The sequence below is a fragment of the Buteo buteo genome, chromosome Z (assembly GCF_964188355.1).
Source record: "Buteo buteo chromosome Z, bButBut1.hap1.1, whole genome shotgun sequence".
NCBI lineage: Eukaryota > Metazoa > Chordata > Aves > Accipitriformes > Accipitridae > Buteo > Buteo buteo.
In genome coordinates, this window is record NC_134204.1 from 56,470,817 (window position 1) to 56,708,631 (window position 237,815).

At 44.0% G+C, this 237,815-nt stretch overlaps 1 protein-coding gene and 1 long non-coding RNA gene across 5 annotated transcripts; one reads left to right on the forward strand and one right to left on the reverse strand.

Annotated features, from left to right (window-relative positions):
* Positions 1–30,986: 30,986 nt before the first annotated feature.
* On the reverse strand, positions 30,987–33,197 carry TMEM271 (transmembrane protein 271). The gene has a single exon (XM_075019609.1). It carries the CDS (start codon positions 32,973–32,975, stop codon positions 31,875–31,877), a length of 1,101 nt encoding a protein of 366 aa, XP_074875710.1. The 5' UTR covers positions 32,976–33,197; the 3' UTR covers positions 30,987–31,874.
* Positions 33,198–34,107: 910 nt separating this feature from the next.
* On the forward strand, positions 34,108–160,782 carry LOC142026506 (uncharacterized). 4 transcript variants are annotated; one of them, XR_012648841.1, is made up of 9 exons: positions 34,108–34,583; positions 34,844–34,996; positions 36,424–36,607; positions 97,502–97,573; positions 103,094–103,301; positions 104,403–104,506; positions 156,449–156,582; positions 158,995–159,145; positions 160,091–160,782. It is a non-coding gene; the product is annotated as an uncharacterized LOC142026506 (long non-coding RNA). The 4 variants fall into 4 exon arrangements; XR_012648840.1 differs by lacking the exon at positions 104,403–104,506; XR_012648843.1 differs by lacking the exon at positions 104,403–104,506 and having other exon boundaries at positions 34,899–34,996.
* Positions 160,783–237,815: the final 77,033 nt, after the last annotated feature.

The window sequence follows — 237,815 nt, forward strand, 5'->3', positions numbered from 1 at the left end:
GTCCCTGCACCACTCAGCTGCACACAAGCCAGCTTGTGGGAACACCACTATCCATATGCCTCTTTCAGGGTGCATTTCACAACTTTGTCCATGCCTTTCTGTGTATGTGTTTGTCCACCTCCTGCATTTCACATAGCTGTGTTGAAAGAAACCCAGCTAGGTTTCAAGAGGGGGAAAAGCTCTTCTATATAGTGGTCTTGTGCCTCTACCTCCACATGGCAATTACTGCCTTGTTGGTATGTACACACATGAGGGGTGGGAGGAGTGTCTGGGATCCTGTTCCAATAAATTAAATGACAGAGATCAAACTCATCCTCTTCTGCACGCTTCTTCATAACTGCTGCCTGTCATGTGAGACAATACTTAGAAAACTCAAGTATTTGAGTCTGGTGACTGATGGGGCCAGCAGCATGCTACTGCCTGGCAGCTGTAGCTGGTCCAGGCTCTGGTCCTGCAGGAGGAGGCATGAAGAGGGCAGAAAGGGAAGAGTTAGACTACTCTTTCTTCTGCTGTGTCTGAGTAATGCATTCACAGCAAATTGAGCTTCTAGCCGTGCTGAGCTTCCCCAGTTCAGACTGAACTCACCACATTGATTTTATGATTGGAGGGGACATGGAGAACTTGGAGATCAGTCACAAAATGGGGCTGTAAAGTGGCAGTGGCAGCTCTTTCTCCAGAGCTCTCTCATTAGAGCATTCCACATGGGCAAGATGAGGGGACAGTTGTCTGAGTCCCTCCAGATCCCAGGCAGTCAGGAGCACTTACCCCACTATCACTGGTAGGTATTTTTACCCTTTTCTGTTGACTCTGTTCTCGTTTGTATGAAGCAGCTGAGTGTCCATTGGAGCTGAGGTCCCTCCCCACCAGCAAGCTGTCTTCTTCTGCATGCTATGAATATTTACATGTCTTATGCAATCTGAAAAGCTTCATGAGAAATCAAGGAGAGCTACCCTCAGCACAGCTCGCAGTGTGACTTGCAAGGATCCAGGCGAGATGTCCATGTGCACAGGGACAGTCATTGCAGGTCAGATCTGGAAGGGGCATGACTTCTTGTAATGTGGCTGAGAGAAATGAAGCAGGGTTTGCAAGGGGAGGGAATAAATTTTATTAGCTAAGGTAGAAATCAGGCAAGTTCTTCTTTTATGCGTGTGTACACAAAGGAAATGCATGTGAGGGAAATACCAGTGGTAAAAAGCAGGGGGGGTGGAAGCCAAAGGAAAGCATGTGCAACCTAGGGACATCGCCTGGAGGACCCCAGGGGTGCCAAAGGACAAGACTTCCCAACTGAAATGGCAGATGGGGAGCTCTTAATTTCTGCAGCTGGCTTCTGCTGTACAGAAAACCACCACTCTTTTCCCAGGTGTGTAAGTGCTGGTTTGGGAGATTTTATTTTTCAGAGTGTGAAGTGTTGGCACGGGTGGGTTGTGAGGGAAGAGAGAAACCCCACATCTATGATGCTGGGTACTAGCACTGCCTGGAGGTCACTGTTGCTTCTATCTCATGATGATCTATCCCAGAGGCCTCACATAGCACTGTGCAATTCAGCTTGAACATGGCAGGCAGATCATGGGAACTTCTGAGATCCTTGGTGAGAAGGCCAGCCTCTGCAGATGTGGGTCACCGATGTCAAGTTTTGGTGCTTATGCCAAGGCAGCCGCACTGCAACTCTATGAGGGTGAGCAGCTGCCATGTCTGCTGGAGCAGGGTGTAAAGCTCCGCCCTGGGTCAGCAAGGTCTCTCCACAGGCTCATTGCAGTGTGTTTTCACCATGTCCTTGAAAGCAGGCCCATGCCCACACACTTTGCTGAATTGGGGCCCCAGCCCCTGGCCTCGTGTCTTACAAAGGCTGCTTCACAGTCTGAGCAGCTGGAGCTCCCTGCATGGAGCTTGTGCTGAGATGTCTTCCAGTGAACTGAATAACAAACCCAAACCCAGACCCTACGTTCAGTTGTCTGCTATCTGCTGCCATTAATCCACTTAAGATAATTTGGCAGCAGCGATCAGAACGAATTAATTTGGGATTTGCAGACTGTGGAATGTTTTTCCTCAGGCAGCTTTCTGCTGAGTTTGTGGACTTCGGGGATTAGCTGCTATTTAAGGCAGCAATGTATGAACTTCCACGATGGCTAGTGCTCTGTCTGTCCAGCTGAGCCAGAGGAAGAAGTGATATGTGTATGTGCAAGCCTGAAATTCAGTGCTCGACTGCTCTGCCTTGGCTCCCCCATCCCTGGTGGGATTGATCTCACAGAGTTTCTAGCATCAAGACGTAGGCTTTCAAATCTTCCTAATGTCCTGGGCTCTGCTTGATGACAGCTAATGTTACACTGGAGACCTGTACAGCCTTGACCTCTCCAGGAAGGGACTGTTACTGCTTAACAGCCATTTCTTTGGGCCTAAAGCAGCTGTTATTCCCTGTTTGCCTCTTGACAGAGACAATTCAATCTGCTGCTTCTACTTGCAGAGTTCATCCTCTGCCTCAGGGGGACCAATCTTCAGTGCTGGGAGTAAAGCAGCTAAACAGAAGGAACGAGCTATGAAAAAGGGGCAGAGGAGTCTGGGGAGTGGCACAGGGACATGGTGAGCTGCTGCGTGAGGGAGCTGCTCCCCAAGCTGTTCAGAGCAAAAGCAAGTGCCTGTGGCCCGTGACCTGGACATGCTGTGCAGGGCCTGCCATTTCCCTGGCCCAGCCCAGCAGCAGCATGGGCAGGAGAGCCTGTGGCAGCAGTGCATCCAAAGAGGATGTGCCATATTTCCCTGCCTGCCTGAGTATTTAAGCACATGATTCATACTTTTCATACCTGGATGTCCATACCTTTTTTTAACAGACTCTTGACACAGTGAGGGCAACTGGAGTCACAGGAGGCTGTGGCAAGAGCCTGGAGTCTGGAAACCACCTGCTGAAAGGCAGGTACTTTAAAACTCATGTAGAGGCTGAGATCTGCAGCCTGACTTTCAAATGGACAGAGAATATGACATTTCCCACAGGCTTTAACAGCAAGCTTCTGGAAACAAAACAACAAAACTACCCAACAGATTTGTCATCTGTGTGCCTAACATCAAGTTTTCACCTTCTTTTTATACCCTGGTCCACATGTTCCTCCTTTTTCTACTACAAAAAAGCTTTTGCATGCTTTGCAGTGGGAATTTAAAGGGGAAGCCAGGATGAAAAATAGAGTAGGTTCATTGGGTCTTCCAGTCTTGATCTTGCAAATGTACTTGTCTAGGATGCTGCAACCCAACACGAGGTCCATGGAGAATGCTGTATTCGATCACAACAGGCCTCAATTTGCATTGGCAGAAGCCTGACCAGCAATCCTGTGTTCAGAAGCTAGAGCTCCATTTCTCTTAGCAGCTGCTAGAGCAAGCCTTGTACTAACTCCTGGATAGACTAATTCTTTGATCTTATCTGTAAGCTGTGGTCTAAAATCATGAATATGTTTTAAAAATGTTTAGATAAGAATCAGTGCTCAACCCACACCTTCCTGTTTTCAAACTAGGAATTTTTAACTGGACAGAAGTGTAGATCTGTGGCAAGAAGAGATGGCAGATAGAACTGTTCTGGTGACTGATTTTGCATTTGCAAGTTACTATAGAAAACTTTTGAATCCAGAAATATTTTAGCTGGCACTTGTTTAAACTGGATCCTCTTAAAATAGCATGAGTTATTTTAGAAGCCTTTTCTGCCTTGAGCTTCTTAGCACCTATTAGGAAATATTAAGTGTGCATTCACTATGCTAAAAAGAATAATGGAGATCTCAGAGCAATTTTGTGTGGGATGCTTAAAGCGTTAACATATTTTGAAGTGGTTATTTCCAAATTAAGATACCTAGAGTTGGAACTGATCATAATGTGACTTCTGTGGTTGAAAGACATAGAGTAGGAAATATAGAGAGCTAGCAGTGTGTATGTGTTCTGAATTAGGATTGAGTGTTTATATGTGCACTCTCTCAGCCCATTGCTATAGCATTATTAATATCCATCCATACATAATTGATTTAAAAGCTATTGACTCTAAGAGTCAGTTTCTGTGATCTGAGAACTTCACACAGAGCTACTAATCTCAGCCAATTTAAAGCAAATAATGTTGTTGTTTGTTATTGTACAGCTGGTTCTATTGTTTCCTTTTTTGTACATAGAAAGAAATTTTCTTTTCAATGGGAAAATAACAACTGCTGCCACAGCAAAGAGAACAACCTTTTGCCCACGTCTTCATGTTGGGTGGAGAGGCATGTGCCAGAGAAAGCCATGTGACGCCGGACTGGCATGCGCAGGGGTGAGCTTCTGTCAGGTGCGGCTTTGGCCATCCTGCTGCCCCTTGGGACCGTTGTGATTTTGGGAGTGTTAATATTTGCTTCTCTCTGGAAACCCCAGGAAGCTTTGGGATCCCCAGCTGATTTGGGGCAGGTGCTCCACATCATAGCAACCTTCAGGCTTTGAGATGCTTTTTCAGCCTGCAGTCATGAGGAGGTGGCAATTGCATGGCCCTGTGGAAAGGAGAACAGTGATGCTGTGGGGGGACCAGCAGCTGAAGCAGCTCACAACTAAGTCTCTGCCTCCCTCCCAGGGCAAGGCTGTGGTGCAGAGAGGATGGCAGGAGGGGGAGGGACCACACCTCAGACCAGCATGGTCAGGTGGGGTGAAGCAGTGGCAGGAGGTAGGCAGGGGTAGTTGTGTCACAGGCTGGAGCAGCAGTTCGCAAGTGTATTTTTGCAAGCTTCTGGGGGCTATTCTGAAAAGAAAGAAGTACCGCAGGGTAGGGACAGCCTGTAGGGATGATAAAACTAGTGTCCATTTTCCCTGCTGAGGATGCCCCAGGGCCATCCCTGCATCTCTGCTTGCAACATCCAGAGCGGACCTTCCTCTGTTTATGTGAGCACATCCCCATTTCTGGCACTTTTTCTGTAAAGTGTGTTCATAAAGATGCTAACCCCCCCCCAACCAGCAAATGGCGCATGACAAAAGGTTTGGCTTAAGCCACAGCATGGTAAAAATTCCATGCTCTTTCTTTTTACTTGTGCTGCTGCTTGGAGCCAGCAGTTTAGGCATATATCTCTCTAACTGCACAATCCTGAAGGACAGAGGTTTCTCTCCACTGCATGGGCTGCTGAAGCTCTTTCTAACTCCACCTTATTAGTGAAGCTGCTTCTACTTTGCCAAGGAATTCAACACAAACACACGTCGCTTACACAACACACATGCATACGTGCCCATGCACACACACACAATTTGATAGCTCTGTATGTCTCCATCCAAAAACAAAATCAAAGTATGTCTGGTCTGCATTTAGTCTAAAAAATGACCCCTAGTCTACTGAATTAATGATTTCTTTTCCTTATGCAATGTGCTAATAGCTATGCTGTTAGAAAGGAAGTGTAATGTCTGCACTTGGGGTTTTCTCCTTACACAAGATTGCCTCAGCCTTCAAGCTCCTTTGCATTGTGTTCAGTGCCTTGCAACAATGCTTCCATGTTTATCAAAGGAAATGGTAGTTTTTTCAGAGTGTCTTGAGTAATAGTGGAGCCAAACAGCTTCTGGTGGGTGTTAAAATACTTTTCTAGTTTGAGGTTTATACAGCAGATATTTGTTAACAAAAAAAAGCACTGGTTATTGGCACCTGCTGGAAAGTCAGCAAAATTAATTCGAATCAGATTGAAACCCATTGTGCTCATGCCTTACCTGGCCCATGTAAAATAGACCTCAAGAGAGTGTTTAAATACAGCCCTGTGGAACTTTTCATCAAAATGTCTTCTAAATGAAAAGACACTTGTTGTGGTTTAACCCCAGCAAGCAACTAAGCACCACATAGCCACTCACTCACTCCTGCCCCCCAAGCAGGATGCCAGGAAGAGAATTAGAAGGGTGAAACTGAGACAACTTGTGGGCTAAGATAAAGACAGTTTAATAGGGAAAGCAAAAGCTGCACGTGCAAGCAAAGTAACACAAGGAATTCATTCACCACTTCCTGTCAGTAGGCACGTGTTCAGCCATTGCCATGAAAGCAGGGCTTCATCACGCATAATGGTTACTTGGGAAGACAAACACCATCACTCCGATGTCACCTCCTTCCTTCTTCTTCCCCCAGCTTTAAATGCTGAGCAATGATGTCATATGGTCTGGAATATGCTTTTGGTCAGTTGGGATCAGCTGTCCCAGCTGTGTCCCCTCCCAACGTCTTGTGCACCCCCAGCCTACTCGCTGGTGGGGTGGGATGAGAAGCAGCAGAAAAGGCCTTGACTCAGTGTAAGCACTGCTCAGCAGAAACAAAAACATCCCTGTATTATCAACAGTTTCTAGCACAAATCCAAAACATAGTCCCATACTAACTACTGTGAAGAAAATTAACTCTACTGCTGCCAATACCAGCACAATGCTAAACAAGTATTTGTCTAAAAAATGTTTCCCAGTGCCCTTCCTGCCCCTCTGAGCATTTTGGGCTTACACTTGTGCTAAGCTAATATTTAAATTTGTAGTAACTGCTCAGATGGGTAGCCTGGAGAAAACTCGTAATGAGGAAGAAAAGTGAGACAGTAACTGGATTTGAGCCCTTCAAGGAAAGCCATCTAGGGTCTGTATCTGCATAGTGGGAGCTTTAGCCCTGGTTGAGGTCATGGAGTGGTCCTTTTTTTTAACACCCCTTGATGATAGGCCAGGTGGCTCAGGCCATCTTTCCAAGCACAAATTCACTGACACGGAGGGCACCTCCTATTCCTCTTGGCAGGAAGCAATTATGGGCAAATCCTCAGCATGGGGCAGACCTGGGGCAGACCTTTCACACATTAAACTCACAAACAGCTGGAAATACCTTCAAGGTTTGTTCCAGCAGCTGACCAGACAGAAGGAATAATAATCCACCTTCTCCTCCTCCCACTCTGCATGAGGCCACCCTGAACTTTGCAGCAGTGGTTGTGGTGTTGCTGCAGATGGATGCTGGGTGAAGGAATGGCACAGGTTTGGAGACTGGCAGCCTGCCATGTTGGTCAAGTCCTGGTTGCCCCTGGTGCTCAAGTAGCTGACAGCAGGAATGTACATTGGCCATGATGCAGTAACATAAAATGAGGTGGGAGCTGGGGGACGCTGTGTCCTTGTGTGGACATCAGCACTCACAGGATGATTTGAAATTGCTGGGCTGTGTCACTGCTCAGTGAATGGCTACAGCATGGCACAACAGACATGGCAAGGGGACAGGAGCATGGATCTTACCTGCAGTGCTGCTCCTCTGTGGCGGTGAGGCCATGGCCACAGCGCCATGGCCACAGCACCATGCCCATCTTCCTTGCTTCCAGCTTTTGCTAAACAAGGTGCAGGTCTGGGGGCTGAAATCCCACTCTCACTGGAGAGCCTGTGTCCACCAGGAGGGTCTTCTGGCCAGTTCAGCATATTTCAGCCAACCATGACATGGGCTTGCTGGTGATATCCCCCAGGAGCCCCTGTCAGACCGACAGCTCATGAAACAAAGCTTGTTGACATGGCCTGGGATGTCTGCCAACACATCACTCATTGCTGGATAAATTTGCCCTTGTTGTTAGGACAAGAGGGAATCCTGCTGTCCACTGTGAGGACCCAGATAACTGGGGGGCATGCTGCTGGATTGGATAGGCGCATTAGCGGGGCATAAAAGAAGTTACAGTACAAAGGTTGTGATAAACACAGATGGGAAAAGGAAATGATTACTGAGATAAGTCACTTCTCTATGAAATAACCTGGAACCCATTTGAGCGGGGTGCAGACAAACCATTTGGACAAACAAAGGTCTCTCAGCTGGCAGCGAAGAAGAATGCAGTCCATATTCAGTGTGACAGAGCTTATCCTGGACATTCATGTGGAGGAGTGTCCCAGAGTGAGGCTGAGACACAAACAGCAGCATCAAGGTGGAAGCGGAGCAATGGTGTCACCTCTGTGCTTGCTACTGGGGTAACTGCAGCAGAAATGATGTGTCCAGGCCTGAGCCTGCAGCTCAGAAACACTAATTAGAGGAGGCTCTGAGAAGAGCAATGAAAACAATTAGGAGACAAAAAAACTTGCCTTTGTAATGAAAAGAGTTGGGAGTTCAATTTATTTGACTTACCATTGAGGAGGCCAGGGACTGACTTGATCCACATCTGTAAGTACCTGCTGGCAACAGGGATGTGATGACAGAGGGGCTCTTTGGTCAAGCAGGGAGACAGATAACAAGACCCAGGTGCTGCAGGTTAAAATAAAACAAATTCAAAGCAGAAGTGAAGGGTGGCTTTTACCAGCTGGGTTAATTCAGGGCTGCAGTGGGGTCTCAGTTTTGCTCCAGAGGTTGCATTTGAACCTCAACACTCCTCCTAGCTGGAAGGGGGCATTAGCAGAGGAGCAATCCCTGCCTTGCAGCTCACCTGGGGGAAGGCTGGCAGGGTGGCATGGGCTTGCTTTAACCCCCAGGGCAGTGCAGCTCTGTGGACAGCCCCAGTGGGCCTTGGTCTTCTTCCCCACAACGACTTGCAACCTCCAAAGTGGAGGAATCACACAGGAATGCAGCAGCAATGCCTCTCCCCCGCCGGCTTGGCTCAGGGCTTGCTTTACTGTTCTCTAGGGGTGCCGGGCAGGGTGGACCACTGGCATGCTCCATGGCATTGGCACTGCAGGAAGCACTGCCCTGGCATGGGTTGCTCAGCCAGGGGTCCGAAGTGAGGGTGCTGCCTCTCTGCTGATAGGTCCCCACAGTGCACAGTCTCTGGGATACTAGGGAAGGGACTACCTGCAGATCAGGGATCTAGCATCATGTCCATTCACTCCTTTATCTCAGCATAACCTTTTGCTTCTCCTCCTTGGGCTCCACAACTGGCTGATGCAAGTGCAAGGCAAGTCTGTCCTGCTTTTGGCTTTTGCTGGTGGGAGCAGCAATGGACCAAGGGAGGAAGGGAGGGGAAAGGGCCACAACTGGATGCCAGGTTCCCGCATTTCCTCCTTGCTACTTCAAGAAGAGAGAGGCCATGCAGGTAGTACCTCAGCCTAGGCAAGGAAGGCCAAGGGCAGAAGAAGCATGGGCAAGACACATGTGATTACCAGAGTAAAGTCAAAGCCAACTTTCGTGGCACATATGTTTGGGCTGTCTCTGTTGCCACAGCTCTAGGTGGTCTGCAGAAAAAACCCAGCACCTCAAGCTCACTGAAGTGGATGGACTTGTGTGTCTGTTGCTTGGGACTAGCACATTCACATTTTGTGGCAGATGACTCTTATGCCTTCTGGATCCCATGCACTGTCTGTGTGCCCTGAAAAGGGATAACCCTTTGGGGTGGAGGTCTATAGGATGATCATGGGGAGCTGTCCTGGGCACAAGGCACCCAAGAGTGTCTGTCTGTCTGTCTGTCTGGAGAGGATAATGGAAAAATTATCCCGTCAGCTGTGCACAGATTTCCTCCAAGAGGGAGTTAGATTGCATGAAATCATTGCTACCAGTCTGGGATCAGAGTCTGGGAGTGAAACAGACAGACCCTAGGCCTGGTTGTTGATATGGCTTTGCCTACGGTGCACTGAAGTACTACTTCACTGCTATTGCTATGCCTGGCTATATTAATGTTTTATAAGACCTTGCACAAAAGTTCAGCAGGGTTTTCCTTGCTAGCTGAATGGCCAAATTTTCATTGTTATCCCAAGGATTAACTCTAGTGCTCAGATAGCCATGCGGTTTTATTTCCTGGCTATGGAAGCAACTGATACGGTCTTTGAGAGACTGTATGACTTCTTCAATGAAAAGGGAAAGCACAGAGATTTTCTGTGAGCTGCTCTGCTCTGCTACTCAGTAACACATGGTATTTGTTCATAGCAAACCGCTTCTCCCTAGGAAAGGATTTTCTGGTTTTCTTGGCGAAATACGTACACTGAAGTCCTCTAAAGAGGACATTTTCTGCTTGCAAGGGAAAAGCTTTGAAAACCAGGTGGATTCAACCTTTCCTTCCTTGGAGGGAGGTGAGAAGAGTACTGCATGCATGATATAAGTTGCTTTTATACACAGTTTTGTTCCCTTTCTTAACACATTCCACTGAGCTAACAAGAAGGGACTGTTTATTACCCAAAGCTGTAATACTCTTCTAACCAGAGGTCTAATGCTGGTTCTCCCTCTGTCATAAACATTTCAGACTAAAAGCTGCAGACCTAGGCGATGTCCCATCTGCATGTCTACCTCCAGTGGCCCCTCAGCTGTGTGTGCCAACTTCGTGTTTTGGAGCAAAACATGTTCCCTGCTTTCCAGGTTCCTCTGGGGGTTTGGACTGTGGGGAGCCTGGTTGCAGCTTTTGTGATTTCCTTCCCTTTTCTTTACTCCTGGCATTTTCCATGGTGGCAGCTGGCTTTGCCCATGGGCCTGCTTGTGTCTCTACTTCCACACCAGGCAGGGAGGAGGCAGTGAGTGCTGGTACAAGTTGAGCCTTGGGGGATTCTTGAAGCTTCCTTTTACTGACTCCAGAGGCCTCTTGTGAGTTTGCAATCTAAATGGCTTTGGACTGGATAAAGGCAAATCCTTCCCTGACAAACTCTCTAGAGATTGCATGTATACTCAGCGCTTGAATCAGCAGAAAAAGTTTTAGTGACTCCATTGTCTTTGAATGAGGCACAGGAGGATAGACTGGCGGTGAAAGCAAAGAAAAGCAGAAAGCCTAGTACCTGAGCAGCAGAGGGTGAAGGGCAAGAGAGACGGGAATGCTCTTCTTTTCTCCTCCATATGAAATTCTATACTAAAAGCCAAAAAGACTGTTTTCTGTTGCAATGAAAACTGATTTCATAATGAGTGAGTAGGAGATTTCAGTTCTGACAGGACTGGCTGGCTCAGAGTTCATAAAACTGTTATGCTTCCAGCTCTTCCAGATATGCCGTCTTTGCTGGAAATTATGTTTGGCTGAAATCTACCATCTTTGGATGCTTGCCTGTAATTCCAGATGTTCAATGGCCTGGTCAGAGTTGTTATGAAGAAAATTAGAGTTCGTGCACTGTAGATGAACTGGTGTGTCCTGTGCCCATGCCCTACTTGCTAACACTGAAATAGATGTGGTTTTGTGCATGATGCAGAGAGGGTCATGTGCTCAGGATGCCAGGGGATCATTGCACAGGCTTGTCTGTGGTGGGACTCGTGCTGTGCAGCGACCTGGACATGCACGTGCATGATTTTTGTCCTGGAAAACCCTCTGTGGGAGGAAACATGGCAGCCCTGTTTGGGGGAAGGTTATATGAGACTGAATAATTTAAGTGCTTTCATGGTTAACAGGCTGTTGAAAACCTGTACCTGGCAAGATGAGGGAGATTATCTTCCCCGTGAGGCTAAGACCCCCATTTTGCAGGTGAAGTCCATAAACGTAATTGGAGGAATGCTTGATGGGACCACAGACCACCCAGCTCCACTATTCGGTCTCTGACTATGACCAGTGACAAATGCTGTACTGGACAAGCATAACATGGGAGATAATACTTGGTGACAGTTTGGCAATTCACCTAAAATCCTGTTCTTGACAGCTCTGACAGCTAAGTTATGTGGAGAAAAAGACTTTTTCCTGTGTTGGGGGTAGGCTGCTGTGGAACTGAATGATGGCTTTCAGTCTGTGATGTGAGATTAGTGATTTCTTGACTGTCGCTCCATGACTGTCCTCACCTCCCCCAGCTGTCCCTCCTTGGCTGAAGTCTGTGTCACCTGTCCTCATGCAGGGGATCCATCCTTTCCCTGGCCCCACCGTCTGCCTCTGGTCCCTCTGCCTGTTACAGCCACCACTGTGGCACTAGGCAGCTGGTCACCTCATGTGAGTGCAATCAGTTTCCACTCGCTTTCCCAGCTCTTAATCTTATTGTAACATGGCACCTTAAGCATCTTCTTGTTACTTCCACTCATGGTTCTCTTTGCTGACCTTTGGGAACTGAGCTTGCAAAATGTCCCTGATTCACTGCAAGCTGGAGGTGAGAGAGTAAATTTTAATTAACCTCTGAATCCAACAGGTTGGACAACCTCTCCCTGCAGTCCCAAAGTGCTGTGTGTTCTGTTCTGTAAATCAGGTGCTTTATTAGAGTCACAGTAGCGGAAAATGCAATGTAAAACTGAGCGTAGATTTATTTTAGACACAGTAGTAGCAGAATTAAGAAGGGAAATATCTTTGACTTACTGGGGGAAGTCATTTAGGAAGAAATTGGAATGGTTAATTAGAGAAAATTATCTCAATCTAATACTTTAAGGCTAATTTAAATGCTCCAGTCTCTTTCATGTAAGGAAAAATCTCTTTTAATAGCTTAGACTATTATCAAGGGATGTAAGTTTAGCGGTAGCAACAAATTTTTATAAATTTTCCATCTAGAAATATTGTTAAAGTGGCACACAAAATATTGCAACAGAGATGTAAAAATCATAGTGGGCTTTTTTTTTTGTCTTTTTTTTTTCTTGGGGAGGTAGGAGGTTGGGGACAGGGAGAGGACAGGGAAAGAGATTTATGAATCTTTTCAAATTGTGAGGTACAGTAAAAGGGCTAGAAACTTTGAGATCAAAAGCCATACCTTTGTGATTCCTGAACTGTAAACTATCAAAAGAAACACTTAATCTCTTGACAAAAATCCCAGGATTTATCAGGGTGCCAGTAAAAATGTTTCTTTTTCACAGTAGGTATCATATTGCAAATTCCCAAATCATTTTGGTTGGTTTAAACTAAGAAATTTTAAAAAAGCCTCAGGTTAATTACCTACCCTTTATGAATTTCATCTTTTACCCAGGCTCCCAGTTGTTAAACTAAGAGCTTGGGAGTGATGTTTTACAACTTTCCCAAAGCAGAATTAGGACTTTCACTTGCCAAGGACCTGTTGTATTGCCCGTGAGGTTGTAGTAAATGGTCAGATGGTAGAGTTGCTGCAAAGGCATGACCAAAGTGGGAGAGAAAACCTATTTGTCCCATTACCACTATGTTCCAGTCTCCTTTGCCTTGGTTGGGGTTGTCTGTCATTTCCTCATTAATTCCTTTGCTTTTCTAATGCAGTAGTTTTCTAGCTGAAGAGACTCCTCTCTTTGGACACCTGGTACCTGATTGCTTGCTAAAACTCTGATTGTTCAAGAGAAGCCTTGGTTGGATTCACTGATTTTCCAGTTAGAAGAGGACATTACTCTTTTTCTGTCTGCCTAGTTTCCTGTGCTGCCCAGGCTGTCCCACCTGATGCAAACGAGGCCGTGTATTAGAGCAACAAGGACAAAACAGGGCCTGGAGATGGACTGTGACTACCACTATCCCGGTGAGAGTGCCACACCAGCATTTGTTGCTGTCAGCACAGGACTTTTTCTGCAACAATACGAAGCATTTGGATACCAAATTTTTAATTCCTACTTTCATTTACCTTCATTCTCAGAAGAACTAAAACCAAGCCAGCCAACAGCTCCTCCCTCACTCAGAAAACCCCCTTCCTTCCAAAAATCAGTAAAAAACCTGTTGCATAGTTACACATTTAGCATGAGTGCAGGCACCAGCCTGTGTATGGCCATTAGGCTGTGCATGAGGGAGAGTTTGTATGGGAGACTCCAGAAAATTGCCTTAATGAGTCAGTACCATACAGCCCACACAGGAGTAGCCTTTTATTTTCTCCTGAGAGGTGGTAACCTACTAAGTTACTCTAAGATGCAGCTCTACCCTCACACCTCCAGGAGGGATGAATGCCATTTAGTCACTGGGTAGATAACACACGTCTCATGACAGTATCTGCAATTACCTAATGAGAAGTTGTAGGATATTGTTTCCCTTTGGGAGATACATTTTCAATGTAATTATGTATCTCCTACACCAGGGATGCTTTGCTTCAGCTAGTGTAAATTCTGCTTTTCACTGCAATTTTTGCAGAGGAGTGGGACAGATTCTGCTATGTTTGTCTAGAATAAATATGCAGTGATTCATATTTTCAGTAGAATAATTCCATTATGCCAATGTTACTATAATAAACTTGTCCTTTTTTTTTTTTTCCGTATAGCACAGTTCTCACAGTATTGTATTTTGAAAAACATTAGAAAAGTGGATTAATTTCCGTAAAAGTGGTCAGCACTCCGCTTCTTATATAAGCATGATGTGGCAGCTTTGGGACCAGAATACAAATGGCTCCTGAAGGTGTCTTTCTACCTACAAATTTTAACGTTAGGAACTCTAATAATGGTGAAATGCCATGATGACTCCTTTGTGCCACTCTGGCACAGAGCTGGTGAGCAGGGCATGTACTGAGCTGATGACTGCATTCCCAAGTGTTCATTAGCATTTAGCCCACAACTTTTGTAAACGGGACCAAAATAGGTATTTACCTTAAATTACAAAAAGGAGTTCTAAGAAAGTAATCAACACATCCAGTGCTGTATGTATGCTTTCAGGCACACATGAACCTTCAGCCTCAATGGAGGCTGGGAAGAAACAACCTACAAGCGAGTTCCTTGGTAAGGACTAAGACTTTCATGTCTTTCCATGGAGCAGCCAATTTTGGCAAAAGGATTTTAGCTGGATACACCACTGGAGTTTTCTAGTATCACAGATGCTGTGTTTACAAATGCAATTAAAGATTTTTGGAAGGGATGATGTAATAGCACATGGGGCAAAACCTGAAAATAGGGCCAGATTCTGATCTCATTTGGATTAATTTTAATGTGGAGCAAATCCAAGAATTTAAGTAAAATTAGTTCATGTACAGCTACTGTAAGCTGAGCCTGAGTTTCCTGCAAGCTGCCATACACCCCAGTCCATCCCCCTCAGCCTTCCTCTCCGATGCTTAGGCAAGATGCTAGCCTGATGTTGTGCTGGCCACAGGGAGATAGTTGCTCTGTGCAGGTTCATGCTCCTTGGAGCTTTGTGTGCTCTGTGGCTTTGCAGAGGTTGGGAACGACAGGCCCAGATGCCTACACCAGACCTAGGTTCCTCCCAGCTGTCGCTACTAGACGGCATGGTAGCAATGAGCAATGTACTCAAAATGATGGTTTCCTATACCCTCTACCTGTATCTGTGATGCCTGAAACGTGCAAGTATGAATCCTGATGGGGAAAGGGAACTTGCAGGGCTAGGACGTAGCTGTGGAAGCAAAGGAAGACAGCAAAGGCTGAAGTGGCATGGCAGGGAAGAGCTAGGTAGGCTGGCTATGAAATGTAGGGACAGAGAATGGCAGGGCAGAGCTGGGAAAGGCTGGGGAAGAAAAGAGGCAGACAGCTGTTCAAGTGGCTTGAATCAGTGTGGAGAGCTTTATTGAACAGGCCAAAGGGAGAAAGGGAAGTCTCTCCTCCTATTTTTAGCCAAGCAGTTGAATTGCTCCACTTCCCTGCCCGCGGGGGTCAAGCAGTAATGGAAGCCACCCTCCGAGCAGCCGCCGAGCAGGAGCAGGGCTGTGCTTTGTCTGCAGGTACGGCTGATTTCTGAGCACTGCGTGATGAAACATGCTGCGGCACAGACCTCCCCTAAGCTGAAGTTCAGGAAAATGAAAAGGCTAAGGGGCCCAGCCATGGATGGGCACATGCGTACTGCTGGCCATCCCAGGGGACCTGGGGGCACTGAAGGCTGCAAGTGATGCTCCCTCTTGACTGCTGGGAGACCATGGCTGTGCCTGGGCAGAGATGTGTCCCATCCTGCAGGCCAGCTCCCCACCAACTTTGTGTGGAGCATTCAGTCTCCATTTCAGCACTTGGTGCATTCCCTGTGCCTGTGAGCTTGCACGCCACATTATTTTGGGCATCTTTGGTAAATCCTCAGCTATCTAGGGAGATTATCTTCCTAATTTATCAGCAAGCACCTTGTACTTTTCCAGAGGGCAATTCAGTGCAGCTAAATTAGATTCCTGCCTCACTTTGTGCTTTGAAAGAGCCTTTATCTCTGTCTAATGATTACAGAGTACACGATTCCAGCTCACATGCTTAAGTTAGGTGATGGTGTATATATACTAATGATTTCCCCTGGTCCATGTCCAGGAACTAACACCACGTATTCCTGGCTTTGTGGGAAGGCATTGTCTCAGAAATACAGATCAAGGGTATGCCTAGCTGAACAGATAGGACAGGAGATGATGTGTAAGGCTGAGGGTGATAAAGGAAGATAGAGGATCAGGGCCATGCTGGCATGAGTGTTAATTACACGTACAAAGACCTGCCTCGGTTTCCTTCTCTACAGGGAATTGTTGGTGATGTATTCTCAGGAGCTATTTTCAACAGTGGTGGTCTGTGGGGAAGTACAAAAAATCAGTTCATTGTGTAATTTTTTTGAATTAACATTTTTATTTTTACTATAACCTTTTTTTCTGCCACGACAACCCTGAAGGTGGTGTTTGAAGAAAAAATGGATGAATTGACATCACCTTTTTGTCTTCCAGGGGTCTGTGAAGAGAAGAGGAGATGAAACGTAGCAGGTAATTCACCACTGCCAGGATCATAACTTTTATGCAAAACATGGCCATCAGGTTTAGTTTTTGGTTTTGTGATTTTGAGTTATTATCCACAAAGGGTGCGTGCAAGGGCACCACAAAGAATGGGATTCTTGTGTCTGTCCATTGAGACATCTCTTGCAACTCAGCTTGTGGCTGGTGAAAAGCTGGGCTTTGCTGGGGCTGTGTGGTTTGCCAAATGCAGGCAACAGCATGGCTTGTTGCACCATTGCTGGTGGTACCCTAGGAAGAGGCAGAGTGTGGTGGCCATAACCAAAAGGGACAGAGCCTAATAAAAAAGGGCCCTGTCAGCATCACACAGCATCCATGGCCACAAAATAAGCCATCTAGTCCTGCTGTATCTGCTGTCCTTGCTTAGTGTACATTTGTGGCTATGTGTGGCTTATGGTGAGAAGAACAAACTCTCTGGGAAGAAGCTGGCTGGAGGGAAGGAGGATGAGCTGGCTCTGAGTTACAGGCAGCAGCAGCCATCCTCTGGGCAACTTTCTTCCTTTCCACTTTGGTGTGGAAGTGAGAAGCTCTGGCAAAGATTAGTGTCTGTTCTGAAATCGGTTTAGGCACTTTAAAGGTATTGTGTGCCAGTGTCTTTGGGTCGTTAGTTTGTCTAAGTGTCTCAGATCAGCATTGTTGAGGAACCAGAGACAGTAGGAGCACTCAGTGCTAGTTTCTCTCTGATGATCTCTCTGATGATGAGGCAGCGTATGATGTGTCTGGCTAACTGTGGCATAATGAATCCTTTCCTGCCCCAGGTGTCTTGCAGAAGCAAGGTATTGATGGCACCAGTGCTTTTCCACCTTTAATTACCTTGGCCTGGGGTGCCTGATGAATTTTGTCACCAGCATGTATTAAGCTCCATATGCAGTTTCATCCTTCGGTTTCCCTCAGCTCCTTGTGTCCTTGTCCCAGGACACAGCATGTGTGAGGACCACGTGCTTTTCCCCACCTCCTGCAGCAGATACCAGCAAGGTAGGATGTTGCTGGCAGTACCTTCTCACATGCAAAATGGCTGCACAGCTCTCTCTGAGTTTGCTCTGGGCAGGGCTATGGGTTGTTTGAGCAGAGAGAGAGGTCAGAAGTCAGGCGGGCAAGATGGAATGAGTAGAGTCACACATGGGCAATTTCTGGGATGTTTTCTGGTCACTTGGTATGTTACTCCCAACTCGTTTTGGCATGGACCTTGGAGTCATGCCTCACTTAATGCTGCTGTTACTGCCCTGGCTGCTGATCTGGACGAAAAGGTTGTTAGGAAAGGAGGAAAGCTTGGAAGCAAAGAAATTGCCTTTCTGTGCATATACCCAGTCTTCACAGGGGCTGCAGGAAAAGCCAGCAGAGGCAGGTTTGAATTTGAATAATTCTGTTGAGTTGGATTTGGGCAATTTAGCCCAGTTGCTGCTCTGGGTCTTTCAGCTGGTGAATGCACTGCCAGAACCTGAAACAGAGCTGAGTGCAGTGGGCAGATGGCTCCTGCTGAGCTCAGAGCTGCTGACTGCCTCTGGCCCCAAAGGAGGAAAAGTAGCACCCCATGCTCCCTGCTGAGCTCAAGTGAAACGTGATCTCCCTGTAGCAGCTGCCTTTTATGCTGACTGACACCACTAGGTTTCAGGTGGTATCTCACAGCTCAGGACCTGCGGGGAGCTGTGACATGGCACTCCCGTTCCTTCTACACAGAGGCAAACCAGACTGCTCCATCTGGAGAGCCAGCAGGAGCTCAGTGAATGTTATGGCCAACAGTTAGTAAATAGGCAGAAGCTGGGCACATGGCATACTGCTACATCCCACCTCTGCTTTAAAGTCTGGGCTCTGTGCTCCAGTGCAGTCCCAAGGTGGGGGCTGATGTCATTCTTCTGCAGGGTGAGTTGCTGCAAAAGGAGAACCACAGGCACTCCTATCACAGGTTTTCACCAAAGGGAAAACAGATGCTCAAGTATCAGTCAATCAGCATCTCTGTCCTGGCTTGGTCCCCATCCATCCTCAGGCTGATTTTGGGGACTCCAAGGAAGTTCACCTCTCCTGGAAGGGAGCCAGGAAAATAGTTTTCACCAAGGATGCCAGACTTTGAGAGTAAGCAGCATGCCTCCCATTGAATGGCTGGAGATGTGCTTATCTGCCTTCAAGAAAGGGCTGCAGGTGGCTCCAGAAGCAATGGAAGGGTACCAAGGAGTTTTTGGACCTGGCTGGTACAATTATTTTAATATTGCTGAGATTTTAGTATACCCGTAATGTGTTAGGGCACTGAGAGCCTTGGGCAGATATCTTTTTATTGTTGTTTAAGCTGACATGATGAATGGCTGTTGGTACCTGATCTCAGCTAGATCTGATACAGTGGCTGTCTGTACCTGCTGTTCTGGTCTTGCAGATTTTTTCATTGTGCAGTTTCCAAAGATAAGATCTGTGGTGTGATTTGAACATGAGGTATTGGGGATACAGAAAACCACTGAGATTTCCAGGAATCTGAAAGGTACACAAACAAGACTTCAGTGATGCTGCATGCTTTGAGTCTTGGCTTATTTGGAAATCCAACAGATGAAACCATCTTCTTCAAATTCTGCTGGCAGAGGAATCACAGATATATCTGGAGCACATTCCCTTTCCTGGCATTACTTCATAATTTGAGCCAATTTGGCCTTTCTTCTGCTTCAGACCTGCTGTTCCCCAGAGCCTATTTCAGCCTGAGTCCTCTCAGGCAGCATATGGGTCACGGTGGTTCATGAGAAGACATTTAGCTCTTTGGCTTCATCTCAAACACTAATTCACTATGCATGTTTTGAGGTGCATGGCAGCAGATACCTCAGGCAAGCAAGGAGAGAGGCTAAGAGGCAAGGATGTGCTGTGGATGCACCCTGGAAATGCTGCTATGTTATGTAAGCATGAAGAAACTGGGCTTAATGTAAGCATTTGATCACAGCCTTGAACATATCCCTGCCTCTGTCAGCAGGCTCAGACTAAGCTGCTGACATGCACAACAGCTTCAGTTCAACAAGGCTTAATGTGCATGGGTTTAATGCTCTCTTGCCTATGCCAACCCTAGGCAATAGCCTTGGTTTTGGAACAAATCAGGGTAAAGCAAACAAAGCCAAAAGGAAAGCAAGAAAGAGGAACTGCTGATAACAGTTACTGTTCAGTTCAGGCAGATGAGAGCATTTTATTATCCCTTGCACAGTATCCAGGGGAAGTTCAGGAGCTCCCTAGCAACAATGCAGCAGGAAAAGGAAGTGTCTTAATTCCTGGAGCAAGCGTGTTTGTGCAGGGCTATTGGCCCATGCGCGCTATCTCTCCTGGTTGTAATGGAATGGAGAGATGTTACCTCCTTCCACAGTAGTGCCAGGCAGCAAAAACGGCAAAGGCTGCAATTTCTGGAACTGAGAAAGAGGAAGAAAAGCACTCATGGTCTAAGGGGCCATGTGGTTGCTCCATGAGGAAATTCTTCTCCAGTCATTAGCTGAGATGCACGGCCAGTCTGTATATCTTACAGAGTAAAGCTGTTGTGACCTGCCTATTTCCCCTGCTCCTATAAAATTCTGCCTTTTCAAGTTCCTTCTCTCCATTTAATCATGCCTTCATCCAAATCTAATGTTTTCTTGTTTCTGAAGATGGCATACCTTGATCTTGCCACCATTGTTTCTGCTACTGCTCTGCTAAAAGTCGATCATTCTGAGAAAATGGGAAACTGTACCATCTCTGTTCCCTCAGGACTGGCTTTATAAAGAATCCAAATTTCATTGATGGCAAAGCTTTCAAAGACAAAATGCAGCCTTCTGCAACACGCAGGTAGTAAGGTCCTTTAGGAATTGAAAGACCACTGATACTGCAGACAAATGGCTTGTGTAAATGCCACCTTACATGATTTTAAATTTTTAATTTTGAAACTGTGCTTAGGTATGTCCCCCCTTTATTATATAGGCCATCAGTTCATCTTTAATTTCCTCTGCATCTGGGATTTGTTCACCTGATACAGTTCCCCTGAAAGGTACCATGACCAGGTGCACTTTGATCATGTTTAACTTCAGACGAAGGCACTATCTGAGAGTTTGTTGTGTCCCTCCAGTTCTTCCAGCACTGTGCTTTGTTTCACTTGGCTGGACTGACACATAAATATCTGTAACCAAAACTGAACTGTTAACAAAATCCCCCTCACTCTTTCCTCATAAAGTCTTGAAAAAACACCATATTGCACTGTTATGTCCATATGTAAGCTCTGCTCTTGACAGGCACAGGTGTGTCTTTTTTCAGAGATGGGATTGCTGGAAAAGAGTTCATAGGTAGTCCCAGGTGTCCGTGGGACTGATAACTTCTTTCTGTTGCTCACCAGGTTGTAACTTCCAGGCATCTTGTTCAGGTAAGAGCTGCAGACACCCGGAGCAGAGTTTGCCTTTCTGCTTGGGGAATGCATGAGGCATTTTGTTCAAAACATTGTGGTTTTTCCCTAGATTGTTCTAATAATTGGAAAGGGATGGAGCACTCCCTTCACCCACAGGATGCATTGCCTTTCCCTGTCTTGACATGAAGAGTTTTCCTGACTAAAGGAGGCATAGCCATAGTTGGGTAATTCTCCTGTTCTCTAGAGCACTCTGACTAAAGGGGAATAAAATTGGCTTTACCACTGATGCACGTTGCACTGCAGACACCTTGTCATGGTGTAAGTATCTCTCCTTTATTTGACTCTGCCATGGATATCTGTGCACTATGCCACTTTCCACATCATCAGGGTAAAATTTTGCCAGCTTCATGAGCATCCAGCATGCCCTGTGCTTGGTCATCTGGAGATGAATCTGTGTGCCCCCCAATTTAGTGCTATTGCAGCATTTGCAGCCATGATGAGCTGAGCAGAACTTGGGCTGATGATTCATTACTGGAAGAGTGTTGAGCATACAAATTAGAGGGTACAATCAGCAGTGGAGCCTGTTTTGTGTATTTCTGCTCTACTTCGCTTCACCAGTAGGAACATTTCTAAGACCAGCCTGCAATCATTTGCAGTCCTGATGGCCTGCTCTCTCATGATGTAGCACTGTAGAGACTCCTCTGACATGCACAGACAGTGAAAGGAGTCTTGTACTTACTGAATGTGAAGTGCTGCTGGCATGCACCTATGCTAAGCACCTCCTCTCCTGGTGGCCTCTATTAGTGCTTTTTATTAGTAAGGCAAGTGAGCAGTTCAAACAAATACTGAAAGAAAAATAATGTACATATGCATCTCACTACCCTCCTCACATAAATCAGTGTGCAGTGATGAACCCTTATTATTTGTATGCTTCTAGCTTCTTGTAGATGGCCACAATCCAGATTAGATGCTCTGTGCCAGTACATCTGATTGTCAATAAGAGGCAGCTTGACTCAGCTGAAGCAAAAGCTTTTTCTGCATATGACAGAAGAGTGTTGCTAAAGTTGGCTGACTCCTGGACTGTGTAGGACATATTCCAACTAATTTTTTTATTTTATTTTATTTTATTTGCTAAATGTCTTCCAGCTTTTTTTTTGAAGAAATGCATTCAGCATTTCCCATAAGGCATTTGGCAAAGCTGACAGTCAGCACTTTACATGCTCTGCTCTCCTTCTGGTGAAAAGAGGCAGTTTTTGGTGTAATTCTATTGACTGCAGTGGTTTTATTTCCATTTGTCCTCATCAGAGAGGTCGGAATCAGAATGTGACATTTATACATTGGTGGCACAGAGGTCAGTGCTAGTTGAAAGCCAGGTGGTGGTGGAAGGGAACAAGCCTCAGGGAAGAACATAAAAGGATCGAGGTACCAGCCCTGTTGCTGAGAAGTCTCCTGTTAGTGCCGAAGTGGCCAGCAGAAATAGGTGGTTCACTGAAACCAGCAAGTAGTGGTGTGGTAGACCAGCAACACACCCATTTTCAGTGCAGTTCCTCATGCAAGCATTTATCAAACTCCTTAGGGAAGCAGCTGAACAGGGCTATTATGCGGCCTCCCAGGTGCTGAAATAGCCTGTTGTCTCTTTGCATTAATTATCTGTGTTGAGGTTCTAGTGGTATTTCTAAGTTAAAGTGGGTAAATGTTTGTTCTGGAGATGCACTTTGATAACCATCTCCTCTGAGCAATATAGTTATTCATAGAAGTGAGGAAATTTAGCATGCAATAGCTCAGGAAACTCGCTCTTTCCTATTTGGAGCCCTAATTAGAGCAATTAATCACTACTGCTTCTGCCATCTAAGCTTCCAGGCTAGAATATATTGTCCTCTCTTGTCAGAGCAGAAATGTGAAAATGGTTTCCCTTTACCTGACACTTTGCCAGTAGAGCCTTTGTCAGTATCTGCCTCCTACCAGTTTCTATCTTGCCGGAGAGGTAGAGATTAAAATGTAAAGAACAAATTGATGTGACTGTTCCAAAAGAAAGAAGAGGTGTGAAATTTTAAGAGATCAGCTTCTACTTTGTATGGGTTTTAGTTGGATTTGTCCACTTGATCTACCTTTTTAAGGAATTTCTTGTAGGTTTCCATTTTGCTGCATTAAGATGACCATTTTTCTGGGAATACCCAGACAATTCCACTATAGAGGGGGGGTGTTCTTTCCACTTGATGCAATTAAAACTTCTCCCCGCAAAGTTCCTACCTATCAAAGCTCTCCAGCTAGGTATCCAAGGCAGGCTGAGGATAAGGTTGCCTCTGTGTGTTTTAACTCCACCTCTGGCCCTCGGCCGGTCCATCAGTGCTTAGTTTAACTGGTTAAATGCATGATTGTCACTTCACTCCCCCATCTATGAGTGTGCATCAGCTGATGAGCTGTAGGGGCTGGGGATCACAGCACCATGACCCTCTCTGTCTCAAACTATGCGGCTCTGTAAGTTAGAGATATCAGTGCTTTAGTCTGTCTTCCATGTGGTTTTGTGACACACAAGACTCCTTCAGGGAAGAAAGGCATTTCTTGTGGCACCTGACCTCCTGGTGTGCTGCACCCCATGGTGTGCTGAGGCCCTGTGCTGCTGCATATCTCACTGTCCTTGAGCAGCTGAAGATCTCAACGTCCCCTTCTTGCCTCTTTTCCTTGTGACACTTGTGCAAAAATGTGGTGGTACCTTCCTGTTCACACACCTGCAGGTTTCACTGCCTCGCCCCCCCCCCCCCCCATGGAGTGTGACTAGGGAAGTCAGGTGTGGCTCCATGATGCTGGAAGTGCCTGCACTTCTGCTGGGGTTTAGTGGCTGAGTGGGGTTCTCTGCTGCTGTGCTGCAGTGCAAAGAGAATGGGTGAACTTCTCTCACCAGTGGCAGTGACCCGGCTAATGAAGATGGCCGTCTGTCCACAGCCAGCATACACATTTTAGTGGTGCACACACAAGACTAAAAACTCCCAATATGTAGCTATGAACACAGTAGGCACTGGACTGCAAGTTTAGTCTAGTCATGTATAAAATAGTTTTTGAATAGTCATCTGGAGATTTGAAGCATTTCCAGCTGCATGTGTAAGGCAAGTTGAAATTCCTGTTAGCTTTTGCTGCACATTAGCAACAGTGTGACATCAGAACTGTGAAATATCCATTTTCCTTTGGTGTAAATACCTTCTGCTGCTTCCTTATTACACAGCTTCAAAACCTCTTACAACAAAGCAATTCTCTGGATCTGAGATGTTAATGCTAATGTTTGTCTTTTTGCTGCCCTTGATGAAAAATTAATGTACTATGAGTGAATGAACAGGTTTTTTTCTTCTCATGCTTGGGTGCCGAGATGCATTTACTGAAACAGGGCCAGGGTTGCTTTTTGACTTTTGAGGTAAATTGGTCCAGGAAAACTTCCAACAGGAATCCTCATTCTTAGAGCTCTGGATCATGCAGACCTTAAGCAGATAAGAACTGCCATGGCCTTCAGTGAAGAACAGCCCAGAGCATCATACAGCTCTTCAAGTGTGCCCAACAGGACACAGGCAAAGGTTTTTCATGTCTTGTTGCTCATTTCTATTTATTGCCTCACCAGCTGATCAAGTAATTCAGTGCTCCATTGGCAGACTCTCCCCCTAAGCACAGAGTAAGTAGGGAGCATGCACTTTGCCACCTCAAGCCTGTGTGCACGCTGTGCCTCTGGAGAAGTTGCTAGGGGGAGCAGAGGATGAAAACTGAACCCAAGACAGAACTTCACACCTCTGTCATGAAGGTCTGCAATTTGATCACTTGCATTTTGTTAAGGGGTGAATAAAGACAGTCCTCCTCTCCCCATTCCACTTAACTTGGGCATTTTGCTTTTGCGAGAGTGACCCAGGAGCAGTTCCCCACATGCAGCCTAGGCCACTCCACACCCAAGACCACTGTGTAGCAAGTCTGGAGCCTTGGCATCATGACAGCAACCTGCCTTCCCCATCCTGTAACACAGGACAGTTTCACCTGGGCTGCAGCATGTCCTGCCTTACCTTCTCTCAACACATGCACAGAACAGTGCCACAGCACACATATTTTCAGGGGTTCAGAAGCTCCCAGCAGGTGCTGGCTTAGCAGCTTCACAAGAAGCAGCTGCTTGTTCCCACTAGCAAGACAAGACAGCATGTGGTCCACTGCATATAGGAACATGAAGCTCAATGCACTAAACAATGCTCCAGGTAAGCCTGGATGATGTTGGTGCCTTTCAGTATTTTCTGGTAGCTCTCCAAGGACTTTACTGAAGAGGAATTCTCTCTGCCAGCCAAATGCATTTCTGTGCAGCTATCTGCTCCCAATTTGTTGAGAGAAGAACACTTCTGTTTCATTCAGCATAACAAACCATATTTCTTAGCAACAGTTTCACAAAAAGCTGTATCTGAATTTCTTTCCTTTTGATTTAGAGCAAGGGAGGGGTCAGAAAGCAGTATATGATTTTCTCAATCTCCCAGTCTTATTTGGTGGTAGTAATTTTTTTGGTTACTAATAATTTTGACTTCTCAGATCAGGAGGTACTGCTCCTGGATTTAACACAGCTCTTGATTATACATAAAAAATTTTTGGACAGATTAATTAGTTTTCAACACCTGCATTTCCCTTTCCTCCATTTTCCCAGGAGTCTAATTTAGATGATCTGCATATGCTGGTAGCTTCTGGGTCATTCAGCAAGAAGCAGATATTCGAAAATGGAACAAAATAGAAATTTCTCAGTGGCTTTCTCCTTTCCAGCGCAAGCATGAGCTTCTTTTGGTAGCTCTTTTCCATGTTTCTAGGAGCCGTTTGGCCTAGAGCTAGCAAGATGAGCCTCTACTCAGATCCACCACTGACAATCCCTTGTGAATATCTTTGTGAGGGCATTCGTTTTAATCACGAATGCGTGGTAATTATATACACCTTGAGACTGCACATAGCTCATCCAAAATCCATGACTGCCTGGTTGCATGGGACTCGACAATATCATCTGGACCTTTCCTTTCTTTAGCACAACTTTGTGCTGTTGCCTCTTTCATTTGTGAGGAAATGCCAAAATTTTCATATTGGCATACAAGGCCTCATCTGCACCATATGCCAAATTCCTTATCTGACCTCTACAGGAATTGGTGGCACTTAGTAATTTGTAGGACAGCTGTACTCAATCTCCCTAAATTTAATAATTTAAATGCCTGGAGATTTCACTGAGTATTTTTGTGAGATAAGATTTCATTTAAAATGTAGAACCTGGGACAAAAAGCAGACTCTGAAAGAACCTTCTCTAAACCCAAGTATTAGGTTTCCAAAACTATATCCCTGGAAAATAATCCTTTTAGATATTATAGGCTTTCCTCCATCCCCAAATCCAGTGTCTTAACATAAAACCAATGAATGCTCTGGAATGTTTAGTCCTCTGAACCCATTAAGAGGATCATGATAAGCTTTTTCTCCTCCTACACTTCACTTTATCCTCTGCTAACTATGGCCACAGAGGAGACCAACTAGTGAGGATGCCCGTGATATTTAGTAGGTGTTTAAGCCCTACGTGCTGTAGTGAAACAAACAATTCATTTTCAAAGACCATGAAATGAACTTCCAAACATCCCCATTAGACAGAACCATGCCAGGAGTAGAAATCAGAAGTGAAACACTGGGAACTTCTGCTGGGTTGTATTGCTACTGGACAGTTTCACTTAGGACATTGAATTTTCTGTGATCTGCTCATGAGTTAGAGCCATTTTGTATGTGTTTTTTACTAGAAGTGTTTCCTTCCATAAAGCTTATGGAGGTCTTCCAGAGATCTAAAACTCAATGAGTGAAGAAGTAGCAGTCTGCAATGTCATCTCCACTCCTACCTCAGGGTAAACTCACTGAAGGTTAAGGCAGATGGGTCTGAAGAAGGAATGAAAGAGGACATCGGGATATTTTTCCTTGGTAAAGGAAATACGCTCTTCTTAAGAGAGTCTTATGGCTTCTTAAATAACTTGATCTTCAGCCTCAGATTATCTAGGGTGACATCAGGGTGACATACCCATAAACTTCAGCAGAACTTCACTAGGTGCCTGAACGTTGGGTGGAAACCACATAGCACAGCTGGGCAGCTGAAAGTGAGGCAGTTATTTGAATCAAATTTTGAGAACACCAATTTGTGGATTTCAGTCTTAGAAATAGGCAGGGGAGGAGTTTCAGAACCGATATTGTAATAGAAACAACACACAAACCCCCTATGCCCAACTTAAACTCTCAGATTTCTTCTAGTTGCTTTGTTTGGGCAGTGCGTCCTTTTGGGCAGGACATACCGTACACCACGTTGTTGCAACATGTATTTGAAGATTTTCCCCCAGCACTACATTAGCCTGTGGGCTTCCTGGGGACCATCTTTTATCTGCTAAACTGTTACTAGATCACCTATTACCAACTCTGGAACATATACTAAGCACTAGTCACATGCCATTAAGTACTGAGAGATAATCAAGAAATTTAAAAACTGGACAGTGACCATAAGGAATTCAATCTTACCTCCACACATTTTAATTGGAAATATAAGCCTGTATTAAGGAGAGGTGACTTTAGCATACTTGAACAATGCCACCATATGAAATTAACAGATCTAGATTTTTACCAGTGGAATTTATCTAAAGTACTGGAACATCCTGTAACCAAGAAATATCTAACTTACACAAACAGACTCGACTTCATGGTAAAACCTGGAATTTTATGTCAGGGTTCCACTTGTACAAGTTGTAAGTCCCTGAAAAACACGTTTTTGTAATGACAGTGGTAATTAAATCCCTAGTTTCAGTTGTACTGTTAAACATCCATCTAAGACAATGAAGAATACAAAATGAAGAACATTAGGCTTTTCTTATAGGATATGCTGTGCTTTATAACGTATTTTATTGATCCTAAAATTACAAGATCAATTACTGACATTTTCTTGAGGATCAATCTTGGATTAAATGGCAAAATGAAGAAAAGGTTTTCATATGTACTATGTCCAAAAGCAGAAACAGATTGCCGTTCTCATGTGAACATTCAGAAACCTTTTCTGATGATTAAACAGTATGTCTGAAATATATCTAAGTTATACCAGCCACCATAGCGCTTTTTGGTGAACCAAAGAAGTCCTACAGTGAAATCAAACTTTTGAGTAAAATCTGTACTACTTTCATACAATTTCCCTCTAACATCATTTTTTTCCTGTTTTTAGATTCACATATATTCTGTCTGTCAATTACAATGCAAAGTATAAGTAACAGATTTAAGCAAGGATGTTGGAGTGTGAAAATAATTCATGTGAATTGCTAATAGGCTGGTGGGAATACATTTTTTCCACATGAAGGCAAATCCTGTCACATCAAAGACAGAAGACTTGATTTTCCACTGTTTCATCCCTTGACTAGCCACTATTACCTGCAAAAGGGACAGGAAAGCCGGGAGTAGTCTGCTACCAAGTCAGTACTTCCTTCACTGTGACCAAAACAGCAGTATTGTGTCTATTCTTCTCTCCCTTGGAACAGATGCGAGTAAAGCTGTAAGCAAATTAAAAAAAGCCATGGGACAAAAAGCAGTCTTGTCGTTACTTCAGCTAAGCAAAATGGAGATTTGACAGCACATACACGATTCTCTTCCGTTCCGCCTGGTTCTGCTACTTAAGGCCTTGCAGTTAATGTCCTCCAGTGACATGAATCGATCAGGGTTGCATTCACCTCGACAATCATGTGACAGGGAATGGAAAATAAATGGACAGTATGAGTCCTCTCAGGTAATTAATGTACGCTCTGATGCTTCCCACACCAGCCTATTTTCAATTTCAGCACAGTACAGTTTATACACTCTAACATTATTGCTCAGAAGATAGAGTGATGATTCAGGTTTACTAAAAATGGCTTCACAATACTGCAATCATGCTTGTGAAGCTTCATCTTGCATCCTGTATTTATGAGTTTCTTCGCACTGAGAAATAAATACATGTGGTGTTTTATCAGAAAAGTTAGTCACCAGATACCTGAAACACTTGTATACCATCTTTAAGAAAACATGGCTTGTTTGGTCAATTTGGCTGCCAATTTTTTTTTTTCCTATTTTTTAAAAACCATGTGTAATACCATAGGTGACCTCCTTTAATACTGCTGTCCATACAAATAATAAATGAGAAATAATATGCCACTGCTGCATCCTGTCATGCCAGAAGATCAATATTACTTTAAAGATTATTTAGAGTAGGTGTTATATATCATTTGTGCCCAGACCCAATGAAGTCAATGAAATGACGCCTACTGGCTTCTGTGGGAGTCCAGCTTGGACGTTATTCTGGCAATCTGTCCACCACTAAATTAAACTATTACAGGGGATAAAAGCCCAAATGAAGAAAAGTAGGAATTTGGGAACTAAAACTGAGCCACAAATAAATATCCTAATTCAATGGTATTCTGAACAGACTTAAATAAAACACAAACACACTTACACATGCGTGTACATACACCCCCCCCCCCCAAAAAAAGTTATGAATTTAACAATCTTAAAAATTCATGGTTTAAAATTTCTTACATTTAAACAATTGAGTATAATAGGTAGCTTTCTTGACTTTCCATTTATTTCCCTGAGCACTGATCTTTGGAACATCTGGAGTTTCAGAATTGTCTAGTTCATAATTCCTAAAATAGTTGTCTCAAGTAAAATCCTTAAAGTAAAACTAAGATACAACGTCCATGAACTACAATGTATATAGCCAATTTTTTTAAAGCCAACAACTATTACTACACTTCTGCATCTGCATTTAGGCACCTAGCTGGTCTGTTTCTCAAAAATCACCCTGCAGCCTAGCAGTTCCCATTTAATCCAGTACAGGGTACTATGATGTCTCATAAACTCATCTAATTGGAGACCTACATAAGGATTTAGCCTCCTTTCTTTAGTTACTCATTTTGCAAAATCTTGGCTGTATGAGCAATACAGTATGTTATGGGATTGGTTTTGTGCCTAAATTAGTATTATAGGTAAAGACTACAGGACTTCCCAATCACTTCCCCTAAGGTGTTAAGGAGGTGCATCTGCAGAGAGCCAGCATAAACCCAATCTTCCGTACTAAACCGGGACTTAGCTAGGGCATATGTTTTAGGCTGGCATTCCGCACAAGGAAATCTGCTGGCCAAGAAGAGCTGTATTTTAAATTTCTGCTATTTGGAACTACTTGGCAAATTGGCAACTGCTGCTTTTAACTGTCTTCTCTAGATTAGAGTTTTAATTTTGAGCTTCACAGACATCAGTTTGCAATTTTAAGACTTCTCAGGCATTCTGCATTTTAGATTATACAAAGTGTGCAAGTCAAAACATTTTAGAAAACAAAACAGTGCAGAGAGATTTCAATATTTTTAGGCTAAAATCTTCTCCCTCCAATTCTAAGGCTGTAAATTACGTCAGTCCCTCTGCAGCTAGAAATTTAAAAATAATTTTCCATCAACCACAGAAATACACTGTAACTTTGCATTCCCTTAACTCTCTCTCTCTCTCTGGGTAGCTGATAGACTGGCATTATGCAGCAGGCTCCAAACACAGAATTAACAGAAAGGTTATTTTGTAACATTTCATTTCAGTATGCCATAACTGGGGGAGGGGATACTGAACCAAATGCAATCTGAAGAGTTGCTTTTTGGTTCTTTGTGCCACATGAAATTAAGCCTTTACCTGTTCTTGAATGATGTACTAAAATATGCCATACCTGCTTCTCTTTAATTAGCACTTTATTAAACTATCTGGTACTAGCATTCCACAACAGAATCCAAAAGGAGGGTTTAGCAGTTCTCTTTGCAGAAAGCCTTTTTAATACCTCTAAGTTCAGAAAGAGTTAACAGCATACAATCCCCTTGTTGTCTCCCCCTCCCCCCCCTTTCAGGAATTAGTGGCCTCTTTTTTTTTTTTTTTTTTTTTTTAAACACAAAAGAAAATTCTTGCTTTGTAATAGGAGTATACATACTGTTTTGAAAACACATTTGGAAGATGTCTTCCAAGATGGTTTATCTCTTTTTTTCCCCTTTAAAACTGACCACTGCACCAGTTAAGGCTGTTTTACAATATATATATATTTCAAATAAATCTTTTAATATTCAAGCTTACCAGATTGATGAACTGTAACAGGTAAAATGGAACTCTTTACAAGGTAAACCATGTAGTTGTACAAAATAGAATTAAACCCTTCACCTGTGTAAAACAAAAAGAAATCCTGCCTGGCATTAAAAACACAGAACCTGTTTACAAAAAGGAATGTGTATGACATTTGGACTTTCTTTTAACTGCCATATCCTAGCAACATCTCAGTTGTTTTAGTAAAGGAACTAATCATCAATTTTAAACTGCAGTGAATTTACCAAACATTTTCACTATAGACTTCTGAAAGCTTTTACAGTAAGAAGTTATCAACAAAAGCAGGCACGTTAGTGTACAAAAACGTTGATTTTTTTTTTCCTGTTTCTTTTTCAAAGTGCAGGTTTTTCTCAATGTGCATCTTACAAGACCAACGAATGTTTTAACTCACTAAATCTTAAAACAGAACTCAATTCTCCCAAGGAGTAGTGTAAACGTTAAAGATCCCCAATACACCTCTAGTAAACGTGACACAAATGTCTCTGCGTTGTTTAGAAATTTAGCTCTTTTGAGAGGTAAAGAAGCTTCATGACACCTTTTCCTTACACTGGCTGGTTATCATAAATGGGTAACTCTGGACTGCTAAAGCTGGAGACTGATGAATTACTTGAAGGGAACTAAACTTGGCTACGGAGGACAGGCGGCGGGAGGAACCAACCCTCAGGCGTTTCTTGCGCAGCCTTTGTAAAATTCTGCCGCCGGCGGAGGGACAGACGGACGGACGGAGGGTCGGTGGGAGGGAGGGCAGAAAGGGGGGAAAGGAAGGGGAAAGCAGGGAGGGAGGGAGGAGAAGCTTCCGCAGAGCCAGAGGCACGGCGGCGCCCCGCCCGCGGCCCACTGCGCCCGCGGCGGCGGGGCCATGCCGTCGGTGGTGCGAGGGCTGCCCCCGAGCCCCGCGGCTGCGAGGCGCTGGCGGTCCCGGTCCCGGTCCGGCACCTGGTCCCGCTCCTGGTCCCGCTCCCGCTCCCGGCTGTCACGGCGGGCCGGGGGCCGGGCAGGGAGCCGGGCGTCCCGCCGGCAGTTGGCGCTAGGTGCTGTGAGCGCAGGGCTCCCCGGGGTAGATCTCCTCGTAGGCGGGGGGCTGCTCGCTGGGCAGCGGGTAGCAGTAGGGGTAGGACGCGTTGAGCTCGGGGTCCATAGGCGAGTAGCCGGGCAGCTCGACGGAGGGATGCCCGCCGCAGTGCACCTCCACACCGGCCTCGTCGAAGACGTGGAAGACGCCCACGTTGATGTAGGAGACGGCCTGGAAGGGGCAATCCCCGGGGCTGAGCTCGGGCTCCCCGCCGGAGAAGAGGGAGCCCTGGCTGTGGCGCGGCGCCCGCCGCCCACCGCCGCCGCCGCCGGGGCCGCCGCGCCGCCGCCGCCGCCGCCCGCCCGCCGCCGCCGCCGCCGCCGGGGCCGCTCTCCGCCGCCGCCGCCGCCGCCCGCGCTGCTGCGAGGCCTTGTAGTTCTTGACGAGGAGCAGGTTGAGCAGGCCCAGGAGGCACTCCAGCGCGTTGAAGACGGTGGAGAGCACCAAGCCTTGCTGATAGTCCCGCAGCTTCTGGCAGCGGAGCGCCGCGGCGGAGCCGTCGGGGGCCGCGGGGCCGCTCCGCGGGCGGGCCGCGGCGCCGGGCTGCAGCAAGCAGTAGTGCGAGTACTTCCTCTCCACCAGCGACACGGTGTCGCCGTCGATGACGGCGCCGGCGAAGGCGCTCAGCACGCCCAGCATGAACACCAGCACCCCCAGCAGCAGGAAGTTCTGCCGACCCCCGGGCGGTGCCTTCTCCACCGGCCCCGACGGAGCGGCCGCCGCCTCCCCCCCGCCGGGGCCGCCGCCCGCCGGGTCCGGGTCCCCGGCCGGGCCCAGGGCCGAGGCCGGGGTCGGGTCCGAGGCCGCCGCCGGCGCCGCGGGCGCCTCGTCGGGCGGGCGGCAGCAGAGCAGCGCGGCGGCGAGCAGCGAGAGGCCGGCGGCCAGTAGCAGCCCCGAGTAGAAGGCGCCGGCGGCGGTGCCCAGGCGGAAGGGCTCGCCCTTAAGCTCGGAGCCCAGCGAGAAGCACTTGAGGCCCACGGCGGCGGCGCTGAGGGCGCAGGCGAGCAGGAGGCAGCTGGAGAGAGCGGCGCAGGCTCCCCGCACGCTCCACTTCATCCTCCGCGCCGCCGCCGCCGCCGCCGCCCCGCCGCCCGCCTCATCCTCCTCCCGCGGCCCCCCCCGGCCCCGCGGCGGCGGCGGCGGCGCGGCGCGGCGCGGCCATGCGAGCGCGGCGCTCCCCGACGGGGCGGCTGGGCTCCGCTCCGCTCCGCTCCGCTCGGCAGGCAGCCGCCGGCCGCAGTGAGCCGGGCGCGGCGAGCGCACAAGCTCTCCCCCCCCCCCCCCCCCCCCCCCCCCCGCCTCCCGGCCGCCGCCGCCTCCTCGTCCCCGCCCGCCCTCTCTTATCGCGGCGGCTGCGGAGAGGCGATTAATTATGGATGGGAGCCGCGGCGGGCGGGGGGACTGGGGGCGGCCCGCCGGCCCGCCGCGGGTGACAGCGGGGGGGTTGGAGAGTGCGACCCCCGGCTCGGCCCGGGGGCGGTGAGGCCGGCCTCCCCGCCCTCCACCCCTTTACGTGGCACGGGGTGCGCGGGGGGGGCCGTAGCCCGCCCTCCGGCCGGCTCCCGGCCGGGGAGGACGGCGAGGGACGCGCAGCTAGGGCAGGGGTCGGCGGGGGCTTGCACCCCCCCCCCCCCCCCGCCGATTCCGATGCGGAGGGCTGCCGCTTGACTCCGGGCTCGCGTCCTCTCTTAATTTTATTTTTTAGCACTTGCTCTTGCAGGAAGCCGGCGGGCCGCCGTGCAACCCTGTGACTGCGTTGCGGTGTGTCGGCGGCTCTGATGCAGCGGACCGAGCCCTCCGAGCCGCGCTGAGCGGCGCCAGCCCTCCGCGCCCGCGGAGGCGGCGGTCCCCAGCACCCCTCTTTGTTCCGTGCTCTGCCGGCGACCCCCGGTGGGATTGCTCCCCGCAGGGCCACGCATCCTGCTCCGTGGCCGGCAGGGCTGGGGGCCAAGTGCCCGCAGCGGCGTCCCCGGGACGCCCCGTCCGGGACCGCTTGCAGCACAGGCGGGCGGAAGCCGCTGTTGGGGGGCCGCCGCCACCGACCCCGGCCCCGGCCCCGGCCCCGGCCCCGGCCCCGGTCCCGGCCCCGGCCCCGGCCCCGGCCCCGGGTGGCTTGGCCGCTGTGCGGGGAGCACCCCGGGCGGCCTCCCGAAGGAGAGGTGGGAATGTCAGGCTCGGAGCGGGGAGAGCAGGGGGACCGTGCCTCTGCCGGCAGCGGGGCGCCAGACGGCGAGGGGGGGTTGGGGAAGGCTCTTCCTCGCCTGTCCTTTTTCCTTCCCGGAAGCTGGAGCCTCCAGCTCCCCCATTTTCCCCTTCTGTCGTGCGCACACCAGCCTTGCTGGGTATTTTTAGCTGGCGCCGCTGTGATTAGCATTCAGGGGAGCAAGCGAGGGAGAGAAAGCCGTTTTCCAAGCCATTTTCTCTTCCCTTTCCAACAGGGCCAATGCACCTGTGGGTGGTGGGAGGTGCGCGTGGGGCATGATCTGGTGTTTAGCCTTCTCCAGGGATGCAATCCTGCTCCCTCTGTTCCATCAGGGCGGGCCCTGTCAGCACCTCCAGAGCAGGGCCAGCACCCTGCGGCACGGGACACTACTGCAGGAGCTGCTCCTCTCTGAGAGAGGCTTCTGGGCCTTGCGTGGGGCAGTGGCCTCGCACGGGCCCTTGGTGAGTCCAGCCCTCCCCAGTGGCACCGTCCAAAAGTATCAGGGGCTCCAGCGGGACTTGTCATGCTGCCCTTGGGGGCCACACAGACAAGGGAATTTTGCCCCCTCCCTCTTGTTCACAAGGGGCTTGAGAAGTACTTTGTGTGAGGGAACATGGCAATCCTGGTAGTCCAGGGCTGGCTGACCTGTGGCCACCTGATCCCCTTGCTGGGTTGTAGCCTTGGCTGTGGGGGTAGGACCAACCTTCTTGTGTCCCTCCAGGAGCAGGTGGCTGCACATGCCACCCGGAGTCATCTTCAGCTCTTACCCTTCCCAGGCTGTCCCTGGCTCCTGAGGATTGGGGCACGCGGGTCTGCTGATCTGTGGCCATGTGAAGATTTTGCTGTAGGATCTGGGACTTTGGCTCTGCTTGTGGTGAGTGCCTGGAACACCGGGGAGGATCTTCAGATGTCTTTAAAAGAACTGGCCCTGAGTCCTTATGACTCCTAAAAAATAAATGCATAGAGGGCGCACAACATATTGCAAAATACAGCACCCATCTCCTGAAGTCTATGTTGAACTCTAAACATTGCCTTGGAAAGCAGATGTAAACTCTCAATCCAGCTGCCAATCTACAGGACTGCAGGAGACACACTGCGTGCATGGGTGTGGAGGTAAAGGAGCTGTAGCTAGTGGGAAGTAGACACTTAATACACAACATAGACTGACTTACATGTGAGGGAAATGTGTGATTTGTATAATTTCATTGTTAATGTCAAGAGCTTAATAGCATTCAGAAAAGGATTATTTATTATGAATAGTGAGAACATTCACTTAACACTAAGTAAATACAAAATTAAGAAGAGATCTCAGCCTTTATGCATCAAATTATTAATCAGCCTTTAACTGGCAATGGTTAGGGTAGGAAAAGCAAACCTTCCACTGGGGGCAGATTGTTCCTTTATTGTGCAGGGTTTCTTGATGTTCCTTTCCTGCTTCCTGTTTTGGCAGCTGCCAGAAGTGGGCAGTAAGGCTTCTCCAGCATGGCCTTTCACATGTTCTTACAGCTGTCTCAGCTGTTCAGTCTTCCTCATCTTGAATGTTATCTTCTAAGGAAAGGACTTTTCGTTCCCTGTGTTTGTGACGGGAGACTGACCTTGGATAGCACCCCTAAAAGCTGTGCATTGTGAGAGGCCAGGCTGACGCACAGGTTTAATAATATAAATAGTAATTCTGCTACACCTTTTTATTCCTCCTGTGGAGCAAATTGCTACCGTTAACCTTTTCCAAATCTTACCTGTTTCTCCCCAGAATGACTCTCCGGCTTCTGAACATCATGTTCAATATGCAAGGCTAGAAGTTTCACTACTAACATGCTTCCCCACGTGTTATTTATTATTCATAAACCTCCTGTGTTTCAGTGTCACTCTGAGTTAGCACAGTTTTTCATATGGTTATTTACAGCTTTGCACTGTGGCACATTTTCCGTAAGAGGATACTTTATAAACACAACATACACACAGAGTAACGTGCATATCTTGCATGTTGAAGTTCAACTGTCTTTGGATAAAATGTCTGAAAACACAGTAATGATGTTGTTATATTATTAATAATAGACATAAGACTCTATAAGTAAATACTCTGTCACATCTATATATACATTGAATAATTTGTTGATGATTGAATTGGAACTACTGTAAAAAATGACTGACCTACCAGCCTAAATAAAGGTTACTAGAGAGTTCTCTGGATCCCAAAGGGTACTGCTGATCACCTCAGTCCTAGCTGGTAGTCCCTTCAGATCAATGTTAGGATGCCCATCTGCACGTCCATAGCTGATATATGTGTGTCTGATTGATCAGCCAGGTCTGCCTGCTGTAAAAAGAGTATCCATGTTCAACAGAAGATGACAGAACTGCAAGCCACTTGGCCACATTAGTCCATCACCTAAATCAGTCACTGCAAGCAAGTTGGTCTGTCAGCCTCAGTGAATAGAAAAGTCACAACCTGATGGGACTCTACGGCAGCTGCTGACTATAAAGTATGGTAGGTGCCACATGTTTTGAATCTCTGGGTGTTAGTTTTATCTTCAAGCTTTGTTAGTCAGATTTTCCTTTTTAATTGCCCAAATTAAAATTTATCACAGTTATTTTCAAGTGTTGTTTTGGTGGATTTCAGAACAGGTGTGTAAGGTTTTGTGGGATAACACAGACCTGGGACATGTGTTCCCAACACTCTCTTCATGACCACAGAGCGAACTTTCTGTGTGTTAGAGGGGAAGTCATTTATGGCCAGATCCTGCCTCCAAAGAGTGGTAGGGAGCTTTGGTCCAAGGTTCTAACTCAAAAGGGAGCTGAGGGGCTGTGCTTGCTGGGTGCCAGTTGGGAGTGGGCACTGTCATGACTGGCAATGCAGGCTTGCTTTGCTCAGCGTGCACAGAGCTGGACGTTTGCAGCAAGGTGCAGGTCAACCTCTTAACTTTTTGTGGTAACTCAGTGGCACAAAGGACGGCAGAGCTATTAATTAGCTCTTTCCAGGCTGGAAGCTAAACTGTGTTTGTAAAATAGATGGACATCTTCAGCTTATGCCACCAAAGTGCAAAGCAATGCATTATTTTATTGTCTGCCTCTCCTCCTACACTGCATTTATGGTAAGATATATGTGTTATTTCAATGCCAGTTTGATAAATGGTTGTCATAGCTTTAACTATTCAGTCATGATGGCTGTGTAACCTCCCATAACTTATTCTGTTGCCTAGTACGTTTTTCTTCTGTTTCTATAGGGGACATTATGGACTATAAAATCTTTTTACAAAAATTGCTTTACATATGGTTACTAAGAATACGTTAGAAAATAGAAAATTGAAACTCTGAAGATGCAGCCTATCATGTTTCTTTCTGGTCCTTCTTCTCTTCCATTTGCAAGGTCCACCAGGATGTGTCTGTGTGCCTGAGGCCTGCTATTCTCTTACTTTCACAGTATTTTATGTGGAAGACTCATCTCTACAGGGAATGTATGGAAAATACTTTAAGGGAACACATGTTGGGAAAGGCCCTACACCAGGCTACAAGTTTGGAGCTGACTGGTGGCTGGACAGTGATGAAAAATCAATGTCTAGAGATGCTGCTTCAATGAGTGACATTTAAAATAGGAAGCAGAGAGGTTGGGAAGAAAATATAAGAAGTTAAGATAGAAAGCAAACCCTATGCTAGAAGCTGGATGTGTCTTGGCAGCTGTTAGCCCTAGGAGTTTTGGATTAAGGGAAATTAAGGGAATTGAGACAACAATTTCATTTGCACTAAATGATCATGGGATAGTTTAGGTTGGAAGGGACCTTGGGAGGTGTCTAGTCTGACCTGCTCAAAGGAGGGACATCTCTGGGGTCAGACTGGGTTGCTCAGGGCTTTGTTCAGTCCATGTATCCTGTATCAGCAGCATTTGCCAGTGTTTGTTTAATCTGAGCACTTCAACAAGTTTTTCAGAACTTGTTTGTTTCTTGGCTCTGTTCCCTTGTCCTGGCTTCAGGTGATGCTGGGGCATCTGAGAAGATCTTTTCAGGGCCCTGTGAAGAGTCTTTATTACCATTTTAGTTTAAAATGCTCCAGGATATGAATGAAAAAGAGTGGTTTCTCTGTGCAGTAGGATTTAATCTTTTCAGTCAAGTGGTAATTATGTGAGGAACATTCTTTGTTTACAGGGCTATAGAATAGGGCACAAGGTATTTTGAGGAGAGGTCAGATGCTTGCTGTGGCATTTGTAAAATCGGTTATTTGATAGATTACTTAAACAAGGACATCTTTCCTTTGCTTATTTCACAGAATTGTTCAATTATGACCAATTTGCAGAAAATGTACCTGATGCTTTCCTAACTGCTGTCCTAATGGTGGGACCTGGATGGTATTTTATTGTGTAGGTTCTAGGAAATTACTAACTTAATGGTAAAAGATTGCTGAACACTTTGCCAGCCAAAAGGACTCTCAAAATCCTTCTCTTTGGGCTTTCAGATTATTTTGAAGTGTGTTCCAGTTTAGTCTGAATATTTGATATACTACCTTGTCCTTGAAATCAGGGCTGTGCAAAGGCTTAAGGCTGATGCATCTCTTAGCTTCTAGTGAGGCCTCCAGCACAGCACCTGAGCAGCAATCATACACCTCTGCTTTGCCTTCTGCTGAAAGATGAACATGCTGTGGAAAGATACCAAGAACTTCGAGAGGTCAGCAGGCCCTGTTCCAGGTTCAGGGGAAGGGGAGCTAACTTCCTTGTGTGGAAGAAAGAGGATTGCTTAGCTCTGTGTCCTGTTGTTTGACATTGTACCTTCCAGTGAGTTGGGACAAAGAACCTTTTTGCACCTGAAGGGAGGAAGCATGGTGTCCCAGGTGAGTTGAGATGGGTCAAAGGTAATCTTTCTTGTTCAGTTATTGAATCAGTTGTCTTGTCAGTCTCATGCCCCGATCCAAATTTAGGTACTGGGCTTGACACAGGGATCTTGAAAACTCCCTATGTTGATGCTGCTTTGTCTTAGAGGAGTCTATCGTCAGAATATGCCTTACTTCTGAATTTTAAAGTTTTCCATGCACCTAAATCATATTTTATCCAATGACTGTTTCATGTCAAGGTCATAACCTGCTCTTGAAGGAGGGACTGGAAGTCTAGCAAGTGTCCTGTTGAACTGTGGTCCCTTTTTGGGTGCATCTTTTTTAGCCTAAACAACCTTGAATTTCCTAGAGAAAGAAACTGCAAGGCAGGAGTGGAAGGGGAGAGCAGGTCACCACTCAAGCCAGAGTTGTGATACTGGGAAAGTGTATCTTAGGATCCCCTCCAATCCCAATAATATGGGAATCATTCCCCTGCCCAGTGCTGGCCTGTGGCAAAAAAAGATGTGGTGGGAAGGTCTTGCTTGCATCATGACTTCTTCCTTTGGCTGCATGTTGGGACGATGAATAATCTGGCTTTGTCCTTGAAAGCAAAGGCCACGGTGAGCCTGCCTTCATGGTGGGAGATTTCTCCTGCGTAGATCTGCAGTCTGGGAAGTACCTCCCTGCTGCCTGAGGGCTTGGTGTGGGGAGCCATGATTCCTGCTCTGGCTTGGTAACAAAACTGCTGTCCCAGCTGCCTGCCACACCTTGTCCCTCTGAGAGGTCTTTGTCCTCAGCTCAGCTGCTTGTCTGATCTTTCCCTAGCTTGTTATTGCAAGTGATCCCCATCAAAGTGCATCCTTTTTCACGTCAGTCAAAATCACTTAGAGGTGTAGGTTAGTGAGTGGTGAGCAGTGAAGCCAGCAGAGCTGAAGAAGCAGCAGCTGGTGGGGGAGGGGATGTGCTGTCCTTTGTGTCTGTGGCAGCAGCTGCTGGGGGGAGTTGACTTTCCAAGGAGGGCCAAGTTCCTTGATGACACAGCACTGCCCTTGGTGTTTCTTGTTGGCTAGTAGATTGCTGCCTTCTCAGCTCCCTGCCTGGCTACCAGGGTCCTCAGGGTGAGCCACCTGCGGAGTGCTGTATGCTGGCCAAGCCAGCATGGCTCCAGCAGCCCTGCACCTCCACATGTGCATCGCAGGGCTGTTTTGGGTGTAGTCTTTAATTTAGCTCCTGCCAGAGCTGCATTCTTACTCCCTTGAGGAGCCAATATTGCAGCCTGCCATCTCATGTTTCAGATCCTGACTTGCCTGGTCTGTGTGTTAGAAGTATTGTGGGGTGATGGTGGGGCAGCACTGGGCTTTTCTTGAGTCCCTGAGACATTCGCAGACTGCTTTTAAGGGATTGGTGAAAGCTAACCTTTTGATAGGGGACTTAAATTCACTGTATAAGAGTCTGCAGCACCACTAGAAATATTTTAAGGTTAAAAAATGAGTGGAATTGTTAGCAAATAATGGAACACAAGTGACTTCAAAAGTCAGCCCATGAAGGCTGCTGGTCCTGCACACATCATGTACCTATCATGGCACTCATGAGCAACTCCCACATTTTTCTTGAAGTCTTTGGCTGCCTGTTGGAGGCTGCGCTGACCCTGATGGCTCTGATAGATAGAAACCTCCTGACTGTCTCAGTGCTAAATGTATTTTATGGCCAGCTTGCATGCATTTGTTCTGTGCCAACATTGTCCTTTAACTTAAATGGCTCTTCTTCTTCTCTGATTTTTACTCTCTGGATGTATTTATAGACAGCAAACATACCCCCTCTGAGCTCTCATTTTGCTAGATTAAACAGACTAGATATTTTCTTTTTTTTTTTTTTTTTTTGGTATTAAAAACTTTATACTCTGCAGTTTGAGTTCATCCTTAAACACATAATGATGACAGTATGCTGCATCTTTTATGGTCTTACCAGGGCCATGAATGATGGTATTAGAGCTTCCTCATCTCTAGTGGAAAGTCCTTGACCAATTATCCTAGAATTTGTGATTGCTTTTTACCCAGGTCCTTTCCATGGGAGGCTATATCTGTACCTAGTGCACCTCATTCTTTCTCCTCCACTGTTGTTCCTGTCTGTGGGGCTGCCAATTGGTGGCACTGATGACCTTTCCCCTTGTTTGACTGACTTTTTCCCCCTATTTCTGTTATTCCAGTCGTCAAGGTAATTCAGCTTTTGCCTTTCTGATATTTTGAACCTCCTCTCTGTTGACAATACCATTGTGCCTTCTGCTCCTCAGAGAACCTTATTTGTTACCTCCACTCAGTTCACTGTACAGCCTTCTGTCAGCTCTCTCTTAACAAGCTCCTTCCTCACTTTTCAGCTCTTGTACCCATTTCTGCCAGCTTAACATTTAGCTTCCCACATAATGCTGTTTCACGTGCTTCATTGAAGTTTGGAGGGAGAGACAGTTAATGATACCACCAAAGGAGAGTGGAGTGTTCAAACTCTGGAAGGCCTGTGCTGTGTTTTATCTCTGCTTATTTTAAAATGTGTCTTTTATTACCCTCCCTGTTCCCCCAACTTGTTCTGGTGCCTGGTATAGATCTAAATAATGTGCGCAGACTTCTTGTTACTGTTTCAGAAGGGGCAAATGTATGTTTAAATTTGTTTTTCTCCACCATATTCCAAATTTTTGTTATATGATGATTATCCCCACCCTCCAGGTTTGCATCTGCTCGTCCTCCTGTAACACTAGGTTGGAGCTGTCCATGCATCTCAGTTTGAGTCTGTGAAACTTTGTGAGTTTAGGCTCCGCTTTGAGTGAGATAGCTTCCTTGTCTTCAGTGCTTTCTTTTCCATGGGCTGCCCTGCCTTTGCTCTAGACTTGGTACCATCTTTATGGAAAACTTGGCAGGGCATTCATGCAGGATGCTCCAAACTACTTTTTTTCTTTTTTTTTTCCCCTCTCTTCTTCTTTCCTTATCTTCCTATTTACATAACTGGCAAGCTCTTTTTCTTGTTAAATCTTTTGTGCACAGTGTAGCTCTGTTTGACTCTTGGTAATTCTCACTTTGCTTTCCAACTCTTGACCATATTTGTGGGTGAGGTTTTATTCCATTCTTGCTCTTCTGCTTCCATGTGCGATTTAGAGGTGGATTTCCAGTTCTCTTCCTTATCATTGTTCTGTCTTTTCTATGTTGTTTTTTTCCTTCATACAGCCTCTCTTTCTCGTTCTTTCTCCTGTTAGGCTTGCTGCTCCTTTCTTCCTGGCCATCCCATCTCCTTCTCCTGTGTAATTCTCCTCCTCATTTTCTGGGTGCGAACAGTACCTCAACTCTAGTGGGACTACCTCATTCCTCTAGTGGGAGTCTTTCTTTGCAGCATCTTTTTTGCCCTGTGTGCATTGACCAGAGAAAAGATCTATCTTGTTCTGTATATCTTCATGCATCTTCTTTCCTTTCTTTTCTTCTGCTATGGCTGTGTATTCCTGTTGCTTTTCTCAGGGATTTTTTTTCCCCACAAGAAAGCTGTCAAGGATTCTCAGCATGCCTCTTCCTTCTCGTCTGCTGTTGATGTCTACAATTTTTTCAGGTCTTCCCATCAGTGTCATAATTTCAGATTTTTCTTTCTTGCCTTCATCTTCAAAAGCATGGAAGAACTTCCCACTGCAGTTACCACTTACTATTTTCTGTTTGCTGGATCCCTTCATTCCTGGCTATTGACTATTTAAATTCCTCACTCAGTTGTCAAGCTAATATTTTTTTTGCTTCAGTTGCTATCTCATGCCCTAGAACCTCTTTTGTGGATTGCCTTAGAGAACAGAAGAGTGTGAAAAACAAGTGAAAGTCTTGCCTTTTTTTTGTGTTAACTCTGGGTTATTATTACTGGCTGTCTTGTGCCAGAGCTCAGGATAACAACATTTATGGCAAAAGCTTTGTAGCTATGTGCTGTCAACCCTTAGGAAGAAGATTTGGATTTGCTATTTCCTGTTATTTGGAGGATGTTCAAGCTGTTTATATCTATTCTTGTTGAGATGGTGATATTAAACATTGAACTAGAATGGGGAAAGAAGCTTATATAGATCAACAGAAACTGGTTAGGCAATATCCCAGTGTGCTTGAATTTAAGTTCTTTCCCTAGATCTAATCCTACTGTCTTTCAAAATGGGTCTGTGTTTGTCCTGGTTTTGGCTGGGATAGAGTTAATCTTTCTAGTAGCTGGTATAGTGTTATGTTTTGCATGTAGTATGAGAAGAATGTTGAAAACACACTGATGTTTTTAGTCGTTGCTAAGTAGTGTTTATATAAGTCAAGGATTTTTCAGCTTCTCATGCCCAGCCAGCAAGAAGGCTGGAGCAGCACAAGAGGTTAGGAGGGGACACAACCAGGGCAGCTGACCCAAAGTGACCAAAGGAATATTCCATGCTATGTGATGTCATGCCCAGTATATAAACTGGGGGGAGTTGGCCAGGAGGGGCGGATTGCTGCTTGGGGACTAACTGGGGACTGGTCAGTGAATGGTGAGCAATTGCATTGTGCATCACTTGTGTTTTCCAATTCTTTTATTGTCATATTATTATCATTATTATTTTCTTCCTTTCTGTCCTATTAAACTGCCTTTTTCTCAGCCCGTGAGTTTTACTTTTTTTTTTCCCAGTTCTCTCCCGCATCCCACTGGGTGGGGGGGAGTGAGTGAGCGGCTGCGTGGTGCTTAGTTGCTGGCTGGGTTTAAACCACAACAGTGTTGTAAGTGAACTATCCGTGCTGTCATTTGATAGACAGTGGTCTTCTTTGATGGCAGTAACCCTGGACAAAGTTGCAGGTTTCAAAACTGGAATGCTGTACAGATAATTCTTTTTTCTTGGGCAGGAGAAAACCCAGCTGCAGTCTTGGAGCTGACAGCCAGGAAAGACTGACTGATATGAGTCCATCATGTACACTGACTGTGCCTTGGAGCAGAAGGAATGGTTTTAAGTGCACGAAACCCAGCATGAAACCCATTTCCTATTGGAGTCACAGGTGGTTGAACAACTACATTGATACAGATTGCTGTAAGGGGCTCTGAAGTAGCCCCCAGCCCTTACCAGCTTCTTGGGGAGGTGCTGAGCTGATTTGTCTCAAGCAAGCTCTCAAGGCACAGCAAGGTGGGCTGAAGATCCTGAAAAGACTCGGTTATCTCTGACTCTTTTCTGGGGATGTGGGCTGATTCCCCTTTCCCCTGATAAGGCTCTTGTTTAATCAGAATCGTATTCTGTATCCCACTGTTACCGTTTTGAGAAACAATGTCTTTTGGTGATGGGTTTGATTTTTTCTTTTTCTCTTCTCTTAAACCCTCACTAAAAACCACTGCCTTCTCTGAGCCTGACACAGCTTTCTTGGCAGTCCTAGGCCAGGTGGCCGTTCTCAAATACATTGTTTTCCTGATGTAGCACATCAGGCAGTGGTTTTGTGAGGCATCTGGACCTGACCATCAGGTCATCAGTCACATCTCCCTTGGTGACCTCAAGCAGGACCGACTTTCTGACAGATACAGCACAGTGTTTCTTAGCCTCTTTGCCCACTTGATCTCACTGGCAGTGATGTTTTCTGTTAGCCTGCAAGGACTGCAGATCCTGGAGTGCCTGTCTGTGAAGAGGGTTTGTGCTTGTAGGGGGAGGGACAGGTGTTTGGGCCCATGTGCTCTCTGTGGGACACAGCTGGAAGGAGGAAGGTGGTGGGTGTCTTTCAGTAAGTGAGTTTGGGGAGAGAAGGGAGTCCTGTGCAGCCCCTTGCAGGTGCTCTCAAAGGGATGGTGTGAGCAGTCACTGCTGTTCAGCAGTTGGCACTGTTTGCTTTTGCTTTTGTGCATATCTAATATGTTTTTTCTTTAAATCATCATAGTGCTCCATATTATACGTGCTGTTTGTAGCTATTAAACATACTTGTTTTGAGATAACTCTCTGCAATATGGCACATACATAATTGGGTATAATTAACTCCAATTAACCATATTAAGTTTTGCAACACTTCTCCTGCCATATTCTGAAGCTGGCTTTAACAGGTTTTGTGACTAACAAACCCACGTTTGCAGGTTCAAGTTATACAAACTCATGCATATTCCAGGTGTTCCCTTTTTCATTTCAGTACTGTGCCTTTGAATCCGATCATTTGTTTTTCAGTTGTCTGCATAATTAACTTGCAGCCTGGAGGACTCCTTCCCTCTGAGAGCAGGATTCTCACAGTGCATCTTTGGTGCTCTTCACATGACACTTCTGGGGAGCTGCTGATCACGATGGCATCTCAGTGCCTGGTTTACAAACTCCTTAGCTTGCCACAGGTAGTTAGATGAGTACATGCTATGTTTGATAAAGGCCTAAGTACCACATATGGTGAATAACACTTTACCTTTCTTATTTAAACACTGAGCCAGAATTTTGGCTTTTATTCTTTTTAAAGTCTGCTTCTTCCTACTTTTTCCTTTTAGTATTAATTTTGTTGTTGCTTTTGTTGTTCTTGTTGGAAAGTGCTCTGAAGTGTCATGCGTTAAGAAGTTATATAAAACAAGTGATTGATTGAAAGACAAATGCAGTTTGGCAATAAGAGAAAGATGCTAATGCAGTTTATGTGTGAGGAGCATGCTGTGGCATATTGCGGCACCCTCTGGTGCCCAGCACCCTGCATCTCCGATGAAGGAAAATCATCATGTTCCCTTGCAGCTCAGCCTAGCATTTGAAGGTGGCTCATGGTCCTCTAGATGTTGGCTAACACATTTCTTAGCATACTGCCGCCTAAAGAGCAGCTGGAAACAGCAAGACTGCTAGTGTATATTGCAAGGTCAACCCCGTGTCCGGTTCATGAAAAACAGAAAGTGCATGCACAGAAATGCTGAGATTGGCACAAAAGGGTCTGTCAGCTGGGCTCCATACAAAACAGTTTCTTGAAATCTATGAAACATTTCATAACTCCCCAGTTTTTCACGGCTGCATGGTTATTAATTTGCTTCAGGTTATTACCAAGCTGTCACTGATTTTAATGGGCCTTGGATCAGACAGGCCTTAGTTTTTATGTGGTTTCCATTACAGTGTTAATTGACTTAGTATGCAGATTTAGCTATGAAGCTTAGAGATTTCATTTAGTTTTTATAATTTAATTGTGGAAACGTGGCAGTAAATGCAGATGAGAAGTTACGTGCAATTAATATTGACCCAAGACTACTCAAATGTCAGACACTTGTCTCTGAAGACTCACTAGGAAATCTAATGTGTTAAATAATGATTTTGTATCATGGCATTTTTAAACAACCTTGGTATTGGCCTATTCTTCCTGAAGCTGTATTCTTCCTGGAATCAGGACTGTGTGAAACCTTGATGTCTGCAGGAGCCAGCACTGAAAGTCAGAAAATCCTGTCACTTTGTGATGCAAGCAGCAGTGTTATCTCCTGCAACTGTTTTTCAAAAATGCTGAAACAACAAATAGGCTGAATTAGCCTCTGTGTGGGTGTGGGTATGTGTGTGTGAGGGCAGGTAGGGGATTGTTTTCATGGCTTTTAAAGGAATATAATTTAGAGCCATTGATATACAGCTCATGGAAAGTTTGGGGAATGAAGTGCTCTTATCACAGCAGATTGTACACCTTTGCCTGGCCTGAAGGAGTCCATGCAATGGTGGGGAGGGGAGTCAGTTTCCATGCTGACTTTGTCCTTGGCATAGCCCACAGGCTGAAAGATAGGCTGACTACCATAAGATGTGTTGATATTAGTCTGCTGAAATCTCCATCTGTTTTAGAGAAATGGCCCAAAGTGGCACTGGGATTTGTACTGTAAGTGGCAAAGACTGCCATATTGAAGAAATGAGTAACCTGTTGTCATATCTCCTGGCAAGATTAGTAGTCACAGGTTTAAGGCAAAACTTTCTAGCTGTCTGGATACTGAACTGGGGAGCACGTAGCTTGACGGGGTATGGAAATGGCATTATTGGAAGTGTCCAATAACAGATTGAGCAAGTACCTGCATAGGTCATTCACGTAGAGCTGGTCCTGATGAGGTGCCTCTTTAGCCTGATTTTCTGAGAGGTTGGCACACTGCTGTACTTTTTGATTATAGCTGGTGTTTGATATTTCAAGGAATGAAAAGTCCTTGCTTTGCTGTGGGCTTGGTGTGGATGGAAGAGGAATTCTCCTGACCACAGGCATCCTCAGGCCTCTGGGATGGCCTGTCATCTGGGAACCTTCACATGGTGCTTGACATAGCACCCTGTGGAAACTGGGAGGGAGGGCGCAAGACCTTGCCTCTTGTGTAGCCCTTGAAATGTGAAGTTTAAAAGCCCTCTAATTACTGAGTGGCTAAAATTGTCACTAATACCTTAGGCAAAGAGGCAGAAAAAATGAAAATCTTGAAATAGTTGCTAGATTTAAATTGGAGGTAATGGGGATTGTTCAGGCTGCATCTTTAGATTCACCACGTGGCAAGAGGGGAGCAAGCAAGGAAGACAGATTGGAGTGACGTTTGCGCCTTGCAGATTGCAGGGGTTCATTGAGTTGAAAGATGCCATTAGTCTTGTAGGGCAGCAAAACTTGTTTGTTTAAAAACAACACAAATAGAGGCAGTGTTAAAAGCATTTCAGCTGTCAGAAGGGAGAGACAACAGATTGCACAGGTAGAGTGCTAAACTGCGTGTTAAAGGCACAACCACATGCACAAGCTCAGGAATGGCTCTGGTCTGGCGTTTCTGGAACATGTTGCTCAGATCTGTTGTGCATTGTGGTCTGCACAAGACTTGGATGTTTGACTGCTGCTTCATGCTTCCTTTCTGGCTCACCAGCAACTCCATCATTCGTGATACTTCAGTCTTTGGCCTGCCTTGGGAAGCTCCATGTTGCAGACAATGAAATACGTGGTATATTGTGCCTGGTCCTGGATGGGGGAGGAAAGAGAGGTGTCTGTGCTGTGCTGTTACTAAAGGATGTTTCTCCCATGGCTCCCTGTGCTGGAAGTAGTCCCACCTTATAGCTTTGCACTTGAAAGGCTGTCCTGATGCATGCATGGACATGCCTCCAGTACATGACTCCTCATTCCTCCCTACCCATTCATTTCATCTGTCATGTAACTCAGCCTTGGGGGACAGGGCAGTGGCGGGCAGCAGAAAATCTATGCCTGAGCAATTATTAGATGTCAGAGAAGGGCTCCCACAAGGTTCTTTGTGTTTTCGCAGCGTCACCCCTTTCCCATTGTATGTAGACTTTCAGAAAAGGGAAAAAAATGTGATCCCTTCCTCCCCCAGTCTCCGCCCTGCTTTTGAAAGCAGGCTGAAAGAAACAGCATCTGGAGCAAAGTGATGTCTGAGCCTGCACCTTATTGCAATTTTCAGTGCATTGTCTCTCCATGTGAAGAGCTGAAAAGCTAAGCTGGGACAAACAGCCCCTAATTGCTGCTCCAGCTTCTCCTGGCAAAGCTCCACTTTGGTCTGTGAAGCGAGAAGCTGTATGGGGGACTGCCTCCAAGCATTGGCCCCAGACTGTTGTTTGTTACACATAGAAGAAAATACCCAGTTGCCTAGGATCATTTTGGTGGCATGGTTTGTAGCATATATGCGCACTGTAGCTGCTTCACCTGCTTCAGGGCATCTGACTGTGTTGAGTTACATGTAGTGACTCAGAGGGCTTTCCCTTGCTGGAACATAAAAGTTCACTTGCATCCATCAGCTTACGTAAAAGTTTGAACTATTTTTGAAGTGCATTGCCATACATTTTTAGACTAGCTAAGCTTCATGCACACACTCTTTGCCAAATCCACCACTTTTTGCTACATCCAGTGAGAGGGTATCAAAATCCCTCTGAAGCTTTTAGGGACTGCAGTGGTGCAGAGTGCTCTGTGAACACAGCCATATTGCTTGTGCATCCAAATCTCAGGGGGAAAACTGCTAATTTGTGCATGGCATAATTCCCACTTTCTAAAAGTTACCAAACCATGAAAAAAGTCTAACTCAGGAGCTACTGCTCAGATTTAGAATGTACTGAAATAGACTAGGGTAGATCCTTGCAGATTGCAGTCGTTAAAACCCTCACGATGTGAGTGTATTCAGTATTACCTTTGCTATTATACAAACTAAAGCTGTACATCTCTCTGCCTTTTCTGGTTTATTCTCTACTCCACTTCATGCTATTGTCCATTTCGCTGTGCTTTGACTCCTGGGTCTGTTTTGTCAGTTCCTTGAAGGGTCATCTCTGTGTCTTTTGCTATGAAAACTCCTAAACCAGATTCAGGGTCACTGAACCCACTTGCCAGGCCTCTGGACATACTTACTTCATTAGGGCAGCTGGATGCTCAAAACATTTCCTTTTTCTTCTTTCCCTTCCCTAATCTCTGTTCTTGAAGTGCAACATTCTGACTACAGGACCCATCCTTCTGTGTTGGGAAGGAGCTTTGCACATGCTTGTATTTTTTTCTGTGCTTTAACTCCCTCAGAAGAAAAATGGGAATGCCTGCATGGTCTAAGATTTTGTTTTTTAAAATTTTTTTTTATTACACTGGAATTGTTACTAGAGATGCCTTCTTGTAAAAATGTTTTCCAAATGTCAAGTTTTTTATGAATTAATTTGTGTGTTGCTCCCTGCTGTGTCCCAGGACACTTTAAAAATGAGACTTTTTTTCAAGAGTTTTATCCTGCTGTGAATATTTGTATACATCAAGCTGTAATAAAACCAAACAATTTTCTCATTAGCAATGCAGTCTGCAGAAGTCAATTTCTCCTGTGGCTGTGTCAGGGACACCATGCACTTGAAGTAGGGGAGATGAAAAAAGATTTCAAAAAAGAGGACTCAGGATTAACATCATGGACTCTAATGGAAGTCTTGAAATTAGCCCTTTTATCATACCATATTTATTGTTTTAATTTACTTTGGTGGCATTTGGTATTGGTGCATAAGGTATGAATGTCCTTGCATGCTGCATGCATAAGGCAGAAAATAAAAGGATTTATTAGAGCCCCTTCATATGAGGAGTACCTGAACCAGACCGTGGCACTGAATGAGGTTAGGTGAAAGCAGCACTAAAGGGTTTCCACGTGGGACTCCCTAAATGCTGAAGCATACATGGTTTCAGAGACATGTGTGTTCAACAAGGGACCTAACCTCGGGCTTCACTCCGGGAATCTTTGTTGCAGAGTTTAGAGCAGTCTTTTGGATAGTGTTGTGATTTTAGCCCAGCAAGCAAACGAAGCTGCTCACTTACTCCTCCCCCCCACTGGTGGGATGAGGAGGAAAAATATAACAAAAAGTTCTTGTGGGTCGAGACAAGGACAGCAAGGGATCACTCACCAGTTCTGGTCACAGACAAAAACCAGACTCAACTTGGGGAAAAAAAAAATCAATTTAATTTACTACTAATCAAATCAAAACAAGGATAATGGGAAGTAAAACCAAATCTGAAACCACCTTCCCCATACGCTTCCTTCCTGGTTCAGCTCCACTCCCAATTTCTCTACCTCCTCCCCCCAGCAGCTCAGGGGGATGGGGAATATGGGTTGTGGTCAGTTCATCACACATTGTCTCTGCTCCTCCTTCCTCCTCAGGGAGAGGACTCCTCACTCTTCCCCTGCTCCAGCATGGGGTCCCTCCCACAGGAGACAGTCCTTCACAAACTTCTCTGGCATGGCTGCAGTTCTTCATGAACTGCTCCAGCGTGGATCCTTTCCACAGGCTGCAGTCCTTCAGGCACAGGCTGCAGTCCTTCAGGCACAGGCTGCAGTCCTTCAGGCACAGGCTGCAGTCCTTCAGGCACAGGCTGCTCCAGTGCAGGCTTTCCCATGGAGTCACAGCCAACTTTGGGGGCAACTGCTCCCCTGCTCACCTCCATGGGCTGCAGCGGTATCCCCTCCTCCAGAACACCTCCTCCCCCTGCTTCTTCACTGACCTTGCTGTCTGCAGAGGGGTTCCTCTCACATTCCAATCTCCCCTGCTGCAGGTTCCACTTCTTAAATCTGTTCTCCCAGAGGCACTACCACCATCACTGATTGGGTCAGCCTGGGCCAGAGGCAGCTCTGACTTGGAGCCAGGGAAGCTTCTAGCAGCTTCTCACAGGAGCCACCCCTGTAGCCCCTCCTCTACTACCAAAACCCTGCCACACAAACCCAAAACAGGTGTGCACCTTTATGCTGGAGGAAAGTCCCCATAGCTTTGGCAGCTGGAAGAAGGACCCTGCAGTGGTCTTTGCTGCCCATGTCTCCAGCTGGGCTGAGTGGAGCTCTGGTGTCAGTAAAACCCTGAGCCTGGGTTTCCTAACAGTGAAGTGCTTGTGGATGACAATAGACACTACTGCTAGACTGAAGGTCTGTGTGCCCCCAGCTCTGTCGAGGCTGTGGGGAAGTCAACAGCTTCCTCTGTTGGTGTTCTGCACCTGGCAAATACCTACCATCCTCCCAGGTTGATGCTGTGGGGAATGCAGACGTGGGGTGTGTCTGTCAGGGTAATTTGGGGGAGGAAGAAGTGGAATGAAGGAAACAAGTAATGGCATTAATGGGGCAAGAAGGCAATAGCCAGCAGTGGTCCACTGAGCCAGCAAAACTATCATGACTAGCTGGGATGCTAGTCACCCATTAGTTGGTGTCTTGTTCCCATCCCACTAATGCAGACCAGCAGTTCAGAGACAGCTGGAGGTGCAGCATCTGTGTGTGGGTGAAGAAAGCGCACATTTTCCTGCGGGGGAGCATATGAGCTCCACAGAGCAAATAGAGGCTGGTTGTGTATTTTCTTTTTACCTGTCAGAAAGGTTATAGGGTGGCTGTTGGGCTGCTGATGCTTTTGCTTGGGTGCAGCTCTTGAGACCTGTGTTTGTTCCCACAGCAGTATGTCCGTTTCTGTCCTGTTAGCGTGTCCATCACCACAGCACCAGATATTTTCCATGAGCAAAGAACAGGGCTAATAACTGTTGTGTGTAGATCCTCTCTTGCTCTGTTCCCTGGTGGGGAGATCTCTGTGGTGTTTTATTAAATAGCTGATGTTCTATGTGCTGTTTCCTCTCCAGCAAACTCCAGCAGTGGAGATGGAGCTAATAAAAGAGATAGCATCTTTTCCCCTGTTGTTTGTCTCAAACTGTGCCCATTTGTAAGTATTTAGCATTGACAGGCTCTACAGATGTGCTATTATTTCCTTTAGATTAAATCCCACGGTCACACAAATGTCAAAACCTCATACTTGCTCCCTCTGTGTTGCAAGAGCCTTCCTGCTGCAGTAGCGATGATGTGCAGAGTGGTGATATCTCATCTCCAGAACTACCTCTCCTCAAAAGCTGGACCGGACAAGCAACTCTGTGGAGCAGAGCAGGCATTCCCCAAGAACATTTTCAGTTTTGTTTCCCTTTCAGTAAAGGGATATACTGGTGGCCCTGTGAAGCTTGCTTCTTTTTTTATTCATTTTACTCATTCAGACAGGCACTGTGATAGCAGTCACTGAGTTCAACCCTCTGGCTGATGAGTGTGCTCAACTTGCAGGGGAATGCTGTCCATTTGGAGGCCAGTGCAAATACGGAGGAATAATGCTAGGATTTTTTTCAATGACCCAGTTGGTCCCTTTTGGCTGGACCCTATGTTGGTGTCACATGTATCATGGTCTGGGCCGCGTCCAGCACAGCTTAGAGCTACAATCCTGGGCACTGGCCAGGCAAAGGCATCTGCATGAGTGATGTACTATGACCTTTTCCATCTCAGATTTTGTTCCCTAATGGGAATCCAAGTGGGATTAGGAACTGAAATAAGAAATGAACAAGGGATGTAATAAAAATAGGAAAAAAAATGTACTGAAGGGAGCTGGGGGTGTGGTGAGGTGAGGAATGGCAGGCAGTTTAGCTAAGAAATGTTGCCACTGAGAGTGACAGGCACCTGGTTTAGTATTTGGAGATGAACAGAGGGTGCTGGAAAACTGGCTTTCTACATGTGGAAAGAGAAGGTACCTGGGCTCAGTGCTTGTCTGCCCATTTATAGTCAGAATAAGCTGCTTGCTAGGTCTGCTTTTCAAGGCTCATGAAGGTACTCAGGAGCTAGTGCTGGTCAGAGAGAGGAGCGGGTCTGGACGTGGTGCTGCAGGGTCAGTAATGGCAGAGCACCTTGATGGCTGTCCTGGACTCCCAGCCACTGATAGCATTCGGTCTTCCTGAATTTGGAGGCTATTAGAAAAAAGTGGAAATCCCCCCTGACCTCCTGTCCCGCATTTGATGATTCCTTGGGTTTTGTGCAAAAGGAGACTAGGTCTTGCAGGAGGGGAAGGCAGGTAGCAGTATATTCCAGATCAGGCCCAGGAAATGGGTAAAGACCAGCTGAAGAGCTTGTTGGAAAAGCAGGCTGTGTTGAGGATCTGCACCAGTGGGTGCATCTGCAGAAGAGAAATGGAGGGAACACCATGAGATCACTGGTCAGAAGGCAAAAGGAAAATTAGAGTGCACTGAGAGGACAGCAAAGAGGGAAACCTATGTGCAGTTCTCAGGTCACCTTTCATTGTAGAAAGCAGCAAACTGGAGGTCCTTCAGAGGGGAGCTGTGAAAATGAGAGGAGTTTCTGAAAGAAGAGCTGGGGCACTCAGGGGAGAAAGACAAGACAACCCTGTTTACCCATACATAAAAGGCTGCTGCAAAGATAAAAGAGTTAGACCAATTATTTTCAGTCATTGGCAAAGGCTATTCAAAGAAAATGGATTTTGAGGGCCAGCAAGGAAAATCATTGAAAAACTTCAGTGAAACTTGTAACCTGCCAAGTTTTAGTTCTCTTGAAGCAGAAGGAAAGGATTTCAGGGGGCATGGATCAGCAGTGTAACCAAGAATACAGCTGGCAACCTGGTCCAGTTGTGAAATAGCCAGCGGATGCACCTTTCACACTAGAGAGTTTGCAGGGAAGAGCAGAAATATGCTGCTGTGTGAAGGGATGCTTTTCTCATGCAGACCCTGGCACAGCCCCAAATCTCAGCCCCTGCCTTTTCAGGAGAAGGTACAGTTGCTGCAGTTACAGAAGGGCTCTTTTAAAATGGGGAAGGAGAAGTCAGCTTTGCTTTTATTCTTGTGAATGGCTAAGATTTCATAGGGAATGTGGTGATATGTACTTCAGTCCAGTTTTATGAATGCAGTAGCTACACCTTGTCACTCTATATGGATTTACACTATGCATGTCACCGTGGTATAGTGCAGATGAGTCAAACAATATGGCCTATACTTTCCCCAGAAATGTGAAAGCATGTAGGGGAATGGTAGTGGATTAAGGTCTTGGATTGCGGCACAGGACTCCAGGGTCCACCAAGGTGCTGTGTGTGTACCTCCTTCCTTCTCATGCTCTTGTCAATACAGTAAAATAACGGTGCAAAACTTCTGAAGGCAAATTGGCCTGAATTGGCAAACCAAGATGTAACACCTAACACCTCTGCGTACACTGGGTTGACTCCAGCTGTATGAATGCAAATTCTAGCCAGAGAAAGTCAGCAGCAAGAGCAAGTTGTAAGTGGTAAATCTAAATGAAAGATCCAATTAATCCTCACCTATTTATCTTAGTAACTTCTGCTGAGTGGTCTGTGACAAAAATGCTGGAATATTAAACCAGGACTATCATGTAAAATGCATTTCCTATCTCTGACGAGTACAATTTCAAGCTAGATTCTGTCATTCTTACTTATACTCAGTAATAACTTTTTGGCTTATGTAAATCCATTTGCTTGCTAAGAGACAGATTACTGTATAAAGGTCTGGCCAAATACTATGGAAAAATTATAGACTGGTTTTGCTTATACCTAACTCTGGCCCTATCTCCATTTTTGGCATGCACTGTACTTTATTCTTGAATATTGTGTTAGCCCTGCTGACGTGTCAAACTAGATACATAAGACCATATTTGTACGGTCTTTGTTTATTTGATCAAGCACTTGATCTAGTGCTTGAAATTTCTTCCCTGCGTGGCCTCTTGCAGTACTCTGCTGACAACTAATTCACTGAATCTGGCATGCAATAATTCTTTAGCACTAAGTTTCATGTTTTCATCTGGTCCAAGGTTATTTCCCCCCTTGCTTTCTGCCTTCCTTCTCTGGCAGCTGTTTTCACCCCAGTGGAAGGATGCTGCATGGAGGGCATGCCGCCTGCAGACACCCCGTTGGTACTTCTTTCTTAATATTAGCTGTAAACTGGCAGCTGGAGAGTAGGTACAGAACCCATTCAGCCACCCTTATCAGCTGGCAGAGGGAAGGGAAGAGAAACCTACAGCCACTGTAGTCATCCCACACCAACTGGACTGGTAATGTGAGCAGAGCCTGCTGCCCACTTTAGGATAGTTTACGGAATCTGCAGGAAACCTTATTGTATATAGAAGAGAAACCAGCACAGTAACTGGAAATTAAATGTATTCTCCCTACATCACAGAGTAAGCAGTGTTTATTTGTACATGTCTGTGTAATCTAATGTAGTGGTGTGCAGCAGCCTGACCTATGGACTGATTTTGCAGTTGGGCTTACATCACCGGAGCCTGTTCTTAATTTCCACAGGAGAGCATGAGGGGAGAATTGAAGATGTGTTATTCCTACAGAAAGTGTGCAGTCGCAGTGAATAATGAGTGATGTCTCTGCAAGTAGCCCTGCAGTCCTTTATGAGGTAACGTGGTCTTTGACGTCAATGGGAGGTGTGCTTCCACAAAAGCTGAACAGGGACTGCAGGATTTGGTTTCATGGGGTTTTATGAAGCACAACTGTCAGAGCTACTGAAAGAAATCAGGATGTATTTCACTGGCAGCCCTGCTGGTGTATCTATTCATGATGCTTTTTGCTGCCACCTTGGTTTACTGCATTGATTCTCTGGTGTATATTTTTGTGTCCACACTCTCCAGTCAGTTTTTTTTACCTACTCTGTTAAGGTGATGAAGTGGGGGAGTAGGCAGGTTTGTTCTTCACCAGCTTCACTCTGAGTCACTCTTGCAGGAAATGCAGGGGCACATGAGCTTTTGGGAATTCAACAGGGTGTCAACCTGCTGTCTTCCTGTTCAATTTGGGTAGAAGAGCACTGTTCATAGCCTGTGCTTGCAGTACGACCTTTAAGCCGGTAACACCCAGTTGTGTGTTCGTGCTACTCTGGATGGTCAGTTGCATTGTTTTTTGTCTCCCTGTGGGGGACAAGATCATGAAGGTGCAGGGGAAAACACAGCTCTCAAACAGAAAAGGCTGAGAGCTTAAGAGAAATGTGTGCTTTTGGACAGCAGGGCTTTGGCAGTGGGTGCAAGAGAATAGACTATCTTGCCCACCCATTTGGGAAACTCTGATAAGGACATATCATGAACCCAACTTATTTTTCCTGCCTGGCAGCAGGCCACTTGATTTATTTGTTTAGTGATGAGCTTCACTTCCACATCAGGGTAATGTTCACATTCTCTTTGATAGGTTGTATTAGGTATCTTTGTTTTGTGAGGCTGATTTTAGGGAACTCCTCCCTCTCCCCTCCCCATAGTCTCTCCTGTCAAGCTGGGAACTTCCCACGATCCCAGCAAACAACTTTCATTGTTGTGCACAGACACCTGTATTTATAAAAATTGGGAAAAGCTTTTCTGATCTTGTCCTAAAGCAACTGGCAGGGATGAGCAAAACATGAGTGTGCCTATGTGTGCGTGAAGAGATGGGACCTGAGGATGAAGCCAGCAACAGTTCTAAGACCAGTCGTAAATGTATGAAATGCATTTTCAGAGTTGGGGATAAAGACAGTTACTTGCAATATCTCAATGGAGGTTCATGGGACAGTGCTCAGTTTTGGGGCATGGAGACCCATGGGGAATTTGGTGCCTGAGGGGAAAGACTTGGCTAAGTTCACCTGAAGGTTGCAGTGGTCCTGGTGGCTGGAGGGAAGCAGGCACAGGAAGAGCAGTGGCCAACGCCAGCCACTTTTCTTGCAGGGCCACGTCTCCTGGGCAAGACCTACAAGAGAGGGAGAAATTCTTGTCACATTTCAAGAGGGGCATGAATGAACTTCCTAGGTAGTGAGGAGCACAGAGCTGTCTGGCTTTTTTGTACTTTCTGTGCTTTGATAGCTTCTGTGCAGATTTATGGCTGCGTTTATGTAACTTCCCCCTATCCACCCCCGTCTAATTCCCTGTAGTGTCGTGATGGGGAGGGGTTATGCTTTCTCTATTCATTCATTTATTCTAATGGAAGAAAGGGACAAGGAACATTAGTTTGTTGCTACCTGGAGCCCCTTTCTCTGTGGTTTGTGGTCATTTCAGTATGTGGTGGGTTGACCTTGGCAGGATGCCAAGTGCCCACCAAGCTGCTCTATCACTCCCATCCTCCTGAGGACAGGGCGGGTAGAAAATAAGATGGAAAAAACTTGTGGGTCAAGATAAAGGCAGTTTAATAAAGCAAAAGCAAAGGTGATGCACAGAAGCAAAGGAAAACAAAAGATTTATTCTCAACTTCCCATCACCAGGTGATGTCCAGCCACTTCCCGGGAAGTAGGGCTTCAGTACATGTAGCAGTTGCTCCAAAAGACAGACGTCGTAATAAAGAATGCCCCCCACCCCACTCTTTCTCTTAGGTTTTATTGCTGAGCAGATGTTATATGGTATGGAATATCGCTTTGATCAGTTTAGATCAGCTGTCCTGGATGTGTCCCCTCCCAAGATCTTGCCCAGCCCCAGCCTACTGGTGAGGGGGGAATGTTGGAGAGACAGCCTTGATGCTCAGCAGTAGCCAAAACACTGGTGTGCTACCAACACCTTTCTAGCTACCAGTACAGAGCACAGCACTGAGGGCTGGTGTGGGGAAAATTAACTCCATCTCAGCCAGACTCAATACAGTGTAATATCACGCTCTTTGTTTTCACAGTTTCTAAACACTGCCATCATTATGGAGCACCACCGGCAACTTGTCTTTCTATGCTAGAGCAACCTGAGTACTTGGGCTTGTAAATACCATCCATTTCACCAGTGTGACAGCTAGAAAGGTTATTTGTTCAAAGACCCATGGGAAATAAGTGACAGGAGGAGAATAAATCTGTGCTGGTCTTCAGATTACTAAGTCACCATGTAATCAATTAGATTTCTCCTAGGTGAGGCCCTTACCCTGTTTGGTTTGGTTTAGCCATATATAAAACGTTGTATCACATCAGTCATTTTCCCTTGTGCTGCATAGTAGTTTTTGAGCCTGTAGACCTCAGTTTTCTTCAGACATGTGGGAAAAAAACTGCCACTTCAAGATTTGCAATGAAGTTAAGGGATGTAGTGATGAAGTGAAGATCATGTTTTGATGCTGAGTGCAGTGCTTGGGAATAACTGTTCTGAGTCTGACCACCCTGACTGGAATCTTGCCCTGTGCAAGGGAACACAGGCTGGAGATGAGAGGCCAGGACTCCAGCCTGTAGTCACTGTGTGTGTGGGATGCTGGTGTCCACACTGCATTAATGCCTGTGGACTGTGTTGGTGTGAAAACCATTCACCAGCTAACAAGCTCACTGGAACACAGAGTGTGTGAAAGAAGGAGTGCTGCTTTGTGGTGGCATCCCTCTGGTATCTTAATGCCTAAGTACTCCCTTGACAATGAAAGAAATCACAATGGAAAGTGCCAGATTGTCTGTACTGGTGTGAGAAGATTAGGACGGGGAATGCTCTGGAGAAGGGATGGGTCACTGTGCAATATGTTTGCCAACAGGATTTCTCAGGTGGTACATGGGATCTGGGAGAGGTGCCAGCCTCTGGCAATTCTGCTGTTTTTCATTAAGTTGTGTCTCTATCTGAAAATGCTGAGGACCCAACCCCAGTTCTGGAAAGCTAGGTCACTGGTGTCAGAAGACTATGTGGGTGGTGTAGGTCTTTGCTAGAGTGCTAGTGTCCTGATGGGGGTTGTCTAGGCGGGGTAACACAGAAAGAGGTCAGATGCAGACTGGTGACAACTGGTGTTCCTGGTGGAAGCTGTGTTGTGGTGTCCTATGAGCAGAAATAGTCACTTCCTTCCATTTTGGAAGTTTTCTTAATAGGACTGGGTGGTGTGCTATGTTCTTGGTGCCAGTAATCAGGGGAGTTGGTACAGACATGTACTGACTGGATAATAAATTAATGCTCTAAAAAGCCTCATTAGTTAAAGCAAGTCTGACCAGAGTTCAGCACAGCTTGTGACACAAGGGATATTTTCCTTTGCTTACTGGACACTGTATTTGCCTATCTGGTAATCAAGCTGATTGGTTGGTTTAACAAAAAGGTTAAAGCAGTAAGCTCTCAGTTAGTTAGTTTCTAGCAGTGCTATTTTCATTCTTTGAACTTGCCACAGACTCGTCAGATCCTGCTTCTGAGGAAAGCTAGGCTGCCTCATGACATCTTGCTTCACTGGGCTAAAAACACTGGATGGGCAGTTTCTGTCTTCCCAGTGTTGTTCTAGCTGTGACGGTCTGAGGACACAAGGCAAGATTTTGGGCATGAATACCAAGTTTTACTAAATTAGCCAGTATAATGGATAAAGCAAATTACATAGCTGGGCATTATGCAAGCTTTCAGACACGTGACTTTTCTTCAGGGCCACTCTAGATATTAGTGTATGTTTTCCAGGCTTGCTTGGTAACAACTAGACACTGTTCCAGCTCTCTTCTGCAATTTTTGTTTGTTTGTTTTTGTTTGGCTTCTGTGCCTTTTGGGGGGAGTTGGGGTTTTTTTTTGCTATTTTTTCTTCTGAGTTTATCTTTGCTAGAAGTCTTAGGTCTAGACAAGAGTGTAAGTTCATGCCAGGCAAGTGCTACTCTATGTGAATATATGCACACAAGATACTAGTGACAGAAGTGTCACTAAGTGTCATGGACAGTCATTCTTCTTGGTGGCTGAATCATTTTTCAAACTGTACTTTAAAATGTACTTATGTGATTGCTCTGCTATCTTGGGCAGGCCTCTACAATTTTATGTAGATAAGTTTTCCACTTTACAGTGGGAGGCACATGAGATGAAGTCTGATCATTTTTATTTAGGTATTTGTACGCAACTCTGGCATTTCATTTTGCAAAAAAACCCAGGTTATTTTTATACAGAAAAATGCATGTTGTTCATTTAAGTGACTGCAGCAATTCTGTCAGCTCAGGCATTAAGAATCCTTTAGTAATACTGAATGTTTTCCAGAGGACAACATAACGTGACAACATTTACTTCAACTGCCAGAGCTGAAGTTGTGAAGTTGGTCATGTTTTTAACCTGAGTTAATACATCCTAACCCAACCACCGTCTTAGCTAGTGACTACATCTGGGCCTTTCTTAGCTTTAATATAATTTGTAGTAAGAAGCAAAAACAGATATGTGAGTCAGTGGGCAAGTTGTAAATTTTACAGCATAAGTGATAAGAGTGTAGCACTTTTACTTTTTCCTAATGTCCTCTATGGATCTGTAAGCAACTACACTGGGTAATAGAGGTGAAAAATAAATGGTTGGTTTGGGGATTTCAGTGTAGAAAGAGGTCACCAGTGGAGTCAGACAAGGGCCTGTGCTGTTAAACATATTTATAACTGTTATGGCAAAGGAAGTGAATAGTGAGCAGAAAAGTTTGCGGATAATACTAACCTTATTCAGAGTTTTAAAGATAAGGACTATATCAAAGAAGGATCTCATGAGACTGACTGCAGAATAAACAGGCAGCTGAAATTCTGTGTAGGCAGATATAAAGGAATACCCATGGGAAGGACAATCCTAGCTTTACACATAAAGGGCTCTGAGTTGACTGTTTCTACAGAGCTGTGAGATCTTGGGGTTACAGTGGAGCTATGGAAATGTGAGCTCAATGCACAGCAGCAGTAAGCAAACAAGCAAGGGCACAGAACAACATAGCACTGGGTAATACTAGGAAGGGAGCAGGAAACCAAATGAAGAACACTGTTGTTTCACTGCACAATTCCATGGTGCTCTGTGGGTAGTCCCTACCATGCACAGTCCTGAACAGTGACAGAATAGAATAGTTACATGGAAGGGACCTACAGCGGTCATCTAGTCCAAATGCCTGACCACATCCAGGCTGCCCGAAAGTTAAAGCATGTTATTAAGAGCATTGTCCAAATGCCTCTTAAACACTGATAGGCATGGGGCATTGACCACCTCTCTAGGAAGCCTGTTCCAGTGTTTGACCACCCCCTCAGTAAAGAAGTGTTTCCTAATGTCAAGTCTGAACCATCTATGACACATCTTTGAACTGTTCCTAAGCGTCCTGTCACTGGATCCCAGGGAGAAGAGATCAGCACCTCCCTCTCCACTTGCCGTTACAGGGGTTACGGTCAAAGACGAAAAGGTTCAGAAGGTGGTCGTATGGATGAAATAAGGAATAGCTTCTACTATCCTGGCTTCTTTAGAGTTGAAAACCTGGAAAGTACCCAAAGGTCTATGAAATGATAAATGGCATGCAGGAAAGTGAAGAGGAAACTCATTCTTTCTTCTGGTCCAAGGACTAGAGGGCTTGCAAAGACACTAACTTGTAGTGGCTCAGATCAAACCGGAAAATATCTCTCTCCAAGGAGCTCACACCCAGGGAAGTCTTTGTCACATGGTGATGTGCATACTGCAAGTTCTATACAGGCTCATAAAACAGAGGGTTAAAGTCATGGGAGAAAGGTTCACTGAAGATTATACAACAGCCCACCATCTCTGACTTGGGAAGCTGCTTGCTGTCTTCACATGCTTGTGGTCACAGCTCATGGCAGGGTACTCGGGACCTCTGTTATGGTCCATATGTTTATTCTTCAAGTTAGAAATAATGTTCGTACTGAATGTACAAATGAGTGGTTGCATTGTTTTTCCCTTTTCCCTGACTGAGAAAATGTTCCTTTCTGGCTGCTTTAGCATCTCCAGATACAAGTGGGATGGTATCGGTCTTCTTGGAGCTCTGCTGGCAGCCTAAGAGGGAAGTCTTGTGCCTTTGTGCTCTGTACTGCTCCAGCTGGTTCTGTCCCTTGTGGACCTCTCAGTCTAGCTTTCTTGAGGACCTGGTGCAAGATAAGAATTAAAAGCTCTGGGAAGAATCCAAGTAAAGAGGTGTCTCATATTTGCAGTTCATCCAGTTCAGCAAAACCCAAAACATTTCATGCAATCATGTGCTGGTGTTCTGGGACTGCACTGTGCATTGGGATGGAAACAGATTTCAGATTCCTTGCCCCAGTGCAACTAAATTTTGTTCTCTGTCCCACACTGCTCATCTTAGGATGGAAATGGGAGTTTTTACTGTCTAAAACCTAAAACATAGACTCAGAGGAACACAACACTGAAAGGTACTGAAAGTGCCTCCAACCCATCAGTGGGCCACTGGCGAATACCTAGGAGAAAGGCAAATACGCAGTGAGCTTTCTTATCATAGTCCCCAGCTCCCAGCACAGGGTCTTCCTGAGCCTGGGGAATCCCTGAAGTTAGAAGCTGGATTTTATTCCATGGATTTGCCTGATTTGCCTAGAAGACTTGCCTTCTTACTAGTCCAAACTGGTGTCACACTTAGAGTTTGTCCCTGGCACCGACAGGCTGAGAGCAAGACTGGGGCATCACTCAGCTCCATGGCATTTGACAATGCCTCTGCCTGTGTTTATTTGGTTACACGTGTGTTCCTGTCTGTCTGTCCTTCCAAGCCTGCAAAGAGCACTGCCTCCTCCACTGTTACTTGACAGTGGGGCAATGAAGCATCCTCTAGCTTCCTATCCCCAAGCACGCCTGCAGGGCAGGAGAGTGCCCTTGCTTTGAACCATGTTAGCGTGGGCACCCTGCCCTCTTGATGTGCTTGTGGATGTGCTGAACAGCATCAGGCATGTGGCCCAGGTAATAATGAAATATCATGCATACATATCTGTGCTGAAAAACTGGGTTAAAAATCTTAACACACACCCCCCCAAACCCTCAGAAAAAAACAGTAAAAGAAGATTGTGTTCTGTGAAACAGGATCCAGTAAGGATTGTCCATGGATGAACGGCAAGAACTATCTGCCAAGTGCAGTCAGAGATTTTGCTCAGAGGGTCATGGTATCACAGATCAGAGTAATGCCACTGCACTGGAAAAGGTCTGAAACTGTTTCCAGAGAAGGCTAAGCTGCTGCCTCCTCACACAATACCGCAAGAATAGCTAATGCTGCTTGAGCCTACTGCAAATTGCCTATTTTCTGTCCATTAATAAATTTTTCCCTGTATTGCAAGGAAAAATTTCGTGCAAAGTTCCACATTGTGTCATCTTTCTCATATTGACAGTTCTGCTATGCCACTATTGAATTAGCTCTAACAGAATTATTTTCTCCCAGATTCTTCTTCCTTAAAAAGATTCCAAAAAAGCTTTGGAAATAATGTGAACAGAGTTGCCTATAAATATGAAAATCTGAAAGGTTTCTGACACCTAATTTTTCTCAACAGAAACTATAACATCTTTTTTCAGAGCAGGTATGCATATGTTACAATGATAACAACTCTGTTAATAAATTATTCCATTTGAGAACAAAAGAAACAAGGGCAAAAATCAGAAGTCTGTGAAGAGTTTTTAAGAAGAGGGCAAATAACAAATGCATTGCAGATTTTCTTTTAACTTTCCTGTCTGATGCATTCTCTTGAAGCATAAAAATGTTTTAAGAACAGTACGTGGGGAAATTTTGAATCTGAGCTCTGCAAAAAGGAAAAAGAAGGTTGTCAGGTACTTTAAAGAGATGGGCGTAGTATTAAAAATGTCATTATATATACTGAAATAGGTGTATCCGAACCCTACCCCTAAATTATTGGAATCAAATCACAAAATCTTTAGCATATAAAAACAAAGGTGAAATATAATTTTATTTCTTGTGAGAAAACAAAAAATCAATAACCTTCAAATCATTTCTAACATGAATGGAAGTCATCACATGAAACAAAACATTATTGTTTATCCTTGAGTTATGAAGTGGAAATAAAAGGCAGCTGGAAGATTTGAGCCAATCACTGCCTCAGGACACATCACCAGAACTTCACTGAAGTTACAGCTGTAGCTGTGGGCTGAATTAGACCCCAAATACAAGGCTTAAGGAGTATAATTTCTATTGATATAGACTGTAGCTTTGTACGAATAGTAAGTGTATCCTGTGTAATTCTTCTGCATTACATGTGTACAATTGCTCTTCCTCAGTTCCAAAATAGAATATAGCAAATCTGGCAAAAGTGGATGTGGTTGATGGAATCAGTCTCTTTCAACTCCATCAATCCTTCCACCTCTGTGTTCTGACACCTAAATAAAGGATTATTTTATTCATATGTTTGGTTACTAAAAATCACAATATGAAAAAATTTGTATTTATGGAGGGGAATGCTCTCAAAATCTTCAGGAAAGATTATTATTATTATGCATGCATGGTTATCATTATTATTCAAAGCATTATTATTTTATCATTCACATATTAGAGTTACTGAATAGTTAAAACATCTGATGGATAATTTATGAGTGGAAGAGGAGGATCTCCCTGTTTATTAAGATGGGCACACAAGCAGACAGAATCATATAAATCTTAAATGACCATTCAGGAGGAACAAAAACTTGTATTATGTCATTTTAATGAACAAGGCCTAGGTTCAGATTAACCAGGGCTGCAGATATTATTTGCAGATATTGTGATTTTTAGTAGCGGTTTATGGCAGTGCCACTGCTAAAATTCACAACTTTTAAATTTTCTTGCCAAGCAACAGAAAAAAAGAGGAGCACCGCTGTGCAGGATGAACCTGTGCTCATTCAAGCAGATCTGGTCATGGCAGACAGGCAAATGCTGTAGGTTTCAGTGCTCCCTCCTTGGTCAAACTTTGTTACCATTGCAGTTCATGGGAGAACCGCGTTGGGTGGCAGCAGAGGCTGATCAACGCAGCGCTGGTCAATGCATTGCACCTTGGCTTTTAACTGTGGATGAACTGCTCTCAGAAGTGAACACCTGGCAATAAAGTTTGACACCTGTTGCCCAGTACAACATGAATGCTTCAGATGATCAAGGGGATATTAGGTTAGAAGGGTTGACAGGCAGCATACTCTGTGTGGTTACAAATAGTATCAGACCTGTGCCTCCACAGAGCCACAGAAAGGCCCAGCAGGTGCTGACTCCTGGACACACAAAGCGATGGACTCACGGTTGTAGCCCAGGGAAAACAGTGTAGGGTTCATCTCATGAACTATTTCTTCTCTCAGACAGCTGGGTGGAGAGAGGGGTGTTAGTGTGGCATCATCTAAGTGAGCACCAGGGCTGCCTGGTCACCTGCAAGGTGGCCTTCACAAGGGCAGCAGAAAGTCTCCAGAACTGATTGCCTCTTTGAGGCTCCATGGTAAAAGCACTGCCAAGTAGCATGGAGTTTCAAATACTGGTTATCTCATGTCAGAGCCTGTGCACAGAGTTCTGCACAAAGGGGATACTCAGTGAAGTAAGTGGGAGCACCCTGGTACTTCATTGGGCCAGGACTGCCTTAGTATGCAGATCTACTCCACATGTTCCTTACCTTGGTGGAGCGAGAGCAAGACTTTGGTAGGACTCTTGAGTGATTAATCCTGAAGGTCAGGTTATTTCTGTTAATAACTTTCTCATCAAAGCCTGTTCCTTCATCTAGGAGGAGTTTCCCACGAATGTGTAAGGGCAGGTGCAGACAGATGAGTCCCAGTCTGTGTGGATGGACTACTATGGTGCTGTAGTGTTTGTATGTGTTTACTTCTGTCCTGGTTTCAGCTGGGATAGAGTTAACTGTCTTCCTACTAGCTGGTACAGTGCTATGTTTTGAGTTCAGTATGCGAAGAATGTTGATAACACTGACGTTTTCAGTTGTTGCTAAGTAGTGTTCAGACTAAAGTCAAGGGTTTTTCAGCTTCTCATGCCCAGCCAGCAAGAGAGCTGGAGGGGCACAAGAAGTTGGCACAGGACACAGCCAGGGCAGCTGACCCAAACTGGCCAATGGGTTATTCCATGCCATGTGACGTCACACCTAGTATAGGAACTGGGGGGAGTGGGGCGGGGAATCGCCGCTCAGGGACTAGCTGGGTGTCGATCGGCTGGTGGTGAGCAATTGCCCTGCGCATCATTTGTACATTCCAATCCTTTTATTATTGCTGTTGTCATTTTATTAGTGTTATCATTATCATTATTAGTTTCTTGTTTTCTTTTCTATTAAACTGTTCTTATCTCAACCCATGAGTTTTACTTCTTTTCCCGATTTTCTCCCCCATCCCACTGGGGGGTTGGGGGGAGTGAGTGAGTGGCTGCATGGTTCTTAGTTGCTGGCTGGGGTTAAACCACGACAACTTCGTACCCAGGAGCCATGCTCTTTAGGACATGCTTTAGTTTACCATTTTGAATGCATTGGAAACTGCATGTGGGTAGCAATACCTCCTTAATTTTTTATCCAGAAATGTATTTGCACTGCTTCAGTCTAATGTGAGTTCCCCTGACAGTCTGAGAGACCATTTATACTTCTAATATGAACCCCTAACTGGTGTGAAAGATTTGCTTTGCTTTGCTTTGTATCCTCTGTTAGACAGACTAATGTACAAGCTGTAAACTGAATTGAAGATGTATTTGGAGCAGCAGACTGTTCTGATTTTTTTTTCCAAAACCTGCAATTAAAAACTGAGTTCTGTGCCTAAATCCAGCAGTTTCATCCCCTTCTGTATTTTTTTACTTTGTAACACCCTTATTAGAGCTACGATGTCATAGAATAGTTTAGGTTGGAAGGGATCTCCAGAGACCTTCTAGTCCAGCCTCCGGCTCAAAGCAGGTCTAATTGGATTAGATTGCTCAGGGCCATGAAGTCTGGACCACCTCCAAGGTGGAGATCTGACAACATCTCTGGGCAACCTGCGTCAGTATTTAACCACCTTCATGGCAAAAATATTTCCTACTACTTAATCAGAACTTCCCACGTTCTAACTTGTGTTCATTGTTTCTTGTCCTGTCACTGTGCATGTCTGGGAAGGATCTGGCTTTATCCTCTCTATATCCTCTGATCAGGTAGTTGTAGTGAACAAAAAAATGTCCCATTTCCCTTCTCTTCTCCAAGATGAACTGTTCCTTCTTCCAGAGCCTCTCTTTGTACATCATTTGCTCTGACTCCTGACCATCCTGGTGGCCTCCAGTGGACTTGCTCCAGTCTGTCAATGTCTGTTTTGTACTGGGGACACCAGAACTAGACACAGGACCCCAGATGCAGTTTTGCAAGTGCCAAATAGAGGGGAAGAATCACTCTACTGGACGTGCCAGCTACGCATGTACCAATACAACCCTGGATGCAGTTGGCCCTCTTTGCTGCAAAGACACACTGCTGATTCATGTTTGACTTGCTGTCCATGAGGACCCTGAGATCTTTTTCTGCAGAACTGCTTCTCTGACAGTCAGGCCCAGCCTGTATTGTTGCATGGGGTTATTCTGTCCCAGAAGCAAGACTGAATTTTCTCCTGTTGCGCTTCACCAGGTTCCTGTGGCCCATTTCTCCAGGTCGCTCTGAAAAGTAGCCTTTCCCTCCAGTGAATTGACCACTCCTCCCAATTTGGTGTCATCCACAAATCTGCTGAGAGAAGTCACTGTTTTATCATCCTGGTCATTGATGAAGACATTAAACCATCTTTGTGCCAGTCTTGATCCCTGAGGGATGCCACTGGTTACCGGTCACCAGCTGTCCAGCCAGTTTCAACCCACTGCGTTGTCCACTTATCCAGTCCATATCTCACCAGTTTGGTGGTAAGGAGATGTGGAGGTTTAAGCCCAGCCGGCAATAAAGCACCACGAGGCTGCTCTTTCACTTCTCCCCAACCCCTCCAGTGGGATGGGGAGGAGAATCAGAAAGGAGAAAGAAGAAAAAAAAATAGAAACTCGTGGGCTGAGATAAGGACAGTTTACTGGGACAACACAAGGAGAGAAGTTACAACAACAACAGTACTAATAAAAGAATATACAAAACGAGTGATACACAGTGCAACTGCTCACCACCCAGAGCCTGATGCTCTGCCACTCCCCCCACAGAGAGAACACCCCCCGATCTGCTCCCCAGTTATATACTGAGCATGATGTCACATGGTATGGAATAGCCTTTTGGCTAGTTCTGGTCAGCTGTCCTGGCTGTGCCCCCTCCCAGCTTCCTGCGAAAATTAACTCTATCCAAACCAAACCCAGGACAGGAGACTATGGGAGATTGTGTCAAAGGCAGTATAAAGTCAAGGTATGCAACATCCACTGCCTTGTCCATGGCACTGGTCTCCTCATGTGGAAAATGATGACGAGAAGCAACCTTGAGTGAAGTTCCTCCAAAGAATTGTCTAGCAAAAGCAAACCTTCCAGGGACAGTGCCAGCTGCATGGGACTCCAGGGGACTGGTAGTCTCACTTAGAAACAGACAGGCTCCCTGTTGAGGGTGTGCTGTGTGTATTGGTGGTATAGCCCGTGTCCTCCAAGCACCAGAGGCAGAAGGATCCCTCCAAAAATAGCCATTATCTATTGTTCCAGACAACATTTTCTCCCGCACATTTTGGAAATGAGTGTTGCCTCTTCAGTGTGCTTACCGGGTGCCCTATGGTTACAGGAGGCTGACCACTGTCTGCTCTTATTTCTGGCAGTTAGTTTTTCTGCAGCCTTATGTGCCAAAGAAACTTGCAGGTCCAGCCTCAGGAGGAACTTTTAATCTTCTGTCTGAGTATACTAAGCAAAGAAGGCTGTTGCTCCTGCTTTTCTTGTTCAGTCTTCTTCTGAAGGCCTCGTAGATGTCCCAGTTATGACCTGCAACTGTCATGCCAGACAGGCTGAGGGACAAGCTGTGTTATAATGAGGCAGAAGAAGGGGCACATCGCACAAAAATGTTTCAAAATCTGCTGGCTAACTGGAAGCTGCTGTAAATTCAGTTATGTGAAGGACTTACAGCTCTGTGAATTGTAGTCACAGATCCTGAAAGGCAGAATCATTTTTGTTTAGCTGCTGACTTTTAAGCACGTAAGTCCATCTGGGGTCTTTCTGATTTGGTATCTTGACCCCAACAGGCATCAGGAATGGGTGGTTAGAGAAATAGTATCTGGCAACTGTGCATTGGCATGCGCACAGACCTTTGAACAATGCTGCACCACTGGAGCTTTCTGGTTGTCTGGAGCTTGGCAGCTCCATGACACAGTACTTGCATTTGCATCACTGTGCTTAATTATTTGGGTGAACTGTGGACTTTTCCGGTCACATCTCTTGAACTTGCTCGAGACAGTAGCTGAAAGTGGTCCTGCTGCCTTCATTAGCTTGCAATTGATAAAAAGCCTGCAACATACCCTCTCTCTCAGAAAAGTCTTGGGACTTTTTAGTATGTCTGTTCTTAGTGTCATGGGAAGGCAGAAGGTTTGTTTAAACATCTGTGTTCAAGAAGTCACAGTTTGTGGTCACAGTGGCTTGGCAGAAGCATGTGGAATGATTCATCAGAGGACATCATTGCTGCTTTGGAGAGCAGGGCTCATGGTGGCTCACGAGATCTCCTGGAAGATCATGAGAATGACCTGGGCCATAAAGTATGATAATTTAAACTAAATAATTTGGCTGGTTGGGTAAATAGTGAGTCACTGCGCGGGGCCTTCATAACTGCATTGTCAACTGCAAAGTGAACCATTCACTAGAGGGATAAGCAGAAAAAATATGAGATCTCAGCTTATTACGAAATCTTATGATATCAGTGAAGAGGGGGAGTTTATGAGAGAGACTTTGAGAAATTAATTAAATATATTCCTTAAAGTTGATCAAGAGTTTGTAGACAGGAAGACAAAGTTTACATGGAAGAGGTCTCTGGAGAAAAGAGATCTGTAAGCAGTTTTGCATTCAGAATTCATGTGAGCCACTCAAGGATAATAACTAGGAAGAACAGTCTATGCAAAATATTAAAGAAGAGGACAGTTCTTCTCAGGGATACTGAGGGCAGCAGTCAGGTTTTACCTGCACACCAAAGCTCACCTCTCTCTTTGATGTTTTACAGAGGGTTCTGGCCAACCTTACTCTGCCTTTGCACTTCTTGCATTACTTAACTACAACATGAGCTGCAAAGTCCGCAGCGTAGGGTTGTTCTACAGTCCTGCCTTCTTGGTGCTCACAGAAAGGATTAAGGATTATATTGCTGCTGGTGTCAGTGTGGAGGAAAAGTTGTTATAGGTATAAAATTCCTCTTTCACACACACAAAAAAAAAAAGAAATGGGATTCCACTGTTTTATTAAGCACTTGCTCAAACCTTACAGAGAACATTTGTAAAGCATGTGAGTACATTTCTGAAAACAAGTGAAGTTCTGATGCCAGTTAGGTGTTGAAATGAATACCATTAATGCAAAACTCTATAGCCAAAGTTTTCAAATTTTAAAAATCTCTGTTTTGCACACTTTACTGGCCAAATGACTGTGTTACACAGGCTGTCTGTCTGCAATGTGGTCTATCTGCAAGATCATGGCCACCTGAAATGAACCTTGGTAGATCATTATTGTTATCTAAACTACAGAAGAGGTGAATTTTAAGGAGCTTAATAAAATATGCAAAGTTACTAAACATGACCAAGCTAAATTATTCCATTTGAGAAGAGCACACGTTTTAGGAAATGATTTGACAGTGGAGAAACTCAGAGGTGTGATCTTACTAGGCAGTGTTGCATTTTGTGTGGTAGCATGATATGCCTTGACAAATTGACGTGCGCTGAGTTTGCTAAACAGAAGCTTTGAAATACTTTCCTGGGTTTTTAAAATTCCTCAGCTGATCAGCCCAAAAGAGCCACTAGTCTATATGCATGGATAAGAGCTTATTCTGCTCTGCTTTGCTCGTCATGATGTCATTTAAATCGGTGCAAAGGATGCAAAAAAGATTTAAAGATTTACCTTTCCTATTTGTTTTGTGCTTGTTGTATGTAATACCTGCATGGTATGGAAAGGAGCTTGGTCTTCCATGATGGAGTTCCAGTCAGATTTCTGTATTTAGTGCCGTTTCCTGCTATATTATTTGGACTGACATGGGGCTGGTATTTCAATGTCACCTTAATAGCAATGAATATTTGTATGTAAGGTTTTATGTAAGTGATTTAGGCATTGCTCTTCTGTCATCTCTCTGCAATATTATTTTGTGTTCTTCTAGAAGAGAAAAATATTCTAGCTCTTGTTTTTATCTATAGACTAAAATAAATAACTAGAAATATTCAGAAATAAATAAATTATTAATGCCCAATGTATTGTCCCACTTTTATTTATCTTGAGGATATGTGTACATTTTGCATGCCTCTAGATGAATTGATGAATTTTTCTTGGTTTTTTTAGCTGCTGTTTTCTATGAGGAAAAAATTATGGTGTTGAGAACTAGAGACTATTATAAAGTATGGCTGTGTAGTCAAGAAGTGTATGTTTTCTCTGGGATGAAATGAAATGTCTCCTTTATTCCCTGTAGAGGAGGGAGTGAACATAAGCAAACCGTAAGTAATTTTTACTCCTAGGCACTGTAAGGAGACTGAATCTAATTGGCTCTGGAGCTGCATTCTACTTGTCTAATAGGTTACTCTTTTTTTCTTTTATGGGTTTTTGTTTTAATACATTTCTGATGAAAAAGGGACATAAAACACTCCTCTGAAGAAATATTTTCTTGAAGAACTACCTCTTTTACCAGATCTGAAAGCTCATGTTCTTATGCAGATTGATATTTTCATAAGAGAACTGTTTTTCTGTACCAAATGTTGCTACTATAGATGCAATCTACAAATGGACCTTTACAAGGTAATGATTTATATTTACAAAAAATGGGTTTGATATAAAATATAGTTCAGAACAGAAAGGATAAGAAATTTTTGAGTGATTTTTGCGAAGTTCATTTCCAGAATACAATTCAGCATAACCCATGTGTATAGTTCAAGGGTCTATGAGTTCAGCCCAATTCCACTGTGTTTCGTGTTGGAAAAGGGCAATGATCTTTCTTCTCCTTTGAGAATGAAGTAATCTGACTAACAATTGGCATCTGGGAGCTGGAGCAACAATGGAGAGAGATTGTGTGTGGTGGCTTTTCATGAAATATGCAGCTACCTTAGGCACAGTAGTAGGAAGGAGGCACAAAGGTCAGTTTTAATCTCTACTTCCTGAAATCACTAGAATTTTGAATCTGAACCACAAAAGCAATGAAAAAGGAGAAGTTTTGCTGTGTTTACTTATTGACAGGTAGTTCCCCATTTCTTCTATTTTTGTGACTTTTTTACTGTAACTAATTTTATGTATGAGATTTCACTTCAAATAAACTTTTCCTTACTGTGCCTATAACATATCCCCTTATCCTCCCTAGGAAGTGACTTTAAGAAAAGCGAAGCTATCACCAATCTTCTGCGGGATAATCATGTGCTTTGGAAACACATGTAGCTCTGCCTATTTGCAGAGCTAAAGAAGTGGTCCTTAGTGATTTGGGTTAATTTTATTACCCTGTGATTCTTTCAAATATATTTCTGTTTGTCTTCTGTTTTTCTCAGGCAATTCTAGCATGAATTGTGTCTCTAATCTGTACAAGTTGAACAAGAGTACTTTTAACTAAGTTACTTAAAATTCAGTGCATCAGTGTGAATCTTCACACCTCAGAATCTGAATGGTCTCTCCCTGAAATGTGTCTTGTCATTTCAGCATCCAGCTATTTTTCCAAAAAGACTGGATTTGGGCCATATATTTAACATCATTCTGTTATATGCTAGAAATCTGGGGTTTAATTAAAAAATGCCCTATGTCAGTTATTTGGCAATCTTACCGAGACCACTGTCTCAAATTTTTAAAGTGCTAATTCTTAGGTAGTTCTTTTGGACACACTAACTCATACTCAGGTATTTTATACATACATTGACATGTGGTTAAAGATTTTGAAAATGACCTTTTCATGGCTAAAAAGGATTTACCTCTGATTTCTTTGCATTTCTGATCCTCAAGCTATAAACTTGCATTTTAGGGAAGAATTTTAGAGAACTACCTTATGTTGTAAATCCAAACTTAAGAGGTTGCAGAATTTCTTCTTTTTTTTTTTAGCTGCAATTTTTTCCAAGTAGATGATAATAGAATTTTTTTATTTTTAAGAGCTCTTTCTTTGAGTTAAATAACCATTATCCTTTAAGTATAGGATTCATTGGGATGGACTATCTTAGAAGAAGTTTATCCTAAAACTTAAAGAATTTGCCCAGCTTCTATTAGGAGTCACTGCTGTAATACAAAAATTGGTACCTGAAAGTCTCTTCATCTCTCTTCCATTTATCTTTTTTTTTTAAATCAGTTTTTACAGGCTTTTCCAATAAAAGACTGACTGAACACTTTTATTTTTCTATTTTGAAGCAAACTTTTCTTTTATGTCTCCATCACAGTTTGTTTGGGAACAAGAAATGCTTTTTGATGAAGAAGAATCTCTTCATTGCCTGTATTGCCTGGTTTTCCAAGTCAGGTGTTAAAGGTCTATCAAAGTCTGAAAAGTTGAGGGACTATTGCAAGGTCCTTGGTTAGTCACTTCTTACTTTTCTTTCTATAATGCCACTCTATGTCCTAAAATATCTTAACTAAACTTTCGGCTGCTGTGTCCACTGTGTGCCCTTTGACTGCAGTAAAAGCATAGCCATCCAAAGAGAATCTGTTTTAAAGCCAGAAGATCAGTGTCAGCTGAGTTTACCCTTTGGAGAAATGGGCCTGTCCCACCACAGGGAAGGACACAGCCTCAGAGGACACTTGACCAAGCTCTTCTTATGACTGCAAATCCTTTCTGGATGTGCAGGTGTGGGGGGAGTTTCAGTCAGTTCATCTGAAATACAAAGCCTCCTCTTCCAGTACCCTCCATTAAACTGCCTTGCCTCCTCATTGCCATTCAGCGATGGTGCCAAGCTGCATATGTTGGTTGGGCTTGGAGAATAAGAACCATGAAGGTGGTCTGCACAAGACTGCCTATTTAAAAATAGCTGTCTTCTGGGGTTGAGCGTGTTTCCCAGGTGAGCTGAGGACACTTATCATGGAGAGACAGGCTCCAGTCGTTGTTGGTTTCAGGCAGCCTGCTGATTTCTCCTGGGAGCTGCTCCTCTCTTGCCATTGCTAGAGCAGGTCTATCTTGTTGACCTGTTCCCTTAAGAGCTAAGATCATTGGTTCATGCCAGTTTGCATGCCTCTGGGGTGGCAAAGGACTTTTCACAACTCAAGACAAGTCAGCCGAGGAATGTCAGAGTGTAATAAAATTTCATTAGGTTCAGAAGGTAATAAAAATTACATTAAAATAGCCTGCAAGACTCAAAAACTCATCCTGCTTTTTCTTAGCCTTTCCATAATCCTGGACTTTTTAACCAGGAAACTTTTCTTGTTTGGGAGTGCTTAGTACCTTTAAACTGTTCTCCTTTCTCTTTGATGCCTGTAGGTCAGAAGAAACAAGCTCTGTGAGGGAGGCAGGGTCACTGAATCTGCTTTCCGTCTGGATTTATTGCCCTCTGTGTACCTGTAAATCTGTAGTCAAAATGCTTTGGAGCCAGCTCCCCAAGAGCAATGAGGTTGGTTTGCAAAAGCTGCATCCAGCTCCCTTCCCACCACTCCTTGCACAGCACCTACCTCTTGGGAGTTCTCTTACATATAAAGGAAATGTCAGCCACTGCAACCTGCGTGTGAATGCTTCAGGGTCGAAAGCCTTCATCTTCCTATTGAGTGTGCTCCCCTGTACCTGGGAGGGCCCCAAGAGGCTCTCTGCCTTATCACAACACCAGCCATCTTTACTGCTGGAGCTCTTCTCTTCTCGTGCAGCAGGAGCATCACCGTGTCTCTGGGTGTGTTTTCAGGATGGAAGGAAATATATGCCCCTCTCTCTTTCTTCTTTTCCTCAGCTGTTGTGGGAAGGCGGTTGTCGGTCTGTGAGTCAGGCAGTAGCTGTGTTACTGTGACTCAGAGGGACATGGTGTGTAATGGCAGCAGGGATGCTAAGCTGTTACTTACACTGCCACTTCCACAGTGTGGTGTGTAGCATGTCTTGCAAAAAAGCCACAACTCTATGCATATAAGGCATCTCTCTGCCATACTCTGCCCTTCCAGAAGCCAGGGGAGAAGACTGAAATCTAAACTTAAAAACAACTTGGGTATTATTCAAATTATGTAACTCTGCTAAGCAGATGCTATGTCAGGCACACCACCCATTTGACCAGCATAAATTGTATTCCTATTAAAAGCTGCTGCTGCTGCTGCACAGTGTCACATCACCTTAGCCAACCTGTGTGGAAGTAAGGGTCTAGAAGCTTGTCCCAGCTGCATGACACCTCCACAGATAGTCACTGCCAACAAAAATGAAGCAGTGTTGCCTGATCCAGCATGGTCCATAACTGCTTCAGCCCTCTGGGGAAGTGACCACTTCACTGGTGAGCCCTGGAGTCTAATCAGGAAGGTGACAGGTTTCCATCTCTTCCTCAGAAACATGGGGAAAGAAGGGATGTAAATTCACTGTGGGAGAGAGTACCGTAAGCTAGGGATGATACAAGGACAGTAGGAATGTGTTGAAATTTTAGAGGGAAAATTTGGAGCCAGAGAAGAAATAGGTGAGACTGCAGTCACTACATAGGTGCACCTATGACCAGGTGCTTGGCATGCACAAGAAATGCAAAGCCATTGGCTTGAAAAGGCTTTGCCTATAGGCAAAAAAAAAATAAATAAAAAAATCCGAAAATCTAAGCAATTAATAGGACAATCATACAGCTTTTCCTGGAGTTTATTGCAACTGACTCCAAGGGTTGTAAGGGAGAAGGACTTGGAGGTACTGGCAGATGAAAAGCTGGACATGAGCTGACAATGTGCACTCACAGCCCGGAAAGCCAACCATACCCTGGACTGCATCAAAAAAAGCGTGGCCAGCAGGTTGAGAGAGGTGATTCTTCCCCTCTGCTCTGCTCTGGTGAGACCCCAGCTGGGGTACTGCATCCAGCTCTGGAGTCCTCAGCACAAGAAAGACACGGACCTGTTGGAGCAGGTCCAAAGGAGGGCCATAAAAATTATCAAAGCGATGGAACACCTCTCCTATGAAGAAAGGCTGAGAGAGTTGGGGTTGTTCAGCCTGGAGAAGAGAAGGCTCCGAGAAACCTTATTGTGGCCTTTCAGTACATAAAGGAGGCTTATAAGAAAGATGGGGACAGACTTTTTAGTAGGGCCTGTTGCCATAGGACAAGGGGTAATGGTTTTTACACTAAAAGAGGGTCATTTTAGACTAGATATAAGGAAGACATTTTTTACAATGAGGGTGGTGAAACACTGGAACAGGTTGCCCGGAGATGCCCCGTCCCTAGAAACATTCAAGGTCAGGCTGGATGGGGCTCTGAGCAACCTGATCTAGTTGAAAATGTCCCTGCTCGTTGCAGGGAGGGTTGGACTAGATAATTTTTAAAGGTCCCTTCCAATGCAAACCATTCTATGATTCTATGATCAGTGGTGTAAAGTCCAGCTAAAAGCCAGTCACCACAGCAGTACCCCAGGATGGATACTAGGGCCAATGCTGTTCTACCTCTCCATTAATGCCTTGGACGAGGGACAGAGGGCATCATCGGCAAGCTGCAGACTGTCCAGGAGGGGAGGAGCGGTTGATGCACCAGACAGCTCTGCTGCCATTCGTGTATGCAACCCTGAGAAACCTGCTCTAGTTGACCCTGCTTTGGGGAGGGGGTTTGGACTAGTTTGTCTGCAGAGGTGCCTTCCAGCGACAGCCATGCAGTAGCTCAGATTTTCTGAAAGAGCTTGCTCTAATTTTTTAACAAGTTTTGACAGATATTTGCTTTTTACTGATGCTTAACTACTTTGCAGACCTTTCTTGTGTTTGTGTGTCTGTGCACTGAGGGTTTCACTGGCTGTCTCAGGTTCACAGCAATGGGCATGTGGCAGCTCAGGCCGAGTGTGAGAGGGGGTGTGTAGGAGAAAGTTACATTGTCATAGCTATTTTTTCTGTTTACTAGTATATATTAGGGTGTTGTCCTCTTATTAGTATTGAGAATGAATAACTTTTACTGTATTTATTTCATACAGAAGTGCTCTTGTGAACCTCTACACATTCTGCCTTACACACTTTCTTTCTTTCTACTGCAAAATTTTCTTCTTTGGAGTCCCAGCAGCTAAAAAGCATTAGGGCCACCACAGTCTTAGAAGACTGGAGGATAACATGTCTTCATTGGCATAACAGACCATGGGTCCTTGCAGAAGTGGACACATTGTGCCTTGTGTCCCCTGAAATGGACAATGGGTTTCCACTGCAGAAACGACTTTTTTTTCTGGAGACCTCATTTGCCATATAAGTCATAAAGCAGTGGTCCAGCACATGCACATGAAATGGCCTGTTTGCTTCACAGGTGTGTCTCTTGACTTCCTGGATCCCTGCTACTTTATGTTGGGGTGACTGTAGTGTTAGTTTAGGCTGATCCTTTCAGATGGATTGTCAGACCATGCTTATCATGCATGTGAAGTTATCTAAAATGATTTTAAAAAAAAAAAGGAAAAAAAAGGAAAAGTGATAAAGCGAAGAGTGGTTCATGTGGTTCACCACAGTTGAGTGATCAGCTGACTTTTTAAAAAAACCAAAATCATACTAAGTATAAGCTCAGTCTCGCTCCTTACTACAGAGGGGGGAAGCCACATATAAGTGGGTGATTTTGGCTGCCCCACATATGGAAAAAGGTAATCTTTCCTTTCTGCTTTATTTGCCATCACTGAATCTGCCTTACAAAGGAGATCAAGAGAGACGCGTACTCTGTGGTATCTGGTGGGGCATGGGCTGTCTTCTCCTGCCTGGATTCTTCAGTGTCTAACAAGGATCAAGCTTACATTGTATTATCCTTTTTAGTGAAGTACTGATAGGATGTCTGTCTTCTGTCTGTCTGATATTTCTGCAACTTGTTGAAAATTGTAATTTTTTTGCCATATTTTGCCTACTGTCAAGTGTTGTTGAAATTGGTTGAGTGCAGAATTTTTTTCAGGTGCAGAAGGAGGACGTCAGCAGACAAGGAAAACAGGATCATGTATGCTGGATTTTAAGATGTCATTATAAATGCAGCTGGGTTTAAAAACACAAAAAGTTCATTACATTTGCTAGTCTCTCAGGATCTGACAGTCTTTTAAGAGTCACTTTGGACAACAACTTCATTATAAGAAAATGAGGCAAGTATCTTCTATTTCAATAAATGTAAGGGGGGTGTTGTTTGGGGTTTATTTTGGGTTGGTTTGTTTGGGGTTTTTTTGTTAGTGAAAAAAAGAAAAGGAATAGATGATTGCTCTGAGTTTAGCCTTGGCAAATCACAAAGCTACTTTACTTACTAAAAACCCAGCTGTCCCCAAAACACATGTTCTACACTGGCAACTGGCAACATCAACACTTTCCCATGGTTTAAAGGCCAGGTTGAATATCTTGGCAGTGAGACATTGGAACTGCATTTTGCAGAATGTCATGGTAATTAACAACTTTTCTTCTACCAACTAAAAGAGTTTTTTACTGAATTTGCATTCTCTAGAAATAAATATGCTTATTAGGAAGGAGGACATTTTTAGTGATACAAAAGTTATTAAAGGCAGTAAATTAAAGCTCTTAAATGAAAACCTTACCACAATGAGAATATGTAACTTGATACTAGAAAATGGAATTTATCTGGAAGACATTCAGGTTTGCAATCTAAGGCATTCTCTTTCTGTAGGTAATAGAGGTTTGCAGACAACTAATGCAACATACACATCTTGATTTATTGATGTTTAATACTAGCAGTATGTGAGATGTGTCCCAGATGTAGTGGTAGGAAGTGTGAAAGATTATTTTTTGTTAGCTTTTTGCGGGGCACTTGTTCCTAACTAAATATTTTCAACTGTGATGTAATACTTGCTCTCCTTTCACTTTCTTGCTGGATGGCACAGCCTTTGCAGAAGCTGAATCCGAAGGAGACAATTCTAAGAGCCAAGAGAATGCATCTGTGTCCATTTAGGTGTTGGCAAAACCAGGCAGACCGAGCAATAGATCAGGCAGCATTCCTGGAGCTACTGAGCACTCGTGCAGAAGCTCTTTTCTCATGGGTATAAGACCAATAATCTGCAGGATGTTTTCTCCTTGCTGTCTCACAAGGAATACTATCAATCTGAATTCTTGAAATATACTAATTTAAATTCTGCAAGTTGCGGACCATTCACAGTCGAGTAAAATGTGCTGGATGTAAAAAAAAAAAAAAAAAAAGAAATCTTAACTTAATTTTATTCTGTCCCTTTATTCCTGTTCATGAGGCCATAAGCAGGACAGGTCTGGTTGTCTCTGTGCTATTATGAGGCAGACTGCTGCACTACCATGGGCCTCCCACAATGGTTAGTATGCACTGGCAGATGGTACCCTGCTCTTCTGAATGTTCCTGCATAAAGTAACTTAGTAAAACCCCAGTGGCTGAGGAACTACAGTGGAACTGAATAGGTCTGGCTTTCATTCCTGGCTTTGCTGTAGATTGTCTGTATGACGTTGGATGGAGTTTGGTTTCTTTTATATGGAGATGGAAGCCAGATATGATTTCTTTTTCCTGTTTATTTTGGCTGGAGCTTCAGGGCAGGGGCTGACTCTCAGTGTGTTCTGCAAGACAGGGAATGGCAGGAGCTCCCCATCCAGGAATTCAGGACTGGTGTCCTTTGCACTGTTGGGGAGGCCGTGGCTCCTCACTGCTCGCTGGATGTGGCTGCTCACCTGCTTGCTATGGAGGGATCTGGAGTCACACTAGATAGTGCCAGAGCCCCACGAGTGGGTAGGTCTCATTCCTGACAGCAGCAGTCCACAAGAGAAATGCTAAAGGTAGCCTTAGCTGAGAAGTGAATTAAAATGGTTGTCTTGTTACCAGATTAGTCATAGGTGTGTTGTAGGGGGGCAGTCTGGCAGAACTTTGTTGTACTTATTTGCAGAAGAAAGTGGAAAAGCATGTTCAACAAAAGGAACAGAAGCCAAGCCAAGTCCCCAGTGACCTATTCTTCTTCCTGCTAAGTGGCTACATGTGTTTTATTGCTGAGCAGCCAGCAAAAACTTTCAGGGAAATTTGGGTGGGGTGTGCTGGGACTGCTGACTCAGTGCAGCTCTTGCAGCCTATTCAACAAAAACATCTGGTACAGCTCTGATTTACACTTGTTTGAAAAGAGAAAAGCAGGTGCATCTATTGCTGCAGTGGGAAGCTGTTAAACGAAGGGACCTTCTCCCACACCACCGCTCACCAGCGTGACTCTGCTGTGTCTTGGGAGCCATCTCTTCTGCGACTGTTACACTTCAGAAGCCTCATACTCTATCTCAGCACCTAAGTGTTAGACATCCCTCAATCAACTGACAATGAGAAAGCACTATTTCTTTCTTACATGGAATAATTTATATCCCTAATGAAGGATTTGACTGTTTGGTGTAAGTGTCCTGTTTTCAACCAGTGGGGTGAATTTAAACTGATTTGGTGGATTGATTCAACTGAATGGAAAAGATCTTAAAATGAAATAGAAATATGCACCCAGGAGCTAAACAACCAGTAAAAATTGTTGAAGCTTTCTCCTGCAAAAGAAGTCTGACCTAACAGATCCACTTAATAGAAGTATTAAGTACTGATAACTTTGCCATGCTACCCTGCCACAATCCAGGAAGAGGAGAAAGAGTTGTGAGGTGAGTGTGCCTCTCTGGTGTTGGTGCTGAAGAAGGTTGAAGGCCAGCTCTGCATTGGGTGTAAGCATGCACGAGCACCAGTTGAACTGTCCTGTTCTGCAGCCTCTTGGGCATCGATGTAGCCATCCACGAGAAATGCCAGGATATATTCCCATCTGCAGTGCTCCTTTTCCAGCAGTCTGGCACCAGTTTGAAGTGTAGTGACCGTTTGCATTGTAAAGCTAAACTTAATGAAGTAGATACAGTTGGGCTTAAAGGCTGCGGTTCACCAGTGCATGTCTCTAGGATTAGGCTCGCATGGTTTCTTTGACATCACTGGAGTTAACACTGGCATGAAGTTGCAGTAAGTACCAAATGGAGCTCTAATCCTCTGTCACCAGTCAGCAATGTGCTCTTGTGGCAAAGTAGGTCAACAGCATCCTGGACTGAATTAGGACAAGTGTTGCAAGGAGATCAAGGGAGGAGATCCTTCCACTCAGCTCAGCACTGGTGAGACTTATCTACAGTGCTAGCTCCAACTCTGGGCTCTCCAGTACAAGAGAGACATGGAGACACTGGAAAGAGTCCAGCAAAGGGCCACAAAGAGGATGGAGAAGTTCGAACATCTGACATAAGAGGAGAGGCTGAGACAGCTTGGACTGCTTAGCCTGCAGAAGAGAAGGATCAGGGGGAATCTCATCACTGTGTACAAATACCTGCTGGGAAGGAATAAAGATGGAGCCAAAATCTTTTCAGAGGTGCCCAATGAAAGGATAAGTGGCAATGGGCACAAAGGGTTTTTTGGTTGGTGGTTTGTGGGGGTTTTTTTGTGGGCTGTTTGTTTTGGTTTTTTTTCTGTTACAGTGGTTGAACACTGGCACAGGGTTGGCCAGAGAGGTTGTGGAGTCTCCATCCCTGGACATATTAAAAACCTGACCGGATGATATCCTGAGCAACTTGCTCTACATAACCCTGCTCTGAGCAGGGTTTGGACTAGATATCTCCAGAGATCCCTCCCAGCCTCAACCATTCTGGGATTCTGTCACTGAAAAAAGTCTCAGTATAACAGCCAGCGGCACAATGGGTACTGAACTGCCATGGTCTTTAACTCACCTTAATTGTGGGCAGATCCAGTTCATGTGCTGCCTAAACTTCGCTTGGCAGTCTCTTTCTTCTAAACTTGGTTCATACTAATGCAGATAACAAGGAAACACTGTGACAGATTCTATTAGGGCACAAACGATTGTCTAAAGTGTAAATAACCCTGAGAATTACAGAAACATTTGGGGAGAAGGGTTAACAATGCCCTGACTGTTACTCAGTGACTGTCAGAGTAAATAAGCTTAGCTAGCAAACAGGTAAGTGCTCTCCTGAGCCAGTCAAATGCAAGGTGGGATCTGTAAGTCAAACCATTATTCAGTTTTGCATGTCATTTTGCTATAAAAGGCCCCATGTGTTAAATTCCATGTACAGTTTTCATATGGTTTTGCAGTTACATGTACTGTGATTAACCCTGCGACTTGTACTTCATTAACAATGCTTCAGGCAGCGGTTGAGCTGAATAGAACCTGGATAAATCTTCCATAGTTGCTTCAGCTTTGCAGGACCAGGAATTAGTAAGAAACATGATTAACATTGTTACTAAATTTAGTTTTCACAGGTTTGCTTTCCCAATAAGATGGCATTTCTGTAAGGCAAATATGGGTAGAATAAACTTGATGAGAACAGGAGTCCCAGATCTAGCCTGTGATGTGTGTAGCAGAAGACTGCCCGAAGCATCCAGCTAGACACTGTAATCCCGAGGAGTTTGGCCAAGGCTGCTCTGCGGTTTGGGAACACAAGTTCGCCTGAACCTCAGGGCAGTGTTTGTTACCTGGCAAAGGCCTTGCAGAGAGCTTTTGAAGCCTTCCTGGGTGGAACAAAAGCACTCTGTGCTATTCTAATTTTTTAGATCTATGTAAGTGATCCCTAAACTTCTGAGAAGCCCCAGTGAGAGGGGACAGTGAGGCTTTACTAAAGCAGCTTCTTTAAAACACTATACTATCTATGCAAAAACACTTCCATTGTAACATGCTAGCTATGTTGAAAGGAAAAAAAAAGAATCTGAATGTTTTGTGGCAGTGGCAAGGAGTGCTGGGGATGGACTTGTGGATTATGATGTTGTGAGAAAACGTTTTGACTGATGGAACCCACCGGGTTCATACCCAGCCAGTGTTCCTTTGTGTTTGCAGGTGCTTGCTGTATTTCTTTGTCTCTTGACTAGTGTTTTCTCATTTCACGTGCATTTGCTCGCTCAGAACACTGTGCTTTGGAACACAGCTATTATTTTAAATCACCTGCTCTCACACACAATGTACAAACAGGCTGTAAAATCAAGGGTGACTTTTTTGTTCATGTATGTGATGAAGTCTCTTACCTGGATACTGACCTTGTCACCCATTGTTCTTGGCTTTCAGCTCAGCAGTTCTGTCAATTACCAGGCAATAGAACATATGACTGTGGCTTAATTAGGGAGTGAAGAAACACAGCACTTTCTTCCCAAACTGAAGAATGTGACTGCAGTCTTCAAAAGGCTTTCCTGTATGTCTTGCTCCAGGGTGTAGCATGGTGCTAATGGTGCTTAGGCTCTCAGGGCACAGAAAGGGTATTAGCAAGGCCTTCCCACTCTAAGGGTCTAGTGGTGAGTGCCCAACATTATAATAGAAGAGGTGCAGCCAAGTGAGGTCTGTCAGTGTGTTTGCTTTTGGAGTGCGCCCTCAGCTGCAGAGGGGCTAGGATGCCACTGGCACTGCAGATGTCCAGGTCTTGAGCCTCCCTGTAACCAGACTCAATCTTCTTTACACACGTGACCTAACATCCTTAAGAATAAGTGGACTGAAGGATACTTCAGTTTGCAAGAGACCCCACCTTTGTCCAATTAGGTCTTGAAAGACTCTAAGGATTGAGACTGCACATCCTCTTTGGGTCCCAGCTCCACTGCTGGGCTGCCCATGCAAGAAAAAGCTTCTGCTTATACCTGGTCTGAAGTGGTCTTGTTCAGCTTTTGCCCATTGTCCCTCACCACCCCAAGAAGAGAAGTGCCTGGCCCCATCTCATTGATCCCTTCCCCATGGGTACTGGGGTGCTGCTAGGCTGTGGTGTATTGACTGCTCCCTGCAACCCGGTGTCAGCTGAAAACCTGAGAAGAATCTGCTTCACCACCTTCCCCAGCTCCCTAATAAAGGTGGTTTTCTCTACCTCCCCGCAATTGAGGTGTTACCATTAATTATGCTAAATCAGACTAGCCTAGCTAGCCTGAAAAGTGCCTTTTCACCCTGAGTTCTGCCCCACAACTGTACAGGGAGTGAACAAATATTTTATCCTAGTTGGTTTTGCAATTCAAACTTAATATCATTGAATGTCCTTTTGATCTTCTGCCCTGAAAGAAGCAGGATGGCATACTGCTGACTTATTTTCCCTGTTCATTTTTAACATGCGCCCCCCCCCCCCACCCTTACAAAGGTAATCTAATCTTGACAGTGTCTTGACTCTTTCTTTTTATTCTTTCACTGTCCTCTGGGAGGTGGAGTGACAACTGATTCACCCCAGTGTCCAGCCAAGGACAATTGACAGATGCTCTTTTTCTGTATTATGACTTATTTCTTATGCATTCTGCTAGGTGTTTAACTTCATAAATCACTGTTTCATGTGAAAGGAATTTTTATGGAACTGATCTTGCTGGGTGCCTTTCTTGGGCAAAGTTGGTGAATTTTAAACTCCAGGGAGTGCACAAGAATATTTATGTGAATACACATGTACACACATGCAAGCACATACACACAAAAGAATTGATTTTTTTTTCCCTCCTGCAGCTTAGAATTTTATATTTAAGAATGTTTTCTCCAACTGGTGTATTATTTCTGCTTTTGCTTTTTAGTGTTTTAGTTACCTAATGGTCATACTGCTCCTTCATGTGGATTTAAAGACCACAGCTGACTCCAGTTTCCTTCCTTTACAGAGATGCTGAAGGAAGTGGCTGGAAGTAGCTGAGCTACAGCCCATGACAGTGTGTCTGTTTGGGATTTCTGACCCACTGAGATGAACACAGGTTAATTGTTATGATCAGCTAGTCATGTGGTGATAACAGTCTGTCAGGGAGGTTGATCCAGACAGTTGCTGTGGAGTGACGAAGAATGCTTCCACAGCTCCAGTGAAGGACTTTTACGCTGAGCTGCAGTAGATGAAGCTCTGACCTGTTATTTATTTATTTGGTTGGTTTTTGTCACCACTGAGATGAAAGCCCTGTTCCTGGGACATACCCGTAGCCTGACACGAATGAAAGAAGTGAGGTCCAAGCTGTGTGTAGGAAGGGAAGTACAAATATGATCCTGTAGCAGCAATGCAATGATGTACGAAGCAAAACTTAAAAATATAGTGTGGATAATGGAGAGAGGGGAGGAAGGAGTGAGAAAGAGGAAGTAAGAGAGGAGAGAAGGGGAAAGCGAGGGAGGGAGGAAGGTGATTTTGGGTTCCCTTACACAAATGCCTTTCTGTTTGATGCGGCATTGACCAACCTGTGGCTCTTAAATGAGCAGCTCAAGTGCACCTACATGATAAGGCTACCTCATGTGTTCGATAGCTGATGCTGCTGTCCTTGCTGGTGACCTGGAAAGGGACCACAGCTCTTTGTGTGGGTGACATTTACAGCTGGTCCAGTGTAGACCAAGAATGTGAAGAGTAATGAGGACAGGGAAATAACATCATGTGGTTATTGCAAAATCTGAAAAAAAAGGAGCAAAAATTTACACAGTGACATTGAAATAGGGAAAATATAAAGTAATCTGAAATGGAGCACACACATGTTCTCTGTGGGTGAGAATGATGTGGGAAGCGTGGAGCTGGAGGAGTGAGCCACGCACTGTTGTCAATGCTGATTTAGCAATGACTATGCTGTATTCCCTGCACTGCCTGAGCAAAAGCACTGTGTCTTGGAAAGAGGAGAAAGTAGGCACTGTCTGTACCTACTCCAGTTCAGCTGCTGCATTCAGGGCTTGGCAACAAACTTCTAAAAACCTATTAAGGGGCTGGAGGGAACTGCCAAGTGATGAGGGTCTGTGAGGACTGGCTGATGTGGAACCTATGAAATTGGGAAGGCTGAGAGCCTGGCTAAGTACAGGGGTGTGATTGCAGCTTGTCTGTCTTCAAGGCAGAGGTGGAGCAGCCTGTGGCTGAGTTACAGACTTCAGGTTTACCACAGACAGCTCTCAGCTCATGAATTTTCTGCATTTACTAAGGAGAACACTAAAATGTGTGTTCACACTTGGTCTGCTGAAGCCCTGCTGGGTTTTCAGAAGAAAAAACTGATCCATAAATAAGACAACTCCTTAGTGGTGGAGTACAGAATAAAGAGACAAAAATTTAAAACAAAGCAAAGCTGAGCTTTCTGGGACTAATGAAAACATCCTCAAGCCTTGTGTTTTGCAAGGGACTGCAGTGGATGATGTGGTATGTCTGTCTTTGCTTAATCTGTACAGCTAATTAGCAAATGAAGGCACAATATGAAATCTCTGCTGGTTGTTTCCATCTGGGAGACAAAGATGGTGGTAAATTTCTTAGAAGATTTTATGAAGAGCTGCCAGTGACTGGGTCTCAAGGAGACTGGCCTGAGCAGCATGGACTCGGTTGGGAGTCTAGCAGTTGCACTGACCTGCATGTGGGAGTACATTTGACAACAGCCTGGTCATTTCAGAGGGAGGTGAAGTCAGCTCTGGCTGCCACAGGGATTGCTTCTGCAACAGCTAGAGATTGTTCCTGATCTGGCATTCTTTTCTACCAGGAGAGAAGTGTGGTATTTCGGCACTGAGCAGGAATGGTGTTGCTGTCTTGGTACCGTTTCTTTCACGCCTCTCAAATGTTTCTTGGCCTGGATTATCAGACACAAAATTTGTTTGAACACTGCAGCTCTTGGTGCATCACTGTGCAAAAGATGTTTATTTGGTTGTCTCTTTCTGCACAACCTCTTTTAACCATCTTGCATTAGGATTTTGCTGTAAACTGATGTATGCAAGATCTCATCTTCAGGCTTGCCTGTTTCTGTTAAGTTAGGCTCTTACCCAAGCAAACACTTTACTATGTATTTGAAGACAAGCCTCCTGCCCTTGCTGAAGTCATTAAGACTACTTGGGTCATTAGTTCTGATTTATGTGTGCATACATGTGACTAGCAATGTTGCTTAGTGGCTATGAGAAAATACTTCCCCCTAGGTAGATCGCTGACAAAACACAAGACAGGGGGCTCTGTCTGTAAAAATCATGCAGTTACAAAAACTCTTCCCCTTCAGCTTAGCCTGATGAAATCTGTGGCATCTATCCAGATGAAGACTGGAAATGTTTGTGTTCCTTTTTTAGCTCACTGGGTTTGTGTGTGTGCCACAGGCACTTTATATCGTTCTAGTATATTTATACTTTCAACTTATTGATTGGTAGATGGGATGATAGGCCTTTGGATTTATTTTGCTGCTCATTTGTAATTAATTTGGCACAGGCATAAAAAAATCAACCTTTATTCATTTACCATCCATTCACCATGATTGTTTTTTAGAAGGCTTAAAAATAGAACATCCATGCACTAGGCAACTGGCTGACATACGCATGGTTCCAGACATGTTGCTGTAAGATCTGGCTGTAAATTTCATCTACATTTTTCAAAAAGGGGGTATACTCTTAGGCCACCTGTACAGATGTGAGGAACCCCCAGCCATCCTGGTGAGTGCCTGTGCAGGGCTGCTGAAATGTTTGTCGGTGTGACTTCCCCCAGTGTGTAGTATGGCCCTGCTGGATAGAACTGAAGGGGGAAGGCTGTTGTTTTGAGAGCATCTCTGTGTGCCCTGCAAGCTCTTGAGGGTGATCTGCACTGGGTGGAGTAGGAGGTCACGAGAGAAGGATGGCCAGAGAAGTGAGCTTGGGGCTCTTGGAGAGAAGGCAAACCTGCTGCTTTCCCCATTGGCAATCCTGTTGCTGGAGCAGAGTCATGAACTTGTAGAATAACCATGCTGCTCCTGAGTCCTGATCACTCATACTCCACTAGGCTGATCACACACAGTTCACAGGGACTATTCTCTGTATCACTTTCCCCAGCTGCCAGTAACAACTGCCTGTAATTTGCCTTGATAAATACAGCAGGTATGAGCGTTTAATTCAAAATGACAATTTAAGGTTTCAAAGCAATTCACCTGCTCTGCAATGCTTTAAAGATCTCCCAAATGCAATCTTTTGTATGTACTTAAAATCTGCCTGTGCCACTACTCAAATATATTTATAGGCTACTGGTGGGCTGCCTATGAAAATTCTCATCCCACAGTTTTTCCTTCAGGTTGGTGAATGCTGATATGTTTCATGAAGGTTAATGCTACAAAGAGAGAGAAGCAGCTGCTCAGGATGGGATTGTAAATGCCTGCTAACCCCCTTAATCTGTGATCTCAGTAATGTGTTCACTGCACACTGTAGAAGCACAGTTCTGTATCACTCATGCAGAATCAAAGGGTTGTTTCATTTTCCTTGATCCTTTCTGTATATCCACCTATGTCTGCTTTGAATCACTCCTCCAAATTATTTTCTGCAGTATTCCACTCCTGTCCAAAAAAAATTGAAAAAAAGAAAAGGCTCAGCTCCTCCCTATTTTCCTGCCCCTCCTCCTCCCAGTGTGCAAGCATGCCCAAGATGAATCACTGCATAATTATATTCCTATTGCTTGTATCCTTCCGTTGGTTCTCCCTTTCCGCTTGTTTCATGCTCACTTGCCAATCAAGCCTAACATGTGGGGGCCCTGGTTCATTAACCCCAGGGAAGACCTTCAGCAGCAGTCTAGTGGACACTTGAGAGCCTCCAGCTCATGTCACAGTCCTAGAGGGCAGGCTCAGCACAGCTTTGCAGGTACGCCATCCTGTAATGTGCCCTGAAAAATTGAGCTCTGCTTTAGGCTCCTGGCCACACTGTGGCTTTGAACTGGTGTCTGAGGCAAGAGAAGAGTTTGCCTGACTTTCCAGCTGTGCACAGGGAGGCACAAGCCAGGGGTGTGCTGTCTTTCAAGGGCAATGGTGGGTGGCAGGGCTGCAGTTATACTGCAGTCTCCTGTAATAGTGGGTTTGACAACAGGGAGGGAGCCAAGGTAGGCCAGCACTTGGTAAATGAGGTGAGGATTTCACAGGGATTTGACAGGGATATGCTGCATTTTCTGCAGACACACTGCTGTGTTTCCTGGGGTGGGAGCTGGCTCTTCCTAGGCATCCCCCAAGAGGACAGCCATGTCTGTAGCATGGGGAGCAGGGCAGAGCTGCAGTTTTGAAGGCTCGACACAAGCATGCCCTAAGATCTGCTGATCAAGATTAAATATCAAATTAAGAAATGGGGGCTGGACACTCATGGAGTCAGAGATCTGACCAGGTAGACGTGGCCCTCAACTTCCCTCACTGACAATGAGTTACGTGGGTTGAGGCGGGATCACAAGCATGTCAGGAGCCTAAAGCAGCTGGGTGCTATTCCAGTGTCTTTCTTCAAACCTCCCAGCTGCAGAGCTGAAACACATAGCTCTGTACACCAGGAGTGAGGAGCCTATGGAGTGCAATTGTAATATCTGTTGTATATGGTGTGAAAGTTGCAGGGACATCTTACTGGTGACCTCTCCTGTTTCTCAGTGCCCTCATTACTGACTCAGCCTGTCTGTCAGCGTGTTGTAACCCATCTCTGTTCTTTGAACTCTCTTCTTTGGATTTCAAGTTTATGGCCTAGGTATCAACACTATTAGCCCATTTGACCAATTAAGAACACAGTCCTGTTTCTATAACAGTTGCTGTTCACTTGCAAAATTTTGGGACTGCAGGTTACAGATCATCACACTTGCAGAGTCTGCCCAGCAGCTATTTGCACATCACCACTTGTGTGCCACTGTAAATTAGTTCCTATAGCCATAGTGGTACAAAACAGTGACTGGGAAGTGCAGTGGCTGCTGCGCGTTTCCGCATGCAGTATTTCTCCTAGGATGTTTAAAGGAGCCATGCCTGTGTACAGTTTTGACAGGTAAGCCCTATGTGTTGTCCCTCCTGGCTTCTATGGAGGTAGCATCTGCCATCTCTTTGTATTCCAGGCACATGTCACTCCACCGTGAGTATGTAATATTGGTTAAATCATAATTCTGTTTTTGCACAGGGGAATGTCTTGTGGGAGAGTGAGCAGTATCTGTTTTTGGAAATCTGGCACTGGGGCTTGCTTGATGCGAGGAAGAGCTGAGATGTAATGCTGGTTTACTTTGTGGAGGTGCACTCAGCCAGCACCCTATTTGCTTTGTAGTTGCTAAAGAAAAATGAGACATACAATGGGCGTTTCTTTCAGTGGTGCTAAGATACTGCAATGAAAAGCTAGCCTGGAAATATACTCACTTCAAAGAAATACCAGCCCAAAATGTGTTCTTCGAGTTTGAATGTTAGTCAGCTTAATTAACATTTTGGCAGCTAAATACTAGCACTTCTATTTACAGGGACAATGGCCAGGGAATAGGTTATTGGACGCTGCAGTTCTGATCTGTTGTATGTGCCTGACCTCCATTTCCACCCTCTCTCTTTGGTTTCACTAGTTTGCTCAGCCTGTAGCTGTAATAATAAGGGCATTCTTGGAGTGTTAGCGGACATTCTGTAGCATAGCCAGGTGCTGCTGGAATACCACTCCCTGTGGTTTTCAACGTTGCTTAGTACTCCTTGGTCCCCATCCTTGCAGAGCTGTGTAGAGCCACCAGCTCCAGCCAGCATCCCTGCTTTCGGGAGGGTCTGGGTTTCCTGGTGGGAGCTGGGGACTTTTTCTCTCCCTGCTCTGGCTGCGCCTCACCTTCTGGCTGTCACTGCTTCTTGCACCTGGTTTCAGTCATCTCTGCTGGATTGCTCTGTTCTTTTCTGGCTCTGAGCTTTGTGGCTGCAGAGCACTGGACTCCCCAGGCTGCAATTTGACCTGCTGCTTTTCCTTGGCCAGCTTTGTCAGTTTCAGCTGTGTCTGGGCTGCTTGTTTTTCTGTTGAGGTTTATGTGATGACTTCGTTTCTTCTTTTTTTTTTAATTTTTGTGCTGCAGAGGTCCTAGTGCTTCAAGACCCTTTTGCAGGTTTATTCAGTGCTTTAGCTCCCATTTCGTAGCTGTAAGGTCTTCTAGCCGCATGTGACCATGCAACACCAGCACCTCAGCCAACATCTCACCTGGCCTTTCTGTGGAGCAGGGGTCTCCTCTGTTTTCTGGAAGGCAGGGATGCTGCTTCACCTTTGCTTGGTGGCTGTTTGCAGCAGAGGAAGGCAGGCCATGGGGAGAAAGCAATGCTCAGTTCTTCCTGTGCTGCTGTGCCCTCTGCAGCACCCACAGAGCTGGGTAGCTGAGAAGAGCATGCTGTATCCTCCACTGCAGCACATGCTCCCTCTAGGATGTGCTGGGCACAGTTGTCCCCTGGTGCAACCCTGCCCAGTGTACGATTTTCCCAAATAGATACAATATGGTTCTTAATGCCTAATTCTTATTCTGAGAATACTTTCCTGCTCCTTGCTGGAAAGATGATTAATACTGCATTGCCCAGCCAGTCACACTATCCCCAGTAGAGCTATAAATAAATACCACCCAGCAGTTGCATACAGCAAGCCCTATTTTATTATTTTCCATTCATAATACAAAACATGAGAAGCGATTACCGTTTAGAGAAGAGGCTGAGTAACAGCTATAGTTTAGTAGGCACGTCACTCTGGCATCCTCCAACATCCAGGGGACAAAGAAATCCCACACTTATTTTTGTGTAAGTTTTACTGTTCTCTAGTTATGATGGTTATTTGTCCATCTAGTTGGCTGGGACACATGATTAAATGTGCAATGTGCTTCATGTGGCCCTAGGTAGGAAGGTTTTTCCTGTTCAAAATGAGGTGAAAACCCTTCACCAGGACTTGCTTTGTTCAGTGGAAAATTGGTTTCTTAGCCAAAATGCAAACAACTGTTATGGTTGCCATGGTATCTTCATTTCTTATGAAACAGAAGTCCCTTCCAATGTTGGGCAAGCAGTTTTTTCGTTTAAAAAAAAAAAAGATAAAATATTTTTAAAGTACTCCAGTTTTGGATATTAAAAATGTCAAGGGAGGACTGAAGCCCTTCACAGGAATGGTTTCCACTGACATTTTACTAATTTATTTAAGATTTGGAGTTTTCCTTTTTAAAAAAGTAAATCATGAAAACTATGAGAACCCCAAAGCTTTAGAGATTCCCACCCAAAAGTAATTTTCAGACGGCTGTATTAACGACCCTGCCTGAGCGCTTCAGGTGTGAGTCATTCCGGAGGGCGGGTGGATGGGAGGAGGGATGCGGGAGAAGGAAGGGGCTGGTGTCTCTCCCGTGTGGGATGGGGCAGGTGAGGGGGCTGGTGATGCGGATGCCTCCGTGCAGAGGGAGGATGGGCCAGGCTCGGGGTGTGCCGCCAGGTCCCTGCGGGCGCTGGGGACACAAGCCCCTGCCTGCCAGACAGCTGCCTTGTGAAGTCTCGGGCGGCTGCATGCAGTATACCGGCCCCTTAGGTACCAGCCCCTCAGCGGGAATGTAAAGCCTTGCAGGGGAAATGCAGTTTTCCGGCTCTTACTGTCAGTGTGTGGCTCAGGGACTTGGGAAAGCCTTTCATTGCTGTTAGATGAAGGCTTCCAATTAGGAGGGTTTTGTTTTCATACAGCTGCGAGCTTTCTGAAATGTATCAGGAAAAAATATCTGCCATGACAGTATTATTCACCAAAGCATAGTTTTTATCAAATACAGTGCACAATAAACTTGCAGAAACTACGTGATTTGTTGAAAAAAGTTCAAGGCATTTAGTAAGATGTTTCATAAGATTCATTTCTTTGTTATACATCTCTAAAAATTGAATCCCCCCAGACCCCTTGCACACAAATTGTTTTATGATCTTTTTGTGTGATACTTCCTCCAGCTTACTAAGGCACTTGCTTAATGATTAACTGAAAGAACTTAACTGGTCCTGCTAAAGACACACTTTCTTAGAAATCAGCCTATAGAAAGTCGTTGCAGGATTGCAGTCTTTGTGGTTTTGCCACAGGAAGTCAAACACAGAACTAATAAAAACATCATTGAAGAAACAAATCAGAATCAAGGTAAGGATTTACAAAAAGAAAATGAGAGCTTGATCTTGTGAAAGCCTCTGGATGGTGGTCGTATAATTAATTGCTAAATCCTCATTGCTAGAACTCCTTCTTGCTAGCTTTTGGTGAAAGAGGATCGTATTTTTCACAGAACACCAAGTAAACTGTAGAGTAGTCATAAGCAAAAACTGGAAACTTTAGAAAAACATGAGAAAACATGCCTATAGAGAAACATCCAAATAACTCATTAATCACTTACTCAGGTCTTTGGCCCCCTATTCTGAGACTGGGGGATGAAGGTTATCAGTTATACATCCCTATTGTTCAAAAATCATGGCTACATCTCTCCAAATTTCTAAGATTTTGTTAAAAGTCACACGCTTGGGGCTGGAGGGGAAAGCGTTTTCTCTTCTAAGTGCTCACACTTCTCTGTTTTTCCTCCCTTTGCTTTAGTAATGTAAAGCAGCAGAGGTTTCCTCTCCACTGCACAGACTTCAGGAACTGGTGCTGCTGAGGGCACTGCCAAGCCCTCAGGAAGGCCAGTGCTTTTGCTGGGGTTGGCTGGGATGCATTACTCTGGTGTCGTGCACAGCCGGTGACCTCCTCACATTACCACTCTTGGTTAGGGTTTATTCTGGTACTGCTACAAGAATTGCCACACCAATGCTACAAGCTGCAGCTCTGATCACTAGGTACAAGGTGCAAGTTCATCTCCAGCGATCCATCCAAAGAACCTGATGCAGCAAACCCTACTGCTTTCAGAACTTTAGCCTCCACTTGGGCTTGACCTCCTGGCCCTTTTTGTGAGATTTCTTCCGCCTCCTGTTCAGTAAATGGCATCTATCAGAAGAAGAGGCACGATCCTCCATAGCGATTTTCTGCATTGTCAGCAGGGAGAGAGCACAGCCTGCCTAGCTGGACCCTAGAGAGCACCCAGCTCTTCTCTGATCATTGCTAAGGACTCTCGTTTTCTGTGTGGCTGCAATGTGAAAAGTCCTCACATCTGTCATGAAACTGGTCAGGTGCAGAGTGAAGATTTTGTGATCCTGACCTTCCTTTTCTTCTCCGGTTGGGAAGTTGTGAAACTGAAGAAAAGAAATACAATAATCCTGGATGAGCACTAAATAATATTTATTTCTGAATGTGATGAAGCCAACAATAGTAAGGTGGCCACTTGGAGGCTAGTCTCAGAGGACATCCAGCTGGGCTTGGGAGTCTTCAGGTCAGGCTACCAAAGTGAATTCCCAGTGTGATGGACTATGTGCCCTGTGCCCACCCTGTTCCCTCTTTGCCTCTGACAATTCTGTGGCTTGTTTTCCCATCAAGGGGCTCCTTTCCCTAGCAGGCAGAGCAGGGAGCATTCCCTTCAGCAGTAAGCAAGGAAAGTGTGCAGTTGGAGAAACTTGTGAAGTGGGAAAAACAACAGTGTAAACCACATACTAACTCACTTAGCTGAAGCGTTGTGCTGATCAAACAAGCAAAACCCTGTGCAAACATTCTCAAGTGCAGGCCCAGAATTTTTTTTGTCAGACCACATTTAAAATTAAAAACTCTAAGTAAGTCCAGCAAAGGAAAATTTTGAGTGGGTCTGCTCTGTTTTTTCAGAGGCAGACAGAGAGTCCACAATAAGAAACCCTCATCTCAGCTGCAGGCTCAAAAATCCACCGGTGATCCAGATTACATTTTTTTTGCTTTCTGAGCCCTTTGTATATGCACAAGGATGTTAGGCTAAATTATTGCCCAAGGCAAGACACTGGTAGGTGTCACTTGCAGAAAAATGCATCAGCTGGGTGTTTCCTACACTTGTGGCTGGAGGTTGCATGTCCTTCCTTCTCTGAAGGCAGGGGCAAGGATTCATGTCCTGTCCTTTCTTAGGATGCTGGTTTAATTCAAATAGGAAAAGAATGAGGAGCAGGGCTGGACTAAGCACTTCTTCTAATAGCAGCTTTATGCATAGCAAGTACATGAGTGACAAGCGCACAGGTACACAGATGAAGACTGCAAAGTGTTTTTCCTGGCTCTTTTCCCTTGCACTCCAGCCTGGTTCCTTACAGGGACACACATATTTTATTGCTGATGTTATTTAGTAGACTATGTACAGGTCAGGGTCTTCAGCAACGTAAACGTTTTACTTGACTTCACTGCTGGTCAGCAGATGTTCTTAAATACTTCATCTTTTTTCTTCTCACCTTCTGTCTGGTCCATATATTTGTGGCAGAAATGTGTGAGTGCATATTACATCTGTCATGGTAGATTCTGTTCCCTATTCAACTTACCACATACGATTACAATTCCCGTGTTGGCTTCTGCATTGAAATGCAATAGAGTACTGCAATATTTATCCTCAGCTGTAGGAAGTAAAGCACTTCAATTTTTTATCCCCTAAAAACCTGCATATTGCAGGTGCGGTACATAAGCATTAGAAATCACTGGACATTTAGCTGCTTAATGCTTTAGAATATGTACTGCACCTGGCCACTTTATTTTTTAAATGAAGATTTGGATCAAATAACACATTAGAAACAAAAGACTTTTTCTTTCTGTGTCTTTTTTTTAAACTGATTATCTCCCTTGGTATTACATTTTAAGAATTTAAAAACAAAACTGCTCAGTCTGGAAGATCATAGCTTTGTAATTTGATCTCAGACCATGCATTATTATTTCCAGTATGTGAAAAATATCTAAAATGTCTGCAATAAAAATGCAAAGAATAAAAATGCTTTCACTGTTTTTGAAATTAAAATCAATTTTATATGCGTTATGTTGCAGCAAGTTGAAATCTGTTAAGTAGGTTAAGTAGTGGGAGGAATATTACAGAAAATGATTGCATTTCATTGTAAGATAAATTAGTAAAAAATATAGTATAATTAGTATAGAAATAAAATGAATTCTGCAATTAAATACCAAAATACGGGTAAAGCAAAGGTTAAGTCTGACCTATAACAACCATCTCCTGTAAACCCCTGACAGTAACTCTTCCTTTAGTTAAGGGATCACAGGTTGCATCCCAGATAATAGTAATAATAATCTCAGCCTTTAATTCCCAATTTTAGTGCCTCTTTGCAGCCTTAAACCCAGACTGATAGATGACAGCACAAGGTATTTACCTACTTGTAGTGGGCCAGGACAGGGCTGCCGTTATAGGGCCAGGAAGGAAACACTCACTGTATTTCTCCCTGCTGTCCTTCACTCTGGAGAGGAAGAGTTGTGGGGGGGCAGCAGGGAGACTGCAGTTTAAGGTTCATCCCAGCTGTACTTGACTACAGAACCACGCAGGCTCTGAACTATCTGTTGAGGTTTTCTTTGCAGCTGCTGGGTAGCAGCAGGCAGTTTGCTGCATCCCTGTGGTGGGTAGAGCCATGTATCCCCACAAGCTGTCGTGGAAGACCAGGCAACAGGCTCCCTGTCTGCCTACACCTGGGCAGTACATCTAACATTAGTGGCTCTCTCAGATCAGCCTCCTTGCTCTGAGTTGCTGCTCATGAAGCCTGGCTGCCTTGAACCCTGCTGACAAAGCTGTGGGTGTGTGGCCCTGCTTCCTGGGCAAGAGCTGCATACAGGCACCTCAGAATGTGAGGGGTTTCCCCAGAGACATGTATTGGTTCTTTCTAATTGGAACGGTTTGCAGTTCTGGAAGAACCTGGGATTTTTTGTGTTTGTTTTCTTGAGAGCAACCCCGTTTTTCTTCTTTTTCTCCCGAGAGCAGTTCTAGTTGGTTTTGCTATTGCACGGTATAGGATATTGCCCTTCCATCCTGGCCGTTTCTGAATGGAGTTCCCAGGGGAACCAATCTTCTCACTGTCTGAGCAATTCTACAGGCAACTTTCGAACACAAATCAGTGCCTGTTTCCCCCCTCCTCCCACCCCCTCAAAGTGCCATCTCATGCACGTTCACGTTCAAGTTTCTCCTTATTTTCATTATGTATTGGAGACAAAACAACTCTTGCCCTCTTTGGCTTGCAGGTTCATATACCAGTGGGAGCCATAATGACTGGACAGCTTTGATTCACTCTCAGTTACATGCGGAGTCCTTTCTCAGACCCAAAGAAAAGCAGACACTTGCCTCAAGCTTCTCTTATTTGCTGCCTTATTCCTAGGTACTGCTGCCAGCTCTGCCTGGTACAAGAGAAATTGTGTACTCTGGATTTTCTGCTCTCATAATATTTATTGGCAGTCTCTCTTGTGAGTATAGATAGCAGCCTGTCTAAGGGACAGCTGAGCTTCCTCTGGGTTGTCTCCGTACCCCGGCACTAAAAAAGCCATCCTCATTACTGTGAGGTTTGTAGGGGCTTTTAGTGTATATTCTACTGGAAAATACCTGATAGAAAAGATTCAATTAGCAGAGGTAAACATTTATTCCCTTGCCTTTGTGGTGACCGTCTCTTCTTAACATCAAATACAGAACTTAATCTGATGCAATTGCTTTTTTTCCATTGCTTGCTTTCCGTTATTCTCTTTAAAGAAAGGATAGTAAAGGTATATATACCTGTACTTTTGTGTAGCTGATGGTGGTCTGACTTCTGAGCTTGTTTACTCATTTTTGAGAACCCTTAAGATTTTCAAGGAGATCCAAGGATGCCCCTGGTTTTCCCAGGGTTGCCGAATGGTTTGATTGGATTTTTATTGCACCAGTTTCCAAAAATGCAAGGTTAGTTCCTCTCCCTTTGGTCTTCTTTCATGGGTTTTGGGTTGTTTTGGTTTTTTTTCCAAAATAAACTGCACTTTACCCTCTCTTGCTTGATTCCACCAGTATAAGGCACACTTTATTAGCTTAGGAGTAGGAGGAGTAATGGTAGTAGGAGTAGTAGTAGTTGTAGATGTTTTGCTTTACTTGGCCAAGGAACAAGGTGGCTGGTTTTTATGGAGTGATTTTTGTGGTAGTTGCTCTGTTCAAGGGGAAAGTGAGATCCACAGCTGTGTATAATTGACTATATTGCATCTCCTTTTCTTTTTTCCCAGAAGCAGCTAAGAGAAAGAAGTCATTGGCCTGTGAAGTTGAGATAAAGAAATTAAAACTATCTATACTAACAGGTAACTAATTTTCCATGAAACTCTATTTTCCTTGTCTTAATGCAGTTAGCTTTCTTTAGCTTGGGAGTTTGTGACTATGTAAAATAACAAGATCATACATAGATTAGCATAATAGCAGTTGCAACAATAGTGTTTTTTAATAGATCATTTAGTAGTGCTTTGATGTTTTTAACAATCCCTAATGGTGCAGCATTAGAAATTATTCTCTAAGTGCTCAGAAATTAGGCCTTAAAAGAAAAAAAAGTTGCTGTCATTATAGAAAAAGCCCCTATTGATCCCTGTCACAGAACTGGGATGCTATCTCACCCTCTAGTGCTTCTGAATAAATAATGGCCTTTGACATAATGCAGCACTGAACAGGTTAGAAATAGCAGCTAGCCAGTGAGAAAGGCTGAGATGTAACAGCTCCTCAGCGAAAATGAAGCTGAGAACTGCTAGGGGTGGGGTCACCTTTTCACTCAGTTTCTGCCACAGGGTCTAAGGAGAATAACATTTATTAAAAAAACGACCTGAGAGATTCTTGCTGAGGAGGTTCTTGTAAACAGAGAAAAAGGGATCTGAGATTCTGTCAAAGTCCTCAAACAGGACCCTGTGGTTGCGCCTGAGGTCCTGGGGCTGGATTTACCATAGCATGACGCTAGTGACAGAAGTGGGCTTCACTGCTTGTTCTGCAGCAGAACCAGAGCCTTTTGGTACTGGCACTTGCCTTTTACAAACACTTAAATGGGACCTTTGCAATTTTTTCCCCCTATTCTAGACCAGGATGGGCCTCCCTGAGCTGTTAGCAAGGCAGTCAGAAATACTACAGGAGTATTTATGTATACAAGACCTGTTGTCCCCTAACACAGGGGCCTGCCCTTCACATTGTTTAGTCTCTGCTGAAACCCTTCAGATGAAGCCTGCTGATCAGCACAGGCTGTGCAGTATTGCCTTACATGGAGGTCTCCAAGGGAGGTCATCTGCGGGCAGCACACTGCTTGTCCCTGTGTGTGATGGGAGGTCCCTTGGCTTCTGGAAGAGAAGGGGTCACATTGGCACAGCATACACCCAAGATAATTAGGATTTGCTGACAAGGTCTCCCTAGAGCAAGGGGATCACTGGCACAGCAACATCTGTGTCTCTTTCTGCAGCTGGCTCAGCCCAAGCAGGTCAGCTTGTTGCTGTGTGGTAGTAGTCCATCTCAAGGCACTGCCATCACATAAGCCACAGGCCCTGCAAGTGCCCTGTAACCTCTGGAAAGGTGGTTTGTGTGGGGATGAATGTCACCTTTTAGGACAGGCTTCAGACATAATGTCAGAGGATTAAATACTGTAGTATGCACTTGCAAGTCACTGTCAGGGTTACCATTTTACTCGCATTCCATGTTCTAGCTCTGTGTGCTCTGGTGGTCCCAGCTGAAAGCCTTTGGGCTCTTGCTACAAGCCATGGTTCCTGATCTTTCCTAACATAGGTCACATTAGTCAGTAGTGGTGACCCTGCATGTCTCTGATGGAGCACAACAATTTATGCTTTTCCCTTTCGAAGCAGAAGTATCACTTTTTTGTTACCAGAAGGATTAAGGCATTGAGAAAACAGGCTTTCAAAGTATCAATCAACACAACAGGCCAGCTCCTTCAGGCACCTGAACAGGGTCTGTGTGGTGGTCTGAACCACTTGCCTCCAGGCTTTACTCTGTCTGCATAAACTACCTTTCTATCCCTCTATCATGCAGAGTCTATAAGAGCTGCATTGAGATGTTAATCACAGTTGGCTCTTACCAGAACCAGGAAGGCTTGTGGATGTGGAGATGAGAAGGTCCAGAGACAAGAAATCAGTGAAACCCAGTTGCTAGGAATGGGATCTTGGGACTAAATTTTAGTGATGATCCAAAGCTGCTGGAAGGTTGGTCACTTCCAAGAAAAGCAGAAACAAATGCTTATGATTTTTAATTACAGGACCTCTCAAAAAACATGATGTACCAGTCTCCTTTCATTATGTACTTGGGCAACAACTTTCATGAAAGTTGCACAATGTCTCCCAAACCTCCTCTTTCTGAAACAGCAATATCCCACACCTCATTCTTAAACTTTGGGGAAACACGGAAAGCTCCTAAAATAATTTTCATTCATTTTATAGAGAAATAACATCAATGCCAGTAAAATTAAGTTGAGCCATCTTGTGCTTACTCAAAGACACTTTCGCACTAGCTCTTTCACATCAGGGGTGAAGCATTTGCAGAGACACTAGGTTGCCAGCCTTATTGTCTTCTGTGAGATGAGCAGAGGAGTGCACCACACTTGGGTTTTGCTGCATGTAGAAACAATATCTCCCTGTGGCACATCTCTGTGAGGCAGTGCAGGGTGTGAATGGAACAACAGAGAAAGTGAGTGAGAGTCTGAAATCATATGTAGGGCGGATACTGAGTCTGGGAATGGAGAGGGAGACACAGTGAGAAAATTCCAGAACAAACGTAAGGGAGAGGGTGCTACAGCTCTGTGTGTGACAGGGGAGAGTTTGGCTTTTTATGGAGCAAGGGGAGAAAAACAGAGAAACGCACGTGCAGTAATTCTGCATGGAAAGTATATTCCTGCTAGTGGATAGCAGGGCAAAGAGCAAAGCAAATTTAAGAACTGTCCAGGACTGTAGATCAGCAAGAGTGGGGAGAGAGCTGTTAATGAGTGTGTGGTGATGTTGGTAAAAGATATTTGCTCACCCTCAAAGCTGTGGATCCAGTATGGTTTGTGTAAGGGTCTGTCTTAATGGCAATGAGTGAGGGGTGCAGATGAAGATAAAACAGAAGATAAAAGACGGATGGGAGGGGAAGGAAGATAGGCAACAGTGTGTAAGTGGGTTATTTTGAGGGGTAAAAAAGTTTATGAGGAAGGCCAGGGTCATCAGAAGAAATTTCATGCTCAGCTGGACCAAGGCAGTTTGGGGCATATAAGGCCAATAAGTTCCTACACGGGAGTGGTAGAGATGTTGATAATGCAGGAGAGGGAAAAGTATTCCAGTTATTTCTATCTTCTGTGCTTGGAAGAAGCAGAATGAAATGCTGTCTACGGTATTGGAAACCAAGGATAAATCAACTGGGATTTTCAATCAGTAGTCTAAGTAACTTGCCCCCATGATCTCAAAAGAAAGAAAGCAGCAATTCCTCCTCCCTCACTGAAAAAGAAAGTATTTTATTGATAGTATATTAAAAAAATCTATTCAAATGCTTGGAACACTGACAAAGTATCTGAAGACTCAAAGCTGGCTATTAGTAGGTAAACAAGATGACCCAGAAAATTATAGACCAGTTGACCTGACATCACTCCTGAGCAAAATAATGGAAAAATTGATACAAGATTCAATTAGTAGAGAAATAAAGGGCAGGAATATAATTAATGTCAGTCAACATAGTTTTATGCAAAATAGGAATTGTCAAACAGAATTTATTTCATTCCTTCAGATTGTAAGTGTTGTTGATGAAGGTGGCTATGGAGGTATAAGATTCTTTGTAATAATTTTGGTCTTTGATCTTTGATAAAGATCCTTGATCTTTATCTTTCTGATAACCAAACACGTGCTATTCAACACTGAAATGTGTAGGTACTAAGAACTGGCTAGCTGACACAAGTAGCTCCTAAGGGAAATTATCATAAATATGGGTCATTTCAGTGTGTTCTATAAAATTTGCTATTGAGCCTATTCTGTATCTCTCCCAACATCTGAAGGAAAATCCAAACTTACTGAAAAATACAGTTGACAATGTCAGGTACAATGGCTGCAAACCCAGGGGCAAAAACCTGCTGTACAAAAGGAGCAATCAGGGTTATTCAGCAAGCCATTTGAAGACAAATGGTTTGGTACTGTTCAGTGCAAGGCTGTGCATGTGTGGACAGGGAATGGTGGCCTGACCTGCAGAGTGTGGGATTGCAGCCTGGAAAGTAGTTTGGGGATCAGAGTGGATAAAACAGCTGAAACATGAACATGCAGCTTATGCCACTGCAGGTGGATCTAATATTGTCTTTGGAGATATATGCAATTGAGAAATGAAGACTAGAAATGTGATGCTGAATATGCAATATAGGAATACAGCATTTGCCCATGACCACAGGAAATACTGCAGAAAAGAGATAATGGTGTGGGAGTCATGGGGATGGGGAGGCAGAGGCAAAACTGTCTTAAAATGCAGAAATTGGGCCTTTCCTTTGTTGCAGTGTTTGGAAGTGTTGTTTGAATTAGCTGCAGGTATGAATTGTAGGAAGGCTGAGCTCTGCTGGGTTGCTTTTTACACATCCTTATTCAGAAGGTGTGACCTTACCTCATTATAAAATAATTCCTTCCACCAAAAAAGGAAGCGAAACTTAATTGAAGTGCTTTTCACTTTGACTGCTGATTTCCAAAAGGAACATCACTTTCAGCATTAATTCAGATCATCTCGCCCGATAGTCTCTGTGCAGGCAAGCTTGGAAAGCATTCAAGAAATCTCATTTGTCCCCTCCACACAAGTGACATTAAAGCACAAGTACCAGAAGGATGCTTTTGGTATAGAAAAGAAAGGCATACAGGGAAGTAATAGTTAAAAGTCAGATTGGATTTTCACACTAGAAGAGAGTTATATGTGTTTTTAACCATGTTGGACAAAGTTGTGAAAGAAATGATGTCTCTCTTGTACTGTCTTTGAGCAAAGATGGGGGGCTTTTCTGGAAAAAGTGCTAAGAGTCAAAATAGTTTAGAGTGCTCAGTAAGAGGTTAAGTGTGAACTATTAAGCAACTTGAGATATCCTGATACAGCATCTGACCATGTTTAGTCTTAAATGTTGTATCTAAAGAGAAGGTCATTGGCCAGTGAAGCATGTAAGAAACAGAAAAACTAAGAGTCCCAGTCAGAGGTAGTGCTGAAAGAGATGCCATAAGAGGTAAAGCCATGCTTTTCCTTACATCAGGGAGATTGGAGTTGGGCAAGGATTTTTGGCTGTGTTACTTCTGCTCAGTCACAATTTGGCGTGTGACGTTGACCATGGCTCAGAGACCCACCATAAGGTTTAGATGTATCAACATCCTGGGAGGGCTTCACTTCCACCTAGTGTGCAGAGAAAGATTTTTACCTACTTGCCCATGCCTGAACCTTATAAAAAGCAGGACTGTGGAAAGCCTTATCTGAAACACCACAGAAACTGTCCAGTCCTTGTCCTCACACAACGCCTGTCACTCTGCACTAGTCTTTATAGTTGCTAGTTTATGGCCTAGTGTGGTTAAGTGTGCATAAATATTTTCAAGCCATTACACTGCTTCTCCAACACCTGCTCTGTTGTTTTCATTTGTCATTGAAGTGCCCCCTGTTACAGAAGGAAAGTTAGGTATATGTTTGAAACTATCCTTTTCCATTTTTCTCAGCAGCCCTGGAAAAAAAACCAAAACGAACTTTTAACGGATTCACAAAATAAAGAATGTAGCCTTAAATTACTGAGAGTATTTCCTTTTGCTAACTAAATGTAATGTCAAGCAACTGTCTGTATTTTTTCCCCATGCTATCCCTTTGCCTTTGTCCCTTAGGTACCAGTGACTCAGAATGGAAGCTTATAAAATATGAAGAAGAACATGCAAAGTCTCTCACAGAATAAACAGTATTATTTCCTGACAAAACTGCACACTGACAATCATTGAGCAACAGCATGACATGTAGAAGATACAGAAACCCTAAAAATGGAACTGATGTGATTGTAAGACTCCCACACAAACCAAGAGTAAAAGAGATTCACAGGTAGGACTCAGTTAAACTCTCCTCAACATTGCTGCTCACAGATTACATCCCCAAGAAAAGGATATGTTTTCTGACAGAGGTTAATGACATTGGCTGGGGTTCTTGATACTAGCAGTCTTTTGCTTGTGGGAGCCAGGAATGTATGGTTTAACACTTAACTGCCCAGACTCTCAAAGAAGTTCATCCTCCATGTAGACACACACAGCAGAAGTGCTTAGGTATCCAAATGTGCTCAGTGCCTGGCACTTGCCATCTTCCCTAAGATTTCTGTTGCCTGGTGGTGCTTGGGACCCTGTCCTCTCCTGAATATTCTACCTGTGTGTCAAGCTGATCCTTTCTTTGTCTTGTTGAACTCTTCTGTCCTTCTTCCTCTGAAAGTTCATGGAACTTTCACCTCTCTGTCCATCCTCTGTTGGCATAGATGTATCTTTAAGCAAGATGTGGGGTTTCATTGTGCTGATAACTCTTTCCTACCTCTCTGCTTTGAATCAGTTGCTTTATACTCTGCTTCCCCCCAAGCACCTCTCCATGTGAACAGGAATTTTGTTTTTTCCCTCTGACATCTCTTTGTGTTGTCAAACACAACGTGACCAAAATGGAATTCGACGTGCTTCCCATCAGAATGATTCCCTTTCCATATAGATGTTGAGGTTGACAGTAATATGGTGTCTAATTCAGTGGCTTCAGAGAATATTAAGCAAAAGCCCCTGGACTCCAAGCACCAAAGCAGGCAGGTGTGAGATCTTGATAAATGGAGAACAGCTTAAAACCAAGGAATCTGGTTTTATCTGTCTTGTCTTTTTTGCCTCTTGGGTATACTAAGCAGGACAGCTTCTCACTGCCCTCTATTCTGGCAGGCACATCTCTTCTGGGACTGGGTTTGACTGTCTCTCATTTTAATGCTTTCATTTAATTTTAATAATTTCACTAAGTGCTGCACCCATTGTCTATAGCTGCCCCTTTTACTGTCCATCGTGTTTCTCCTCTAATTCCACCTCTGTAAGAATGAGGCTGGTGGCAAAGCACAGGGGCTGATTCCGCCTCCTAATGTGCCAGCAGTACTTAGTGCAGTTAACAGCAGATCGGTTCTCTGTCCTGCAGTGGAAACGGCAAGTATTTTCCTGTACTCAGCACTGATGAGGACTCCTTTTAGGAAATCAGAAACAAACTGGAGAGTCCACAGGAGGAAAAAAGAGCAATTAAAGGTGAGAAAGTCTACAATCAGAAAATGTTGAAATAACACAATTTCCTGAGCGAGAGAAAAGGAAAGGATGAGATAGCGTGTCTTTAACATGTCTTCCACTGCATTAGAACATATTTCTAAAGAGGTCAGTGAATAATTGCTCCCAGGCCCTGGGAGGGTGAGGCAGGTAGTCTGCAGTGAGGGAGAGCTGCTTTCACCTTCCATGTCACTGCTGTGCTTGTGACAGTTGCGGTGGAGTCAGAGCTGCCCCACAAGCTGGTGTTGCAGGAGGACACTGATTTCCAGCAGGAATTTCTTGGAGACACATTTGCTGCAGAACAGGTCAGGTTTTTGTCCTGCCAATGAGCAACCACCAAAATAATAGCTGCAGCCCAGCAACATCCACCCTTGGGCAAGCTGTAATCAAACCTGACAGAGGAGCAACATCTTTCTGTCATGCTGTAGGAGCTTGGCAAGATGACATTGCCACAGAGGCTGCTTGTGGGCTTGAGTATCCAAAAAGGTAGTGGCAAGGTAGGGTTGTTTTCTGACCGTGTCTGGATCATGAGACCTGGATCCCATCATACAAAGTGGCAGAACTTCTGGATTTCCACCTGCATGCAAATTTAGTGAGTACACCTTACTTCAGTTTATTTGGAGAAAACCTCCTATATGAAACAGTGCTTGTTTTGCAATTAAGGCATAGTTCCAGTGTGTCATATTATGCAAGCAGAGCCAGTATTTTGACAGGGTGGACAGTGGCCTGGTTTAATAAAGATGCCCTGACCTCACACTACTCTCTGCTGCTAGCCTCTCCTTCATCACCTCCCCAAACAAACTTTTGTGATTTGTCTTGGTGACACCTTTTGAAGTCTCAGCACAGCTTGCCCTTCTTCAACTCCAATGAGAATGACAAAATCTGCTTCCTGCAACTGGCAGAAGGAATTGTCCCGTGCTTGTTAATAGGTTCCTGGAATAAATGGCCAGGGTAGGAGGCTGGAAATTGGCTTCACTGAGGAGCCTTGCCTTTTGGAGACTTTCTGCAGAAGTGCTGTTTTTAATTGGATGAGGTTATGAACTTTCAGAAATCACAAGCTACCCACAGCAAGTTAATCTGTTGCGCCTTTTCTCATGAGATTGTTAAGGCTCATTTGAGCATGGGTATGCACAGCTCTTGAATATGCTCTGTGTGTGGTTTGCTTCACCATCAATTCCTCCACAGCTGTGGGGAATGTTTCTAGCCTGCCATAACATCAGCAGGAAAGAGCGTTGCTCAGCTCTGCTTGCTTATTTCTGCAAGACCCCTGAGCACTTTTTACTTGTGCAGAGCAAATGTCGCTGTCACGTGTCACGCTATGCCATACATTGAAGCAAAGCCCTGTTACTTAACTCCTTGCACAGGGAAGGAGCATTAAAATCTGAGACAAAGAAAGAGGGAGAGAGTACACTGACCTTCTGCCATATTAATTACCAGCAAGGTTCAAAAGAGCTGTTGATGATCATGGTATGGCTGGTGCATGGCCCCATGCTAGCCACATAGGATTGGTTTTTTGCACCCTGCCTAACTCAGATCACTCCTGCAATTAAAAGTAATAGAGAAAGCATAATGACTTCTCTAGGATAGCAGCATTCCTGGTAAAATTAACTTCATTTTTTTATTTCAGCAGGAGGGATGCTGAAATAGACCTTACACATAAAATGAGAATTCGCTGCATCCAGGGTCAGATTGCCCCATCTCTCTTGACCAAAGGGTCCAGTCTTTTATCCTCTACCTTCTTCTTGGATAGTATGGACACAGTATGGAGGGATTTGTGGACTCTTTTTTTTCTCTCCTTATGAATCCTACTGCATCTTGGGGGCGGGCTTGTTTGATAAAATCTTCCTTTGCTGATGGCAAACAGAGTGTAAATCTTAGAATCCAGGCAACTTCTGTGGAAAAAGGCTGGCAAATATTTCCATATGATTTCATATGTTCTCATCATACATAATTAAAGGCAAACGCAAGAAAACAGCAGGCATTTTCCTTTGCTCATGAAAGACACAGGTTAAAGGATTAGCTTTGAAAACTGCCTCTGAGAAGTAATGACTGTTCCTGGTATGAATGTAGTAAACTATAATTAAGGTATTTGGGGAACTGAAACAGATTTTGAGAACAATGGCTCATAATTTTACATTAAGTAAGAATATAGCCTCTGTATAATTAAAAGTAAGCACTTAACTGCTGTTATTCTCTTCTTGTCTACAAAAGCTATTCTTTGTTTAGAAGTGAAGAAAAAAGGAGGGGCTGGGAGCTGTGTGCATTATTGCAAAACAAAAAGACAAATTGGAGAGAGTATGTTTGCTAATAAGCAAGATGTTGAGTGATGCACAACAGTAAACAGTCTCAGCTCTCTTCATGTGGAAAAGGCACTGTTAAAATGGTGTGTTTGTGAGCTTGAGGAAGGGGGCATATGCCTTTGTCCCTAAGAAGAAATATTACAAGTTCTCAACTGCACTCAGAGTTTTTTGTGGGCACTCCTGGGAATAATTACTCACAAGTCACCATGTTTGCATATGTGGTTCTGCATTTCAGAAGACATTTCTTACCACCAGTGACTATCTTATATATGTTTCAGTGATGTACAGGAAAATTTGGTCAGAGTGTGTTGGATAGGACTCCACCCAATAGCAGACCTTTTCTGCAAGGACAGCTGCTGCATTTAGAGCCATAAGGCCACACCACCTTCTCCCACCTTCCCAGTGACTGTGCTGCAGGGTGGCACCTGGGAGAATTTTGCTTGTTTCCTGCTTCTCTCTGCCTGTGTCTGATAAGAAGACAAGATGGGGAAGAAATATCATCACTACACATAGGGGACATACAGAGCCAATTTTTATATATAATTAATGTCTGAGGGGTGAAAGTGGGTTTTGAGAGCAAGCCTTCTAAGGAGGCACCCATCATTCTAACAGAAGAGCTAACACCATGGCCTCTCTTCTCCTGCTGAATGACTGCATAGCAATGTTTTTTGCAAGCCCTGAAAGGCATGAACAGCAACTGCCCCGCTCTGGCATATTTTTCTCACTGAGATATCTGCCAGTCACTCTGAGGAGCCTGGTGTGGGGAGTGAACGACATGCCTTACACTACTCATCCTGATAATGAATGCCACATTCACACAGGACATGAACACCCAACATGAAGTCCAGTGAGCACTGGAGATTGAGTCCAGGTCTGGCAGAATGCCAAAAGGATGTGTGTCATTGGCTTTTGAAAGGACCTGGCATGGGTATGCAGACCTCTCAAGGACGAAACCTGAATCTGATGACCTAGCAATAGTACCCTACAGTGATGGGCCTACACATGTTTCTGAAGTGGTTGGTATTCCTCCTCCTCCTTCTCCTCCTCTGCCACCTCCTCCTCTGTATCTTATATCTAACAATTCATTTTCAGGAGATGGAGCATTTTATATTCACCAATGCCAAGTTGCTCATGACTGAACCAAGAGCGTGCATTTTTCAGTCACCTTAACCATCCTCCATCAAATGGCAGGCTCAGCCGTGCTGCATATGATCTTTGTGGCAATTTTTGCTTTCTCATAAAAGATCCTTTACTACAGCAGCTTGAAGCTATGCTCACGCTCCAGCTTTCCCCTGTTAGTATGTGAGGACCCCAGGGGTGGTCATCGAGGCAGTGAGTTTGCTTTGGCTCTTCCAGCCAGACTGGGGGCTCTTTTCTGCAGGCAGGAGGTCTCACCTCCTGAGGACCCAAGGGATCACACAGGTGAAAAAAGAGAAGGCAAGTACCTATTCTTGCTTCAGTCAGGGGGTAATGGCTAATGGCTCTTGCCTTCCCTTGCTGGGCAGGCAGCATGCTTTTCTACTGCCAGTCTCTGCTGCCGAGTGTACAGCTTACACCTTTAAGCACACATTTCTAGTAGGTGAGCAGATATAGAAGGCAGGATGGGATCCAACACAACTCACCTTGCTTCAATGTACAATTTCAGCAGCTGGATTGTGATTGTTCATGGCTGGTATTAATTTCAAGTTTAGAAATATTTTTTCTTTATTTGAATGCTGTTAGTGAATGGCCACAACAGAGGGCCAAATTATTATGTACTCAGATACGCTGCTTTCTAATGACTGATACTTTAAATCATACTGCTAGAAGGACTCCAACTAGCTTTTAAGTGCTGAAGAAGTCACCTCACTGGAATCCTCCCCTCCCCTTCTCTTCCTATTCTCAGCCCCATCTTCCTTGCCAACCCCCTCTTCTCTTCCCCTTCCCCCTGCTTTGCTGGAAAGAGGCATAACTCTCATGAATTTGGATGGTAAAAGCAGATGTGAACTTTGCACTGCCCATTGTGTTCACCACCTCCCTTTTCCTGATCAAGCACAGCTGTGTGAAATTAAATTAAGAAAATGGGTGAAGAAGTGGATGTGAACAAGCCTTCCTAAATTTGTGTGGTTCATACTGCTGAAGAATCTGTGGCTGAGTTTCTGTCTGTGCTGGATGTACTGCACTGCTTGAAGCACAGCTTCAGGTGCTGCAATAAGGACAGTATCTCTGCTTGGCTATGGTATGGCAGTGGGATGGCCAGGGCAGAGGCTGGTAATCCCAGAAGATGAGCTAAAGGTAAAAGAAGCTCTCTGTCACACAACTATCTGCTACCCAAATGCGATGGGGTTGGCGAAGCAAACATTTTGGTTATTTCTGTGTGTCAGGGTGAAATTTATGTTTCCTACTGTGGCGCTCTGCCCATCTCTTAGATTGCACACAAAGGTATGTAAGAGAGTGCAATGGAAGATAAGTGATCTCTGCCACCTAAGGAAAAAGGGTGCTCTCTAGGCAGCAGCAGCCTTTGGAGACTAATTTCCTGGTTATTGGGCATGGGTAGAGATCAAGGATTATAATTTCAGCCATTCAGCAGATTATAGCATGGCTGTATGATTTGGAGAGAGAAAAAGGAAAGGTTTCTTCCTATTTTGTCTGTTCTTACCCTACCACCAGGGAAACAATCCTTATAGGAGCATCAGTGATGCAGCAGTAGCTGCAAAAGCTCAGGGCAATGCCAGAGGAATTCAACACCCACTATTTCAGATGCCGGCCATGATGTTTGGTATATCTAGCATGCCATGTCACAAAATCTTTACTTTCCAAAGAGGCTGGACTACTAATGATGGGTGCCTGTCTTCTGCCAGCCTTGCTGTTTTAGCCATTTTGTGTTGATTTACCAGTGCTTGGACTATGATTCTTGGGTGTAACAGGGAGTGCTGTTTTCCTAAAAGAACAAACCATGCGCAAGTCATACCTTTTGCCAAATATCCCTCCCTTAGCCCTTTTGCAGCATAGTTGCCTCAGCTGGCCTTAGAGCTGGTCCACATTTTAGGCTGGTGACCTTCTTTGCAACTGGGAGAAAATGTACCAGGTGTATCTCCCATCTTACCAAGCAACAACCTCTGCATCCCTTGGTGATTATACTTTCCACAGTGGGATGACAGTACTTCTTCCCTGCTGTAGTGAATGTTTTTACAATCCCTAAAGATATGCAAATGGCTGGGAGTGCTCAGAGAGCACAGTCTCTCCCTGCTGTAAGGCTCTCACTGGTTTTCTGATCCCTTCTCCTCCATTTTTCCTGGGCTTTTCTAAATGTCTTTAGTTTGGCACAGGAATTAGTTCAAAGAGAAAAATAGCCACTGAATGCTCCTCACCTTTATCCTGAGTGGGAAATTTTTGCTGTCCTGATGCTGTAGGCAATTTTTCTGTGAATTCTGTCACCTGGAACTGATCAAGAGTAAAAAAAACCAGCACTCTTCCTATTAAACCATTTTCACATCATATTCATTCACCTCTCCAAAGCACCGCAAAGCTTCACAGAGTTGCATATTTAGCATTAGATAGTACAAGCCTGTTGATGTTAGCTGCCATTGCACAGAGATCCCTGGAGAAAAACATGATCATTTTTACTTTGTGAATCTTCATTCATTGAACACCTTTTGTACTTCCTTTATCTCCTCTATGAACAGCACAAATGTGGGCGCACCATGCAAGGACGAGGCTGTGAGGGTTAAGCAGGCTGTGTCTGCAACATGCTTTGTAAGAATCACTACTGTTCCAGCTCATTTGGACAAAGTAAATATAGAGCTGAATTTGCAATGGGAGTTTTAAACTCTGCAGTGTGATTTTCGAGGATACCTGTCTTCAGTTACAGATATTGTGTGCTTCCAGCTTTATTGTGAAGTGTCTACACTTTACTCTGGGATAAAAAGTCATGTCATCCACTACCCAGGAAGACTGCTGCAATGACTCCTTTAAGGAGTTTGTGCTTGCTTTTATATGTTTTTTATCTTTTCCTAGAAGATGTGATGGTGTATTATCATGCTACTTTTTCAGAACAGCTAAAATGCTGTTGGAGGTGAAGAAAATATCTGTCCTTTTAATACTTTTGTCAGAAATGTATTGTTACTTTTCCTTTATGTTAGGGCAGTGGTAGTCAATAACACTGAAAATGAGTAAAGAAATAATGCAGACTTGGATCATGTTCAGTGTTTGTGCTGTGTTTCTTTAGGAAAGAGAGCTGGAATTTGTCAGTAGAGCATCTCTAAATAGCATAGATTTTCACTAGTTGCCAGGAAGAATATTTAATGATGCTTGTATGAAAATGATAAATTTTTGAAACAAATAGCTATAGTGTAAGAAGAATCTGTGAAAGCTCACTCAGGTTTCTTTGCTATTTTTTCTAACTCAGTCTGCATCAGAATTGGTATCAACAATTTTTCAGTTTATCATAATCTTCATTCCAATAAATAGAGCACTTCGGGTAAAAATTTTGATAAAAATTTTGTTTCACAAGGCAGCAAGACCTGTTTCTAGCTCTTCATTTTCCTATCGTTCACTGAGTGGCTTCTCATTTTCCCTTGAAGCACTCAGCCTCTTTTTGCAAGTATCATATGTCAGTATCTCTTCAAAGCAGTAGGCTTTTTTGGTCAGTACATGCTTGAAACCTACCTTCACTGAAAGATACTTGGGCTATCGGGCATCTGCTCTTCGCTGTGACCAGTTGCACATTTGTGCTGTGATGGGATATGAAAGGATGCACACCTGGGCCCCGTTCCACCACAGCTCTATGAGGATCATGTAAGAGCTGAGAGAGCTACCTTTTTAGTCCTATTGGAGGTGCTTGCTGAGGCAGGGACATGCTGACCTTGCATCCAGACACATGCCCATCCTCCTCGAATGGCCCTAAACATCACTGAATGCTGAGTCCTGCTTCCCATGGCCATCCAAGCTGGAGGTGTAACCAAAGGGCTGCATGCTCTGAAGTGTTTGTGGTTTTATAGTTACAGACCCTGTTGTGTCTTGGGTTAAATAAAGGGTTCATAAGAAAGATATAATCTCTACTAACACTGTGTTGTTGATGCCTGGAAGCATTTTCTATATTGCTTTCCTTAAATCTTGCCTGCATGCTCCAAAGAAATGTTGCAACCCTGGAAAGATGTGTGGAAGCCAATGTATGTTGCTCTAGTGTCGACATCTGTGAGGTGTTTTCTTTCTGTGGTTTTTTTTGTTGTTTCTCTTCCTTTACATAACCTGAGCTATTGCAGTGTCATGTAAAAAAATGTCTGTGTAAGAATATGTGGAAGGGTATATAAGGGCATGTGGTTTGTAGGCGTATCTCATTAATGGCTATTCAGCATAAAATACAAGACAAGAGATGGGAAAAGTAATCAACCACACCTAGATAGACACACGCTAGCAAGCAGGAAGTAACAGAGACTACTGAAGTCTAGGGAGCAGGTTGCTCAGTAGTTGGTGGGCAGGAGCCACTCAAAGCCTTGGAGAATGTCAGCCAGGAGAGATAGGAAGGGAAGAAATTAGGTTACCATGGGCCTCAAGGGAAAGAGAAAACTTGCTGTGGGATGTTTTTGGGTGTCGTAGGATTGTGTAAAACTTACTACAAGATTTTTCAAGGTGACCATGGGAATGCATGTTACTTATCATGGCATGTTCAAGGGAAGGGCCAAAGACGGGAAGGGGGGATTATTGTGGATCCTGGAGGAACAAGTGTGGGGAATGGGTGGGGTGGGAAGGGTAGAAGAAGCTGGTCACAGTGTAAAACAGGTTGTTGGCCACTGTCCTTGTGTGGCTGAGTCCTGCACCTGGACACTGCAGCTTTGTCCTGCCTTGGTGCTAAACTGCCTCTTCCGATTTTCTTCCACCATCTCACTCTCTATTCAGTGTGTCTTTGTGGGTGTCTAAGTGCCAGCAAATGCAGAAGGGACTGCAGGTTATAGGGGCCCAGGTGTCTGAAGTGTCAGTGGCTGGGAGAGACCAGTGTGTGTGCTACCTTTCCTAGGGGACTTCAGTTCTCTGTGAATGTGTGTGTGCAGCTATGCTGTGTGCACGAGCAATCTGGTAGTGAGCTTCAGGCTGGTCTTGCCCCTGAGCAGGAGACCTGCACTGGGAGAGACCCATGTTGGAGATGATGACTGCATAAGAAGCCCTTGGATGCTGGATGGTCTTAAGGTCTCATCCAGGGTTTGAGGGACTTGTGAATGTGTGGTTGGCTGTGAACCATGAGAGTGAGGGTATAGATAGCTCTGCTAGTGAATGTCATTCCTCACTTCCTGGAGAGGAATACCAAGCCTGGTACCATGCCTGGCATCACTCTCCATGGGGGCCACCCATGTGTGCACTGTGTATATGTGTGCCTAATGGGACTGCATGCTCAGCCTTGCAACTGGATGGAGCTACAAATGGCAGAGGTAGGAAAAAAAATAGGGAGAATTCACCAGCCATTTTCTGCTGGATTTGGCTGCCCTCAACATTTGTTATTGTCACAAGTGCCACCCTGGGCAACCCTCTGGCTCCTGGACTATGCTGCATAGGATGGTCTACGGGATAGGGGCACAGAGTGCCCAAGTGATAAGCCTGTGGTCATATGGGCTGCCTACTGTGGAGCAGGTTAGCAAAAATGCTGCCACGGGGTTATTCTTCCATGCCTTGGAGACCAAAGTCTAAGTGTTTTTTTATCACCAGGCATTCCAAGCAAATCCATCACCAACGCAGCTATCTAGGGCATCTCTTTGTTGTAATCAGATTACAGAGGTCCATCTGTGAAATGATGAATATATAATTTTTTTCAAGCAGCCACCAAAGGCAAGTGGCACAGTTCTGATATCAGTAAATGCTGTCATTAGAAAGTCCCAGAGCAGTTGTTCCAACAGCATCTTTTTTCACCTATTTAGTTAAGTTATCACAAGCATGTTGCCCAAGTAATGAATATTTCAGCAGATAAAACACACACACTAAAGTACTCTTAAAATGGCTAGAGAGTCCCAGATAAAGCTTTTGCATGTTGACCTTACCTTTCTCTTTCAGGGCACAGCAGAAACATATCTGCCTTACTGAAAATGAAATGACATATTCTTTGAATGCATCCTTTTGCACCTTTTGTGCTCACAGTGATTAATTACACAAGGTTAATGTGCGACCACAATTTGTTCTTAAATAGACATACAGAACAGCGTGAATCAGCATAGGATAAATGTGTGTAATTTGAGGCGAGAGGTTAGCCTCATGAACTAATGTAGTGCCAAAGCCAGATCCTGCACTAACAGTCTTTCATTCTCAGTACACAAACAACCTGTCATATCTCATGTAACTGAAATCTGCTGATTCCCTTCACTGACCTCAAGAGAGGTGACAACAGGATCGGTGCAGAGGAATGACTCTGTGGCTCCATTTACACATGCACTAAGGGAGCACATAGATTAATGGGTTACACTTTATGTGTTTTATGGGTGACAAACTGGCAGTGACATCACATCATTGGTACACCGGAGGGAAGGGTTGCCATTCGAGAACTTTGTAATCTGGAGAAATGAGCTGACAGGACCTCAAGAAGTTCAGCAAATGGGAATGTGAAGTCCTGCCCATGGGATGGAATAATGGCAAGTAACAACTCAGGCTGGGGGCCAACTGAATAGGGAGCACCTTTGCAAAAAGGAAACCAATGGTGGACAGCAAGCTGAAGAGTTAGCAGTGAGCCCTTGTAGCAATTAGGGATAACCACATAGTGGGCCACATTAGGAAAAGCATAGTCAGCAAATGGAGGAAAGTAATTACTCCCCTCTGCTCATCAGATTTGAGGCCTCAGTCTGGTATATTGTGCTAAATTTTGGGCTCTTCAGTACAAGTGAAATATTGAGAAACTGTAGTGAGTCCAGCAGAAGCTAGGGATTAGGTTGGGGAGTTTGGCAGAGAACATGCTATCTGTTGGGAGAAGGTGGGTTTGTTTAGCCTGGAAGAGAAAATGCTAAGAAGGAGCCTAATTTTGGGGTGTTGGTCAACAGCCAGCAGTGTGCCCAGGTGGCCAAGAAGGCTAACAGCATCCTGGCTTGTATGAGAAATAGTGTGGCCAGCAGGAGCAGGGAAGTGATCGCCCCCTGTACTTGGCGCTGGTGAGGCTCCACCTCAAATGCTGTGTTCAGTTTTGGGCCCCTCACTACAAGAAAGCCATTGAGTTGCTGGAGTGTGTTCAGAGAAGGGCAACCAAGTTGGTGAGCGGCCTGGAGCATAAGTCTTATGAGGAGCAGCTGAGGGAGCTGGGGCTGTTTAGTCTAGAGAAGAGGAGTCTGAGGGTAGACCTTATTGCTCTCTACAACTACCTGAAAGGGGGCTGTAGCGAGGTGGGTGTCAGTCTCTTTTCCCAAGTACCAAGTGATAGGATGAGGGGAAATGGCCTCACGTTGTGGCAAAGGAGGTTTAGATTGGATATTAGGAAAAGTTTCTTCACCAAAAGGGTTATCAAGCACTAGAACAGTCTGCCCAGGGAAGTGTTTGAGTTACTTAAGAGGCATGTAGACATAGTGCTTAGGGACATGTTGTAGTGGTGGACTTGGCAGTGTTAGGTTTGAGGTTGGACTTGATGACCTTAAGGGTCTTTTCCAAACTAAATGATTCTATGATTCTAAATCCTGTCTTAAACTGCCCATTGGAAGGTTACAGAGAAGAAAGAGGCAGGCTTTCCTCAAAGGTGCTGACCGAAGGGACAAGAAGCAATAGGAACAGGTTGCAGCAAGGGAAATTTCTGACTGAACAGTGAAAAAAAATTTCTTCACCTGAAAGCAGTATTGCCCTGGGGCAGGAACCAAAGGGATCAGGACAAGCCAACCACGTAGATTTTCAAAACTCAGGTGTTGCAGTGAAGACCTCCAGTGCAACATAAATTATTCTGTGATTCTCTAAGGATTTGACATGTAGCATTTCTTAATTTCCAACATGCTCATACCATCATTGTACTGCAGGTGTATGGCTTCTTCTGAGTGTCAGAGGTATGGTTAGGGGGTCTTCTACACAGCACGTGTGTCCTCTGATGGCACTCCTGCTATATGCATAAGAAGGTATTAGAAAAAAATGTTCATACAGCATCACAGGCTTGCAGAGTGACAAGGACCAATCACAGTTAGCAAAATGCTGTCTGTATCTCACCCTTCTAAAATGAAGAAAAACAAATCCTAAGAGGTTATTTATCTTCTGAAATAGCCTCCAGACACATGATGGTTTGACATGATTTTTTTACTGGGCATCTTCCTATGCCTGAAATGTATTCTCATAAAATATTTTTTGCCATTTAAAATAAAACTTTAAAAAAATATTATTGATTAATTTCTGAAGGTAAGTCTACATGGTATTCTGGAAGCAGGTACATGGTCACTCATTCTGTGCTCTGAGCCAAATCCAGTGTAGGAGCTGGATTATCTAGCCACTATCACTGTGGCTAGATAAACATCTACCTAGAGAAGAATCACCACATAGACACAGGACATAACAGCCCCAGCACCACCACAATGCAGTTTCAGGCTTCCAGTCAGCATAAAAGCTGCAAATTGACCTCTTTCTGCAAAATTTGATGAAGGTATAACTCATCTCTTATTCCCTGAGCAGGCACTACAATAATTTGCTGGCAATATCTGCATGTCCACTTGTCCCTTTATGCAGAAATTTAGTCTCTAAAGTTGAGGGAATGTGAACCAGTTTCTAAACCAAATATTTCTTTAAGGTTTTCATCATCCTCAATATTTATAGATATTTACTGAAAGTGGCAAATTGCTACAGCAAAATGTGTCAGGCCTTCTCAGAGAGGAAAGGGTGAAGAAAGAAAATTGGGCAAGCAATTTTTAGCAACACTTATTTTTCCCATTTGATTGTTTATAAAAGATGCGATTCTTTTATTTAGGTTTTATTGTTTATGGTTACTTGCCATGTTTCTGAGATGCTTTTTGAGTTATAAATTGCTCATTGCAAGTATTGGATGTTAAAGATTCAATTTAATGTGTACTAGTTAATTTGGGGTGGTCACATGTGGGACACCACATGTTCCTGTTCTTTTTTATTGTCTAAATTGCAAATATAGAACAAACACTTGCCATACACACTGAACTCTCAGTGTATGTTCTTCAATTTTCACATAGATCTGGCTGACTCCTTTTATGTTCCTGCCAATAAATTGTTCATTTAGAATATGCAGAGAAAGCAAGTATGCAGAATACAAGTTAATTTGTACTGAAGTTATTTACTTGCTCAGTACTGGCAATACTGGTGTCCTGGTAAATGGAGATGGAGTTTTGATATTAAACATTATATGCTGTGCTATCATATGTTGCACAAACTTTGGTTCATTCAGTAAAAATTTTTCAGCCTGCTAAGAATCATTGGAAAAACATAATGAAGAGAATGAGCTTTATGCTGATATTGTTAAAAGAGGCAACATATTCTGAACTGCATAGATTTTGGAATGAGCTTGTAAGGAAAGCTTTCTCCCACACTATTCTGTAACACCTCTGTACTTCAATTTGATAAGACTTGGGGTCAACTGATGTCTTTAATATTAAGGAAAGGGAGCTTTAGTTAACAGCAGTTTCAGTTGCTAAGACAACCACCTCCTGACACTGCAGTGTGGCAGAAAAAATGGACTATTGTTAAATGATGCAATGAAATTAATGATCTAGAAGAAATATAGTGCTGACACAGACTGAAGCCATTTTTCCTGGAGAGCTATTCTGATTTACACAAGATGAAGATCTAGCATGCATTTCCTGAAAGGAAAAGGTGCTAATTTTTGACATATGCTGTCTGTTCTCAGTCCAGACTGAGACCACACAGTTTCCTGCTGCTGGGCAAGTCAGAACTCGTGACCTGGGAATCAGATTTGTTCTTTCAATAGCCCATGGGATAGCCCAGAGGAGACCACTGATCTCCAGCTGGCAAATGGCAGCAGCTAATCCAGCTTTCCTCTCTTCATCTCCCTCCGCAGGGCTGGAGCTCAGCTGCCACATAGTGCAATGGAACAGCAGGATTTATTATCCCATCTGTAGGGTTACAGAAGTTTCAGTGCCACTGCTGGCATGGTTCTGCTTCTCCAGACCTAGTATAAATAAATCTTATGCAGATGATGATAGCCCAAACAATGAAACCACTTACATGGATGAGGAGTTGCTTCCAGGTGTGATCCAAGTTCACATATTAGAGTCACAATAGGAAAGTCCCTCCTGACACTTGATGAGTTGGACCTCCATGGTCTTCTCCAGCCTTTTCAAGGTATTTTCTGCCTTCTGTGAGTGTACAGAAGTACTTTCTTCCCATAGGACCAACAGCACTGCTTGTTACTGTTATTACTAACCAGCACCTTCTATTCCAGAAACAAATTACTTAACTGATCTGAACTCTGCTAAAAAATCTGTTTGAAGTTTTCTGTGTTGGGTGCTAGTCTTAGGTTGTTCATTTATTTTTGAAAAGTCACTTAGATTCAGGCTGCTGTACCTACCAGTGATGGCTAGAGGGAAAAGATATTCCAACCATCTCAAAAATCCAATCGATCCAGGTGTTACTACATTTGCTGCACTCAGCATTTGTGTCTTCTGGTATATAGGTCTAAATTTGGCAGGGTGAAGTATGCCTCTCACCACTTATGTGAAATCTCGCTATTTGGTCATGTTTTAAGCTGCTGTGAGAACAGGCCATGATGTAGTAGTAAGGTTGGTTAGCATATTCTTCTATGAGCAACTGTTTTAATTTGTTTGTAACTTTGTTTTCCTGGTGAGATAACAATGAGGACCTAGTTGTGAGATTTTCCATGCCTGTTTTCCTTCCTCAGACTGGCTGTTTTGGAACAAATATTTGAATATATCTTATCTTATTTGAATATCTTATCTGAGATAAGATGTGGTAGGAAAGGAAGCTGGAAACATGTTTACCTTTAAAAAAAAATTCTCTAACTACCTCAATTTTTCTTGTGTTTGCTTCCCTAACTTACGTAAGGAACTTCTTGTTCAAGAACAGGATCACATTTTGGTGAAAAACCTCACTGTTATGTCAATGTCTTTATTTCTTTCTCATATGCATCAAGTTGTTCTTAATGAACTAGAAAAGTTGTCTGAATCAGAAAGATGAAATTCAGTAATGAACAAGAAATCAAATGCAAAACAACAACAGAAGAAAAGAAGTCACACAAAAGCACTGTGGAAAAGGATGAGGAGATATCAGGGCCTCAGACTGAGTTAATTAGAAGATATTGTTATGAAAAAGTCAAATTTTGTTCTTGAATTTATTACTAGGAGCATAGTCTGTGAGACAAAAGAGAGAACTCTTCCAAGTTTAAGGCTGGTAAGGCTGTATCAATCACAGTAATTTTTGAAGTTGTATACCAGGCTTTAAGAAGATACAGACAAACTGCAGAGAGCCAAGAGGAGAATGATAAAGACTTAGAAAAAAAATGAGCTGTCGAGAAAGGCTGAAGTCCTTGAGTTTGATCTAGAAAAATGAGTGGTTGAACAGGACTTGGTAAATCTTCAGAATTATGAAAGAATTGTTTTGAAGAGGATGATGATTAGTTGTTCTTTGTATCCAAGCAAAGCACAACAAAAAGTAGTTGGTTTATTTTGTAGGAAGAGAAATACAGGTTAGGTGTTGAAAGCCTTTTCATATTTTTGCCATCATTACACACTGTAATTGAAGCAGTCATTAAACAAGTCTACTAAGGTGGTGGTGGACCCTGACTCACTGGATGCTCTGTATGAGCAAACTGGAAGAATATTTGCCAGGGGTGGTTTAGATGTTGCTTGTTCTGTCATGGAGCTTGTCTCCCTGTGGCTATGTTATGGTGTGTATTACTTAAGCACACCACAACCTTCCCAAGATAGTCCTGTAATAGGACTGCCCCTTGATCTCTTCCTAAGACCAATGTTGTGGATTTAGGCAAATCAAAATTTTTAGCAGCAAGGATAGTTTCCAATTCAGATTTGTTTTCCCATTTGATATTAACTCATAACAGAAGAACACATGAAGGCACCTGGGAAGAAGTCAATCATTTGTGGATCAGGAAAAAGAGTGAAAAAAAGGAGAAATTCCAGCCTGGCTGAGCTTGTACTTACACAAACCCCTTTTCTAACACATTCTGGAGTGCAGGACTAACGCACAGCTTGACCACACAATTTGGCTGGATCTACAGACAGCAAAGTGCAGGTGCAAATGAGACCTGAAGAGTAGAAATGCGGGAGTTATAAAGGGTAACAATGATTTGTCCTTGGTCCCTTAAGTAAGGTGTATTTTTCTTGTGCTGAGAGCTTGACCTGTTCAAATTAGCCCTGCTTGCAACACAAGGCATTGCTTTAATTTGAATTAATTTGATTTAATTTAATTAATTTAATTTAATGCTATAAGCCCCTTATCTGATGAAGTTAGCTGAAATACTAGCTTGTTTTTCTGATGTATGATTTGTTTTCTTTTACTATCATATTCATTTTTTCTAAGACACCTTTTTCCTAAGTATTTTTCTTCTTCCTCTATAGACTTTTAAAATCCAGTCTTTCTTCTCAGTCTCTCCCACTAAATTCCTTGTTCATTTCTAATGTCAGTTACTGTAGGATCCACCTACCCAAGCCCACCCAATTGTTAGTCATCTCCCCACCCTACCATCTGCAGGCCATGCCATTCATGGCATCAAGTCCCTGCTCATCATATTTCAGTTACTCGTATCTTCCTTTCAAGGCATGGTTTACTTGGATGCTGTGCTTCTGCTTCCTCCTTCCTGCACACCCTCTCCTACTTAACCTCATTTCAGGCTTCAAAGTTACAGGCAAAAAGATTTGTCTAGCACCATGGTGTGGTTCAGCTTTCATCCTTCATTTCTGAGATCCAGGTATGCATGTCTGGTGATGGCTGTACAGTTCTCCTGTTAATAGTTTTTGAAATATATTTATTGCTGGCTGCTATCCTCTTACAAAAGATAATGACCTTTCCAGGACATTATCTCAATGACATAGCCCAGAACATGTTTGCACCTTGAGAGAGAAATTTCACCAGTGAACTCAGAGGCCAAACAGTTTCTGGATGCTGAGATTTGGGGGCATCTTGGATGCTGTACTTCACAAACGTAAGCGGAACTTGAATTTGTTGGGAAATGCAGTGCTGGCTATAAGTGCTAACAGGCTGAAAACTGACCCTGGCATGTATGGCATTTCAAGGGCATGCATGACAGGAACAGGACAAAGGAAAGCATGGAAGTGACCTCCTAAAAACTGGAGCAGGTGAATAGTTCAGGTTGGGCTGTAGCTTTTTCAATTACTGGAAAGACTGCTGGTTTAGAAATGGAAAGGGGTGATGAGGGCAGAGCTGCCCACTCATGTAATGCAGTGGGAGGAGTGGCAGCTGCACAGCTGCATGCTTATGGTGTTAGGCAGAGAGGTATAAGTGCAGACTGCAGGAGAGCCAGATGAAACAACACTTAACCCCCACCTTATCACTCCACCAACAGTGAGAGAGAGGCTAGCAGTGGATTTTGTCCACTGTATGTGGTGAGTATGATCAGTTTTGCTGGAGAGCAGAGGGCCAAACAACATCTTCCATCTCACTCTCTTATTCTTCTTGGCAACCTAACCTGAGCTCTGTGTCTCACTTGTGCAGGAGCTCTTCTGGGACGTCTTCACTAACTTGCTGGGAGCAGAGTTGTGCAGGGGCATCCCAGGCTGGGCTGCTCACCAGGACCATATTTTACCTGAATCCCATCTCCTTACAGGAGTGTTGCTTATGATCATGCAAGGGTGAGACCCCCCCAAGGATCAGAAGTAATTTAGCAACATGTGAGTTTTGGAATGACGTGTGGAGATTCTTTTCTTCTGCTGCCTGTAGGAGGGAGGGTGAGCAACAGAGAGCTGAATTTAAACCTGAACTAAATGATTTTTAGCGACTTCTTTGAGGAAAGAAAAGACACACTCTGTAGTCTTCCTGAGTAATTTAAAGTGACAGAATCTGGTGAGAGACAGCAACATTTTATTAGGCATAAAAACCTTGAAAAATATCTCACAGTCATAACCCTGAGACAGAAATAGAGGTGCAAAAATTCTGTAGTGTTTTGAGTGGCATGGTAATATCAGCACATTCAGTCCTGCCTTTTCAGAAATATGTCAGCCATCAGTGAAAGAAGGAGTGTGGCAGGTGAGAAGCCTGGTTCGATCAGGGATGGAGAGGATTTTTCTGAAACTTCTTCTCTACATCTCAACATGGAAAAAGATAGAGAAGGAAGGGAGGTCTTCTGCCCACTCCTGGTGTTATACCCAAATCAGAAGTCATTTTCCAAACAATTTGCACATTTACTGAAAACAACATCTGAAGTAGATACTGCCTGTGGGGAAACAACACAATGTTTTACAAAAGGGGACTGTGAAACATAGTGCTTTACAATCTTAGAAGCACTCCAATATGGTAAAGAAACAAGTACCAGGTAATAAGTAATGATAGGGTATGCAAAAAGGAGGGCATGAGAGCCTTTTCAATATTGAGACATTGGAGAAGGTTTCAGTCCAAACAATGTGCAATGCAGCTGTATCTGCCACAGCATGAGGGACACTGAAAGGCACTTCTGCTGTTGCTTGCTGCAAGGGCAACAATCTTTCCAGCACGCTGCAGGCCAGTGTTCTGCAGTTGCTTTTGGAGGTGGAGGTTAAAATGCTCTGCAGCTGGGTATCTGGTTAGTAACTGAAAAGAACACAGCCAGGTAGGCTGTCAAGCATGAACTGTGACCTGTTGTTGATGCTAATGGTACCAGCTGCTCTGTGCACACAAGGAGTTTTTCAAGAACATGTACCAGGACCTCAGAGGTGGCAGCTTGCAATTAGAACCATGAGGACCTTAAAATGAGTTCTTGTCATGCAAACTTGGATTGACCATGCCACTATCCAGCCTCTCCTCCACCCATGGGTCCAGCATCCAGCCTGTCTGCTAATGAGTCCCTGGTGAGTTTTTACGCCCGTGATGTTTCTAAATTACAGGAAGTATGTCACCCTTTCTGACTCAGTAGAAGTATATATGAGTGAGTCTTGGAGTAAAAGTGGGCATTGCATGTAGCCAGACCAAGAATTGCATACGTGAACGTGTGCTGTTTTTGTAGAATCTGCAGGAAAGCAGTGATTACATGAGAGATATTTGGTATCATCTTAATGAGGACTACATATTGCATCTGTGTGCCTTCCATCTGTATTTTATCTCCTTCATCCTACCTTTGCTTACCAGACCAGTGCATAATTAAGATGCCTGTGTCTCTTCATGGACATTTTTATCAAGCTAAGGTTTTCTTCTGTAAACTGTGCCTTTCCTTTTGGGAGACTTCTGTATTTTCAGGCCCTACTGGGAGCATTTTGGAGTTTGCCTACCATGTGCAATGAAGACCCATCAATATTCTCTGAGGTCCAGAGATGTTATGTAGGTGCATTAGTACAACAATCTATTTGAGGCTAACTAATGTAGCCAAAAAAGTAGGATGGATTAACTGAAGTGAAGCACCAAACTAAGGTGTCCCCTGTACTTCTGTTTTTGCAGGTTTCTCCATATGCTGCTGCATCACGGTGCATAAGCTTGCCCTTGCTTGAGTTCAGTGGGAACTAGGTCAGACCAGTACTGCCAGACTGAATGATTTCATTGCAACCTGTGCAGTTTGGAGGTGTGTTTTTGAAGCTTCCTCAGAAAGGATGGAAGGAAGGCTGCTGCCTTACAAACCTGCCCTCATTCAAAGTCTGTCACTTTCTGTAGCTGCCTGTAAGACAGAGCCAAGCCAAATGGCTGCTTTCTCCACTTGAATCCTGAAATGCAGCATCCATTTTCAGCTGTGTTGAAGGGATGCCCACTGGCAAAAAGGCAGCTGCTCCAGGCGTGGGGAGCCTGGCATGGAAAAGTGAGAGGGTGAATACTGGAGGGGAGAGGCATGACAGAAACAGAAGAGTTGAGTTTGGAAGAAGTGCTGAGTGCAGCAGGGCAGGTTATTGAGTCCCTGCCCAGAAAGGAAGGACAGAAGGGTGGCATTGCCGTCCTCATTAGCTAACTGAGACTCAGAGAGGAATTGGTGAGAGCTGTAAGAGCTGTTACAGTGATGTGAGAAACCCCTTCAGTGCCCAAATTTTTAAGAAGGGGCAGAACTCTGTGGGAATGCATTCACAGGGACACAGCAGCAAGGCATGTCTTCCTCAGGGGCTGAGCCTCCCTCTGTAGAGGGGACTCAGGAGAAGCAGGAAGCCTAAAGGATGTAGGAGGGATGCTGGCTCTCACAGCCAAGGGAGGGGAAAAGTAAGGAGAAACATGTCTTTTGTTCTGTTTGGGAAATCATAATTCAAAGATTTGAAGCAATCAGTCTGAAGTTCAGATAAATAGAAATTATGTGCTTTGAAAGTATAGGAACAGAAGATTAACATTACCCACAGACTGTAATTATAACTCTTGCCCTCTGGTCAGGTTAACGTGTTTCCAACAGGTAGAAAAGTGGCAGCTGTTGTAAAAACATTGTTCTACTCTTATATGTAAAGAGCTGAGCAGTTCACAGAAGTCTTAGCAGAAAAATGAGTCAATAACTTGATACATAAGGACAGACATTTATTATGGTAGTTATGGGTATTAATTTTCTTTCTGTTCTCTTTGTATTGGAGGGAAATCTGAAGCTGGAGTGAAAATAGGGAGGAAATGGGAGCTATAAAAAGAAAGGAAGCTTGTTCCTGCAGCTTTAGAGGGTAAGTGGCAGGAAAGTAAATTCCATAACCAAGAAGCCAGGCTACTTGCAGATCACTTGCAGCTGACTTTGCAACCGAAAGTATTACACACACTTTGGCAGAAGGCCTAAGGAGGCATAGCCATTTTAGAAGCTAGGCTGAGCACTGTGATTTGTGTTTTCTTTTCTCCTGCTTTCAGTCCCATGGTGAGGATAATGGTTTCATGACATCTTTTCTCACGGCAGAGGGGGATCTGGGTAGTTGGCTATACTGAGAATGCCATAAAGATGACCTTGGTGAGGGCAGTGTTTCTGGACCTTTGAGAAGTCAGACATGCTTACCGTTCTCCCTTGCTTGAGAGGCAGGCATCACCCGGTGTCTGGATCACACAATACCTTCCATGCTCCTGCAGGACAGCCTGTGTTTCCTCCTGCCTTTTGGAAAGAATTGGCAGTTCCCCACCAGGGGCAACACGCAGCTGCAGAAAGGAGCAGGCATGCTGATTCCTGCTACGTGGACCTGAATAAAATCACCCTACACCCTCCATGAAAAGCAAATGAGGTAGCACTCATCTATATTCTTGTGCAGTCCAGCCTCCTCACAGTGTCCAAGCTCTTCTGTGATGGACAGGCACATTAAAACAGTGAGATTTGAATACAGTTTTGCAGGCAGTCCAGAACGTGCATTATGTGAATCTTCCACCTGAGCATATTCCATTACCTGTGTTCAGTCAGGATAAAGGAGAAAGCAAAACTCTTACATTGCCAGTGTTATGCAGATTGTGTTTTCATAGATTTTTCTTTTGCAAGTGGAGTGACTTGCCAAACCTTGGATGTGACATGTGACTGGAGATAAATTTCCATATACTGTTTAAACCTTGTTACTAGCACAGTTCACTTGTCATTTGTACAAAGAATACATGTACCTTAAGTGTAAATATCAACACAGTTACTACACTGTAGCGACTGTCATCCTACCGATCTGTCTTCCCAATCCTCTTTAACTTTGTTGCAGTGTTAGATGTAATGCCAGGATGTAGCAGCTAACATAAAAGTCTACTAACAAGGTTTTATGAAGTGTTCAGTATTTCTGATGCATTTATACTACAAAAGTAAGCTGCTTTGCCTGGGGAATTGCTCAGTGTCTTTGTGACTGGGTAGCCACATTTTCATTCTTCTTAGCTTTCTCATTCTACCCTTCCCAACTCTTCTATAAAGCTGTTTATTATGTTTTGACCTACTTGATCTTGGGTTTACATTAACATTGATTTGGATATTACAGGATCGCTGTTTCTGAAGCTGGTTTTCATGGCAGAACATTCACAACCAAAATACTGACTTACAAAAGAAACCTTTTCTTGGATGAAGTTCTTTTTAACTCTGGTTGTCTCCCAGAGAAGGAGAGACAGTTGTTTGATCTTAAACAGAAGAGAGTCACAAAAAGACTGGCAGGAACAATCTGAAAGGCCTGTGAAGTAGTTGTTAGGTCATTGTTTTTATGGACATGATGCTGTTTGCACTTTCTGGATTTGTGCCCATTCATCTATTGGACTTTGAATTTTTCTTGTTGCTTTTATGACAGATGGAGTGAAACAGGTGTGCCTTTTGGTCTCTGAAAGGCAGGAAAAAAAATCAATATTTCAGCATTTAATTATGATTGTATACTTAAAACTGCTTTTGCCACCTTTGCCTTGGGTTTCCATTCTGGAGGTACAAACCAGATTTTTAACCAGAGGATAAAATACAGCTTTTCCCCTGAAAGATCTTACTTCTGACATGCAATTTTATTGTTGCACTTGCTTTTATTTCCTCCCTTAGCAAACATTTAGTACCAGTATTGTCTCATTTCTGTCCCATAAATCCTAATCAGAATGTGAGCTCTCTAGGGAAGGATCCACTTTGTGCATAGAGCACTCTGCTAGGATATGGGGCAAGAAGGGGTGGGGGAAATATGTGCCACTATTTAACTCTTGGGCTTCTAGGTATTACTGCAGTACAATAAAAAAATGACAACTTCCAGATTTTCACCACCACTGGGAACAGTAGATACCTTCCTGCCCCAGTTGCCTAAATCCCATTGAAAAGGGGCTAAGTCTGATTTTCTGGCAGACACAGAATAATTAGAAAGCAGTATGAGTGTTAGGACCTTTCATTTTGCTAGTCTGAGACTCCAAAGGCATTTTGAGCTCCTCATATAAATGGCTCAATTATTTCCTGCCATGTATTTATAGTGAGGTAATTATTAGCAGTGAGTTTTATTTATCTAGATTGCTTGAGCAGAAAGGAGTCTTGTTCACGTGAGTGTTGTCAGGAGATGAGACAGCCACCTGGATACCCTCAGGTAGTCAGCTTGAACACAAAAGGTCTTTGCCCCTGAGGGGGCAAGTGTGAGCACCAGCTGGGAGGGAATGTCTCACCATATGAATGCATGGCAGGACTAGGCAGTGGAGCACTTGTAGCCACCAAAGTGAGGAACACTTGTGCCTGCAGTCACACCAACCACAGCAGAGCCATTCATAATCCATTGCCCTGAAGGCAAAGGAGCAAATGGGGAAACTGGGGCAAGGGGTGCCGCAGGAAGGATGCTTCCTGGGAGAGACCTTTACAGGTCAAGGTCAGGTAAACGATTAAGGACATGAACCATGTCCCCTGAGCTGCATTGCTTTCCCTTGTCCTGATAGCCTGCGAGTCTGGCATGGGTTGTGTTTGCAGCTAATAAACTGGGTGGGTCTTTGCTTTCCTCTGCAGAATGCAAACCCACCCTTTGCATACCAAATGTCTCTCAGGGGTCTGATGCTGGACTGCCAGAGCTCCTGGGAGTTTCATCCCATGATTTCTGACCCTGACCTTTGTCGTGGCAAGGATTTGAGACATTATCATATATGCCCTCTTTTTTTCATATAACAATGAGGACAAAAAAAAGAAAATTAAGGCAGAGACAAGCTTCCAGTAAGTCATTACTTTGCAATCATTACCCTTTTTTTTTTTACCCATAATGTTTGTTTCCATGGAGATCGGAGCAAACCAGTGGCTAGAGCATGCATTCTGCTGGTTCCTGTTTCCACAGAAACATGTACACTGGATTGCCAGAAACGAAGTTACTGTTGCTCAGCCAAACTCACTAAGTCGCGCAGTTCAGGAATAACAAGTTTCCTTCCAATTTTGTGCTCACGTGGTCACTCACAGAGTGGCAGAGCAGCTCATGATGATCTTTCCATGTGTGTAGTGTGGTAATCCCAGGACATTCCCAGGAGTTTTGCTGGCTGTAGGGTGGGATTACCAAACCGAAGACACCTAGGAAACATCAGTGGTGTAATAGGGTTGGTAATTAATGCTGCAAGGAATGAATGATGATTTCTGTGCAGAGACTACCTTGTCATTGCAGTTTGTTACCATCCTTGGTAGGCTGTGAGACCAGGTATAAGTGCCTTGTATGCACGCGTAATATACATGTGCTGTTGTAAAGGGCATCCAATATACACAGCATAAGGATTTCCCAGAGACATATGCTTGTTCTCTCCAGTATCTGGGGACAGCTACTCCATTATCGATCACTAGAGATTCTTTTGCATGACTAAGCAAATAATCTGCTTACATGATTTGTGCCTGCTGCTACAACAAGCTCTCCCTCTGTACCTGTTATAACTGCTCAGGTTGTCTTGCTGCCTGAATTTAGGAAGCAGACAGTTGGCTGATGTGAACTTCAAGTTGGATAATTTAGGGAATACACTATAGTGCACAACATTGTCAGAAAAAAAAAAGATTTTACTTAATTTCTTATCAATCTTTATACAAATATCTTATAAGTAACCGATAGCTAATAGAAAGGTTGGTCACTTGTGTGACTATAAATATATGACATTTGCTATGCTTTTGTTTATAACGTTTCTGTCACTAGCATTTGTTGGTTCTATCTAGAAGATGCACACTTTTGATTGTAGTTATTCTGCTCTTTAGACAAACGCTAAGAATAATGTTTCTGGCACAGCAGATCATTGGAGAAAGGCTTGAGAAATGATACCCAATCCAGCTAACATTGCCTTCAACTGGGACATTGCATCAATTTCGTATTGATCCAATTGCATTTCTTTAGGAATAAAAAAGGAAATTTTTTTTAGTTTGGAGATATGGTTTTAATATGCTGGATTGTCATTAGTAGTCAGATTAAAGGCCATTGTGAGATAAAAATTATCTCACAAGTCTGATCCTTCACTTCAAAACTCTATCATCTGCACTAACCATAGGGTCAAGTATTTTTCAATTCATTCCAGAGAAGGCCAGATATGAAGGCCAAAAGAGACATCCAGCCCAACCTGCTGCAGTGGAGATGATATGCTTTCATCTATTACTGCCATATATAGGACCACAACCTTGTGGAATAAGCTTCCCTTCCAAGAAAATAGTCTTTCTGAATTTGAAGCAAAAAAAGAATCCACTGCATTCAGAAATGGCTTGTCTTAATGGTTAATCATCCTTGCTGTAACAAATTGCTCCTTGTTTCTAATTTGTCTGGCATTAACTCCCAGCCAGTGAATTTATGCATGTCTTTTTATTCATGTTAAAAATCCCTTTAATATTTGTGATTTTCTCTCTCTGAATCTGCCTGTACTCTATAATCAAGTCACCCCTCTATCTTCTGGAATGTTTTTAATTTTTTTTGTGTGATAGGATAAGAAGCTCAGGCTCCTTGAATCACTTACACAAAAAGGCTGTCCACGAGCCTCAATTTCTTTTCTCATGACAGTCTCTTCAATTTATTTTTAACACCCCTTTAAAAATATAGGGTAATCTATTTTTAACATCCCTTTAAAAGCATAGGCATTTGAACAATTTATGGAATTCTGATGTTGAACTCAACAGTTCTGTTTAGAGAGCTGGAAAGGCCTCAGTGCTAAATTCTATTCCCTCATTTATACACCTGGAAACCCATTCACTTGTTTAATATCATCATGTTGCACTACGGGCTTACATGTAATTTTCTGTTGTGAGTCCTAGAACTTTTTTGCCTCTCTTCAACATTCAGTTCTGCTGATGTGGCTTAGGGTGTTTAAACTTGTCAGTGCTACCTCTTTACATTGGACAATAGCTGATGCCTAATTTTTGCCAACCAAGCCTCACTCGTCCAGTTTTATGAGGAACTATGGGTGTCTGGACATGGGACATGCCAACAGAGCTGCTCTTGTGCACTCTAGTGTGGTACTGAGTCCAGGTGATCAGATGCTGCTTATCACAGTCCAGCTCCAAAGACTTGGTCCCCCTAGAAAGTGCAAGGCCTAGCAAAGAAATTAAAATGTGCATAGTACACGTGCTCTGTACTAAGGAGTTGTACAACTGCAGCCCAGGGAACTGGATACACTCCTCACACTGGAGTGGTTACCTTCCCTGGAACCATTACTCATTTATTTGCTTTCCCATGTGTTACTCTGTGCAGCCTTTCATCTTCTGCAAAGAACATTTATTTCTTTAAAAGATATTCATTTTAAGTGGGTGTATTCTATTTTTGACACATTCATTTCATATCATTAGAATATCACCCTGCAGTGCTGGGGTGTATTTTTCCTTTTTTTTTAATTTTTAGTTTCTCATATCTGCGACTGGCTGTCACTATGGTATCTTTCCTCCACGTGAGTCAGGAGAGAAGCCGGTTTCTCAAGTCATCTGTGTCTTCCATGTGTCAGTTGGCAGCTGGACACCAAGAGGGGTGCACTGCAAATTGCTCTGGGGCTCCTCTGGCAGGAGAGGCACGGGCAACTCCCACACCCCTGACACGGAACTCTGCCTCCCATACCCCTGAACACAGCCCTAGCTGAGGGCTGAAATCGGATTCAGCTGCCTCATGCTAGGCTTTGTTTAACAACCTGACTGTCAGGAGATGAACGAGGGTGTCCAGTAGGGCAGGTGACCTTAGTCATAGGTGCTGATGGGGCCCGCATGCCCTCAACCCTAGTGGAATGGGATCCAGTGCACGGCTGCTGCAGCAGAGAAGTGGGCTGCCTCTGTCCACCCTTCCCACATTACTCTGTGTGTCTGCAGCTCTGACACTTTCAAGGGGAAGTTTGGAAAGGCTCGATTTTCCAGTAAACTTCAGAAGGAAAATAACCCTTTCCTTCCTCGATCTCTGGAATGAATTGAAAAATACCTGACCTGATGGTTACTGCAGATGGAGGTTTGAAGGTGAGGATCAGACTTGATAATCAACTTTTTCCCTGCTTCTCCCAGGTGGGCCTGGTGTTATCCTGCTGGTAAAAGCCTGAACAAGATACTGGACTAATCAGTGTTGGCTTTGTTTACCGGCAGCAATCCTTCTGTTCATATGAAAAATGATGGTATGACAAGAAGAAACAAAGATGTTTAAGAGTCAAAAAAGGTTAATAATGGAGACTCTTTGGACCAGAATTTAGAATCTGAATGGAGGAACAGCTGGAAAAGATTTGTATATGTGCATGTACCCATGCGTCTGTGTATGTGCGTGATGTCAAGTGTTTGAAGTAGTTACACAGTAAAAACTTAGTAACATATACAGAATCAAATGATTCCTTCAGCTCCAGCAGTTGGGCAAACAATTAAAAAAAGGTTAAATAACTTATTACAAAGCTACTACCAATTTTTGCTGACTGAGTTAGTCAGTGCTCTCCGGTGCTTTTCCTTCCCTGGCAGAGTATTGTGTGGCAGCAGGGCGATGAAAGCAGTAGGTTGTCCGCAGCCAGCTTGCAGTCAGTGTGTCAGAGCTCAGCAGGTTTGATGAGTCTTTGCTAATTTGGAAGGAGCATATCTGGAACAGAAGAACGCAGGCATCAGGTAAAACAGCAATGTATGCCAGCCTTTAATTTAACTCTTGTTCATAGGATGGCAGATTTGTCTCAGAACAGGAGAGGAACAAACTATGGTGAAGCTGACCGGACCATGTTTGTCATGAGGGCCTTCACTTCAGCCTGCTTCAAAACTATGCCTCCCACACCAGCTGTACTGTTGGGTACAGAGCTGACTTCAGGGCTGCATAAAAAAGTCAGCATTCAGCTCTGTTCTACTGCTAATTCATGAGACAACCACAGAGCAACCATGGAGCTCAGTGTAAATGCTGCCACAAGCTCCAATTTCTCCTCTGTATCATTCAGCCCCAACTCAGCCAACAAGGTTCTCTTGCTTCTTGGCATGGTACACTTTTTGTACGTGTCTGCTTACAGGCCGAGAATCATAATGACATGGCAAACCCCTGCGGTGCTTTCAGATCTGACTGTTCTGATATGAGCTGACAGCTGACAGTGGTTATTGCCTTCCCCGCTCGAGTGCAGAATGGTGTTTTTTAGCACTAGCCCACCCTCATGGGCAGTTTAATATGCAGGATGGCAAACTGGGCACTGAGACACCAGCAACATCATCTTCTGTCAACTCCATGGCAGCTTCCAGTTGGCAGCGGTGGTGGGAATTGTCTTCTCCTGGTGCAGCCAGAGACACAGCAACTCCTGACAAACAGCTAGATCTGTATTTTGAGATCATGACTGTGTATGCTTTTCCAGTGATGTCTGATACATGTCACAGCACTGGGCACCCTGTGTCCAAGCAGGTGTTACTAAGTAAACAAGGCCCCTATTTGCTGCTGGCCCCAAAAGAAAAGAAAAGAGTAAGGCTGAATGCAGAAGTGCTGCAATGATGTCAGGATAGAGCAGTGGCACATTTGCAACCTACCCCCTCACAGAGCATGGATGAGAAGCTACTTTGCATGTAACTGGAGGTCTGTGATCCCTACAACTGGAGGGAAACAGGAAGAAAGTTAGCTGCAAACCTGGTCCTTTAGTCTTATGTTTATGTGATGGATGTTCTAGATACATTGCCAAGCAGCACAGTGTCTCTGGAGTTTGCAGTAAATTCATGGCAGTCAACCCATTAGGTTTACAGAAGAAGATTTACAATTATTGTGAAACTTCCCAGGAGATGCTGTTTATATATGGGCTTAAGTTCTTCTGAGTGTGGAAGCAGGGTACAGCCCTCAAAGGAACACTTTTATTCTTAAATTTTTGATGTAGCAACTTCTCTGAAATATATATGCAGTTTTCCTGGTTGTAGCTTTCTCTGGGCTTTTTTTTATGTTTAGCATAAATTTGGGGGAGCCGGGAATAATTTTGGGTTGTCACTTGTGAGAAGTGTTCTTACTGTGTAAGGAGTATACTAGTATCCTGGCAGAAATAGAGTTATATGATATTGCACAAATTCTGTATCGTTGATTTTTTCTTTACGAATTCATCCTACAAAACTGACATGTGCTGCCTCCCAGCAGAGAGGCTCCTGTAACAATTACTAAATGATATGTAATAATAATCACTTGACTTACTTCATACACTCACTAGCAAGTCAATACTCTCCTGTTTCCTAGCAAATATGCCTATTGATTATACAAACTGGCAAACAGAAGACAAGTTCAGAGGCTAAAAGCTTTTGAGAATGGATTTTTCTCAAGACACCAGATATTGATCAATGTTTGTTAAATATGTATCAATAGATGGTTAATAAAATATCTTTGTGCTTCTGTAACAGCAGAGGAAACAGAATGTTTTAGTTTATAGGAAGCCAAGGACATATTAAAGAGGTAGTGGTACGAAGAGGGAAAAGGTATGTACCTGCAGGATAGACATATTCCTAGTCTGATGAAAATGCATAAGGTACTTGTGAATACCAGGTTGAGAGGGACACTGTGACATAGGACGGGGAGGAGAACTAATTTCTTGACAGTTCAAGTTCCAAGAAAAAGGGTGAATAGGAAGTGAAGAACATTCTTCTTATAAGAGGCAGCTGAAGGATTGATCAGCTATAGAAGCAGAGGAATTTTCTTTTCACATTTATGATGTGTGTTTGCATCAGTATATACAGACAAAGACAGACTGGTGCCTTTATACCTTGCTTTTCTGAAGAACCTTCCTGTGTGTTCATGTCTCACCTGTGATTTACACATCCAGGTTCACCCAAGAGATGCTGGCACCCAGAAAGACCAGACCTGCAGAGGAGGCTGAGCCCCAGCTGGTCAACAAAGCAGAGGAAGCGGGCACCACAGATGACAGGTGGCAGGGAGTGGTCCTCCCTCATCCAGGGCCGTCCACAGTGTTATGATCAGGTGTACAGAGAAAAGGCTTCTAGCAAAGAGGAATGGGCTGCTGAGCTAGCTAGAAGCAAAAGACCAAGATAATACCTCACGGAGGCAGCCTGTTCCTGTAGTGTCTGTCCTTTCTGGGTGAGGAAGGAGACCAGCAGCTCAGAGTTGCTCTCTTTGATCCCGTGTAGGCAGTCTGCAGCATCTCATGACCCTCACTTGCTTTTGTGGCAGCATTTTATCCAGAATTATGTTTTCTTTCTCAGCTGGGGCTTTCAGCTGAAATGGACAGTGTCTAGAAGAGATGCTGTACACTACACGCTTGAAGTGACATGCTGGCTGGGAAATCTGTCCCAGCCTCGTGGCATGGGGTTAAACTAGATGGTTGTTACCTGGCCTTGCAGATAGCAAATAATGCCTCATTGCCTGGTACCAGCTTCATTGTGAACAGGTCTTTGGAAAATATTGTGGTAACTATATATAAAGTGGGGTGTTGAGGTTTCTATTTTAGATTTAATTTTGCTCCTTAATAACAATGTGCAACACATTTGTGATACATAGCACTCGCCAGGCTAAACTGTACTTGCTCAGCCTGATATAGAAAATTTTAAATGCATTTAAATAACATCCATTTGGCATAGTTCAGGCTGTAGCTTTCTGGACCACTTTTGTATGTGGTACAGATGTGGCAGAACAGATTTTGGAGGAAACATCAGTTGTAAATTGGGAACAATTAACAATAAGAATGGAAAAAATCCCCCTGGAAATAAAAATTCTGTTCAGAGAGCAAATATGTGTGAAAGTACGTACCCACCACTTGCCAGAGGAAGGTTTACGGCTGATTATCTTTTAAGCCTGAGAAAATCCATTCATTAGAGATGATACAGTTTTAAACATACACCTGATTCTCATGCTCATGCACCTGGCTGTTTGCAGATATAGGTTTTGTAATCTGCTACTGGAGAGGGTGTTTCCACAGCCTGTTGCGATTCCAGGCTGTTAATTGACTGCAGTACCAAGGGATGAGGATTAAGATTCTGGGCTGTGAAGCACGCACACCAGGGAGGATGACAGGATATGTGGTGGGATTGGAGAACGAGTTTGTGTACTACTCTTTCCTCCATTACCTAGGTAAATAGGCCTGCGTTCAAAACAAGACTCCTGTCAGCCTCTTTGAGTGCATTTCTCAGGAAGCAGCAGCATGGATTTCTTGTCTGAAGGCTGGCAGTGGCTGTGCAGCCAAAGACCATGGGAGTGGTTTGTGCGTGTAGCAGAACTTCACTCCTTATGCCTGTGCTGTATACTGCCATGTCTGTGCCATTTGATCACAGCAGCAACCTCCTCCCTGGGATCTCCTTTCTTTAAAGTTACAAATACAGGCGCTTGTAGCTAATTCAACCCAGCAGAGTTCTGCAACTTTCTAGTATCCAGGCAGTTCCCTGCTTAGAGAAAACTGCTAATGCAAAGGCTACTGATTTTAACCAGATGAGCAAAACCAAACTCCGGAGTGCGGCTCAGCATCCCCAGTTCCAAGAGAAACTGTTTCCTTAAGTGGATGTCTTAGGCAGAGTGCCACCACTATTTTTCTGGGCTGTGCACCAGTTCCTCAAGTCCACCTGCCCTTGGAGCCTTACATGGGCTGGCCCCTGATACAGCACTAGGTGGTTCAGAAATCTCTAATGACTTTTTCTGTAGTACATATATGTAAAACTCCTTGCAAAGGACTGAGATGAATGGCTATGAAAAGGCAAACAGAAGTGGCATGGTGAAGACGCAGTGAGTCCATGCTGCCTGGTAGGACTGGACTACCACTTTGTCAATCTGTTGTCCACGGCACTGCACCACTCATCCTGTGTTCATCTCCTGGGGCAAGGGGGCCTACAGGTAGCAGGTTATTCCTTGTGATTTGATTCCTTCTCAAGGTTTTCATTCCCTCCTCCTGCCTAGCCTCAGGCTGAGTGGCAGAGCTTGGCCTTCTGCTGTGCCTGAGCAACAATGTGAAGGGCGGCATTGCATTGCACTCAAGGGAGGTTTTTTTGCATTGCCAGCTGTCACTCTGACGACCTCCGAAGTGAGGCAATTCCGTGCACATGAGAACTGCAGCGGCAGCAAAGGTAGGAGTCATTGTTAAAGAAATAAAATAAAAAAGCTTGCTTGGAGCAGCTGGGTCTCCTCTGTCCCCAGTGTCCCAATCTCTGGAAAAGTTACATATGGATCTTTGTCCAATGCACAGACTTCATAAAACAGTAATGTTCCCCCATGAATATTTCAGTTATTCTGTCAGATTACAGACACAATTATTTTTGTTCTCTATAGTGTCATCACTATGCTTTCTCCTGTGATTGCTGATGGTACACAGTGCAGCTCTATTTGTCTTTGTGATTCTGGGCAATGGCTTCATGCAAGTTTTAGTGATATGGGTGTTTCTGTTTCCTAATTTCTGCATAAATTTAGGATCACACTTTTATTAGTCAGTTCCTTGGCTCTTTTTACAAAACAAGTATTTTTTAGTGTCAGCTCCAATACCACAAAAGGTTTCTTGCTTTCTAGAGTTGAGATATCTCGCTTCCACTTTTGGCACTGATCCCATTTGTTCCAACATGATGAGGCAAAAATTGGTTCTGATCAAATACACTGTTCATTTTAGGATTACAGCCTTTCTTAAGTATTTTTAAAGTGGCCAACAAAATACATTTGCCTTCTAGCTGCTGTGCTGATAGTGTGTGTTGATAGACTTCAAAAGCTTCCTCACTCACTGCGTGGGGAAAAAAAATCCAACCACTGCTTGAAAATTTTCTTCTATTTTACTTAACATTCAGGCTTTTATCACCCAGGTAAAAGCAGTGATCCCTTTTCTCCGGTTCTCTGCTGCCACCCAAGAACTGTAGTGGCTGCCTGAATAAGTCTGGGATGCACAAAGCACATATTAGCTTTGGGGTACACAACTCCTTTTGTGCCATCTTTCCCTCTACTTTCTTTTTTAAAACAAATGTTGGAATCCCATTGTGCATCGTATGACTACTGTCAGTATGATAATAATATACTAATTTGGGTCTATCACTGCGCTAAGCTTTTACTAATGCTCCTTCGGTTTGTGATTGAAATGTAATAACCTCTTTCAGCTCTGGTCATAATCCCTTGTCTCCTTTCCACCCCCTGCTTAGTATTTGCCTGCAAACTAAGAAGAAACAATGAGCTGGTGCTGTTACCTCTGTACAGCTCTATGCACAGGAAAGCTGTGATTAAGGGCCCCTCACTTCAGCGCCAGGGTGGAGCACCCAGCCGTACGTACCTTATAGTCTGTAGGCAGCAAGGTGGGAACACAGCAGGGCAGTGTTCTGGTTGAGTCTCAGGCCAGCACTGTTTGAGCAGGTCTGCTGGAGAGCAACAGGCCATCCCGCTGCACCAAGCTGCAGAGTGACACAGACCATTCCCTTTGCAGGATGCAGGGTAGGAAGCAGAGCGTAACCGTGTTCTCCTGTGCTTCCCAGTTGCAGAGGAGGTGAGTGGTAGCAGCAGAGTATTGCGCCTTCATTGATTCTTGAGGCAGTCCTGCCAGTGAGACTTAATGAGTGGAAATACCACAGTTTCTGCTTAGGGTGCAAAAAAACAGAGGTAGCAGTTGCAAACTAGAGAGGTGCAAGTACCTTTGGGCAGGCAGGGAAGGATGGCAAACCTTAACTTTAGCACGAGGAAGTGGTGCCAGCAAACAGCTTTGCCCCCACACTTTGCTGATAGGAAACCACACATCCTGTCCTGCCTCTGTATAATCAATGACCTCAGCTGTAGACACAAGAAAAACAGCCAAGGGCTTTCAAGAGTATCAGTATCCTTGTTCCATACTGGATCTGGCTGTATTTTGAAGAAATTTAGTTGAATTATCTGACTACTGACGAATAAAGATTGTGGGTGCATGTGCTCATTTTGGGAAAAGCTTTTGTGTGGGGAGCGGTCCTGCTTTCCCAGCGTGTTTGCCTTCGTGCCCCAACAGCTGTGAGAGCTCCAGCTGAGGACAGCGGCAGTGTGGGGAGCATGGTGCAATGCTTTCAGTGTGGCCAGATGGACACCAGAGTGGCTGGTGCTGCTCCTCTGCAGTCATGGTCTTCCTCCTTTGCAGCCTCACTATGTGGGGCTGGCTCCAACTAGCATGGCAGCCACAGGATGAAACCTTGGCAGCGGTGGGCATGTTCAGCCACCACTGCCTCTCATACTGCTTCCCACAGACAAGTCTTTTGCAAGGAAGTTTCCAGCGTGACTCAGTCCCACCTGCCCAGTAGAAACACCAGCCATGCATGACTTAGAGAGGTGCTCAGGGTTATGCTTTAACTCTTGTAAAACATGAAAAGGGAGGTCGAGGCTTATAAAAGATGTCAGACTGCCACTCAGTGCTTATCATGTGCTGAGGAAGGCCTTACATGGGTGGAGTCCGAGCTGTTAGATACTTCTTTTAAGTGTATACAGAGAGCCCCATCACAGCCTATGACTAAGTGCAGTAGTAACACTAGTCGGCGGGAAATGCTATGCTAAGAAATCATGTTGGTATAGCACCTATGCCTTGCCTCTTTCACTATTTTGCATAAGTTGTGAATTTGTATGAAATCTGTTACTGGTCCTGTCCTCCTCCTTTTTGCGTCTTCCTCAAAGATATACCACGTGCACAGATAATCTATTACCCTCACGTTAGAGAGGTTATCTGCAGAAAAAAAAGATGGGTGTCAGCAGCACAGGAAAAGATGGTGGGAGAATACCTTTTCAGTGGTTTAGATCTCTAAAAAAGGCTTATGGATTTCCAATAATGACATAATATTTAATAATGACTTTAGTGAACATTCGAGGAAACGAAAATTAGTATGAGGTTTATAGCCTGTACGTACAGATCTGCTCTTTTTTTTGTTTCAACTCAGTTTCTGTTTTTTAGTCTCCTCACTATCCTCTCTGTATTTGGTTTTAATTTTTTATTGATCTTAAACATAACTAAGCCTTTCCTTTCTTTCTGAACTGGTGGAGAAAAAAATTAAAGAGTGAGAAAAGAACTTAACTGGACCTATCCTTGAAGAGAAGTATTTAAACAGCACCCAGGGTGAAAGCAGTCATGTAACATGAGGTGACAGGGCCATGGGAACACTTGGGATCTGTCTACATGGGGAGCAGATAATAACTCTGTGCCTAAGTTCAATCCTCTCAGGAAGGCACAGAGACAGGTAGCCTGGACCTGTGGTGGTGTTAATATAGCAGCAAGGCTTTGGGCTCAGACCTGGCTCTGAACCAGACATCTCAGGGTGCAGACAGGCATCAATTATCTCTGCCAAGTCCCTTGCAGAGCATTGTTTCTAGTTTTCTCTCTGCATGATAGATACCCAGCTCCCTTACTACAAACCAGGACTGATTGAGATCTCAGACAAATTCTGTCATCCTTGGGATTGTCTCTGCTGCACTTTCCCCCTCCCCATGCACCCTTGCTCATGGTGAAGAAGTTGATGCTGGGGGAGGGTAGTTCGAGGACATATTGCATAACCTTGTTCTGCATTTATGTTGCTAGTAGTTACCTTCTGAAGTCTGGTATTACCATACGCATTCTAAGTCCCCTGACACCTGTACAGTTGAAGTGGAATAAGGCTAGATTAGTCATCTAAAAGATAGCTTTAGCTGTCTGGATGGGTCATGTGAACCTAATTTTCTGGGGTCCTCCATGTAGAAAGAATAGCAGCTACAGCTTTTAGGTGTCCCCAGGAACAGACAATGGGAGCCTCCTGTGTCATGGTGCTTTTTCCTGAAAGAACAGGCAAACATCAGCGGTTCATCTCAAACTGAGTGTGTGAAATTCAGATCACCTCTGGCATGGCTCTAAGGGGTCATTCAGAAGTGACTGGATAAGAAAGGGCAAATAGTTGGGTCTAAATACGTAGGAAATAGCTGTGGGCACCTAGAGAAGAGGGAGATGGGAAGCATGGCAGATGTACAAGTGAGATGGGCCGATACTAACTCTTCAGCTCCTTGAGCATGGAGACAGAAACACCTTCAGCAACAACGCTGGTTCAGCTGGAAGAAACTATTTTACTGCAGCACTTCATCTTCAGTTCCCCGACCACCCCTCCGACAAATATGTGTTCTGTTCATTGCAGTGTTCAATTCTGTACCGAAACCCAAGCCACAGGTCAGCTTGCAGAGACCAGTCACTGTGTTGACTGCCTGCAGCTGAATTCCTCCCTGAGTCCTGCCTGTGAGCCACCCTACAGACTTCAGTTGGTATGCATGATGTAGCCAAGCTCACCACATGTGGCTGGAGCAGCTTGTTCCGTCAAAGGATTTCTTGCTGTGATGTTCAGCAGGAAGCCACATACTAGTGATCAATCTCCCATTCACTAGTTATACGGCATTGTGTCTGGCATTATCTGCTACTGGTCAACAGTGTAGGACAGTGATATTGAACACATTCAAATTTTTTAAATTTCTGGTTTCTGTTCAGCTCCCTTCTTTCTTTTCTTGCAAGGAAGCCTGTCACTTGGAAATGTCATTTTCTCTTTACTTTGTGAACCACAAACATTCAGGTCTAAACTCTCCAAATTCTGTGGTCCTCCTTCACATTACTCTAGTATTGCTTCTGTTCCGACTCTATTAAAAAGTCATTAAATGTCTTTACTGTAATTACCTGCACTGGTTCTTTTCTCTAGGCCTTCATTAGCTAGACTTTCTAGCTCTGTATGTATGGAGGGAACTATTAGGTGAGTGGCAATACGGTCCAGGTGGAAGAGGTCTGATTCTCCACATCCGGGTTTTTCAGGTTCTCTTTGACTCCTGCAGGACAGTTGAGAAGATGGAGAAAAGAGTAACGACTCAAGGATTTAAGCCTTGTTCTGTAGACCTACTGACTGGGCTATGCTAGTGGGAAACCTTATGTGTACAAGGCAGATCCCATGACTCTGTATCCTTTGCACAATGCCCACCTTTTTGTGTAATGGCTGTGATGCTTAGGAAGACATTTGCAGTCCAGCTAATCATATTTGCTGTAGTTAGCTGCAAGACCAAGGGAATTGGAGGATCTTTCAGTGTTGTTCCCAGAGTGCTTATGAGTCGACCAGCATGGCTGCTCTCCTGAAGTTGAGCTGAGCCTTGCTGCTTACAGTGAAATTCCATGGTCTCTGAGCTGGGTAAAAATCTTATTGGAGCTGCATGGATCTTCGTCTCACTGAAGGTGAAGTTTTCAATGGATCCAGGCCGTTAAAGTACATTTAAATAGTGTAATTTGCACAAATTTTACACCCAATTGTTCCATCCAGATTGCACAGTAAATTGCCAAATTATCCACCAATTTAATGCACTAACTTGTGATGTTTATATGGTCCAAAGGAACCGAGAAGAAAAATTTACTGTATGTCTAAAAATATCTTGAAGTCCTGTCAGATAATGATTATTAGTCCATTAAATGATACTAATACACATATTTCAAATGATATACAGTTAATTATTTCCAATTTAATCTTATTTAATCATTTATGGTGATTTTTTACTGAATGCCTGTTCCTTGCTCTCTTTGCTACATCTGAAACTGATTTTACTCAGATCCGAAGGTTGCATTAATTTACTGATGAGTAGTTGACCTTGGTGAGATTTAGTAACCCCGGTATAGCTCCGGTTATTTTCCTGTGATGGTATTTTCAAGTCCTTTGCTCTCCGGGCACCTTTCTGCTGCATTTTTATTCTAGGTTGATAGGTAGTTACATAGAATAACTACTTGCTATTGCTATCTATCTTTCAGAAGGAGAAATAATATATGGCTCCTGTCCCTGTGAAGGCTGTACAGTTCAGGCACCCAGATACTATTTGTGCTTGACAATTTTCTCATTTATCAATGTAGTTAAAGAAGATTTCATTGAAAGAAACAATATGGCTATTCCTTTTGTGACAGAAATCTGTTTCATTTATTTGCTTATAGCAACACTGTGTGAAGCATCCTGAATACCTCTGGTTTTGGATTCGTTGTAAAATGAATTTTCATGCTATTTTAACTCATTCAATTCTCTCTTATTCATTGAAACATTTGCTTTTTAAAATTAATAGTTCTCTTCTAGTTATTGAAAAAATGCTGAAAGTCTAAAAGTCACTTTTAAACATATAAACTGTTCTAATTGGTTTCACCTTGTTTTTTCTTTCTCGAATATCCCTCCTGAAACAGACTCCTTTTTTCTTCTTGAAAGTAATTATGCTACTATATTACATAGATCCACGGTTAGGATATCATACCTACTAGAGCTCCTTATTCGCACAAAAGAGGTTTTTTTTAGTCTCTTCCATTTAAAGAATTACTTTCGTACTGCAAGAAAAATTTTTTTAATAGAAAAGTTCCATATTTTATAAAACTTGGCATTGTTATTCTGCTTTTTAATTCAGCTCTGTTCAGCTGATCTAGTAAAGACCCAGCAGCAATGCATGATGATTTTATTGAAGATGGAAGGGAAATGGAACAGTGGATGTTCAATATCTGAAAAGTCAGAGAGAAAAAGCTCAGCTAGGAGGCAATGGCCATTTCCAGGAACAGTGCAAGAACTGCACAGAAAAATGAAGAGCATCAATTTGTTACAGTATATGAATTGCTAAAGTTCTGCACAGCTGGGCAAGCCAATGTTCATGTTCAGAGTTGCAGCAGCCAGCAACAGCTGCGTGCAGTACTATTGTAGGACCTTGCTTCCTTAGACAGAGAGTGCTGTTTGCCAAAGCATCTCAATCCCAGTTTCTTCCTTAGATAAAGGACTTTTGTGGGAAATTTTGGGGGAAACTAGCAAATGCATTTTAAATATTCTTTGTGTAAAAATTTGCTATCTCTGTTCTTATGGCTTCCTTATGTTAGAGAACATTTTGTGAAAGCTTGAGTGGTATTTTTCTAGCCTGGACATTCCCTTGGGTGAGATTGGTCGGCTTCTCAGATAATGTCTTTTCTTCTCTACTAGCTATGGTTACAGTGGCCCCTGAGCTCAGATTGACCAGAGGAGGTGCTTGGCAGGTTATGCTGTCCACGAGTTTTGGGAGATCTCCCATCCATAGAAATGACAGGTGGAATTTTCCTGCCTCAGGTTATATGAGTTTTTTGATGGCTTTGGGTTTTTTCACATGCTCTGTAGGGTGAATGAAAATGTGCTTTGCCTGTCATTGGCTGCAAAGGCAAATGACATGGCCAATGACTGTTTGAGAGCCTCATGCACATTAGCATTGCTGTAAATTGTATCTGCACATAAGACAAAACATTCACACTTTTTTTAAAGGTAAGCTATTCAAATAAATATAGAATGTGGCTGGTTACTCGTGTCAGTGGCACTTTATAAATAGTTTATCCCTTTTGAAGTTTAAAAAGACCATACCAGGACCTGTTAAACAACCTTGATTTCTCTGCTTTTAAATAACAGTGCATATGGTTGCACCTCAACCATTCACAAAGCTCTGATTAATGTGACGTCTAAGTCGGTAAGCATCAAAGGGAGGTACTGTATTTTAAATCATTCTTCAGACAGGAGAGTTCAGCAGTGCCTTGAAGGCTGTGCTGTACCTTTGGAAAAACAGAATTTGTCTTCTTTCATTTTTAAGTGATTCAGAAATGTCAGTTGTTTGTATGATATGTAGGACTGTGAAATGGAGCAATTGAAAATTCAGGAGAAGAGGTTGCAAAGGTCCTGGATTGGAGCTGCGTCGGGACTGGATCCGTGTACAGGTTGCTTTCTGCAGCCCAGATGACCTGACTGCTCTGGGTGGGTTCTTGAAGCGGAGAGCAGCTTTGCCATGGTTGGAGTGGGAGCTGCACTAGGGCTGCATGCTCCAGGGAACACTAATGGGATGGGTCATTGTCTTGCATGTTGTCAGCTGCTGCTCTGCCAGCAGAGCTGGAAGCATCTCTCTGGAATGGTTTAAAACTGCTGATGGAAATGTTATAGCTTCGCTATTAGGAGATCTCTTTGGAGTGACCAAACCCTCAGCTTGGCTGTCATCTGAGAAATGGAGGGAAGGTGCTACATTTGTGTTTAAACGCGGTCGTGATTGGTTTTTGTGGTTATTGATGTGGTGCCTGTCAGCTTAGGGCGGGGAGGGGGCACAATGCCAGAGGAACCTGTACAACAACCTTGACTATCCAGGAGCCTGTGCCCGGTTTGCCCTCAGGGGAAGATGGGCCCTGCAGAAGCACATCTGGAGCTGCAAAGCTGCTCAGTGGGTGTGCTGCCTGCTCAAGGTCCTCTGCAGAGAAGTGGTGGTTTCTCCAGCATCCATATCAGAGCTTGTGGCATTGTTAGCAGAAGAGAGGTCTGCAACACACATAGAGTAGCCCAGCACGGTGGGGAAGCTTTTAGAGAAAACAAACCACTATAAAGATGCTGAAGGATGAATTTGCAACATTGTCTTAAGCTTTGCAACACACCGGTTTTTCTGGTGAGATCCTGGTTGTTCCTCATGACCCTGACACAAGGCATCTATGTTCAGAAGGATGGAGGAAGGCAGTCTGGGAAAGGCAGAACTTGAGCTGGCGGTATCCCTTGGAAGAGCAGTCTTTAGTTCTTTCTACTCACGTGGACAACTGAGCTAAACAAAAAAAGGGAGCAGGCTTGAGCATCTGGCTCAACCATGGCTGTTTTTAAGTGTAATCCTGCAGAAATAATTTGTTTTCATCCTGATGAACTTATTGGTAAGGCTGAGAAACTGTTGTACTATGGAAGTAATACGTAATATCTACATTTTCTGTAAAAGAAAATCCTGTGTCTAACAATTTCAAGGTTGACAGAAGGACAGATTGCTGCTGAGAAATGGATATTTTTATCATTTTAACCTGTAATTAAGTATTAAGCAGGTGAATTTGCAGTAACCTTAACTCTGTCCCCTGATGTACATGGATTATGATTTAGTCTATAATAACACTAGCAGTAGTATTCAAATAATACACTACGCTACTATATATTCTGCAAATGTATCCTGGCCACTTGTTGTACTTATCTCTTGATTTAGCTCTATCCCTACCTCCAATTATCTTCTGTCTCTAGCCTGCTTACTGTAATTACTTGGCTCTAGATCATTTCTTCTGAGAGATGGCACTGTGGCCAGGAGGGCAGAGCTCTCCTTGTCCAAGGAAACATAGGGGAGTGCTTGTGGCTGTTTTAGTCTTTTTCAGGGCTGAGAGTTTAAATGCTTTTCTGGGGGCATAAAGGTGGACTGCACTACTGTGACGGTTAGGTGCCAATTACTTGTGCCAGCTGGGCTATGTGTTCATAGTAACCTTCCTGCCCTGCATGAAAGGCAACCTATATCTTGCCCATGTCCTTATGGCATCAACCCCCTCACTGTCCCCTCTCCCTCCCTTTAGTCCAGACTGCAGGGCTAAAAGACAGCAGTTCTTTTTTTGAACCTGGCATGGGGGATGCCCCAGAGCCACCCGGTTTGTTTTCACTTTCTTTACCCATACCATTGCCTCTCCCTTTCCCCTTCTCTCTGGATGGTCTGTGAGATCAGGGATGGCACACGGGCTGCCTGGGAGCCAGGGAAATTTCCTCCCGTCCCTGGCTCTGGTGCCTGCGTAGCATGGCTGGATCAGGAGCGGGGAAGAGAGAACCACATGGCCCCAGGTTGCAGGGTTTGTCAGGATAGGTGATTAACTACCATGAAACCCCCAGTTCTCAGTAAGGCTGAGAGGCATTGTCTCCAGAGCCCGCTCCTGAGCTCTTCTCTTCCATCTGCTAATGCTGGGAATAACATCATGTGTTTAGCTAAGCAGTGACGTGGGCAGCTAATGTACTGCTCTCCATACCTGGGGACACACTGTGGAGTCGCACATGCCCCAGGTGCCTCAGGGCAATAGATTTGGCCAGAACGAGCTCTTTTTCTTGGTTTGTTTTCTAAAGCTGTTTCTTTTGGGGCTTCTGTGATACAGTGCTGGCAATAACAGTGATGTACTGTTACTAAACTTATTCCTCCTTGCCCTGGCCAAAGGGTTAGCTCTTGAGAACATTAGGAGATTCATGCACTCCATTTTGTTTATTCAGCTGACATCTCTGAGTACTAAAATTATCAGTGCAAGTACTCCAAGTGGCAGCTGCATTACCCGCCACAATCTTCAAATGTAGCAAAAAAGGCTTGGAGACAGAGATTTTTATTAGAAAAACTGGGAGCTTATGATAGCCACAGATTAAAACTACTATCCACTATCCTATTTAAAATGTTCCTCTTGTTCAAACCCTCTGACTGCTGCTGGGACTCTATGGCAGGAGAACTATTGCTTAGACTTAGGCTTGGCTTTTTGGCAGGTGATTGCCTCCTCCCCTCATGGGATTGCGGTGCATCAGTGGGGTGCCCTCATTCTCTTTCCGTACAGATCGAAGCTGATGGCAAGATCCCTGTGAAAACTGTGCTGCTCTGATGTCTTTGGTGTGGGTGCTCTGCAAATTGTACTTTCTTCAATGCCTCCAGATACCTTCTGGGAAAGGAATATAGGCACCTATAAGACTGAGAGACTGCTGTATTTTTTTTTAAGAAGACATTTACTTAAACAAATTACATGGCCATAAACATAATTTTCAGGACCACGTCAGTAAGGGTCTCTGCTTTCCTTCCCCCCCGCAGAATTCAAGCACTGAGTAGCACATATTACATCTGCCTAAGCTATGTCAGCACTGTGCTGTTTTCCATTCTCTTCTAGCATTCCTGTGAAAAATGATTTATTTAGCAAACTACTCCCAACAAGCTACTGTATTTCACTAGTTTCATGGGCCTTTGTGTTTCAGTATTTGCTGGTGGGACTGCAAGATGAGAAAGCATGGGAATACTATCAGTTCCCATTATTAGCTTTTAGGGCAGCCCAATCCGTGACCTGGGGCCAGAAAAATGTCCATGCAGTCTTATGGGGGCGGGGGGGTAGCAGGTAGCATGATTTGGGGCAACTAGTGATGCTCTAACCTATGCAGCTACATTGAGCTTTGGAAAAGGCTTGCTGGTATGTGTATCTTTGCTCTCCTTTCTGTAGTTAATATATCTATCCGCAGGCTGCATCCCATTGCTTAACATCACGGGCTTGTGTTTCGTTTTCTATAGCAACAGTGGCGTTTTGAACAACTTGTCTCCTCACCTTGGCTCTACTGTAGTACCTCTCCACCCTTCATGCCCCCGTAAGGTTTTTGTTAATGGAAAAACAGTATTCAGGCTCGGAAGTAACCCATAAACTTGCTGCCAGCCAGGAAGGGCTAACTGGTAAATCTAGCTGTGATTTATAATATGTGTATACAGCCCCAATATGGGACTTTCTATGTATTTAAAGAAAGTGATTATTGAAATTATGGTGCTGTTTGGTGGTCTAAAACCTATCCTCCCTACTCTCACTGATTTTCCAAGGGTCAAAACTTTTTGATTCATCTTACAATCTACACTGGAGTTTAATACCATATTATTATCACTATGAAACATGTGGGCTTGCTTACCCTTCCTTGATCTGTCTGTAGAGCTTCTTTATCAGGAAGGTGGATGAGTGGGTGTGTAAAATACAAAGAACCTTGGTGTAAATTTTCTGGTGTTGCTAGAAGTCAAAAAGTTGAGATTTTTGTAAACCAAGATTCTGAAAACAGAGCTATGGCATAAGTCAAGATTCACATTTACTAACTAACTGGGATTGCAAATGTCTTTCACACCTCTCATGTATCTGGGTCGGAATCGCCGTATTTATTCAAGTCATTAGTGACCAACAAATATATGGTGATACTGATATCTACAATAATATTGTAAATTAGAGATATCCAGAGACTATACTGCATGCAAATGTAACGACATTGGCTGACACACAGAGACCTTCAGTCCACTGTCCTCTTCCACGCAGAGCACATGACTGATGCCTAGGAAAGGGACGCACAGCGTAATGTAGGTAACGGTCCTTTCTTGGCACAGGTTCCCAGCTTCCAGTAGCTCAAGGACTTTTGAACAGAAGTTTGGACCTCCCTTTTAAATCATGATACACCATCTAGGTGGAGTCTGATCGCCAGAAAGATGTGCTGGGTCAGGGAGAGGCCACGCAGCACACTGGAAATGCCAAAACTGCAACGGGGTTGTAGCAGTATCTAGTCCTTAATCCTACGGCTGTGGGGAAAATTCAAGGGGAAATGCTATCTTTCAGATAACCATTATCTCCATCTCAACCTAGCTAAATCTGTAAAACCCTGTTCTTGTTGTTTCACCCAGTCTGGCCGCTCTACTGGGATGTGCTGGGAGGGCAGACAAGTAACACGTGGCTTGGAATAATATTTCAAGAAATGTCTGTAAGGTTTTGAGAAGAGAGTGAAGACCTGTAAGTGCTATGTAACACAGACCGGTTTGCTTTTCTTCCTGAGAGATGATTTTTTTCCAAGCCGAGGGCTTGAAAACATTGAAGAGGTGTTGAAAAATCACCTATCATTAAGATAGGCCTTTGGATGACAAGAAGAGTGATACTGGCTCTGAATGTGTCCATTCTAATGGTGACGACGCTTGCAGTGAGAGCATTAGCTGTCATCATTGCTATTCCAGTCATGTAGTCCTTAAAGCCTGCAGAGTGAATGTGGTGGCCAATAATTTTGTAATGAAGGCCTGGAAAAATATTGGCATTTTCTGAAACCAAGTGTAAACAAGAGTCTAGCTGCTTGTGCCGGAGGTAGTGATTCTCCCTTCATACCTCAATCCCCAGACATTGTTTCTTGGAACATTCTTAGCCCCCAAAAGGAGTTACAGAGGCTATCTGATGATTCACAATATGGGGGTTTTTTTTGAGGCAAAATGGACATAAGTAAAAGGGGGAAGTAGACAAACCTAACTCAATCATGAGTAAAGTTTCCACTCTAGGCAGCTGATGGGGAAGGGAACAGATCATGCCAGCGGCTACATGTCCCTCCCAGTATGATATTTGGCATTGGTAAATATTGACCCCACTTCCTCTGCATTCTCCTTTTCCCAGGTGACCCTCAAAGATCACACAGCCCTGGTGGGTTTCTTAATCACTCTCCCAGCACAGTGAGGTCTTTTGTGAGTGTACCCTTCACTCCATGATCTCTTCGACTTCCACAGCATCATTGCTAGTGGTACTTTGGCATCGCCTTTCTTCTAATATTTTGCCTTCTCTCCATTGCTTTACTTTTCTGGTCTCCATTTGGGTCTTCCCTCCATTGTCCTCCATCTTCCTTCTAACATCCTCTGACATTTGTAGATGGATGTCACATATTATCAAAGAAGGCAGCAACCCAAAGATCTTATGCCTCCTTTTTATTATTAGAGACTTTCAGGATGGAAATAAAAGAAAAAAAGCAACTTGGAGAGGGAGAGGAAAAGATTAACTCCAAGCAGAGTGTGAGAATACAGAAAGCCTTGATGGATCTCAGCCTCCTTTCATAAGCACCATTGCTCCTGGTGGACAGAGAATAGTCTCTCTCAGGGTGGACGTTCTCCTTAGGAGAGCAATGCCTTGCGAAGCCTTTCTTTCAGCCATCCTGTTAGTCTCTTTTTTGTACGTCCATCTTCAGCTTTCCTTCCTGTCTTCTGAACAGTGCAAGAAAGCAAAGTTTTTTTGTTTCTGACCATCCTGTAGATCCTTTTCAACACCTAGATGAGGTATGCTTTTGGAGGTTTGTGTGGGCTTTTAGCAACTTCTCATTTTACTTGCAGAGCAGCGGGGAGACTAGAAGGTACCATCATGTAGCCATTGGTGTAGACATTTCTGCTGAGACACCACTGCCAGCTCTCTCCTTCCCCCTGCCCAAGCTATTTTCAACGATAATGAGGGGGCACTAGCATTTCTAAAAACATAACTGTGATTGCAGCAGAGGACTATGTTTTCTGGGTACATTGCCGCCCACAGGAAATGACAAGGGGTTTTTATTGCTTTTTTTTGGAACTTAATTAGAATCATGGTGTACCTCTCTAACGGAGACTAGGACAAGCCCCGTGTTTATGTTTGTTCTGTAATTCATGGTGGCATACAATACACCTAAATCCCCTGATATGTAACTGTGGCTAAGCTCTCTCTGTAAATGCCTGTCCTCTTTTGAACACTTTTACAATCACATCATTATCTCTCCCTGAAACCTGGCTCCCTGTTCTCTGTCATCAAGATTCAATCTTCAAAATACACAATCAGGAAATAAAGATCAGCAGTATCTTTGGAGCTATCAGGGTCCATAGAGCATGAAACGCGGTGTTCGCCTCACACCAGTCCCAGGAGCCAGGAAAAAATTGCATATTTTTGAAGCTTATCAGAGCAAAGGAACTTCTTGTTTGTGTGCATGCAGACCACAGTACAGATAGGACATGTTGAAGGACAGAGGGTGATGCTACTGTGTGCATGAACCTACACCTGCAGCACTCACTGGCCTTAGCACTCTGTAGGACTGGGGCCCTGAGAGAACAGAAGCCTTGGTTCTGTGTCAAATACCAAGGGGCTAATGCTGGAAAGTGCTGCCTATACACAGTAGCATCCAAGCCTAGGTGTGAGTATGCATTTACCCTGAATCCTGTTCCATGCATGCTCCTCATTTGAGCAAACTTCTCATGGCTCTTCTGACGGAGCAAAGACTTTCAGGCTTAGCACAGATAGCATCCAGTTCCTGACCCTACCTTGCCCTCATGCCAGGACACCATGCTTCACTGTGACTTTTCCACATAGCGGCCTCCTGCCTGGAGGGGAAGGCAACTCCCTTCCTGTCGCCTCAACAATTCTGACCATTTGTCTAAAGAGGAATCAAGGCAAGAGCTCAGTCCAGGGAACAGAACAGCACTCATGTCTGCATGGGAAGAGATCATCTGTTTCCTCCAATCATGGCCAAATAGGAACGAAAAAGTTTCTTCCCTGGTTGGAGGCTGAAGGACAGGGTTATGTGTCAGGAATAATAATGCACCTTGTCTCCTACCATGCCGTTTATCCCGTGAGGCTCTTGCAGAGAGTCTCTGAGATGCTTTTGCAAAAGATCTGCAGGAAGCCTGAGGGAGGGATTTCAGCAGAAGATGGTAGCACTTGGAGAGCTCAGGAGAGTATGTAGTCTCACAAGGCATGTGTTTGCTCTTTATTGCTGACCTGTTGGTTTTCCTCTCCACGTTCACCAACCTGTTACTAATAAAGAAGTGAGCCACAAGTACTTGAGTGATGAGTATTTAAAAGATTGTGAGTTAAATGTCAAAAGTTCAGGAGATCAGCTTTAAAATAACGTTTGGGGTTTTTTAAAATCAGTATTGTTTATGTTTCTGTGATTTGCTTTCTGGCATCTGATTCTGAGGTACCCTGACATTTTGAAGCTGCTCTCGCTGGAAATTAAAAGACATCTTTCCCTTCATTAAAACTTACTTTTTCCCCGAATCCAGTATCTGGGACTAGAACAGAGAAGAAAAAAACTCTATGCCAAATATTATAAAAATTGTAAGTATGGAGATTTGGGGACACCGGACTAATGATGAGATCAGTGTATACACTGGTAGGGTAGCAATCAAGATAAAAGTCAGCCATGCTCTCAATCTAAAGCAAATATTAAAGGATCTTTTGTGGCACTGGAATTTGGTAGGCTGTATGATACTTAGTGGGTTTCAATTTGTTTGCAAAGTCTAATATAGCGTCAAACATAAAATACAAGCCAATCCATCATAAGTCTCTACGCATGAAGAATCGGAGTGGAGTGTAGTATGTATGAATGATGTAACAGCACATACATGTCTGACCACTTCAGTAACGGGCAGCATGATGAGACTGGAGGGGATAGTACAATGATGATGGAATATTATAAAAGGAAGTGGATGCAGGCACTACAGAAGTGGTAAGAAAAACTGAGGATAGTTTTCAGAATGCACCTGTAGCTCCATACTCGTGCACACGAATAAATGACTTACTACGTCCCTTCTTTGTCCCAGTGGAGCTATGGGAGGTCCTGGGTGGTTCTGCAGTTCTTCCCCTCCTTCTGCTGCAGCAATGTGGTGTAGCGGCAGACAAAAGGGCCCAGATGGGTGCTGTCTCACCCAGCCACAGACAAGAGACTGTAATAGGTCTGGGTTTCCTGTTGTGCATGGCTATAAAAGAGCAAGGCAGTCTTGCTCAGGGTTATGGCTTCTGAGAGTCAATGGCACATGCTGTGGTGAGAGGAGGCAGTTTGCTGCTCATTGGGGTGGATGAACCACTGACCTGCCTGCACGAGCACCCACTGCCTCAGCACAGTCCCTATTCACAGGAAAAGAACCAGTATACTTCCTTCTTTTCCACTCTCCTTCCTTAGGGCAAAGTGAAAGCAGCGCCTGTTATGTACACAAAGGTGTGGGATATTTTTGCAATGCTCCTGTCCCATCTGCACTGACCTGTTGTATGTCTGTCAGTCTCTCTCCAACCAACCACCTTGTCTGAACCAGCTGCTTTCACCTAAATTTGGCAGAGGACCAGGGTTTTGGAGGATGTTGTGTAAAAAAATTATGGAAAATCCAGGTAGAAGAAAAAGGAGAGAGGGTCTCTGTTTGTGTGACATTGGCCTCTGCTCAGTGCTAGTAGATGTACACTGCAAACGGCATTAATGGGAGCCAAGCTGCAGTCATTCTCCTCCGGGTGGAACCACTTATCAGCAAATTATCAGTATTTTTTTAAACAGATTTTTATTGACTTTTGACATCTCGATGGAATGTGCAATTTTTGCTGTCAATCACTGAACCAGAAAATCAGAAACTGGTGCTGAAATTAACTCCTTCCTGGGAGGAATTTTTTTAAATTGACTAAGACCCCATTATTCTCCCAATACATGCACTTTGAATGGTGGCAACACTTTCAAAAGCAATGCATTTACAAATCCTGGGAGCTTAAGCCAGATGGGATAAGGGAGCAGATCTGACGTGTTTATTGAGTGCTTGGGAGTTACGTATTTTGCGGGTCAGATATGCTAGCTGAATAAGCATCAGAACAGTTCATAACAGCATCGCATGGGAAAACAGTTCAAGTTTTACACGTAGTACCAATGTGGCTCTTTCCTGGTTTTGAGTTCTTCCTTCTGCAACTTAGACTGAGATATCCCATAGAATTGCTTAACTGTGTTATTATTAATTTTTTTCATTAGTGCCAAGGAATATCTAAGATAAAAGCTCCATTATGTTAGGCACTGCTGACACCTGTTGTAAGAGACAGTCCCTTCTCCAGAGGTTTTGCATTCTAAATAATCAGGCAGGGGCTGAGAGAAGGCAGAGGCAAAGCTCTGAAGTGCAACTTCTGAGAAACAGGGGAAAAAAAATGAAATAAATTGCATGTTTAAACATTTGAGATTTTGGGGACTTTTTTCATTTAGACAGCAAGGTGTGTTCATTTCACAGTCAGAAATGATTGAAGGAGGATCTGTTAAAATTGCTTCTCTCTACCAGCTTGGTAAGTGCATTGCTTCATGCAGGAGGGATCACTCTCCCAACATGAGCCACCCCTCGAAAGGATGCCTGCGAGGCCAAGGCTAGGTGGTAGTTTTACCCCATCTCTCTAAGCCTTATTCGGCACATCCCCCACCAGACCTTAGCAGTGACCTTCCCAACTCTGATGAGCACAGAACCTGCCTCTGAGTCATTTTATCAAAACCATTCTTCTTTTGCTGTTAAATTTCACTTTCCCTGTGCTGTATGTTTTGAATAGAGGTTTTTTCAGAGCAAGTAGCATTCATTTTTTATTGTGGGAAAGTGTATTTTATCCACTTGTCTTGTATGCAAAATATCTACACTGCTTCAGCTCAAACTTTCATAAAAAATTTACTGTGGAACAGAACTGAATGTGAAAAATGTAAGCCTGCACAGAGGCACCTGCAAACCGTAGCCAGGTGAAGCCCATGGTCGGGAGATGAGGTATTAGCAGGAGGCGAGGCCTTGCCTATACTCCAAGCCTTTTAGCAAGGCGAAGTGAGAGCTCAGCCCTCACGGAGGAGCTCCTCCAGTTGTTATGCGAATCATCCCTTTTAGCCTCATTTGTATAATTGAGGAGCTGCGTGGAGGGACTGTGTCCCTTCCTGGCTTCTAGGAGGAGTGCTTTATCATGAATTGATAATCTTTTTTCAAAGCGATCCTGTTTGCTTGTAAGCCTATTTTTAATTCTTTAATACAGCATGTTATAAAAAAAAAAAAAAACCCACACAAAACCGAGATAAAGTCAGTTACCATAGCAGGTAGCCTCTTGGACTGCAATCAGTGAAGAGGATGTTAATATGAAGAAAGGCTCTTTAATTTTAGTAGAGAGCCCCATGTCTTGCAGCTAATGAGTCATACAGGTACATATTTTTTCAGAAGCTAGATTTTTTTCCCATCACAGTCAATGAAACTGCCAATATTTGTTAAGCCATCTGGCTGCTTGGGGTGTGTGAGAATTGCGTTGTTCAGTGTAGTTTAAAATTCTAGCTTCCAAAAGCAGAAGTAAGAATAAAAGATTTGTTTACTCATCAATATTTCCATGAAGGATGGGATAAACTCTTCTATGTAGGATATTTTTGTCAGATATTGCTGTCATTTATGGAGCTGAGTATAGCTTGTATCATATAAAATGAGTTAGTACATGTAACAGAGTAACTTTTATCCTATGATATGGATTTGAGTGCTGTATCTAAGGCTTTGATCCCCAGGATTCGTTAGCCATGCACTCAATCTACCCTCCACTCATTAGCTGCTGCCTGACAGCTTTGCAGCTGTCCCCAGCTTTGCAGCTGTCCCCAGCTTTGGGAAGGGGCCGTGATGAATAAGACTGCCCTGTGGCGAATAGCAAAATGCTAATTTTTTTTCTGTGCTTCTTTGCTCTTGGGAGGCCCTATGAGGTTAATCAGGGCTATGTGTAAAGCACATATAATATTCCTTACCTTCCTCTTAGTCAAATGTTAAGCTTTTTTCTGCTATACCGTCCGTTTTAATAATTCTCCTCTTCAAATAGTATTATGAAATTTCTGAAGATGTGATCGCCAGCCATTCTTCAAAGAGCTAATGAGAATGTATAGCAGAGTAAAATGTAAGTCTCAGCAAATCTTAGAGCTTGGCCCTCTAAGAGGATTTTGGAACTGAAACTGCTGAATTCTTTGGTTTGGCACTGAATAAATAAAGAACATGTTGTATTGTATGGTTCAGTTTGTGCCACTGCTTCTTTGCATATTTAGACACAGATATTCCTTTTGATGTCCTAACCTGATACATAGCTGGAGATGTTGGACGCTGGTACTTCAAATCTGACTATTCAGTATGTTGGTCAAAAAAAAGCTATTGGATGGTACCTGACAGCTGTTGTCTGACAATACAGGGAATCTGGGAGTACGCCTCCTACTATCAAATTAAAAGATATCACAGCCGCATGACACAAGTGAAGTCACTCTGCCAGAAGGCTTCTTGGTTCTCTCCTCTTGCAGCTAGAGTGAGCTGATACCAACTATTCTGGCTCGCACATCAAATCTGTACTTTTGGTTAGCCCAGCAGTCATCTGGTGGTTTCAGTTGTTTATCACCTGGGAACTGAAGTATTAGGCACATACCTGAGAAGACAATCTCAAGACAGTCTAAATTATGAGTAGCCTCTCTCTGAAAAGCAAAAAAGAGATGTCAGATTCAGCAGCGATGAGTCCTTTAACTGGTATAACATGGCCTCTGTATCTGTAAAGTCCTGAGTCCTAAACAGAAAATGGTGACTTGATTTTAAAACATGTATATTTGCCCTCAGCATGCTGGGGATAAGTACTCAGCATTTAGCACTCCGGAGATATAAATTAATCTCATTTAGCTGATGGCAAGAAGAAAACACTTCTATACGCTGCTGGGCATCTGGTCTTCCTTATTCTACTTCGTATTTTTGTTCAAAAGAGGCAATCAAACAGCTATCACACAAAGCATAAGAAATCAGCTTACAACAAGGACGTTGCTTTGTGGAGCTGAAATTCACGTTACTACGACTAGAGGCAAGCAGTCCTGTTGAGTCAATCTGAGGGCAATAGGAATTGTTTTCTGCAATTGAAGTCTTCCTTTTATTTAACTGTTCACATAAAAAATATTTTTTTATTAAAAAGTGCAGGCATTTTCATTTCAGTATTGAGCTATAGTTTCATTTCAGGCTGTGAACTAGATGGATTATTTCAACAAAAAATTGCACTGCAGTCCTTTACTTGCTTTGTTTAGATTAATTAGATCTTCTTTATTTTAGAATAAGAGCGTCTTTATGCTAGGAAATGCAATCAAGCTTATTGATTAACTGAACTGACTTATCAGATCAACCACATATCCACTTGTGGTTGACAAGAGCCACTTAGTATTTCCTGAAAAGAGAATTCAGAACTTTCATGTGGCTTCTATTAGTGTCTTCATTAAACATTCATGTCATTTTCTTTTCTTTCCCTTACTTGTCTAATAAATATACCATTAGGGCCATTAACTGCCAGGAGTTAAGTTGTTTAACTGCTATAAGATACACGCAGCAAATTGTTGGCTCCTGAGGTATTGGTTTTCTGTCTAGATATCTGGTATTTTCATAGTCCCTTGAAACTCCAGATCCAATAATCTCTGCAGCAGAAGAAAGGTAATTGAAACATTACGCACAGCTCAGTCCCCAAGGAATGAAAAAAACAAAAGATAGGCAAGCTTACCGCAGCATTCTACAAAGGCGGGTATATTCCGTTTTAGGGAAAAAAATCTTCACTGTTGGAATGAAAAAACCTACCGCAGCTAGAATTCATAACATTATTGGGGTAGTGGGAATGGAAATCATATTTTGTCTGTTAGTTGCACAAACACAGTGTAATAAAATAGCATAAGTAGCCTGCCAGGTAGACAGGCACAGCTTGTGGGAACTTTGAAATCCACAGCTCAAGGTCTTTTCTGGTTTAGGGAAATCAGGAAATGTCAGTCCTTGCCTTAGACTGTTTTAAAAAAACACATTTATTTCAGGTCATGTTTAGCCTTTGCAAAGCGTTTGAAGATCTTCAAGACGGAGAGTGTCTACATGAAGGAGCAGGTGAATATGTCAACACATTAGGAAAAGGGGACAAGCTGTGGAGTCAGAGTGAGTAGAATCTTAGCAGGTAAGCGTGGACAAAATAAGCCCTGAGCTGCCTTTATCACAGAGTTGTAAATAGGCAAGTAAGGCAGGGTTAGGCAATTGATACTCGGAGGACGACAAGGGACTATGGAGGTAGCTCCAGGAAGAAGGAGTGAGCTGGTAATTAGGGAGACAGCCAAAGGAATGGATATGCCCACACAATTACTTTTGACAGAGCCCAGCAGACAAGAAGGGGAGATTGGAGTCTAGGAGAAACCAAAAATAGGATATGACTGTCACTGAAGGAAGACTTGATGAGATTGTCATCGAGAGAGTACTAGGAGAGGGTGTAATTTCCAAAAAGACTAATTTATTGACTCCTTCCAAAAAGCTTGACGCACTATATCCACCTGTTACCTCTGGCTGAGTGGATCTACTCTCCTCTCCAGCTCCACCTGCAGTGCTGTTAGTTTAGCAGAGTCTGCACAACAGATACAGACAGGAACAAAAGGTGTGTTGGCCTACAGGTCTGTCTCAGTGACTTTCATCTGAGGCTGTCCAGGTGGCACAGCAATAAGGGTCCCTCATTTTTGTGACATGGAAGGTTAGCTGAACTGACCCGAACAGCCTCTTGGCATGGAAGTATAATGAGCTCCTCACAGGAGTTTAGATTCCCTGGAGACCTCATTGCTGAATGAGACATCATTAGTTTTTATAATTCCTTTCTGTTTAAGACCATTCTGCATTTGTAACTGTGGATGCCCTTTATGTCAAGTGAACTACACATTTGTATTTACTTCAACATTTCAGCAGACTCAGTGGTCTCAGTACCCACATGAAGGATATGAGCAGCCTGAATAAATGAAAAATGCTTACCTGAAACCCAATTGCATAATTTTAGCACTGCAAGGTTGTAATAAGGCACAGGCTGCAGACCACTGTCCAGTCCCTCTGAAGGAAGCGTAAGGGCATCCTCACTACTCCTGTAGCAGGGGAAGGCATGTGTGGCCAGCACTATGGGCTCTGATGTGGCTGGGCTGCGCAGCCCATGGTGGGAGATGGAGTGCACACCCAGATATCCAGAGGCATCCACAAACCTTAAACATTCAGCACAACCTCCCAGAGGCCTGATTTACAGAGCAGTGTTTGGATGATGGGAGCGTTGAGTACCTCCTGAAAATTTGCTCGGCTTAGGTACACAAACTGGAAGGGTGTGCAATCCAAGCGCATAATCCCAGGTGGGCTTGGTTGCTTCATCTTCGTGATTTTTGCTCCTCTTTACATCACTTCCTTCTGTTTTGCTTTAACAGCCAAAAGGGAAAGGCTCACTCTTTTCACTTCCGTGGCCTTGCATCACAAACAAACATTTGTCTCGCTTAGCTTTAGGGCCTAAAAGCAGGCTGCCAGTGTTGACAGATGGAACATGTTCATAAGGCTTGATCTGCAATCAGATAACCATCACCTCCCAGCTCCATCTTAGACCTTCACTACTTCTGACGTTGGAGTCACAGGGATATTTTTGTCAGCCTGCACTCTGGACTACAAAATGGCAAGAAAGAGTTCCTTGCCATTTATATACTGAAAACCACATTGGTCATTACAGTTGCTGTTTGAAATTAGCTACTGGTTGCTGCAAAGTTCTGTCATTAAGGTTAAGATTGTCCGGCAGCTTCTAGCGTCTTTCAAGACAGAGCTATGTACTGCTTCTAAAGGCAATAGCAGCATTATGGTGAGCAGAGGGAAGGGAAAATTTGCTGTGTTCAGAGGCATCAGAAAGGGATGAAGACTTTGTGGAAAGGACGCAATAGTCAGAGACATATGTGTAAGGCACTGTAATCTCTCTTAAATTTTCTATTTAGAAAATCAGAAGGATGGCTAGTTAAATTACTTTGTTGAGAAAAGGTAACATTTTTCAGGGCTGACACTGAATTCATAGCAAACTAACTTGGATGCCTAAGAAATTATTCACGAAGGTGAATTTCTGAAATTTGTTTACCCACTTGGACTTCTCTACATGTAATATAAATTGGGGTGATTACCACAAACAGCATTTATGATGCAGATTGGTCTCAAAAAACAGACTAAAATTCTCTGATTCTTTGAGGACCTGGAAAATAAATTTGTTTTAAATTCCTAGCTCTGTATTGTGACATATAAAAAGTCACTCATGTAATTTTTTGCATCTTGTTTCAGTGAAATATAGCTCTCTGAAAGTTATTAAGGGAGTGGTAAAGAACTACAGTTAAAAACAAAACGGTGATTTTTGCTGCTATCCCATCAAGTAAGAGGATCACTGGGAGAAATACTTTGGTAGAATTAGAAAGTAACTAGGTTTTTTTTGGCATCCGTGTTTCTTTACGTCCTATGAAAGTCTATATATGTACTTTGGAACCTAAACAAATGGTCCTGATAATATCATGGGATCTATGCTTATGTTTTCTGCAATTGTCTACAGATTGGACTGAACTATAGCTGAGATGAACACAGTTCATGCAATCCATAAATGAGAGAAGTTCCTGGTCCCTCCTCTTTCTTTCTCTGCTAGATTGCTCTGTTTGATCATATACCTTATTAACAGCGCTGTTGAAGACTTTTTATGGAGAAAGGCAAGTATCTCATTGCTTCCAGGTGAGTTACTTTGAGAAGCCATTCCCAGAAGCTAAGCTAGAAACTATATTAATTGACCCTGGTAGTCCTATATTGTAGGTAGGCCTTTCGTTTAATCTGACTACCACCGGTGACATTGCAGGACTTTGGCTTGTTTATTTGCAACTATATTTCCTCATTCTGCCTACATGAAAAATCTCCGTGGGAAAAGAGATGACTTGAGCATGGTAGAATTTGGACTGCGCACTGAATCTGCAGGACCTTCTAGCCTGATGATTGGCAAATGCAGTCATGCTATCAAAGTGACTACTTCAGTCCTACTCACATGCCCCAGCATTACTGTGTGTGCATAGGTAGTAAGGCACACTTCCTTGCATTCTATACTTTGCTCCAGCAGGAGCTGCATGACTAGCCCTCGATGAATGCCTAGATTTGGGGCTCATATAGTTATGTGATGAGAGAATTCTGCCCAACATGTAGCCTGAAGCATAAGTATTTTTTTTGGGATCCTATAGGTAGTCGAGATTTCTCGGGGGAATGTATTTAAAAGCACTTGTCTGCACTGTGTGATGAATGTTTCAGGAACTTTTGCATATCCGAAATTTCCTACCGAATATGCAATTCAGCACCTTTATCCAAAATATTCTGGAACAGTTTTTGAGAATGGAGAAAATGGGTTTTGCGTGTAACATATTTTTGAACAATTTATATAACCTGCATTGATACCCACACATTAGGCTACAGCACACATCTGTAGCAGTAACAGAGAGTCACAAGAAGGAAACATCAGGCAGAAAGAAAAAGAGGAAACAGAAAGCACTCTGGTTAAATGGCAAAGAGCAGGAATATATTCATACCAAAAATATTGTTTAAGAATTAGAACTCTAGCTCTTGTAATGTTAATGCAGTGGAAACTAATCTTCTTCTTATATCTTTCCTACCAGACTGGAAGCAGGATAAAAGGAAATTTGAAGCGCAAGCAGCCAAGGGTAACAAGGGCAATAATAAATTATTTAACGTATATCAGAAATATGAAGTTTGCAAGACAGTCAATATCTGTACTAGACCACTAGAGTGTGAAATTGTCAGTCGCATTACAGCTATGGTAAATGACATATTTTGCTTTGGCATTAAAGGCAAAAGTTATTGGAAAAGTATTGTGATTTTACTTTCTCTTATAGCTACAGCTAGTAAGCATGAACTATGGAGGCAAAGGTCTCAAAGCCCTCAAGATATTCCGTAGTAATAAATTACTAAAATGAGACTACCTGTAGCTTTAGCAGTACCAGAAGTTGTTGGACAGATCCGAACTGTAAAATCGAGTAGGCAAGACAGAAGAAATGTTGTGATCTTCACTTACCATCTGGAGAACCAAAGCACAAAGAAAAAGCTGCTTGCCCCTGCGGGAACGCAGCTGCAGGCAGAAGGCATGGGACGGAGGACTCCTGGGCCCCTTGCACAGCTCTAACCCTTGTGTGGGTCTTTGGGTCTGCCTCGTCCCCTGCATGCCCAGCCCTGTCACAACCTCCCTGTGCTGTGAGCTGGAATGGAAGAGCCTCTTTTCCCTAAAACACCACCTGCTCCTTCCCCAGTACTAAAAATCCCTTCCAGAACTCCCTTCCTCTCCTGCTTATCTGAGTACGCCTAAAAAGCCCCAGAAATCCTGGACTGATTTTTTTTTTGAAAACTTGACCAATTCTAATACAAACTAAGTCTCAAGAGGTCCTGGACATTCAAGGCTGCAGAATTACTAGGGATAATTAAATTATCAAGTAAAAGGGACCTCTACTTGTTACCTTTTTTATGCTTTACAGCCTCATAAATCATACATCCACATATAACATCTTGTCATAGCAAGCCATTAATAAAAGTGTGGTCTGTTCTGTCACAAAACCCTGTGCGGACGAGCACTGAATATGCTTGTTAAAAAGGATGTCCAGCATTGAAAAGTGGGTGCTGCATTTTGTACCTGGAGGAAGGGAAATGAAAACATTGAAGGCAGAATTAGAAATCTTCTAGAAGTTCATGGGAGAGCGAGGCAGGAAGGGGCTGGTTCTCTGGAGAACGTAACACACCATGGGGAAAAGGAGAAGCAGCACTGATGTTTTCTCAGGATTTCAGAAGGCTTTGATCAGGACTATTAGAGGAGTAGATGTGAGGTGCAGGGGCCTTGTCATAGATTAAAAACCGGTTAAAAGATAAGAAACAAAGAGCAAACAAGACCAGCCAGTTTTCAGCACAGAAAGCAGTTGACAGCGAGGTGCCCTAAGGAGAAGGACTAGGGCAGGCGTGCCTCAACATATTTAGTAATGACCTCAAAGAGGCCCAGGACTAGTTAGGTGGCAAATTTTTGATGGTACAGAATGATTTAGATTAGTGAGGCCTGCAGAGCATTTTGAGAAACATCAGAAAGCCCCTAGCAAAACTGATTATTGGGCAGCCCAGTGGTATTTGAAATTCAATTTAGGGAAGTTCATTGCAAATTGGCAGTCAAAATGAAAGGAACAATTGACGCAACCTAAACATTCTGATGGTTTCCAAGTTAGTCACGACTTGCTCCTGTCCAAGGAGAAAAGGAAAAGAATATAGTTTTCACTGTGAACAGTCCATTTTGCAGAAACAGGGGAAAAAATGAATTGTGTCAGGAACAGAATAATAATCTGAAAATTCAGACACAAACCCCATAGGCTCATCTTCATCTAGAAACCTTCATTCAGGTCTGGTCACTTTGTCTTGCTGAAGCCATAAAAAGGAGGGGGTGCAGGTAAAGAAGGTGGCAAACGTGACAGACACAGGCAGAAGGAGAAGGAGGATTGCCTTCTGCAAGATTTTAAGGTTGAGCGCTGTAAGACAACCTCCTCTGCTCCCTGTGACAGAGGTATGGTAAATAAAAGTTCACAGTAAACCCACAGCCATCAGGAGCACTAGAAAGTCTTGCTCAAGCAGTCTCTTGGGTTGACTTTGCCTGGCCAGAAGGGTTCAGCGCTGCACCCCCCCATCTTTGAGCTGGGGAAGGTGGCCATGTCTGCTGCCCTACCACCCATCTCCCACAACAATACTGTGCTCACCTTTGGGCAGCACTCTGCAAAGCCTTGTCTGCAGAACCACACTTGCGGTACCCCTGCCTTCAGGCATCAAGACCCCCTGTTGCTTTGCACTGCCTTTCCAGAGAGCCTGCATGACCCAAGAAACCATTCAGGCAAGTAGCTTCTTCTCCACAGCAAGCTGGCATTCAGTCAGAAAGGCTAGGTTCATCTTACTGATATAAAGATGCCATTTGGAGTCCCTCTTTGCAAATTCCTTTCCCTCTGCCTGACCTAGATGGACTGGTTCATTAAAAATTGCACAGTCTGGGCCCTGTAGCTGCTCCCTGCATCATCTTGTCTGGGCTTTTCACTGTCCTGAACAAGAAAAGTAAGCAACTTTCTCCTTATTGACACCTTTCTACATCCTCTTGTGAAACAGCACACTCAGAGCCATGTTGTTGCTGGGTTGTTCTCATTAGTCTTCTCAATGTGGGCAGCAGAAGCTGTCTGACGGGCATGGATAGTCTGAGATGTTGCAGGGTTCCTCAGGGAGATCCCTTGGGCTTCGTTGGTGGTGATGGGAGTCCAAGCAACTTCTGTTCATGTAAAGCAGAAAAGCTGGCTGCTCTACTTCTTCCCCTGTGGTTCGAACCGGGGCCATTCTGGCTAAGCTCACAGACCAGGTACATAACTGAGTTCCTTCCTCCATGATAACTACAGGGGTAGTCCATTCCAATGAAGTAATGTGGTCTCAGATGGGTATCACCTTTCAGAGTTACATAAAAGTCTTGTGGTAAAGATTCAGCTGGTTTGTATTTTTTAGCGTTAATAATCCTAATTAAGTTCAATTCACTTGTTAAATGTACTTAAAGTATTTCAGGTGGATATGACATTAAAGTGTTTTTATGGACAGTACTCCCCATAGATATCATACCAAATGAGCGGACGAATGATGTTTTGCTTTCCTCCTGGTCCCATCAGTCCATAAAGAGCTGAATCCTCTATGGGGAAGTGATGGACTGATACAGGATTTATCCTGTGGATAAATGGGTCTTGGGGTATCTTGGTCATGTAACTGCAGAGAATACTTCAGATGGCAGCCCGGGGCTTGTCTTGGTGACATGGTATGACCGCAGTCTGCACTCAGTGTATTGTCATGCTGGCTATCCACAGGTCTGTTTTCCGCTTATTTTCTGCTGTTTATTTGACCTCAGTACTGGGGAAGATTATGGAATGGTTTGTTTTGGGAGCACTCAAATGGCAAGTCCAGGACAAACAGGGGATCAGGAACAGTCAGCATGGGACTCAACAAGCACAAATGTCGGGAGACAATTCACCTTCCAGGACAGGGGTGTTGTGGCAAAGAATAGCCATGGCCCCATCCCGCGCACTTCCCTTCCTGGTGAAGCTGGGGCTGTGGTCTGTATTGGGAATGTGGAATGCTCTACAGGTACTCCCCTGTTGCTCTGCTGAAAGTGATCTGATCTCAGTTAATTCACTGTGCCCAGAGCTGACCTTGACCCTGGATGAAGAACAGAGGTATGGGGTCAATTCCAGACACTGCCTTTTCTTGCCTCACAAACTGGTTATTTGAAGACGCAGCCTAAGCTTGTAGTTCTTTTATGCTTCTGTCAAGCATCAGATATTTGTGTTTCTTTGTAGTCTGTTGTGAAACTTGACTCACTGCTGTTTATATTCTGATTTTGCTTTCTAGCGGATCTGATCAGCTGTAATGTTTTCAGTGTTACACAAATATGCTTTAGATTTAAATTTGGCTTCTCCTAAAGGAACACTGGAATTGGGATAGGTTTTTTGCTTTGTGCTGGGTCATACAAGGCAACTTCTCAGCACTTTGTAAATTTAGCAGGTTTTGAATTCTGATGCTTGTACAAGAAAGTAGTAACCATCGCAAGTACTAAATGCTTCCGTGATTGAAGGCAAAAAATTACCAATGGGTAGCATGATGCATCTCTACCCTCACTGCTGAATATATGAGACAAAAATAAAAAGCTTTAAAATCATATATCCTAAGCTATCAAAACCACAAAAAAAATGAATACTAAAATAGCACATTCTGGGCAAAGTCCCCATAAAGAGTAGGACAGCAGTTTCTATTTTTAAATTGATTGTCTTTTTTCCATAGTGCAGGAAACAGCTGAGCTTTGCAATAAAAAAGAAAACTCAACCAAGTAAAATGGGAGAGAAAAACAGCTCATCTTTGCATTAAACTCATTCCAGAGGTTCTTCACTGTCATTTAACTGCACTAACAATTTCTTATCATTACGGTTGCTGATGCAAGAGCCATGACCTCATTCTGGAGCAGAATGTGTTCTGAGAGAAGACATGGAATGAGATGATACCAACCCAGACATCTTGCATCGGGAGTAAGAATCAGACATGGACGCTTTTCCACTTTGACACTGATCTCATTCTGTCAGGTGCATAGAGGGGACTGGAACAGTGTCTTACCTGCAAAAATCAGTCCAAATATCAGCAGATTCATAAAATTGGTGTAAATCCCAAGACAGCTATCTCCTGCAGATTGTCTTTAGGAAAGGTTTCCAAAGCAACTGATTTATGCCACTGTCCCAGACCTACACTCCTGATAAGATGAACTTCGTGGGCTGAGGAATCATTCCCCCGCACTCTGCTGTGAGTCTGTAGCTTTCTGTCTGTGACATGGGGCTTCCTCTGCTGTGGCTGATCCATCCTCCTCAATTATCCTGACAATGATCCTGGCTTCCCAATGGGAATTTGTCTCTAGCAAATGTGGGATGAGGGCAAACTTGTCCCACACAGCAAGCTTGAAGCTAGCTATACCGACATCTCTGACCACTGCACCTGCTCAGAGTCCCTGCCTGTCCCCCTCTGCATTTAATACAGGATTAAGGAGTTGCGTGAATTGTTTGTTACATGCTCTGTTCATCTGCCTCCCTTCCTTCACTGCTATTAGAGCTGTCAGCTTCTCCCTTGTTCCTAGTCTGGCCACCTCCTGCCTTTTCCACCCATGCTAAGCTTCTGAGGCCTCTGCAGTGAGGCACGGACTTTTGACTGGAGCTCTGAGAGGGACCCATCAAAAAGACATACCTCAGTGGCATTAGACAGTCAGCATCACTCCAACTTCTCTGAAACAATACTGCAACAAATCATAAGGAGCCTGAAAGACCTGGCAGGTTCCTCTGAAGAAACAGTGTCTGTCACCTGCTACCATCATTTTGGTTACTTTGCTGGGAAAAGGCCTCACTCTTTCGGATACCTAGGACGCGGATTAGAGAGCTCACTGAAGGCAATGGATTTGCTTATTGTCAGCCTCAGTGAGCCCTTAGACATGTTTCTAGTACAAAAACCTGTATGATGCTCAGGTGTCTGTAAGATGGGCTCACTGCAACTCCATTGTTTTCCAGACATCCAACCTAGACTATTCGTAGGATTAGCCAGCTATTTTTTAAAGACCATCGTGATGCTGGTTTGAGCTGTGCCTTTAGCTCTATTATTGATCTTCGCCCCAGCAGCTGCCCACCTGTGGATGTGAGCTGCATCCTGCTGCTGCCCTTTGTGCCTGAGAAGCAGCATTTTGCTCGAGACTGGACCCTGCTATCTTTCAATATCCCTCCACTTTCTTTGAGACCTTTGATTTGGGCCCACTTCTGCGTGGCCACATCACAGAGAGATCCCAGTATTATACGTAAAATAAAAAGGATGGAAGGAAGTGAAGAGTAAAGAAGGAATGTTTTGTTTTGAGAATGATCAATAATCAGGTGATGATACAGCATCCATCAGTGATGCCCCTTCTTCTCACTAGCTGCAGTTGTCAGGTGGTTGGCTCAGTGTACTCGGGGAATTGCAGGTGTAGAGGCAGAGCAGGGCAGAGCTCTTCATTTCAATATGCACTACTAGCTGCACCTCCTGCAGGAATGCAGGGCTGCCTATGGCTTGTGTAGATTTCTGTCTGTGGGCTTTTGTGCATAGAGCTGTGCTTTTCTGCCATATGGCTGCACCATCCTACTGCATCTGAGTCCAGATATCAGTTCTGTAGCATTTGGGAAAATCAAATGCCCAAGAGTTGTGAATTTGCCACAGCTGACCTTTCCGTTTGTCCCTACCTCACAGCATACATTTCAGATCAGCAGCTCAGTTCCTTATCCTCTTTTGCCACTTTCTCTGAACTAATTAAATACAAGCAGCCCTTTTGGTGATGCTACAGAAAGTGCATAGCACTAATCAAAACTAGATTACTTTAACTACCACCCTGCAAAACTAATCCCTTGTCCAAAAAAATCAAATTTTTCTTATCCTTGCTCCACACATAATCACCAACTATATTTACTTTGGTCTTCAGGCATAAGGACCTGTTATACGAGTAATAAATGCAGCATTATCACACTGCCAAGGGAGACCTGACAGTATAACTGCCAGGCTCAAGCATGATTACATGGCTCTGGGGGTGATGGTCAAGGGCATGAGAGGCAAGGCAGTGCCTCCTCTATCCTTCCAGTGAGAAGGAACGGCTTGAAGAGGATTGGATGGATCCTGTAAGTCAAAACTGCTTGTGAAGCTGGTGTTGGCAACAGGTTATGATTTGGACTGAGGACTGCTTGGAAGAGATGGGATCTGCCTAAGTGGGGCAGAAGCATCTTTGCCAACAAGCTAGCCAACTTGGTGAAGAGCGCTTTATCAACCCGGAGGCAAAAGATGACTCCCCAGTTAAGCGGAGAAGTGGTAGACTATGCGGGCTAGCAAATGGTTCAGGGTGATGTGGACAGGAGAGACCTTCTGATCAGCAAACCAGGATCGAAGTGGGGTCACCCCAATCATATGCATAAAGATAATGAAGTGCCTACCAAGCACTGATGAGGAAACCTCTCACGCCTCTTCTGAGAAATCAGCACAGCTGGATGCATCTCTGTGTATCTACATGGAGAGCAAACAGGATCAATGAGTCAGCATGCAGTTGCAGGGCTATGATCTCACTGAGATCATGTAGACACGGTGTAAGAACTCACACAAATGGGGTGTTGCCATAGATGCATACAGGCCTTTTTATATAAGATACAGAAAGGGAAGGGAGTTGCCCTGTATGTGAGAAAGCAGCTGGCGTGCATAGAGCTTTGCCTGAAGATGGGTCGGGATTAGTGATCAGATGAAGATGGGTGCTGCTGTGATAGGTGAGGTTCCTGAGGACTGGAAGACAGCCAATGTCATTCCTGTCTTCAAGGGCAAAAAGAAGGATCAGTGAACTACAGGCCAATCAGCCTTACATTTATTGCTGGGAGGATGATGGAGCATCTAATCCTGGAAAGCATTATCAAATATATAAGGGACTGGGAGTGATCAACATGGATTTTAAAAGATGAACTCATGTCTCACCCACTTCATAGCATTCTGTGGCTAAAAAGGAGACTATCAGTGACGGCAAAGCAGGGAATGTTTTTTTACTTATTTTTGACAAGGCTTTCTGTACTTTCTCCCATAATATCTTCATTGACAAATGGATAAAGTATGGACTACATAAAAGGTTAGTGAAGTGGACAGAAAACTGGCTGAGCTGCCAGGTTCAGAGAATGGTGATCAGTGATTCAAAACTGAGGCGAATACAGTTTAACATGTTCATTAATGACTAGGAGAATGGTACACAGAGTACACTGTCTGCAAGAAGTGGGAGGGGTGGTTGAAACATCAGAAATTGGGAGGAGTGGCTAGTACACCAGAAGGCTGTGCTGCCATTCAGGGGTACTTTGGCAGAGAGGGGGAAATGAGCTGATAGGACCCTCATACAGCTCAACAGGAGAAAGATCCAAGTCTTGCACCTGGGAAGGAGTAACCACATGCACTAGGACAGACTGGGGATTGGCTAACTGGGAAGTGGCTTGGCAAAGAAGTAACTGATTGTCCTGGGGTATATCACAAGTCAGAGAACAATGTGCCCTTGCAGGAAAGGTGGCCAGCGACATGCTGGGCTTCATTAAGAATAGTGCTGTCAGTGGCCATGGGAGGTGATCATCCCTCTCTACTCACCTCTAGTGAGACACATCTGTAGTGTTGTGTCCATTGTTTGGCTACCCAATAGAACAGAGCAATGGACATACCAGACTGATTCCTCTGAGGAGCTACAAAAATGTCTGAATTGCTGGAGCACCCAACACACAAGAAGAGATGTTTAGCCTGGGGAAGGTTTAGGAGGCTCTCGTGGGTGTGTATGCAAACACCTAGTGTAGGGAGTAAAGAAAACAGAGCCAGAATCTGCTCAGTGGTCCAGAGAGTGCCTTTCTTGGGTAATCTCCAAAATGTAAGCCCTTACTGTCTTGGTTAGGATTGCAGTGGGATACAAGCTCTACACAGGTGTCCACTGCAAGAGTAAGACCCTCAAACCATTCATAGTTTTCTCTATCTTTACCCTGTGTCTCTGGAGTCAAGGAAGGTGTGTGACGAGCCTCATCAGTAAATGTGGGGGAAAGATATGAGAGGGTGGTGTGACTCTTTTCTGATTTCAGGAGATACGTACTGCTTCTGCAGAGCTTGCAATGAGCAGTAATTGGAGCACTTGACCTGGGGATGAATTGCTCCTTGACAGATCTTCTGAGGGAAGGGAGTCCTGCCTGACTGAACTTCATTTGCAACAGCTGGATTATTTAGCATTCGGGGAGAAGACACAAGCTGTACTTGTCTCTGAAAAAGGGTCTTTTGGTATTGCCTTTACTAAGTTGCTTGAACAGGAGGAGGGCATACTTAGATAAAATAATGCCCAGGATCCTGCTGGTTTCAGCAAAACTGGAATTTTCATCCCAGTGTCGTCATTACCACATGTGCCTGTGCCAGTCTAGAAGAGGGATCTTGACTGCAGAGGCTCTGCTGAGATCTGCTGCACCTCCTGCCAGTGTGAGTGTGGCAGCAGCAGATCTCTCTCCCTGCCTGAGGCTGGTGAACTGCTATCTACCAGAGCTGTGTCTGAAAGCATGTATTTCCTGGGGAACAGTATGCCAGTGCGGGCTCCACCAACTATTACAGCCCTCAAGGTAAATGGTATGAAACGGAAGGCTGTCTTTGACATAATGAAATCTCTTGTCTACAGAAAGCTTCAGTAAATCAAAGCCCTCCAAAACCAGAACATCACAGTTTGCTGGTGCATCATAGCTCTAATTTGCTCCAAAGTTATTTCAGCTCTGATCTGTAAATCTGACTGCCATAAGCAATGTGTGGTGCCTTTCTGGACAGAAGCCATTTTCTTGCTAGGAGGGAACAGGGTCTATCAGATCCTGTGCTTGTGCAGGGCCTTGCAGAGGCCCAGCCACCAGTGTACACTACAAGTGTGCAAGCGCTGGTGTGCACCCAATCTGGCCAACTCTCTTTGACCACACTGCAAGTCCAGAAAGGCAACCTGTCTCCTGTGCCCTACAGACACTGAAACGTATTTCCTCAAATTTTCCATCTCCTTGGCTATAGGCTTAGCAAACAAAGCATGTAGTTTACATCTATTTTTGCTTAAATTCTGTGTAAGGGCATTAGGCAGTTATGGCTCTGTGCAAGGTCCTCCTTCAGTCTCCACTTCCTTCTTTCAATCTTACGTTCCTGTGAATCTAAATCCGGGATACAATTTCAGGCTGAAATATATCCCTTACATATTCTCTCTCCCACCACCCTGGGGATGCAGATCTTCCTGAAAGCTCTTTCTGGTGTCTCTTTGGCCATTAACATGGCATGGAGAACTTGCCTACCCACCAGCTGCATCATAATTACTGCCTTATTGAGTAAGACCAGCCAGTAAATGACCTTCAAGCTCAATAGCTCCAGAATCCCCATGTGCCTCACTTGCAGAATAACATCTGCAGTAAGTTGTCTGTCTCAGGTCATTCTGGCTTTTCAACAGAAATAGATCTGGACTTGCAAAGTGAAGCAGTACTCATCATGTCTAAACACAGCCCTGCTCTGTCACACTGGTATCAGCCTGCCACTGAAAAATGCCAGGAGAGCTTTCAAAACTGTACAGCTTTCAGATACTTCCACTAATTTCCTTTCAGTTTCAAGAGGCATTTGGCCACGCAGCTTCTTTTGGTGCTAGTGGAACCGTAGGTGGCCCAAGTTCTGCATTTCTCCTCATCAGTCTCTGTTTAAAAAACAGAGAATGTCACTGCCATTGGAGGACAACGGTATCTCCTCCTGCACAGCCTCAACTCCTGCAGGCAGCACTGTCAGCAGGATGGCCTGTGTGATTGTCAATAGCACAGAAGAGCAGAAGTGGGTCTGAGGGTGTCCTCAGAGCAAGACCTATCGGAAGAGCCTTGTACTATCTGCAATACCACATGTCTGCAACCAGGTCGACATTGGAGAGCCACCCTCCCTTCTCCCTTATGGCTCCAGAAGACCGCTACAATACAAGTCCTCTCTGTATTCCTTTCAGAAAATGTCTCTTTCTTGGCAGCCTTTTACCCATTTGGAAGGTTTGAAAGTCGTGTTCTGGATTTTTATTTTGCTTATGTGACCTGAGACCAAGGAAGAACCTTGTAAAAACTTGAAGCTGAGCTGCACTTTGTGTGCTGTGTTCATATATTAAAGTGATTTAACTTGGTTAATAGAACCAGATCCTTGTTGTAGCTGAGCATTTGGCACAAAGTCATTGCATGAGATATTGCTTCTTTTGTTTCTTAGCAAGTGTATGCAGTTATCCTTAAATAAAATGTTCAGTAGAAAGGTGTATCAATTCTATATTTGGCCAGGTATACAAATAATACAGATGCTTTGCTTTTCCCTGCATCCTCCTCATAGGTGTCTCCATTTTTTTTAAAAGGACTATTAAAAGGTGAATAGGTGAGAAATTTTCTCCCAGCATTACCATGTTAAAGTAATTTTCCCTTTTCCCCCTTCTTTGGTTTATAACTAGTTCAGGTATACAATGTAACTTTAATTATCTGCATACAAAATTTATTTCCGATTCTCATGACTCAGATAAACATGAGCCTTCTGATTCTGCAAACATTAAAAGACAAAGCTCAGATAGTCTTGGAACTACAGTGAAAAGGTTTGGTTGTTTTTTTTATTTTGGGATTTGTTGGTGTTTTTTCTCAGCAGCCTCAGGGTTAGCTCAGCTCCAGTTAGCCAGGGTTTGAAAAATCAAGGTTTTTCAACTACACGGTGATTGGGAGACTGTATTTTTATCATAGGCTGTGGACCCCTCCCATGCAGTAGCAGCTCCACAGAACTCTTCCACTGTGTTTAGCTGGTAACTGTCTTACATACAAGATTTTTTAAAAACGAAAATTATTATCTCTGGCCTTCTGCTGGAATCAGCTATGTAAGCAAAAATAAAAGCAGTTTTGTTTCTGGAAAAACCAATACACATTCTCTGTTGGTCCATGCAGCTGTGTTTTGTGCTGCAGACCAAAACATTAAGCACAAGCAAGGGGCAAAACTTCCTCTGACATGCTGCCTCTTAGAAAGCCTTTCCCAAAGAATGCACTTTAAGGGCAGAGGATGCAATGGTAGGCCTTTGCAATATTTTTCAGGACATGAAACGATTACACCGGATCTTTCTATTTTCACTTGATGCTTACTTCACGAAGCAAGTGAGACACAGAAATGAGATCCTCTAGAGAGGCTTTGGAAGTAGGCTAGGAGTATCAGAGCAGAAATACCAGCCAGGGTGCTGTAAGAAGCCTGGAAGACCCCCCCCCACTCAGCAGCACTGCCGATAAATGATGAGGCTGTTACCCTCATAAGAAAGCTATCCAGGTAAGCACAGATGCAGTTTTCTACTTAGTAGATGCTACCTGGTTTATGTTTTTATTGTTTATAGAACTATTATTGCCTGTAGGGATTAAAAGCAGTCATTGCTTCGAAAACTGTGGATGGGAGTGTTACACTACCTTTGATTCTCTTTTCTATGGGGCTCTTTTATTCTCACCTTAGTGTCTCAACCTTGTCCTAGTGTAACATTCCTCCCAGAGGGTTGAATAGATTATTCTTACTGTCTGAAGACTCATTTGGCTGCTAGGAAACAGAAACAAATACTGCTTCAGAATGTCGCATATATTGTACTTTGGTTTCAAAGTAGAGCATTAATGTTGGTCTTTCATTTGCGATGCAGAAGTCTTAGTAATTGCTTCTGAGTATGGGATCGTAGTGTACATTTGAGACACTCTGTTGATCGCATCTCACTGCAGTCCAGTACAATCAGATACAGACATGAGCATCTTGTATTTGAAAGGAAATGCATTAACATTAAGCTTTCTCAAAATATGTTACCCTCCTATCTATCTTTGTCCTCTCCTCCCCACACAACAAGTCATTACCAATATAATCCTTAAAAGCACCAATCACACATTCCTGTGTTCATGGCAAAGTTTATCTCATACTCCCCTGAAATGCAGGGGGTTGAGGGAGATGAAGAGTCTCGTTTTAGGTGGATTGTAAATAATACAAATCATGAGGTCAAAACCGTATACAGTTTTCTGATAATATCTGTTGCTTTCTAAGTAGCCTTTCAGACTCTGTATAAAACCAAGTATGTTACAAGACTGTAAAGCTACTATGCCTGTTGAGTTTCTGTCCAAATTCCCTTGTGGCCATTTAGTGCAGCAAGCATGTTGCCATAGTCTGCCAAATACAAGACGATGTGAAGATGGGAAAACAAACAGCAAACTGCTTCACTCCCAATCACACGGCATAATGATACTTTTATTCTACCAGGAAAGTGGAATAAAACGAGAGGTCTGGAATTTGTCACTGCAGAGCTTGAACTGCAGGGGTGCAGTGGACAGCCATCAAGACACCTACTCCAGTGTCAAGTCTTCAACTGTGGTGCATAACTTCAGGCCTCCTTTATTGCAAGAAAGAATTGACCTCATCAAAGGGGTAGTGTTTCTGCCATGGTGACATGTGTCACAGACAAGATAGAGTGAATGACAGCCTGTGGTGGATGTAGATGCTGGCGCTTATTTAAAAACCATGGACCCTTTTGGATATCTCTCGCACTTATTTCTTGCTCTCCTGGCTTTACATTTGTGAGGTCTTATCTTCCCTCCCTGCAGCAAGGTTGCTACTGGCCCAGGATGCTTGGGTAGAAAGTCATGCTTTTTGTGCTTTGCTGCTGCTCGTAGTTAACCAATTTAGCACCAACTTAGTCAAGGTCCCTGGTCATCTCCCTGCATTTGTGTACAACTGTCTCCCTGATCTCCAGGATCCTCCACCACTTTCAGGATCTTTCCTCCATTCAGAACCTTTACCTTCCTCCTTTTCCTATCCCCATCTTCTTTCCAAGACCACCTCTTTCTGGGAGCATTTCTTTTTTGGCAACAGCTCTCTTTTCTGGAGACCCTAGCACCTGTTTTCCCAATTCAAATTGTGTACCTGCAGGAACACAAAATATGATAAGCCTCCTAACTGGTGCTCCTTTCTGATATCCCTCTATTCATTGGATAACTTGGAATGTGCCTCTTTTCTTTAGTGCAGCTGCTAGCGAATTTACAACCAGTCTGTCCTGGTGGTGACTAGTAACTCTCAGGCTTCTGCCTGAGTGTTTGAAAGGAAAAAATTGCAGTCTTTTACATACACATCCTTACACAAATACACCCAATTATTTGCCATCTGTGACACCATGTTACTGGCTGTTCATTTCTCACCACAGTGCAGCATCTATTTGACACTCAACTACTATACCAACAGCTCCTCAAGGTGCTTGGGTTTACTCTGCATGTGAAAAGGCTCTGGGGACCTCTGCCACTACCAGCTAGCAGTGTTCAGTTAGGTTCCAGCACTATCTGGACACCTCTCTAGGCACCACTGCCTCACTGCAGGGTCCCTTGATGCCAAATGCTGCCTGCCTTGCCAACTCCATGGAAATCCTGCTGAGGCAGAATTACAGCGAATACAAGGAAGAGCTGTGTAACACAGCGAGTAACACAGCACCACATAGCTCTGGCGGGTTTATGCTTTCTGTCATGAGGCAGCATGTGAAACAAGGGGGGTGGAAATGAGCAGTGAACACAGCAGCAACTGTCAATAAGCTCAGAAGTTTCTAAGGGCGGAACCAAAGCCATGTGCCCTTTCATGTCATAGAACTAGAGGACTGGACTGGGCCCTGAGTGGCCGCCTATATCAGGACAGGATGAAATATAGTTACATTTATGCGCACAAAAGAGAGGATGTAAGTTTATGTATAACTTGTTCTCAAGGACCCTACATCAACTCCTAAAAATAACTTTTTTCCTTGTGTCTAATAAAAGTTTTCCGGCTGAAAAAACCTGTGACTTTTTGTCCTATCCACCATGGATAAGAAGAACAGCTTTTTCTATTTCTCTTTGCAAAAGACTGCTATGCTTTTATGTGATTTGTAGGGTCTCTCTGTTCCACTATGTGCAGGGGGTGGCCAGCCCTCCATTCCTGCTGTGGAGGATGGTATGAGTCACAGTGACATTCAAAAAACTTTACTGGTATGAAGACTTTGTTTTCTATGCTTTTTCTGTGTAATTATTTCTTTAGAAAAATATGCAAGATACTCATTGCACTAATTTAACAGAACCTGCATTTTGGATAAATGTTAATATTAAAGTTGCATTGTCATTGTTCTCCAAGGCAATAGGCCTGTGCAATTCCTTTCAGGTTATTCAATACCTCTATGAGAATTGCCAAATATAGCTTAGAATTAGTTGCTACAGCACAGTAATTCGCCATAAAGACTCTGTCATTCCAGACAAAGGGCTTGGTTTTCTGTAGGAGGAGAATGGTTTGCATCAGGTTCTCCATTCTGTTTCCTCTTGTAGTTGTTCTTTGTGCACACAAAATACAGCTTTGTCTTACAAAGTTTGAAACTGCTATTAACTACCTTCTGTTTAGGACAGGTAATAGTGAATCATGTTATTGTAGGTCACCAAAAGATTGCAATTTTATGTTTCTGAGCATCAACTTCTGCATGGAGACATCTCCAAAAATTCTTTCTTCAGATTTAGGTTAACCCACTTCTCAACAACATCTCCTTAAGTACCACAAAAAATACCTGTTCAACAGTGAGTATTCTTCTGCATTGCAGATGCTGGGCTTTGTCCCTGTACCATTCCTTCCTATAAATCCCAGTTCAAATATTCTGTTTTCCATTTGGTCTGAAAATAAGTAATGGAAGAAAGAGATTGCTTCATCTCTTTCTACTTCAGAAATTTGGATTACATGTCAATGAAATGCCATGCAAGCTCAGAGACCAGTTTTCTACAATCCCTGAAAACTGCTAATAAGATCTCAAATGCTGTTTTAGAAGCAACTAGGATAGAACAAGGTATATCTGATAGTTAACCAAAGCAGTCAATTACCATAATAACATAACAGTGGTGTGGCTACTTCACTACGATAACAACTCTGACCCTGCTTTAGGAATTCTTGTTGCATAGATTATGTTATCTCTTGCCATGCTATGTAGCACCTGATTCATCAGTTGCCTGCACTGATTCATAGGAAACGGTCTAAAGGGAAGATCTTACTGTGCATTAGGAGTTCAAGTCTATTTTCGCTGTAGAGCATAATGGAGAACCCAAATGCAATAGATGTGTCATCTAGCAACTAATTTGTCATGTGCTTGGAAATCATCTCAAGATTTCTTATAATTTTGAATATGTGGCTCTTCCAGACCTTCAAAGAGAATGTGCACTTTGCCTCCATTTGCTTCGGACAGTCTGAGCAAAGATAATTTGGGAAGCAGTGAAATCAGCACCCACCAGCAGAGGGGTATTCATTGAGTTAACCTCTGAAGGTTAAGTGAGAACAGGGGGGTGGAGAGGTGAATGGAGGAGTTGCTGCCTTCAAGGGAGAGGCAAGTGCATGGCAGTGACGTGTTTCCTCCATCTGAGGCAGAGCCGATTTCATGGAGTGGGTTGCTTTTCTTTCAGTGCTTTGCTCCTACATTCCTAATAGCAACATTCCTACACAAAGGACGAAAGAGTGTAAAGGAATATATGCACAAATACAAAATTAAGGACAGCTAGATCTTGAGCAGGACTGCAGACAGGACTTTAAGAATTACCACATTAGAACAAAATAATATAGCAGGCAAATGTTTTTCTTGTAGAAGTAACAAGCTCCCTTGCCAGCAATACAAGAATATGGAGCACTGTGTGTAAGACAGCAGAGGTAGGATTGTCTTTTCTACTTACTTTAGTTCGATTATAATTTCAAGGCTTGGCCTCTTTTCATCATGAGAGATGAATTGGACTGAGCCTACAGAAGAGGAATCAGGAAGATAAGTGATACAGAAAACACAAGGGACTTGGGATTCTCAGTTGCGGGTGGGGGGAAGTGTGCTGGCCACTTCCTTGGAGGTTTCTAGAAAAGGGTTAGACAAATAAATGTTGAAGGTTATTTGATATTCCTTGGGAAATAAATAAACTCTAGAGGGATCTTCAAGTCTTAGATTTCCTGCAGCATCCAAGACACTTTCATTGAAAAACTCCATCTTTGCAGAGCTTCTGTGGGAAAAGGTTATCTGAGTCAACAAACACCTAGAATGAAAAAGGCTAATCAGACTTGACAACGGGAACTAACTTCAGGCCACATGGTCTCTGCTTTAATGAAAGCAGAACTCTCCCATCCAAGTAATTGTCTCTCTCCTTCTCTGTATCTGCTTTCCTGCAGATACAGTGTACCTGCTGCAACTGACAGCCCTTCCAAACTCCTTGTGCAACCCATGCTTTGGCCCAGATGGGTGACGCCATCCATCACATCACGAAGACAGGCAGTATGGGGTCACACATCCCCACCACCAGCACGCTACATCTGGGCTCAGGTATAGAGCAGAGATTTCTGTGTGGTGGATGTCTTTGTGGACAGGTAATGAAGAAGGCAGAGTGTTCGCCTTAGATGCTATGTGTTTTCTCTCTCAGAAGTATGTTTAGATGCTGTTTCTCATCAGCCTGTGCGTCTCTTCTGGAAGGTTTTCTGGAGAGCATGCTGCATCAGGAAGGTCCAGGAGATGGCACTCTAAATGCTGGCAGACCACAATCTCAAGGCACTGTTTCATGATAAGAGCATGCCTCTTCCCTTGATCTTCATTGTGACTTTCATCTCAAAGCCTCTCCAAGACTATCTCAAATGACTGATTACATGAGCAAATTGGATGGATATTTGAAATAGTAATTAAAAAGCAGGGCCTGGTCCTTCTCATATTCACAGCTGTGCAGATCAGAAGGAATTCCAAGAAAGTCAGTGCAATTATTCCTATTTCAAGTCAGTGGAAATTAATTAAGAATCAAGCCAACTGTATCTGGGTCTTTCTACATCTGTAAATGAGCAGTCTAGCACTTTTGGAACTTTTTATGCCTCTAGAAGGTCTCTAACAAAACTACAGAAAATGGAAACTGTGAAACCCACAACAGACCTTCAAAGTTCAACATTCAGCATTACAATTGTAGTTTTCAAGTCGCTGGTAAAAGTGCCACTAGCATTTTAAAATAGGAAGATCTGATATGACTGCGTATCTTTTTAATACACATACAATGTCAGTACTAAGCACATATTGATGTATAGGAGGGGAAGACCGTTTTGCCTTTTTACATCAGATTTGTCCAAATTGCTAGGTATATGCATTTCAAATTCTGTTTTTCTGGTGCAAGGAAAAATACCCACAGCAGTTTCTACCATAAATAGAGAAGGGCAGCATTAATCCCTTATGTGGAGGTTGCAGTTCATAAACATAAGCGTGTGCTGAAATCGAACTAAATTTTTTCCGAGTCTAATCTCTACTACATCGTAAGCATGGATTCCTCAAAGAATGACACAATGGAGGACAAAAAATATTTGCTATGAGATTTCAAATTTGGGTACCTCAGTTAGAGATCAGTTTATTGAAAGGAGAATCCACCCAGCTCATCTCCAAGACAACAGCAGTATCTGGAGACTGCAATTAGAGGCAGCAGCTGGGGAACAGGAGAAAAAAAATATCTGTCACTGCCAACACCTCTGTGATCTTCTTTTTAAGAGTTTAACGTCTGATCATGTTAAACTTTCACTACCCTTTCACCCATATTTTTTTTTATAACCAAGCAAGAAAACAGTGGAGGGCTTCGGAAGAGCCATCAGTGATTTACTTCAAGGAACATGTAAGTCTGTGCTTCAGTGGAAGGAGGAGGTCAGGGACTTCCCTCTTGTTTTCCTAACCATTCAGTCCTAGCAAGCTCTCAGCACCCCTGGGAAGTGTAGAAACTCAGACTGCACTTCTGAAGTGCGGAGAAAATGCAGTTTTCAAGGTAACTTCAAGTGTATGAGGAGAGCAAAAGAAGCACTGGGTGAGAGCTCCCTAAGGCTGGGTGAGTCCCCCGGGGTCAGAGTGAGCAAGGCTCCTGTACAGCCATCTGTGTTCAGTATGGTAACACTCACACCTATAAAAGATTACATATTTTCAATTTTTCAAACATAAACTGTGAATCTGATCAACAGCACTATTTTTGCACTGAAAAAGAAAATTGTAACATGACCCAAATAATGGATGTTAATAAATTATGAAAATGAAATCTTGCCATTTCAATCAACAGTCACAACAGGCACATATCTATTTTCATAGCAATAATAGGCTTTCATGGTGATATAAGTGGTTTGCCTGAAAGAGCTGATTGCATAGGTGAAGAACAGGTAGGTCAGTCCTGCAGAGCGTGAGTGAACGGTAAGACTGAATCAGAAAAGGCTTTCCCTAAAAAGGAGGACTCTCTGATTTCTCCAATTCAGAGTTGATGAAAATCTAAATGATTGTGGTAACTTGCCTTATTTCTCAGGAAAATTATAAAAGAGAAAAGTCTTAGAACTTGCTTGAGCATACTGCAGCACCTGACTGGGAGGTAGCTGACTGCGGGCTAGCCGTGGGACAGCTACTACATAAACAACAACTCTCTAGTCAATATGCATGTAGTAGAAACCATACGTATTAAGCGAATATCTAGTTTCTAAGTAGGTGTTGGAACTTGAAAGGAAAAATGAAATTCTTTCACATATTTCTAAAAGGAGCTTTATATCAAGATACTCTTAAAGATATATTGCACTTCATACTGCTTCTGCATTCAGATAGGCACAGGAAAAGTTGGTGAGCAGTGCAAGGATTTATAGATCTTGGCAGTCCGGTTGAGTGAGGCATAGGAGTTATGACTTTTGCTCTTGACGCTGACACTGTTTTGTTAAATGATTTTAGTTATTTCACATGCCTCTCCACATCTTTGGCGCCTGTTGTGCCCTTTATATTGCAAGCTGCTGAGACATCCTGTGAACATCATCTGCTAACCACAGATTCTTCCTGCTGACTGGCTGATCTTCACTGACAGAGAGGTCAGGGAGGAGCTTGCTGCTTTGTCTTTTTTTGGTATATTTACAGCCTACGGATACACCCATGATATAGGTTATATTAGTTCAGCGAAGTGCACTAATTGCCAATTCCAGCCAAATCTTACCGGGAAATGCAAAGAACCATTACCAGTTCATTCAGTTTCTTGTTTTTGTAAAATGGTTTGAGGTCCTAGATGACAGCCAAAGAGTTGCTCCTACAGTTTGAGATAACACCTGTAGAAAGTAGTAATCATTGAGCTTACACCCTTAAAGAATTTTTGTGGCAACTAGCTCTCTACCACCTGTTAAAAAATTAAAAGGCTTTGTTCAAGAAGAACTGGAGCCAGCTTTTTTGGGTGTGAAATACATTTAGTAAGATCAGATCATAACTGAGAAATTTAAACTCGAGGCCAGAGGCTCACAAACCGGCCTCTCTGCTTGGCAGTGCAGCCTCTCCCCAGACCTTGCAATGTATTGCAGAGGCTACTGCTAAAGAAAAACAGCATTCTTCACACTTTTGGGTAGAGTTCTTGGATGGGATCTCTCTGCACAGACTGAGCCACTGACTGGAGAGCTGACATTTGCTCACCCTTCTTTTTAATTCTGGTGTGCTGTCCAGACAAACATAGTTTTAACACACAGCAGAACCCAGCTTCCTCTCCTTCTAAGGAGGAAAAGATACAAACACGCTCTTGTCCTTTCCAAAAGGGAGGTAGCACTCTTCTTTTTCCCAAAGACTACATAGCGGTGAAGCAAGTTTCAGTCTGAGGGGGCAGTTGCTTAGAGATGGGCAGGTGTAGCAAAACTCTAGTCTTAAGGTTGTGTGGGCTAAGGGATGCAGCAAAAGCAGTGAGTGTAAACACTACCCAAGGCCAAAGTGACTTGTATGCGAATACCATGATGCTGTTGTCTTAATACAGCAACAGCCCAGTGAGTCCATTGTCCGTGGTCTATTTCCTCATTGTCAAAGAACTCTGTGATGTTGGTCCAGATCCCTGAGGGGCAGTTTCTTGCAAAGTATAATAAAACCTATGCTGAAGGGGCAGGCACTCCTTCCAGGGATCAGGATAGCAGCCAAGCAACAAGGTCTGGATATCAACCCCACCATGCACAGAGCTAAATACAAAATGTATTTGCTTGACCCAACTTTCTTATAGTTGCACACCATTTGTGAATAACCATTATTCCCTTTCTGTTGCTGCTATATGGGCACCGCTGAGGCTGCCTGGAAAGACTTCCTGCCCTCCTGTGGGCATTTAGCCTCACAAGTCTCTGTGCTGTTGTTGGCAGCCCGGTGTAAGCATGGAGGTGTCCAGGAACTGCCCTGAATACCAGGTGACAAAAGTTAAGGATGGTGATTGTCTAACAGATCGCAACGATCCTGCCTGCCAACTGATGCCATACATGGCTGTTACTCAGGGCCCCTCCTGCTTTGTCACCCAGTGTCCTAGTGGACACTTCCCTGTGGCAGTGAGAGTGCAAGGACTCAGATCCCAGATTTGCTCACGGCTCTTTATTTATAGAGGCAGGAGAGTAAAATGAAAGTTTACTTTCCCTCATTTCTTTGTACTTAAAATTTACTCAATAAAAACAGGTGCACTTTTCTGGCTCTTGAGGCCAGCACACTGGTTTTGGGTGCAAATTCACTGTTTCTGCCTTGCTTTGCTGTTGTTAGCACACTGATTTCAGTCAACAGTAACGCTGAGAGCAACACGAGCACCTCCCCTTCCTTGGAGAGGGTGAGCCCCAGACATTACACGGGTACTGTACTCACTCTCTTCTTCAGTTTGCAAAATTCCTCCAGTGTACGGCTAAGAAGCAAGGGATATGCCAGCACTTTATCAACACCACAATAATTGGCTTGTCCCAAGCTACCTGCGAAGACCAAAAGTCTTACAGGTGATGCAAGGAGGACGTATAGGAATCTATCATCCCTTCCTTATACATACTGTATTTACCTAGAGGCTTCCATCCTAATTATTTCTCATATTCATAGCTTTTTCCAAAGGACTATTTAGTAGCATTTTTGACTGAGTGATGCCTGCTAGAATAATTCACTATAAATGGAGGTGCAACAAGTGTGTGGACTGTCTGTAAAAGTATAAAACCGACTTGCTTATACCTAGAAATGGTCCATTATAAGTGTGTGTCTTTTTATGTTTGCAAGTAGAAAAATTAACACTGATATTTATATGAACAAAAGCATAACATTTACATCTTCAAGCTGAGTTCAGCATATAATTTCAAACAGAGTAAAATGGTGACTGGCAGGAATTACGAGCCCATGCAGTGTCCCAGGGAAATTCCTTAACCTTCCTGCCTTATTTCCAGAAAGAGCTCTAGTGAATGGTTTGAATCACAGAAGGGAAGAGTTGGTCTTTCCAGAGGGCTATTTAGATAAGCCCCCCACGTTCCCTGTGTGTATGGAAGTCTAAGAAAATATCCAAAGGGGCTCCTTGAGCCTTTTCCTGTCATGCTCATGGACAGCAGGACATACCCATCATATCCACATCTTACCTTTGGGTATGATATTTCATTCAATGAGTAGAATGAAGGCATCATGGTGGAGCTGCAGGACTGGGAAAACGGTGTTCTTCTCCCATTTGCGCACACTTGTCTCAAAGTGCAGTCACACGTATAGCAGATGGCTGCTTTGTGCTGAGCCCTGAGGAACAGTCGTATAAGACTGCTGCAGTGCACTGTTGTGGCTCTGGAAAGTAGAAAATTCCAAGCTTACTGTCAACAGACAGTCCAGCTTGCCTTGGATTTTCATTGTGACAGCTGTCACTGCCGTAAGCTGTGAAGAAAAGTGCAGGGGCTTCACACGGTGACACTCTCGGATAATCTGCCTAGCACAAGGTTCATCCTAACCACTTACGGTGAGATTGATTTAAGTCTTAAAGCATGCCATTTAGTATCCGTGTGCTCTCACCACTCACAGTCATTATTAGCTGGAACAACTACAGATGATAAAATTATACGCAATTTACCTCTATTAGCAATGCTCAGTACCAGTAATGACATCTTTATGCTGCTCTTCATCCAACCATTTTGAAATTTGCTATCTGTCATTGTTGCATAGAAACTAATCATAAAAAATACGTTTTCATGGGTATAAATTCTTCTATATGGAGAAGAATGAATGCTCTGTATAGAACGTCTTGAAAAGAAAAATATTTAAAAGTGCTTTAGAAAGATAAAGGCATATCCTTTAAAACAGTGACAAATTGTGTTATATGTTTCAAAGTTTTTTCTTCACATTTTCCTGATCTTTCATCATCCCATATGTATAGCTTACACATTCAGGGTTCATGGTGTCGTACGAAGCTTCCATCAATAGGAGGTTATATCTAATTTGAGGATTTCTTTCAGATAGTGTTTGACATTTTTTTTCCTGAGCAGGCAGAATGTTTTTAAGTGTTACTAGGAAGCTGCTTTTCTCTGTAGTGTTGGGTACTTGCTGGTCTAGAGCAATGGTGGAGGCTATCCAGTCCTAGGCATCTTATCCCAGCCAAAACAGAGAGATCACCTCTTCAAGAGCTGACTGGTAGCCAGAGTCTGTGCAAGATGCTCTGGAGCTCTCCTTCTCCCTTCATGGTCTATATATGAGCTAAATTAGCTGGACCTACCATTCCCTGAGTCGTGTTTTTGAGCTTATGATTCGCTTCTCTGTATCCAGTGCTGGCATTGATGTTGAACCAAACAAAAATTGTCCATGCCTAAAAGCTGTAACCTTGGGATACGTGGTGTCAGTGACATTGAATCAAGAAATCTATTGGGCAACTGTTCTTTTCTGTAACCAGGGAACTGCAGAAGACATTGTACTTAGTCAAAAAGGGTTTTTAAGTCACCAGACAAACACCAGATTTTGCACCTCTTTCTTTGAAGACATGCTGGGGCAGAAGGTGAACTCCCAGATTAACAATGATGTCACTGCAGAGACAATATAGTGCAGTAAAAATGGGATGGCCTTTATAGGGACTGACAGAGCATTTTTAAAAAGTTTTTTCTAAAGACTAGAAAGAACATCAAAAGCGCCTTGGAAAACTCCTGAGGGATTTGACTTGGGGGACAGCTCCAAAGAGAAATGCAAAGGCCAGCCATTACTACTGAGGCTACAAAACAAAATGGACTTTGTAAAAAGCTTGTTCCGAACTGCTCTCCCGGAAACACAGTCCCAGATATTGGAATTTTCACAGCACTGAGTATGTGGCCACCACTTAGTCCAGTGATGGTATATGAAACAGAGAGGGAGAAACACTACCACAAGGGCACATCAAAACAGCAAATGATATCCTGCCAGCAGAGAAAGCCATTAGAGTTAGAATGAGGAGAATACCCTGCAAGGTATATAGTGAGCAGTGGATGCCAGTGGGTTGTTAAAGCTGTTTGGACTGTAAGACCTATGAGCTCCGGAAAAGGCAACCACAGGGTGGAGCCAGTCTTTGGAAAGAGCCTTGGAAGGACTGGCCTAGAGGAATCGCAGGTACCAAAATGGTTGACCTTGCAGGAGGGAGAGTGAAATTGCAGTGACTGAGAAAGGAGGGTGGAAACCACCAACCAGAAACCAAAGAACAGAGAAACACTGTCCTTTCTTCCCGTGTTCCACCCTGTAAGGCTGGAGGGAGGAAAAGCAATGTAGCTTGTCATGTCCGGAGATAGATGACAGAGGTTTGTCTGATGGGCCAAGTCTCCTGACTCTGATTTGAATACAGCTGTGGACCTTTTGCATGCTGAGCACTGCATACCCCATCCCTGCTAGTCACAAAGCACAAGTAGTCCCTGCTTGTGAGGAGGCAAACAGCAGCACAAATGGAGTCTGGATCCATGTGAGGCTGGCATTGGCAGACTGATGTCGAGCCCTTTTGTGAAACTGAAGTCTGCATCTCATTGAGCAGGTATGACTCTCAATGTGCATTTCTTGTGAGAAGAGCTGAAGCATCCTTCCAGCATGATGTTCAGCAGCAGCATGATGCTACGGGGCAATTGAAAGTCAGGCTGTGAGCATCACATTATCCCACTAGACTGTGTCTCTCCTGTTTGCTCTCCAATCCCGTTCCCTGGAGATTTTCGCACCTTCTGTGACTCTATGTCTGTATCAGGAGGAGGGGAAAGTTGTGGATTTCCTTCCCAAACTGGGTTGCTCCTTCAAGCGCCCCAAAGTGTTTACTGTTTGAAACCCTGGCCAAAGGGTAGGAAGACTGGCATTGTGTCTTGGCTTGGAAGGAAGCACTAAATCCATCTAGGTTCAGAAGCACTTGTTTCAGGTGATTAGAGGCAGAAAGGCTGGAAACATGCCCTGATTTAGTCCTTTCTGCTTGCTACATTTAAGACCTATTCTTGCAAGAAGTTTGCTGTGGACATTGTCTATTTATTTGAAATGTTATGAATAACCTGAAGCCAGTGAGATAAAAGCCCTGAGAAAGAACTGCTTGCTTTTCCTAAGAACACAGTAAAATAAAATTACAGAGTGTTTTACACAGTTACACGGTGAAAAGTTTTACTTCTTGAATGTATTTTTCACTTTACCTTCTTAATCAATAGCGATGTTCACCAGGGATCCTCAGAAAACCCTGCTCAGTCCAAACAGCAGTAATGTTAGTCAGCTCAATAAGACACAAGTTTTGTGCCATCCCATGGCCTTCACATGGGATTCGAGACAAAAATGTGTTTTTCAGCTCCTGGCCAGCTCTCATAAGCTTGACCTATTTTAGCAGATCTCTTCTTTCTAAGAGTTTCCTATCTGTCTGTCTACCCATGTACAACTATGTGCTTATAGCCACAGCTGGGGTACAGATTGGGCAGAAGCAGTAAACTGCCTGACAAGACTCCCTGTGCTTTAAGGAGCTCCCTTAAGGAGTAAGTCATGTCCTCATCCTCTATAAATCAGTTCCATTTCTCTGCAGTCAGCTGAGCAGGTCTGGAGAAGCAATGGTGTAAACCTGTCTTGAACCTAGTCCCAGGACTATACTGGTGGTTCTGTCTGTGGACCAGATCTGCTGCCGGTGCCAGGCAGCACTGCTGATGCAAGTGGAGCTGTGTCAGTTTGCATCAGCTAGGCACATGGCCCAGGGCACTCTCTCTTCCCATAGCACAGGAAAACATATCCTGATGTGGAGACAAGCCAGATACCATTGGGTTTTATATTCTACTCATAGAATGAGTACATTCACCAAGTTTCATTCCCTCTTTTTATTGCTTGAGGTACGTACCTCAAAAAGCCGATAGCCCTCAAGCTTTGTTACAGGTTCAGCAGCCCCTTCTGCTTAGTAGTGTTCCTCTGGGAAGAAGGGGAATTTTCCAAAATGTTTTGGTCTCTGGGAAACACACGCAGAATTTGCTATTTTTTTCCTTTAATCTCCCTAAGCCTGCTGCCACCGAAGCTGTCTGGCAGACAGTATTGTATCCACTGAGGTGGGCTTTGGGGAGTGTGTGGTCTAACAGCTATACACAAAAGCTGAGAGCATAAACTTGCCATGCACCCCATACCATTTGGGGGTCAGAAAGGAAGTTTCCCTGATACACTGTTAGCATGACCTCTGTCCTCTCACAATAAGATAGCAAATATGTCTGGAGTCAAAAGCAGGAAGGATGGGTGGTTTAGCTAATCCAGTCCAGCAGAGCTCTTGTGCCCCTGGCTCTGAACAGCATGAGACTGACAGGCAATCCCACTCTGCATCCCTGCTCTGAATGAGAAGCTTCTTTTGAGCCTTCCATTGCAGCTATGGGAGGATTTTACCCATGTAGAAAATGTCCCCTCTTCCCTCAGTTTCTTTCCTCTCACTCTTTGTTTCTCTCCCTGACACGAGGCATGATCAATATTTAATTTCTCTCCTTATTACACTCTCCACTGCAGTTCTGGCTTTGTTACCATTGTTCCTATCTGCTACTACTGCCCCAAAATCGGGGGATATTTTGCAAAGGGCGTTTTTGAAGTCCACTCTCCTATTTTCCCCTCTTCCTCTCCTGAATGTTTTGAAAAGCCCCAGCTCTCCCTAAATAACCCTGCACCTCAGTGAGCTGGGCTGTTTTTCTCACAGCAAAGCTCAGACAATGAATCACAACAGTGAGAATTGGCTCAACAAAAGCACTGACTTCAGTTTATGTCAATTGCAGACACAGTCTGATAAAACAAACAACACTTCCCAGGTGAGGGGAGCTGTGGTTAGAAACATTGGTCTGATATAAGCCAGGCAGCTATCTGCATGTTGGGCTAATCATCTGGAGTGCTGCTAGATTATCATTATTTAGAAGAACAACACAATAACCTTGACAAAAGAATAGGCTGTCAGAGCTTGTGTGTTTCCAGGTGGCCTACTGAGTGTCAGACTCCACTTTCTGTTCTAGCAAAGTATCCTGCTGCCTAAAGATGGTGCTGACTCACGTTTTTCCCCCTCTTAAGTAACAAAAGTGAGAGGTGAAGCTTTTTTCCTCTGCCCACTTTTTTTAACCTCTTTGGCTCTTGCTGTAGATGGTTTCATTAGTCATGCTCTGCAATTATGTTTTCATAAACATGTGTGCTTATGAAAGTGTGTTCACCCTTTCATTCTGTCATGCACCAGTTATTTGCATACTGGGGTTTCAGGGAGTTTTCCCCTCCAAAGTGTTTTTCCAGGGCTTATATCTTGATTAATTGAGCTATGGGGAGATTATTTTGCAAAAGCTCAGAAGAGTTCAGTTAAACTTCTTGTAGGCCTTTAGGAATCACCATAGTGATTTAACTATGCAGCTAAGCCCCGTGTAACTCTTTGTCAGTTCTGAAATATTTAAAGTTTCTTTAATTAATAAGGTAAAATTTATATTAGCAATATGGGATAATGGAAGTGAATCCAGAATATTACATGGTATTTTAGTTTCCAGGAGGTACGAATCATAAGACTGACTTCCACCAGTTAAACTCTTTGGTTCATTGAATGTCTCCTTGTAATAAGCTAAGCTGAAAGCTCAGAAGCACAAATTGACAAAATTCAGAAAATAACAAGAAAAGGGAAATGAAAAACCTGACTGGAGAGAAAAGGTTTAGGAAAAATCGTTCTGGTACATTGAGAGGGAGCTGAAGTAGAGGCAATGGCAATAATTTCCAAGTATTACAAACAGGGGGACAATGACAGATGCATGAGTAGTGGAGAAAGTCTGTTATATGACCTACTCGTTGACAGACTGCACCAGCTGTCTTCATAATTTTGTCTCAGCTTCCTTGGGCTGCTAGTGTGGATCTCACCCCGTCTTAGTGCACTGCAAACATGGAGAAAGGTTTGGGGACACACCTCTCCCTCCCCTTTGCTCCCTGCAATCTGGCTATGAGGAATGGGAAGGAAATTGTGAAATTGTGTGATCCACCAGAAATGCTTCAAAGGCATGGGCCAAACAGAGGAGACACAAACACAAGCTCCCTTGTCACCTTTCTCAACAGTAAACCTCCTTTTAACTTCTGCTCTTCATAACTTTGGCATCATCTTTATCATCTAGTTGCCTCCCTTCCTGCAAAGCTGCCTGTCTTAACTCAGCTCATGCTCATTAGCATTTTATGTTGCTGAAGGCCTCACTTGCCAGTTTACTTCCTTTGTCTGCTATTCCAATTTATATACAAGTTTTGGAATAGCATAAAAAAGTTATATGTGATGAGTATTTGAAACTCTTAAAGCTGAAAAAAAAAGAAAAAATTAAGGAAAGAGGTAATAATATATAACAATGGATCAGATTTCAGGCTGCACATGCTGTCAGTCTTCTCCTTCCAGATCAGACAAGGGAGGCCTTTAAAACTGGTCATGGATGATGGAGCCTGTGGTGCTCATTGATGCAAGATGTTGTGGGATATAGTCATGTTGAGAGGCCATGAATCAAAATATTTATGGCTTTGCTTTTCAAAGGAATTTAGGACACCTGGAGAATTAGCATGCATTTGTTTCAGTTGGAGGGAGGTGTCAAAATCCTTTAAGTCAGTTTTCTTTCTTCCCTTTTGTTTTTGTGGACCTCTCACTTTCCAGTGGAATTTAGTGTTTTTTGAAATTTTGTATATTTCAAACCATGGGTAGCTGACTTCAAACTCTTGATGATCTAAATACTCAGTAAATTATTCTGAATTTAAAACATCATAAAGAGCTGTTACAACCAGGTATTTGGGGATTTAGTTCATCACTTCCAAATAAATGTCTGAGATTGCTCTTCTGAAATTCTTTGAGTTGCCTCAAAGGCTGTTTCAGTCACAGGTTGTCTTCTTCCACTGATATACTGTGGCTGAAAGTTAACATTCAGAGAAGCATGGGTGAATTGTGAATTCAGACTGACTCCCCCATTACTGGATCACTGAAGTAATTGCTCTGCTGTCAGATTGGAGCCAGAATTGTCATCTCCAGTAATGGTTTTCATCGGTAGCCATTCCAGTTGCTTATTTCAGGAAAGTGTTGTGAAAGTGACATTTGGGCTCTGACAGGTGTCCCTTTGTTTTCCCTGTTGCAAGGTTCAGGATCTGACAGCTCATTTGCAGCCACAAACTGGTCCTGTGTTTCCAGTGTGTCAGGATGTTCTCTTACCTGAGAAACACAGAGCTGGAGGATGTTAAGGAAAGCCTCAGTTTTGACATCTTTGCTGAAAGCTCTTATGTTCATTCCAGACCATTAAGTCATGGGAAATCTCAGGAAAGAAAGTAGTTCTGTACCTGTATTTCCAAGTGATACACAGTCTTTAGAGTGTCTGAGAAAATAAAACCAAACTAAACCACTCTGCTCTAAAACTTTCTGATTGCAGTTGAGGAAAATAATTAGTTTTCTGCTCAACATCCCCTGCTCCTCAGTAGGAATTAAACTAACTTGATTTGTTTGCTCCCTTTTTCATTGTCCAAATATAAATACATGTATATCCATACATAACACATATGGGGAGCTGGAGCTGTTTAGTCTGAAGAAAAGAAGGCTCAGGGGAGACCTTATCACTCTTTACAACTACCTGAAGGGGGCTTGTAGTGAGGTGGGTGCTGGTCTCCTGTCAGAGGAGAGATAGGCTGAGAGGTTAGCTGGAGATAGGACGAGAGGAAATACTATGAAAAATTTCTTTACTGAGACGGTTGTCAGACATTGGAACAGGCTGCCCAGGGAAGTGGTTGAGTCACCATCCCTGGAGGTACTAAAAAAGCGAGTGGACAGGATACTTCAGGACATGGTTTAGTGGGCATGGTTGATGGTTGGACTCGACTACCCTAAAGGTCTTTTTCAACCTAAATGATTCTATGATTTTATACTGGGTGTGCTTTAATAGTCAGGCATTTACAAAGCAGTGTCTAAAACAGTAAACCTTAACAATTAATGTGTATGTGTACCACCAGCAAATTGAAGCCTTCCCTAATTCACTTCCCAATGTGTCCCTAAATGTCTTTTCCTGGTACTTTTTTTTCCAGTGACACTAGCTGTGCAAATCCTGGACTCTTTTGTATTATCTTCCTGTAGGAAGAAATGCACTGAATATATCAACCTTTGAATATCTTCAACTATTTCTTCAATTCCAAAGCATGTATTAGATCAAGTTTTGTGACTACTTTTTATTTCAGTTTTACTGTTATTGTGCTTCCCATTGCAGGGAGCAAGAAACTTTCAGCAGTTGTGGGAGGCTTTGTAGCCTTGATAATTCGGTTAACTTATTCTGAAAGATGTGTTTTAGCATTCACAGCAATAAATGAATGGATGACTTTCCCAGTTGTTGCTTTTGATTTACATGTCAAACTTCAAAAGTTTTGTCTTGGAAGTAAGAGTGTTTGATTTAGGATGGCGAGAAACCTTGGTTGGTTTCACCCATTCGTTGGTTATGTCTTTGTAACAAAACACACGATGAGATGACTGATGACCCAGTCACAGTGAACTTTTCTGTATGCCACACGTGTTGCGTCTTTGTGCTTTCCTTTGAATTTGTGCAACATTCTCTTGATACTTGATGCTAATTGGAACTTTAAAGTAATTTTTCTGACCTGTTCTATCAACACAGGTTCCTAAACCTTGCCATCAACTGAACCTGAAACATTTCACAGTTCTGAGTTTAGTCTTCATGTTCCTGCTTTTAGAAATCTTTGCAATAGATTGTAAACACTAGAAACACAGGGGAAAAAGGTTTAAAAGGAATTTGTTTTGAAAAGGGATGGATGTGACTAGTAGTACTGGGATTACTTTAGAAAATGAGGTCAGCTCAACAGCACTGCAGGGGGCGTATGTGACACCAGCTGCCAAACCATCAGCAGTGGTGGCCAGAAAAGTGTTGGATGGCCTTAGATGTCCAAGTCTAGTGCCTTTTGTACTTTGTGCCTGTAAAGGCAAGGAAGATGATGCTGTCACGCAAAGTGGGAAGACAACCAAGGTAGGGGAAGAAGATGTGGCTACCTTATTGACACTGGTTTTCACTATAATTGCTACCATTTTACCACTTCTACTTTGATGAGGAAGCACTTTGAACAGCAGGGATTTTCAGGAGTATGAGGTGCTGTGGGACTCTTCGGTGTCAGCCAGGGCTTCTCTTAAACTATGTGTAAGGACTTCTATGTATTTGGGGCAGTAAGTGTACAGATATGAGATACAGGATCTCCTGCAGTTTGAGTTATGTCACAAAGACGAACTTGTGGTTTCTAAGGATCTTTCATGTACTTTTAAGGATCCTCAGGGTCCTACAGTTTATTGCGTGTTAAAACCTCTGTGTGGGTGAAGAACATGTTGGCTAATGTCTGTCGTTAGCACTCTGTGTCAGTGGAGATGCCGCTAGAGCGGCTCAGGCTTAGCCCTTAGTGCTCCAGACTTTGGCCAGAAATTTCCCCGTTGGGTAGGTTACTCCTTTATTCCTCTGCACTGACTTTTCTGCGAAGTGTCAGTGCTGACCACCCTGGGAGACACTATGTTAGTCTGGACTGATTATGGGTCTCAACTCATCTGCACTCTGTTCTTCTGCAACAGCTTTCTCAAACATCAGTGCCTTCTGCAACAGTGTGTGAGGACACTACTGACTGTCTTTTCATTAACTGAAGTACTACCACAGCTAAGCTGCCTCCTATATTGCCTCCTGACTTGCTCGGCAGCATTCTCTTTTCCTCAATGCACAGTTCCATACATATGCTAGGAGGACCTAGCCTCTTTGCCCCAATGGTTGCATGTTCCCTCCTCATGTCCACAGCTCTGTGGCTGACACATGGCCTCCCCTTCTCCATGTCCTATGACTAGGGTCTCTGCAATGGTTATGCACATAGTTACTGTTGTGCTTTAGTGAGATTTCAGGTACATCTCACCTATTCAGTGGTCTCAGCTCCTCCTTCCTCGGGGTCCACTTGCATGCCTGTGTTTATTCATCAGGCTATCTCCACAGTCCTCTTCCTGGTCCAGCAGAGAACAGTGCAGCATTCCTGTGTAAATTATATTACCTAGGCAGCTGAGATACAAGTGGCTCTGCATCAGCAAAGCCGTGGATGAAGTCTGTGTTTCTGCCAGAAAAGCAGAGTAGGTTATGTCTCCAGAGATGCACACAGTCCATTGTTAAGATTTCTACCTCTTTCTTTTTTTAGATTTTCCTTTGCTATTTAAGAGCACATTGGAAAGTTAGTTAGCTCAGCCCTGCAAATTTGCTACAGATGTGTTTTAAATCGCACCTATAGATTCATGGGGAATTTGTTCTCTTAAATGTGTTAGAGCTTGGGAAGCTTTGACCTGCACTCTGTGGGAAGCTCTCAGCAGAAGGGACTACAGCAAGCCATAGACAACTGGGACAGGACAGAGTAGGTGCTTTGCTTCAGGGCATGGATATTCCTTAGGCTGTGACCCTAGGGGAGCAGCCTGAAAAATCCTTGCATTGCTGCAGTCTGTGTTGTTTCACTACTAGTCAATAGAGACTTCTTATCCCTGGAGTTTGCAGTTTTACCCTTGAGAGAATATCAGCAAGTGGGATTTCAGAAGCATAGGCACTTGCTTTACCCTCCTGCGACTGAAATCACTGACTGTTTTACCCTTGGGATCAATAGGAGGAGAATTAGACCCATACTGAGCTCTTTTGAAAATCCCACTCTTTAATGAAGAGAAAAATGGGATGTTGATGACTGTGTTCTAAAAGCTTTTCAGAGAAAACAGAATTTAAAAAGCACTGAAGAGAATAAATAGAGTGCTGCAATTGCCTGTCTGACCTGCCATTTCATCCCCAGATGATAGTTTTTCCTCTGTGAATGATACTTTTAATTGCTTGTGAGATACTATGCCTCATCTAGTGAACATTAATGTGACAGAGCAGAGACTATAGAAAAGCTGGTAATCTGCAGTAACTGAATTTAGCTATTGTGAAGTTGTCTTTGTGTTGCAGCATGATAACAGAAAAAAATAGGCTTATTTAGTGATTAACACAGAGACAGAATAATTGCCTTTTTTTTTCTGTGAAGACTGTGGTTAAGTGAGCAGTCATAGCTCCCATAACAACATATGATAATTTTGGAAAAGCAGATGTTACCTCTTAAAATACACTCAAGTGAAGCACATGTTATATATTAATTGAGAGAATACGTGTCTAGGTGAAACTGTTCAGCTTGTTTTCTGCCAGAGTATAGGCTAAACCATCATTCAAGTGGAAAATTTAACGATATCCTATTCTTCCGTTATGAAATGAAACAAAATGGATGGCATCAACCCTTTGAGAACCCAGTACTCAAGAGAGTCAAGGATAATACAGCCCCCACCCCCTGAAGTTTTGCTGATAGTAGCTGCAGAAAGAGTCCCATGTTTACACTAGTTCATTAATGTTTTGGGATCCTTCATTCTGAGTTGGGGTTTTGCTCTTTTTCCCCTGCCTGGACTTTTGCTTAACAGTACTGCCACTTTAGGTTTTGTTCAGACTGCCTTTCTGCCGTTTCTTCATCCTCCTTGTTCCCAGCTCTGCATACTGTCTTCTGTGGGCTGATCCGAGAGTCTGACTTTTTAACACCACTCATGCACTGAGACTGCCTCTGGCACATGTGCAACCGCTTCAGTGAATGTCACCATGTTTCTTTTTCAGCTAAAAATCAAAGAGAAGAATGAAGTTCCTTATCAGTGGAGGAAGTCCAAAGCTTCCTGATATCTCTGCTATTTCATTTGCTCTCAGTGGATAGAGGAGGGAGTTAAGAAAATCTTGTGCCCGACTTCTGATTCTTTTTCAGACAGGTGAACAGCTGCCCTGGAGAAAGGCTCATTAACGCTAGTAACATTGGAGCAAGACTCCAAGCTTTAAACACTCATGTCAGCCCATCTGTGGCGATCCTGTACTCTAGTTTGTGGAAGAAAGCGTGTGAATCACCTTTGCCTTCCAGCTGTGCTTTGAATACTTTATGGGTCAAGTCCAGCTCATGATTTTTTAGGTAAGCTTACAATATGTGTGAAAACACATGCCTCAGAAACAACACTAATGCTTTTTAGCTGGTGGAACTCTCAAAATTTTATAGGAAATAAGCGCAAAAAGAGTGTATGTGTGCATGTGCACATGCTTGTACACTACAACGAAGGTTTAAGTAAATAAAAGAAAATATCAAGAACAGCACACGTTATTCATTATCAAGATAAAACTCTCAAGGCAAAAAATATTCAGCTGTCGTATACTGGAAGAAGAAAAAATGGCCATGAGCATGTATAAAAGACCTTGTAACTTTTTCCTACATGCTCCATCTCACTTAGCCTGAGCTCCATATGCCCATCTGTGAGCTTGGAGACAACCAACTAAATTCCCATTACATAGATGCATGAGAGCTGTACAGTGTAGTCAAGATTTAGTTAAAAAAAAAGTAGAAACTTGTATAATTTATACAAATTTCTTCCTTATTCTGATTTGGTACTCACCTGGGATCTCCCAGTCTATGCCCAAGCTCACTGAGACATGCAGGTAGCAACTTGGCCTGAGTGTTAAAGCGGTATGCAAGAAAAGGCTACACAGACTTTTATAAGGGCTCTGATGGACTTTTTTTCTCTGTTTCATGCACTAAAAAAAAAGCCTCTTCTTTTTTTGTTTTGGCAATATCATCTTGACAATGAATTTCCTATACTGTTCTTGGTTTGTACAATGCAGTTCTCTTTAGCTTTGCTGTGACACACTGCCACTGCAAGCCAACATTAAAACAATGAAAGATTTTTAACAATGTTTATAAAGATCTGGTCAGGGTGGTCCCCCCTGGCCCCAAGGTGAGGGACAACACAACTCCTGTATAAACTGTGATATACCAGCCACTGAGAAGCTCACAGGACATCTTCCTGTGCTAAGGAAGACAAATTTGGGTTATGGTTCAAATACGGGCAGGAAGTCAAATCTGTGACCGTTTGTTTCTATGCACACATTGGGTCAAAATAATATCAACCCCTAGGAATGGAAAGGATCACAGTCCTACCAGGTTATGGCCAACACGAGATTAGCTTGCAAAACTAGTGAGCGGTCAGAACTCCCTTGGCTCTCATCTTTTCCTCCCCATTAGATCTTTTTTTTTTCTTTCTGGTGATGCATTGACCAAGCCGAAATGGGCACCTGGAGCACGGAGCATGAAGAGACGGAACACGCTCAACCGAGCTGTGATTTTTATTTCCAACACTTGAGGGCACTATTTGTTTAGTTTTATAGCTGTCACGCCCCCCGCCACGCCCCCTCTCTGAATCTATGCGGATAGAGCCTAGCCTTTCCTTTTGACGCTTTTGGGGTCCAGCCTGGGCTCCCAGCCCTCAGCTGGTATGGGACCCCTCCATGAGATTTGATGTCCATGGCTTAGAGTGTAGAATAAGAGCTTGCCAAGCGCTGTTGCAAAATCAGGTCCACTGCAGCACTTTCCAGCTGCTATGGGCCCTTCATATCCAGTATCTTAACAGGGATTTCAGAGCACAGCTTCCAGACTTTAGATTTCGATGCCTCAAGCTTTAATGCATCTTCAAGTGATTGCCTGCGGACTAAGGGAATCTTGTTTTTTCTCAAAACGTGAAGTTTGGCCTTTTCCAAGTAAGGATGTCCCATTGCAGTGCTACTTCTGTCTGCCACTTCAATCTTGCTTTTTGGCTCTTGTGGAGATAGGACTGGCAGTTTTTTGCATTGGGGGAACAAAACCTTCTCCATGTGCAGTGTGATGTCTTTGAAGATTTTAAACATTGGTGGGTTTGAAGCAGTTAGGTTTACAAATAACAAAGGCTTTATTGTAGAGACCACCTGTGCAGGAGAAGTAGGAGATTTTGAAAATGCTGAGTTTGTGTTGTCCCAGAATAAATACGTAGGAACAATTATTGCATGCTTGGAAATGTAAACCAATCAGTCTTACCACATTTCCTTGGCTGCTATCTGATAAGGTAGACAATGTGCATGAGAAAATGACAGACTGAAATCTTATAGGCCCTTGAAAAGACACTCAGAGCCTATGGACACCCTGCACATCTTCAGGAGTACACTGTCTTTGCCTTAAACATACCTCAGCACCTTAAAAAGGTGCTAATTGCTGCAGGCTCCCTATACTAGGGAGTGCTTGCTCACTGCCCTCATCTCTTCTGGACTGGCCACTCTGCTGTCCTTCAGCCTGGCATGAGACATAACACAGGCCCAACTGTCTCCAATTAGTACAGCACCACTTGTGGACTCTGTGGGCTCTGAAGAAAACTGTAACATCAAACCTGTTTTCAACTGTCAGAGGGCTAGTGGAAATACTGAATCACCCATTTTTTGCTGAAACATGAACTCTCTTCAGCCGGATTTAATTTGGCTTTCCCCTCACACCCATCTCCTAGTCTTTTCCTCTGTGCTTGGAAATATGCTTCTATTCATGCACAGGTGCAGGTGGTGATCTTAGCACTAAGTGGCAAAAAATATTCTCTGGAACATGTTTACTGGGCATCAGGGACCACACAATTGTTTGTCTTTTTCACTTCTGGTGAGCCTTGATTTGCTTTTGAAACCATCTGGGTGGCCTTATGCCAGCATACAGTGTTAGTTAGGTTTTTTCTTGGGGATGTAACAAAATATTTCTAGCAGTCAAGGAGGCCAGCAACAGGCGAGGTAACTGCTGCATCTGTTGATGGCTTACTAGCTTTGAGCAGCAAGAACCACAGGATGAGACATATGCATTACATCTCTGCTACAGCTAAACTAGGCTGAACAACGTCTGGTATTGGGTTAACAGATGACAGATCAGCCAGATGTTGATATGGACAGCAATATGCCAACAAGTTAGCGCTATTAACAGCACTTTACACTTCACTCTTTCCCGAAGCTGTTTAAAAAAATAAATGAAGCTGATAAATTTAAAGCAGAACTGGAGGTCAAACTAAAAATTAGATGGTTAAGTGAACCTCGTGTTTGCTTTAAAACTTGAAGGCTGAATTTCCAACCTTCCTAGTGGCTTGGGACTTTTCAACAGTGGGACAACAGCTAGATACTACTTACTTCAAGAGCAAGCAGAAGCTGTGATACTTTTGCAGGCAAAGACTAAACTCAGTTTTTTGCAAATAAATAAATTCCTCAGCATTGGCCATTTCTAAAAACAGATATGGGTAACACCAGCTAATAGCCATGGGGTTTAAGAGTGCATCACCCTTGTGGCACCAGTAAAACTGAAGGATTAATCCAAAATGAAGTGTTTTTTTCACTGGTATACAGGAGGAAACAAAGTTATTTTGTTCTTCAGATGAAACCAGGGCTCTGCTGTTCTGAATTTCTCAGAAGATTTTGGTTCAGCCCTTCTGTGTAATACAGCCAACAGACTGACTCCTCATGACTCCAAAGGGCAGGGACCAGGGATAATTTTGATGTCCTACTTATCAAAGGTTCTTTGATTTGCTCTCTGTCCTCCTTTCTCTAATATCAAAGGAGACCTTGATGCTTCTGTACTCCTGTTCTTGCAGGGAAGTGGGTCTCTGCTGTCACTTCCATTTTATGGATGGGAACTGAGCACAGTTTGGGCTTGTTGACACTTCTGAAGGAGCAGGTAGCTGAAGCTGCCTTGCCTGGTGTCTGGCTCAGTGAATGGGCCTTCCTCTGAAAGTTCGTCACTTTATGCAGCCCACTCTATGCAATGATACCATTCCTCCTGCTGAGCACAAAGACTTTTTACACAATTTCATCAGACTTTTTACTGATTGTATGATATTGCTTTTTAGACATTAGAATTTAATTTTCCCAGCACTGAGCTACTCCATGAGATGAGCAGCATCTCCAGCAGTTCCTAGTCTCAGAGCACTCAGACTGTGTCCTCACTGAAACTCCTTTTTTCCTCACCTTTAAGGAGCCTTTGCATGGGCTCTGTATCTTCCAGAGACTTCAGAAGATGTGGCAGATTCAATCCTAGTAGAGTCAGGTGCCTATGTGTGGAAGGGGAGGGGAAAGGAGTAGCCTGAAGGGGCTTTAGGACTCTGGTCATGCTGCAGCACAGAAAAACTTGTCCAGTGTCAGCCCTGCTGATGTAAAATCTGGAGGTTAAAGCCTCCTGGGAGACATGACTAAAATAGACAATGCCATGGAGTCAGAAGAGCTTATCAGCTCTCACACTTTTTATGTTGTGCATGTCACTCCCCCAATACATTCTGCTGAGTGTGTTGTCCACAAATGGAGTCCTTTCCCGGCAACTTGGAGGAATACTTATGCTATTGTACAAGGGACAGGTGAAACACCCTCCAGAAAAGTATGTACAACTGCCAACATTTGGGATAGCTGACCCCTCCTGCACCAGTTTTGGTGGAAGTATCAAGTGATTGGCTTGCCTTACCCAGTAAAATGAGGTCTCAGTGAAAACATGTTTAGCAGTAAAATGCTGGGAAATATGCAGAGGAGAAAGAGCTGTTCAAACCAAAGGACAACATTAGCACCAGCAAAAATGGTGTAGACTGTCCTAAGATACACAAAGGGCAACAGTGGTAAGGCTTCTTGTCTTGGATGAAAGGACATAGTGGCAGAAGGGAGGATAAGATTTTCTGTGTTGTTAAGATGGAACTTGATCCCTCACTGAGCAAGTATGCCATGTGTTATCCTGCAAAACAAGATGCTGGAGCCCTACCCTAGATGCCCTGCTGGATCTCCATTCCTGTGTCGACCAAGTGATTCAGCATAGGGAATGTGCTTGTTCTGTAGGAGGACAGTGCCTGGAGCACTGGAAGCAATGAAAACCTGAGCCTTTGTCATTATTAATAGTCTGAAGACACTGCTGCAATCCATACAGTGGTGCATGTTTCCTGCTCCAAACCTCATTTAAGACCTCAGAAAAATACCAGGCAGTGCTCAAGGACCTTAGCAGCACAATGTGAGATGTGATTGTTTTTGTGGAAATGACTTCTTTACAATGAAAACTGGTTGGTAGTCCTGGTGCAGTGATGAACTGTCAAATTGGTGGTGTCACTCAGCCTGACTGGCAGAGGCTGGTAAGGACCACAGAAATATACTGGGATGCTTAGCAGACTGCTACTCCAGCTGTGTCATGTATACATGTATACGACTTCTTCCCTCCACCTTTTCCCATGTGAATTAGCAGCCGCTGATTAGCTGAGTGGTAAGCCTGTGAGCTAAGGCAGTGTATCAAACACATCACAAGTCAGATTTCCACAAGTACACTTATATGTCAGATACATCACAAGTATCAGATGCATCACAAGTCAGATATCCTAGGCCAAATACAATACATCTATTTCATGTACAAGATTAATGATGCATGGCAGGCCACCGCACAGTGATTTGAGGTCCTGTCCCATGCACTTCTCGAGCTTCCACTCTGCCTGTGAATATTTTGTCCGTTTCTTCTTGCTTTATTAGGTATTGTTGCATAGAGAGGTGCAAGATATCTCTGAGAAAGGACTTTGCCTGCTTCCATGGAAATGTCAACATTCTTCATGTTAGTTGATGTGATTTCTTGTCTTTCTAAATGATGATGTTTGTATGTCACACAGCACATAGTGACAAAATTCTGGAAATGAGAAAGGCACCACTGAGGACAAACAAGAAGTTCAGAGCCATCTGGCTTTCTGTTTTCCCCCAGTCTTGGCAGCAAGTGCATTAGAAAACCACCTATAATACACCATGGGGCAGTCAGTGGGATAAGCTTTTTCGATAAGTCATCACAGCACTGCTGCCATCAGTTCATAAATTTTTCTTCTGAATATCCATTCTAGGCAATTTGTCCCGATCTGAGCAGGACTGGCCTGTACTGCTCAAAACATTCCTCTATAAATTCATAAAACTGCAGAGTGTTCTTGGGCTGTTGAACATCTCCTTGGACATTTGCCTCCACACACTGAATTCCTGCCAGTAATATTGACTGGGGACACCTGCTTGCTCTTTCACCTTAGATTTCACCTTAGATTATCTGTGAATGGTTTTGAACAGATCTGACTGCTCTAGCTGAAAATGCCAGTTCATCAAAACTAAGCAATTCCAATGAAATTCATTAGAGGAGGCAGGGAAGGCATAAAAGATGAAAAAAGTTGAAAATTTGATATGGTGGAATGTTTCAGTGGGAAATCTAGATCCTGTAAAGTGGCTTTTCATGCACCAAGACTCATTAGTGATGTTGGTATAAGAGTGGCTGGTCCAGAAACAGCTAATAAGGGATCTCATTTCCCAGAGTTTTACTGGAGAATGTAACTATTATTGTATTGTTACTTCCATCCTGCAAATCGACAAGCAGTCTGAAGCCAGTTCAATGTAACATGGGGAAAACTTAAGCATTAGTAGAACTTTAGTGTTATCAAGGAACACTTGAACTGAAAAACTGTGGTCGGAATACCAGCTTTACACTTCAGCCTTCAGGAGAAAAAAGAGCTGCAAATATATGTTCTCTGGCTTGAGTATCAAAAGTGGTCACCTAATTTTATGTTTGGCATATTAGGCCATAGTATTTACTTTTATTCACTCCTGCATGAAGTTCAATATCTTTGCTTAGACAAGAGTACACTCTTTCCCAGACCATCCCAACGGTTGTGATATCTGCTCTCTACTGAAAAGCTTTCACCACATTTCTGGTTCAAATTCATCTCAATTCAGCTTCCAGACTCTGCCCAAGAGGCCTCTGTGCCTACGCCTTTGCCAGCTCAGAGAGCCTGCTATGATCAAATTTCCCATGGATGCACTCTGAGGTTGTTGATCAATCTCTTCCTCCCTTTATGCCCAAGGAGTCTCTTATTTTAATGCTTCTCAACTTCTAATTGTTCTTAGAGTTCTTGCTAGAAGCCTTTGCAGCTGAATGGCTTTCTTTTGGAAACAGTGCTCCCTGAATTGCTCCCCATTCCTTTCACTTGTTGTACGCTTTTGCACTTGTTAAGAGAGGTTATGGGGTTTTGTTGCACAAGACTGGAAGAGCAATATGAATTTTATAATGGTTTCACTGTGGAAGACTGCCTCTGGAGATCAAGATCACTTTTCTTCCTTTGGCACTCTGTTTATACTATTTATTTATTTTTTGTGACCTTTGGCAGATTTTATTTTATCTGTGCCTTTGCCAGATGAGAGATAATCTTCCCCTCACAGTAGAGATTATACTCCATGCTTCACAAGTACTTCTTTTGTACTTAAGCCCACCATAAATGAAGATAAAGCAATATTCCCTCAACTGCAACAATGCATTTGCTCCTGGGGACTGTGAAAATATCTGACTTATAGTTATCTGTACTGAGCAAAAGCCATGCCTGTAGCTGGAGCTTTAATGGCAATGCTTTCTCTTGGGACAGAAGTTAGAATAAATTCCAGTAGCCCATCCCTCCTGTTTGTAGAATAACATTGGCTGAGTGTACAGAAAAATACCTTAAACTTTTAAGTACACTACCCAGCTTTGAGCATGTCAAATTTTTGTCTGTCTTATGTAGATTTCACATCCCAATCCTTTCCATAGAGCAGATAACTTTTCTGGAGCATCCATCAACTTTCAACCTTGTTGATGTGTCTGATGCTATACAGAGTGTGGTAAATTTCAGTCTCTGCAACACAAAGGTGGTGAGCCGACCTAGTTATTTGAAGCCATATTCTTTCCTGCCTCAAGGCTGTACCTCTATACCTAGTCCTTGTTACTAGCCTCCTTCACAAACAATCCTTTCTTCTGTCCCTAGTTTCATGCATAAAATGGTTGTTTTCTTACCAGATACTTGCAGATTAATTCCTAACTTCAGAGTCATCACATATCCTGTCATACTTCTCCTGCTTCTGCCAGGGCCTCTAAGTGCATGGTGATAGTAACAGAAACATGGACACAGAAGTTGTACTGAGCCACTTCCCTGTGCCAAATAAAACTCTGACATATTCATCCTTCCAGCTCTCCTTTTTGGACTGTTTCTCCTTGAAGAAGCCTCCATTTCCGAAACGGTCCCCTCACATTGTGGGGGACACCTTTGAATAGGAGGATGAAGGGAGTCTGTGCCCTATGTGATGTTTTAGGAACAGCTGGCATGGAGTAACAGATCTGAAAACTTCAGGGAGTGAAGTGTGGAGTGTTGTTTGTACAAGGACAGAAGGGAAAGACATGCAGCATGCCGGGGATATAACATTGCTCTGGACCTGACTTGTTCATCTTTGCATCAATATCTCATTTGTGGCCTTCCAGATGCCCTGGAAAGCTGGAATTTCTATGACAGAAGCCCAAGGTTTGTAGGAAAATGATGGACAGTGTGGGACAGCAGCAGTTCTTTGGAAAGAAAAGGACCAGGGAGCCTACGTGTCAGCCCTTGCAAGTGAATCATCAGTAAGACTAAACATCTCTGACCTCTTCCTAGGATGTGGCATTCTCTTTTCTACCATTTAGCCTCCACTCTGCCCGTGATATAAAACTAGCAGCCCAGGATAGAAGTTAGTGGTCTGAGGTGCAGCAAATTTGCAGTCTGCTGTGAAAGATGGTGGACTGTGAGAGCAGCGATGCTTGTAGGGGTGCTAGCTCCTGGGGATAAGGGAGATGAGGAGCAAGTAGGCCTCTAGGGGCGGGGCGGGGGGGGGGGTCCTGGAATGAAGGACACCTGAATAGGGGATGTGTATCCTTGCCCTAAGTTACTGTCCAATCTCAGGATTCAAAGTTGCTCCTGCAGAATCTGAAGCAATCCTGCCAAGTTCTGAGACCTGTTAACCTTGCATTACTGTAAGTATCTGCACACAATAATAAGCTCTGGGTCTTGCAAGAACCATTGAAAAGCAACAGTTCCCTGCATCTTCTCCCTAGAGATTGGACTCAGAGGTCTTCTGGACACCACTATGACAGCCAATGTCAGGACCATAGTTTGCCATGTGGGGGTCTGATAAGTTTATAGTGTTCTCTTATTTGAAGAGGCCTCAGGCAGACAGGACAGCCAGCTAAAGTGCCTATGGTGCAGCTCAACACTGGATACAAAAAAACAGGTCAAGATGCTAACAAACACTGGAGAGCATGCTGCCCTGCATGAAGTCTGTGAGCCTTCATTTGTGTAGTGAGACATGATGGTTTCCCCAGCCTGGTGGACTCAGAAGGTCTCCCCACAGCCTGGCAGCTGCTATTAGCTCTCCTAACACACACCTGCCAGGGAGGTGGGTCTGCAGTGTGCCTTAAAGGTAGATAACCAGGTTATTGCAAGTGCCTGGTTTGCTTCATATGTATATAGGGAGTAACCTTGTTCACTAGGACAGGCTGGGGGCCAACTAGCTGGAAAGTAGATTTGCAGAAAAAAGCCTGTGGGTCCTGGAGGACACCAGGCTGAACATGAGCCATCAATGTGTGCTTGCCACAAAGAAGGCTAATAGTCTCCTAGGCTGCAGGGAGGAGTGCTGCCAGCAGGTCGAGGGAGGGCATCCTTCCCCTCTCCTCAGCACTGGTGAGGCCATACCTCGAGTTCTGGGTCCAGTTCTGGGCTCCCCAGCACAAGTGAGATGGGCACATACTGGAGAGAGTCCAGCAAAGGACCATCAAAGGTGATTAAGGGACTTGGGCGTTTCTCATGTGAGGAAAGGCTGCAGGCAGCTGGGACTGTTCAGCCTGGAGAAGAGAAGGCTAAGGGGGGATGTCATCAATGTATATAAAGACGTGAAGGGAGGCTGCAAAGACGTCAGAGCCAGGCTCTTTTCAGTGGTGCCCAGTGAGAGGACCAGAAGCAGTGGTCACGATCTGAAACATGGGACGTTCCTCCTGAACATCAGGAAACCCTTTTTCACTGTGAGGGTGACTGACCACTGGCACAGGTTGCCCAGGGAGATCGTGAAATCTCCCTCCTTGGAGATACTCAAAAGCCATCTGGACATGGTCCTGGGCAATCGGCTCTTGGTGGCCCTGGTTGAGCAGGAGGTTTGGACAAGATGACCTCCAGAGGTCCCTTCCAACCTCAGCTAGTCTGTGAGTCTGCATGATTTAGTGTCACTGAAATCAGTGTTTCTATTCTGGAAATATTTACTTTTTGATAACTGGTATAATTATGTTATGGGAATGTTCTGCCTGAGAGGTTAGGCTGCTGTAATATGAGCACATCACACATGTAATGTGTATACATTGGTTTGAAGTACATGCTGACTGTCATCCCAAGGAAGGGACTGCACAGAAACCGTGTTTCATATTTGATGCTATAATAGTGAAGAAAACTACTGCCCTTAAAATAGATGGAAAAAACCCCAGTCCTTGCCAATGTCTCTCTAAAGATATCTTTAGCAAAAAGTTAACAATATTCTAGCATTAAATATTTATATGCATATGGGAACACCAGTACTGTCCTTCATCAAGATCGCTTTGAAAGAATTTATTTGAGATGGCAAATCTAAAAGTTGCTCTGTGTGATGTGACAGGACTTGGGAAAATGAAATAACCAAATGAGGCAAAGCACATTTAAAATTATCGAAAGGCTTTACTGCAGCACCTAATGGAGCTGTCAAGCAGACTAGATCTCTCACTTGGCTGTTACTGTTGCCTCACTGCACTTTCATATGACAAGGTTCTGCATCCTCTAAGATGACTGACTGCTGTGTCCTGACCGCATTGGATTCTGTGACAAACATCCTTCCTCCAATGCAAGAAACAGCTGGGCAGTGGCAGGGAAAGTCTCAGTTAACTTGAAGGACCAATCTGACATGGATGCAACAGTTCAAATGATCCTGGCAACGTAAGTAAATCTACAGCAACAAGATGATGGAGAAGGCTCCTGGTAAAAGTAGGAAGACAGGACCTTACTTTCCAAAACAAGGGGTTTTATTGTTTAGTGAGATGTTGAGCTTGTTTAGCTGGCTAGGGCTAAACTAGGAAGGACTCAGACCACGCTGCACAGAACATGAGCTCTCAGTCACCAAACACGATCCAAAACACCATTTCTCCTTGTAGCCATCTGTGACTAACCTACAAAGGCTCCTGGAGCAGAGGGCATGGAAGAAACAGTCTCATGCCAGACATCAGCTGTTGTAAATGTGATCAGTAGACTTCAGGGCTATTAACCAAAGGAAAGAGCTACATTGGGTAAGCCATGGTGTACCATCATTCCATCAGGTAATCGCACAGACTTTGCTGGTCCTGCAGGACCTAAGGACTGTGCTGCTATGCCTTCTGGATCTCCATCCATCAGGATTATTTAAGTACATGGGAGCAATGAGTGTCCTTGTAACAATGCTATTTTTCACTGGTGACAAATCTAGCCACAGAGTGGACTTTCTTGTACTGTAAAGCAGTTGGATACAATGGGGCTAAGCATAATGTAAATGCCAAGACAGACTACAGCAAAACAGACAGTTTGGAAAGGGCTGGACTATGGCCAGGCAATACATAAGCTGTGCTGGAAAGCAGTGGGGCAAGACCCGTACATAGCTCCTGGCTATTTCCACACCCATCAGTGTCCCAGGGTAGAGTGCAGCGAGATGAGTGCATCCCTCCCCAGTGCAATTGCTGTGCTTTGCCTTTGCAGTGGTCTTCCACACCAGTGTTCCGGCCGTGCTCCCAAGGGGCAATGCTGCACATAGATCAGTTGAGTCTTTTCCCCACAATTCAGCATGGAGCCAAGCATTCAGCCTTGCCTCTGCAGAAACTGCCTGACAGTCAGTGCTGGGAGCCAGGCAGCAGCAGAATTTTTCATTCCATTAAGTATTCACACTTTCTTCCCCTGTCTTGTGATTGTTGTTTCTAAACATGACAGGCAATAATCAGAAAACAAAAGCATTTACGTTCTCTCCACTGGCAAAGCAGCACATTCACAACCAACATCAAAGGTGGGGTTTAGTGATCATTAGTGCAATATGGCACTTCAACATGATCAAAGCAATCAGCGCCCAGACACAATAAAGAAGATGGAGCTCTGATTCAGCTCCTCCATAAAAGGCAACGATAAAGAGATCTGGGGAGAGGGTTAGAGCATGGTAAGTATATGAGAGCATGCGGCTGAGATATCCCTTTACATCAAAACCAATTCTCATTTCATATCCAATTATACCTCTAAGCTGTTCAGCCTAACATCACTGTCATCTCTGGCTTTCAATTGTGATTGCAAATTGTGGAATAGAAAAAGCTACCATAAAGCATGTCTCAGTTGAAATTCCTCCCAAAGTTTCTCACTGCAGATGGGTAACTCTGAGAGCTGGGATACTTGCTCTGGCCTTGTTGATGCTTCCAGCCAGCCTTATTTACATTTGGGTGAGGGATTCTTTAGCTACCACCTAGTCAATGAAAATAGCCTTTTTGTTTACGGTGTGATATAGGATAGAAAGCTTTGAGTGCAGGGACAATGGACTTTGCGCCGCTGGGTGTCCATAGTCAGGGAAACGAATGCCATTGAAGGCAAGCATAGAGATATCATTCACCAGGCTGCCATGAGGGACTGATACTTTTGTGTCCTGGAAGTGCACAGCTCAGGCTACAAAGCTGCACCTGGAAAATCCCATAGGAAGCCCTCACCTCCTGCCTGAGTGGGGCACGTCTGGAACACCCAGCTTTGTCTTAAAATCCTCAAGACATACAGACTATTCTATATGCCAGGGGCATCATCCCAGTGACTAATTACAGCAGTTACATATTTGTGCCCTGTTCGCTGAATTCAGGTTCAAGCTTACTGATTTGCAAGGTGTTGGGGAGAGGCTGGGAGAGCTTGTGGTTTGTGGGTGGGAGGGGCTTTTAGGGGGGGAGTTGGAATAACAAGACCTCAGATTCTGGAAGTCCAGTCCCAAAGTACGTAGCCCCTGGCTGTGACTGAGTCACTCTGTTTTCTCTTGTGTAAACTAAACTGCAAGAGCTTCTTAAGCCTTTCTCTGGAAGACAGATTTTTCCACACTCCAAACAGTTTGTAAAGATGTTCTAAAAAGTATCTTAGGGGGAGAATAAAAGCAAAAGATCAGACCCAGTAAAAAGAAATACATTTAGTGATACTTAGCAGGGCAAAGCACTTGTTTGGAAGCAGCAAACATCAAAAAATATTAGCATGTTTTTTCGACAGCAAATTAAATACGGGTTTGTCAACTGCTAAGGGAGGAAAAGAGGGAAGCAACTGAGTCATGTGTGTTGAAGAAAAGGAACAATTGCAAGTCATGGAGGATACAGAACAATTTAGTAGCAGAATGAAGAAGTTTTGCAGGGGGAGGAAACTATTTTGCTTAAGAGAATAAGATGGATAATAAGATTTGAGGCAGAGAGGTACTCATCTGTGTTGACAGTGAGTGTAAAACTGATGCCATTTTACTCATTCCGACAAAAGTTTCCTCAGAAGACACAAGTGAGCAATGCAGTTCTTCATCCGTATCATGAAATGGCTTCAGCTGGATAGCATTCCCATTTTGCTTTATAAATACCCACCCTCTTCTGGGTAACAGCAGCATAAGCTGTTCTACCTACTGCAACCTCCTTAACTTCACCTACTTCCTATTTCAGAAGTCAAATGGGTTTTCCTTCCCAAAAGCTCCAAAGTCACACAATGAGGGAGTATAGTGGACTGTGGCTGTTCAGCACTGAGCTGAACACCCGCATAATTCCTGGAGAGAGCAGAGTACACAGGTGCAGGATCCTTGGGTGCTGGCATGAGGAGCGGAGGGTGAAAACCAGCAAGCAGAGAGTTCTGGGTAGAATAACAAATCAACCCAAAAGGTAGCTGGGCACTTTTTGCTGCTCTGGTTTTCTGCTGTGAGCCACCTCCCTTCTGCCAGTACTCTAGGTCCTTCTCTCTAGAAAACAGAAAAAAGCAAACACTCCTGTTTCTGATCTCCAGCCTGATGGGCAGAGCATCCTCCTGAGTGGCCATGACTTGCATGGAGCAGGAAATGACAACGCTGAACAAGGCATTGCTAGGGGTTTTGACCTCATCTTCAAATAATGTAGGTGACAAGTTTGAAAATTGATCTCCATCCCACCCAGGGCTATTGGCACCTGTGCACACCAGTGCCTGGCCACACTGTGCAATGCTGAGTAACTCAGTTCTGCTTATGCCTGTAGCCACTGCCAAGGCCAGTGGGGCCTGCATCTGCGTCCTGTGGCACTGAAGGCTGGAGGTGAGCATGCGGCTCCAGTATGTGTAGCCTCAGCTTCAAGGATTTGGGTGACCCTGTCATCTTCAAAGTAGGATTTTAGTTTTCCAAGTTGCTTGCAAATTCTGAAGAACGTAGCCCAGACTCTCCACTGGTGCAAACTGACACAGCTCCTCCCACCCAGCAGGGTCCTGGCAGAGCACTGTCTGTCTCCATTATTCACTGCTCAGTCCCCTTCCTGCTCTGCCCATAGCCAGCTCATCTATTCGGTGAGCACTTGGGGAAGGAAAGTGGGGCATTCTGATTTGTAAGTGTAAATTAAGGCATAGAAGTGCAGTTTTAGATTGTTCTAGCTCTGCATAAAAGACAGTGTCTCCTTTCCACACTTTCCTGTGGAAAAGCGCCCCTCCCTCAGGATTTCTGCCTGCCAGTATTGGGGAAGCAGGCTGCAGGTCAGGTGGTGTGGCCCTCCAGAAAAAAAGCTGCTCACATTATTCACTGGGAATTGTCTGCTCTTGTCTGCAGGAAATAAGCAGTTAATATTTTCATATGATCACCTCAGATGGCCCTTCTGCATTTGCAGCATGGTGGGACTGTGCCTAGGACTTGATTTCTGTGCAAAACAGTAATACGTCCCCACCTTGATCAGTCCCACTGCTTTTTCTGCTCAGATCCTGTGTCCAGGCAAAGACTGTTAAGGGAAGATTCCTGTCTCCTCGCTGCAAGTGGGGAGGACCAGGTGGAGCACGCACATAGAGCAGCTCCACTTTCTCTTCCTTCACAGCCAGGGTAGCAGAGCCCAAGTGCACTGGATTTTCGTTGGGTAACACTGAAGCAATACAACTGGAGAAAGGACCAGTGGTTACCCCTTTTCCAGGAGGTAGCTGTTTACCTGCTGCTGTGTGTTTAGGTCTGTACCTAAAGCTACCTTCAAGTTAAGACTTTCTGTTGTAGTCTGATCTGTGCCCAAAGGAAATGCAGGAAGTTTCTCTATCTGCCAAAAATTTTTGTGAATCTAACCACCATATGAGAAGAGGTGCGGTAGCTTTGGGACAGCTCACCCTGCAAAGGATGTGTATACAGAAAAAACATTTGGTATGGTCCTACAAATACAGTAAAGGGGCATCTTCCTCAGTGTTTAGCTCACACATGATTCAATATTCCTTATGCAGTAGTAGACATGAATTGGTCCTGCCACTCACCAGCAAGTGAATTTGAATGGTATAAGTAGTTTATGCAGCAAGGGTGTGCAGAGCTTGACTCCAAGCTTAGGTACACATAATACCTGAGGTAGTGTGAGCACTGCTGGCAGTGCTCTGAGACAGCATGAAGCATTGAGAGAACCCATTCCAGCCTACATATCTTCCCAAGCAGATTTTCACTTCCTCTGTGAGCCCCAGGTTATCTAAATTTACTGTTGCTTATTTTCATGAATAGCCAGAGATGTAATGCACCCTACACCATCCCACAGAGACTGAATCCCTGTCCTGAGAGTGCCCTCACAGGCAGAGTTGACACTGTGACTCAGCCTTAATTGCAGGGCTATATACACTGCAGGAAAAGGCAGGTCCCATACCTCCTCCTGCTTTTCCACATTTGTTTCTTTTCTCCAGCAGCTAAGAGAGACTCCAATGCCCAAGCACCAGACAAGGTGTTTGCCTAGAACGGTAGCATGTGCTGTTCAGCAACCCTTTTTCTATCTTCCCCAAGGAAAAGGCTTGCAGACCTGGGAACAGAGACAATACGAGAGGAGCCACTGAGTGCAATAGTGATGGAGGGTTTGCAGAATGACTTTGTAATTAGGGGCTGGGCATGGCTGGTCCCACCAGAGAGCTCGACTCTTCTCTCCCCAGAAGTGTGCACCCTGGCTGCTCACAGTAAAGCTGACTGTGCACACAGGCTCACAGTTGCCACAGAAGTGGTCTGTGCCCCACTGCACAGCACCCTTGGCCTGTCCTTTGGCCATCCCAGCTGCAGACTTACGCTCTGGCCCTGGCAGTATGTCTGCCTCTCCTCTGGTGGAGAGCTAGAGGGACCTGCCTGACCTTTGCACACAGAGTTGGTGTATGAGATGTGCTCATGTGTAATCTCCAGGTGGATGGTAGGGAGATCATAGGGAAGTGCATGTGGGTGGGATGCAAAGTGCAGCCACGTGCCAAGCAGCCCCCCCTGCAAGCGGGAGACTTGCACAAGCAGCAGTGGTCCCACTGGAGAAGGAAACCACATTCCCCACAGAAGAAGCAGGCACCAGCTGGGAATTCCTGGGAGGCAGATGCACTGCAATGGAAGGATGACGCCACCAACTGCAATTGTGCATTATCTTTCAGAGTAGTGGTTTATTTGAAACCTGTTTCCAACTGACCTGACAAATTCATCTCCAAGGCAACAACAGATGGCAGCAGACAGATGGCTCAGTAATTTCAAAGCCTCTTCAGAGAAAGGAAGTGTCACTATAAGCCTGTGCTATCTTGACATTAGGAATGAATGGGATCTTAACATCTGCATTAGCTGAAAACAGTGTTAGGAAGACATGTTGTAGGCTGGCTTTTTGTAGTTACTCTCACGGTCTCCACTGGCACAGCTCCATGATTCTCAAACCTTCTCCTTACCTCAAAATGGTATTTTGAGACAACATTTAAATGACTTATTTTGACTGTAGATGTTTTCTCTGCATCATCTTGGTCAAACCATGTTGTTGCTTGATGCTTCAGTTTCTTGTCTGCAAAACATAGGTAAATATCCTCCACTGGTCCTGTGCTTTTAGATGGCAGACTCCTTGACAGAGAATTTTTCCATATTTTCTTTTTTTTGTTGTTCTTTCATGGTGCTGGACTCTACTTTGGCTAGAACCTTACCCCATGCAAGAAACAATGGTTGGAGGGCTGGATTCCTTTGCTACCAACTGATAAGGGGACCTCAACTTAGACTGCTTTTTTTGTTATCTTTGCCTTGCTTTAATGTTTTTTTCTTATTTATGCTGGTAAGTGTTTGCTTTTCCTTGTTTGAGTTTTACTGCTGCCTGTCCCCTCCTGAGAATGAACCAAGCCTTTTGATATTTTTTTTTCCATTTTCCCCTTCTCTTGGATATTTTGTTGCTATAGCTTTTTGAAAGAATTAAGTTTGTCCTCCCCTCTGCATCCTCATTGCGTGGTAGAAGGCCCATCAAAAGCTAGAACCAATAAATAAAACATTCCTTTCCTTTACTAGAAGTGACCTCTTCTTACTAAAACTGTGTTGCATTCATACTCAGCTCTGACCTGTCCTCCAGAGTACATGCAACTTGCTCATCTTCTGAAAAGTTAATCAAGCATGATCAAAAGGAATCAAAGGGCTGGCTCTGTCTTGTCATCTGGTGCAGACCCATTAAGCAGAGTCTGGAGAGGGGAGGCTTGTGGCACAGCATAAATTCTGTTTGGGGTTAAATGGAGACATGTAGTCGTGGTCATGGATGAGCAGCTTATTTCTCTCACCTGGAGTAAATCACAGCTCAACCCACTGGAGCTATATACTTATGAAGTTTGCGTAACTGAAAGGTGCATCGACCAGTTTTCCTTTTTCTAGGAAGCCCAGTGCCTCCATACCATTGTGGCTGTTCTGCTTGTGTTAGGAAGCAGTTGGCTATCCTGAACTCCCCCTTCTCCTTTGCTAGCTGCTGGAGTTACAGAGAAGGTATGGCTTCATCTAGTGGTGATGAGGCTGGGCTGAGCTCAAGCCCAGAACTTCATTAGGGTTGCAAAAGTAGGAAGGGTAGGGGGTGACAGTGTGGGGGTACTCTGCAGTCAGAGGGAATAATAATAAGGAATAATAATAATGATAAAGGTATAGACAAAATGGAGATGAGAAGATCCTTGTTATCATTGAGTAGAAAATCACATCAGACACAGAAGGAGAAAGCAAACAGTGTGAGGTTTATTGTCCTGTGGGAGGATGCAAATGGTGTGAGGAAATAACCAGTCCTTAGTATGAAGCCCAGGAACAGTGACATAACCTGAACAAAGCAAGGGATAAGCTGAGGAGCAAAACCAGGCAATGCCCATTGAAACTAGCATGCAGAAAATGAGTGTGCTGAACTTTAGCAGTTACCACAGGGCTGTTCAATGATCAGAAAACCCTTGAGTGGCTATTGCAATGCAGACCCCCCGGACACGAAAGGGTAGACCACCATGAAAGGGAGCCTGACTAGTGTCTGTATGCAAAGATGTGTTTGGCACAGCTGTGACACAAAGGGGAAGAGGTGTGCTAGGATGGAAATGACAGGCCACTGCAAGCCTACCATAATGCGGAAGGGGGTTATATCTGCCTTTTGAGATACAGAGGTCTGGGAAAACTCTGGCTCTGCTTGCCACTGCAGAAAGGATATACAAAGGCAGGAGATGCTGGGAGCAATGCCATTTTGTCCCCAGCGTTTACCAAAGTGTTCTTATTGGCCTGCTACCTCTCATCTTTTCCCATCAGGGCTCAGCAGTAAGAGCTAGCCTGCTTACAAAACGTACCATAAGATCAAGTAGGATCTGGGGGCTGATGGATGTCATTATGTCCCTCTAGCAGAGGCCTACTGTTGTTCATCCAAGTGATGATTTTGATCCTGGGCTGGTAGCTGGATGAGGTGTGTGGGCTTCCACTGAGAGCAATGGTGTCTCCTATACAACAGAGTCTGCCATGCCAGTTGAAGGAGGGACATATAAAAAGGTGTATGAGTAACTGTGGAAGTTGGCACAAGCTACTGTACATGAGAAAACACCAGTCCCTGGCTGGAGTTAATTCCAAACCTAGAAGCACAGGAACTGAAAAGCACTGTTTATGGACTGGGAGAAGGGCAGGGGAAAAAGTATGGCAGCCTGACCTTCTGGGAAACCAGCACTGCATAAATTGCAGTCTCAGCTCCAGCAAACATGCAGCTGACTCTACACAAGCTGTGAAATTAGAGAATTAACTGCTGGATTCATTGGAGAGATTTGAAATAAAATGAAGACATCCTGAAAATATTCAATAAAACCAAATGCAGGCTGTTGATGCAAATATGGCTTCCATCATCAGAAACAAAGCAGGAGAGCCCAGTAACTGCTCCAAAGATGTTGGCAAAAATGATGCAGCTGAAGCCAGGTTATTTTTCTAACGTATGTTCTGACTTGTTGTCCCCTGGAAATGAGATTTTCCACCAGAATTCTACCTCCAGCCAGGAGCCTTCCCTCAGTACACAGGAAGCAGGCGCTGGTCTTGCCAGGCACCTGGCTGTGAGGGTAATTGAATAGTGCAGCAGGGCAGGTTTGGGACTTACCAGCACTTGAGGGCTTTAAAATGCGATTAGACAGTTCTTTAAAAAAATCGGCTGCAATCTAGCCTCTAAGGAAAATGCTATTGCTGGATGAAATTTTTCTGGGTGTTTAACAGGCAAAGGGGTAGGACAACACATTGTCTCTGTACCCAGTGTGGTATTGGCAAGCCTTGACCACGTGCTTCGGGGCCTGTTGATCACCATGGGTAAGAAACGGAATTAACTCATTCACCTTCTTCTATTTAAGCATCCTTAGAGAAGGCTTTAAAGTTTCCAGGTGCGAGCAAGTCAAACAAGAGCTAGACTTGATAAGACACTCCTCCGTACATACAGAGGTTATCAGTGGTCCTGCACACAGTCACACTAGATGTGAGCTTTTTCCACTTGGGAGAGGGCAAAGTAACTCTCTTTCTTCCCAGTTGGTGAAGGTGACTTGTTGGTAGTATGTTTTCTGCATATGTCCAGAACTTGGCATCAGCCTTGTGAGTTTGCCTTTTATTTCTGATAAGTCAGGATCAGATAACTCATTGGAAGAGGAATTACCATGGTAGATGTTGGGGAATTTTTATGGTACCCCTCAAGGTGAGTTAAACACATGTTTGTGCTTAAATATAAAAGAAAAATTTAATGAACTATGCACTGGGCAGAGTCCTACAGCAACAACCCATTCTACATGGAATCTGCAAAGATGCATCACAAGCAGATCCCTTATATACACTTCCACCAGCACCAATCCCAAGAGTGGTTGCATGGGGTACCTCAGCCCAGCTGTGGGTCCATCCTCCAGCTCAGCTCTGCTGCCTGAAGGTGGCTCCCGAGCTTGTCCCTGACTGCTTCCATTCCGGGATGCCTACTAGACAGTGCTGAGGCTGTTTCTTATCTCGTCACCAAGGGAAACTTCACTCCCTTGCAAGGAGTGCTTCTGTCTCTGGCATTCCTGCTTCCAGCCAGTTTAACTCCTTCTTATAGTTGGGCCTTCTTGCCCTGTGTGCCACATCATTCTTCAGTCACAAATTACCACTGCTGAGCAGTTACAATTAGATTTTCCTTTGCAGATCAAACTGGCTGATGAAGGGGACTTTTTAGACTCCTAAAAGATATTCCTGAGCATCATTTTAAGTAGGGGGACAGAGACTCTGAAGTGGGTTTTGTGTCAAGAGAACAGCCAATGTATGCTTGTTTTGATCACTACTGTTAAGGAGATGGGCTGCAGCCATTCACAATTTCAGGCCTGCTTTGGAAAAGGGGACCTGAGGCCAGGCTGATGCAATTGTTTGGGAGGCACTAGACACAGCATGTGCAAATCAGCACATGCATAGACCGGCTGTGACATGTCATGTACCCCCACCTCTGACCCCTGTGGTGTAAAATGGCACTGACATAAGCCTCAGAGAGGTTGCGTGCATTGCCCAAGGTCACACAGGACGTGTGTCTGAGCTGGAAATGGTGTCCTAGTCCCCTGGGACACCACATCTCAACAATACCAGCCTTCCAGCTACCCTTAGCCTGGCTTTTCTCTGCTTAAACACTAACACGTGTTCTCATTTCCCCTGTAATAAATTAGCAAGAAATAACTTATTCTCTGAGAGAAAAACCATCTTTCTTAGCCTGCTGTGTGTTTAGACAACTGTCAGTCTCCTGAATAAATTGATACAATGACTCTGCTGAATTTTTAAATCCTTATGGAAAATATCCATTACAGTTTTTATGTGTGTGTATGTCCATTAACTCAACACATCCCCAAGGAAGATGGGAGCTGTTAGCCCTGAATAGGCACTGGACTTCCAGGCGGTGAGAGGCAGGGCTGCTGGTGCCTTGCTAGCATCACACATTTCTCTACCACCTTGCAGGCGAGGAAATTCTGCTGTGGAGCATGCTGGCTTGCACTGCCTGGGGCTGTAATCTCATCCTCCCGTGGGCAGGGGCAATGCAGCCCACGGTGCCCCTAGGCAAGGAACTGATCTGCAAGGAGTGAGTTTGAAGAGCACAGGTCAGAGCAGTGCCCATGCAGCCATCCCAGTGGTACACAGAGGACAGCTGCCCTTACATGCCGTTATCTTCTTTATGGCTACGCTGTTTTAAAAGCTGGTGTATCTTCATTCTTTCGAAGGTGTGGTATCCCTGTGTTGCTCCAGGTTTGCTGTGCTCTCATGCCAGTATCCAGTAAAGACCAGAGCTGATGGCTTCTAGGACCGCTAAGCTCTTGCTCTGCAGGGTCAGTTGCCTGTAAGCTGCTGTCGCACTAACCGCAAGAAGTTTTAGTGAAACAGGTGGTGCCATCTACTGGGAATCGAGATTTTTACTTCTGTTTGGTTCACAGACAAGACCATGGAATCTGATCTAATGCCATCAGTCAGACTCCCTCCAGGCTTTATCTGGTATCTTTGCAGCAAGATGTTCATGGGCAGAAGGCAAAACCCATTCCTACTGGCACCATTACAAGTCAGGATCTGAATTCACTCTGCCTGCATAGAAATTTCTGTGAGGCTCTGGTGTGGCATCTTCCCACCACAAATTACTGATGTAAGAGCACATGAAAGGGCCAGGAAGAATTGCTTCTGGCTTTTCAACCAGGGGGAGAAAATATTCATCCTGCTGTGGCAGAGTGGAGATTAAATGCCCTGCAGCTGTGACAGACATGTAGGGTGTTATAGAGGGCTGATAGCAGGGGAAAGCATTGAGTTCGCAAAAGAGTTTTTGGAGAGACTCTCTGTTCTGTTTTTACCCAAGGTGTTTTCCAAAAAACTTGATAGAACGCCCTTATAAAACGGGGCACTAACCTCTGCCTCAGTCTCTAAAGTGTCCAAGGAGCAGGGAGCTCTGGGGCCTGGGGACTTTTTGGAGTCCCCCTGTCCAAACGCTTGGGATATTGGATGTGGCCATAGTTTTAGTTGTGAAGCAGATTGGTTCAGACTGCTCAGCAGTCCATGTGTCCTTCCAAACAGCAATTTCTCTTTGCTGTTCAATGAGATGCAAGTTTTCTGGTCCATAATACACATAGCCAAACATTGAGTCAGGCTTTGCTGCAGCACACTGCCATTTTGTCAGATCCCTAGATAGCTAGAAACTTTAACAAACCATTTGCTGCTGGCTTAAGTTTGTCCCCATTTAATTCAGTGGGAGTTTCATCTCTGATTTCTGTGGGAGAATTATGTTGAATGCCTTAGAAAAATCCCTTCTGAACTGTAACTTTCTCTCTTTGTAATGTTTTGAGCCTCCTTCCATGCATCCATGTGTTGCTAACAGCTTCTATCTAACAAGCAAGAAAGCAATTAATTCCCAATATTTTAAATGCTGTCTCCGAAAATTATTTTTATGAGCTATTTTCTGTATTTGAGCTGCAGCCCTCTGTTTTGCTCTCTATAAAAAGTCACAAATTAATCAAGTTGGCCTAGACACAGGATTTCATGAAGGCCATATAAATGCTTAAATGCCCTGCCAAATAGACCTGAGACATTTTCAGAACAACAGATTAATATATGGTTTGATCTTGAGTGGATCTGAAGCAGATACAGCATGGAGGTATGAAGGTACACTCCAAACCCTAGTCTAGCAAACTTCTGTTTAAGCAAAATGCAGTCCTGTTAAAGGAGGATCTTGAAAGCAGCTCTTTCCATTGCTCTACTGTGGGCTCAGATGGGTAGGCTTCTTGTCATGTTCAGTGTCCCTTTGCCAGAACAGGACCTTGAAGTTGGATTTCCTCATTGATGTGCTCTTGTTTAAAGATGGACCATTGATCCTTCTGCTCTCTGTTTTGTGGGTTAGTTAGGCTTTTTTTTAAATCCAGCTGTCTACCCTTGCTGGTCTTACATGTGCCTGAAATAGGTCTCTGATGTCAAAGAGGCTGTTTTGTGTTCAGGTAAGAAAAAGAAAATTAAAAACCACATTAAATTTCTTTGACTCTAAGAGGTTTTTTTTTATTCTCTCTGAGATAAGTGTCACATATTCAATAGCCCAGATAAAAACTGAGCAGCCTCCTGGCCTGTAAATCTTTCAGTCTTGTGACTTTTTTTTAGGTATAGGTGGGAGAAAAGCCCTTTCAAAATTTCTTACCTCACAATCCCAGTCTGAAGCACTACTGTTTCTGGAAGAAGCCAAGAACATCTGTAGGAAAATTGCCTTTGGAACTCTTTTGCAACTGATGTGAACAGCTGCTTAATGGGAAGAAGGCAATATTGTCCCAATTCCTGTGCTGCCAGGCTGTTCTAAGAGCTTTAGGGATTTTTATACCTCAGACTGGTTTTCCTCATAGTGAGACTTGTAGCCCCCTTCTTAGGCATGCCTAAATGCATACTCCCATGTGCATAACCTCCCTTGTTGTTCTTACTGTTCTTAATCCTCAACTTTGAAAGGGTTTAAGTGCTCCCTTAAAGGAAGAGCTGGGAAAAATTCTTTATTTGGAGAAGAAATGTAATGCTCCCAGCCTTAAGAAGCAGAAATATACTGCTCTTCTGAAAATCATGCACGAGATGGAGAGGGGACAGGGGCAAGAGGAAGTGAAGGGGGTGAGAAGGCTGGGGAGGGCAAGTGGGGACATGACACTTTAAATTATTTCCTGCTTAACCATGATGTCGGTTTGTGTGTCACAAAGCCTCTTTAGATAGGATTTTAAACGAAAACATGTCTGAATAATTTGTGTGCTTTCTTTCAAGAGGATAAGCAGTCTCAGGAAAAAAAATGTTTCTTCTGCTAGAAGTGGTTTATTTTTGAACTGTGAGGCCTGATGCCATTCTTATTTATGTAGCTTTCACATTCATGAAAGTAGTTTCACTGGCTCTAAAAAAGTTGCTCCTGATTTGCACCCGTGTCCAGCGTCCCACCCAAAGGAGAGTAAGAAGACTTGGAGGGGAGGAGTGGGAGGGAGCCCAGTGCCAAACAAGAATATCCCCATAGGCTTCAGAGCTGGAGCTTAAAGCAATGTAAACCATATGTCATATCCCTTGCCCTGTAAGCCAGTGACCTCAGAAACTCTGGTTTATACACCTTCACCCTTCGTTTGCTAAAAGGAAAAGATTGTCATGGTACATTAACATGAAGGCTGTGCGTGCAAGTGGCTCCAGGGAGATTTATAACCATGGAGCTTTCTCTATAAATAGCCCTTGAAACAGTGCTTTGGGAGGAGAGAAGTCAAACTGTCCTCTAGTACCAGATGGAATAAGCTGCTGAGATTTTTTTTTCCTCTTCTTTTTGTGATCCAGCGATAGTAGAGCTGTTACTTGTCTGAGTTGCCTCACAGAGGCAGTGGTAATACTTGCCCTCTGACATTGTTTTATTCCTATGTATCCCTGGAGGATTTGCTGGAGGCAGAGGGGAGTATTGCCTCCTCCTTCCCCTCTGTGAGGAAAAACTTTTACTAAAAGTTGCTGGAGAGAAGTGGATCAGCTGTGAAAAACATGGTATAGGGTATCAGGAGCAATGGAGAGACTTGTACTAGTGTCAAGTGCTTTTGGGCTGAGGATCTAATTCAGCCCAGTACAGGCTGAATTTTGCATGTGTGTTGAAGCCCTGCCAGCGTGGCAGGCAGCAGGGCTTTTCAGCAGCAGCCTGGTTATAAGCATGTGCTAACAAAGCCCTTGTGCCCTAACTCAAATGAATGATTAACTTGTGTCTCCCCAGGCCATGCGGACCATATGCCTTTGCTGGCTAGTGCTGCCTGCTCTGAGAGCAAGGTATTCATCTCCCTTAACTCTCCTGACTCTGCCTGAGATGTGACTTTTAAAGGTGGCCTTGTTGGAGAGTAGGCTCTGCTCTGACACACGTGGGGATCACCAGGAGATGCTCACACATGCACAGGCCAGGCTTTTTGCCACAGGAGCCTCCTCCTCTGGTGAAACAACGGGTATCAAGTGGAGAGCCAAGTGAGTGCAAGACCTTCTGTTTCAACAACCTTCTTTGTCATGGCAAATGATGGCACATGTTGCACACACTTCCTCCCACTGCGGACTTTGGGTGGCACATGTGCCCTCTCTGACAGACAAGGCTTCTCTGGAACTGGCTCACTGCTGGCACCACTTTGGGGAAAGTGTGATGAAGTGAGAGAGCAACAACAACATAAATGCTATATTTGAGTTCCACAGAAAAGGACATGCAGGAATTGCGTGATCAAAGGAGCAGTAGGCTGGCAGTAATATAATACACAACTTGGAAGTGTTCGCCCTTTGGCTGGTGAGTAAGTTTACATACTGGATATGGTACAACAGAGGGGAGGGAGGCTGGTGACATCTATCTGCTGTCCTTCCCCAAGAAACACTGCTCAGCAAGCGTATGTGAAGCAGTATCAAACTAGCGACCTTTTCATGCTGTGCCTTCTGGTACCTCTGCACAGTAAGTATTTGCATAATTTAAAGAGAAGTGGGGACATCCTAGCCTAAATCCTTCCCTGTCCCTTCTCTGCATGACATCTTTTAGTGGAGCCCTGCACAGTCCTGCCCATTCCCCAGCTGGGCAGGCTCAGAGCACCCTTGGAGACCCTGGGATGTCATTTCTGGCAGAACTGGATGAGCTGGGTGCCTTGGAAATTGAAATTCAGGTTAGCAGTTTCGTGGGACCAATTTGTAAGTATTGTGGTCAAGTGGCAAACGAGCCTTGTTTCAAATGCAGTGGCTTATGGTCTCCCTTGGCTGTGAAGATGCCTGGCTATGAAAGTCCACCTTCACACAAAGCCTCTCTTGTTCCACTGAGCGCTTGGTCCTGTCCCCCTGTAGCTCTCCCTATGCACCAATGTCCCCACCACCTCCGCCATCTTCAGGCCAGTTGGTGGTCCTTCACGCCCGCCAGTGTTGCTGGGGGCAATGGGAAGCTAGACACAGCTGTAAAGATGCAGTAACTGCTTCTTGTTAACTACAAAATGACTTCAAGGATCTTTCCTATCCCCCTTCTTTGGTAGTGAGGGCAGTGCTGCCTGTCACTGCACACCCATCTGTTGCCAGTATGCTGATGGCACCGCGAAGGGTCCAGGCCCTTCACATGCCCCACACTTCTGTCCTGCAGTTGCTACTGCCTGCAGCACCTCCATCTTCCGGGAAAGTTTCCCTGTGCACAGTCTGTGTGTTAAAGAGGGCAAAACAGCTGCTTGCCCTTGTTGCCTTGCCCTCCCCACATGGGGTTTAGCAGCCTAGGATGGTTGTAGGAGTCCTGAGGAACCCAGTGATGTGAGACTGCAGTATCATGTGGTCAGGCTCCCAGCTCTGCCTCAGCAAAGCATTGGCACCTGTGTCTAGGTTTTCAGCATATGAAAACCGTTGTTGGCTACTCTTGCATATTTAAGGATTGCAGTGAACAAGGGCCAAGGCAGGGTAAAGCCAAAGAGTTCTCTGTGTTTTTCAGATCTAATAGTTAAAGAGTGCCCATTTGCCTTCTGGGATGACAGCTCCATGCCTGCAAACTGATTCATGCCATCAACCTGTCTGCTCACAGGTACAACAATTTGGAAATGGATCTGTCTTAACTCTTACTGTGGAGGTAACACCCCCTCAGACACTAAACCCTACTATGTGACTTCTGCAGAGGTCTGTGGAAGTGGCACAGGCTGGAAGGACCTGGTGGGGACAATCCTGCAGGGATGCATTGTCTTGAGGTTTGTCAAGCTGAGAGCACCACACAATATGCACATGGGTTTGGTGTTTTCATCTCCTGCTCTGAGATCATAGAAATCAGAGGGACTAAGAAACCCCTCTTATTTTAAACCCCTTCCTTTTTCACTCTGTTCCCACATGTCTTTGCTTCTTCATGCACTTTTTGTGATCTTTATCGCTGTGGGCACATTCATGTAAAGGACCAAGTGGTGGAGACCTGGTTGCTCATCACCATGCATTGAGCATGTTCCATAATGAAGGAGTTTGAATGCTTTAGCTTGTCCTCTGGGACATCTGTGATGAACAGGTGAAGTCTGATGGTCAATAAATATTCAAATGCTATTGAGAAGTCCAGGAAAAAGAGATCAGATTACTTGGTCCCTGTTAAAAGGAGGTTATCCAACAGTTCTCTGAAATGGTTTAATGGTAGCATTCATAGTAGCACGAATGCAGGTTGTACAGGGCTGAGGATTAGCTTCACTTCAGCTGATGGTGGCCTTTGGCTATGGCCGGTTGTGTCAGGAAGGGCAAGTTTGTCTTTGAGAGATATCTATCTGAAATGGATGAAGGACTCTGGGCATGTTTGAAGGAGAAAGGGCAAGATGGATCACTTCTCTGAAGGACACACTGGCTACTTCAGTGAGTACCAATGCTACCTGCTTTTGACCCTTGCAAGCCAGGAAGGGCAAGAGTTGAATTTACATCTTTCTGAGTCTGCTGTGTAAGTGTCATGGGTGTGGGAAAGGCCAGCAGCCTACCACTCAGAGAGCACAAATAATGTAGGAGGCATGCTCTTTGAAGCTCCTGAGACAGTCACCATCCCTGCAGCTAGTAAGTATCACTGTTCACTGCCACAGGCATATAGTTTTGATTAGGTTTTCCTGCCTTCAAAAGTTTTTTGGTGCAGGATTTGATAGCTCCCATGGAAGTAAATAGGACTTTGCATACTTAGTCTACATATTGTCTTCCCAAGCCCAGAGTCACGTAGTCGTTGGTGACATATATGGTTTTCATAAAGCAGCACTGATAAAAGCTGTAATCACAGAGAAGAACGTGAAAACTGGATTCATCAAGTACTCAAAAACATACAAAAAAAATTCCACCTCTATTTATTTTCCTATCTGATATTTTCAGGCCTGTCTCAAGACTTTTCAGGAACCAGAACTGATGGTGCAGATATTGTCAATGCTAAGCTAAAGAGTTCAGTGCTTTTGGTACTGCTGCCAGGCTAGTGGTGTATGTCACCCCAGCTGCAGCCCTGAGTGTAGCTGCCCCTTGACTACACAGCACCTTGGACATGTTCTTCAATGGGCTAGCTGAATGTCCCCAGTGAATGAAGAAGCCAAGTTTAGCAGCTGTGACTTTGATTTCAAACACAGCCCGCATGCTGATCATAGTCAAAGGTGCCTTTTGAACAGCTAAAACAAAGTTTCCTATGCTTCAGAAATGGCTTCAGGCATTTTCCTTTCAAAGGAGCAACAACTACAATGCAGCCAACTGCAAACTGCCACCATCCTAGCTGAGAGTCCCACTTTGTTTTTCATAGGAGACTGCTGCTGTGGCTGACCAAGAGTAAAAGGCATAAATTTATTTACAGTGGATGGAGAAATTTTGTTCTTTTTGCAACATCTATGAATGATCAGCATCAGGATTCTGTCTGATTGTTGGATAGATAGCAAATCCAAGTTGAAACATCTGTGCATCAGATATGCATTGCTGCTGATCCATCTGCGAAACACATCAGATGTCAGTTGATTGACTTGCACTTGATTGGGCTGGGTAACCAACCACTAGGAAAAGAGAAACTCCAGAGGAGAGTGAGAGTTGTTCCCCCTCACCCCTCCTTCTTTTTAGCTCTACATTTTTGTTCCTCTGTTCACGTTTTTGCAGTTGTTTTTCTTACATGGTGCAGTTATGGTGTTGAATATGGATAGGAGAGTGAAAGCCCACATTTCTAAAAGGCGGGAACACAGCTGTCCCTGGCAAAAATAACAGTATCTCTGATTACCACCATCAAAAGCATAAATGAAACATGTAATGAAATCTTCCAGAAACTGCTTTAGGATCTCAGCAGGAATACTGGGGAGGGTTTTGGGTATGTTTCTGTAATAGAGATTTGAACACTTTTGGGTGTCTTCTCCTTTGGCTTTTATATCACGTTGAATCAAACACAGTTGTGATACTAGAGTTGTTTGACGCTGAAGTCACATTTTCTGTCTTGCTAATCCCTGATCGCGTTTACGCTGGTCAACCCCACTCCTCATTGCTTTCTACTGCTCACTTCCCTGGGTCACGTGCACACGTAGTTGTTGCAGTCTTCATCAGAAATACTCTTGTTCTTCTGGCTGCTTCTTTAGTGACCTCTGGAAGTGCAGACATGCATGATGATGATGAAGAAGACTCTCATTGTTAGTTTTTTGATGTGACGTGCAAGGCGATGCAGCCTGGCTTATGACTTTTCATATGTGTCATAGCAACCACTGTATCAATCAGTACTGCAAAGTCAGCCTGGACCTGGGGCTTATCTCTGCCCTTCCAGCAATTAGTGAGGGATTCAGCCATTCTCACTTCAGTAGCAGGTCTCCTAACAGTGCCTGAGAGGACAAAATAAAAATCTGTCTCACTCGCCTCTACATTGCTTCTGCATCCCCAGCATGTTGCTGTGAGGTCTTCAGGCAGATGTGGTCACCCAGACATGATACAGGCAGCAAGTTAGAAGGTGACAGCTTTATACAGACATCTTTCTGACTCTAACTGCTGTTGATGTACCACATCTAGAGTCAGCAACCAAATACTCTGCTGAGATCATGTCATGCCCTACTTCCTTATGCTGCTCTGAGAGCAATGGAAACAGGTCTTTCTGCACAGGCAGTATTAACAAAACTCCAACATTTCTGAGACAGATAGAGATGAAGGCTTGCTCTAACAGCCTTGTGGGACTCTGTAGCTATTATGGCTGACAGAGGCAATCTGCCACACAGTTTAAAATCAGAGCCATCACCCCTTTAATGATCTTCCCTCTGCAACTCAAGGATAGCTTGTTAACACAGTAGTTCAAACTTCCTAGTATGTCTGGGTAAGTGCTCTGCAGACTGCCTTTTAATCCTGGTAGAAGCAGAGTAGTCACTCAGCAGCTGGCTGGCCCAGCAGATGATTCCCCTCTTCTGTAACCATCCCCTGCATGAGATCACAGATATCTACATGGGAAAGGAAATCTTCTCATCAAAGGCTGTGGCTCAGGTAAGTGTGCATGAGCTGTTTTATTTGTAGCATGTCAGCTGGATGAAGAAACATCCTTTGGAGGAAAGGTCTTTCTGCATCAAAAAACCCAACAGAAAAAACACAAATGGGTGGAAAACTGTGGATCTCATCAATGCATATAAATACCTGAGGGGAGAGTGTAAATAAGTCAGAGCTAGTCTCTTTACAGTGGTGCTGAGTGACAGGACCAGAGGCAGTGGGCACAAACTGAAACACAGGAGGGTCCCTCTGAACCTCAGGAAACATTTTTTCACCATGAGGGTAACCGAGCACTGGCACAGGTTGCCCAGAGAGGTGGTGGATCTCCATCCTTGGAGATACTCAAAAGCCATCTGGACACAGTCCAGGGCAACTGGTTCTAAGTGGTTCTGCTGGACCAGGGAGGTTGGACCAGATGACCTCCAGAGGTCCTTCCAACCTCAGCCAGTCTGTCATTTCGTGACAGTGAGTGAGGGGATCTCTTCAGACCAGTCTGATGTGAGCATGCTCTTCACCCAGATGCTGGGAGCAGAGTCCACCAGCTCAGTCACACGTGGCAGTGAAATGCCTTAGATATTGTACTGTGTTAGTAGCAGTGCTTACTTTTGTGCAGCTCCTCTGTGCTAGAGACATGGAAGCACATTAACAACTACCCACATTTAACAACCATGGAAAAATGGGGCACTGGGAAGTTGATATGGCCCATCTAGCTCTAAGACAGCTTCACAGGCCAATGCGCTAGGCAACACCACTTAGTGCATGAAGTGGTTTTGCAATGCTGTCCTTGGGAACAAAGAAGCAATGCATTCCAGTATTTTCTCCCATGAAAACTCTGAGACATCTTCCTTTTACTTCTACCCTTTATGCCTGGGGACAGTTTGACTGGTACGTGACAAAGGTGAGATTGCTGAAAGCATGCCCAGCTCAGATCTAATAAATCACATAAAAGTAGAAGAGAAACAGAATGGGAAATGTCCCCAAATAATCAGCAGTAGTAACAACCTGCTACAATCTCTTATACTTGAAATACAAGCAAAGGTTTGGTCAGTTTTGTTTCAGAACTGAGTAACTCTGCAGTACAAACAAAATGAAAAATCAGCAAGAATGTTTCCCTTCCACTATGTGGGGGAAATGTGCTCCAGATGCTTGCAGTCTGTTGGTAACAAACAACAGTGCGATGGACTGGATGGATTTTGAAATGATGCCTCAAAGTGATCTAAAGAATAAGTAATGATAAAATGTCCAGCAACTGGCTAGGTGGAAATAATAAATGGAAGATTGCAATCCAGGCCTCAGAGATGGCTCTCACTGTGCTTCATTTGGAGGGAATTTTTGGAGGCCAGACCCAAAACCAGCCCCTAATGTTGAATGATTCATTCTCTCGATGTACTGATAGACATAGGGGCAATTTTCCAGTGCCTGTCTGGTCTAAATCCTACTCACTGATTTGGGCATGCATCACAGGAAATGAAGAAGAGCAACATTACTGCTGAGACAGTTTGCTGCCTGTAGAAGTCAACCTTGCCTCTGTGAGAGCTTTTGGGATCTTCTCCAGCAACAATAATCTACTCTGGAGGTCAAACACAGGCACTGAGAAGAACAGTGCAAAGCATCTAAAGACATGGAGTTTCTGAAGCTGACACAAAAGTGAATTTGGCCTCAGAGCACATGTTACGTGAGATACCAATGCCATTTTTCAGGGCTCTTCTCCTTTCTACTGCCGCAGCAGATCTAGCTTGGGATTCTGGTGCCAGGGTCAACCTAGCCTGTGCATAACCAGTGGCATAGCAAGACCCCACCCCAGATCCTATTTTGTCACTGTTGGTATCTACAGACTACCTTTAAGATAACCATGCCCTAGAGTTAGCAGAGGCTTTATGGCTAGAAGACATGCAAATGTGCACATGGAACAGTGTGGTGACTTTGGCTGAAGAAAGCCCTCTTACCACTGAGCTGACCGCTGCAGCATGGATGTCCCATATCTCCAGTGGTTTCTGTGGCGACTGACCTCTGCTGCACTCACCTGTGTTATTCACACTCGTGTAGGTGCAGCCATAATATTTAGCAAGGTGGGAAACTTTTTGGTACTATAGTTATCACTTAGTAATTTTGCTGTCAAAAAATGTCAGTTCCCCTAGGGGAGTGCTGGGAGGGCATTGGAATACTTAGCAATATAAGGCAGAGAGTTTGTCTTGACTAGCTTTTACCAACTGAAGTCAATCTTCTCATGTGAGCTACTGTGAGCCTCTGGGCTTCTTTGTACACAGCACAGACAGAGATAGTGCCAGAAGATGATTCTTCTCAGCCAAAGATTTATTCCTGAAACCAGAGGAATTTCTTCTCAGTCCTTGTCATTGCTAAATGAAATGGGCATTACTAGCTCCAGTGAAAACTACGTGAGCGCCAACAGGCCTGTCACCTCCTCTTCCTAGCTAGGTTTGCTTGAAGAACTCCTTTGATGAGGGGAGAGTTTTCTCATGTAGGTGGAAAGGAAGTTTCAGGCTGTCTCTGCAGGGGGAAAACTTTGTATATGTTATCTGAATTGGGACGAGGCGTGGTAAAAGGCTCTCTGCTCAGTAGTGAAATCCAGCTTCACAGAAAGTGAACATGCAATCTGCAAGCAGCTCTGCACAATGTCTCACCTGAATGAAAAAGCATCCAGAAATCCATAATCCTTCTTTTGAAGCGGTCATCACAGAAAAGGAGGTGGTAGATGGAGAGGAGCAGCCTTCTGTCATCAAGGACTTTGAAAGCAGCAGTTTTCTTCAGTTCCTTTTGGTGAAGACTCAGGAAAACTGGAGACATGCAGGGATCCACCTGCCTTCCACTACTCCAGTGCACAATGTGCCACGAACAGCTGAGAAAGTGCAATTGACTTTAGATTTCCAATAGCATTGGCCCATCTTCTTGCAGGGCGGAGGAGTGATGTGCCTTTAGAGGTAGGAAATTATTCACCTGGCATACCAGGCGTAACACAGCCAGAATATTGAACATAGCAGTGGGAATTTCTGTATGAAGGAACAGAATGGTGTTCAAGTCAGACTAAATAGATTTACTTTCCTGGATTTACTTTTGTTTTATTTAAGCCAAGCAAAACCAGCTTTCTAAGACTGAGTTGCCCTCATGTCTTTGTGTAATCAGTTTAAGAGGATATCTTAATGTAAGCTGAAGCTAGTCTGTTTGTGAGAAAGACCTCAATATAGATTTGGATTAGGCAGTAATTCACCAATGTTGATTCCAAGTGCAATATTTGCAGGGAGAGGCGATCTCTTCTATCACATCTGGTGATGCAGCTAGGGTAAAAGGCAAATGTTTAGGTGCATATGCTTTTGAGCTAGTTAGCTGAGTAAACTTGTTTACTAGAAGACAAGAGGAAACTAGTACAGAAAGTTTCTGCATATTTCTTACTATTGGCTGTAACTGGAACATTCTCTCTCTTTCTAATATTTAAGTGAGTTTACTGTAGAAAGAGTAAGTTATCATATAAACAGAGACAGGTCTTGGATCCAATCCTAAAGTTCCAAGGCAACATTCCTATCCTTTCTCCCAGGCCCCCCAGTTTTGAAGGCAGCTTGTGCCTGTTAGGTCTATAAGGCACATACTGTAAAAAAGTCTTAGTCCTAAACTCTTGGTTCTGCTTTCGCCAACACTGAATAATCATGCTTGTGACAGTGGTGGTTGCCATGTATCAGCATGCTTGATTGCAATGCTTTACCCTGGGGCACTTTTCATCCTCACTCGGCATTACTCCATGACCCTTGCCACTGAAGCAGTGCATGGATCACAGAGGCAGGTCCAGAAGTACCATAGCTGCTTCAGCACAGTGCCGCATGGACACACCACACAATCTGGTCCCTGCATATGCTGCAGAGTTGAGCTTTGCAGCTGTACCAGCCTTTGAACTAACTTTGTTATCTCAGCACATGTAATACCATATTCATCCCACTGTGCATCAAGGATCCTAAACCCCTGTAGCTTTCAAGCAAACTTGAAAAACAGTGTGTCGAGCTGCATCCCTCAACTATTCCGAAAACACAAACTGTAAAAATACGATCCGATTTCTTTCACGGGGTGTGCTCTGTTGATTTAGAGCAAGGTGACCAATCCCAAAAGCTGGTTAGACTGTTGTGACACAACAGGCTGTTTGCAAATACTCACTGCCTCAGCTTTTCATTATCTGCAATAAGACCTGCCTTCAGAACCCAGAACAGGTGTGTAAGGACAGATGGGTGGGCTAAGTTATTGTGAAAATGCTTCTGGACACCAGAGCCTGCTTTGGGGTGTGCAGACACTGCCTTACTATTAGCAGACAAGGGGAAAAGCCACAGTAAGTCTCCATCCCTACATTGCAAATTTTCTTGAAGGGGCTCAGAGAAAGCAGGCCCATAGAAATCTGCTGGAATCCAGTAAGAAACTAACCTATGGGTAGGTGCTGGGGAGCGAGAAGGGTGCATTAAAGCCAGGAGGACTTGACCCCGAGGCAGGAAGTGACAAGGTATAATTGTGTCACCAGGAGCGATGGGGAGAATCCCAGGAAGCGGGGTGTAAATTATCCTGTTTCCTCCGCTGGGGTCTGGCCAAGGATTAACACCCCCGTTTGCTTAGGCGAGGTCCTGCGGTGCTTTTAATATCTGCAAGGGCCCACACGCTGCTGCTGTCTCACGCAAATGTGCTGAAAGAGCACTTCTAAGCAAGTGTCATGAATCAACACCAGCCCAGACTCCACAGGAAAAACAAATAGCCAGCCCTCCAGCCTATAGTGAGGATCTCTCTGTAATTTATGGGGGCCCAGGGACACACTTCGTGAGGAATTGTGATCTCCTCCCTGCGTTTAGGGTTACAGCCTGCAGGCCATTTTTAGAACCAGCCGTGAGCTTGTCCTGTGCCAGCACAGGAAGAACATGTCCTGGCAAAACTGAGCCTCATCGTGTTCTCCACTACAGGCATATTAACTGCTCCTGATGAGAAAGCAGAGGGAGTTTCCTTGGAGGATGATTTTTAGCACAGCCCTGGAATTGTTACCTCTGAGTTAGCCCTTGTGTTTCTAACATCACCAACTTGCAGATGAATTTGTTGTGGGGGATGCAGGGGGACATAGTCACCTTTTGCTATTCTGACACACCTAGGTTTCACCATCGAAACCAGAGCGGTGGCATCTTCCCTACTCCCCTCCCAATGCACTGGCCTCACCCTTTGTGCCCTACCTGCCACCCCCCATCAGAGATCGATCCTTTAAGTGATGATGTTTTTTAGAAGTGATTATCTTGGTTGACTTGATGTAAGCATATGGTAAGGAAAACCCCTTCCATACATAACTGACAGTCCAGTATTCACTGTGGTTTAGTTAGCCTGCAGGTAAACCCTGCCAGTGAGTAGTCACTTCATGGAGCCCCATGCGGCCATCCTGGGACTAGAAGTGATTTTGCTGTGTTAGCCATGCACCGAGCCCAAATTCACAAGCCCTGCCAGGTTTGAGTTGGCATTCTGGCAGTATTGCCAGGCAGGATGAAGGAGCATGAGGTTGGGAAAAAGAAGTCCTTACTAGCAGAGGGGTGTGCTAACTGCAAACAGGCAGCAAACTTCTCCTTTGACAGAAAGGTCCAGGAAAGCAATCATGGAGGTGATGTGCTAGATAACCACGCAATGCAAAGACTGGAGGAGCAGCAGATGCAGCAAGGCTGCTAAACTGCTGTGCACAGCAGTCAGAGGGTAAAAGAGGTGGTGAACAAAGCCATGTTCACCACAGGTTTTGTGACATGCAGAAAAAATCTTGCACCCTAGTCCCAAAATGCAGGATGGGTATGTTGGGCTCTTTCCCCTTTCCTCATCAGGAACTGATATTCTGCTAGGGTGCACTTGCCCGGATTCTCATTCAGGCAAAAGCCATATACAGGCTGAAGTAGGGAACCATCCAGGCTGGTTCTCTACTCCAGCCTATATATGACTTTTAGAGGCCCAACTTTGCAGGATAGGCAATGAAAATGTTGTTCAGTTTTAGGGAGTTATTCACAGTCAAACATTTGGAGAAATGATGCAACCTCTTCCTGCCCTCACTTCCCCATCTATCTGATCTTCTGACTTGAGAATGACCAGGATATATCCTACAAGATTTAGTATTCAGCTGGAAATATTTTATTAATTTTTTAGACAGTTAGGAAATGTTATTGTCTTTGATGCCATTTGCCCCCAAAATCTTGCTATCTTTAGCACAGCCTCTGTATTGTTGATATTAAAACATTTTCTGTCCACTTCAGTTGCATGAATGTCACTCCATCTCATTTTTGTACCTGTCCAGAGACAGCCTGACACATTTAGATATTGATCATTCTTGCTTTTCTGTCATATTGCTTGATAATGGAAAGAGCCACAATCAAGAAGAGAGCAGAGGAAAGAAACATTCTCTAACTGGATTTAAAATGCTACCTGTAACTTTTCTTAATGGTCTGTACTGAACTGTCTGGCATTTATAAATCAGTCAAATAGGACCAGAAAGCTACAGTCCAGAAAAACCTAGCACCTCCCTTATTCATCCTAGTAGAACTGGGCAAGATTCCTTCCTGTGCTGAACCCAGCTGATTTTACTTGAGCATATGGCCCTCCTGCCTTCTGTGCAGAGCTGTGAGAGCTGGCTCACCACGGCACTGAATGCTTGGTACCAATCTGCATGTTTTCTGTTGAGTCTATCCATTGCCCTGCTATTGGCCTGTGATTGGCAGCTATTGAGCAGGAGGACCCAGGGGCAGATGGTTCATAATGCCTAACAGATATTGGGGCACCCAGTAAGGCCTGAACCCTGCTAAAGTGGCCTGAATGTCATGAAGAGGGGGAAGAGACCAGCCTAGGAAAAGTACAGTCCTACCCTTTAGGATGCACCAGCAGAAATGATGATGCCATCTTCTGGTCAGAGTGTCTTTATGGATCAGAAAAGGAGTAGGGGCAAAGAACAATACATCTCAAATCCCTTTATCTGCAGAAAAAGAAGACTGGAGTCAATGTTGAGTGCTCTTTAAAATCTGCCTCAGTATCTTGTGCAGATCTGGCCTATGCATGTATATGCACTCGGGCTGCAATTCTGTGACATGTGAGTCAGGAAAGTAGCTCTGACTCTTTGTGTGGAGGTTCAAAAAAGCTGATGAGATAAGCCTGTGGGTGGGCTTTTTTCACTGATAAAAGCCAACCCCATGGCCTGAGGAGAATAAGGGAGTAGCAGCTAGCTTGACTGCCTCTCAGCTGTGGAGGTGAAGAAGCCCTGGGAGATTCATGGAAGTCCTGTTTTGGACCTTGCATTTTCCAGCTCTGCAATAAGTGTCCCTGTCTGGCTGAAGGGAGGCTAGGTGAGGTCCACAGGTCTGTCTGCTTCTGCTTCATATGTTAGAATTAGGCTTTTCCATCCCAAATTTCACCATGAAGTGTGAAAGCTCATGGCTCATCCTAGCAAATGCCTCTGAGGTTTAAAAAATGAGGCTTTGGTTTAAAATAGTTGCAGATAATCATGGCAACTAAGTAGGAGTTCTCCACCATTGCAAGGTGAAGAAACAGGGTGGAGTAGCTTTAGTGCATGGATCTGGGGTCAAGGAAGAATGGGCTGGCTTGCTAATGGCGTGGTACAGATGGCTTTGTACCAGGTCTTTCACATTCACATAATGGGGAGATAACCTTGGGGAAGAATTGCCTCCCCAGGAACTTCCCTCCTAAATGGTTTTACATGTATTCAGTATTAACCACATAGAGCAATGGAGGGTTCAGCTTCATTTGATTATTCTGGTTTGGGTTTATTTTCTGCACAACAGGGTGTTTGACTAGATCTCAGCCTCAAAGTGAAGATCCAGTTCAGCTGTTGTACTGTCCATCTGCTCCAAGTTAAGCATGCATTCGAGAACCCTCCTGGTCTGGAGCTTGAATATGCTCCTGCTGCTTTCATGTCCCTGGCAACTCACTTACGTGAAAGACACTGCAATGATGAAGAAATTTGTTTTATGTCATCATAGTGGGCACAGAGGAGGTAATTGGCCTTCTGTAGCACATCTTTAACATAGGATTTAGGGAGTAATCCTGTGATCACTAAAGTCCTGGACAGAGCTCTCAGTGGAGAGAGTGCAAATCAGATCCAGACAGGCTAAGAAAGTTACACAGCATTTCCAGTAGAAATGGTCACCCTACCCAATAAACGCTAGACAGTCTTCTAGCTCCTTGAGATTATCTGTTCTGCAAAGCTAGGTGCAATAACCGTGACTAAACGGCAGTTATTAGCTCCCTTCCCCACCCCAAAATGCTGTTTCAGCAAATAAATTCAGCATTAAAAATTGTCAAGCTAGAGTTGTGCCATTTCTTGGAACAAGTAGAAAGCATATTTATTGGCTCTCTTTTTTTTTTTTTTTTTTTTTAATCCTGATGAGAAACTGAAGTAATTTTCTTCAATCTTTAGTGGGGAGAAAGAAAATTCTCAGTTGACTGAAAGCAAAGCAAGTGCTGACTGAAAGATAATTACCAATGAAAATACAGCTAGAACAGAAACTTAATTTCAGCTCTGCAGCACTGATGGGCTGACAAAAAGGATCTCTACAGTCAAGTAAAGGGTAATCACTGACAGGCTCATATCCAGCTATGTGATCTCTTGATAGAGCTCAAGGCTAATCCAAAATTGTATGAAACATTTTCAGCATGCTGTTTCTTTAATTTTCCAGGGACATTTTGCAGTGTGTGTAGCAAACTGCCTATATAAATCTTTGCAGGATCTGAGCTTTAAATGCCTTGAGGCAGGGATGGTCATTTGCTGTGCACGTCTGTATAGCAGACAACCCAGCGATCACCAGTGGCTTACTGCCATGCAAGGACACATTCAAGTGCTTTTCAGAAGTCGAGTCTGAATGGGTTGGCACATGCACAGCAGTTCTGTGGGACCACAAATGTCTGACCTGAGCTCCACCACCCTGAGGCAAAATCCCTCTGAAGTCGGTATCAAAACTATGCTGCTTCCCTCGTACTGAAGCTTCACCTCCATGAAGCACTCGGTGGGTCTGTTTCTGCCTTAGTAACTGCAGGGTGATGTTCCCCATGTACTTATCTGTTTTTACAAAAAAAATCAGGCACCTTACACACTACTAAGAAAACATTTTTTAACAAGTTAGAGTGTTGCCTACATTGTGTCTTCAACCCTGACAGCTTTGCTAATATTTTTTTAGAGCCAGCTAGAAAATCAGGACAAAATAGCTGTTTTCTCTCAGAAAAATCCTCCCCTCTTCTTGGAAATCTTTAATTACAGCTGCTAAAAAATCACGACAGCTTTTCTGTCTCAAAGATGTCTTGAAGAAAACATGCTAATTTAATGAATAACCTGAATTCAATGCATTTCTACCCATTTTAGATTTTCTTCGGTTGTTCCACAGCAAAGTTGTCCTGGTACTTCCTGGAAAACATCAGAAATCTACCTATGCAAACTCAAGGTTTTACACATTGGGCATCCCTGCTGGGGGCTCAGACTTTCCACCTGCTTCCCAGATGGATGCCTGTGTGCACAGGACCAGGATCCACCTGGGTTTCCAGCACTGATTGCTCCTGCATCTTTCCTCCAAGCCAGTGGAAGGCCTTGAGAAGGAAGTGGGAAAAGAGGGACTCCTTTCCAACACCTAAGCAGCTGTTTTTCAGCCAGTGGTGCTGAGGGCCATGTATAGGTTAGCGATGGGGCTACAGTTCCCAGAGAGAGAGAGACAGGCTAGCCTTCAGGGACCTACATTTCCATGCTAGCCCTGCAGAGCAGGTTTGGCCAACATGCCTACTGTCCAGCATGCAATTTCATGACGCAGCCATGATCAATGCAGAGGACCACCAAAGCATCAGGTGAGAGGGTGAGCCATGGGCTGATCGGGATGGAACATCCCTTTTGATGGAGAAAAATCAGTTAGTTAGACTACTTGAGCTGCACCATGGAGCTGTGGTCTGTTTCTGCTTTTCCAGTTGCAATATGATGACAGTGCAACTAACTCCCCTTTAAAACACCGCAGGATACACAGTACATTCTATCTGCGTGAGATAGGGGGTCCCTGTTTATTTAATTTAATAAAATAATGCAGTAATCATATTTATTTTGACAACCCTTAGCATTTTTTCCTCCTAACATTATGAATCAGTAGCTGAATAATTCACACTATTTTTACTATTTTGTTAGCACTTTATTCTCACCTTCTAAACAGTTTGGGTTCTGACTGCAGTCTTCTAAAGAATACTTTCAGATTGGGGAAAGGGGTTTGTAAATTGTCCTTTAACTCTTTCCAGCCTGGCTTAAAATGATCCCTTCCTTTATTTCTGAAGAGCTGCAGCCTAGTGCAATTCAGAGCTCCCTGTTCTGGTCATGTACTTTCTCGTCACCTCCTTTCAATGCCTGAGAGATTTTTGTTTAGCTTTCTCTCTCCATTCAAATTGAGATTACTATTATTATGATGCATTTAGAGAACAGAATTCCACTCTTTACTCTTTATTTTTGGCTTCTGGCTGACTATGCTTGATAATTACATGTAACCACTTCACTTTGTAATATATTCCCCATATTTCCCTTCCAGCTGACCTAACACTTTCATACAGTAACATACTACAAAGTTCACTAACCCTTTTTATCTAGAGGCATAATTGGGGCTCCGTGTTCCTGAATCTCTGAAGTCCACATCAATCCTTAAGCAAACTTCCTTTCAAATGCAGATAGAGTACTTTCCTCAACTTGATGAAGAAAGCTCCTTTGCTTCCTTTATTATCTGCTTTATGATATCTGTTTCATAATTTTAAATGGTAAGAAATCCTCATGCTTAATTTTCATGGTGTTTAAAATCTATGTTTAATTAAAAACCATCTGAATCATGTTCGACAGTGGGTGAATCACAGCTGACCTGCCTGCTAACAGAGTGTGAATATAATTCTGTCCTTAAGTCTGTGTAAATCTCTTTTGTGGCAGCTTCTTTCACTCAAGGCCCACTGTATTTGGCTGTATGAGGTGGCTTGCTTTCCCACTGCAGGTTAAGGTTAGGTAGCAAAGGCACATGCACAAGCTGAAGGTCTGCCTGGAGTGTGTGCACTGTATGCATGCTGTGCTGCACTGTGCACACAGAGGCATGACATCTAAATGAGCATGTGCAGGAGTTCTGGACTGTGATCCTTTGCCTATCTGTCAGCAGTAACATGGACTTGAGGAGACTTATGCCTCTGACAGCCTCTCAGCCACTCCTATAGCCTGGGAAACTGACCGAACTTAAACATCAGCTGATAAAAAAAAAGTAGCTACTTTTTACACACAGCCCAGGTCACTACTTGGCCCCACCTGTAGGCACACCTAAAAGTACGGGATGTGAGTGTGGGCAACTGCCTGTGCATGACAGCTGCTTAAACTAGCTGCTTAAACTCTGCTGTTGTAAGAGACACAGCTGTGGAGCCTGCTCTTTCAGTTACCTTGAATTAACCACCAACCAGACAATTCGCGCCACAGACTCTCTGTGGTCTAAGGCCCTGATTCAGAAAAGCATTTAAGTGCATGCTTCATTTTCCCTTTCTGTGCAACGTACGTAAGCACATGCTTAGCCTTAAGCACATGCTGAAGTCCTATTGAAATCATTTTGTAAGGGACGGGGATAAACAAATCCCAGCCACTCTACAGACAGAATTTTATTAAATAAAAATGTTGGGTTTATCTCTTAGGTTTCTGTTAATAGGTCTAGGATGTGGCTTTCAACTGAAATGTTGTAGTGAAAGTATAAATTACTTTGAAAGTCTCTGTAAAACATTCCCTTTCTCCTTCCTCATTCCCTATTTTCCATTAGCAATTCACCACAAAGAATGCATTTCCCAGAATTAAAAAATAAAGCCAAGCAGCATCTTTATCTGTATTGCCTGTATGCCTGCGAGCTGTGTGTTTCAAAAAGTGTTGTCATGTATTTTGCTGCTTTAGAACCAAAAGCAACTAAAAATAGTCACACAGAAGGTACCTAATCAGTCTGGCAGCAAATCTCTGTGCCATGAAAGATTTATTCTTATTCTCTATAGCTTGATCTAGGTATTGTATGAATGCTATCTGGCTTCCATGCCCAGAAAGACATACGACTAAATGTGGGTCCGGCTTACTGCATTCCAGGGCAGAAAAATATTGTTGCTGTGTTTTACACCTGGCTGCTAAGAGTGATGTTTGTTTGGAAAAGCTGCTTAACTGTCTCTGACCGGTGGGCAAACTCACTATTGGAACCCCTAGTGTCAAATCAGGGATTTTTTTTGAGAGGATGATGAAGAAATATGTCCCATCCTCACTTCTTGCTCTGGTACCTGGAGTGCTGGCTAATTGCAGGTAGTGTTTTCCCCTGCTGTGAAAAAGGAATAATAGTTAAAATAGTTAGGGATTATAACTACTATATATTGCATAAATGCCATATTCTTTGTCAGATAATGCTTTTTGTTCTAAATGGTTGGCATGACCTGACAAAAGAAGGTGCATTTCATATATTACCAGTATCATTCTCCTCATCAAAACCCACAGTATTCAGAAATATAGTAATGCACATACAGAAGACAAGACAATGATAGGTTTTGGCTCTGGCTATCTTCTTCTGGAGGCAGTTACTTTGCACCACAAAAACTAGGCTCTCCTAGCAAACATGAAGAATGGCACCTACACTTTTTTGGAGTTGGTGGGAGGTTTGCCATTGATTCTGAACCAGAATTTAACCTTAGGGTTAGAGATTTGGATCTCTGGGAGGGAAAAGATGAGTTTAAAAGTAAGACTAGGGTAAAGCCAAAGAAACAATGACTATCTGAGACTGCAAAGAGCTTGAAACAGTAGGTCTGCAGCTTGCCTATTGCTTTGTGCATGGTATTTTCATGCACACAGCTTCAGAAGGAATGGTCAACATTACAAAGAAATTACAGTAGTCTTTTAAGACCATCTTTGTGCATCCAGTGTACCCAGCCCAGGGGTAGATCAGGTCCACTAGCTATCAAAAACAAAAAGGCAGAAGCATCCCCATTCATCCCCATGGGACAGTGAGTGTAACAGTAACTACTAAAGTGGAAATGGTAAAAATACTATTACCGAATGCTCAGAAAAAATGGAGAAATGCATTGTGGAGAAGAGTCTGCATTAAAAGCAGCACCATATTCTGCTACTTAAACAAGCAGATGCTAGTTCATAGAGTGGTCTAACTTTTTTCCCCTTCATTTGACCTCTGTTGCCTTTTTATTTACGGCTTTGACAGATTTTGGCTTCTTCTGTTTCAAAGTCCTTGATTAAAACAAATGGGGATGGCGCACGGGAGGGATGTACCATACAACAGCACCATACAACATGGTGGGCAATGGAGAGTTAGTACTCTAACTTTAAAGGTTTTCTTAGCTTAAGCCCTAAAAGTGCTATTTATGAATTACACATGCCATATTAAAATTATCAGGAAGATCCTCTTATGAATATTTTGAGAGCTATGAAAATTCATTCTTTTAATTCACACTGGACTAAAAGCTGGCATATTTCTGGCTTTGCTCTGTATTTTTAAGACTGTGATTAATAGCATGTACTTTTGTGAGGTTTTAAATACCAGTCTCCTCAGCAAATACAGCTGATTTTTACAATTAAAGATGGTGATATGTTCTTCAGTACATTTTTGATATAAATAGATCACACTGCTCATACAAAGCACACTGGACACACAGTTCTGGCACAGGCGTCCTGAAACAAGAATAAGTCAAAATAGTTCCTCAGTCTTAAGTTGACGGACAATAAAGAGACTTGGGAAGAATCACAACATCCAATTTTATATTCACCTCAGGAGAGCAGCAGGCTGGCCAGAGACCGGCAGGCAAAGCAGGGGGCAGGCAGGAGCAGGGAAGCGGAGGCAGGCTTGGCAGGGCAGAGCAGGGGACAGGCAGGGCCGGAGGCGCTGCGCTGCCTGCGGGCCCCGGGCGCGG

What these genes read in the sequence shown, in the direction of transcription:
- TMEM271 (XM_075019609.1), bottom strand. Translation starts at nt 32,975, where the DNA reads ATGAAGTGGAGCGTGCGGGGAGCCTGCGCCGCTCTCTCCAGCTGCCTC.